This window comes from Heteronotia binoei, chromosome 9 (genome assembly GCF_032191835.1).
Source record: "Heteronotia binoei isolate CCM8104 ecotype False Entrance Well chromosome 9, APGP_CSIRO_Hbin_v1, whole genome shotgun sequence".
Classification (NCBI taxonomy): domain Eukaryota; kingdom Metazoa; phylum Chordata; class Lepidosauria; order Squamata; family Gekkonidae; genus Heteronotia; species Heteronotia binoei.
This window is the reverse complement of record NC_083231.1, coordinates 10,634,082-10,922,439: the sequence shown is the minus strand read 5'-3', so window position 1 is coordinate 10,922,439 and position 288,358 is coordinate 10,634,082. Positions and strand designations below refer to the sequence as shown.

The window sequence follows — 288,358 nt, the reverse complement described above, 5'->3', positions numbered from 1 at the left end:
GCAAAAAAAAAGAAATTTGTAGAAGTTTCAGCATTTACTGGAGCTGCAGCTGTAATTTTTCTCTCTCCGTTTGGAATTCTGCTCATGTGATCCTCACTTTGGGGAGGGAGGGGGGGAGAGAGAATTAACTTGAAGTGATACAGTGATATATTTTGTGTCCGGGTGTTGTCGGTTCTGGTCCATTGTTCTTCCGCAATCATTCACCAGAGAAGCTATAATTGGATCATACGTTTGGATCTCAGAGGTACAATACTTGATTTTCAGGTCCTTTTGGAGACAGCATAATTCTAACATGACCAGAATTTCCATCAAATTGCCAAGGAAGATGCAAAGGAAAGGAAAGGTCCCCTGCGCAAGCACCAGTCGTTTCCGACTCTGGGGTGACGTTGCTTTCACAACGTTTTCACGGTAGACTTTTTACGGGGTGGTTTGCCATTGCCTTCCCCAGTCATCTACACTCTCCCCCCAGCAAGCTGGGGACTCATTTGAAGGCTGAGTCAACCTCGAGCAGGCTACCTGAAAACCCAGCTTCCACCAGGGATCGAACTCAGGTCATGAGCAGAGCTTAGGACTGCAGTACTGCAGCTTTAACACTCTACGTTAAACTAGGGAACCTTTGGATTGTCAAGCATGCGGTTTTCAATGACGAGTCAGGTTTGATACGAAACTACGTTTATTGATAGACCAATACTTTCTGTGTAATGGATTCTTGAGAGTGATGCTAAAGATATATTGATACAATACTTTTAAGGCATACTTCAAAAGGATTCCAAAAGGTGGGGGCGAGGGATGAGGTCTCACACATAAACTATCATAAATGTCTACATTCTCAAAGCGTTATCAGGACTCCGTCCTTGCTTTCCCCAGATGTGCCACACTCCCTAACAGGAATGTATGGGAAGGTGCTGATTACTCTTTCTCAAACTTTCTTTCTCAAAGATTTGGGAGTGGATCCTGGGTACAAAACCATGGAGTCCATCCTTCAAAGCATCCATTTTCTCCAGGAAACTAACTCTGCAGTCTGGAGACAAAGTATCATTCTGGGGGGATCCTCAGTGGAGGCTGGCTTCCCAGTTTGCAACTGGTTTGCAACTGGACATGGCTCCAGCTGAGGGGTTCTCAAGCCTCCTCAGATCAAATCTGCAGTGAGCAAATAAATAAAAGAATCATAGAGTTGGAAGGGAACTCCAGGACCATCGAGTCCAACCCCCTGCACAATGTAGGAGATTCACAAATACTTCCCCCTATATTCACAGGATCCGCATTGCTGTCAGATGGCCATCCAGCCTCTGCTTAAAAACCTCCAAGGAAGGAGAGCCCACCACCTCCCGAGGAAGCCTGTTCCACTGAGGAATCGCTCTAACGGTCAGGAAGTTCTTCCTAATGTTGAGCTGGAAACTCTTTTGATTTAATTTCAACCCATTGGTTCTGGTCCTACCTTCTGGGGCCACAGAAAACAATTCCACAGTTGTTGCCCCAAATGCAGACACTCACTAGGCTAGTGGTCAGTGGTAGAAATATTTGGTAGAGGGTCTCAAGGTGGAAACCATCTCTGTAGCAGGTAGTTTCCTACCAATTAATGCAGCCTTCCTTGAGAAGCTCTTCCCATAAAAGACCAAGGCCGATTTCCCACTCACCTTACGCTGCTCTGACGCTCCTCTTCTCCGTGGGGCTTCCTTACGATTTTACGCTATCTGTCCCGGGGCTGCAGCTAGTGTCAGCTTTTTCGCGTCGCAAACAGACACCTCTAAAACCCAGTTTCTGTTTGCGGCGCAAAAAAGCCGACGCTAGCTGTAGCCCCAGGGCAGATAGTGTGAAATCAAAAGGAAGCTCCACTGAGAAGAGGAACATGAGAGCGGCGTAAGGCGAGTGGGAAATCAGTCCAAGTTAAGCAACTGGTGTCTCTTCCAGATGAAGGAAATACTCCTGACTCAGACATCGATGCTCACTAGGCAGGGCTGGTCCTGCCACTAGGTGAACTAGGCAACTGCCTAGGGCGCCGGCATTCTGGGGGTTAGGGTTGCCAAGTCCAATTCAAGAAATGTCTGGTGACTTTGGGGTGGAGCCAGGAGACTTTGGGGGTGGAGCCAAGAGACATTGGGGGTGGAGCCAGGAACAAGGGTTTGATGAGCATAATTGAACTCCAAAGGGAGTTCTGGCCATCACATCGAAAGGGACCGCACACCTTTTAAAGGCCTTCCTTCCTTGGAAATAATGGACAGGGCCAGCTTCTTTGGGGGCTCATAGAATTGGACCCCTGGTCCAATCTTTTTGAAACTTGGGGGGTATTTTGGGGAGAGGCCCTGGATGCTATACTGAAAATTTGGTGCCTCTACCTCAAAATACAGCCCCCCCCCAGAGCCCCTGATACCTGCTGATAAAGTCTCCATTATTTCCTATGGGAATAAGTCTCCATAGGGAATAATAGAATTCCCATAGTTATTTTCCTTCCCCCCCCCCCCGCGCTTTCTGATGACTCTAAAGCGAGGGGAGGCCTCCCATCTGGAGGATCCCCTGCCCCCACCTGGAGATTGGCAACCCTACTGGTGGTGCCGAATTGGGCGTACCCCACATGACTTGGTGATGTTATCAGTGCGGGGGGGTGGGGGCAGAAGTTAGCCTTGCCTGGGGTGCCAGACAGTCTAGGATCGGACCTGTCACTAGAGGTGAAGACAATGGAAGATTGTGGCTCAGCGGTAGAGCATCTGCTTGGGAAGCAGAAGGTCCCAGGTTCAATCCCCGGCTTCTCCAACTAAAAAAGGGTCCAGGCAAGTAGGCATGAAAAACCTCAGCTTGAGACCCTGGAGAGCCGCTGCCAGTCTGAGTAGACAAGACTGACTTTGATGCACCAAGGGTCTGATTCAGTGTAAGGCAGCTTCATATGTTCATATATAAGATAGACCTCCTGCTGGTGAAGACAATGGAAGATAGACTTGAGATAGAAGAAGACGATATTGGATTTATATCCCGCCCTCCACTCCGAAGAGTCTCAGAGCGGCTCACAATCTCCTTTATCTCCCTCCCCCACAACAGACAACCTGTGAGGTGGGTGGGGCTGAGAGGGCTCTCACAGCAGCTGCCCTTTCAAGGACAACTTTGGGAGAGCTATGGCTGACCCAAGGCCATTCCAGCAGCTGCAAGTGGAGGGAGTGGGGAATCAAACCTGGTTCTCCCAGATAAGAGTCCGCGCACTTAACCACTACACCAAACTGGCTCACGCCTTGCCCAGTGCTGTAGCAAATACCAGAAGTGAATGACGCCTACCCTGAACGAGTCATTGTAGAGCAATCGAAACATATATAATATATACAACATGATAGCCATTATGGAGATTAATTCTCCTCGTGATTTTTAAAGTAATCACAATCAAGGATCCATCCTTCGGAAACGATCATTGCAAGAATGTTCCCAACAGCCCAATCACAACCAAGTCTCATTTGAGGCCGGGAATGAGAAATGTGAGTGGGAGCGTTAAGCAGGATTTTCGATGGCTGTCTTAGGAACAATGATGCAGATTGTTTGAGGAGGCTGCTTCAGTGCCAGCATTTGGAGGAGCCTGATCAAATATCACACCTGCAGAGTCCTTAAAAGAATGTTTCAGAAGAATGTTGATAAAGCAACATTTCTATGGGGTCGTCTTCTTCTTTTTTTTTTTACATCTTTAAGTTGCCAGATTTGGTGTAGTGGTAAAGTGCACGGACTCTAATCTGGGAGAACTGGGTTTGATTCCCCACTCCTCCACTTGCACCTGCTGGACTGGCCTTGGGCCAGCCATAGCTCTCATAGGAGTTGTCCTTAAAAGGGCAGCTGCTGTAAGAGCTCTCTCAGCTCCACCTACCTTACAGGGTGTTTGTTGAGGGGAGGGGAGGAGGTAAAGGAGATTGTGACCGCTCTGAGATTCAGAGTAGGGCGGGATATAAATCCAGTATCATTCAATATCATCATCTTCTTCATGTAAAGTGAAATTTAAGACAGATTTATAAGAAGGAGAGGAGATTGGATGTATACCCCACACTTCACTCAGAGTCTAAGAGAGGTTTCAAATCTCCTTCTCCTTCCTCTCCCCACAACAGATACCCTGTGAGATAGGTAGGGCTGAGAGAGCTCTGTTGAGAACTGCTTTTGAGAGAGCAACTCTGCAAGAACTTATGACTGACCACATTGTGGCTAAATGTGGAGAAGTGGGGAAGCAAACCCAGTTCTCCCAAATTAGAGTCCCCTGCTCTTAACTACTACACCAAACTGGCTCTCAGTAAGCATCTCTACTGGTGAAATGTCTCTAAGAACTTCAAGAGAAGTTTCTAAAATCCCCTGGGATGGATGCCATGTGTTTTTAACCTCTAGCAAGGGAAACTCTGAACTGGTCAAAACACATTCCCCATTTCTGTAGCTCTGTGCTTATTCCATTACATGTGAGGTTTTTGAGTTGACTTACTATTTTGATGTCTCTGTGTGCCTTTTGGATCTGGCCGTGGCGCAGGGTGGGTGAACTGCCACTGACTCTGTTCTTCACAGGTCAATCACTTCAGTGACTTGCCTGTACCTCTGAAGTAAGTAATCAAGAAGATTTAGTGCTCAGACCATTCAAACCCAAAAGCAATTGCAAGCCACTACACAAAACTGTGACAAGGACGCATGAAACTGCGTTATACTGAATTAGACGCGAGGTATTGCTTATTCAGACTGGCAGTGGCTCATCAGGGGAAGAAGAAGAAGAAGAAGAAGAAGAAGAAGAAGAAGAAGAAGAAGAAGAAGAAGAAGAAGAAGAAGAAGAAGAAGAAGAAGAAGAAGAAGAAGAAGAAGAATGGGAGGAGGAGGAGGTCGTGAGCAGAGCTTAGGACTGCAGTACTGCAGCTTTACCACTCTGCGCCATGGGGCTGCTCTACGGCTTAGATATAGGTGCTCGCTTTAGCAGCACATATGCTAAAATTGGCTTAAATATAGTCTTTTGCTGTCCACTGCAATGGACCACGTCGTAGTCAGAGCCATTGTCCTCTTGAACCCCAAAGTTAGTATGGATTCCCTCATGCCTATGGCTTTTGGAGGGTGGACTCTATGGCATTATTCTCTCCAGAGGCCCCTCACCTCCCTAAACCCCACCTGTTACGGGCTGAGTGTGGCAGGGAAGCAAAGCCCAAGTCTGGTCTAGAGTTGAGCCAAAGGAGTCTGAACCAAAGTCAAGTCGGGGGTCGGAGAGCGAGGTCGTCTGGAGCCGAGAGGCAGGAATCCGATCAGGAGCACAAAAGCCGGGGTGAATAAGAACATAAGAGAAGCCATGTTGGATCAGGCCAATGGCCCATCCAGTCCAACGCTCCGTATCACACAGTGGCAAAAAACCAGGTGCCATCAGGAGGTCCACCAGTGGGGCCAGGACACTAGAAGCCCTCCCACTGTGCCCCCCAAGCACCAAGAATACAGAGCATCCCTGCCCCAGACAGAGAGTTCCAACAATACGCTGTGGCTAACAGCCACTGATGGACCTCTGCTCCATAAGAACATAAGAGAAGCCATGTTGGATCAGGCCAAAGACCCATCCAGCCCAACACTCTGTGTCACACAGTGGCCAAAAAAACCAAGTGTCATCAGGAGCTCCACCAGTGGGGCTACAAGCCCTCTCACTGTGCCCCCCCCCCCCCCGCAAGCACCATGAATACAGAGCATCACTGCCCCAGACAGAGAGTTCCAACAATACGCTGTGGCTAATAGCCACTGATGAACCTCTGCTCCAGATGCTTATCCAATCCCCTCTTGAAGTTGTCCTGAAGCTTAAAGGATGTGAAGTTGTCAAGGAGCCCAGTCCCAAGCAGGGGGCTAAATGGGTCTCCAGCGATGTTTCAATTAGCACGTGGGGAAGCTCCTGTCAGAACTCCGGACTCAGTGACTGTCTTCCCAGCAGGTGTGCGTCTCTCTGATGTGTCACTAAGTCCAGGCAGAATCACTCCCTCACCTGAGCTACCTGCAGGGGTGATTCTGGTGGACTTTCCTCAACACAGTATTGCCAGAAGCTGCTAACCCACAACAAAGATCAAACTCTCCATGTTAAAATACAATTCTGACTGTGCGAGTAATAGTATCAAAATACAAAAAAGAGTATCGTCAATGCAAAATGTATCAAGTCATACAGAAAGTAAAAATCTCATTAGTTCCACAATGCGACTTCTGTCCTTTTGTGGCACAAACCGCTGCTGGGCAAGGTGCAGGGGATGCTGACTCAGGCAGTGGCAGCCAGCTGTCAGCTCCTGAAGCATCCGAGGGCCGGCTGCAGAGAGAGCTCTCCCCAGAAGCTGCCCTTTCAAGGACAAGTCCTACCCAAGGCCATTCCAGCAGCTGCAAGTGGAGGAGTGGGGAATCAAACCCGGTTCTCCCAGATAAGAATCTGCATGCTTAACCATCATACCAAAATAAAGTGCACAACAGTATCATCCTGAAAACACCACCACCACCCCCGATCTGTGGAAAAATTGTCTTCCACAAATCCGGTCCCCGGTGCCAAAAAGGTTGGGGACCACTGCCATAGGGAATAATGGAGAATTGTTCTGTGGGTCTCTGGGGCTCGGGGGGGGGGGCTGTTTTTTGATGTAGTTTCAAAGTTTCAGCATAGCATCCACTGCCTCTCCCCAAAATACCAGGGGGTCCAATTCTATGAACCTCAAAGAAAGGTGCCCCTATCCTTCATTATTTTCAGTGGAGGGAAGGCATTTAAAAGGTGTGTGGTCCCTTTCAATGTGATGGCCAGAACTCCCTTTGGAGTTCAGTTATGCTTGTCACACCCTTGCTCCTGGCTCCACCCCCAAAGTCCCCAGATAATTCTTGAAATGGACTTGGCAACTCTACTTTCCAGGCTCCACCCCCCAAATCCTCAGGTATTCCCCCATTCCGGGCTGGCAACCCTACTCAGGGTAATTTTTTTTTTTTTCAAACATGCAAATGTGGGCATATGCATTCTCCAAAGCGAGCTCTCACTAGCTACCGGTGTCTAGCAAGGTGTGCGCGGGACGAGGGGGCATTCCTTTGATTCCTCTCCTTGTAACAGTAACAGATTAAACGAGCTCCTGTGAAAGAAGCATGTTCCAGTGCTTAAGCTAATTGAAGGGTTACAAACTAAATATGAGCCTCTGTGGGTGATGCATTCCAGATCGCTTCGTGCATACCGAGAGAAAATGACAAAAAAAAAAATCACCCCAATGGCTTTAGAAATGTACCGATCGAGTGCAGAATGGTGACATTAACATCTGTGACCCGATTGCTGCCTCCACAAGGGTACCTGGGGAGACACCGCATTTCAGTCTGGCTGCCGTGCCAAACCTTTGAATGGAAGATGAAGGCAATACACATGTTGTTGTTGTTGTTCAGTCGCACAGTTGAGTCAGACTCTTTGCAACCCCGTGGACAAAGTCACGCCAGGTCCTCCTGTCTTCCACCATCCTCCGAAGTCTGCTCAAATGCGTGTTTGTGACATCAGTGATGCTGTCCAGCCATCTCATCTTTTACCATCCCCTTCTTCTTTTGCCTTCTGTCTTTCCCAGCATGAGGATCGTCTCCAGGGAGTGCTCCCTTCTCATTGGGTGGCAAAAGTATTTGAGCTTCAGCTGCAGCATCTGACCTTCCAAGGAACAGTCAGGGTTGATTTCCATTAGGACTGACTGACTGGATCTTCTTGCAGTCCAAGGGACTCTCAAGAGTCTTCTCCAGCACCACAGCTCGAAAGCATCTATTCTTCTGCACTCATCTTCTGCCGTTCCCTTCTTCTTTTGCCTTCTGTCTTTCCCAGCATCAGGTTCTTCTCCAGCGAGTGCTCTCTTCTTATTGGGTGGCCAAAGTATTTGAGCTTCAGCTTCTGACCTTTCCAGGGAACAGTCAGGGTTGTTTTCCCTTAGGACCGACTGATTTGATCATCTTGCAATCCAAGGAACTCTCAAGAGTCTTCTCCAGCACCACAATTCAAAAGCATCTATTCTGATGATGTTGTTGTTGTGCAGTCGAGTCTCATCTTTTGCTCTCTCCTTCTTCTTTTGCCTTCTGTCTTTCCCATCATGAGGATCTTCTCCAGTGAGTGCTCCCTTCTTATTGGGTGGCCAAAGTATTTGAGCTTCAGCTTCAGCATCTGACTTTCCAGGGAACAGTCTGGGTTGATTTCCCTTAGGGCTGACTGACTGATTTGATCTTTTTGCAGTCCAAGGGGTTCTCAAGAGTCTTCTCCAGCACCACAGCTCAAAAGCATCTGTTCTTCTGCACTCCGCCTTCCTTATGGTCCAGCTCTCACAGCCATACATTAGTACTGGGAATACCATCGCTTTGACTATGCAGACTTTTGTTGGCAGGGTGATGTCTCTACTTTTTATTATACTGCCCAGGTTCACCATAGCTGTCCTCCCAAGGAGCAAACGTCTTTTAATTTCATGGCTGCAGTCAGATGCCAAACTCCATTTACAGAGATCATGTAAAAAAAAAAAAAATCAAACCTTAAGAAAGTTCTCTTTCCGTGATTAATTTCATAGCTCGAGGAAGAAGAGTTCTTGGGAAAGATGCATTTATCTAGTTATTTATTTATCCTGCATTTATTTAGTTACTTATTTACTTTAAACTTATATCCTGCCCTCTCCGCGAACGGACTCAGAGCGGCTAACGACAACCAAAAGTACATAGTAAATCAATAAAATGATATAACATTAAAATGATAAAACTATAGATATTACATTTTACATGCTGGTGCTATTCACAACTTCATGTCTTCAATGGGCCAGTTCAATCTCTATTAAGTCTTTAGATGGTCTGTTCGTCAGTGATCCTTGAGAGACCCTCAGATTTCTCATAGCTGGTATTTGTACAGTTACAAAGGCATCCAGCAACATAGCCATATTTGGGGGGATTTGGATGTTTGCTACTAATTTGTTTGCCGAACTAAACTGCACGGGGTCACTCAGGCCTTGAATTCAGCAGGAGCTCACAGGAGCACAGCTCCTGAACCTTTCTGAGGCTTCTCCCTCTTCCTCCCCACCTACCTTGCCCATTGAATTGTAGGTGCAGCTGCATAACAATCCCTGGATTAGGAGAGCGGGCAGCCAGACAGCCACCAGGGGCTTGGCCACCCCCCCAGCAGCCCTCATAAACCCCTTGGAGAAGCCCACCCCACCCTTTCTCCACTTCTTATGCGATTTTGGGTTGTGGGTGGCTTGCTGGCCTTTTGACTGGGGGTGGTGGCCCAGGAGAGCCCCAGGCGAGCGAGGCCTGCTTGGGCTGGCTGGATCTCTAGCCAGTCCAAGCAGACCTTGGTCACCTGGGGCTCTCCTTTCTTGCTTTGGGTTGCTTTTGGCTGCTGGTGGGGGTGACATATGCTAATGAGTTTTGCTAATGAGCTCCACCACCTATTTTTCTACAAAACCACCCCTGGGGTCACTCCTCCCTGAATGGTAGTCCATACCACTTGCATCTTGTACAATTCTGTTGAATGGGCTGGCTCTCCACAGGAAACTGGAGAACAGGGGTGTCAAACTCATTTGTTATGAGGGCTGGATCTGACATAAATGAGACCTTGTTGGGTCGGGCCATGTCAGGGTAGGTCGAGCCATGTCGGGCCGGGAAATGCGTGTACCTATTTAAGATTAGGTAGCAGAGATATAAATGTTATAAAGAACACAGAAAACACTAATGTATCTTTTTAAAAATTAAAGCATGCTTAAAACATCGGCACTTGTTGGTCTTAAAGATGCTTTCTTTGTATTTCTCCCATGGGATCCAGGGAACTGGGCAAAAGAAGCTCTGGCTCTTTCCTTCTTGCCTTGGGGGGGGGGGGAAGCCTCAGCCAATAGAAAGAAGAGAGGCTTGGCTCAGTAGCTCTGCTGTGCGATTGAGAGAGCCTGGAAAAACAAGCTCTCCCCCCCCCCCTTTCTCCCCAAGGGAGGAGCCTCGGCCAACAGAGAAAACAGAAGCTTTGCTCTGTAGCTCCTGTGCAGTTGAGCAAGCCTGGCAAAGCAAGCTGTGATGCAAAAGGAAGCAAGAGGGAGAAGGAAGCAGAGGACAGCCAGTTGCTCGGGGGCCTAAGGAGCCCTCCAGGGGCCTTATTTGGCCCCTAAACTGTATGTTTGACACCCCTGCTGTAGAAGGATGATTTTGCTTGGTCACTCCTCTTTGCTATAAAGAGAGATGCACTTTTCTGCAACCGGATGACAAACAAGAAGCTCGTCGTCGTGCGGTCTACCACTCGGATAAGCCAAGTCTGAAGCCCTTGAGCTTGCCAAAGGAGTCATTCACTGATGGAAGCGACTCTTCAGCTTGCGGAAGAGTGTGCTTGGGTGGGAGGACGGCTTCAAACATGATTGAGAAGAATGGGAGGGTAAGAGCCAGCAAGGACTCATTTTCCCCAAGACTCGGGGATGGTGAAACGGTTCTGCTCTCACCTGATAACAGCCAGATGGTACCTCAAGATTGCAGTTATTTCTTTTTATTAAGAAATTACCAATGAGCATAATGATGCCTTTCAGTAAAAAACAAAACAGAATTGGGAGCTGTTTTGCACACAGGCATACGTACACACACACACACACACACACACACAGAGGGGTCATTTCGTAAAAAAAGAGGTGCCAGAGCTCATTAGTACAACTCATTTGCATGTGCCGCACACCCCTGACATCACTGGAAGATGCACTAAATTATTTCAGCTCAGCTTCTACCTTAAAATGCTTCTGGAATTATAATTGCCATCAGAAAACCTTACTCCCGTCGTAGTATTTAAATGACTTTCTCCTATGTGGCTGCAGTGGCATGAGGAAGATTTCCATCTGTCTGTTTCATATGTTTTGGTTATTTTCTCATTTTTTGTGGGGGGAAATATTAGAAAGTTGGTCAAATCTTAAAAGAGTTCAGCAAAATTCTCCCAGGGGGTTTGAGCAACGGAGCCCAAAAGGAAGTCTTTTTGAAGCAGGTTTTTTATTTTTTTTGGCGGTGGGTGGAATGGTAAGAAAGAAAGAGCACGATAAAGTTTAGAGGTTACAGAGCTCTGCTCCTGTGAGCTCCTGCCCAAAATGAGGCCTGCATACATACATACACATACATACAACCGTCTTGCTTAGATCAAACCAGTTCTGGATGAATAACGAGTGTCTCAAACTGACTTTTTCCCAAGGTTCCAATATTCAAGGATGCCAGAAAGTTTTATAGTTAACTCTTTCTTTTCACCACTAGGTCTTTGGGGCAGAGTTCAGTGGTAGAGCATCTGCTTTGCACACGCAAGGTCTCAGGTTCAAACCCCAGCATCTCCTCTTAAGGATCTGGCAGTAGAGGATGTGCGAGACCTCTGGCTGGAGAGCCACTGCCGGTCTGAGTAGATAAATTTTTATTTATTTTTTATTTATTTAATAGGCTTATATTCCGCCTTTCCCGTAAACACGCTCAAGGCGGATCGCAATATATAAAATTAGCGATAAAATCCTGCATATCAAAGTTAAAACACCAATTTAATGTTAACAGTAAAAACAATCAATAAAATGCACCACCGGCGGACAGGGCACAGCATATCAATGACCAGTTGCATTGTAATAAGCATGATGTCACCACAAGGAGGCCAAATGCTGGAATAATAGGATGCCCACTGCCTCAACCATAGACCCGGCGGAACAGCTCCATCTTGCAGGCCTTACGGAATGGCAGTAATTCAGGTAGGGCCCGGATCTCCACAGGGAGCTGATTCCACCAGGCAGGGGCCAGGGCTGAAAAGACCCTGATCCTAGTTGAGGCATGTCGGACGTCGTTCGGGCCAGGGGTGGTCAGGAGATGCCGTGTAGCCGATCGCAACAACCTCTGGGGTGTATCTGGGGAAAGGGGGTCCCTCAGGTATGTTGGTCCCAGACTGCGTAAGGTTTTAAATGTCAGTACCAAAACCTTGAAGCAGATCCGGTACTCAATAAGTAGCCAGTGCAGTTGGCGCAGCACCGGCCGAATGCCTGCCTGTAAAGGCAATGCGAATAACAGCCGTGCTGCCGCATTCTCTGCACTAGCTGGAGTTTCCGGATCAACCGCAAAGGTAAGCCTGCTGTGACGGTAAGGCATGGGTTAAACAGAAAACTGAAGATGCACAGAGCCTGCGTCAGGTGACCTGAGGGTGGGGGCCAGAGCGCTCAGAACTCTCAGTGAGTGTGGATTGACAGCTAATGGCTGAGGCAGTCAGTTAGTGCCTGACAGAGCCGGAGAGAGTTGGTGCCTGACAGAGGCTGAGAGAGTTGGTCTTTGAGAGAGCTGGGGGCAGTAGCTGTGGAGAGTCTTCAAGAGAAGCAAAGCTGACTGCTAGCTCTATAAAAACAGCAAGGGGCTGTGTGTGACTAAAAGGAAGAGTCACCGTGAAGACCTGAACGGTCACAGACACATATACATCTCTTAAGACCTAGAGAGGTGGTTGAGGGAACATATGTGGGTCTAGAAGTCTGAAGGGCTGGGAGTAGAGGCTCCAGTCGACTTGAGAGACTTGGCACATTACACCCAAGAGGCCAGCCTTTGCTAGTGTTGAAGAGTGTTATATAGGAACTGTGAAGCTGAGAGACCTAAGAAGGAAAATATATTAGAAAGCCTGAAACAACTGAGCAACTTGTTAACTGCATGAGATACATGATAGCCTATGTAAATATCTCCCATATCCCCAGTTTAAGACTTTGTGTTTAAAATAAATATCTGTGGTTTACGTTAAAGTTTCTCTGGAGCCTATATTTTTGGGATAACTATCCAAGCTGCTGTGGTCCCCTACGAGTTGAACTATACATCCATCTGAAAGCAAAAACCCCGAAGAGACTTGTACAGAGAAATCCATATTTTACCCACCCCTGAGTTATATATTCCCGAGGTAAAAGTTTTAAAGGGAAAGACTGAGGAGAAAGAGGGGCTGGGGTAGCCATAAACAGCACATAAAAACGATCCATTGGGACCGTGAGGCGGATGTTGTTATACCTGCGTAGAGCGGCTTACTTTGATGGACCAAGAGTCTGATTCAGTATAAGGCAGCTTCATGCATGTTCATGATGAGATGGCATCCCTTCACGCAGCACCACAAATACACTAGTGTTGGATTTGGCTGTGCCCCTCCCCCCCAAAATAGAATGTTTATTTTATTTCCTTTATATTTCACCTCTCTCCCCCATGGAGACCCAACGTGGCTCACCTTGTTCTTCTCTCCTCCATTTTATCCTCACGACAACCCTGTGATGTAGGTTAGGCTGCAAATGATTGACCTGCCCAAGGTCACCCAACAAGGTTCCAAGGTCACCCAACGAGGAGGCAGCAGTGCCCTGGCCCACTGACGGACCTCCTGATGGCACCTGGTTTTTTGGGCCACTGTGTGAAATAAAGTGTTGGACTGGATGGGCCAATGGCCTGATCCAACATAGCTTCTCTTATGTTCTTATGTTCATGGCATGAGTGGTGATTCAGAACTCGGTCTCCCAGATCCTCGCCTGACACTCTAAGCACTATGCTACACTGGCTCATGCTAATGGCATGATGCTAATGGCAGATGCTAATGGCTCATGCTAATTGCAGATGCATATCAACAAACGTGCACCAAGAAGCATAGCCATGCGCACTCAACTGTTACAGACACATTCTTCCCTTTCACATGTGAAGCGTTTCTCACCAAAGACACCAGTATGCTCATGGTTCTAAGTCTGAAGTAAGAAGCACCTTCAGAAGGAAGTGCACCAGTTATTTATTTATTCATTTGGCCATATATACGTGGCCTTCCTCCCACACGGGAAACCAACGCCGTTTAGACAGGGGTGTCAAACATGCAGCCCAGGGGCCAAATCAGCCCCCTCAGCAACTGGCTGTTATCTGCTTTCTTTTCCCTCTCTCTTGCTTCCTTCTGCATCACAGCTTGCTTTGCCAGGCTCTCTCAATCACACAGCAAAGCTACCGAGCCAAGCCTCTCTTCCTTCTATTGGCTGAAGCTCCTCCCACTCCTGGTCCTCTGGGGAAGGAAGGAAAGAGCCAGTGCTTCCTTTGCTCAGTTCCTTGGATCACACTGGAGAGGTACAAAGAAAGCATTTTTAAGACTAACGAGTGCTAATGTTTTAATCATGTTTTATTTTTAGGGTTTTTTTAAAAAAAAAACTTTAATTGTGTTTGTCTGTGTGCTTTAGAAAGTTTATACCTCTGCTACCTGGCATTACATTTTATGACATATATAGCCGGGTTCGACAAGGTCTCATTGGCCCTCATAACAAACGAGTCTGACACCCCTGTTTTAGAACATAATTTTTCTCTTCTCCATTTTATCTTCACAACAACCCTGTGAGATTGTTTAGTCCAGGGGTACCAATGTGGTGCCTTTCCTGGTGCCCACCAAGTGATTTTATAAAGTCAATGGAGCTATGGGGGACTTTTCCCAGCAAGGCTTCTGACTGGACACTGGAGATTAGATTGGATGTCCAGTTTCCTTTTAAAAAATGTAGCTGTAGGAGCAGCTGACACCTAGGGTTGCCAAGTCCAGTTCAAGAAATATCTGGGGACTTTGGGGGTGGAGCCAGGAGACTTTGGGGGTGGAGCCAGGAGCAAGGGTATGACAAGCATAATTGAACTCCAAAGGGAGTTCTGGCCATCACATTTCAGGGGACTAAACACCTTTTAAATGCCTTCCTTCCACTGGAAACAAGGAAGGACAGGGGCACCATCACTGGGGGGCTCATAGAATTGGACTCCCTGGTCCAATGTTTTTGAAACTTGGGGGTATTTTGGGAAGAGGCACTGGATGCTCCCCGCCCTGAGCCCCAGATACCTGCAGATCAATTCTCCATTATTTCCTATGGGAATAAGTCTCCATAGGGAATAATAGAGTTCCCAGTTTTCTGATGACCCTGAAGTGGGGGGAGGGCCTCCAAAATGGGGGGGTCCCCTGCCCCCACCTGGGGATTGGCAACCCTATTGATACCTCAGAACTGGGATCTTCACTGTGTGACTGAAGGTAAGCTGGGGCAGCCATTTTGTGGCTAGTTCCCCCTCCTGCAGCAGCCATTTTGTGGTAGGTTGCCAGTCCCCAAGTGGGCAATCAGGAGATACCTGTGTCCTAACAATTTTACTCATGAGGAGTTTTAAAAAAACTTATCACAATATTTTTTTTTCTTGAAGCTTAATATTTGCTCTAGTAATTTTACTTCATAAATTCCCTTGCATAAAGTGTAGGAAATACAGTTAAGGCGCTTAAACCCAAAACGTTGTACAAAAATGCAATTTAAATATACAAATCATTGAAACCTAAGGAGGACAGCAAAAAGTCCACCAAGCCCAAATGTCTTAAACAAAGTTCCTGTTTGCTACATAGACCTCTTCTTTCATGTGTTAGAGTTGCTGTACAGAAAACTTCCTCAACAACACTGTTGCAATAATAATAATAGTAACAATAAATTTTTATTTATATCTCGCCCTCCCCGCCAAGGCAGGCTCAGGGCGGCTCGCAAGACATGGGACTTACCATGATTACAATAAAATACAATTAACATACAATTAAATTACAATTAAACTACAATTAAATTACAATTCATAAATAAAGTTAAGTAAATAAATTAAAACCAGTATAAATTGAAGGTGCTACAGTTCAATACATATATGAAGATGGCTAGATGTCATTACCAGGATTCCACCTTAAAAGGCAAGTTGGAAGAGGATGGTTTTACAAGCCCTGTGGAACTGATTGAGGTCCCGCAGGGCTTGCACCTCCTCTGGCAGCTGATTCCACCACTGGGGAGCCATTATCGAGAAGGCCGGCTCCCTTGTTGTTTTTAGCTTGGTCTCCCTTGGTCCAGGGATTTTCAGAAGATTTTGAGAACTAGATCTCAGTGCTCTCTGGGGAACATATATAGAGAGGCGGTCCTTAAGGTAGGCAGGTCCTCGGTCATATAGGGCTTTAAAGGTAATAACCAGCATCTTGTAATGAACTCGGTACACAATTGGCAGCCTGTGCAGTTCCCGCAGCCTAGGCCGTACATGTTCCCACTGAGGTAGTCCCACTAGCAGCCTGGCTGCTGCATTCTGCACTAGCTGCAGTTACCGAGTTCAGTACAGGGGCAGCGCAGCGCAGTGATTTCACATGAAATGATTAGAACACAGATGGGCAACACAGAAATCAGATTGATTATATACTCTGCAGTCAAAGATGGAAAAGCTCCTTACAGTCAGTAAAAACAAGACCTGGAGCTGACTGCAGCTCAGATCGTGAACTACTCATCGCAAAATTCAGGCTTAAACTGAAGAAAACTGGGGAAGCCATTAGGCCATTCAGGTTTGACCTTGATCACTTCCCTTATGAATATACAGTGGAGGATAAGAACAGGTTTAAGGAACTAGAGTTGATAGACAGAGTGCCGGAAGAACTATGGATGGAGGTTCATGACATTGCACAGAAGGCAGCAATCAGCACCATCCCAAAGAAAAAGAAATGCAAGAAAGCAAAGTGACTGTCTGATGAGGCTTTACAAATAGCTGAGGAAAGAAGGAAAGCGAAAGGCAAAGGTGAAAAGGAAAGATTCACCCAACTGAATGCAGATTTCCAGAGAACAGCAAGGAGAGATAAGGAGGCCTTCCTGAAGGAACAATACAAAGCAATAGAGGAAAATAATAGAATGGGAAAGACAAGAGATCTCTTCAAGAAAATTGGAGAAATCAAGGGAACGTTTCGTGCAAAAATGGCCATGATAAAGGACAAAAATGGGAGGGACCTAACAGAAGCAGAAAAGATCAGGAAGAGATGGTAAGAATACACAGAAGAATTATACAAGAAGGATCTCAATGTCCCGGACAACCATGACAGTGAAATCAATGACCTTGAGCCAGACATCCTGGAGTGTGAAGTCAAATGGGCTTTAGAAAGCATTACTAACAACAAAGTGTCAAGCATGCTATTTCTATGTATGTCCATGCCATTTTTCTGTGTGTCCAGCAGACAGGCCAGATACAAAACAGAGCATCACCCTGGCCTTCCCCCCTCCTTTCTTTAACAAAAGGAGGCATAATAAATCCATTTGGACCCAGGATGTTTAGAGTAATCTTGCATTAATGGTGTAGAGTGCCTCTCCCCCAGATTCACACAGCCAGGTCTTATCGGTTCTCAGAGAATGTGTGAGAAGGGGAGATGTTTTTATTAGCTGACTTTCCTTAGCCTAAAGAGATACTAGCGAATAGCCTTTGAACCCTTGACACAATTTGCATCTTTATGTTATCCTTTTGAAGTTATCTGTAGCCTATCCTTTTGAAGTTCTCCTATAAGTTACTATCCAATGCTATGTATATCATTACTTCCAAGGAGTCCGTCCTTGGGCAAGCTATGGAGTTTTACAATAAAGCAACTTTTGATTAAAGAACAAAAGCTTGATTATTGAGAAATATCGATGCTTGACACAAAGCGAGCGGAAATGATGATATCCCAGTTGATCTATTCAAAATCCTAAAAGAAGATGCTGTTAAAGTGATGAACACATTATGTTAACAAATTTGGAAAACACAGCAGTGGTCACAGGATTGGAAAAGATCAGTTTATATTCCAATCCCAAAGAAGGATAATGCCAAGGAATGTTCAAACTCTCGCACCATTGCACTCACTTCACATGCCAGCAAGGTCATGTTAAAGATCCTACAAGCTAGGCTTCAGCAGTATGTAGATCGGGAACTACCAGAAGTTCAAGCTGGGTTTTGGAGAGGTAGAGGAACTAGAGATCAAATTGCCAACATTCGATGGATTATGGAGAAAGCACGGGAGTATCAGAAAAATGTCTATTTCTGCTTCATTGACTATGCTAAAGCCTTTGATTGTGTGGATCACAACAAACTGTGGCAAGTCCTTAAAGAGATGGGAGTGCCAGACCACCTCACATGTCTCCTGAGAAACCTGTATAGGGGTCAAGAAGCAACTGTCAGAACGGGATATGGAACAACTGATTGGTTTAGAATAGGAAAAGGAGTTCGACAAGGATGTATATTGTCACTATGCTTATTTAATTTATATGCAGAGTACATCATGCGGAATGCTGGCCTGGATGAAGCACAAACCGGAATTAAGATTGCCGAAAAAAACATCAACAACCTCAGATATGCAGATGACACTACTCTATTGGCAGAAAGTGAGGAGGACCTTAAGAACCTCTTGCTGAGGGTGAAAGAGGAGAGCACAAAAGTAGGCTTGAAACTCAACATCAAAAAAACTAAGATCATGGCATCCGGCCCCATCACACCTTGGCAAATTGAAGGGGAAGACATGGAAGTCGTGACAGACTTCACATTTCTGGGATCCAAGATCACTTCAGATGGTGACTAGCCATGAAATTAAAAGACGTTTGCTCCTTGGGAGGACAGCTATGGCAAACCTGGGCAGTATAATAACAAGTAGAGACATCACCCTGCCAACAAAAGTCCGCATAGTCAAAGCGATGGTATTCCCAGTAGTAATGTATGGCTGTGAGAGCTGGACCATAAGGAAGGCCGAGCGCAGAAGAATAGATGCTTTTGAGCTGTGGTGCTGGAGAAGACCCTTGAGAATCCCTTGAACTGCAAGAAGATCAAAGCAGCCAGTCCTAAGGGAAATCAACCCAGACTGTTCACTGGAAGGTCAGATGCTGAAGCTGAAGCTCCAATACTTTGGCCACCCAATGAGAAGGGAGCGCTCACTGGAGAAGACCCTGATGCTGGGAAAGACAGAAGGCAAAAGAAGAAGGGGACGGCAAAAGAGGAGATGGCTGGACAGCATTACTGATGTAACAAACACAAATCTGAGCAGACTTTGGAGGATGGTGGAAGACAGGAGGGCCTGGCGTGACTTTGTCCATGGGGTTGCAAAGAGTCAGACTCGACTGTGTGACTGAACAATAACAACAACACATACACTTATGTTCATTTGTACTCCTGGACGTCAAGAGCTTACCTTGTAAGCTTTTGGAGGATTGGCTACATCAGGGGTGTGTGGCCTAATATGCAAAGGAGCTCCTGCTAGAATTCTATCCCTTCTCAAAAGTGACATCATCATGCCAGGTAAGTTGGGCATCGATGGAGCTGTTCAGGGGCAAGGACCCCCCACCAGGCAGCTCTATGCCAGCGGATTGGAGGCCCCCACACCAAGGGAACCCCCACCCCCAACGGAGGCTGGGAACCCTAGATGGAGAGTTCTGCAGCAGGGTTTCATGTGATATATATATGCAGACATCCTAGCTTAATCCCACATTGTCCCCTGTTCCACCCCCACAGATTTGCAGACCCAGATACAAGTATCTATGGAGGAAGTATGGAAAAGAGGAAAAATGACGAAGCCATCAATAGTTTAGGGAAATCTGGTTCTACAAAATAACAATCCTGGTTTTACAAATGAGTCAAACAGGAAATAACCTTTAACTTCATACGATATCTGCAGCTGGACCAGAATCCAGATCTCCTGCCTTTTCTGGGTCCTGCTCTAAGAGTATATTTCTTGGCACCGCTAACTTCTTTTCTTCGTGTGATATTTAGAAGAAAAGAGTCATCGTGATTATAGTCTGCAGCGCCAATTGCTTCCCTGACTGGTAATGAGTTAATAAATGGATTCTTCTTCCTTACAATACCAACCATATTCTAATGAATTTCAAAGTGCTCTTGAATTTAAACTCTACCTGAAGCCTGTTTGATCGGAGATAAGCATCTTCATTCCCAGAAAATAAAATTTGAAGCCCACCCCAACGTAGCCATCTCGTTTGGGTTCTGTCCAAGATAAGCTATACTTTGAAAACATCTAATTAATACCAAGCATACAGAGAGCAAACACAAGGCAGAAAATAGGCTCTGTTTCTTCATGAAGTGCAATTGTGGCATCATAGATTGCAGGATACTGTGCTCAGGGATCTCTTCCAGGCCTCTTAGAAAAGGGGTTCTACAAACACTACCCCACTTTCCTTTCCCTTTCCTCTCAACTCAGCTTCCAAGAGTTCAGCCAGATTCTGAAGAAACAGTCTATACCCATACGCTGCTTCCTGGCCAACAATAATTTCTTCTATAGAGCCTTTGTGTGGTGATCCATCAAGGTTTAATGCCAAGAGAGTCGGAGAACCTTTGAGTGACAGGCTGTTCAAACGGAATTCTGCTGGGAGAATCAGTTGAGGAATTACAGTTGGGAACTGACAGTTGAAGAAGAGACAGTTAAGCACTGACTGTGGATGGGGGAGGAGGCTAAGAGAGTGAGTGGATCAAGGAGGATCCTCATTCCAGCAAAAAAAAGGGGGGGAATAGCTTTCAGTAAACAGAAGTGATCCCTGCCAACTTAAAAAGGAAAATAGCATTTAAAAAGGAGAAATGACCCCTGTTTCATGCATAAAGAAGGATTTGGAGGATTTGGTTGTGTGAACATAAGAACACAAGAGAAGTCATCTTTAATCAGGCCAATGGCCCATCCAGTCCAACACTCTGTGTCACACAGTGGCCAAAAAACCCAAGTGCCATCAAGAGGTCCACCAGTGGGGCTAGAAATGTGTTTCTGTTCTTTGGCTAGCAAAGGGCGGAGTATAAATCCATTCTCTCGTCTTCTTCTTCCTCTTCTCCTTCTTCTATTCATCCTCCAGTGATACCATGCTGACCATCATGCATTCAAGTCCTGAACATGCAACATCACATTTTGGCAAGGTGGAGACATCCATTCAACTACTGGGGAAGACTATGCACATGTCTAGGCTGAGGTCCTGCTTAAAACATTGGACTTTTGTGTGTGTGTTTTCAGTTGGGTTGTTAGATGGAAACTCACTCTTGGAGACTGCCCTACAGATGTCATTTCCAATCCCCTGCCATAAAACAAACCTTTTGGCTTGTTCAGCTCACAGCCGTCATTCTGTTGACATTGCAAGGATTTGCACCGGCAGATAGATCTGTCCTCCTTATTTATTTATTTATCGCAGACATTTCTCTGGCCTCGCCTGTCCTGATGTCTGGGCATATGTGCTTTAAATGAAAAACAAAATGTAGCTAAGTAAAGGAGAGTTGCCAAACCCTTTGGACCATTAGAGGAGGAATGCCACGATGCAGCCAAACTCTGAATGGCCCCGATTGCATAACGATGAGGTTTTGACAAAAAATAATAAATCCATTTTGTGTTATTAGGCTGTCACATCCAGCCAATGCAAGTAAGTTTATAGCAACAGAGTGTCTGTAGTTCATTTCTGAGAACTGGCGTTTGTAATATGCCACCCATTTGGTCTGGCATTTCTGTTGACAAATGAGCTTGAGAAACGTGGGATACTGAGTTGGTCTTCTTGCCCTTTTTTTCTGACTGCAACTCAAGGATCACATGGAAATGTGGCACCGTCTAATTTCCCAGTGTTTGCCTTACCTGATGGCTGCTCTCCAGGGTCCCGAGTCTTTTATCAGCTTTTCTCCTTGCAGTTCTGATGGGTGGATGGATAACCTAGCTGGGAAGGCCGCAGAGATGCTTCACTCCAGCACACCAGGTGACAGCAGCCTCATCTGGTGTACCCAGGGCTTTTTTTGTAGCAGGAACTCCTTTGCATGTTAGGCTACGCCCCCCTGATGTAGCCAATCCTCCAGGAGCTTACAGTAAGCCTTGTAAGAAGAGCCCTGTAAGTTATTGGAGGATTGCCTACATCAGGGGGATGTAGCCCAATATGCAAAGGAGTTCATAAGAACATAAGAGAAGCCATGTTGGATCAGGCCAATGGCCCATCCAGTCCAACACTCTGTGTCACACAGTGGCAAAAAAATTTATACATACACACACACTGTGGCTAATAGCCACTGATGGACCTCTGCTCCATATTTTTATCTAACCCCCTCTTGAAGCTGGCTATGCTTGTGGCCGCCACCACCTCCTGCAGCAGTGAATTCCACATGTTAATCACCCTTTGGGTGAAGAAGTACTTCCTTTTATCCGTTTTAACCTGTCTGCTCAGCAATTTCATCGAATGCCCACGAGTTCTCGTATTGTGAGAAAGGGAGAAAAGGACTTATTTCTCTACCTTCTCCATCCCATGCATTATCTTGTAAACCTCTATCATGTCACCCCGCAGTCGACGTTTCTCCAAGCTAAAGAGCCCCAAGCGTTTCAACCTTTCTTCATAGGGGAAGTGCTCCAGCCCATTAATCATTCTAGTTGCCCTTTTCTGGACTTTCTGGTGATCCCTGACCCTAGAGAGTTCCGGCTGTCCTCATCCACGGCCAGGACCTTTTTGGTCATGGCCCCAACCTGGTGAGGAGGAAGCTCCGAAGCTGTGGTTTCACAATGGAGAAGACCTAGTCTTGGATGGCCTCCCATGTAGGCTCAAATGGCAGCAATGACCAAAGCAGGCTCTTCAAGGGTGACAAGTAGGCTCATATGGGGAGAAGGTGGCCCTTAAAGTATGTTGGTCTCAGACCATACAGGGCTTTAAAGCTCAAAACCAGCACCTAGAATGAAGCCCAGAAGCAAACTGGAAGCCACAGTAGATGCAACAAGACTGTAGCGAAATGGTCTCTGCAACCCATTCCAGTCAACACTCTGGCTGCAGCATTCTGTGCCTACTGTAGCTTCCATACAATCTTCAAGGGCAGCCCCGCAACCAGCCCATTGCAGCAATCTAATCTAGATGTTACCTGGGCATGCATTACAGCGACAAGCTCTTTTTTGTTCAGGAAGTGTTGCGGCTGGCTTATCAGCCAAAGCTGGAGAAAAACACCCCTGGCCACGGCTGTCACCTGTTCATCCAAAAGGAGTCTGGGAACCAAGAACACCCCCAAACTATAAAACTGCTTATTTTCGGGGGGGGGGACCCATCCAGAGTTGCTAGGGGGACCTGCAGCTGCAATATAGTTGCGAGTCCCTGGAGATAACTCCTTTTAAAAAGTGATGTCTAGCTTGACTCTAAAAGTGAAGGGAAGGCAAATTTGCACAGATGTGGCTTTAGCGGGTGACAGCTAGATCCAGCTCCTGGCAGGTATGGCCCGGATCCCCCTAGGACACAGCCGTTCCCTTCCTCTCCCCCCCCCACCCACTAAGGCCCTCCGGTGAGTGACAGGTGAAACTGCTCCCATCTGCCACTTCCTAATTTCCCAATCCAAAGCAGAGATAAGACGGGATAGAATTGTTGCCAACGTCTAATGAAAATTGATGAACCTCCAAGGAATCTGCCAGAGGACGGACAGCCACCCACCTCGGCTGATGCCAGAAACCTTCACTGGGGCCCATTCCTCTTTCCTGTGATAATATCCCCCCCCCCCACAAGCTCCATTTCTGAGTGAGCTGCAAACAGGTGGGTTCTCTCAAACTGTGCCAAATCTCTCTCCTGCACATTATCATTTCTAACCATTATATATCGGAGAAAGCATGTCACAGGCGGCGTGTTAATTTAAGGACTAATGGACTTCACTTCCTTATATTAGAGAGTTTTTTGCGGAGTAGAAGTCTTACGTAGCTGCCTGCCCCGTCTGACACAGGACCAAGCGTCCTGCCAGATATAATCACCTTGCTAAAATTGGTTGCCCTCAGCTGAGCTTTCCTCCCCCTTCTAAGCACCTGAGAACCGGCTTTTCCTGCGTAGTGCAATCCGACGCAGAGTTACTCCAGTCTAAGTCCATGGTTGGAATAAGTCTGCACAGGATTGTGCTGAAGATAGTGTCAATCTAATTCCTGAAAATGTTGATTACCCCCCTTATAGGCAGGGGAGACTTACCAAGAGTCACAGGGAGGCCCAGCTGACGTGACAGCACCATGTTGGTATTACTTCTGATGTAACCTGGAAGTGACATCATCACACAGCGACATCAGCGCAATGCTCTGGTATTTGGGCAAAAGCTCTGTGGTAAATTTGACTTTTCTACAAGGACTTTTTTTTTTTTAGCAGGAACGCACATGAACGCAGTTGCGGCTGGCTTGGTGTCAGGGGGTGTGGCCTAATATGCAAATGAGTTCCTGCTGGGCTTTTCTACCAAAAAAGCCCTGGCTTCTACCATAATGTTTTTGCCCTTTGTTCGTGTCATGTTCTGTTCACCTCTGCGTCTTAAGTTTTTATTAACTTATTGACATTGTAATAACAACATTTTAACTCTGCATTGTTGAAAAGTTGAATAAAAGTTTGTTATATCAAAAAAAAATATTTTTTTTTGCCCAAATACCAGAGCATTGCCCTAATGTGTGTGATGGTGTGACTTCCAGGTCATCTTAGAAGTGACGTCGACATGTCGCTGCCATGTCAATTGGGCCTCACTCTTTTTTGGGTAAGCCCCCCCCCCGCCAGCCAGCTGATTAGCAGTAAGGTGATGAAACCTAGTGGTTGGGGACCCCACCTTCACCGGGGGCCTGGCAACAGTACAGTGGTAAAATATAACAAATGAAACAATAAATAGATGGCCGGAAATAATATTAGACCAATTCTGTAGTCGCTGTTGCTCCACTCCCGGGTTTTTGCTTTCATCAGATCAGAGCTTTTTTTGTAGCAGGAGCTCCTTTGCATATTAGGCCATGCCCCCCTGATGTAGCCAATCCTCCTGGAGCTTACAGTAGGCCCTGTAAGAAAAGCCCCGTAAACTCTTGGAGGATTGGCTGCATCAGGGGTGTGTGGCTTAATATGCAAAGGAGTTCCTGTTACAAAAAAAAAAGCCCTGATCTGATGAAAGCAGAAGCCCGGGAGTGGAGCAACAGTGACTGCAGAATTGTTCTAATATTATTTCCAGCCAACTATTTATTGTTTCATTTGTTATATTTTACCACCGTACTGCTGCCAGGCCCCCTGGTGGAGGTGGGGTGCCCAAGCACCAGGTTTCATCACCTCACTGCTGATCAGCTGGCTGCCGGGGGCGGGGGGGGGGGGGGGGCTTACCCAAAAAAGAGCGAGGCGATCAGATCAGGCGATTGATTCCTCACCAGTGGGGACATTCTGACCTGCGGCTCCCTTCAGTTCTCCCCACGACTCCCTGTTCCTGTTTTTTTAGAAATCGGGAAGGCACAGGGAAGAAGAAGAAGATATTGGATTTATATCCCGCTCTCCACTCCGAAGAGTCTCAGAGCGGCCCACAATCTCCTTTCCCTTCCTCCCCCGCAACAGACACCCTGTGAGGTAGATGAAGATATTAGATTTATATCCCGCCCTCCACTCCGAAGAGTCTCAGAGTGGCTCACAATCTCCTTTATCTCCCTCCCCCACAACAGACACCCTGTGAGGTAGATGAAGATATTAGATTTATATCCCGCCCTCCACTCCGAAGAGTCTCAGAGTGGCTCACAATCTCCTTTATCTCCCTCCCCCACAACAGACACCCTGTGAGGTAGATGAAGATATTGGATTTATATCCCGCCCTCCACTCCGAAGAGTCTCAGAGCGGCTCACAATCTCCTTTACCTTCCTCCCCCACAACAGACACCCTGTGAGGTGGGTGGGGCTGGAGAGGGCTCTCACAGCAGCTGCCCTTTCAAGGACAACCTCTGCCAGAGCTATGGCTGACCCAAGGCCATGCTAGCAGGTGCAAGTGGAGGAGTGGGGAATCAAACCCGGTTCTCCCAGATAAGAGTCCGCACACTTCACCACTACACCAAACTGGGAGAGTTGGAGGGAGCCGCAGGTCAAAATGTGCCCATGCAGCAACTGGCGGGGAATCGATCACTTGATCCGACGGAAGCGGAAGCCCAGGGGCAGGATCGGCGTTGGTTAAGGCCCTGACCAGAGAGCCCAGGCAAGCTCATTCTCGTCGGATCATGCAAGATGCGCAGGGTTGGCCCTGGCTAGTGTTTGAATGGAAGGAAGTCCAAGCAAGGGCAAACCACTTCCAAAAGCCTCTTTTCTTGAAAACCCCACCAGGTCAGCTATGACTTGATTTAAAAAAAAGGGGGGGGGATGAGCAATCATTAAAAGCAGCCACACATTGGAAAGGAAAAAAAGATTCAACAAAATAAACATCAAAACTTGGTCTTCGAAATGAAATGTGTGTGACCTTTAAGACAATCAATATTGGTCTCCTCTCAGTCAATGCCATCCTGTGCAGAATGACTTCCAAAAACACTTTCAAAAATCACCCTTTCCCAGTTTTGCTCAGTCTCATTGTTTCTCATGGCTGCTGCTGCTTCTTTCTGCTTCCTGGATTCCTCCGCCAGGGAGGTTCCCAACCTGCTGGCCCACATTGGGCCAGTGGGGGGAACCTCCCTCTACGTCACTGGAGTGATGGCGTCACCTGGAAGTGACATCGTCGCACCAGCGATTTCGTGTGGCGGCCACTCTAGGCATTTCCGGGAAAACTCTGGTTTTCCTGGACACTCTGGGAGGGAAAACTCTATGGCAGGGGTGGCCAACGGTAGCTCTCCAGATGTTTTTTGCCTTACAACTCCCATCAACCTCAGCCAGCATGGCCAATGGCTGGAGCTGATGGGAGTTGTAGGCAAAAAACATCTGGAGAGCTACCATTGGTCACCCCTGCTCTATGGTACGATAGGTACCATAGAGTTTTTACCTTCTAAATGGTTAAAGCGTCCAGGAAAACCATAGAGTTTTCCTGAAAATGTCTAGAGTGGCCCTGCACGATGTCACCATTGCAATGATGTCACTTCTAGGTGACATCATCACATCACGCGTGTGCTTTGGAGAGCCAGTTTGGTGTAGTGGTTAAGTGTGCAGACTCTTATCTGGGAGAACCGGCTTTGATTCCCCACTCCTCCACTTGCACCTGCTAGCATGGCCTTGGGTCAGCCATAGCTCTGGCTGGAGTTGTCCTTGAAAGGGCAGCTGCTGGGAGAGCCCTCTCAGCCCCACCCATCTCACAGGGTGTCTGTTGTGGGGGAGGAAGGTAAAGGAGATTGTGAGCCGCTCTAAGACTCTTCGGAGTGGAGGGCGGGATATAAATCCAATATCTTCATCTACCTCACTGGGTGTCTGTTGTGGGGGAGGAAGGGAAAGGAGATTGTGAGCCGCTCTGAGACTCTGCGGAGTGGAGGGCGGGATATAAATCCAATATCTTCATCTACCTCGCAGGGTGTCTGTTGTGGGGCAGGAAGGGAAAGGAGATTGTGAGCCGCTCTGCGACTCATCGGAGTGGAGGGCGGGATATAAATCCAATATCTTTTTCTTCTTTGCATGTGCATGAAAGTCCTTCGCTACGGGATGCTGGGGACTTGGCAACCCTATTCCTGGATTAGTCATGTGGGTGATCCTGTCCAATCAGGGATCACCAAGCGAGAAGGCTGAAATCAGAATATTACCCAGTCGATAAGAATTCCACATCTAAACTTTGTGTGAAGTTTGTTGGTTTCTCAAAAACGTTTGGTTAGCCATTGTAGAAAATGGAATGCCAAACTAGACCTGGTGGAATGAACTCCCATAAGAGATCAGGACCCTGTGGGATCTTTTACCATTCCGCTGGTCCTGCAATGGAGTTCTTCCATCAGGCTTTTAGTAGAGGCAGTGGACGTCCCATCCTGCATAAACTCACTGCCAAATTGCTGTCTGACCGTTGTGGGCAGGAAGCTAGTTTACCCAGGAATTCATGGATCAGGCCACATCTGTATATCATATCTGAAACAGTACCGGGATAGTACTATTTTTTTTTTCTTATAATGCCATCTTTATTATTGTTCCTTGTGATTTTAATTGATGTTTTCAAAATTCTAAGGTGATAATTGTTATAACTTTCATGCTGTAACCTGCCATGAGCCCGTTTATGGGAAGGGCGGGATAGGAATTATATAAACAAATAAATAGATGAGTACCAAGAGATTGCTTAGGGCAGGGGTCCTCAACCTACGGCCCGTGGGCCAGATGCGGCCCGCTGAGGACGTTTATGCGGCCCTCCGGGTTATGGCAAAATCAGACCGGAAGTGATGTTCGACCTAAACTCGCGTTAGCAACGCACACTTCCAGCACTGGGCTGAGGCGGCGGAGACAGAGTGTGAGGTGATACCGAGGTGAGGTGAGTTCCCAGGCTGGGGTGTATGGTGTGGGGAAGGGAGAGAGATGCAGAAGATGGAGAACTGACGGCCCGCGGCCTTGTACAGTAATGGCAGTCCGGCCCTCCAACAGTCTGAGGGACAGTGAACTGGCCCCCTATTTAAAAAGGTTGAGGACCCCTGGCTTAGGGAGTCCCCAAAACACAAGGACATAAGAGAAGCCATGTTGGATCAGGCCAGTGGCCCATTCAGTCCAACACTCTGTGTTACACAGTGTTACACAGTGGCAAAAAAAACCCAGGTGCCATCAGGAGGTCCACCAATGGGGCCAGGACACTGGAAGCCCTCCCACTGTTGCTCCCCTCCTCCCAAACACCAAGAATACAGAGCATCACTGCCCCAGACAGAGAGTTTCATCAATACCCCGCGGCTGATAGCCACTGATGGACCTCTGCTCCATGTGTTTATCCAATCCCCTCTTGAGGCCGTCTATGCTTGCAGCTGCTGCCACCACCTCCTGTGGCAATGACTTCCATGTGTTAATCACCCTTTGGGTGAAGAAGTATTTATTTTTATCCATTCCAACCTGCTCAGCAATTTCAGGGAGTTCCCACGAATTCTTGTATTGTGAGAAAGGGAGAAAATTACTTCTTTCTCTGCCTTCTCTATCCCGGGCATAATCTTGTCAACCTCTATCATGTCACCCCTCAGTCGACGTTTCTCCAAGCTAAAGAGCCCCAAGCGTTTCAACCTTTCTTCATAGGGGAAGTGTTCCAGCCCTTGAATCATCCTAGTTGCCCTTTTCTGAACTTTTTTTCCAATGCTATAATATTTTTTTTTTGAAGTGTGGCAACCAAAATTGTACATAGTATTCCAAGTGAGGCCGCACCATTGGTTTATACAGGGGCAACCTTGGTTGAACCCTGGATGGGTCACCATACCAAGTAAATTGGGACTTGTGGTACGCCGTTTTAATTATTTGTTTGCATTATATTTATATCCCGCCCATTCTGCACAGACTCAAGGCGGCTAACGGCATAAAACAGACAGTACACAAAAGCAATATTAAAACAATAAAACAATCAGATAAATGACAATGGTGCTACTTCAGGTGGATGATGATGATGATGATGATGATGATGATGATGATGATAATAATAATAATAATAATAATAATAATAATAATAATAATAATAATAAACTTTTATTTATACCCCGCCCTCCCCGCCTAGGCAGGCTCAGGGCGGCTAACACGACATGGTAAAACCATGATACAGATAAACAATAAATAATATAATTACTTAATTAATAATTAAACAATAAAACCAATAAAACAGTAAGACGTTAAAATACAATCGGATGGCATATAGGATGGCTCGGTATTCCTGATCTTATCAGGAGTTCTGTCTTAAAAAGCTAGCTGGAAGAGGGCAGTTTTACAGGCCCTACGGAACTTCAGGTGGATGATGATGATGATGATGATGATGATGATGATAATAATAATAATAATAATAATAATAATAATAATAATAATAAACTTTTATTTATACCCCGCCCTCCCCGCCTAGGCAGGCTCAGGGCGGCTAACACGACATGGTAAAACCATGATACAGATAAACAATAAATAATATAATAACTTAATTAATAATTAAACAATAAAACCAATAAAACAGTAAGACGTTAAAATACAATCGGATGGCATATAGGATGGCTCGGTATTCCTGATCTTATCAGGAGTTCTGTCTTAAAAAGCTAGCTGGAAGAGGGCAGTTTTACAGGCCCTACGGAACTGGTTAAGATCCCGTAGGGCCCGCACCTCTTCCAGCAATTGATTCCACCATTGGGGAGCCTTTGTAGAGAACGCCTGTTCTCTGGTAACTTTTAATTTAGTTTCTTTTGGCCCAGGGATTTCAAGCAGGTTTTTTCAGCTTGATCACAGTGCTCTCTGGGGTACATATGGAGAGAGGCGGTCCTTAAGGTAGGCAGGTCCTCGGCCATATAGGGCTTTAAAGGTAATGACCAGCACCTTGTAACGAACCCGGTAAACAATTTCATGTAATATTTTCTTTCTCATGCGCACAGATCCTAGGCAGTTAGTAATCAAAGCGCTAAGGATCCAGATGTGGAGGCAGCCCTCTCCCATTAGATGTTCTATGCCATCCGAAACAGTTCAGTTGTGCAGGCCCTGTGGAACTGTGATAAATCCCTCAGGGCCGGATGGCTTCTGGGAGGGTGTTCCAAAGTATTGGGGCCGCAACCGAGAAGGCTCTTGCTTTGGTGGAGTTGAGCCCTAGCCTCCTTTAGCCCAGGGACAGCCAGAAGATTTTGGGAGCTTGATTGCGGTGCTCTCTGGGGAACATGTGGGGCAAGGCGGCCCCGCAGATAGGGAGGTCCGAGGCCATATAGAGCTTTGAAGGTTGATACCAGGACCTTGAAACGGATTCAGTACACAACAGGCAGCCAGTGCAGCACCCTCAGCACAGGCTGAATGTGCTCCTGACAAGGAAGCCCCATTAGCAGCCTGGCTGCAGCATTCTGCACCAGCTGCAGCTTCCGAATCTGAGTCAAGGGCAGCCCCATGTAGAGAGCATTACAATAATCGATTCTTGAGGTGACCGAGGTGTGGCTCACCAGTGCTAAGTCACTGCGCTCGAGGTAGGGGACCAACTGCCGTGTTCGCCAAAAAGGCTGGGAGAGACTGACCTAGAACACATCCAACGTGCTCCTGCAGCAGTACAGCAGAGAGGACCATCGGTGGTGGGTGACCCGATGTTTGGGGAAGCATTGCTGGTCTTCCCAGTGGTGAATTTCTGAGGGGTTTTCTTGGACTCCCCAGAAAACCAATTGAAAACCATTGCTCTTGAGTATTTCTCACCCTTGAATAAGGAGAACGATAAGGTAAGCTCTTGGAGAAACTCCTGTTCTACTAGGGTTGCCAATCCCCAGGTGGGGGCAGGGGATCCCCCGGTTTGGAGGCCCTCCCCCGCTTCAGGGTCGTCAGAAAGCGGGGGGGGGGGGAGGGGAGGGAAATGTCTGCTGGAAACTCTGTTATTCCCTATGGAGATTTATTCCCATAGAAAATCACGGAGAATTGATCCACAGGTATCTGGGGCTCTGGGGGGGCTGTTTTTTGGGGTAGAGGCACCAAATTTTCAGTATAGCATCAAGTGCCTCTCCCCAAAATACCCCCCAGGTTTCAAAAAGATTTGACCAGGGGATCCAATTCTATGAGCCCCAAAAGAAGGTGCCCCTATCCTTCATTATTTCCTATGGAAGGAAGGCATTGAAAAGGTGTGCTGTCCCTTTAAATGTGAGGGCCAGAACTCCCTTTGGAGTTCAGTTAAGCTTGGCACAGCCTTGATCTTGGCTCCACCCCCAATGTATCCTGGCTCCACCCCCAAAGTCCCCAGATATTTCTTGAATTGGACTTGGCAACCCTATGTTCTACTGCGCTTCGATGTTCAACCCAGAGAAGGTGCCACCAGCTTTAGTATTTCTGACTGGCAGCTGAGTTAAGTAGATAAATGAGTTTCCATCTAAACTCTCGCTTGGCACAAACTGGAAACAAACAATGGTGGCGGCGACGTGCTTCGTTGAGGGAGTAATCTCATATGGAGCTGACACAGCCCGTGCAACGTGCTGTGTGACCAGTTTACTAAATTCACATTGGCTAGAAGGGAGAGTAATTTATCATTATTCAGTGATAGCATCTACCACTCCACTACTTCCTGGCTGGAGTGCACAACCGAGAGCATGTCTAACTAATACGGTACATTATTCATGCAGCAGAGAGATGCCGTTACAATGGCATGGGCCCGGCCCACAGAATAGCAAAGAAATCCTAGTTTTCAAGTGTGCGGCTAGTGTTTCCATTGTTTTTGAGAGCCAGTTTGGGTGTAGTGGTCAAGCGCGCGGACTCTTCTCTGGGAGAATCAGGTTTGATTCCCCACTCCTCCACTTGCAGCTGCTGGAATGGCCTTGGGTCAGCCATAGCTCTCGCAGGAGTTGTCCTTGAAAGAGCAGCCTCTGTGAGAGCTCTCTCAGTCCCACCTACCTCACGGGGTGTCTGTTGGAGGAGGGGAGGTAAAGAAGATTGCGACCGCTCTGAGATTCAGAGTATAGTGCAGGATATAAATCCAATATCTTCTTCTTCTCCTTCTTCTAACAGAGGACTTACGGTGCAATCCAAAGCATAATTTTACATGAGACGACAGGGCGCCCTACTTAAAGGGGAGAGAACAGTTATGTCTGTGTTCCCCTGCATTTTGTAGTGTGTCTCATTATATCTCTGGTACACTTCCATGTTTGGCAAGTTGACTGGTACAACTCATCCTTGGGTTCACAGCTGCAAACCTGTGCTTGACCGTGTAGGTGCTCACATGACAGAGAGCACCCACCAGTTTGGTATGGTTGTTAAGTGCGCAAACTCTTCTCTGGGAGAACTGAGTTTGATTCCCCACTCCTCCACTTGCAGCTGCTGGAATGGTCTTGGGTCAGCCATAGCTTTCACAGGAGTTGTCCTTGAAAGGGGAGCTTCTGGGAGAACTCTCTCAGCCCCACCCACCTCACAAGGTGTCTGTTGTGGGGGAGGAAGGGAAAGGAGATTGTAGGCTAGTCTGAGACTCTGTCCTGGAAAGGGCAGCATCTGGGGGAGCCCTCTCAGCCCCACCCACCTCACAGGGTGTCTGTTGTGGGAGAGGAAGGGAAAGGAGATTGTAGGCCAGTCTGAGACTCTGTCCTTGAAAGGGCAGCATCTGGGGGAGCCCTCTCAGCCCCACCCACCTTACAGGGTGTCTGTTGTGGGAGAGGAAGGGAAAGGAGATTGTAGGCCAGTCTGAGACTCTGTCCTTGAAAGGGCAGCATCTGGGAGAACTCTCTCAGGCCCACCCACCTCACATGGTGTCTGCTGTGGAGGAGGAAGGTAGAGGAGATTGTAGGCCACTCTGAGGCTCTGGGATTCAGATTGAAAGGTGGAGTATAAATCCAATATCTTTATCGTCATCAAAACAAACAAAACCCCTACACATTCTGGCATGTCAGAAAGAAAGATGCTTTCATTTCTGCTTTTCTCTGCCCTAAGGAGTCTCCAAGCAGTTTGCAATCCCCTTTCTCTTCCTCTTCCCAGAAAGGGCAATAGGGTTGCCAAGTCCAATTCAAGAAATATCTGGGGACTTTGGGGGCGGAGCCAGGAGACATTAGGGGTGGAGCCAAGATCAAGGCTGTGACAAGCATAATTGAACTCCAAAGGGAGTTCTGGCCATCACATTTAAAAGGACAGGACACTTTTTCAATTCCTTCCTTCCATAGGAAATAATGAAGGATAGGGACACCTTCTTTTAGAGCTCATAGAATTGGCCCCCCTGGTATTTTGGGTATTTTGGGGAGAGGCACTAGATGCTATACTGAAAATTTGGTGCCTCTACCCCAAAATACAGCCCCCCCAGAGACCCAGAGACCCGCAGATCAATTCTCCATGATTTTCTATGGGAATAAATCTCCATAGCGAATAATAGAGTTCCCAGCAGACATTTCCCTCCCCTCCCCTCCCCCCGCCGCTTTCTGATGACCCTGAAGCGGGGGGAGGGTCTCCAAACCGGGGGATCCCCTGCCCCCACCTGGGGATTGGCAGCCCTAAAGGGCAACTTGTGATGGCAGTGGGGCTGAGAGAGTTCTGAGAGAACTGTGAGTGGCCCAAGATCACCCAGCTGGCTTCATGGGGAGGAGTCAAGAATCAAAGTGGGTTCTCCAAGTTAAAATCTGCCGCTCTTAACCGCTGCACCACCAGTCAAAGTCTCGGAGGCCCCTTTACCAATTCTCTCTTCATTTCACTTGCGGGCACCTTCTCCAAAGGCCCTTCAATAAAGCTGCAGGGGAGACGCAGAGAGAGGCAAAGCAGCCTGGGGCCCCTAAAGGCATGGGGGCCCATAGGCCAGTGCCTACTCGGCCTATTTGTTAGTCTGGCCCTGCACACCACACTGGTGTAGATTTCTCCTGAGCATCCTGTCTTTTAGGAGCAGGGAGCTTTGTTTCTCATGGAGGAGCACTCCATCATTTGTTTTAACAATTTATTGATAACATATGGTTACAACTTAATTATAAATTTTCTATACTAACCAGCAACGACTATACTACTTAAGACTCTTAAGATCACTACAACTGTCAGGGAGTCTGCTGGTTGCCTTTTATCGTAGTTCCATTGAGAGCATTTTATCTTATTGCCTCTGCGCGTGGTTTGGGAGCTGCACGGAAGCAGAGAGAAGGGTGCTCCAAAGAGTGACGAGAAGAGCACAAAAGATTTGTGGATGTTCCCTCCCCTCATTGGTGGATCTGTATGATATGGGATGTAAAAGGAAGATACAAATGATCTTAAAGGACCCTTCACATCCGGGCCACTTGCTATTTGAGATTTTACCATCGGGCGGACGATATAGAGTGTTGAAGGCTAAGACAAATAGATTTAAGGGCAGCTTCTATCCAAGTGCTGTGGTTAGGCTAAATGCAGGGCTATGAATGGTTACTTGTTTTAGATGTAGGCTAAATGTAGGGTTATGAGTGATTATTTGTTTTAGATGTATTTAAATGGTTTATGTATATGTCTTTTCTTTAGTGTTGATGTGTTGGTATGTTTGTGGAAGAGCACCTCATTTCGTTGCTCTCATTTTCCTTTTTTGAGAACAATGACAATAAATTTATCTATCTATCCATCTATCTATCTATCTATCTATCTATCTATCTATCTATCTATCTATCTATCTATCTATCTATCTACCCCATATGATATTTCAACCCCCCCTCCCTCCAATGTTTGACTTCCCCGAAGTTATAGATTTAAGTTCAATACTAAAGGTACCACTAACCAATCAAAGTTCAGTATTCTTTTTTTTTTCTCATTAATACTAAAAAATTGTCCAATGTCTTTTTACATTCCACTCTTTCTCCATATATCCTTTAAATTTCTTCCACTCCTTTTTGAATATATCTAAATCATAGTCTCTTAAAGTTCTAGTTAGTTTGTCCATCTCACTCCACGATAAAACTTTCACAATCCAATCCCATTTTTCTGGTATTTTTCCTTGCTTCCACAGCTGCGCATACAATGTCCTAGCAGCTGAGAGCAAGTACCAAATTAAAGTCCTGTCTTCCTTTGGAAATTTTTCTAATTGTAATCCAAGCAGGAAAGTCTCTGCTGTTTTTTTTTAAAGTCGTAACCCAAAATTTTGGAGATTTCTTGTTGAATCATCTTCCAGAATTCTTTCGCTTTTTCACAAGTCCACCACATGTGAAAGAAAGAACCTTCATGTTTTTTACATTTCAAACATCTATCTGACTTTTTCTTACTCATCCTAGCCAGCTTTTTCGGAGTCATATACCACCTGTACATCATCTTAAAACAGTTCTCTTTGATACTCTGACAAGTTGAGATCTTCAAGAGAAGCACTCCATCATTTGAGCCCCCCCCCCCCACTGGTTAATTTATGGTGTCTTGATTGCAGGATGCCATCAGCTGCCCTGAACTCATCAGATCTTGGAAACTAAGCAGGGTTCGCTCTGGTTAGTACGTGGATGGGAGGCCACCAAGGAAGTCTAGACAATGACAAACCACCTCTGTTCATCTCTCTCCTCGAAACCCCTACAGGGGAGCAATAAGTCAGCTGCGACTTGATAGCATTTCCCATCACCCCCGGTTTCAGCATGCCTGGAAATCCTCTGAACGAGTACAAAGTCTTCCCTTGCCCGCTCTTCACAAATGGTTTGAGATGAGCCGCAAGCGTGCTCTTGCGCGCAGGGGTGGAATCCTAGCAGGAGCTCCTTTGCATATTAGGCCACGCAGCCCTGACGTAGCCAATCCTCCAAGAGCTTGCAAAAAAGTCTTGCAAGCCCTTGGAAGGTTGGCTGCATCAGGGGTGTGTGGCCTAATATGCAAAGGAGCTCCTGCTAGAATTCCACCCCTGACTACAGTTAAAAAAAAAAAAAAGGTAGTCTCCTGTGCAAGCACCAGTCATTTCCGACTCCGGGGTGACATTGCATCACAACGTTTTCATAGCAGTCGTATAAATCTTGGCACAGAAATGACCATCCAGATAGACCTGGATTGTATGAGATGTGGCTGCAAAAAAACTTCCTTAATTTCTTGCGATGCTCCCCCCAGGCCAGCCCGGAAGGCTGAACATTATTTATTTATTTTGTTGGATTTATGCCCCGCCCTCCCCACCAAAGCAGTCTCAGAGTGCTTCACAAGACCTAAAAAAAAGAGGTAGTCCCCTGTGCAAACACCAGTCGTTTCCGACTCTGGGGTGATGTTGCTTTCACAATGTTTTCACGGCAGACTTTTTACGGGGTGGTTTGCCATTGCCTTCCCCAGTCATCTACACTTTCCCCCCAGCAAGCTGGGGACTCATTTCACCGACCTTGGAAGGACGGAAGGCTGAGTCAACCTGGAGCCGGCTACCTGAACGCAGCTTCCGCCAGGATCAAACTCAAACTTTGGACTGCAGTACTGCAGCTTTACCACTCTGCTCCACAGGGCTGCTACCCCTGCTTACACGTAATGATAAATTTAGGGGTACAAATTAAATTTTGCCAGCTCCACACACTCAATAATTTAAGACATAACCTGCACATATTCAGAAAAGCGGAGAGAGTCAGTTTGGTGTAGTGGTTAAGTGCACGGACTCTTATCTGGGAGAACTGGGTTTGATTCCCCACTCCTCCACTTGCAGCTGCTGGAATGGCCTTGGGTCAGCCACAGCTCTCATAGAGATGTCTTTGAAAAATGGCAGCTTCTGGGAGAGCTCTTTCAGCCCCACCCACCTCCCAGGGTGTCTGTTGTGGGGGAGGATGGTAAAGGAAATTGTAAGCCGCTCTGAGACTCTGCGATTCAGAGTAAAGGGCGGGGTATAAATCCAATGTTGTCATCTTTGTCTTCATCTTCTCTTAAAACAAGAGACCAGTATGCAAAATGATTGTCCGCTGGGAAAGTATGGAAAACAGACCCACAAGAAAGGTTGCAACGTTAAGGGATATATTGACTTCTCTTCCCTGGGGGAAAATTTCCTTTGTCCCTATGTATTAACAAACATCCTACATCCCAATGAGATGTGTCGCTTGGTGTCTATCAATAGAATCTATATAGTAACATTCCCCTGAGGGATTAATTCAACTTTTGATTCAATCTTGCGAGGTTTAAATTAAATCACAAAGTTACAAACCTCCAAGGAACCTGTGTACTGTTGGTGACCTTCTTTATTACTTTCTACTGTGTGATAAAGTCAAGGAAATTGATTTGTAACACTGTGTGGTGGGGTGTTTGTGAACCTGGAATATCAATGGCGAGGAGAGATACCAACTTGCATCGGCAAAGCGTAATGTGGGAAGATTAATTAGCGCCCAGTGAAATAAGAACTACCACACACTTCTACATTAAATCTGGGGATCTGTTGTGCCAGTATCCCCAGAGAGAGGTTTTAAAAGGAGCGTTTGAGCAAAGTTAAGCTACGCAGAAAGGGACGTGGGCCTTGGTCACAGAGACAGGCGTCCATGGTGGCCTCCATGCAGATTTTAAAAATGCACACAATTAGGTTAATAAAAACTAATCAGGGCGCTTTTTTTGTAGCAGGAACTCCTTTGCATATTAGGCCACACACCCCTGGTGTAGCCAATCCTCCAAGTGTTTACAGTAGGCCCTGGACGAAGAGCCCTGTAAGCTCTCGGAGGATTGGCTACATCAGGGGTATGCAAAGGCATTTCTGCTACAAAGAAAGCCCTGGCTAGGATAACAGTCTCTGTAAATCTAGAAGGCCTCCGATTTGCATGCAAAGTGCTTAAAGGGTGGTGGGGGGGGAGGCAAAACAAGGGGGAAGTAGGAGCCAAAAGGAGACAAAATAGGATTTCCATTTCTCCATCTTGAAAAGTATTAACAACATTGGGCCAAGTAGGCTTCCCAATCCCCAGGTCCCAGGGGGGATCCCCCATTTTGACAGGCTTCTCCCCCGCCCCCCCCAACCAGCTGGCCGGGGGGGGGGGAAGCCCCACCCCCAGAGTCATCCTGTAGTTTTAGAGCTCCTGCAGGTTTAGAAACCCGCAAACTGTTTTTAAAATGTGTGCCTTTAAGGCTGAGCAGGAAGCAGGAAACAGGAAGGGCTTCATGGGAAAGTTTCAGTAAGTTTCCTCAGAGAACGGCCCCTCCCTTTCTTTTGCTGTCCTTTTCAGAGCAAGCAGGCATATTCTGCAGGAACAAGACCCAGTAAGTATTTGTGTGTGTGAGAGAGGGACTCGGGGGGGGGGGCTATTTTTTGAGGTAGAGGCACCGTATTTTTAGTAAAGCATCTAGTCCCTCTCCCCAAAATACCCCCTAAGTTTCAAAACGATTGGACTAGGGGGTCCAATTCTATAAGCCCCAAAAGAAGCCTTCATTATTTCTTATGAAAGAAAGGCATTTGAAAAGGTGTGCTGCCCCTTTAAATGTGATGGCCAGAACTCCCTTGGAGTTCAATTATGCTTGTCACACCCTTGTTCTTGGCTCCACCCCCGAAGTCTCCTGGCTCCACCCCCAAAGTCTCCTGGCTCCGCCCCCAAAGTCCCCAGATATTTCTTGAATTGGACTTGGCAACCCTACGCCTAGAGGCGTCATTAGGCACCCCCTCTCCCATTGTGGCCACTTCCTAAAAGCCTCGGCGAGGTCAGGAAGACAGCGGACACACTCTGAGCTGGCTCTGAACACGCTCACTCACTGCCACGCCCCCACCCGTCTCAGCAAGGTCAGGGGCATGGCAGGGAGCGCGCTCAGAGCCAATGGCTCTGAGCTCTCCCGCTGTCTTTTCTACGGTCGAGGGGTGCCCGACCTTCTCCTGCTTTAGAGGGAGCTGGGAAGAGGTCTTTCCAGCTCCCTTTGAAGCGGGAGAGGGCCGAGCAAAGAGTGGGCCAAGCGTGCCCGGCCGATGACGTGACTTGGATGGAGGGCGGAGGTGAGGGTTTCGGCCTCATGCCCTGGAACCCCAGGCCTACATTGGGTTGGATCCCATGGATCAGTATCGCTAGTGGTGGGGCATTTTCCCACTGCAAGGCAACTTCCCCTGACACTCGAGTTGTTTCTGTCACAGGAGAACCCCTTGTTTCAGGGTAAAATGCCTTACCGTTAGTGCCCTACCATTAGAAGATGCTATCATTAGTGGGAGACTTTGCAAGCAAATTCACCAAGATTCACTCTGGGTTAGATGCCAGCATCGATGTACGTCCAGATGATGTACCTTTGGAATCTGCTTGTACTATTTATTTGGATACTTCTCAGCTTGTGCCCCCCCTCCCCCAGGATGTGGACAAGATCCTTGGAGAGGTGAGACCTACCACCTGTGATCTCAACCCTTGTCCTTCCTGGCTGATCAAAGCTGTCAGAAAGGGACTGGCTGAGTGAATAAGGAGGAGTACTACATGCTTCCTTGGACATCTTTGAGAGCAAGAGCTGTGCCTTTAGTGCTCAAGCAGGGGGTGATTAGATCTGTTTTGAAAAATACTGTCTCTGAGCCCTACGTTAAGCGATTTCAAGCTGGTCTCCAATTTTTCATTCTTCTATGTTTTTCCTATGTTAGAGTAGGTTGTTGCTTCTCAGCTCCAGGGGCTTTTGGAAGAGACTGATTTTCTGAAATGCTGGACGCATTTCTATCTGGTTTCAAGCCACAATTTGGAACCCTGGTTGGTGACCTCGATTGAGAACTAGCCAGGGGAAATGTGAGCCTACTAGGTCTGCTGGATCTCTTGGTGGCCTCCGATACTATGAACCACACTATCGTATTGTGTTTCCTCACAGCACGGGGACTAAGGGGCACCGTGTTATGGTGGCTTGTGTCCTATCTGGGAGGCTGGTCTCAGAAGGAAGTGTTGGGGGATTCCTGATCTGCCCCATTGCTGTTTACCTGTGGGTTGCCACAGGCTTCCATTTATCTCTGGTGCTATTTAATATCTATATGAAGCCATTGGGAGAGGCCATCAGGAGGTAAAGGCTGTGATAGCAACAATATGCAAATGATATTCAGTTCCAGGGGTGGAATTCTAGCAGGAGCTCCTTTGCATATTAGTTCACACCCCCTGATGTAGCCAATCCTCCAAGAGCTTCCAAGGTTCTTTTTGGTAAGCTCCAGAAGGACTGGCTACATCAGGAGGGTGAGAGCTAATATACAAAGGAGCTCCGGCTAGAATTCCACGGAGAGCCGGTTTGGTCTAGTGGTTAAGTGTGCGGACTCTTACCTGGGAGAACCGGGTTTGATTCCCCACTCCTCCACTTGCACCTGCTAGCATGGCCGTGGGTCAGCCATAGCTCTGGCATAGGTTGTCCTCGAAAGGGCAGCTGCTGTGAGAGCCCTCTCAGCCCCACCCACCTCGCAGGTTGTCTGTTGTGGGGAAGGAAGATAAAGGAGATTGTGAGCCACTCTGAGACTCTGAAATTCGGAGTGGAGGGCAGGATATAAATCCAATATCATCTTCTTCTTCACCCCTCCCCAGTTCTACCTTTCTTTCCCACCTCATTCCAAGGATGCAGTTGATGTTCTGAACTGGTGTTTGTAATTAGTTATGGGCCGGACGAGGGTGAACAAGCTGAAACTTCATGTTAACAAGACAGGAGATTAGTAGAAAGGCAGTCGCAGGACTTGAGATCTTTGCTGTCTTGGGTGGGATCATCGTCCCTTTGAAAAGCCAGGTTCACAGCCGGCGGCTGCTGCTTAAGACAAAGGTCACCTTAGAAAACCAGGTGGCTGTAGTGGCTTCAGGGACTTTTGCCCAACTCTGGTTGGTGCATCAACTGCACTCATTCCTTGGTCAGCTATCTCTAGCTATACTGATCCATGCCTTATATCCATCTAAAATGGAGTATTGCAAGGTGTTTTACTTGGAGCCACCTATGAAGTGAAGAGTCCGGGGTGCAGAGGGGTAAAGCTGCAGTACTGCAGTCCTAAGCTCTGCTCACGACCTGAATTCGATCCTGGCAGAAGCGGGGTTCAGGTAACCGGCTCGAGGTTGACTCAGCCTTCCATCCTTCCGAGGTGAGTCAAATGAGTACCCAGCTTGCTGGGGAGGAAAGCGTGGATGACTGGGGAAGGCAATGGCAAACCACCCCATAAAAAATCTGCCGTGAAAACGTTATGAAACCAACGTCACCCCAGTCAGAAACAACTGGTGCTTGCACAGGGGACTACCTTTACCTTTTTTACCTGTGAAGTGTGTTTGAAAGCTGCAGTTAGACTGCCGGTTGAGGCTAGTTATTGGTCCCCAATACTCAACCAATTACACCGGCTACTGATCAGCTCCGGAATCCAATTCAAGTTGTTGGTTTCATCCTTTAAAGCTCTACATGACTTGGGAGCAGGCTATCTGAAGACAGTCACCTTCTCCTATATGTTCATGCAAGGGAATTAAGGTCATGGGGAGATGCCTCCTCAATCGTCCCACCAATTAAAGATGCTTGTTTGGCGGGTACATGAGATACTGTCAAGTGCCTTGCCATTTTTTTCCTGTTTGCTGATGGACTCTATTGTTGTCTCCTTGCTTCTACTACGCCTATCTCTTTGTAACGGTTACCAAATTCCTTCGCACTGGTCTGAGGGGTTGCCAGGGAAACCAAGGTCGCTCCTCCAGATCAGGAGCACCTGTGAAAAGGGGCCTGGAAATAACTTGGGGGGAGGGATCACTGCTTCCCGCTTCCCTTCGAAAATGTAATGGCTTTAGGTAAATCTATATAAGGGGGCAGAAAGCCCGCCAAGCTAGTCTTTGCAAAGCCTGTCCTGCCATATACAGTTGTCTGGAGTCAATAAAACAACCATTGATGAAGTGGACTGTTTGTGCTCTGTGAACTACTGGGGTCTTGGCAGACAGGGCTTTTGGGGTGGCAGCCCCCTAATTTTGTTGAATGACCTCTTAGGGAAGTAGCCTGGCCCCATCATTGTTGAGCTTCAGGAGCCAGTTGAAGACAGTTTTATGTAGAACTGATTGATTTGATTGGGCTGTATCAACAGAGGTATTGTGCCCAGATCACATGAAGTGATGGTATCGCTTTACTCTGCTCTGGTAAAACCTCACCTGGAGTATTGTGTTCAGTTTTGGGCACCATATTTTAAGAAGGACATAGACAAGCTGGAATGGGTCCAGAGGAGGGCGACAAAGATGGCGAGGGGTCTGGAGACCAAGTCCTATGAAGAAAGGTTGAAGGAGCTGGGCATGTTTAGCCTGGAGAGGAGGTGGCTGAGAGGTGATATGATCACCATCTTCAAGGGCTGTCATCTAAAGGATAGTGTGGAATTGTTTTCTGTGGCTCCAGATGGTAGGACCAGAACCAATGGGTTGAAATTAAAACAAAAGAGTTTTCAGCTCAACATTAGGAAGAACTTCCTGACTGTTAGAGCTGTTCCTCAATGGAACAGTCTTCCTCAGGAGGTGGTGGGCTCTCCTTCCTTGGAGGTTTTTCAACAGAGGCTAGATGGCCATCTGACAGCAATGAAGATCCTGTGAATTTAGGGGGGGGGGGTGGTATTTGTGAGTTTCCCGCACTGTGCAGGGGGTTGGACTAGATGACCCTGGAGGTCCCTTCCAACTCTATGATTCTATTATTTGCTTTTATTATTAAAAGTCCTATTTGGAGTTTTATCATTGTCATTCATATTGTGTTTTTATAATGTTTTATTTATACTGTAAGTCTCCTTGAGTTCTGCAAGGGGGAAAGACAGTTAAGAAAGGTTTTAAATAAAAGAAAATAGATAGGTAGATACATGGACTCCAACCCATCGGTTTTTGACTAGCTGCTGCTTTGCCCCAGAACTGGTAAATCAAAGAACAAGGTAGCATCAAAATGTAATTGGAAAGAAGAATGGGTTCCAGCCATGTAATTAATGCCATACAATTCATGGTGATGTCTTTACAATACAAAGAGGAGTCCAGGATACTTTTGTGGAATAGTCTTGAGTCCTGTTTGCCACACTAATCATATCTTTTATTATCAGCTTTAACAAAGAAAGAATCCAACTTGACACCTGAGTTAAGGCTTTGAAAACCGGGCATCGATTTATTTCTAAGTGGAGGACATTTTGGAAACGCATGAACAATGGCGCGCAGGCTTAGAGAATTTGATGGAAACTTGATGGGGTGTTTAGTATTTAAGTCTTGGTTAAGCGAAGCAGACAAGAGACTGAGGTATGAATTTGGAATCTCCAAGTTTGACTCCTGCCTCTCGCATTCGCTCACTGGTGGTGGTGGTGGTGGTGGGGAGCTTCTAGCTGATAGGAACCCAAAAATTGCCCTGAATGTGGCAAAATTTGCTATGCAGGCTATAAGATTCCGGAAGCGAATCATTGGGGGAAAGATTTAACAAGCTGGAACATGATGTATATAACTGAGCAGGGCTTTTTTTTTTTCGTAGCAGGAACTCCTTTGCGTATTAGGCCACAATCCCCCTGAAGTAGCCAGACCTCCTGGAGCTTACAATAGGCCCTGGATTAAGAGTCCTGTAAGAAGAAGAAGAATTGCAGGTGTATACCCCGCCCTTCTCTCTGAATCAGAGACTCCGAGTGGCTTATAATCTCCTATATCTTCTGCCCCCACAACAGACACCCTGTGAGGTGGGGGCAGATTTATACCCCGCCCTTCTCCCTGAATCAGAGACTCAGAGCGGCTTACAATCTCCTATATCTTCTGCCCCCACAACAGACACCCTGTGAGGTGGGGGCAGATTTATACCCCGCCCTTCTCCCTGAATCAGAGACTCCAAGCGGCTTACAATCTCCTATATCTTCTGCCTCCACAACAGACACCCTGTGAGGTGGGGGCAGATTTATACCCCACCCTTCTTCCTGAATCAGAGACTCAGAGAGACTCACAATCTCCTATGTCTTCTCCCCCCGCAACAGACACCCTGTGAGGTGGGGGCAGATTTATACCTCGCCCTTCTCCCTGAATCAGAGACTCCGAGCGGCTTACAATCTCCTATATCTTCTCCCCACACAATAGACACCCTGTGAGGTGGGGGCAGATTTATACCCCGCCCTTCTCCCTGAATCAGATTTATACCCTGCCCTTCTCCCTGAATCAGAGACTCTGAGCGGCTTACAATCTCCTATGTCTTCTCCTCCCGCAACAGACACGCTGTGAGGTGGGGGCAGATTTATACCCCGCCCTTCTCCCTGAATCAGAGACTCAGAGCGGCTCACAATCTCCTATATCTGGGTGGGGCTGAGAGGGCTCTCCCAGAAGCTGCCCTTTCAAGGACAACCTCTGCAAGAGGCATGGCTAACCCAAGGCCATTCCAGCAGCTGCAAGTGGAGGAGTGGGGAATCAAACCAGGGTGTGTGTGGCCTAATATGCAAAGGAGTTCCTGCTACAAAAAAAGCCCTGTAACAGGTTAATTTTTAAAATCTAGAGTGTATTTTCTATCTGACTGGTTTTTGACGGTATCAAACTATACTACTACATTGGTGAGAAGGGAGGGGGGACTTTCGTAGCCCCTCTCTTTCACCTAGGGGTTTAATATTTGGACAGTACCTTACGGAGATCTTCTTAGGGGCTGAATCTACACCAGGGACGGCCAAACTTGCTTATCATAAGAGCCACATAGAATAAATGTCATGTTTGCGAGCCGCAAGGAGGGAGGGAGGGAGGAAGGAAGGAAGATAGATGGAGAGGGAGTAGTGGAAAGAAAGCAACTTTAAATGTATACTCCAAGCCACCAGCTGGCTTGGTAAAGTGATTTAAAGAGACAAATGCCTTCTCCAAGCTGGCGGACAGGTGGTGGGGGCTTTGAGAGCCACACAATATGTGTGAAAGAGCCACATGTGGTTCTGAGCCACAGTTTGGCCACCCCTGATCTAAACTATTATCAGCAGAACACTGAAGAAGATGATGTTGGATTTATATCCCACCCTCCACTCCGAATCTCAGAGTCTCGGAGCGGCTCACTATCTCCTTTATGTTCCTCCCCCACAACAGACACCCTGTGAGGTGGGTGGGGCTGAAAGGACTCTCACAGCAGCTGCCCTTTTAAGGACAACTCCTGCCAGAGCTATGGCTGACCCAAGGCCATTCCAGCAGGTGCAAGTGGAGGAGTGGGGAATCGAACCTGGTTCTTCCATATAAGAGTCCGTGCACTTAACCACTACACCAAACTGGCTCTCTAAATGGAATGGGAGAAGGGAATCAGCCAAAATCTCCACCCTTCTGCAGCTAAAAGTGCCTTATGCCAATATGTGGGTGGTGGGGGGGGGGGGATACTTTTGTGTTTGTTGGCCCAAGCATGGCACCCCGGAGCCCTCCTGGGTCTACATTGATGCTAGCCAGGCCCAGCTTGGCTTGGACCCAGGATGTGATATGGGTCATCTCTTGCGAAACTCCTGGTTGGGTGACAGCCAAGCCCTGGGGCACAGTGTGCCACCCTTATTGTGCTACCCATCCCATTTGCTTAGGTGATTTGGCAAGAGAACTGGCTCTGCTCGTGATATTCATTTTTCTGGGCTGGGTTTCTAGTTACTGTACGTGTTCAATGAGTCGATGATCCCAGCTTTTTTTGAGTAGGAACGCACAGGCCGTGCCTGGTACTCCCAGATAAGTGTCCACGCACTTAACCACTACACCAAACTAAGCTCTTGGAAGATTGGCTACATCAGGGTGTGTGTGGCCTAATATGCAAAGTAGTTCCCTAGGGTGCATGGCTAGAGATGTGAAGGCCCGGAAAAATTCGGGGAAAAAACATTTTTTTTTTTCCTGAAGCCTTTTTTTCCCCTGAAAAATTGGAAAAATTGAAAAAAAGGAAAGGAAAGAAATTGATTATGTTTTATTTTAACATGATGAATAAAATATTTTAAGACAAGGTGTTCAAATATTTTCCAAATCATTTCTAAATAATATGTCTGGTATCAGATTATTCTAATTTCTGTGCACTGAGGACAAACAAGTCCTAGGTCATGCCCATTCATTGAAACCTAGTCCTACACTCCCTTCTATACACTTCCCCCCTCTTCAGCTCTTTTTTTGAGAATGAGTTTTTTATTTTTATTTAATACTGTGGAAAGAAAATATGAATAATTGTTACTTCTGGATTTTTAAAAATTGTTTTGTGGAGGTTTTTTTGTCTGTTCCACATAAACTAGTAAACAGTTCAGGAGATTGTTGCTCCATTTGTTACAGTTACAAATAAATATTTAAAAAAGTAAATTCTGTTTGTAATAATTGTTTGGATACACTATTTTTTTAATATGCTGGTTGTGATAATTTCATGCCATGTAAAATTGTCCGTAGTCATATTTTGTGTTCCTAAAGTAACAGAATGACTTTCAATCTGGAAAAGGAAAAAAAAGTGCTAATGTAGCACTTTTTTTTCAATTTTCCCGAAAATTTCCATTTTCTCCCAAAAAAACCCCAAGAAAAAGCTGGGTTTTTTTCCGAGCTTCAAAATTTCTGGAAATTTTACATCTCTATGCATGGCGTCCCAGTCAGGCTCCCTGCCCACTGCTCCTGCCTTCCCTCCCCAGTGCTGCACTCCCCCCCCCCCCAATCAGAGGACTGTGCCACGATGAGAATGAGCCCTGCTGCCTTCAATGAGGCCGGCATCTGACCGTTCTTTGAAGAGAGAGCTGGAGGAGGGTTCGCTCCCCTCCTTTCCGGAACCGGAAGTTAGGGGGGAGTGAAACCTCCTCCAGTTCTGTCTTCAAAGAACGGTCAGATGCCGGCCGCCTCGAAGCCGGTAGGGCAGATCCTCATCACGGCATGCTCCTCTGATGGCACACGGGGGGATGGGTGGAGCGCAGCATGGTGGAAGGGAAGGGGTTGGCGGTGGTGGCGGGGGGGGGGGGTCGGGGGGAGAGGCAAATTTAGGCGTTTGTCTTGGGTGTTCGTCTTGGGATGCTCTAGGCCAGGGGTGTCAAACTCATTTGTTATGAGGGCCGGATCTGACATAAATGAGACCTTGTCGGGCCGAGCCATGGTGGGCTGCTATGTGTGTACCTATTTAAGATTAAGTAGCAGAGATATAGACTTTATAAAAGACACAAGCACAATTTAAAAAAAAAAATTAAAATAAAACATGCTTAAAACATTAGCACTAATTGGTCTTAAAGGTGCTTTCTTTGTATCTCTCCCAAAGGAAGCTCTGGCTCTTTCCTTCCTTCAACAGGGGGCCAGGAGCGGGAGGAGCCTCAGCCAATAGAAGGAAGAGAAGCTTGGCTTGGTAGCTCTGTGGTACAATTGGGAGAGCCTGGCAAAGCAAGTTCTCACTCTCCCCTTACTTCCCAAGGGAGGAGCCTCAGCCAATGGAGAAAATAGAAACTTTGCTCTGTAGCTCCTGTGCAATTGAACAGGCCATGCAAAGCAAGCTGTTATGCAGAAGGAAGCAAGGGAGGGGGAGAAGGAAGTAGATGACAGCCAATTGCTCGGGGGCCTGATAGAAGCCCTCTGAGGGCCTGATTTGGTCCCTGGGCCACATGGTTGACACCCCTGCTCTAGGCTGATCCAGCACTGAGCAGTGAATTGGACCAGATGGCCTGCATGGCCCCTTCCAACTCTATGAGAGCCAGTTTGGTGTAGCGGTTAAGTGTGCGGCCTCTTATCTGGGAGAACCGGCTTTGATTCCCCACTCCTTCATTTGCACCTGCTGGAATGGCCTTGCGTCAGCCATAGCTATCGGAGAATTTGTCCTTCAAAGGGCAGCTTCTGTGAGAGCTCTCTCAGCTCACAGGGTGTATGTTGTGGTGTTGAGGGGGGAAGGTAAAGGAGATAGTGACCGCTCCGAGACTCCGAGATTCAAAGTATAGGGTGGGTGTTGTGTATGTGATCTAAAGTGTGTTATTAAAGGGTGTTCCTGCCTGGCTCATTGGAGCCTGTAGAACTGAGCTTGGGGACTCAGGATCCAAATCCCTGCTGCCCTGCTCCAATCACACACCCCCTGCTGGTTTGAATGGTCCAATAACGTGCTTGGTGGGAACCCTGTATATAGTTGGCTCCGTTGGCCCAGCACCGCAGTCTCTAAGTGCAGTCCCATTTTATGCTGTACTGAATATGTGAGTGAATAGTTTATTGTACACGGCCATTGGCTGTTACAATATAAAAGCACATTATAAAAAACACAGTATAGAATTTGCATTCAAGATACCAAGCTTCGATCTTCAGATTAAAACTGTATGGCGCTTCTAAAATGCCAAACATGCGTTTAAAATAGTTGAATAATATTAACTATGCTGAACTATAGAGCTCAGCGCGATGCATTACTAGGAGCCACCTTTAGGGTTGCCAAGTCCAATTCAAGAAATATCTGGGGACTTTGGGGGTGGGGCCAGGAGACTTTGGGGGTGGAGCCAGGATACGCTGGGGGCGGAGCCAGGAGCACGGGTGTGACAAGCAGAATTGAACTCCAAGGGAGTTCTGGCCATCACATTTAAAGGGACAACACACCTTTTAAAATGCCTTCCTTCCATAGAAAATAATGAAGGATAGGGGCACCTTCTTTTGGGGCTCGTAGAATTGGATCCCCTGGTCCAATACTTTTGAAACTTGGGGGGTATTTTGGAAAGAGGCACTAGATGCTATACTGAAAATTTGGCACCTCTACCTCAAAAAACAGTCCTCTCAGAGCCCCCGATACCCGCGGATCAATTCCCCACCATTTCCTATGGGAATTGTTCATGGAGGTGCATAATGGCTGTGGGGGCGGGGCTTCCCCCGCCGGCCAGCTGGCTGGGGGAGGGGGGAAGCCTGTAAAACCGGGGGATCCCCCGCTGGGACCTGGGGATTGGGAAGCCTAGCCACCTTGGATCGAACTTTTCTAGCTGCAAGGGCAAAGAGCGCTACCCTACGAGAGACCAAAGGATTCGTATCTGGCAGTAGGAAAACCAGCTTTTCATTGTCAGGAAAGTTATGCATTTGGCTGAAAATTCCAGATAGAAATCTGCTTCTTAGGTCTGAGTATAAAGGGCAATACCATTATGTAGTGGTAGAGATCTTCCACTGCAGTTCCACAAATACATACACATTGCTCCTGTGGTTTCTTGGTGTATCTTCCAAGCGGCAGTTCCGTGGCCATGGTCCGAAAACGGAGTGCAGTAAATGCTGCTCTTAGGCTACGCACAACAAAAAAATGCAAGGTAGTGACCAATTTACTAAGAAGTATATGGAAACCAGTCCAAATGTCCAAAACATGTACATTCAAGTCCCAAAGTAGTGTGGCGACAAGCCAATCGATGAAGTACTTGTTTCTTTCCAGTCTTCATCCGACCTGGGACGGCTAACAAAAGAAAATATGATACAAAAATATCAGAAGGACATTCAGACACCACCAACCCTCTTCCAGTGAAAAAGTATATCATACTTACATATTGATTCAATTATATGGATTTTTTACACAATTTTCAAAAAAGAGGGACGCAGAGCGTCTCCAGCATCAATTTCACATACTGAGCTGCAGCCGAGGTGAAATTGATGCTGGAGTTTTTTATTTTTATTTAATACTGTGGAAAGAAAATATGAATAATTGTTACTTCTGGATTTTTAAAAATTGTTTTGTGGAGGTTTTTTTGTCTGTTCCACATAAACTAGTAAACAGTTCAGGAGATTGTTGCTCCATTTGTTACAGTTACAAATAAATATTTAAAAAAGTAAATTCTGTTTGTAATAATTGTTTGGATACACTATTTTTTTAATATGCTGGTTGTGATAATTTCATGCCATGTAAAATTGTCCGTAGTCATATTTTGTGTTCCTAAAGTAACAGAATGACTTTCAATCTGGAAAAGGAAAAAAAAAGTGCTAATGTAGCACTTTTTTTTCAATTTTCCCGAAAATTTCCATTTTTTCCCAAAAAAACCCCAAGAAAAAGCTGGGTTTTTTTCCGAGCTTCAAAATTTCTGGAAATTTTACATCTCTATGCATGGCGTCCCAGTCAGGCTCCCTGCCCACTGCTCCTGCCTTCCCTCCCCAGTGCTGCACTCCCCCCCCCCCCAATCAGAGGACTGTGCCACGATGAGAATGAGCCCTGCTGCCTTCAATGAGGCCGGCATCTGACCGTTCTTTGAAGAGAGAGCTGGAGGAGGGTTCGCTCCCCTCCTTTCCGGAACCGGAAGTTAGGGGGGAGTGAAACCTCCTCCAGTTCTGTCTTCAAAGAACGGTCAGATGCCGGCCGCCTCGAAGCCGGTAGGGCAGATCCTCATCACGGCATGCTCCTCTGATGGCACACGGGGGGATGGGTGGAGCGCAGCATGGTGGAAGGGAAGGGGTTGGCGGTGGTGGCGGGGGGGGGGGGTCGGGGGGAGAGGCAAATTTAGGCGTTTGTCTTGGGTGTTCGTCTTGGGATGCTCTAGGCCAGGGGTGTCAAACTCATTTGTTATGAGGGCCGGATCTGACATAAATGAGACCTTGTCGGGCCGAGCCATGGTGGGCTGCTATGTGTGTACCTATTTAAGATTAAGTAGCAGAGATATAGACTTTATAAAAGACACAAGCACAATTTAAAAAAAAAAATTAAAATAAAACATGCTTAAAACATTAGCACTAATTGGTCTTAAAGGTGCTTTCTTTGTATCTCTCCCAAAGGAAGCTCTGGCTCTTTCCTTCCTTCAACAGGGGGCCAGGAGCGGGAGGAGCCTCAGCCAATAGAAGGAAGAGAAGCTTGGCTTGGTAGCTCTGTGGTACAATTGGGAGAGCCTGGCAAAGCAAGTTCTCACTCTCCCCTTACTTCCCAAGGGAGGAGCCTCAGCCAATGGAGAAAATAGAAACTTTGCTCTGTAGCTCCTGTGCAATTGAACAGGCCATGCAAAGCAAGCTGTTATGCAGAAGGAAGCAAGGGAGGGGGAGAAGGAAGTAGATGACAGCCAATTGCTCGGGGGCCTGATAGAAGCCCTCTGAGGGCCTGATTTGGTCCCTGGGCCACATGGTTGACACCCCTGCTCTAGGCTGATCCAGCACTGAGCAGTGAATTGGACCAGATGGCCTGCATGGCCCCTTCCAACTCTATGAGAGCCAGTTTGGTGTAGCGGTTAAGTGTGCGGCCTCTTATCTGGGAGAACCGGCTTTGATTCCCCACTCCTTCATTTGCACCTGCTGGAATGGCCTTGCGTCAGCCATAGCTATCGGAGAATTTGTCCTTCAAAGGGCAGCTTCTGTGAGAGCTCTCTCAGCTCACAGGGTGTATGTTGTGGTGTTGAGGGGGGAAGGTAAAGGAGATAGTGACCGCTCCGAGACTCCGAGATTCAAAGTATAGGGTGGGTGTTGTGTATGTGATCTAAAGTGTGTTATTAAAGGGTGTTCCTGCCTGGCTCATTGGAGCCTGTAGAACTGAGCTTGGGGACTCAGGATCCAAATCCCTGCTGCCCTGCTCCAATCACACACCCCCTGCTGGTTTGAATGGTCCAATAACGTGCTTGGTGGGAACCCTGTATATAGTTGGCTCCGTTGGCCCAGCACCGCAGTCTCTAAGTGCAGTCCCATTTTATGCTGTACTGAATATGTGAGTGAATAGTTTATTGTACACGGCCATTGGCTGTTACAATATAAAAGCACATTATAAAAAACACAGTATAGAATTTGCATTCAAGATACCAAGCTTCGATCTTCAGATTAAAACTGTATGGCGCTTCTAAAATGCCAAACATGCGTTTAAAATAGTTGAATAATATTAACTATGCTGAACTATAGAGCTCAGCGCGATGCATTACTAGGAGCCACCTTTAGGGTTGCCAAGTCCAATTCAAGAAATATCTGGGGACTTTGGGGGTGGGGCCAGGAGACTTTGGGGGTGGAGCCAGGATACGCTGGGGGCGGAGCCAGGAGCACGGGTGTGACAAGCAGAATTGAACTCCAAGGGAGTTCTGGCCATCACATTTAAAGGGACAACACACCTTTTAAAATGCCTTCCTTCCATAGAAAATAATGAAGGATAGGGGCACCTTCTTTTGGGGCTCGTAGAATTGGATCCCCTGGTCCAATACTTTTGAAACTTGGGGGGTATTTTGGAAAGAGGCACTAGATGCTATACTGAAAATTTGGCACCTCTACCTCAAAAAACAGTCCTCTCAGAGCCCCCGATACCCGCGGATCAATTCCCCACCATTTCCTATGGGAATTGTTCATGGAGGTGCATAATGGCTGTGGGGGCGGGGCTTCCCCCGCCGGCCAGCTGGCTGGGGGAGGGGGGAAGCCTGTAAAACCGGGGGATCCCCCGCTGGGACCTGGGGATTGGGAAGCCTAGCCACCTTGGATCGAACTTTTCTAGCTGCAAGGGCAAAGAGCGCTACCCTACGAGAGACCAAAGGATTCGTATCTGGCAGTAGGAAAACCAGCTTTTCATTGTCAGGAAAGTTATGCATTTGGCTGAAAATTCCAGATAGAAATCTGCTTCTTAGGTCTGAGTATAAAGGGCAATACCATTATGTAGTGGTAGAGATCTTCCACTGCAGTTCCACAAATACATACACATTGCTCCTGTGGTTTCTTGGTGTATCTTCCAAGCGGCAGTTCCGTGGCCATGGTCCGAAAACGGAGTGCAGTAAATGCTGCTCTTAGGCTACGCACAACAAAAAAATGCAAGGTAGTGACCAATTTACTAAGAAGTATATGGAAACCAGTCCAAATGTCCAAAACATGTACATTCAAGTCCCAAAGTAGTGTGGCGACAAGCCAATCGATGAAGTACTTGTTTCTTTCCAGTCTTCATCCGACCTGGGACGGCTAACAAAAGAAAATATGATACAAAAATATCAGAAGGACATTCAGACACCACCAACCCTCTTCCAGTGAAAAAGTATATCATACTTACATATTGATTCAATTATATGGATTTTTTACACAATTTTCAAAAAAGAGGGACGCAGAGCGTCTCCAGCATCAATTTCACATACTGAGCTGCAGCCGAGGTGAAATTGATGCTGGAGGCGCTCTGTGTCCCCCTTTTTTGAAAATTGTGTTAAAAATCCATATAATGATATTGGATTTATTTCCGCCCTCCACTCCAAAGAGTCTCAGAGCAGCTCACAATCTCCTTTCCCTTCCTCCCCCACAACAGACACCCTGTGAGGTGGGTGGGGCTGGAGAGGGCTCTCACAGCAGCTGCCCTTTCAAGGACAACCTCTGCCAGAGCTATGGCTGACCCAAGGCCATTCCAGCAGGTGCAAGTGGAGGAGTGGGGAATCAAACCCGGTTCTCCCAGATAAGAGAGCTGTGGCTGACGCAAAGCCATTCCAGCAGGTGCAAGTGGAGGAGTGGGGAATCAAACCCGGTTCTCCCAGATAAGAGAGCTATGGCTGACCCAAGGCCATTCCAGCAGCTGCAAGTGGAGGAATGGGGAATCAAACGCGGTTCTCCCAGATAAGAGAGCTCTGGCTGACCCAAGGCCATGCCAGCAGCTGCAAGTGGAGGAGTGAGGAATCAAACCCGGTTCTCCCAGATAAGAAAGCTATGGCTGACCCAAGGCCATTCCAGCAGCTGCAAGTGGAGGAATGGGGAATCAAACGCGGTTCTCCCAGATAAGAGAGCTCTGGCTGACCCAAGGCCATGCCAGCAGCTGCAAGTGGAGGAGTGAGGAATCAAACCCGGTTCTCCCAGATAAGAAAGCTATGGCTGACCCAAGGCCATTCCAGCAGCTGCAAGTGGAGGAATGGGGAATCAAACGCGGTTCTCCCAGATAAGAGAGCTCTGGCTGACCCAAGGCCATGCCAGCAGGTGCAAGTGGAGGAGTGGGGAATCAAACCCGGTTCTCCCAGATAAGAGTCCACACGCTTAACCACTACACCAAACTGGCATATAATTGAATCAATATGTAAGTATGATATACTTTTTCACTGGAAGAGGGTTGGTGGTGTCTGAATGTCCTTCTAATATTTTTGTATAATATTTTCTTTTGTTAGCGGTCCCAGGTCGGGTGAAGACTGGAAAGAAACAAGTACTTCATCGATTGGCTTGTCACCACACTACTTTGGGACTTGAATGTACATGATTTGGTCTGATTTCTATATACTTCTTAGTAAATTGGTCACTAGCTTGCATTTTTTTGTTGTGTTATCCATTATAGTGACCTCTCTCAGATTGTACTGTACGCTCTTAGGCTATAAGCTGCAATATCTGTCAAGTAAGAGGATCTTAAATGGTCTTTTTTTTTTTATCCTATGATACCATGGTGCAGATTTTGTCTGGGTTATCACTGTGTTGTCTGGTAGTGCGTCCTCATTATATACCCATTGATGCAAATCCTGGATTTTCAGGAGGATCTAAGTAAATCGTCAGGCACAGTGGATCGTGAGATGGTGCTATTAGAACATTCAGTACGAGTTTTGCCATTACTTAATAAAACAGAGTAGCTTATTTTACTAAGAGTTTCTTTTGGAAGCTGTTGGAATTTCAGCTTTGATTTCAAGCCTGCTATGTGAGCTCGAGCCCTAAGTGATGGTATACCTAAATCTGCTCTCATTAAGGCTGCAGGCGATCCTTTAGGCAAAAGCAATAGCCGCCTCAAAAAATAGTTTTGCACGGTCTCCAAGAAGAAGATGAAGATATTGGATTTATATCCTGCCCTCCACTCCGAAGAGTCTCAGAGCGGCTCACAATCTCCTTTCCCTTCCTCCCCCACAACAGACACCCTGTGAGGTGGGTGGGGCTGAGAGAGCTCTTACAGCAGCTGCCCTTTCAAGGACAGCTCTGTGAGAGTTATGGCTGACCCAAGGCCATTCCAACAGTGCAAGTGGAGGAGTGGGGAATCAAACCCGGTTCTCCCAGATAAGAGTCCACACGCTTAACCACTACACCAAACTGGCTCTCCTGTGACCTCTCCAAGCTGGTCAATGTTTGTTCCTTCCGCCCCCAGAGTTCAATCCCATACAGTACAAGAGGAATTACTTTGGTAATAAAGAGCTGAACAGCAGGATCTATTAGGAAACCCCCTTTAGTTCTCAGGATTACTCCCGATAGTTTATTTGCGGTTGATTTAATGGCGGTGACATGGGCGTTCCAGTTCAATGTTTCACTAAACGTTAGACCCAGATATTTGTATATCTTACACTGTTCTATTGGAACGGAACGCTATGGATGTTCCAGATATATTTCTTAGGTCTTTTCCGAAAGACCACTACCTTGGTTTTGGAATAGTTGATAGATAATCTCTCCTCCTTACAGTCGTCTCCCAAGCTAACTAGAAGTCTCTTCAGACCAATTCTCGCTAGGGAAAACAAAACCATATTGTCCGCATATAGCAGTACTGATATTTTTTGTTGACCCAATGTAGGTGGTACAAAATCAGGGCTGTTTAGCTTAGAAACGATGTCATTTATATAAAGATTAAAAATTGTAGGAGCTAGCGCACAGCCCGGCTTTAATCCTTTCCCTGTGGGGATTTCTCTAGTTAAAGAGCTGGATGTACCTACTCTTAGGTTATCCTTGCAAAGGTGTCTTGATGAAGTTCTCTGGAGAGCCAGTTTGGTGTAGTGGTTAAGTGTGCAGACTCTTATCTGGGAGAACCGGGTTTGATTCCCCACTCCTCCACATGCACCTGCTAGCATGGCCTTGGGTCAGCCATAGCCCTGGCAGAGGTTGTCCTTGAAAGGGCAGCTGCTGTGAGAGCCCTCTCAGCCCCACCCACCTCACAGGGTTCTGTTGTGGGGGAGGAAGGGAAAGGAGATTGTGAGCTGCTCTGAGACTCTTCGGAGTGGAGGGCGGGATATAAATCCAATATCTTCATCTACCTCACAGGGTGTCTGTTGGTGGGGGAGGAAGGTAAAGGAGATTGTGAGCCACTCTGAGACTCTTCGGAGTGGAGGGCGGGATATAATTCCAATATCTTCATCTACCTCACAGGGTGTCTGTTGTGGGGGAGGAAGGGAAAGGAGATTGTGAGCCGCTCTGAGACTCTTCGGAGTGGAGGGTGGGATATAATTCCAATATCTTCATCTACCTCACAGGGTGTCTGTTGTGGGGGAGGAAGGAAAAGGAGGTTGTGAGCCGCTCTGAGACTCTTCAGAGCGGAGGGTGGGATATAAATCCAATATCTTCTTCTTTTCTTAGTATATACAGCAGCCTCTTATCTATGTTTGTCTTCAGCAACTTGGCCCCAAGTCTCTATCAAGTCAAAGGCCGCTGCCACATCTACAAACACTGTGTACAGGGCTTTAGTAGGACCAGACATTGTAGAATTGGCCAGTTGGTAAAGAGTGTAACAGTGGTTTATTGTGCCTAGATTTCTCCTGAAGCCTGCTTGATGAAGGTAGATGATACTGTTTCCAAGAATCTGATTGTGGGAGTGTAATGTGCAAGGTTTTATATGGCTGAGAGCTGAGACGGCAAAAGGAGTGCTGTGCATAGAAGCTTTGTAGGGTTGTGTGAAAAAACATGCTATGCCTGTGTTATGCACGCATGCGTTCCTTGTTGTTGGGCAGAATATATTCGATGCTTTATAGGCTGTTGCAGGTGGAATGCTGTGATGTCATATAGTTAATAAAAGGAGGTGCAGAGGTGGCTGGGATAGCGAAACTGTTCTTGCGCAAGCACCTCGTGCAATCTTCTGTACTTTATGAGACGTCTCCCTGTCTTTTCTTTTCCTGTGTTCTTTCTCTTTCGCACCACAAGTGTCAGAGCTGGACTCCGACATCTAATCATCAAGTTTTCTCAGCAGGTACTTCCCATATAATTTGGACGCCGGGTCTAAGAGACTTATGGGTCGATAGTTTTGGGTACTGAATAAAAGAACTATGATCACTCCCACCTCGTCTCTTCCTTGCATTGAACCCACTATATTACATAAATCCAGTATCATCTTCTTCTTTTATGATTCATTGGACCATATATATTTTCATAATTGCAGTCTTGCCCCTGGATGAAATTTATTTCCCAGGCTTATTTTTCAGTAGCCAAATTTCAGTTAACTTTCAGTGGAGGAGTGCTTCATTTTCTAACAGTCTCTTCTGTCGAGTTGCTCAAGTCAAGGTTGATGGTAGAGGAGGAGCCAGAAAATCTGTGCCTGCATTGGCCTGTAAAAAAAGGCTTTCCACCGTGTCTTATGAACATATGAAGCTGCCTTACACTGAATCAAACCCTCCGTCCATCAAAGTCAGTCTTGTCTACTCAGACTGGCAGCGGCTCCCCAGTCTCAAGCTGAGGCTTTTCACGCCTACTTGCCTGGACCCATTTGAGTTGGAGATGCTGAGGATTGAACCTGGGACCTTCTGCGTACCAAGCAGATGCTCTACCACTGAGCCAATGCCCCTTCCCTTTGGCTTATAATCAGACCCTGGATCCATCAAAGTCTTGTCTACTCAGACTGGCAGTGGCTCTCCAGGGTTTCAAGCTGAGGCTTTTCACGCCTACTTGCCTGGACCCTTTTTAGTGGGAGATGCCGGGGATTCAACCTGGGACCTTCAGCTTACCAAGCAGATGCTGTATCACTGAGCCACCGTCCCTCTCTATATGAATATATGAAGCTGCTTTTCGCTGAATCAGACCCTCGGTCCATCGAAGTCAGTCTTGTCTACTCAGACTGGCAGCGGCTCTCCAGGGTCTCAAGCTGAGATTTTTCATGCCTATTAACCTGGACCCTTTTGAGCTGGAGCTGGTGGGGATTGAACCTGGGACCTTCTGCTTACCAAGCAGATGCTCTACCACTGAGCTAATGCCCCTTCCCCTTGGCTTATACTGAATCAGACCCTGGGTCCATCAAAGTCTTGTCTACTCAGACTGGCAGCAGCTCTCCAGCTGAGGTTTTTCACGCCTGTTTACCTGGACACTTTTGAGCTGGAGATGCCGGGGATTTAACCTGGGACCTTCTGCTTACCAAGCAGATGCTCTACCACTGAGCCACCATCCCTCACCGTCTTTTAAATCGGCCACGGTTCCCACAAAACCACATTAATGATTTCTCACCAGCCATTTTCCTGGGCTGCTGCAAGGCTGCTGTATCGTTTCATTACTCAATATTCAAAGGAATTTTCTTCCTGCCTTCTTTCTGATGCGCCTTCCCCAGATAGAACAATGTAGTTACAAAACAACCCAGCCGCTTCAGCGATGACGTGATTAAAACGAGGAAATAAATAAGCTGAAAATGCCCCTTCAACATTCTACGCCAAGGTAATCCAAATTCCGATCCAAGATTGATTCTGCAGACTGTTATTAATGACACCGGCAAAATTAAAGTATTTTTCAGGGTTTATTCTGTTCCTAGGAGCCCCATGGCGCAGAGTGGTAAGCTGCAATGCTACAGTCCAAGCTCTGCTCATGACCTGAGTTTGATCCCAGGGGAAGCTGGTTTCAGGTAGCCGGCTCAAGGTGGACTCAGCCTTCCATCCTTCCAAGGTTGGTAAAATGAGTCCCCAGCTTGCTGGGGGGAAAGTGTAGATGACTGGGGAAGGCCATGGCAAACCACCCTGCAAAATGTCTGCCAAGAAAACATCGTGATGTGACGTCACCCCATGGGTGGGTAACAACTTGGTGCTTGCACAGGGGACCACCTTTACCTTTTTATTCTGTTCCTAATGGTCATGGGAAAGATGTATGAAATGCAGGGATAATTTCATTTCCAGCTCTCTTCCTTTCTGGTTTTAGAAATTTCCTTTTGTGCCCACGTTTCCCATATAAACGACGGCTAAAAACGAGACGAATTTCTAAAATTAATTTGGGGAGCTGGAATCTGCGCTGCTCACGCCTTTCAGTTTTTCTTTCCTTCCCCTTCTGTGTGACAAAAAAAATGCCCCCTGCGCGTTGATAGAAATCTACTGAGAAGCATGCGATCATTATACATATCATAAAGATTCTTTTTGTGTTATGTTTTACTAACGAACCCAAGCCGTCCTGCGCTGTATCCAAAAAGAACTTAATGTCACGAGTCGTCATATTCTGTATCAAGTACTGTATTTCTCTTGCCACGAACTGTGAACTGTGCTTTTTAATGTAACCATTGCTATGCACCTCGCTTCTTGCCTCCCCCGTCTCAGGCCTCACTTACCTGTGAAAAGTATACTCATGTCCCTTCCACCGGCCTCAAGGCCAGACACTGAAACAGAAAGTGATTGAGCCACCTGCATTCCCAAGACTATGGGCCGGAGGGGGACCCGCCTAACGTGTTTCCCACTTTGCATTCCCGCTCTTTGCTTGAAATTGTAACGGTTGGGATAAGGTATGAAGGAGGGTCTTGGTAGTAAGACGTCAGTCTTAGCAGACGTGGTGTTCTGCCTCTAAGTTGTCAATGGAATAAACCTGTCTATGATAATGGACCGTGTGATTCCTCAAACTCCTGGGGGAGCCTGACATATTGCTAAGACTCCCACCAACCTTAGCTAGTGTAACGGTGCGGCCCCACAGAGGCTGATGTTTTGCAGCGTATTATCAAAGCGCACGTCTTCAGGAAACGCAAAGGAAAGAAAAGCGCATTTGCCTAGTGCCCTGAACAACTTCACAAGTTTAAAAAAAGGCGCAAAGGAGATGCATAGCGCACAGCTTCCATTTTGGATGATATGGTCATTTGCAGGGATGGAATTCTAGCAGGAGCTCCTTTGCATATTAGGCCACACACCCCTGATGTAGCCAATCCTCCAAGAGCTGAGAAGGCTCTTTTTTGTAAGCACTTGGAGGACTGGCTACATCAGGGGTGTGTGGCCTAATATGCAAAGGAGCTCCTGCTAGAATTCCACCCCTGGTCATTTGAACTTTGAAAAAATTCTGGGTGAGGAGATATTCAGAAGCTCCCTTAAGGAGAGGCCCTGATGCTTTTTGAGATTTCATTGCATTTCCACACACTTGCAAACCAGAAGATCTACACACTTCTAAAAATTTCCCAGGAGGCTAAGTATGATGCTCCAAATGGTTTACGTTTGATGCATAAATGCAGAATCCACAGAATCCTGCAGTGAGCCGTTTAGGAGGTGGAACACTGCTTGGACAGAAAAGGGAATTGGAAGATTTGATTCGAGTCCCTTTATTTTGCTCAGTGAGGCTGCTGCGTACTGAACATTTTTTTTAAAAAAAAGGGGGGGATAATAGGAATTTTTTAATACAATTGCTTTAAAAACAAACCCTCAGCAGTACATGTAGAGTTGGACAGACCTAGGGCTCGCCAAATAGCTCAGTCTCCCTTCTCAGCACATTCCACCTGCTGTACAGATTTTTACAGCAACTGCATTAGATGGATAGTTCGCATTATTGAACATGTCCGTCACATAGGTAGAAACTGAGAACCGTAACATTACGTGGCTATTTTAGATCATTTATAGGTCACATCATCTACTGCAGATCGAAGTTCTCGTTACAGCCTCCAATAACGCGCAACTGTTGCCTATGCTAAACTCACATCTCAGCAATCTGATGGGTTACCGCCCCTTCCCCAACCAACAACTGGAAGCACAAACCGCCCCTCCGGTCTTGGGATCTGAGCTGTCAGGCCCAGGCTGGTGTAACTCTTGCTGGGGCAAAATTTTTATCTAAGGTCTTTAATTATTGCTTTCCTTAATAGCAATTTCATATTCTGTACTTAGCATTTCGGTCGATTGGTTACTTTCTGTATATCTGAACTGTATTATTCTGTACTGCTGGACTACTGAATTTGTTTGCTTATGACCTGTTGGTCTGTGAGCACCAAGGATAGAAATTTAGGTCTAGTATAGAAAATGGTTTGGAGTCATTTGGCACCAAACACCGTTTTCTTTCCCCATTGCCTAGACTCCTTCTGTTTAGATTCCACTCACTGTGTGCATGTGTGGGTGTGTTGTGGGGAAATTGCTTCGTTACATTGCTTGGAAGGACCACTGTTTGCAAGTACAGGTTACTCCGACCAGAGATGGTACTTACCACAGCATGGAAGCAGAAGCAAAACATCTTTATCTAGAAGACATCTGTATCTACGCTACAATTTGGCAACATGGGGCATGTGCTCCTCTGAAGTGTTGTGAAGCATGGAAAGCACCTGACACGGAGTCAGCGGGCTACCCATCGAACTGATATCCCTGTCTAGCAAACAATCATGTGCAGTTGGGTGTGACGATTTCTGCCAGAACGTGCAATGGGGCATATAAATGTAATGAAGTGAGGACAGGTGGCTTCCACATTCAGATGGACTTCTGGTTGATGGCCGTGGTTCCTGATCCAGCAGATACATCCAAAGAAGCCTGTCTTCGGGCACAAATTTCAGACGGACCAGGGCAAGAGGTGTTTCAGTCATTAAAGGCCTCTTTATGTAGAAAAAAAACCCAGCAGGAATTATTTGCATATTAGGCCACACCCCTTGGCATCACCATTGGCAGAAAAAGCCCAGCAGGAACTCATCTGCATATCAGGCCACACCCCTTGGCATCACCATTGGGCCACATGGGGGCTTTTACAGGAAAAGTGCAGCAGGAATTCATTTGCATATTAGGCCACACCCCTTGGCAGAAGCACAGCAGGAACTCATTTGCATACTAGGCCACTCCCCTTGGCATCACCATTGGCAGAAGCCCAGCAGGAACCCATTTGTATACTAGGCCACACCCCTCGGCATCACCATTGGCAAAGGCCCAGCAGGAACTCGTCTGCATATCAGGCCACACACCCCTTGGCACAACCACTGGTCCACACAGGGCTTTTTGCTGGAAAAGCCCAGCAGGAACTCATTTACATACTAGGCCACACGCCTTGGTGCCACCATTGGCAGAAAAGGCCCAGCAGGAACTCATCTGCATATCAGGCCACACCCCCTTGGTTCACACGGGGCTTTTTACAGGAAAAGCCCAGCAGGAACTCATTTGCATATTAGGGCACACCCTGTGATGCCAAGCTAGCCAGAATTATGTTCCTGTGCCTTTCTGTTCGACATTGCCAGGGAAGCCATGTTTAAGATCAAAACGTGTGCAGGCTCATGGGGGAGTCAATAATAAAGCTGAAATTGTTACAGAGCAACTGTTGGAAAAGAAAAAAACAACTGAATGACACTTTTTCCACATCAGCAATCCAGGGCAAAAGAGAATTCTTTAAAATTTAATCACAAAAATTGAAAGGCAAAAAAATCCGCAACGCGTCTGGGTCCTCGGACACACAATATACTAAATATTGATTTCTTAAAAAATAATTTATTGCTTTAATTTTTTTCCCCTTTACAACAGAAGACACTCAAAAAACCAGAAAAAAAGCTGTAAACTTTTAGTTTGGCATTCACACAATCAAAAGTTAAAATACCTGTTTCTTTAAACCTACAAAGCAAAGAACAGCAAAAAATTGCGCAGATTTCAGAGGATGCTACAGATTTGCAATGTCGAAGTTGCAGAAAAGTTCCCTTTTTTATTGCTATCTACCTACGGGAAATACAGACACGGAGGAGTAGGGGTGGTGGAGGGAAGCAAGCCAAGAAATGAGACACGCGGTGGAAATCTATCGAAACACAATATGCTGGTGACAAAATGTGGCAGCTCTCAGACGTCGCTGCATTAATCACGGGACAAAAACTGGTTCTCTGACACTTTGAGGAGGGAGAAATTTAAACAGGAAGGGATGCTGGATTTTAAAAAAGCAACAATGAAGTAGCGCGAGTTACTCCACACCACTTAAAAAGGATAACTATTCCAAGCCCCCTTCACACAGTGTGGGGGTTGTGGCAGTCCTGTGGGGGGAGCCAATGGACATGGGTCTTTCCCACTTAGGGATACCAGACTCCTGGTGGGACGTGGGGATCCCCCAGAATTAGAGCTGACCTCCAGACCACAGAGATAGTTCACCTAGAGAAAACAGATGCTTTACAGCAAGGGTGTCAAACTCATTTGTTATGAGGGCCAGATCTGACATCAATGAGATCTTGTTGGGCTGGGCCATGTCAGGTTGGACCGGGCCATGTCTGGCCAGGCCATGTGTATTCCTATTTAAGATTAGGTAACAGAGATATAAACTTTATAAAGGACACAGGCACTCAGGAGGGGGAGGCTGGCTCAGTAGCTCTGCTGTGCGATTGAGAGAGCCCGGAAAAACAAGCTCTCCCTCCCCCAAGGGAGGAGCCCCTGCCAATGGAGAAAACAGAGACTTTGCTCTGTAGCTCCTCTGCAGTTGAGCAAGCCTGGCAAAGCAAGCTGAAATGCAGAAGGAAGCAAGAGAGAGGGAGAAGGAAACAAGATGACAGCCAGTTGCTTGGGGGCCTGATTCTGCCCCTGGGCCACATGTTTGACACCCCTGATTTAGAGGGTGGGTTCTATGGCACTGTACCCCACTGAGGCCTCTGTCCTCCCCACGCTCTGTTCCCAAATCTCCTCACCTGAATCTGGCAGCCCTGTCCTCCCAATGGTGGGGAAGGGGGGGAGCGATGGTGGTGGTGGATCTGGCAACCTTATTCCCACTTGAACAAAGTTCAAATCCAGTATGACCTTTAAGTACAACAAAGTTTAACTCTGGGTATCAGCTTTTGTGTGCATTAAACCTGTGCGAATTAAAACTTCATTGGTCTTAAAGGCACCACCGGACTCAAACTTTCTTCTGTTGCTTCACACCAACGCAGTGACCTGCCTGGATCTTATTCCCACTTTATCGCGACCCTGTCCGTGACTGTTAGCCGTAACAACGAAACGAGACGACCACGTTTGGAGGCAGAACACCTCGCAATATGAATGTCGCGGGCAATGAAGAGGAAAAACCCCACTGGCTTTTCTATTCAACTTGGAATTCCCCCACCCAGCAAATCACTAGCCATATTCCTCTTTCTGTGTGGGTGACAAAAAGTTAGGTAAAGATCCAGGGTCGAACAAAGTAGAAGTTCACCTTTAAGGCCAACAAAGCTTTTATTCCGAATGTAAGCTTTCTACCTCTATCTAAGCTTTCGTGCGCTCTAAGCACACTTCATCAGCGCACGGAAGCTTCCATTCTGAATAAAACTTGGTTGGTCTTAAAGGTGCACTTGACTCCCGCTTTGTTCTACTGCTTCAGACCAACACGGCTGCCCACCTGGATTTATCCAGGGTCGAGTCATGCTGTTGGAAAAGGGCCGCAACGCACATGGGAAGGTAGCTTTTGGTGACCAAAATCTACAACCCTCTTCTGCTCTTATTACTTTTAAGAAAGGGTCTGAAAGTATACATTTAAAAAAAAAAAATAGACACTGCGATCAAAACGCCCAAGTGCAAAAAAATACATGTGCTATCACTGAACTTGACTCACTTTATCTGTTTATACCAATTGGAATTGTTTATACTGACAATTGGCCATCTGCCCCCCCCCCCCCTACCAAGACTACCATCACTATTTACGGGGGGGGGCGGCAGTACAGTCCATCAGGGGGTACAGTTCCATCGTGGGTACAGTCAGGGCTCTTTTCCAAGCATGAGCTCCTCTGCATATTAGGCCACACCCCCTGATGTAGCCAATCCTCCAAGAGCTTAGAGGCCTACTGTAAGCTCCAGGAGGATTGGCTACATCGGGGGGGCGTGGCCTAATATGCAGAGTTGCTCCTGCTAGAAAAAGAGCCCTGGGTACACCACATATGCACAGAGGACTTTCCATAGTTAGGACTGAAAGAGCCACACATCTCTTTCTCTGCTCATTTATGCCTAGGTGCAGGCAATACGAACTGTTATTAGGGTAAACAGGAAATATGCGCACACTTCCAGGCTTCCTTATCCCCATGCACAATCATGTTCTCCGGAGTGTAAGGGAAAAACATGTACAGATCCAAGCTGGAAGGTTGGGTGGGGCTACCAGAAGTGCGCATGAACTACCGTTCCCCCAAACAGCCCCTTGTGCTCTAAGGGGGTGGGTTCGGGTTGAATGGGGCTTTGAGAATTTCCACATGGAAAAGCCACACTTGCAATGGGCTGCTTCGTGCCCACCGTGGTGCTGAAAAGGGAATTTGGTTTCGGCGGGGTGTAAAAGAGGCTTCGTATACATTCTTAAAGCCGTAGCTCGGGGAGGGGCAGGGGAGAATTTGTGCAGTTCTGTAAACAAACAGCGAAGGCCCTAAAGGGGAGGGCGCTTGGATTGAAAGATGACTGGATGACTTGACAGGAAGGACTGTAACGAACAAGATGGCAGTGGATCAGGGGACTGCGCAAGAAAAGACGTCATCAGGGCCTTGCGCCGTACGAACTTGCAAATGGATTCTGTCATTTTGGACATGATCCGCAGGCTCCCACACTACCATGGGCGCCTCTAAGGCCATATTAGTGCATAGTTAAATCATAAGCGGAAGAAGGAAAGAGCTACTGCGAAAGAGAGAGAGAAAGAGAGAGAGAGAGAAAGAGAGAGAGAAAGAAAGAAAGAAAGAAAGAAAGAAAGAAAGAAAGAAAGAAAGAAAGAAAGAAAGAAAGAAAGAAAGAAAGAAAGAAAGAAAGAAAAGCTTTTTGTTCTCCTGAAAATGAAAATACTTTTCAAACAACCCCAACAACTGGTGTGCATCCTACATACAAAATTTCCACTGGCCTTTTAAATTATTTTAGTCACCTCATAATTTATAATAAATAGGTTAATCACAACCGATAAATAGGCATCTTTAAGTAAACAAAGGAATGAAGAATTAGTGTTTATACAGGATGCGTACACTTTTTTTAAAAAAAAAAATTAAAAATCGGAGATAATCATTGAACTCCGCCAATGAAAAGATTACTGGCTTCAAGAAGAGACACACAGAATTATTGTAAAAACCACACCTGCGCGCTGTACCACAACAGGTTTTTTGCTTATCAAATTAAAAGTCACAGCAACGATTAAAAGAAAGCATCATTTAGAAAAAAGATTTGTGACTTCTAGTTCCAAAAACTACCGTTGACACACGAAATAAAAACACTTCTTAATGATTTACCCATTTGAGAGGCTTGACAGAATATTAGGCTATCTCCTAGAAAAAAAAGCTTGAAAATGTGAAAAAAAAAAATTCCCATCTCACCCATAATAACTTTTTGTGCATAAAAAACAGCCAAAGAAAGAGAAGCCCCCACAAACCCCCCCAGGAAAATGAAAAGGGCATCACAGAGGCGCTGAAAGCCTGGTTAGGTTGGATAGTTTTTGAGAAAGGGCGTGATCCAGTCAAAGCACTTGATAAAGTTCTACTGTGTCGGATACGCAGAGATTTAAGGATCTCCTTAACTGTCCCATCGATAAGAACAAGACTTAGGAACCAACAGGTCCGGCGCTAGAGGCTCTGCCGCTCCCAGCAGATTGCCACGATCCCCCGTTCCCTTTTGGATTATTTTTCTTCACGCCCACAGCATAATCGCATCACTAGTGACGTCATTGTGCAAGCAGCGTTGGCGGGGGGGGGGGGGGGAGAGCGACAGGCAGTGTACAAGAGTGCTGCCACACTGCCGCTTTCCCCCTGCACTGCCTGGGGAGAGTGGCCAGGCACCGCTAAAACACCGCACTATTTGGACGCTTTTGACTTGAAAGCAGCCAAGCATCACTGAAACACTGCACTCTTTGGAGGCTTCTAAAGAAGCCTCAAAAGAGCGTGGGCGGTCGAGTGACGCCTTCCAGTTGGGGAAGGGGCAAGGGGAGTCCCAGGCGGGGTAGTGCCCTAGGCAGCTGTCTACCCCACCTACTCCCACGTGCCGGCCCTGGGAACAAAGATGTCGGCCAGCAGACTCAGGACGAGAAACCCTGGTGCTTAGCTCCTCCCCCTTCTCATGGCTCCTCCTCTCAACTCAGGGCCTTCCCCCAGCAGTTTGGCCACACTCCTGTGATAGCCAAGATCCCCAGTCTTGTGTCTACTGTGGAACATTTTTGTTCACCCCTGAAATGGGTCCCCCCCCCCAAATCACTTGGAGCACAGTGTGGCGACTGCCGCTTCAGTAGCTGCTCAGCCTGCACTCCCGGCAGCATCCATCTCCATCAGCCAGGTAGTTAGGGCAAATCCTGGGCTGGTGTCTCCACCAGGTCTCCAAAAGGAGGCCATGGCACCTTCCCTAAACGTTCCAATTAATTGGGACAAAAGCAACGGCTCAGCGCTTTTGCCCAGAAAAGGCTCCCAATGTTACTCAAGTAGTTTTCACTGCAGACAGCCAAGACAAAGAGCATATCTGGAGGCCATGAGATAATTTCTTCCAAGCCATGTCTCCAATATCCAATAATATTCAACACTCAGCGTTGAAACAGCATTCAGCACTCAAGATTAGTATGAATATAAATTCTCCAGATGCGCATAAAGTAGGTTTCTCAGTGGAATTTTGATCGTTATACTTCCCGTTTCGATAAATACCTTTATCAAGAGATGCGCATGTATGCATCAAGTTCAATGCTTCTTATATATCTGGAGCCTTGCAACCTCTTTAACATTCACAACACAACGGCTGCGCTCTTCCTCCGAGCTAAGAGCTCTCCGCTCTTATCGAAACGGGAATTATAACGATTGAAATTCCTTTGAGAATCTACTTTATACACATTTGGAGGATATATATCGAGGTGGAATTCTAGCAGAAGCTCCTTTGCATATTAGGCCACACACCCCTGATGCAACCAATCCCCAAGAGCTGACAAGGCTCTTTTTTGTAAGCTCCAGGAGGATTGGCTACATCAGGGGTGTGTGGCCTAATATGCAAAGGAGCTCCTGCTAGAATTCCACCCGTTTATATCCAATTCAAAGCAGGCTTCATCTCAACAGTGAACAGATTTCACGTGCCAACATCAAGTCCAGTTTCCAGCGGCCCCGAAGCTTTTCAAAGGAGTGAGCCTCTGGCATGAATCGGGACGTCATGGGCTCTTCACGCTTAAGATTGAGACTTCTGCACCAGCAACGAGTCCTCTTCCAGTGATAGGAGGAAAGCAGTACCCTGGTGCAGAAGCAATGACTCATGAAAACTACCACCATGCTACAAATTTCTTTCGTCTTTAAGGTGCTCTCGGACTCTTGCTCTTTTCCACTGTTCTAACCACAATCCTTTTCAGATGGCTACAACCATGCATGCTGGAACCTTGCCAGGTTCTCTCAATCGCACAGCAGAGCTACTGAGCCAAGCCTCTTTCCCTTCAATTGGCTGAGGTTCCTCCCCATCCTGGACCCCTGGGGGAGGGAGGAAAGAGCCAAAGCTTCCTTTGCCCAGTCCCCTGGATCCCGTGGGAGAGCTACAAAGAAAGCACCTTTAAGACTAACGAGTGCTAATGTTTTAAGGCTTTTTTTTAAAAATCTTTTGTGTTTGCATCCTTTATAAAGTTTGTATCTCTGCTTCCTGGCATTACATTTTATGACACTCATGGCCCAGCTGACAAGGTCTCATTTATGTCAGATCTGACCCTCATGAGTTTGACACCCCTGCTCTGGGGTCTCAGGCATTTCACATCGCCTATCTGCTGATCACCAGCCCCGTGGCGCAGAGTGGTAAAGCTGCAGAACTGCAGTCCGAGCTCTCTGCTCATGACCCGAGTTCGATCCCGGTGGAAGCTGGGTTCAGGTAGCCGGCCCGAGGTTGACTCAACCTTTCATCCTTCCGAGGTCGGTCAAATGAGTACCCAGCTTGCTGGGGGCGGGGGGGGGGGAGTGTAGATGACGGGGGAAGGCAATGGCAAACCACCCTGTAAAAAAGTCTGCCGTGAAAACGTCGTGATGCGACGTCACCCCAGAGTCGGTAACGACTGGTGCTTGCACAGGGGACTACCTTTAGCTTTACCTGCTGATCACTTTAGCTGGAGATGCCAGGGACATACAGCAGCTCTCCGGGGACTCTCATGTCGCCTACTATTTAAGCCTTTTCATTGGAGACACCAAGAATTGAACCTGGGATCTTCTGCATGCAGAGCAAATGCTCTGCCACTGAGCCACGCCCCTTCCTATCACGTGTGTCACGAGCAGCAGGTGTGTTCTCAATGGTAGCCCCTCCAGGATGCATGGTTGTAAACGTCTGAAAAAGGACTCTTACTGCTGGTAGATGCTGATGCCACAGTCCTAGGAGAACAGCGGGTTTCTCAATGGGGGATCCGGGCAGCTACACGACAGCCAGGCTAACGAGTAAATGGGGCCTCGAAGTACTCGACTGTGGTCGAGCCATGGCCAGTGTTCTTAGATCAGCCCATTAAAGGAGTGATAGATGATGTGCGTAAAGCATCAATATTTCTGCACTCAACACATCCACACGCACTCATTCGCACACTTCTCTCTCTCTCTCTGTTTTTTTACAATCAAATATATATATATATTATATAAGCATAAGTTCAGCTTTCTAAATAGGTTAGTGTACAATATCGTTTCGCTTTGTATAATTACATCTGAATATTCTTGATTAAGAAAAGTTTCAGCGTTTTTTTTTTTAAAAGAAGGCTGCATTTACAGTGCATAGCTGTAACCAAAAGTAGAGCGTCGTCTCGTCAACACGGTTATGTACAGAAAATAAAAATACTCCATTTAGCATCTGTAAATACTCAGCTACACGAATGTAGTGAATAATCTAACTGTACACCCCAACCCCAGCCCAAGAACCTAAGAGATCCCCCCCCCCTTGACGCACTTGCGGTGGATCACGGCAGCTTACCCAGTGGACAAGGTTGAGAGTTATTTTTTTTTTGGGGGGGGGGGGGATGTCTGAAAATTTCCCCATATGAGATGAACATTGCGGACCCTGACATGGATGTCACAATTTTAAAAAGGCAGAACTTTTAAAATGCCACAGAAGTTTTTCATCCTTCCACATGTGTGTGCGCGTGTGTGTGTGTGTGATACACACGCACACACACATACACGTCCTCGCAGGAAAACACCAATGGAAAGAGGCGGCGTATTTTTTTTTTTTCAGGAACTGTAGTATTTCTTCAGGATTGTCATCGTATTAAAACATGTCGCGGGAAGCTCGTTGAAAAATAAAGAACTAAAAAACACATCTCTCTCTTGGATATCAGCAGCGGAAGTTTTGAATTTGCTTTGTTTGGAAAACGTCGTCTGTACATATTTCAAAGTTCTCGTTTTTCTGGGTTGTTTTTTTTTTTTTTTTAAAGTATCTCTATGGAACTGCTGCCATTTCAAGTGGTTTCCACTTGGCACTCTCTACGAAGATCAAAACCCTCATCCTCTTCGCCCTGAGACCTGGGGGGACACCCGTGCACAAATGAGACTACATTTTGTTTCTTCATTCCTTAAGCAGCTGTGTCCGTGTAAACCATGTTTTCAATACAGAGAGTGTAGAGTAGGTGAGATCTGTTAGCGCGACTTTCTTCTTTGTCCGTTTATGGAAGGACGTGATGTCCATGAGGTATTCGCCACCCCTCCGCTATCCTTGGCCGTAACGCACGTTACCTTCGCAGGCTCCACTGCGCCTCTCTAAGCAGGCTGTCAAAATCCATAGAATCGTACTTGCTCTTGGTAGAAGCAGGATCAAAATCATCAGAGTTTGAATCTGGAAGAGAGTGGGGAGGGGGAGAGAAAAGATTGACAAAAGAAACTCAACGATTAGGCTACCCGCAGTAGTAGCTTCTTCGTCACAGGAGAAAAAGGCTGGGTACGGACGGGCAGCTTGGGATGGCAGCCTCCCAGCTCAGAAGAAAAGCCAGCAGCTCCGTAGCTAACCAGGGACCCACGGGGCCTGGTCCCCTGACAGTTTTGGGGGCCCTCCTGCATGATTTAAGGTTATAGGTTTATTAAATTTATACCCTGCCCTCCGCGCCGAGGCAGGCTCAGGGCGGCTTACAATATTCATAATAACGAGACTAACACGTCAGAGCATCCTCATAATAAAATCAATTAAATTTAAAACAATTTAAAACAGTTGGTGCTAATAACATGCTGGTGGTTTTTCAGGTTCGATGACGTCAGTATTTCCTGGAGAGCCAGTTTGGTGTAGTGGTTAAGTGCGCGAACTCTTATCTGGAAGAACCGGGTTTGATTCCCCACTCCTTCACTTGCACCTGCTAGCATTGCCTTGGGTCACCCATAGCTCTCGCAGAGCTGTCCTTGAAAGGGCAGCTGCTGTAAAAACTCTCTCAGCCCCACCCACCTCACAGGGTGTCTGTTGTGGGGGGAGAAGATATAGGAGATTGTAACCGCTCTGGGTCTCTGATTCAGAGAGAAGGGCAGGGATTAAATCTGCAGTTATTCTTTTTCTTAGCAGGGGTGTCAAACATGCAATTCGGGGGCCGAATCAGGCCCTCGGAGGACTCCTATCAGGCCCTCAAGCAACTGGCTGTCATCTACTTTCTCCTCCCTCTCTCTTGCTTCCTTCTGCATCTCAGCTTGCTTTGCAAGGCTTGCTCAATCGCACAGAAGCTACAGAGCAAAACCTCTATTTTCTCTTAGCATTGCCTTGGGTCACCCATAGCTCTCACAGGAGTTGTCCTTGAAAGGGCAGCTGGTGTGAGAGCTCTCTCAGCCCCACCCATCTCACAGGGTGTCTGTTGTCGGGGAGGATGGTAAAGGAGATTGTGAGCCGCTCTGAGACTCTTCGGAGTGGAGGGCGGGATATAAATCCAATATCTTCATCTACCTCACAGGGTGTCTGTTGTGGGGGAGGAAGGTAAAGGAGATTGTGAGCAGCTCTGAGACTCCTTGGAGGGTGGGATATAAATCTAATATCTTCATCTACCTCACAGGGTGTCTGTTGTGGGGGGTGGGGAGGAAGGTAAAGAAGATTGTGAGCCGCTCTGAGACTCTTCGGAGTGGAGGGCGGGATATAAATCCAACATCATCATCTTCTGCTGCTGTTATAAGTCTCAAAGTCATCTGAAAGCAAGCTGGAAGAGTGTGGTCTTACAAGGCCTTGCGGAACTGGGCGAGGTCCCGCAAGGCTCTAACCTCTTCCGGCAGCTGGTTCCACCAGTAGGGGGCTGCTACTGAGAAGGCCCGATCCCTGATTTAAATCACATGGGAGGGGCATCCAGGAGCAGCTGCGGCCCCTCCCATGCCATTTATACAGCTCAGAAATCAGCTGATTGGTGTGTGTGTGTGGGGGGGTCTAAATTATGCAGGAGGGGTGGCAGGAGCACTCACCAGCCTCCTCCACGATTTAAAGGGCCTCCGCCCCCATGACCCCGTCCCCCTGCGGTCGCTAGCTACAAGGCTGAAAGCCGACACAGTCCGAGGCACCCAGTGGTGGTCAGATAGGGTGTGCCTGCTACCGGAAGGACAGGCTGCGTGCCCTCCAGGGAAGCGGTCAGACCACTCAAGCACATGCGAGGCGCTTCTAGGCCATCTGAACGACAGGGAAGGTGACAGAGACGTGCTTCAGAGATTAGCCACCACTGAGTTCTGCTGTCCTGATGCTTAGGTTTACCAGCACCCCCCAACACTCTTGTCCCAATATACCGCTACATAAATACGCATGGTTCTTTGAAATAAAGGCACGGTAAGGGTTGTTGACGTGAAGGCAATTGATGGCAAACCACCTCTGAATGTCTCTTGCCTTAAAAACCCAACAGGGTTGCCGTAAGTCAGCTGTGACTTGGTGGCCAAAAAATGGTATTAGCCCAGGTTAGCCTCCTGAGTGACTTGATGGCATTTTCTTCCACCGCCCCCTTTAATAAAAACAAACCCAGAAGGACAAAATGAAATTCTGAGGAGGCAAAGATTTGAAGAACCAGGGCTTTTTTTGTAGCAGGAACTCCTTTGCGTATTAGGCCACACCCCTCCGATGTAGCCAATCCTCCTGAAGCTCACAGGGTTCTTAATACAGGGCCTACTGTAAGCTCCAGGAGGATTGGCTCCATCAGGGGTGTGTGGCCTAAAACGCAAAGGAGTTCCTGCTACCAAAAAAGCCCTGTGAAGAACTATTCTCCAAACAGGGGTGGTGGTGGGGGAAACCCCTTAGAGCAGGCCTTCTCTTTGTGATGAATAACGATCCAGTAGATCCCTTTCTGGCAGCCTTATTTTATACTCTAGATTTTTTGAGGTACTAGAAACGCCCCTGACTTCATCACTGCGAACATAAGTCAAATCAAGTCAGGTCTTCAATCCGTCTTTGCTGGTTTGTTATCAGCTGGCATTTGAACAAATGATTTGCCACCTTTTATATTTTCATCACCGGGGCCTCTATCTCTTGAACAGTCAGCTGCCTCTCCCCGGCTTTACACTATCTATTTAGCCAGTGAAGTGAATGATAGCATATTCACTGCGAACAATGCATATCGCCTTTATCACTTCTACTCCGAGAAGACATCAATTGGTTAGGGGGGATATGGATTTGTATTCCCTTCGCGCATCACACAAAGAAGAGGACAGAGCGTACGAGATTTCATACAGATTGTGTTATGGCGTTATACAGAAATCTTAACGAGAGCCGTGATTAATTTACAAAGACCATCCCTCCCCCCAAACACGTAACGAGACATAAGAACATAAGAGAAGCCATGTTGGATCAGGCCAATGGCCCATCCAGTCCAACACTCTGTGTCACAGAAGAACATGAGAGAAGCCATGTTGGATCAGGCCAATGGCCCATCCAGTCCAACACTCTGTGTCACAGAAGAACATAAGAGAAGCCATGTTGGATCAGGCCAATGGCCCATCCAGTCCAACACTCTGAGTAACAGAAGAACATGAGAGAAGCCATGTTGGATCAGGCCAATGGCCCATCCAGTCCAACACTCTGTGTCACAGAAGAACATGAGAGAAGCCATGTTGGATCAGGCCAATGGCCCATCCAGTCCAACACTCTGTGTCACAGAAGAACATAAGAGAAGCCATGTTGGATCAGGCCAATGGCCCATCCAGTCCAACACTCTGAGTCACATAAGAACGTAAGAGAAGCCATGTTGGATCAGGCCAATGGCCCATCCAGTCCAACACTCTGTGTCACATAAGAGAAGCCATGTTGGATCAGGCCAGTGGCCCATCCAGTCCAACACTCTGAGTCACATAAGAACATAAGAGAAGCCATGTTGGATCAGGCCAATGACCCATCCAGTCCAACACTCTGTGTCACATAAGAACATGAGAGAAGCCATGTTGGATCAGGCCAATGGCCCATCCAGTCCAATACTTTTAAAGCCCTCTATGGCCGAGGACCTGTCTACCTTAGGGACCGTCTCTTTCACATGTTCCCCAAAGGGTACTTCGATCTGGAACATAACATTTTCTATCGATCCCCAGGCCGAGGGAGGCACGACTGAAAACTACTAGAGATAAATCTTTTTCCATCGCCGCCCCCCATTGGTGGAACCCACTGCCGGAGGAGGTCAGAGCCTTGCGGGACTTCGCCCAGTTCCGCAAGCCCTGCAAGACAACACTATTCCGGCAAGCCTTCAATTAAACTGCTGATATAGTGGTACTGAGAACACCATCGAAAATTAATCTAATATTAGCGCCAAACTCTTTTTATTGTTTTAAACTGTTTTAATTGTTGGAACTGATATTTACCGTGTCTAATGTTGTGAGCCGCCCTGAGCCTGCTACGGCGGGGAGGGCAGGATATGAATCCAATAAACCTCAACCTACTCTGTGTCACACAATGGCCAAAAAACCCAGCTGTCGTCAGGACGTCCATCAGTGGAGCCAGGGTACTAGAAGCCCTCCCACTGTTGCCCCCCCCCCCCAAGCACCAAGGATACAGAGCATCACTGCCCCAGACTGAGAGCTCCATCAATATGCTGTGGCTAATAGCCACTGATGGACCTCTGCTCTGCTGTAAGCTCCAGGAGGACTGGCTACATCAGGGGCGTGTGGCCTAATATGCAAAGGAGTTCCTGCTAAAAAAAAGCCCTGGAGGTCCCATAAGCCAGTTGCAATTGAACTGTGCTTTCTACTACCAGGTGACCTTCCTAGGGTTGCAGATCTAGAGGTGAGACCTGGGGATCCTGTGGAATTACACCTCATATCTGAACTACAGAGATTAATTCTGCTGGAGAAAATGGCTGCTATGAAGGGTGAATTCCATGGCACCCTACCCCCCTGGGGTCCCTGTCCTCCCCAGGTTCCACCCCCAGATCTCCAGGAGATCTCCAACCTGGATGGCAGCCCTACCGTCCCATCGTCTGCCAGCGGCTGGACGACCCTACCTCCCGCATCACCAGAGAAACGTGCGGCCTGCTGAAAAAGGGCATGCCAACTTGGCTTCCAGATAGGGTTTTTTTTGTAGCAGGAACTCCTTTGTATATTAGGCCACACACTCCTGATGTAGCCAATCCTCCTGGAGCTTACAGTAGTAGTAAAAGACTGCAGATTTATACCCTGCCCTTCTCTCTGAATCAGAGACCCAGAGTGGCTTACTCTCTCCTATATCTTCTTCCCCCACAACAGACACCCTGTGAGGTGGGTGGGGCTGAGAGGGCTCTCACAGCAGCTGCCCTTTCAAGGACAATTCCTACAAGAGCTATGGCTGACCCAAGGCCATTCCAGCAGCTGCAAGTGGAGGTGTGGGGAATCAAACCCAGATAAGAGTCCGCACACAGCTCCTGAACTTTTTTGAGAGTTCCACCTCCTCCTTCCTACCATGTCCACTGAATAGTAGGTGCAGCTGCATAACAATCCCTGGATGAGCCCCACCACCTATTTGTCTACAAAACGACCCCTGGTCTGCACACTTAACCACTACACCAAACTGGCCCTGTTCTAAGAGCCCTCTCAGTCCCACCCACCTCACAGGGTGTCTGTTGCGGGGGGAGAAGATAAAGGAGATTGTGAGCTGCTCTGAGACTCTGATTCAGAGAGAAGGGCGGGGTATAATTCTGCAATCTTCTAAGCTCTTGGAGGATTGGCTACATCAAGGGGTGTGGCCCAATATGCAAAGGAGGTCCAGCTACAAAAAGAGCCCTGCTTCCAGATAAATGTCAGTAATTTTTTTTCTCTCTGCCTGAAAAACAAAAACTGGTATAACTCAATGACCGATCTCCCCATTAAACAATTCGTTTCAAGAACAGCAAAGGTCGTACCTAGGTCTGCATAGTTAGACTTGCAAAATTGCTTGTGTCTGCAAAAATACAACTCTAAGTCGGGCTCGCTGGACCTGCGCAAGGTGAAGCCATTTTCCAGAGCAGCAAAAGCATCGCAGGTGTAGCGGTAAGTGATGAAACCGTAGCTATCCCTGTAATTGCAAAGGAAACACAAAGCTGGGTGAGTGAAAATTTTAAAAGCATCCATGTAACCCAGGGGTGTCAAACATGCAGTTCAGGGGCCAAATCAGGCCCCCGGAGGGCTCCTATCAGGCTCTCGAGCAACTGGCTGTCATCTGCGTCCTTCTCCCTCTCTCTCGCTTCCTTCTGCATCTCAGCTTGCTTTGCCAGGCTTGCTGAATTGCACAGGAGCTACAGAGCAAAACCTCTGTTTTCTCCATTGGCTGAGGCTCCTCCCTTGGGGAGGAAGGGGGGGGGAGAGCTTGCTTTGCCAGGCTCTCTCAATGGCACAGCAGAGCTACTGAGCCAAGCCTTTCTTCCTTCTATTGGCTGAGGCTCCTCGCTCCCCAAGCCCCCTGGGGAAGGAAGGAAAGAGCCAGTGCTTCCTTTGCCCAGTTCCCTGGATCCCATGGGAGAGATAACAAAGAAAGCACCTTTAAGACCAATGAGTGCTAACGTTTTAAGCATGGTTTAAGTTTTTTAAATATACATATATATTTGTGTTTGTCAGTGTCCTTTATAAAATTTATATCTCTGCTATCTAATCTTAAAAAAGGTACACACATGGCCCGGCCCAACATGGCATGGCCCAACGAGGTCTTGTTTATGTCAGATTCGGCCCTCCTAACGAATGAGTTTGACACCCCTGTAACCCTTTCTTAAATGGGAAGAATCCAACCACCGGGGGGAAGGGGGGGCTCAGAAAGCTCACGCCAAAATCACTGCATCCATTCATCAGCACAATTGTCCTGTCAGCCTTATTTCTGGGTCAGGAAATCACAACTATAGCAGAACGAATAAATAAGGGGAGAAACGGAGCGGGGGTGGGGGGTGGGCTCTTAAAAATGTAGAACGTTATTAGTCATAGCACTTTTGGGGTCAGCCCTCATTCCCATGAGCTGTCACATTCTCTCTCTTTAAAAAACACAAATATGGAATCTTCTAAACAAGGAAGGATCTTCAAGGCCCATTTTACCCGTCATCCTGTAGATTTACTGTGCACTCCTCAATTTCGCCAAAAACTTCAAAGCGGTCCCTCAGTTCTGCTCGGGTGATGTCAGGTCCAATTTTCCCAACGTAAATTACGCGCCGCTCTTCCTGTCAGTGAAGAGATCAGAATTTCCTCATGAATAAGCAGAAAAATGGTGAGCATTGGAACAGAGACGCATAAAATTGGGGTAATTTATCTTCCCAGGGGGCGCAAAAAAAGAGGAAGAGGAGCAGGTTTTTATATCCCACTTTTCTCTACTTGAAGGAATCTCAAAGTGGCTTACAATTGCTTTCCCTTCCTCTCCTCATAACATGCACTGCTTTGGTAAGAGGGGGTGCGAAAGTTCTGAGCAGGGCTTTTGTTTGTAGAAAAAGCCCAGCAGGAACTCCTTTGCGTATTAGGCCACACCCACCGACATCACCATTGTTTCGCACAGGGCTTTTTTGTAGTAAAGAAGACGACTGCAGATTTATACCCCGCCCTTCTCTCTGAATCAGAGACTCCAAGCGGCTTACAATCTCCTTTCTCTTCCTCCCCCACAACAGACACCCTGTGAGGTGGGTGGGGCTGAGACAGCCCCTTTCAAGGACAACTCCTGCGATAGCTATGGCTAACCCAAGGCCACTTCAGCAGATGCAAGTGGAAGAGTGGGGAATCAAACCTGGTTCTCCCAGACAAAGAGTCCACACACTTCACCACTACACCAAACTGGGTTAACTACACTTAACCGCTACAATAAACTACCCCAAACAGCAGGAACTCATTTGCATATTAGGCCACACCTCCTGACACCAGGCCAACCGCAACTGCGTTCCTGTGCATTCCTGCTCAAAAAAAAAAGCTCTGGTTCTGAGAGAATTGTGATTGGTCCAGGGTCACCTATCAGGCTTCATGTGGAAGAGGAGGGGAAAACGAAACACCGGTCTTCAGATTAGAGGCTGCAGGTCTTAGCCTCTATACCACGCTAGCTCTCATAGATCCACCACTATGATCTGAAATGCAATGAGATGATACCCTGACAAGGAGAATGTTCACACTTCTGACTTACCTCAGCACACTGATGCAAAAATGATAGCAGCAGTGCCTTTTGGGTAGAAAAAGCCCAGCAGGAATTCATTTGCATATTAGGCCACACCCCCTGGCCTGGGAGCACGTGGCAGGTCAGATCAGCTCTGCTCCTGTGGGCTCCTACTGAAAAAAAAGCCCTGGATAGAAAAGGAGCTTTTTTTGAGCCGGAATGCACAGGAACACAGTTCCAGCTGGCTTGGTGTCAGGGGGTGTGACCTAATATTCAAATGAGTTCCTGCTGGGCTTTTTCTACCAACCCCCCCCCCCCCCTGGATAGAAGCATTCTACAACCCTGGAAATGGGCAGAATTGTAGACCGAGTAAGCTGGACTGGGTATAAAGGTAAAGGTAGTCCCCCGTGCAAGCACCAGTCGTTTCCGACACTGGGGTGACGTCGCATCACGTTTTCACGGCAGACTTTTTACGGGGTGGCTTGCCATTGCCTTCCCTAGTCATCTACACTTTCCCCACCCCCCAGCAAGCTGGATAATCATTTTACCAACCTCAGAAGGATGGAAGGCTGAGTTGACCTGGAGCCGGATTACCTGAACCAGCTTCAGCTGGGAACGAACTCAGGTCGTGGGCAGAGCTTAGGACTGCAGTACTGCAGCTTTACCACTCTGCGCCACAGGGCTCTTACGATCAATCCTAGCATCCCCCAGATTCTTAGACAAGAATAACGGGCGGGGGAGTAGTAATTTTTGAAGATTGCAGAGCTTGAGGGCGAAAGGTTTCGCTTCCAGGTCAGAGGTCAGAATTGACTGATAATTCGAACCAAACCACCACTTCCTTTGTAACTGTGACCAAAATGTTTGCCTCGACTACAGCCAGTCGATGACGAAAGCTGACGATTGGAACAAAGTCTCTTGGCGCACCTTCAGCTCTAGAAATGCGCGTACAGCAGGTGAGAAAAACGGAAGCCCGACTCCCAGCGCTGTCTTCATGACTCGCAGCTTTGTCTTCATACTTTGTTCCAATCGTCAGCTTTCGTCATCGACTGGCTGTAGTCGAGGCAAACATTTTGGTCACAGTTACAAAGGAAGTGGTGGTTTGGTTCGAATTATCAGTCAATTCTGACCTCTGACCTGGAAGCGAAACCTTTCGCCCTCAAGCTCTGCAATCTTCAAAAATTACTTCTCCCCCCCTCCCCTTATTCTTGTCTAAGAATCTGGGGGATGCTAGGATTCTTTTAGGCTGCCTCTATTCCTAACAAGCCCTGTCTTGGAGCAGGGACGGATTCAGCTCATAAATCAGGGAACAGTAAAGACCCCAAGTGTATAGCAATATCCTCAACCCCACCCCCGGAACCTCTTATCAAAACAAAAAAACCTAACCGTGCTGAACCACTTGATAAGAAACAATTTGGTTGACACTAGCTATTGAACCTAAATGACTGACCAGATGGAGCAGAACGTAACAGCAGACTTTGTAATACACTTCCCTCTCAGATAATATATCTAGATTGGGAGGGGGGGCATAATGTTTCGCGCACCAACAATGAAAATGTAATAGAGCTATGTGAGGGGAATAAATACTGCATATGCTTCCATGAGATTTGTCATGAGGATGATTATTTTTGGATTTTATTTGCTTGTTTTCTTTGCATTTCGGCAGGGGGGGGGAGGAGGGATGACCTTGCCAAAACTGAATAAATCAAGGTGGTGGTGGGGGGGGGGGAAGTTTAGTAAAGCACAATTAAGGGAATAAGTAAAAATGACCGAATCACAGAAATTCAGATTTTAAAAGTGAAATGCGCCATATGTTGTTTGAGAGATTGTGCTAACGGTTCCCTCAAATGGCACAGCGTCGTGGCTAAGTAACCCAGGGCATATGGTGCATTTCAACTCTTGCAAAGGCTTACATCACCTCTTTGGCAGTTCCAAAAGGATCACAATGCTGCCTTCGTGGCCTTTTTTTCTAAAGACACCTACATTTATCGGGGTCAAGAGGAGCAACACAAAAGAACTCCAAAACTACCTCTCAACGGCACAAAGTACAAGTCAAGTGTATCTTTAAGACCAACAAAGTTTTATTCAGAATGTAAGCTTTCGTGTGCTCCAAGTACACTTCATCAGATCTGATGAAGTGTGCTTGGAGCACATGAAAGCTTACGTTCTGAATAAAACTTTGTTGGTCTTAAAGGTTAACTTGACTCCTACTTTGTTCCACTGCTTCAGACCAACACGGCTGCCCATTTGGATCTATCTCTCAATGGCAATTTTTTCATTTAACCCTCTGTTGTTGCTTCCTGCCAGTTTGGTGTAGTGATTAAGTGTGCGGACTCTTCTCTGGGAGAATCGGGTTTGATTCCCCACACCTCCACTTGCATCTGCTGGAATGGCCTCGGATCAGCCATAGCTCTGGCAGAGGTTGTCCTTGAAAGGGCAGCTGCTGGGAGAGCCCTCTCAGCCCCACCTACCTCACAGGGTGTCTGTTGTGGGGGGAGAAGATACAGGAAATTGTAAGCCGCTCTGAGTCTCTGATTCAAAGAGAAGGGCGGGGTATAAATCTGCAATTCTTCTTCCTCTTCTTCTCTCGTCAACTGGCATGCTCTTCCAGCTCTCACTCTGCTTCTCTAAATGTACTGTTAGCACTACATCCCCACCTTTGTTTCCTTCAAGAATAAGGAGAACTTTTGCAGAGGCAGAGAAGGGGGGTGGAAGAATAACAGTGACATTTGGGGGAGGCCACTGTGGAGAGAATTGCAGGACAAGCCGCCACTGGATATCAGTCAGAAGAATGGCGCTCACTTCAGCCAATCAGCAAAATTGCTCAAAAAAATTGTCGCTTAAAGGCAGTGTTCCTGTACCATTGGTATTATGTGCCTGTATCTGCCTACTTGCAGCTGTTGAGGGAACATCTACACTAGGCATGGGCACGAACCAATACACAAATGACAATTCGTGCATGAAACAGGCCTATTCGTGGTTCGTTCCGAACTGGTTCGGATCTTGGTGATTCATTTGGTTTGTTTTTGCAGTTTGTTTCCCCACCCAGCCTGGTGCTGATTAAATCAATTCTGAGGCAACGCTGGGGACTGACTTCCGGGAGCCCTAGAAACACCCACGGCAGTTGTTCACAGCTTGACTGGCAGCTCCGGGAGCCAATCATGTAGCTCCTATTCTGCATCACATAGAGAGAAGAGTGAGAGCTGAAGCTGAGCTTTCCCGGGGGCACCTGATTTGGGGGGCTATAACTCGGTCATTCCAAATCCAATCTTCACCAAACTTGGAGGGCGGGTGGCGGAGAGCCTGCTGAAGACATCTGGTGAGTTTTACACCTCCCAAACCAAATGAACCATGAATTAGTTCAGAAATCAAATTAATGATGAAATGAAACCAACCACCATTTCCCCAGTTTGTGCCCATGCCTAATTTACGCTAGCTAAATTCCAATTTCTCTGGGAAAAGAATGTCTGTGCGTAAGACTAGCAAGTTCTAATGGAGAATTCTTGGCACCCTTGCCAAACTATAGCTCCCGGGATTCTTCAGGGGATTTCAAGAATCATACCATCACAAAACTATGTCGCGAATATTTGCCATGGTCTATCCGCATCACAAGGAGCCCCACGGTGCAGAGCGGTGAAGCTGCAGTACTGCAGCCCGAGCTCTCTGCTCATGACCTGAGTTTGATCCCGGTGGAAGCTGGGTTCAGGTAGCTGGCTCGAGGTTGACTCAGCCTCCCATCCTTCCGAGGTCAGTAAAATGAATACCCAGCTTGCTGGGGGGAAAGTGTAGATGACTGGGGAAGACAACGGCAAACCACCCCGTAAAAAAGTCTGCTGTGAAAACATCATGATGTGACGTCGCCCCAGAGTTGGAAATGACTGGTGCTTGCACAGGGGACTACCTTTCAATCCACATCACAGAAGACCCTGTAGCCATGGTGGATTTCTATGGTTCTCTGCATCCATGTGCCATCTATAATCCATAACAAAACCCTTCTTCTAACACAATGTTCAATGGCTATTGAATGTGGTAAGCGATGATTTACAGGGGCTTTAAAATATTACATTTTAAAGGCAAAAGCGAGCGCTGAAATGAAAGCAGAGCAGGAACACGAGAGATCAGTACTACTGAGAAATGCATGCGAAAAGATTAGCTTGTGCATTTTTGTTTGTTCAATCTGGAGGAGGGAAAAAAGTCACAAAAAAGTCTTGGCGCTTTTTTTAAAAAAAAATAATCTACAAAAGAAAAACAAATCTCTTTCAAGATGAAAGTTATCTGCATAGAGCTTACAATCGCTTTCTGCCTCTGCCTCTCCCTTTGTTTGGCCCTTTCGGATTCCCGTTTTTCATACTCTTTGCGGTATTCTTCCCTCTTCAGCCTTTCATGCTGATATTCCTCGTAGCTGTCATATCTAGGGAGACATAACTTAATCATTAAATCATACAGCTGAATTTCCCAGAGGTACAATGGAAGGCGTGAGCGGGGTTTTTTGGAGCACGCACCCCCCCCCCCCCCACAAAGCAGTATGTTAAAACTCTGAAATACAATACATATAAATATGGAACAATGTTTTACCTGGGTCTACGGCTATATGGTGATCTGGAGCGTGATCTTGAATACAAGGGAGAACATCTATATGCCCAGGGTCTACAGTGACCAGACTCTTGATAAAAGGAAGATCTGTTAGGAGAAATTTTTTTTAAAAGAACACTTGTTTTGATGGCTTACTATCAGTGATTCACATTACATGCCTATCGGTTCCCTCAGATACAAATTCAACACTTCTCCCCAGCTATTTGAAGGATTTCAACGATAATTCGGGCTGATTGCCTAGCCATCTCACATCATCAGAACTTGTTTGCTGGATCAGACTATCTAATCCAGAAAATCTGACTCTAGGAATAGCTAGCCAGATTCCTCTGGGAAGCTTACAAAGGGACCCCGATGCACCTGCCATTCTGGGTCAGTGGACCCAAAAGTTCAATGAGCACTGCAATACTTCCAGTTCTCGTGGATGTCATATGCCTTGGTGTCACTTGTATCGATTAGTAAACCAATCTTCCAACAACATATCTAATTCTTTTTTTTTAAAAAAAAAATCACAACACATTTTGCAGCAATAAATTCCTTAGTGGAGAGCCAGTTTGGTGTAGTGGTTAAGTGTGTGGACTCTTATCTGGGAGAACCGGGTTTGATTCCCCACTCCTCCACTTGCACCTGCTGGAATGGCCTTGGGGCAGCCATAGCTCTGGCAGAGGTTGTCCTTGAAAGGTCAGCTGCTGTGAGAGCCCTCTCCAGCCCTACCCACCTCACAGGGTGTCTGTTGTGGAGGAGGAAGGTAAAGGAGATTGTGAGCCACTCTGAGACTCTTCGGAGTGGAGGGCGGGATATAAATCCAATATCTTCTTCTTCTTCTAACCGTGTACTTTGTGAAGCTGTCAGCCAGGAGTGGCCCCACTGCATTCTTGAGAGCCACATGTGGCTCTTCCACATGTATTACATGGCTCTCAAAGCCCTCCCCCCATCGGCTGGCTTGGAGAAGGCATTTAAAGTTAAAGTTGCTTTCTTTACACCTCCCCTCCCCATCTTCCTTCCTTCCTTCCTTCCTCATTCCCTCGTCTAAAGAAATGTGCATGCATACGAAAGCTTACATTCTGAATAAAACTTTGTTGCGTAAAGGTGCTACTGGACTCCTACTTTGTTCAACTTGGCTCCCAGCTATGGAGATCAATTCCCCTTAGGGTTGCCAGCGCCACGCTGGGAAATTCCTGGAGATATGGAGATGGAATCTTGGGACAGTGATGCTTCGGGAAAGAAGCAACTTTAGCAGCGTATAATGCCATAGATTCCACCCTCCGAAGCAGCTATTTTCTCCAGAGGAACTAATCTCTGTCATCTGGATAGTAGTTATAATTCTGAGTGACCTCCAGCCTGTCAAGCCCCGAGATTCCCAATAATGAAGTCCTTTGTTTTATTTCAAATAGACTGGTTTATTCAGGAATTCAAAGCGCTTGACACAGCCCTCAACCTGGAGGTTGCAACCAAATAAATCAAAAACACTCTGTGACAAATGTTATTGCAAAATATAATTCATACAAGGAAAAAAGTGCATTTCAGCAACCTCATTGTTTTACATACCATGTGTGCATATTTCTGCACATATATTCAATAGTGTGCAAATAGTGTAAACATAAATAAATCGAATCAAATCAAATAAATAAAGCATAACAATGTACCAGGGAACAAAATGCAGGCTCACCAATGTACCCTGGTACAGTGTTATTTTTATATTGTAAACTGATAAATTTGTAATGAATGTATTTTTGTAATTTTGTAATGGATATACCTTTCAGAATATTGTGAATATTTCCCACACATATACCGCAAGTTTTGCAAGATGCTTCCTGGAGGAAGGACCTGGCCATCCAAAACGGGCTTTACTCTGCTAGTGATCCGTTGGAGCTCTTTTTGAATTTATGATTGGGACTTATTTATGATTTGGACTATTTGCACACTGTTGAATACATGTGCATAAATATGCCCATGCAGTATGTAAAACAATGAGGTTGCTGAAATGCACTTTTTTCCTTGTATGAATTATATTTTGTAATATTTTTCAGAGTGTTTTTGATTTATTTGGTTGCAACTTCATTCCTCTGTGTAGCCTATTGTGTATCCTCACCTGGAGGTTGGCAATGGTGGTTCTTACAGAGGCACTAGTGTGGAGGTTGGAATATATGTCAAAATTCCTTGCCATGTTTTGTTATATATTTTAAGCTGCTTGCTTGCTTTGCAGATATTGTGTCTAATTAGTATCAAAATAATCTGGGCCCCATAGATACCTCAGCACAAACTGGCTCTCAAGGTTATGAGATATCTTGTGGTGTATGTAAACGTCTCCCTTTGATGCTCTTGTGAGAACTAACTTGCTAAGGCGCACTTCTGGTGCTTGAATTCTGGGGGGGGAGTAACGGTTACAGATAAAGGCATGTAACCTGGATACACCCTACTCAGTTTAGATCAGGGGTGTCAAACATGTGGCCCAGATCAGGCCATTGGAGGGCTCCAATCAGGCCCCCAAGCAATTGGCTGTCATCTGCTTCCTTCTCCCTCTCGCTCGCTTCCTTCTTCATAACAGCTTGCTTTGCCAGGCTTGCTCAATTCCACAGGAGCTATAGAGCAAAACCTCTATTTTCTCCAGTGGGGAGGAAGAGGGGGAGGGAGAGCTTGCTTTGCCAGGCTCTCTCAATCGCACAGCAGAGCTACTGAGCCAAGCCTCTCTTCCTTCTATTGGCTGCAGCTCCTCCCCCTCCTGATCTCCTGGGGAAGGAAAGAAAGAGCCAGAGCTTCTTTTGCCCAGTTCCCTGGATCCCATGGGAGAGATATAAAGAAAGCGCCTTTAAGACCAACAAGTGCTAATGCTTTAAGCATGTTTTATTTTAAGGTTTTTTAAAATCTTTAATTGCATTTGTCTGTGTCCTTTATAAAGTTTACATCTGTGCTACCTAATTTAAATAGGTACACATATGGCCCAGCCCAGCAAGGTCTCATTTATGTCAGATCTGGCCCCCATAACAAATGAGTTCGACACCCCTGGTTTAGACACTTTTCCGTGGAAGTGTCTGTCATCTGTCATTCAAATAAACACTTATCCTGACTACACGGAGAGTGTCTTTTATTGAAGATAGCAGCAGAGTCGACAAAATATGGCATTATGTTTCCTCAAACTCTGCTCTCCCTAGGCTCCATCCCTATAATGTCCAGGAATTTCCCAGCCTGGAGTTCTCAACCCTCTCTTCTATGACCCCAAATCATCCGTTCAGCTCCCACAGCAAGAGGGAGATCAGAGTCTGGGGCTCACAGACCCTGCTCTGAAGCGCTAACTGATGCACCAAACTGGCTCTCCTAGGGTAAAGACAGCACAACCGAAGTTACAGTAACTAAGTAACTAAGAATGTAATGAAACAAAATCATGCAAATAGGTTCAATAGAAGACTAAATAGCAATGGACGAATGGGACAGAAAGTCTCCCGGTAAGATTTCGAAATGACACTAAACTCCAAAAGGCCTTGGAGCCTTTTGGAGTTTAGCGCCATTTTGAAATCTTACGGGAGACTTTCTGTCTCATTTGTCCACTGGGAATTGGATTTCTGATTACATTTTATAGCTATGTGCAGTCTTTGGACGCATCGAAAAAGAACCTTGCGGGTTTTGCAGCTTTCTGCAACTTACTGATGCATCCGAAGCACGCTGATATTTTTTCCTGAGCTTTCGCCTTTGATTGAGCGATGTGGTAGCAGCCCCCTATGCTAGAAGAGGATATGAAGCATGAATAACCAAGTCGACCTCCTGTTCGTTGGGACTCCTTGGATGGAACGGTGGAACTTTTGGGGAATTGTTACTGCTGTTTAGTCTTAGTTTACTGCTGTTTAGCCATTGTGTAGAAAAACAGGTGGTGGAGCTCATCCAGGGATTGTCATGCAGCTGCAATACCATTCAATGGACAAGGAGGTGGAACTCTCAGGAGGAGGCGGAACTCTCAGAAGGAGGAGGTGGAACTCTCGGAAAGGTTCAGGAGCTGTGCTCCTGGGAGCCTCCCACTGAATCTGAGGCCTGCTTCTATTGAACATATCTGTATGATTTTGTTTCGATACATTCTTACTTATTTGGTCACTCTAACTTCGGTTGTTCTGTCTTTATCCTGCAAGTGACCTCTCTCCCTTTGGCTTTCATAGGGCGGCTGCTGTTGAACAGGAGCGAGCGGCCAGGCCCACTTCAGCCACGCTAGTCAGGTGGTATCAAATCATCGAGAGGGTGCTGCCAGGCCTAAGGCTGCTGAACTCCAGGTGGGGCAGGACAAAAAGCCCAAAGGCATCCACGAACAACCCACCTTACTATGAAAAACTTGATATAAATAAATACTTCTTAAAGAGACGATAGATGTAATACATCATTACAAAACCATAAACAAAGGGGAGGGATGGTGGCTCAGTGGTAGAGCATCTGCTTGGGAAGCAGAAGGTCCCAGGTTCAATCCCCGGCATCTCCAAAAAAGGGTCCAGGCAAATAGGTGTGAAAAACCTCAGCTTGAGACCCTGGAGAGCCGCTGCCAGTCTGAGAAGACAATACTGACTTTGACGGACCAAGGGTCTGATTCAGTATAAGGCAGCTTCATATGTTCATGTAAAGGCAAGAAAATAATCCCCCGAAGACAAAAGTCTTAACTTTCGAACAAAAGTTCCTTTCTTGTTGATAGAAATCCGGGGAGAGCCTTGAAAAGCCGTGAAGTACAATTCCAAAAGAGCTTCCATGTTGTTCTTTGGGTTACTCTAAACTCCAGGAGGGACCTGGAAATCTTCCAGAATTACAGCTGAACACTAGGCAACAAAGTTCCATCCTCCTGAGGAAAACAGCTGCTTTGGGGGGTGGGCTCTGTGGCATTGAATCCAGGTGATGCCTCCTCCCTCCCCAAAACTCTGCCTTCCTCAGACTCCATCACAAAATCTTTAGGAATTTCCCAGCCTGGAGTTGGCAACCCTTGTCAGGCCTGGTCCCAAGGATCCTTCCCTCAAAAGGCCAAAATAGGCCAGGGAAGGGCCCCTCCCATTACTGACAGAACCAAGCTTGGGATACTACAGTTGCCTAGCAACAGCCCCTGAAGGAATCAGTTTTTTAAAGCTACAAGCACTCGTTTATCATTTTTGGCTCTTTAAAGCTGCCCAACACATTTTTTTTTTAGATTTCACATTTTCTCTGCAAACCTAGGGCTCTTTTCGGGTTTGTAGAAAGATCCGTCTTGCCCTGTCTGTTCACAGCTCCATTCACCGGATCTAAGAATATTAGAATATGATGATGTACGGTCACGTAGAACTAGCTCAGTATCTGAGTTAGTGTGAGCTAGCTCACAGTTTTTTAGCCTCCAGCTCACAGATTTTTGTCTCAGCTCAGGAAAAATGGCCCTAGAGCAAACTAATTTATGCAGGGGCTCACAACCTTAATGCCAGTAGCTCACAAAGTAGAATTTTTGCTCACAAGACTCCACAACTTAGAGGGAGCATAGGTTAGCATCAGGGGTTTTTTTTGTAGCAGGAACTCCTTTGCATATTAGCCACACACCCCTGATGTAGGAATCCTTCCAGAGCTTACAGCAGGCCCTGTACTAAGAGCCCTGTAAGCTCTTGGAGGATTGGCTACATCAAGGGTGTGTGGCCTAATATGCAAAGGAGTTCCTGCTACAAAAAAAGCCCTGGAGGTCCCATAAGCCGGTTGCAACTGAACTGTGCTCTCTACTACCGGGTGAAAGAAAGAAAGGCAAAGCCAAGCCAAGCCCTGGTTAGAATCGCAGATTTCTCAAGGATTTGGTTTCCATGTGAGCCAGCTTTCCATTTCCGGCACACAGGAATCTATCTATCTATCTATCTATCTATCTATCTATCTATCTATCTATCTATCTATCTATCTATCTATCTATCTATCTATCTATCTATCTATCTAGGGGAGATTAAAAATGACGCCCCCTTATGGTCCAATTCTATCTTATGGGCCCACAGAATACAACAGACTCCATACTCAATTTGGCGCACTCCCCGCTGGCGTCCGGTGAAAGCGCCCCGCTCTGCCCACCCCTAGATCCGGCCCTGCCAGCACACCCCATTTCGCGCAGTCATTCTTTCTAGCTGGTACCTGGAAGAGGATCTACTGCACGGCGACCTCGATCTCGACCGGGAATATGGAGAACGGGAACAAGACCTGTGCTGAGGAAAGGTCCTTGATCGAGACCGTATCCTTTTGTATCGTTGAGAAAGTAAGGATTTGGGTGGAGATACCAAATCTCTGCCTGGAGAGTTAAGGGAAGAGCAAGAAGGCGACAGATCAAACAAGGAGTAGGTTTGCGTTCCATCCCACGAGCAGCACAGTTTGTCACATTCGTCTTCGCTGTCGTCCCAAAGACCATCCATTACCAGCCCTGAATTTATAAACATAGGTAGTCTGGAAAATTGTTCGTTGCTATAATGGCTGTCCCTCGGTTCACCGCTCTTAGGGGTCTCTTCCTCAAAAACAGCTTGGCTCGGGTGACCAAAGTGCTTGTTGAGTTCAGCCCGGATTTCCTGGTCTTGGAGCTGTTTCCGGTGGTTGTGTTGTGAATCCTGCGGGCTCACCTGTGAAGTCTCTCTCTTGCCGTACTGGCTGAGTGGGGTGAAAGGAGAACAAAGATGACACTGCCACCCGGGCGAGCAGCCTTTTATTTCTACTTGTCCGGAATCTTGTAGTTCCTGGGGTAGGTTGAGACGTACTTCTGTTTTGGAGTTAACAGACTGACAGTAGTCGTGGTCACCAAACAGCCGCAAACCAGGCCGTTTCGTCTTCCTCTCCTCATGGCCGACAGACAGAACAGTTGTCTTGCTAAGCTGTGCATACAGCTCCGACTGCACTGGGCCCTTCCGAAGCGAGTTAGGTCCTTGAGAGCTGGAAGACTCACTACAGCGGGGTTTTTTGGAAGATGGCACAACAGTCTTGCATGATGACTTCGGCTTTGGCGAAGTCCTAAAAGGGTTGTCTTGGTTGGCTTTGTGAGGAGGGGTGGTGGGTGGAGTTAGGCCTGAGAAAAAGCAGAGGGGGGAAAACACAAGAAATCAGGAATGTGTGAACTCTAGGCTACGTCTTTCAGGGTTCTTTTTCTAACAGGAGCTCCTCTGCATATTAGGCCATGCCCCCTGATGTAGCCAATCCTCCTAGAGCTTACAGTAGGCCCTGTACTAAGAGCCCTCTAAGCTCTTGGAGGATTGGCTACATCAGGGGGGCGTGGCCTAATATGCAGAGGAGCTCCTGCTAGAAAAAGAGCCCTGATGTCTTCCCATATCCAGGTTTTCCAGTACATTATGCTACCTTCCTTCCATCAACTCCCTCATCAAAACAGGTCTTCCCTTGGAAGCCTTTGGTTCAATTCCCTCATGTTCCTTCCTTAATGAAACCAAGACTAAACCTACCTGGATTACCATCTCCATTTTCTTCTCTCAATCCACCACCTCCCCAGTGTCAACTGCTTAGATTGTACCCTCCACAGGATGGGGAGTTTTACTTTTATTACAATAAACTGAAGTCACAAAAAGCAGTTTTCTACTAATCCTTTTAGCTGCGTGGACTTGTTTCAACTCCTCCTCACACCATGTGGTAAAAGCAGATCTTGAAAAAGGAGCAAATGTCATTTTTCCCCTAACCAGAATTGCCCTAAGGAGAACTGAGGCAACAATAGCATGGGAAATGCTTTAGGGTGGGCTTCCTTCTCCCCACCAAGTGGTCCTGATCTTCCAAACTTCTGGGAGTGGCAGGGGAGAGACAAACTGCATAAGCTCCAACGCTGTTAAAAGTATGGTTTCAAGAGAGCACCCAAAACGTGATCCACTGATTGTGGGAACATTTAGTGCTTTGAATACAAAAGCTGACCATCTCAATGCCTCACTCAATGCCACGGACTACCAACTACGTGTGACTTTGCTCACTGTATTGGATTCCTCGTCTGATGAAGTGTGCTTAGAGAGCACATGAAAGCTTACGTTCTGAATAAAACTAAATTGGTCTTAAAGGTGCAACTTGACTATTTTGTTCTACTACTTCAGACCAACATGGCTGACTACTTGGACCTATTATACAAAACATACACTGAAGAAATTTCATAAAAATGACAGTCCCTTCTCCTATGTCGAATACAAAAGTTGACGGTCTCTCTCTCTCTCTATGTATATACACACACACACACACACACACACATATACACCACCCTCTCCCCCCCCTATATCTATAAATGGCTTTTTTTTCTTTTAATGGAAAAAGAGTGCCAGAACTCTCAAGAGGGAAATGAAGGAGAAATACATGGGTGTCCCTAATGAACTCTGGAAAGTATTTTGGGAATTTTATTTCCCTGAAGAGGTTCCGGAACTCCCTTCTATTGGGTTCCACCAGGAAAAAAAGCCCTGTATATATATATATATTCCATCAGAGATTTCACCTATACCTATCTACCTATCTAATCCCGGATAGCAAAATGTGATTGTATGTGTTGGGGTACTGTTACTGTCAAGAGCCCCGTGGCACAGAGTGGTAAAGCTGCAGTACTGTAGTCGGAGCTCTCTGCTCACGACCTGAGTTCAATCCCAGCAGCAGCTGGTTCAGGTAGCTGGCTCCAGGTTCTCAGCCTTTCATCCTTCCGAGGTCGGTAAAATGGGTACCCAGCTGGCTGGGAGAAAAGCAGAGATGACTGAGGAAGGCAGTGGCAAACCACCCCGTAAAAAAGTCTGCCGTGAAAACGTCGTGATGTGACATCACCCCAAAGTCGAAAACGACTGGCGCTTGCACAGGGGACTGCCTTAACTTTTACTGATACTGTCAACTGTCTGAAGCACCCGCTTACCTTCAATGGGATTCATTATACAAAACATACACTGAAGAAATTTCTTGAAAATTAACAGTCCCTTCTCCTGCCATCTCTCCCCTCCTCCCAAAACCTCTGAAAACCAAAAGAGAGAAGTGGAGGAATGCCTGGAGAAAAGGAAACTTGATCCAAATGCACTGGTATGGCACAAAACAACTGGCTGCTGGGAGCAATTCAAGAGCCGGAGAGGGGAGGCTTCCAAGTGGAGCAGCCTTTGCAAGGTCTCCAGAGCCACCGGGGAGGGCCAACTTCTGGCCCCCCAAAATTTTCCACAGCAGAACTCCACTGAGAAGTCCTTCTGAAGTCCTCTGAGCAAAGTGCTTGCTTTTATATGAAGAATGTATTTACGGAAGGGGAGAGTTAACCATTTCCCTCGAATGCCATTTTGGGACAAAGCACGCAGCAAACGTCGGCAACGCTGTTGAAATGACGACGAACCCACTTAAACACCAGCTTCCGAACGCCAGCCAGCGTCACGAGGGAGGGAAAGTGAAATTTACCTGAGGCTTAGCAAATAGAGGCTTAAGTAAATACAGAGGAGACAAATGTCAGATCAATAGGTACCAGCCTCCCCCCACCCCCACAGCATGATGTTAATTTACTATAGTAGATCTCTCTTTGGAAAGATGAAAGATCACACGCAGACGCACCGAAATCCCAAAAACGAAAGAAATCAATGCTTTTATCGCACAGCTGATATTTTTGCACAGTGGGCTGTGTCTGCAAGTCTTTTGAGTTTCCCTTTGGTTTCATAAAATGTGCCCTTAATGGAAGGCGGTTTGGGTTTTTGAGACAGTTGTGTGGGGGGAGGGGGGCATTAATGCTCTTCCTGGCATTATGTTTAGCAGTAGAGCAGGCCTTCCAAATAATTTCAGAAAATATCCAGCAATGAAGACTTTCACAGTCAAGAGCAGCGTTCCCTCTAAGCTGAGTTAGTGTGAGCTAGCTCACAATTTAATAGCCTCCAGCTCACATATTTTTGTCTCAGCTCAGGCAAAATGGCCCTAGAACAAACTAATTTATGCAGTAGCTCACAGCTTGAATGCCAGGAGCTCACAACTCTAATGCCAGTAGCTCACAAAATAGAATTTTTGTAGAAAAAGCCCAGCAGGGACTCCTCTGCGTATTAAGCCACACCCCCTGGTATCACCATTGTTTCAAACAAGGCTTTTTTATATAGAAAGCCCAGCAGGAACTTATTTGCATATTAGACCATACCCCCTGACGCCAAGCCAGCTGGAACTGCATTCCTGTGTGTTCCTCCTCACAGCCCTGCTCATAAGACTCCACACCTTAGAGGGAACATTGGTCAAGAGTCCACAGAAAGTTTAGGTCCTGTATTTCCTCCCTGATGCAGAGAATGTGGTGCAGAATTTCAGCTGCTACCACGCAAACTGAAGATGCCAATACAGAAAAAGTATCAGCACTTTCGCACACACTAAACAATGCACTTTCAATCCATTTTCAGTGCACTTTACAACTGGATTTTACTGTGTGAAATGGCAAAATCCACTTGCTGACGGTTGCTGAAGTGGATTTAAATTGCATTATTTAGCATGTGTGAAAGTGCCATATCCAACCAGATGAACATCTTCCTATAACTGAAAAAATTAGTTCTGTTCAAGCTTTGGGCGCCAGCCACACCGTGCACATGCTCAGGTCCTAGAACCTTCCCGCACTCAATCACAAATACACTCTTTAATCTAAGGTACATCCTAACAGCTAGCAGTCACAGAACCTTTATTGGCATAACAACGGTGGCAAATCAAGGAAGCAGGGGGGAAAAGTTGGTTAATTTAACATTCTAAACAGGCTTCTCCTCCTCCTTTCTGTGTGTGATGTAAGCAAGCCTCAGATTTAGCAGGAGCTCACAGGAACACAGCTCCTGAACCTTTCTGAGGATTCCCCCTCTTTCTCCCCACCTACCTTGTCCATTGAATGGTAGGTGCAGTTGCATAACAATCCCTGGATTAGGAGAGCGGGCAGCCAGACAGCCACCAGCTTTGCCACACCCCCAGCAGCCCTCATTAACCCCTGGAGAAGCCCGCGCCACCCTTTCTCCACTCCTTATGTGATTTTGGGTGGCGGGTGGCTTGCTGGCCTTTTGACTGGGGGGGGGCAGCCCAGGAGAGCCCCAGGCAAGTAAGGCCTGCTTGGGGTGGCTGGATGTCTAGCCAGCCCAAGCAGGCCTCGCTCGCCTGGGGCTCTCCTTTCTTGCATCCGGTTGCTTTTGGCTGGGGGTGGCGGCACATGCTAATGAGCTCCACCACCTATTTTTCTACAAAATGACCCCTGGATGTATGTGCCAAGAAAAACAATGGTAAGCACTACGCTGAGGATAATGCTGCCTCTAGATGGAAACTAAGTGGCAACAGGGAGCACAAGATCCACAATGCAGAAACTACTCTGACGTGATAGTGGAACATGCTTCTCACCGTCTTCCACTGGAACACTCTTCTCACTGAGACCGTGGGGTTGTGCCTTCATTGGCTGCTGGAGGCTGCTTCTTAGAGGTCCCCAGCATTTTTGAGTCTAGGGGTGAATCTGGAATTCTGACATGACTTGTTGGGTGTGGCAACAAAATGGCTTCCAAAAATGGCCACCACAGGAGGCGGAGCCAGTCACAAAATAGTTGCCGCGTTTTAACTTCGATAATACAGCGCTGTGGTGACAGCCACGGGAAAAGCAACGTTTTAAAAAATCTTCATGGCCAATCAAATCTCCAACGGTCCAGCAGAAGCCCTACTAGCCTCACCTCCTAAAAACACTTGACGGTTGCCAGAAAACATGTCAGCAGGAGCCATGGCACCCGGGGTCACCATGCTGGGGACTCCTGTCTTAGAGCCCAACAGTATGGCATCTGCACTGGAAAGTAAACCTCTGCCTCTCTCTGGCTCATCAATAATGGCCTAGGGATGTAGGATGCTGAGATGCTTTTGGGGGAGAAGCCAGCTGATTCCAAGAAATGCAACAGCAAGCACCACATTGAGGGGTGCTGAATAAGACGGACCAATGTTCCAACTGAGCAGAAGGTCTCTTCGCATGTGCTCTGTTTCCAACTGCATTCATGCTATTAATAAGAACATAAGAGAAGCCATGTTGGATCAGGTCAATGGCCCGTCCAGTCCAACACTCTGTGTCACACAGTGGCCAACCCCCCCCCCGCCCAGTCTTACATCATTTCCAAAAGAAAAAACGTAATAACTGTGGGTATGGTTGAATGGTAAATGCCTATACCGTGTAGAATAAGCATTTCTCTGATTTTCTAACCATACAATTGACCATGCGACAGGGCTAAGTAATGTCAAGGAAACATGTTCTATAGGATTTGCGACAGACAAGGAAACCATTTGCGACAGACAAGGAAACCGTCACATCAGTGATGGGCAATCGCCCCCAAAAGAGACTGGCCGCCCTCAATTTTTGTTCAGGGGTGGGGGAGAAGTGAGAATTGCAAAACATGAGCTCTTGAGGTTAAGAAAAGATCAATTTTATTTTGAAAGTATCAAGGGAGATACTATGGATCAGTTCCTTAAACCAGAGAGAAGAGTCACTGCTTGCTGAATGGATTTGTCCTACCAAAGAACATTAAAGGAGTGAAAGATGTGCCTTTAACGGCAGGTGAGGATCAGCCAGATTCATAAATGTAATTCCAAGGCAATAATGTTCAGCTCAGACAAAAAGGCACAAAATGGACTCAGCACTGACACTAAATATACAACACAACTTTCCCTTGGTTTTCTCTCTTTTCCTCTTTCACACATTTTCAGTTTAAAGGCACTCTGGGATTGTAAACACAGATCACAGAGTGTTCTAATTGATTTAACTCAGCGAAAAAATATGCTAAAACCAGCAGATGGGTTCAAATGAGAGTTAGCTTGGTCAACAGAACCATAACATTAACCAGGGGAGGAACAGAAAGCTACAACTGAAAAAGCCAAAAGATTAAGAGCTTATTTGTGTGAAACACAAATACTGTCGTTCCAGAGGGTAGCCATGTTGGTCTACAGTAAAACAGTTAGATTTGATTCCAAGAGCTCTTTAAAGACCAAGAAGAATTTCAGGGTGTAAGCTTTCGAGAGTCTGAGCTCCCTTTTCTCAGACACAAGTAGAAATGGAGATTGCTGAGTCCTGCTTTTCTCATCAGAAGAGGTGGGGAAGGATGTTGTAAAGGAGGCTTGTAAGGGATGCAAAGGTGCTATTGCACATTGTCATCAGCCTGATGAGAGCTGAGAGGAAATGCCTGAGCGCTGAAAATTAGCATCTGCAATGAGATAAGAAACCTGTGTCCCTATTCAGTCCTGGGGGTCCATTGTTCTGAGCTTGTGAATTAACTCAAATTCTGCAACTCCCTGTTGTAATTTCCCCTTAAAATTTATTTGTTTGAGGATGGCCACGCTTAGGTCAGCAATGGAATGATGTGGGGTGTACGGAGGGAGGCAACAGAGAACAGAAATTTAGCTGCAAAAATGAGAACAGAAAGGAGAGCGGAATTTTAGAGTTAAAATGTTTGAGAAGTGCAGGTGACACCAATACTATTAAAACTAGTACATTTAATGCATCAGCCTAAGCATATAAAAATATTGACACAGCAAGCATATCCATTACAATGAATACGCTAGTCCAGAGTTCCAGATGAAGCCGTTTTGTGCAGGTTGATTGGTATTAAGTATTGTATTACCTCCAAATATTTATAACTCCAAAAAAGACATTAAACACGCCAAGGGTCCTTAGATTCACTTGTGCTTTACAAGCATTTGTTAAAACAAAGAAATTCATTAAAAATCCCGCATATATACCAAGGTCTTTGGGTTGGTACCTCCTTGTACGTTTTTTAGGCACGAGGTGAATACTAAAAAAAAAAAAAAAATTCTTAGGCATTTGGCAATAATTAGAGTTCTTGCTGGCTTGATTAATTCTCATTCTTAACTAATTTAATGGATTTGAACAGCGTCTGTTTTCTTTCTAAATGCTGTTATTATGATTATATTTTAGATGCTTATTAGAGTGTAGGACTATTTGTGAGGAAAACGATTGGATACTTGACTAATTTCATTGTAATGCTGTCATAAGGCAATTAGCAAAGCCCCCAGCAATTAAGGTTTTTACTGATTGTACTGTATTACTTCTTATTTTTGAGAACTACTTTGTTTGATAGGACTCTCTAAAAGTGTCCTGAGGTAAATAAAATTAGAAATGCCATTAGAAAGATTGTGTAACCATTCATCATCCTACACTAGTCTTGATTCCCCCATACATTTTGTATAATGTGTTACTAGGGGTGGAGTTCTAGCAGGAACTCCTTTGCATATTAGGCCACGCACCCCTGATGTAGTCAGTCCTCCAAAAGCTTACAGTAGGCCCTGGAATAAGAGCCCTGTAAGCTCTTGGAGGATTGGCTACATAGGGGTGTGTGGCCTAATATGCAAAGGAGCTCCTGCTAGAATTCCACCCCTGTGTGTTACCAACAGAGCTGCCCATAACCTGGAGAAAAAGTGTCCCGGTCCCTTTAATAGAGGGTGTAGGAGTGTTATGTACCGGGAGAAGTGACTTAGCTCCACATTCTGAAAAAGCTTTTACTGCCTATTTCCATATATCAAACTTCTATTAAAGGTTCAGGACATTTTTTCCTCTTTAGGCTGTTGGCAGCTCTAGTTATCCAATTACTTAATAATTATTCTGAACAAATATTACATTAACTGCCGTCAGTTACTCTGTAGTTACCCCTGGAAAAAACAGATGGTAAACAGGAGCTCCTTTGCATATTAGGCCACAAACCCCTGATGTAGCCAATCCTCCAAGAGCTTACAAGCCTCTTTTTTGTAAGCTCTTGGAGGATTGGCTACATCAGGGGTGCGTGGCCTGATATGCAAAGGAACTCCTGCTAGAATTCCACCCGAGCACTACCATTTTAACACCACCATCTAACATGCAAAAAAAAAAAAAAGATTTAAAGGTCAGTGGGGGAAACCTTGTGCTACACCTTGGGCGTTTTCGCACTGACCTTCAAGTAGCGCGACCACCCTCTTCACACCGGAGGATCTGCCCGGATTTCGCACAAGAAGCGCCGGCGCACCCAAAAGAGCCGGCTACTTCCGTCGCGAAACCTGCTCAAACGGAAACCGCCAAGAAGCAGGAAAACGTTTGAGCGGGTTTCGCGACGGAAGTAGCCGGCTCTTTTGGGTGCGCCGGCGCTTCTTGTGCGAAATCCGGGCAGATCCTCCGGTGTGAAGAGGGTGGTTGCGCCACTTGAAGGTCAGTGCGAAAACGCCCCTTGAGTTAGCAAGGAAGTTTTTGCTGGTTCTTCCACCCCAAACTTCTGTCTTCCCTCCCAGCAGAAGCCTTCCATGCCGCCTGAATCTAAACTCAAGGAAAATGAGACCCATATTTATTCACGGCGAGTATCACCTCTGCTTTGCCTGTACTCTAATCACAGTAATCCGAGTTCCATCTCATGCTATGATCCTAAATCAATAGTGCTAAAATATTCGGGCACCCTTTCGGATTATTTCACGCCGTCTGATTTTCCCCTCGGCAAATGTGTATATTTCCCCCCCTCCTCCGTGCAAGGTATATTCCGTGCTCTCTCTTGAACTTAGGAGGGTTTGACAGATTTATGGAAGGACAGATGGCCATTACGGGCTGAAGGCTGACAAGAGGCAGTTCAGAGCATTGTTAACACACTTGCACAAACTCGCAGCAGTGCGGCACTGTGCAGAATGTAATTCAGACTATAGCTTTTTTATTGCTGCCTATTTTCTTTTGTCAAAAGCGCCTGCTGTGCACAGCAACAAATGGCTGCCATTACCCGGAATGTAATGGGTGTCAGACAAATCACGTAACACAAACAATCAAGAGTATGTAGGTCATATTTCAACAGAGCACAACCTTAGCAATATTTATGATTACTGCATTGAAATGTGCTCTATAATAAACAAGTACCTCTACATCACTCACGCTTATGTACTTCTGCGGAGCTAACCCCGGTTCCAAGGGGGACACACTTTACCAACAGCAGGCCTTCCTAAAAAAACAACAGCCTTCGTTGGCTTTCAGTTTCACAATAATTTCCCCCTTCCCTCAAAGTCAAAGTTGTGTCGCTGAACTGCGCATAAAGCGAAGCGTTATCACACTGGGACGTTGCTGCGCAAGTGCATAAACGCACAAAACATCTTGGAGGGAAACTAGAGCGTTTCGGTTAGATGAGCAAAACTTCTTAGGGGAGGGCGCTCGTCAACTTTTTTGAGTTTTCCCCTCAGGCAAAACTTCAAGGTGAATCTGTTGTTCCCAGCTTGTGTGCAACATCAGAGGAGGAAAGTAGAAGGGAACATCCAAAAATCTTGCAGTGTTTGTTGGGGTGGGGGGCTCTGCACATCTCCAAGCACATTTTAAATGTTCATCTAAACACGTCTATAATGCATTCCCATGAACTCAAACCTCTTCACCAATAAAGCAGAGTGAACCTAATAAACACACATAAAACAGAAACCCTGAAAATAAATGACATCAAAGCTTTTTGGGGAGAAAAAGCCCAGCAGGAACTCATTTGCATCTTAGGCCACACACCCTGATGCCAAGCCAGCTGGAATTGTGTTCCTGTGCATTCCTGCTCAGAAAAAAGAGCCCTGAACGACATAATCTATGAATTAAGTGCCCCATAGCAAAGGAGGCCTCGCATGGACCCATCAAACAGAAAAGAGACCACATAGCACGATAATAAAACCATACACAGAATAATTAATTCTGCAGTCATCACAAAATCTAAGACCTAAATTCAAAAGTGTGTAAAAGGCCTCTTGCAACAGTTGCCACTTGGCTTCTGAAAACTCACAGTCCTCCTCTGTGACGGAGGACTGTAGTTGTGACCGTGCTACTGAGAATGCCCACTAGCATGATCTGGGGCCTCCTAGGAGTCTAATAAAGCCCATTTTCCGCTATCTGGCTGGAACCGTAAGTTACTACACAGAGCGTGGAACCCAGGAGGTCCACATTCACATTGATGGATCACTGTGTCCTATGGCCCCTGCTGTTAGGTTAGTTCTCATTTAGAGATATCAGTAGAAATACTGATGGGGATGGGCCTGGCTTTGGATTTGCCTCCGGTCCACCCCCAGCTTCCGGAGCCCACCCAAGGGAAAAGTAATCAGCAGGGCTGGGAGAGCAGCAGCCCTCCCCATAGCTTGCAGGGGCTCCATATGACCATCCTCGCAGCAGAAGAGGCAGCGGAAGGCATGGCAGCAGCCCCCCCCCCTCAACCAGGAGAAGCAGAAAGCCAGAGGGAAGGAGGAGAAGATGATGATATTGGATTTATATCCCATCCTATACACTGAATCTCCGAGTCTCAGAGTGGTTACAATCTCCTTTAACTTCTCTCCCCACAACAGACGCCCTGTGAGGTAGGTGGGGCTGAGAGAGCTCTCACAGCAGCTGCCCTTTCAAGGACAGCTCCTACAAGAGGTATGGCTGACCCAAGGCCATTCCAGCAGCTGCAAGTGGAGGAGTGGGGAATCAAACCCGGTTCTCCCAGATAAGAGTCCGCGCACTTAACCACGACACCAAACTGGAGGAAGAACCAACAACATGGTCAGTCACTGGGACTGGGCAGACCCACGGGAGGTAGATCCAGGGCCATAGCCAAGATTTCAAATTTGATGGGGCCACAGGCAGGATTTTTTATTTAGGGGGGGGGGCAGGCTCTCAGTGTCAACTCTCAAAATATCCTGTGAATGTCTTTAAAAAAAATGCCACATTTATTCCTTTTATTATCACAAAATTATGCATGAGCTTTTATCTTCCTCTGCACTTTTTATCAGGTTGGATGGTAAGGGGGGGGAGGGGAGAAAGAAAGGGGTTAAGGCCTCTTGAACAGAACGGTGGTGAGCAATGGGGGACTGATTGGTGGGGCCAGAAAGGTTGCACAGGGGATTGATTGGTGGGGTCTGGACCCCCAGGGCCCCACTGTAGCTACTGGCCTGGGTAGATCTGGGCCAGCTGATGGATTTCCACTCTGGCAGGCCTCCTGGGCCAACTAATAGGGGGCCAGTACAACAAATTCAAACCCAAATAAGACTATTAGGGTTTGTAGAATCTTTCGGGATCAAGTGCCGTGTTCTACTGGAGAAAGTTTTCCTTCCAGACGTTTCGTTCTCAGCTGCGGAGAACATCCTCAGTGGCGTTGCAGCCGGAGCAGGCGCTCAGACCTTCTTGGCTGCTGTGCATTGAGTGGGGCCAGGGCTGCTGGAGAGCTGCGATTTCTAGGCTGGAGGGGGTGTGATGAAAGGGCAATTGGTTTGTGGATGTGCCCATTGCTTGGTGGGGCTTCCTGGAAGGGTAGTGATAAGGAAACTGGCTGTTGAATGTGACCATTGTTCCGTGTTAATTGCTGGGAGGGTTGGAAGGGGTTTGAAGATAAGGAAGATGGTTGTTGATTGTGCTGATTGTTCTGTGGAATTTGCTGGTTGTTCTGAGACTTTCTGCAATTTATAGTCTGTAGGGTGTTTTGCAGAGCTGGGTACCAAGATTGGTGGATGAAAATGCCTTCTTCCTTTCTGTTAAAATTGTGCTGGTGTTTGTAAATCTCAATAGCTTCTCTGTTCAGGCGGGTATGATAATGTGAGACCGTAGAAAGGACTTCAGTTCTTTCAAAGTGGATGACGTGGTCTCCTTCTTGAAGTGAATGTTCAGCTACAGCTGATTTTTCTGGCTGAAACAAGCGACAGTGTCTCTTGTGTTCGGTGAGACGGGTGTTGATACTGCGTTGGGTAGTGCCAATGTAGACTGCACCACAGGAGCAGGGTATTTTGTAGACTCCAGGGGTTGAAAGTGGATCTCTCATATCTTTGGCCGAGCGCAGCATGTGGCGGATCTGTTGTGTGGGCTTGAAGACTGTGTCAACATTATGGCGTTTGAGAATTTTGCCAATGCGGTCGGTGACAGATTTTATGTAGGGCAGGAAGGCTGTACCCACATTTGTGTGTGGCTCGGGATTTGGTGTGGATGGTCTCCTGGGATGGGATTTGGTGTGGATGGTCTCCTGGGATGGAGGGCTCCCAAATAAGACTGATTACTGGCTACCACTTGCCTTTAAAACCAGACGTTTATCTATTACACAATTGGAAAGATCTCTCGCTTAAGAAACGCACTTCTATTTTAATAAATATCCTAATTGTAGCTGTCAGGCTTTCTATAGCGGCTAGCTGGGTAAGCTTCTCTCCCACCTTTTTTAGAAAACTGGTTTCAGAGATTATGGGAGCTGTTTGTAATCAACCAAATTGCATGTAACTCATTTGAATTATCTTTAGGACACGATGAAGAGTGTGTTGTATCTGTTTGGTTTCCTTTAATTTCTTATTTAATGGAACATAATATGGTACCTCAGAATTTATTTTACAAGAAACGGATTTATTTTTGATCTTGAACTCATTTTGTTTATTCTGCTGTATGCACGGATAGACCTTGTAGTTGTCATTAACATTAGACTGATCCTGTCTTTGTAAAATGTATGGACATGTCATTGCTGTATTGATAAACATTCAATAAAGTTTGTGTATAACTTAAAAAGAATTGGGGGCCAGTAGGCAGTTTGAGAGAGGACCTACTGCAGAAAAAATGGGATTGGATTGTAAAAGTTATGACATGGTGTGAGATGGATAAATTATCAAGAACTTTAAGAGACTATGATTTAGAAAATTTTAAAAGGGAGTGGAAAAAAATTTAGAAGTTATGTAGAAGACGAGTGGAAAGTAAAAGGACTTTGGACAATTTTTGATAATGACTAAACTTTAGAAGAAAGAAGAATATTAATTTTAGTTCTTAGTAATTAACGGTACCTTTTAATGTTAGTATTTTAAGTAAATAACACTGGCGGGGGTCAAGTAACGGGGAGGGGTGATTAGAAAGAAGCATATGGGATAGATGAAAAGAAGTTATTAACGGAAATTGTTACCATATGTTATCAATAAAATTGTTTAAGAAGAAGAAGAAGAAGACATTGGATTTATATTCCGCCCTTCACTCATGAGTCTCAGAGCGGCTCACAATCTCCTTTATCTCCCTCCCCCACAACAGACACCCTGTGAGGTGGGTGGGGCTGAGAGGACTCTCACAGCAGCTGCCCTTTCAAGGACAACCTCTGCCAGAGCTATGGCTGACCCAAGGCCATGCTAGCAGGTGCAAGTGGAGGAGTGGGGAATCAAACCTGGTTCTCCCAGATAAGAGTCCACACACTTAACCACTACACCAAACTGGCTACACCACACACTTAACCACTACACCAAAGAGAGAGGACCTACTGCAGGAAGACGAAACCAGTTCAACCCTGCTTTGACAGGGGGGGCCACCCAGAGGGCATGGCATTGGGGGAGGCTGGGGAAGAGATGGGACCAAGCCTAACCCATCTAAAGCAAATCCCACAGCAGGCCAGGGAAGAAGCACTGGATCCAGCCCCTAGAGTGTGAGAGCAGGCACTTAAGAGAAAGAGGGAAACCAGGTGGTATAAATACCTCCTCTCCCCATTCAGAGGCCTGGGGAAGCTGGAGGGGTCGATTCCCCACACAAAGGCAAAGAAAGAGCCTTCTCAATTGCCACTCCTCATTGGTGGAACCAACTGCCTGAGGAGGTCAGAACCTTGTGGGACCTTGCCCTGTTCCGCAAGGCTTGTAAGATGACACTGTTTCAGTCAGTGAAACGCTGACCACCACCACCGAGACGCTAGATCCAATGGATGCTTAAGATTAGTGGCTCCCAACCTTTTTGGCTCCAAGGTTTGTGGAAGACGCCCCCCACCCACGCCCTGTCCCTTCCCCCACATGGGGGCCTTTAAACGAGGGGGAGGTGATGGTCGCTGGCATGCTGCCCCTTCTGTCCACCTGGAACCCGGACAGAAGAAAGAGGCGGTGCTTCGGAGCGAGGCCATGTTGCCTCTTGCATCCGCCTGGGTCCTGGGCAGGCAAAAGGGGTAGTGCGTCTGCCTCACTGCACAGCTCAGTTGCTAACAGGCCACGGACTGGTACCGGTCCACAGCTCGGCGGTTGGGGGCCCCTGCTTAAGATCGTTGAACGCCATCTTTAATCTGCATTGAAATTAGCACCAAATTATTTTAAACTGTTTAATACCTTTAATGTAAACGTTTTTATCGTAAGCTAGGTGTTGTGGTGCAGTGTATACCACTGCATCACTACAGTCTGAGCTCCCTGCTCACGACCTGAATTGAATGCCGGTGCAAGCTGGTTTCAGGTAGCCGGCTCGAGGTTGACTCAGCCTTCCATCCTTCAGAGGTCGATAAAATGAGTCCCCAGCTTGCTGGGGGGAAAGCGTAGATGACTGGGGAAGGCAATGGCAAACCACCCCGTAAAAAGTCTGCCGTGAAAACATTGTGAAAGCAACGTCACCCCCCCCCCCCAGAGTCGGAAACGACTGGTGTTTGCACAGGGGGCTACCTCTTTTTTTTAGGTGTTGTGAACCACCCTGAGACTGCTTTGGCGGGGAGGGCGGGGCATAAATCCAACAAAATAAATAAATAATGTTCAGCCTTCCGGGCTGGCCCGGGGGGAGCATCGCAAGAAATTAAGGAAGGTTTTTTTTGCAGCCAAGTCTCATACAATCCAGGTCTATCTGGATGGTCATTTCTGTGCCAAGATGTATACGACTGACAGCACGCTAGCATTAACATACAGACATTTAATAACACTTCCAGTTTCTCAGCAGGTATCGCAGAGAAGCATGCCTGCTGAACCGTCCTACAGACCCACTGCCAGCAACGCCATTATTAAAAAAACAATAGATTCTTTTACATCTTGCGAGTTTGGAAATGGGATTATCGAGGGAAACATTATTTAAAGCCATTTAAGACACTGAACACAAGATAATGGCCTGATTTCCTTGAAAAGATTCGGCAGGGCTTCCATACGACACAAAACAGCAGAAGCTCGGAACAGATAATAAAATTAAATGGCCATCATATAAAAAAGGTCTACATGTCTGTCGAGCAGTCAGTTTAACCTTGTTGTCAGTGCAGCGGAGGATAAATATAGACCTCTGGAACCATCTAATAATTTACTAGATTGAATTCCCTCTGGTCAAACTTTCCACCAGCCATCCTTGCTTTGTTTGGGAACAGACTAAAATACACGTCGGGCTTAAGGCAGGGGTAGAATTCTAGCAGGAGCTCCTTTGCATATCAGGCCACACACCCCTGATGTAGCCAATTCTCCAAGAGCTTACAAGGCTCTTTTTTGTGGAATCACACTAAATAGGGTTGTCAGTCCCCAGCTGGGGACAGGGGATCCCTCAGTATGGAGGCCCTCAGAAAGCAGGGAGGGGAGGGAAGGGAAATGTCTGCTGAGCACTTCATTATTCCCAGTTCCCACGGGTGGAATTCTAGCAGGAGCTCCTTTGCATATTAGGCCACACACCCCTGGTGTAGCCAATCCTCCAAGAGCTTACAAGGCTCTTTTTTTGTGGAATCACACTAAATAGGGTTGTCAATCCCCAGTTGGGGGCAGGGGATCCCGCAGTATGGAGGCCCTCAGAAAGCAGGGAGGGGAGGGAAATGTCTGCTGAGCACTTCATTATTCCGAGTTCCCAGGGGTGGAATTCTAGCAGGAGCACCTTTGTATATTAGGCTACACACCCTTGATGTAGTCAATCCTCCAAGAGTTTACAAGGCTCTTTTTTGTAAGCTCTTAGAGGACTGGCTACATCAGGGGTATGTGGCCTAATATGCAAAGGAGCTCCTGCTAGAATTCCACCCGTGGGAACTGGGAATAATGAAGTGCTCAGCAGACATTTCCCTTCCCTCCCCTCCCTGCAATCCTCTTTGGCTCTAAGGAAAGAACATTTCCTCACTTTACACTTTGGGCTCCACATCTGGAAATGTTTCAATAGTTCAGCTGGAAGATACTAAGGGCTCAGTGTTACTCAACATAGGGACAGGCTTTGGCCCAGGGACAATCTTTCTGTGGAGCCATGAACTCTCAACTTGGAAACATCATGACGACAAAGCCTGTCAAGAACTTAGGAAATGCTTTCACCAGAGCAGGCTTTCCAACACAGCACTCACATTTGCTACTGGATACTGGCTCAGTGTTTTGCCATAGCTGGTTTGTGAGGCCGGTAAGATATCCGGGATGGGACAACTGGTAAAAAGTAAGAGCAAGGATATGACGAAAAGGTAAATCAGTGAGTTTTCTGCTTTGGGGGACATTTGCATAACCCGGAATGGACAATTTTGGCCTGAGCTGAGAGACATTTCTGAAGTAAGGAATCCAGAGCACAAAAAGGAGTATACCCAATTTGCAGCTGCTGACACAAATATGTGACATCCTTTTATTACACTATGCCGATCAGTAAATGCACTTTTCTTTTACAAATCATCTACTTAGGAGGTAATTTGTGGAAGAAAATTGACTTACTGTGATAGCTAAAGAAAATAAAAATTGCTTTGTCTAGACCAAGCTGGGGTCCATTTTGTCCAACACTCTATATCCAACTGCCCACAAGTCAAATGCCTCTGGAAGCTCACACACAGGGAATGAAACCAACAACATTCCTTTTTTCATCTCAGTTATGTGATATGAATAAAAATATGGAGGTTCCATTTAGTCTAGAATATAGTAACAATCGTACTACTAATGCCTTGGTATTAATCAACGATTTATAAATTGATACTGTTCCGGTTTCCGGGCGATGAATGAAGGCGGCTGCCGCCGAAGCTCCAAAACGCTAAGTTGTTTTATTAACCTTTTATACAGTTTTATTAACCTTTATTATAAATTGATATGAAGTACTGAAATTAATCCAAGAATGATATTTTCGGCTTCTGCTGCATTGTAGGCCTAAGAATCATCGCCCTCTTTGGTTGAGTGCTTGCCTATCAACAGGACCGCCTTTCTCCATATGTTCCCCAGAGAGGATGCAAAACTTACCATCTATCCCCGGACCAAGGGAGGCCAGATTGTGTTCCACACGGGCTAGGGCCTTCTCAGTGACAGCACCAGAAATGTGGAATGCCCTCCCGGAGGCCATAAGGGCCCTGCGGAATCTTTCTCAATTCCACAGGGCCTGCAAAACTGAATTATTTCAGCAGGCCTTTAACACCTAACCGGGGGAGGACTGCCACCCTACACTGCTGAGGAACTACGATCTTTATAGAATCCCTGCCAGAAGAGAGAAGACCCCACCTATACTGAGGCCGAACAGCACCTTAAACTATTTTAAATTGTTATTTTATCGTTTTAAATTACAATTGTAATTTTTTTTAATTGAATGTTAGCCACCCTGAGCCCACTTGCGAAGAGGGTGGGATAGAAGACTGAAATAATAATAAATAAATGGTTCCCTTTGTTTGCATTATCTGGAGAGCCAGTTTGGTGTTGTGGTTGAGTGTGCAGGACTCTTATCCGGGAGAACCAGGTCTGATTCCCCACTCCTCCACTTGCACCTGCTAGCATGGCCTTGGATTAGTCACAGCTCTGGCAGAGGTTGTCCTTGAAAGGGCAGCTGCTGTGAGAGCCCTCTCCTCATAGGGTGTCTGTTGTGGGGGCGGAAGGGAAAGGAGATTGTGAGCCACTCTGAGACTCTTCAGAGTGGAGGGCGGGATATAAATCCAATATCTTCATCTACCTCACAGGGTGTCTGTTGTGGGGGAGGAAGGGAAAAGAGATTGTGAGCCGCTCTGAGACTCTTCGGAGTGGGGGGCGGGATATAAATCCAATATCTTCATCTACCTCACAGGGTGTCTGTTGTGGGGGGGGGGAGGGAAAGGAGATTGTGAGTCGCTCTGAGACTCTTCGGAGTGGGGGGCGGGATATAAATCCAATATCTTCATCTACCTCACAGGGTGTCTGTTGTGGGGGGGGGAGGGAAAGGAGATTGTGAGCCGCTCTGAGCCTCTTTGGAGTGGAGGGCGGGATATAAATCCAATATCATCTTCTTCTTCTATCTCCGGGGGGGGGGGGGACGGGAATTTCCACAGTTATGGTGTTCTGAGGAAAACGTTCCATTCCCACAAATAAATCTGCTTCACCAATTATTCAGCATCGCCATACAGGACGCCATAACTAGTCAAAACGAGCAGCCGAGTGTTAAAATCTGCTTCAGTAGATTAGTGTCCAAGCGTGGCACATCAGCCACAGCTCTCTGGGATTTTTTTTTGTGTGTGTGCTAAATTTAATGGAAGTTGCAGTTTTCAGCACCTTAATTCTTCCCCCTTAAAATTCAGATAGTGTGAGAAACTGTAGCTATTGAGTTGTCACATTTTAAAAATATGTACAAGTATTTATAAAAAAAAATCATTTCCGAGTAAAGCTTTGAATTTACATCACATTAAGTGCCCTTCAGTGGATTCGCTTCCTCTAATCTCATACCGCTTTTCAACGACTTTTGGTTATTGGAAAAACTGTTGAGATATTTAGGCCACATGTACTGTCAACTCTGACCAAAAGTAAGCAAACATGCTAAACTAGATCACAATTAATTTAAAGGCACGGGCAAATATAATGGACTCCTCCCCTCCCTGGCTTTATATTTTTTTCCCTCAGAAAATCCACATAATTGAGCAAAGACAGGTAATTTTCTCCCAGCAGAAGGGAGTGTGGTTTTTTTCCAGATCCAAAGCACCATCCAGATGCTGCCAACTCATGGTGACCCCCACATAGAGGTTTCAAGGCCCGAGATGTTCAGGGGTGGTCATGTCATGACCCCGGATTTTCTTGGTGGTCTCCCATCCAAATACTAACTAGGAGCAACCCTGCTTAGCTTCTGAGATTGGATTAGCTTGGGCTATCCAGGACTGCAGACTTCTAATTTGGCCCCTCCTAAGGCTCCCAGAAGGAGCCCCATGGCGCAGAGTGGTAAAGCTGCAGTACTGCAGTCCAAGCTCTCTCCTCATGACCTCAGTTTGATCCAGGCGGAAGCTGGGTTCAGGTAGCCGGCTCAAGGTTGACTCAGCCTTCCATCCTTCCGAGGTCGGTAAAATGAGTACCCAGCTTCCTGGGGGGGAAGTATAGAAGACTGGGAAGGCAATGGCAAACCACCCCGTAAAAAGTCTGCCGTGAAAATGCTGTAATGCCACGTCACCCCAGAGTCGGAAACAACTGGTGCTTGCACAGAGGACTACCTTTACCTTTATGGCTCCCAGGTTCCGCTGCCCCAAATACACCCTTCTGGATATTTCAGTGGGCTGCAGTAGGAGATAGGAAAGCTCTGTTCCTGTTTCAGCAGAAAATTACCTTTGGAGCCAATCGCATACAATCAGAAGCAAGACACAATCAAGCAGCAAAGTTAGACAGCTTGTCTCGGTGCTACAGAGACACATCATGAAATCTTAAACATCTCAGCAGGACCTTCCTGAAATTCAGTGCTGTTACTGGCTGTCACGTTATTAGAGGAAACCAGACAAGAACCAGCCACCGATAAAATACAGAACCGTAATATTCAGAATCCTAAATCTTTGATGCAACCTCTCAGACAAAAGCCATGCGAAAATTACTTCCGATCGCCGAACAAATCTGAAGATTCGGCTTCATTAACACATGTCCAAGACATATGAATAATAACCGCTAGTAACAAGAGGCAGGGAACGTATTTATTTCTCTGTTGACTGTGCAGTAATGTAACCAGCAACATCTGTGTCAAGAAGCAGAGGAAAAGAGGGGGGGGGGGGAGAGAGAGAGATCAAGGAAGCTGTGATTTATATTATAATAGTTTGTGCTTTGATAGTGCAAATCGTCCCAATAATGGCCTTCTCAGTTCAGCAGCGAGATCAAGGCAACTGCTATTTAAACTGTTATAAATAGACCCCGGGCAGACCAGAGGTGCCATCCAAGCAGAAGGTACAAGACATTACTTAGAACTACACGGTCCATCTCCAAACTGTTATTATTCAGAAGACGTTTTGAAGAAAACAAAACGAACTGAGATCTTCCCCAGGTAACGTTTGTTTCCTTCCCGTCTCTACAAAGTCTACAAACTGGCCCACTTCAACCTTGCAGGGTTTGGTGGGAAAGCAACGTTGTTTGAACGTTCAGGGTGAAATAGCTTGTAAACAGAAAGCTATCCTGTCCAGGAAAAAGCCGCTCCCTCTTGCCTTCTGGCCAGCATTCTAGCTTTCTATGTTTGGAGAAGGCTTTTCGTTTTTTAACACAGTGACATTCAAATTTGTAACCCCCCCCCCCCCCCCGGCCTACATTTGTGGAGCTCACCTTACCATTTGATTCCATGTGTCAAGATTCCTTGCCATTTTACTGTTTTATCTTTTTTGCTGTTCTCGTCTGAAACACCTGCTATGCTCACTGGGAAAAAGAAAGTATTTAGGCCTTCAACACTGTCTGACCATCAAGGTCATTATTATCTGTTGGAGTGCTTTGCTAACGACTATTGTAGTGTGAGAATGTCTGATTTGTAACAATTTAGTGTTTTGAACTTATCTCGTGCCAGAAAGTTAGGCGCGCATGTAACGGCTAAACTGCTTATATATATATATATATATATATATATATATATATATATATATATATATATATATATATATATATATATATATATATATATTCACCCACCTGCGAACCGCCTTAATATCTCCACGGGCCTTGCCAGTGGTACTATCCTGTCTTACAATAAACACTAATTCTGATGAAATGGAGAGCTGTTATTGTTGGAGATTGTCATAGACCTGACACCACGGATGGAATAAACTGGGCTTCAACGAGTGCACTTCTGTTTTATTCAATGCAACAAAAGCTCAAAGTTGTCCTACCACCAATGCGGTAAGGTGGCACTGAAAGAAAGGAACCAAGGACCGTCAAGTACAAGGAGGATGACAATGGTCATCTCTGTCCAAAACATTCTTAAGCTTTTACCATAAGGAACTCAGTCACGGTGTTGGTAAGGCTACATTTTATGGATGTTGACAAGAACTAGCTCTAGGAGGCCATTTTGTTCTGCACCTCAAGAGAACCTCCAATCTTGCTGCTCACCACCACTTCAGTGGCTTCCCCAGACTATTCCGTTATTTGCTTGAGGGCTAGTTCACATATCATTTGACTGAATGCCTCGATATTCATGGGCCCTTGGCCTATGAATTCTGTGTGTCCCATAAGCAATACTAATCTGATCACATGCTGTCCTATGTATCACTTAACCCTCAAAATACCAGAGCTCTTTGTTACAGAATCTTCACCAAGACCTACCTGGGGTCCTAAAATGCTTATGAGAAAGAAGGGCATATGAGAAAGAAGGGAATGCCATCCCTGTGGGGAAGAGAGTTTTAGGTAGATTCAGTTTACAAATACATGAATAGCGTTACTATTTTTTTTTTAAATGCCTGGTTAGACGTAAGATACAGCTGGTTTGCAGTGTTGAGAACCATACACTTTTCAGTGCTGAACTGAGGAAGAAGATTATTTGAGAGTAAAATGAAAGGAGGAAAGCAGATGGAACTGGCAGAACAAAATGCCCTTTTGACTTCAATGAGCCTAGGCTGAACTCAAGTGTTCTACACAACAAAATCATATTAATAAGGAACTGACAATCCAAGGCAAAAACACCACCATGAACCTTTGTAACCCCCTCACAGCTTGGCAGGCCAGTAGCTCAAAGAAAACAGTTTATTTAGGATGCAGTCCTAGAGACACTTGTGTGGGGAAAAGTCCCATCGAAATCTGAGGGATCCACAGATGAATAATCAAAGACAGGGTTCGAGCTCATAACCACTCAACACTTAAGAGCCTTGCATGAGGAATATCTAAAGTTCAGAGTGAGTGAGCTTTCAAGGCAATGGAAATGGCCTACTAACATCTGAAGCCTGTAAGGATCACTAATGAGTTATGAAAATACAACAAAGGCATAAAGCAAGGGAATGTAGGGCAATTGGGTTCCACTGCTTGTCTATAATCATTTCTTTAAAGTTGTGGAGTAAACCTTTCACTGAGGAGTGGACAAGTTTGTGGTGGACAGATGGCTTTTTAGACAACAGAGATTCCAAATTCGTTTACCCTCTAAACTTAGAAAAGAACAACACAAGTGATTAGCCTATTACGCCGATGTGCTACCGCAAACCATCTGGAGAAGATTCAAGTGGGTAGCCATGTAACCAATTAACAGAACAAGGTCCATGGCACCTTTAAACTTTGTTGGTGTTGAAGGTGCCACTGGACTCAAACTTTGTTCATTTGGAACTGCCTACAAGGCCACTGCCTACAAAGCAATACTAAACTAGATAGTCCATTTGTTCTTAACAAGTAAGGGTTGTTTTGATAAAGTTTCCTCCTCTAACTTCATCAACCAATAAAACAATTCTCTATTACATATAAAACCTTAAAAATCCTTCATTTGAATAGGTCAGATTATGGCACATGAGAGGCTGATCATGATTTAAAACAAAGTTCTTTATTTCACTTTTGTGGGGAGAAGGTTGTCAGACTGTCAGACTGGATTCAGGTTTAAACTTGGCAGGTAAAGAGGCAACAGGAATGAGGTAACTTTGTATAACTATATACAATGGATAGTCACACAATTCTAGCTCTTTTGTTCTACAGACAGGTCTTGAAAACTGATGAGAGAGTTCACTTGGCTGTCACTTCTTAGATAAGATGTCATAAGCTTATTTTCCACCAAACTACTTATTTTACACCGAAGTCTGTGGAGGCAGGAACATACACATAAGATCCAATTTTCCTTCTTAAACACTTGATAGAGATCACCTGCTTCTACTAGGAGCTATCTCCCTCAGGAAAGACAACTGGTCCCACCTCCCTAATTCAGGATCCTCCTCAATCCTTCACTCTGAACTAACAGCTACTCTAAATTGCCTTTTCAACCCACTGTCAAATAAAGGTTCTCAGAATGGTATAACACATTAACCATTCACTGTCACAACCACATTCTGAAACTCATTTAGATTAATTTAGCGGTACAACTCTTCTATCAATTAGGAGTTTGTTCCCACAACTGTGTACACTCGACACTTAGTATCTAAATAAAAACTTCCATTGGAAGGCACTATGCTTAAAATAATGTCAAAGCTTTATCTCTGGTGCTTACTGTGACTAAATCAGATATGCAAACCATCACCCAACCACACACATGTGACTTAGCAGTAAGATTCCACACAAGGTAGGCAAAAGGGAATTCAATGAAAATAGATATTCAACTATACAAAACATCTGTGGGTGAAATGCATTCCACCAGATTAATTTCATTTCTCTTCCCCTCCCAGAAATTACGATATACTAGCTAACAGTAGAATCGTAATTTTAAAGCAAATCTTATCTCAGAGAAAAAAAAAATTGTTATGTTAAAATTAATCTCTTAAGAGACCACAGTAACATATCACTATACACTTCAATAATGTCAGGCTGGTGATTAAAAGGAAACCTCACAAAAACACAGACATAGATATATCTGACATTTCACTTCTCACCTGCAGTTCCAGAGAGTTCCACACTTAAAGTTTGTTCAATAGTCTTGTTCTCAAATGGGGAACCCTTGGGATCACTGGAAGACAGGGCACATTTATAAAAACAAGCTGAAATGGAGTTGCTGTAGCCAAAATGTATTTAAAAACCCCTCCCTGTTCAAAATATTTACAGCTCTTGATACTTACTTTGGTGACTCGGGCGTCAAAGGAAGCGATAAACTCATTTGTTTGGCTGAAGAAGGGGGAGGGGGAGAAAAAAGGGAACAAAAAGGAGGAAAAGTTGTGAAAGAGTGGAGAAACTTAGTGAAGATGTATTCGTCCCACAAGTGCTGCTGGAACTCGGCTGGAGCCCATTGTATTGGCAGAAATGTGGCTGCCTCGGAAAACAGCAGCCTCACGGGTCCCCTTCCCAAGATCCTTCTATTAATCCAGAATCTGTAATGAGATGCCACTGCTGCTTCACTTTTCTCTAATCCCTATTTTCCTTCCAAGTGCTGCCACTTGTGAAGGTAACAGGTTTGCTAAATCCCCCCTCACCACTAGCAGGGGATAGGGGTAGGGTTGCCAGATCTAGTTTGGGAAATACCAAGAGATCTGGGGGAGGAGCTTGAGGAGGACAGGGACCTCAGTGGGATACAATGTTATAGAGTCCACCCTCTAAAGCATCCATTTAATCCAGGGGAACTGATCCCTATAATCTGGAGATAACTCTAATTCCGGAGAATCCCGAGAAGAGATGGGAACAAACAAAACAAAAAAAAAGGTTTGAGGCATCCCCTGAACCAAATTGAGGCAACCCCTCCCCCACTGAGCAGGTCCAGCGAGTTTGGTTTCCCCTTATTCCCAGCTATGGGGAAAAGAGGGGGTCACCGAGGAAGGGTTACGTGATAGCCATTTAACCCATCTGTTTCACTCCACCGTGCTTCAAAGCAGGAGAGAGCAAAACTGATGGGTTTAATAGTTCACAGCCATTTAAACCTAATAGCTGACAGGTGGACCTGCCCTGCTGTTAGATTTAAGGAGCTCACAGACATTTCAGCATAACAAGAGTGTGGGTTTACTCATCAGCTGTTAGGTTTAAACCGCTGGCAGCCATTCCATCTGTCTTGTTTTGCTTCCCTCCCCTCCCCTTCCCCCCTCCCCCCCTCTTTCAAAGCATGGGCAAGCAAACCCAACTGGTGAAATGGCTCGCAGCTATTTCAACCTAACAGCTCAGCTGTGAACCCCACACTACTCTGCTGTTAGGTTTAAATTACCCTCAACAGCTGAAATGGACAAAAGACTGGTAAATATTCAGGGAAAACACCTTCCCTGAACTTTGGTTCGGAAACTCTGCGCTTACCCAGGTTCGTGCTGAATTTTGTGATGATATGGAAATTTTCTGAGTGCTGTTGAGTTGTCTGTTCATAAAACGTTTTATTGTATTTTATTGTTTTATTATATGTTGTGCTCCAGCCTGAGCTCTACGGGGAATGGACGGAATAGAAATATACTAAAATAAATAAATTTTAAAATGTTGGCTTGTGAGCTGGTTCGTACCCATCCCCTAGTCCCACTGGGAGACTGGTATCCCTAAATTCTCAGCACATGGAGGTCACAGTGTTAACATGTATAGTATATAGGGTACACCCCCTATATTGTGAGAGGGAATCATTAACCCAATGCTCTGGGGAAAATACTCTCAGAGAAAAGAGAACACCAGACTCCAAGTGGGTAGCAGTAGACCGGGTAGCAGTAGACTGGGGAGGGGGTTAAGAAACTATTTATTGCATTCAACAGAAGCCATGAATCCACCTTCATGTCCACATCTGTCACTCGCACAGATTAAGAAATGGAAGCTCCTCGGAAACCCTTATGAAGGACCACTTCAGGCCAATTAATAGATTTATGCCAACGGCTTGGCATCTGTGATACAGACTTAAAGAACTAAGAACATAAACCTTCCCCCCCACCCCCACCCCCCAAAAATGCATAGAACATATGCACTGGAAAATGCACTTCTCTTACATTCTTAATTTAGACTACTGTTCACGTTTCATTTGGCTATGACAGCAGCGGTATAACTACAAAGCAACAGAACTCTATGAATATTCAGTTGATTTCACTTGTACAATATACAGTTTTATATACAGCACTGGTTGATTCTGGGAGGCCAAGACCCAACCAAATATGATCCAAGCACTTGCAAATTATTCTGTAAATCAGGAGAGAGAGAAAGAGTGAGTGTCGCAGATGGCTTAAATTCGGGTTTAACTCCTCCACTACTAAAACCCTGACACGAACGAACAACATCGTCTCCCATTGTAGACGTATGAACTTTATGTAGTGCTCTGTTTGTTAAAAATCCCTTGCGTTGCCAATCTTGTTCTGGCTGTTTCTGAACTACTGAGCATTCCACGCTTGCTGAGGAAAGCAGTGACCCCGATATAGGCTGCAAAGTCTCCGGGCTTTCACACTTCTCCGAATCTCCAGGGGAAGGCTGGTTGAGGGGGTCCAAACCAAAGGAGCAACTCCTTTCAGTTTGGCTTTAGAAGGTTTGCTTCAAGTCTCACATTTATCTCCATCAGGCTACTCCTCCGAGACCACAGGCGTAGCCAAAGCTATCCTTTCTACCCGGGCTTTTTTTGTAGCGGGAACTCCTTTGTATATTAGGCCACACACCCCTGATGTAGCCAATCCTCCTGGAGCTTACAATAGGCTCTGTACAAAGAGCCCTGTAAACTCTTGGAGGATTGGCTACATCAGGGGAACTTCCAGAATTTTGAGAAGAGGTACCAGCTACAATAACAAAACGACTGCCATGGAGGAACAGGACCAATTGCAGAATTAGGCAGAAGGTTAATATGAAAGCTTCCTTATCTGAGTTATCGGAGAGCTACTGCTGAAAAGAAAATATAGACCTTGATAAACCAATGGATGGTCTCACTCGACTTCGTGTGTTCAGATGTGTTCATCTTGTGTGTACTTGACTTTGATTCACATATGCTTGTTCTTAAGTTTCTTGTCCTTCAGCATCCTCAGTCACTTGCCATGGAATCCATGAACTACCACTTAAATGCTATTTTCACACTAATGTTTAATGCTTTTTCACTCTGTACAAATGAACATGTCTGCAACTTGACCAATTCAAAGGTGGTACATAAAAACTATCCCGAGTCCATCTCCTACTCTTGGAAGAGCAATAAGGCACCTCCATCCATAATGCAATTTGTCGGTCACATTATTGATTTAGGTTCCTTCTGCAGTGCATAAAATACGGCTGGACAATTCGGCATCAGCATATACAGGCTCTCTGCTGAACTCCAAAAACAAACGGACAAATAAAATCAGAACTATTGATTTGGTTACGATTGGGGATCAATAAGAAAGAACGTTTTCATTTTTATCTTGCCTTATCCATTAATCAGCTCTCAGGGGAAGACTCGGTTTAGGGGGTCTGGAGTTATCTCCAAAACAAGGGACCTTGTTTGGCTGAGCAATACACAGCTGCAAGCAGTAGTCGAGGCAGATGAGGGTGAAATGATTCTTAGCAGGGTTGGAGCAACCTGAACATGAAATCTAGAAAAGGCTACAAAGGCTACACAGGCCTACGGATAGTAGGAAGAGTGCCCAAACTAGAACAATAATTTGTTCCACCACAGGAAGCGGGGTTTTTTTGGTTACTGAAGAAACAGGTTTTCATATTTGTAATAGAATGACTTCCATCTGCCTCGGACTGCTCACCCAACATTTCCCACAATAGAGTGCTGCTCCTACAATGGGGTGGGGGTGGAGAAGGAAGGTTTTTAAATTATTATTTTAATTATATGTTAGTGACCCTGAACCAAATTATACTTTAGGTTAGGGCTCCCCACAATCTTTTTGAGCCGGTGGGCACGTTTGGAATTCTGATACAGGGCAGTGGGTGTATTCACGAAATGGCTGCAACAGGAAGCGGGAGCCAACTACAAAATGGCTACCGCAGGAGATGGAGCCAACCACAAAATGTCAGGAAGCTATGTTATGTTGTTGCTCAGTCGCACAGTCGAGTCCAACTCTTTGTCACCCCATGGACCAAGAGGGCTAGGGCAGGATACAGTCACATGAAGTCTTGATCAGCATAACAACACACAGGGCTTTTTTTTTTGTAGCAGGAACTCCTTTGCATATTAGGCTACACCCCCTGATGTAGCCAATCCTCCAAGAGCTTACCGTAGGCTCTGTACTAAGAGTCCTGTAAGCTCTTGGAGGATTGGCTACATCAGGGGATGTGTGGCCTAATATGCAAAGGAGTTCCTGCTACAAAAAAAAAGCCCTGATAACACATATAAATTAAATAGAAAGAAGTTTTCAAATTAGATATAAACAGGGGTCGTTTTGTAGAAAAATAGGTGGTGGAGCTCATTAGCATATATCCCCCCCAGCCAAAAGCAACCCGATACAAGAAAGGAGAGCCCCTGGCGAGCGAGGCCTGTTTGGGCTGGCTAGAGATCCAGTAAGCCCAAACAAGCCTCATTCACCTGGGGTTTTCCTGGGCCACCCCCCCAGTCAAAAGGCCAGCAAGCCACCCACCGCCCAAAATCACATAAGAAGTGGAGAAAGTGTGGTGTGGGCTTCTCCAGGGGTTAATGAGGGCTGCTGGGGGCATGGCAAAGCCCTTGATAGCTGGCTGGCTGCCCGATCTCCTATTTTTGATAATGACTAAGTATAAGAGGGAGGAGGATATGAATTTTGGTTATTAATTAAGGGTACCTTTAATAGTAATGTTTTAAGTATAGTACACCGGCAAGGGTCAAGTAACGGCGGGAGGGGTAGGTAGAAAGTCATATATGGGATAGAGGGAAAAAAGTAGTTATTAATGATGTAGAAATTGAATATACTACCGTATGTTACTAATAAAAATTGTTTGAAACTAAAAAAAAAAGATGCAACAGGGCTGACACATTTATCGTCTGGTCAGGAGCGGCAAGAGAGCTGTTTTATTGTCTCTTAAGGAATATGCAGCGAATTAACAGTGTCTTCATTTTTATCCTGGTAAAAAAGAAAAGAGGCTCTCTAATGAACTGTCTTGCCCAGTTTGTCCGCCAAGGTAATTATGTCCTAGTGGTAAATCACCAGTTCTGTACAGCTGGAATTCAGTGAACCCTGTATTCCCACCCTCCACTACTCCTGGCTTACTCTCAGTGTGATGGACAGTGGTGGAAAGCCATACTCCCTCTAAGTCGGGGGTGTCAAACATGCAGCCCGGGGGCCAAATCAGGCCCCCTGGAGGGCTCCTATCAGGCCCTCGAACAACTATCTTTCATTTGCTTCCTTCTCCCTGTCTCTTGCTTCCTTCTGCATAACAGCTTGCTTTGCAAGGCTTGCTCAAGTGCACAGGAGCTACAGAGCAAAACCTCTATTTTCTCCATTGGCTGAGGCTCCTTCCTTTTAAAAAACCCCTTTGATTGTGTTTGTGTCCTTTATAAAGTTTATACCTGTTCTACTTAATCTTAAATAGGTACATGCTCAAACAGGCGTGGCTCGACATGGCCTGGCCTGACAAGGTCTCATTTCTGTCAGATCCGGCCCTCATAACAAATGCTCAAAGCTGTGGAGTCTTGTGAGCAAAAATTCTACTTCGTGAGCTATTGGCATTCAAGTTGTGAGTGAGTGATTTTGCTCCTGGTTTGCTCTGGGGCTCTCCTTCCTGAGCTAAGACAAAAATGCATGACCCGGAGGCTAAAAAACTGTGAGCTAGCTCACACTAACTCAGCTTACAGGTAACACTGGTGGAAAGTGCTCTCCAGTCACAACCGACTTATGACAACCCAGTAGGCTTTTCAACGCAAGAGTCATTCAGAGGTAGTTTGTTTTTGCCTGCCTCTGCTTAGCAACCCCATTATTCATTGGTGGTGTCCTGGGTGGAATTTTAGAAGGAGCTCCTTTGCATATTAAGCCACACGCCCCTGATGTAGCCAATCCTCCAAGATCTTACAAGGCTCTTTTTTGTAAGCTCTTGGAGGGATTGGCTACATCAGGGGTGTGAGGCCTAATATGCAAAGGAGCTCCTGCTAGAATTCCACCCCTGGTGGTGTCCCATCCAAACAATAACCAGGGCCGATCATGCTTAGCTTCTGAGATCTGATGAGATTGGGCTAGCCTGGGCTATTCAAGGGAGGGCAGGACTACTTCTCAAGTATTATGGCAGAGCCACAGTAAGAGGGGCCGCGCAGTACCTCCTGCTGTTTGGGCAGCCTCTTCTCATAACTTCTTAACTCCCAAGAAGAAAAGAAGAAGAGGCTCGGTCTTATAGTCTCCTACCAGTTTCTGGGCTTGGACTCAAAAGTGATGGAGGGAGGGGAATTCAACTCTTGTACCACCGCTTAGCTCTGCCCAGAGGAGGACTCAACAGAGAGTTCCGCGGCAGCATCAAGGGATCCTCCGAAGAGGAAGGTCCAAAGCCAAATGGGAAGACCCATAGGCTGATTACAGGCCGGCAGTGTGAGGTGTCCCACAGACACCTCAAAAACCAACTTGAAAAATTCATGCGAACGAGTCCATCTGTCACCTGCCCCCATCCCATAATCACCCCGCCCTCCAGTGTCCTCAGAGCTGCTCAAAAAGCTATCGCATCTGAAGGGGTAGCAAATTTCTGAGCTGCACACCAGTTGCCTCTTTGGCGTTTGGATGAGGAAGTGCACAAGCGAGGTGTCTTGGCGGCAGCCCCACAGCTAGGGGCCACGGGAGAAGGGGGCCCATTAAATCATGCAGGAGGCTGGTGACTGCTTCTGCTGCCTGTCCTGCGTGATCTGGACCCCACCAATCAGTTGATTTGTGGACCCTTTGCATGGCATGGGAGGGGCAGCGGCTGCTCCTGGGTGCCCCTCCCATGCAATTAAAATCACGCAAGAGGGAGAGGGGCAGTCTGGGGGTGAAGGGCCCTTCAAAACTGTCAGGGGGGGCAGGCCCCATAGGCTCCTGGTTAGCGACGGGCCTGCTTGGCAGTGTGAACCCACAAGTGCATAACAAAAAAAAAAAATGAACGGAAAGAAAAGAAGCCCCGGCCAAACTACAGGGGATGGTGTGCAACAGCCATCCGATCGCGCCAAGTCGCCCCGTGGACGGGATGGGAACGGCTTGCGGGGGAGCGTGCGGATACTTTGGGGTGCTTCTTTTTGAGTCAGCCTGATTGGGGACGCCTCCCATCCGCCCCAAACTGGCCGTCTGTTATTAGCCATACTTCTGGTTGCAGAAGGGTCAATCCTTGGGTAGAAAAAGCTCAAGCAGCAGAGGCAGGAAACAGGGCTGTGAGCCTGCAGAACCACAGCCAGAGCGGACAATACAGAGCGAGACAGACCATTTGTCCATCTCAGGGTAAGACAGCATCATGTATTCCATAACCGAGTGAAGTTGTTACTCATGGTCTGAGCAACTAGGAGAGGTTCTCTTACTGGTTCCAGACCACCTGTTCTTCTCCGCACCTTCATCATGCCCACCTGGGTCACGGCAACCACAAAACATCTTTGTTTGGGTCTCAAGCCTACCTTGCAAGTGATGTGTCTGAGACTGCAAAAGGGCCTTCTTTTTAGAGGTGCATTTGTCTCTGTTGCTGTTCTTGTTCTCTGTTGGTTTGGTCTGCGGAGGGTCATCGTTTGTAGTCAGATACTTGAGAAGCTCCGAGCAAGGACGCCTCTGCGGCTTTTGCGGTTGACAAAGGCTCTTCGCTTTATTGCTCCATGAATTCTCGGTCTTAAGAAATGAGAAACAATAAAAAAAAAAGAAGAGGGGGGGAAAAAAGGAAGCTGAAATTAGCGAACTGAACCTTATCGGAATGGGTAGAGGGTTTCGGAAGCGATGAGATTTTCGGCGAAGTGTTCAGTCGATCTATGAGCTGTGAATAACTTGTTTGCAGAACAAGGGAAGGGAAATTAATTGCATTTAAAATTCCTAAATGGCATTTATGTGGCTTTTTATTTCATTTCTCTCACGTTCCCACTCGACAACATATAACTAACAAGATCACCCAGCGCCTTTGCTATGAATGGAAAGGGAGGGGGGGGGAGCTGGTTTAAACCTTAATTTGCTGCTGATTGCCCAAGCCCAGTGTTCACAACTCTCTTAAGTACCCCTAAACGCTCTGTTTTCAGTTACAGTCAACGGCAAGACAAACATTGTTTAATACAGCCTGCTAACAGAATTACACTGCTGTCGGTATCCCAGCCAATTAATGGTTGATATAGACCTTTCTGCCGAGCTTCTTTTTCTAGGTTACGCTGCTTGTGAGCCGGCAGCCCGGAGTTGCGTGTCAACGCATCAGTAATATTTTAACGGCACCGCCGACCGCTCGGGCGCATAGGACAAAAGCAAAAAAACCACTGCCTGATTCAGCCACGAGAAAAGAACAAAGAAATGGACCAAGGCATCAAAACACGAAGGGAACAAAAGCCACTTCTTGTTGTGGTTCGTACATCTCCCCGGGTACGTTACAAAAATTCTGAACGAATCAACGCAGAGGGATTTAGTCCACACGGGGCAATGCAGATTCGCGCTGGGTCTGGTTCTCCAGTTCACCTGGGCAGAGGGGAAGAGATGTGCTTCCCCCCTCCTCCAAGCACATAAAATAACATCGGAAGCTTCATATGGAGGCCTATGCGCAGGATGCTCCGCTTTGTGAAATTCTCCCTCAAAACAAGGGCGGGTGGGGGAGTCGCACAAACTGTACATAGGAGCCACCCCAGCTGCCTATTACTTGAGGTGTGTGGTAAAGCAAAAGAGTGCACAAGAGGCACCCGAGCCTATAAATGTTATCCTTCTTGAGTCTTAGGGCTAAAGGAGCACTGTAAGTAACATCCATCCATCCAACGCCATGCTGGGAATTATTAGGAAGGGAATTGATAACAAATCAGCCAGTATCATCATGCCCCTGTATAAATCGATGGTGTGGTCTCATTTGGAGTACTGTGTGCGGTTCTGGTCGCCGCACCTCAAAAAGGATATTATAGCATTGGCGAAAGTCCAGAAAAGGGCAACTAGAATGATTAAAGGGCTGGAGCACTTTCCCTATGAAGAAAGGTTGAAACGCTTGGGACTCTTTAGCTTGGAGAAACGTCAACTGCAGGGTGACATGATAGAGGTTTACAAGATAATGCATGGGATGGAGAAAGTAGAGAAAGAAGTCCTTTTCTCCCTTTCTCACAATACAAGAACTCGTGGGCGTTCAATGAAATTGCTGAGCAGTTGGGTTAAAACGGATAAAAGGAAGTACTTCTTCACCCAAAGGGTGATTAACATGTGGAATTCACTGCCACAGGAGGTGGTGGTGGCTACAAGCATAGCCAGCTTCAAGAGGGGATTGGATAAAAATATGGAGCAGAGGTCCATCAGTGGCTATTAGCCACAGTGTGTGTCTGTGTGTATATATGTGTATATGTGTGTGTGTGTGTGTGTATATATATATTTGGCCACTGTGTGACACAGGGTGTTGGACTGGATGGGCCATTGGCCTGATCCAACATGGCTTCTCTTATGTTCTTATGTACATAAATGCATTTTTGATCTGATAAATGCACACCACCTCTTTACAAAAAAGTAAAAGCTGTGTGATAATATGCATTATCCTGTGGGATTTATTGCTGTTCTACAGAGCTATTCCACCAGGCCTTTGGCTGAGGCAACCAGGCGTCCAGGAAGATCTTAGTCCCTCCCCCCCTCCCCGCTCCGATACTGCTGATACTCAGGGCTTTTTAAGAGCAGGAACGCACAGGAACACAGTTCCGGTTGGCTTGGCATCAGGAGGTGTGGCCTAATATGCAAATGAGTTTCTGTGAGAAACAATGGTGGTGCCAGGGGTGTGGCCGAATATGCAAATGAGTTCCCGCTGCGCTTGTTCGACAAAAACCCCGTGTGAAACAATGGTGACAACCAGGGGGTGTGGCCTAATACGCAAATGAGTCCCTGCTCGGCATTTTCTACAAAGAAAAGCCCTGCTGATACTATTGAAGTACCAGCCATTATTGAATGTAGCCCAATTTATGCAGTTGGAGACCAATTAAGTCCAGCTGGAAACCCTGTGTTTTAAAGGAATGCCTATTATTTTATTGAAATCAATTGTTACTTAGATTGATTTAAATGTTTATTTTTTACGTTGTGATCCGCCCTGAGCAGCTAGAAGAAGATGAAGAAGATATTGGATTTATATCCCACCCTCCACTCCGAAGAGTCTCAGAGCGGCTCACAATCTCCTTTCCCTTCCTCCCCCACAACAGACACCCTGTGAGGTGGGTGGGGCTGAGAGGGCTCTCACAGCAGCTGCCCTTTCAAGGACAACCTCTGCCAGAGCTATGGCTGACCCAAGGCCATGCTAGCAGGTGCAAGTGGAGGAGTGGGGAATCAAACCCGGTTCTCCCAGATAAGAGTCCGCACACTTCACCACTACACCAAACTGGCTCTCTAGCAGGGAGGGCAAAGTATAAATCTGAACGGTAAGTAAAATAAATAAAATCTTCCTGTGGTCACAAACGCATTGCAAAAAGCGCGGGAAGCAGGGCCATTGTCCGCAACGGAAGGCGTGAAAACTCCTTTACAAATCACCCCGATAGAGGCAGACACGCCCTGCACAGATCCATGCCTTACCTTAATCGCCATAGGGCTTGCTCTGATCCTGTGATTGGTGCTGGCATGATTGTGTGTGCTGAGGCCGCTGCATTCATCGTAATTTAGCTGAGTGTTAGCTGGAGCCAGCAAGAGCTTCTTAAGCTGCAGGTGAAACATGGGGGGGGGGGGGGTTTGGAAGAGGTGGGGGAATGGCAGAAGAACAGAAGAGACAAAAGAGTCGTGCATCTTTACGTCCAAGGTTCCAATTAAACAGTTTTGATAGCCATGATCCTAGTACTAAAAGCCCACGCGTGATGTGCCAAGACGACTGTGGGCCACCACACAATACAGACCCATCTCTAGGTCTACCAGAGGTCCATGCAACATTTGCATACCTGGGGACAGTCCAATATTCACAGATCAAATCACATAGGGATGGATCCTACATAGCACCTGTGGAAGGCGCCTACAGAGGTACACGTTTCCCATTCTATCTTATGGGCCCATCGAATAGAATGGACTCCGTACCCAATTTGGCACCCCCCCCTCCATTGGTGCCCAGGGCAAGCACTCCCCCCTGCCCCCACCCCTAGATCTGGCCCTGCACCTAGCTAATGAAGAGAAGTGGCATGCAGTCATCATCTGGGAGAACCAGGTTTTGATTCCCCACTCATCCACACGCAGCTGCTGGGTGCACTTGAATCAATCACCGGTCTTGCAGAGCTGTTCTCTAACAAAAGCAGTTTTCAAAAGAGCTCCCCCAGCCCCGCCTACCTCACAGTTGCGGGGAGGGGAAGGGAAAGGAGATTATAAATCACTCTGAGGCTTGGAGTGAAGGGCAGGGAAGAAATCCGATCTCTGCCTCTTCTCCTTCCTACTGCAGAAGAGGTGCTGAACCCAACCAGCTGTATGGCCTGACAGGTGGGTAGCGAGGCAGAGGTAACAAGGCTTCATGCACTGCGAGGATTGCATATGCAAAAGCTGCTCATCTGACTCTCTAAAAAATGAGAGCTGAGTTACTATGTCCAAGGTGTTGTCTTGGAAGACCTGAGTTGAAACCCCGGTCCAACCCAATGGAAGCCAGAGTATTCTTCATGTCTACGAGTGGCCACGGTCAGTGCGTCAGAGTAGGCCAGGTTAGGACGCCACCTAGCTTAGGGTGCACCACCGGGTGCTCCCTCTCACCACGCACAGCATGTGTGCTCCTTGGAGCCTGCCTTCCCCGATGAAAAGTAGGCTCCACGGAGCGCAGACACTGCCCGGCAGGTTTTGCGTTCCCCGGGTCCGTTACAGACCCGGGAAACGTGAAAGCGGACAGTGCCTGTACAGTGCACGCCTCGGAGCCCGGCAGGGATAAATTAACCAACTGTAAATGCTGAAGAAGAGCCAATGACAGTTTCCAAAAACTGGCTCCTGTTGACGTTGCATGCTGCCACTCGTCCTGCCTACTCTACTTTCACAGAGCCACGGGGTGGGAGCCATAGCTCAGTGGCAGAGCATCTTTCTTGCATGCACAAGGTCTTGTCCCTGGCACCTCCAGCTAAAAGGATCAAGTAGAAATGGTTATGTGAAGGTCTTGTCCCTCCGGTTAAAAGGATCAAGCAGTAGTCTCACAATTTTTATTGCTTAATCTCACAATTTTTTTTTTTTAAAAAAAAACACCCTGTAAATTAAAAATGCAAATCGTTTCAAGTTTCTTCATTTCTCCTACAATTCTGTTTTTTAATTTTTTGGGGGGGAACCTAGTGGGCTCGCCTAGGGCACCAAAAACCCTAGCACTGGCCCTGCAGGCGGCTTTATCTACTACTTAATTACAACACAGCTCTCTTGATGCAGGAGGCTTTGGCCTGTTATATACCCCATTCATGCCCCGAGAAGCTACATCCTGTCACGTCTTCCTAAGACGTGCAGTCAAAAGAGGATTATTTTTCCAGCCAGGTAATATTTTTATGCCCTGATCTGAGTGGCCCAGACTTGTCCAATCTGAAGCTCAACGAGGTCAGCCCCGGTTAGTACTTGCATGGGGAGACCACCATGGAAGTCCAGGGTTGCTACAGTGGCAATGGCAAACCACCTCTCATCATCTCTAGCCTTGAAAACCACAAATTGGCTGGGACTGGACCCAGCACTTCCCACCTTAAGTATTTTCATGTATACCTTTCCCAAAGGGGGTGAAGCCTATTTTTACCTAAAGACTCAGCAATGGCACATCTGCTTTGCATCCACAGGCTCCCAGGTTTAAGCCCTGGCATCTCCAGCTGAAAGGACCAGGCAGTACGTGATAGCGTTGCCAGGTTTTGGCCTGGCTGCTGGCAGGAGGACTTACCTCTATGGCACCATAGAGGGTTTTTTTACTAAAATGCTAGAGCAACCCTGAGTGATGGGCCAAGTGTGATTATCTCACTTCCTGGTGACATCATTGCGCCAGGCATGTTGCGTGCTAATGGAGCTCTTCAGGGATTGGGCTTCCTCACTGGCCAATCCTGTGCCACCAGGTTGGAGGCCCCGACATTGGGGGAAGCCCTGCCCCCAGTGGGAGGTTGGGATCCCTAGTAGGTGATGTGGAAGTCCACTGGTCTGATTCAATACAAGGCAACTCCGTGACTATTTGGAAAAAATAAAGAGACTGTACCTCCTGGTATGAGTATATGCTGTCAGTACACACATAGGCATGTAGATGTACATTTTTTTTCCTACGAACATATACAAAATAGTGCATATTCTGCCCTCCCTGCATGAAACAGAAGCAAAGCGGAGCAGCTCTAAGATTCTGTAGGCCATAGAAAGAATCAAGAAATTGATTCTCCACTCCTTAGGGAGGGACGGTGGCTCAGTGGCAGAGCACCTGCTTGGGAAGCAGAAGGTCCCAGGTTCAATCCCTGGCATCTCCAAAAAAGGGTCCAGGCAAATAGGCATGAAAAACCTCTGCTTGAGACCCTGGAGAGCCGCTGCCAGTCTGAGAAGACAATACTGACTTTGATGGACCGGGGGTCCGATTCAGTATAAGGCAGCTTCATATGTTCATAGGGAAATTCCTGTGAGCTACATTGTTCCAACATCACAGTGGATCATCTCTGGGCATATTTCAGAGGCCCACATCTGCCAACCACAATTCTGTAATGAGCTCAGTTCTGTATATAAAGCCAAACAAGTCTATAAAACTTCAAACATGGCCACCATTTACACCCCAACAGGGTGCCTGTGGGTGCTAGGGTGCCTGACAACAACTTCTCTGGGACCCGCCAAGCGTTTTTAGAAAATAGACAGGGCAAAGTACATTTTTTTGCCCAGCAAGGCTTCTGATACTGGAGATTTGATTGGCTTTGCAGATTTTCAAAAATGTTGCACAAGGATCTGCACTGTATCACTGAAGTTAAGCTCTGGTAATCATTTTGCTGGCTCTGCCTTCTACGGCGGTCATTTTGTGGCTGTGCCCACCATGCTGTCTCAGAATTTCAACCGTGTCCACAGGCTCAAAAAGGGTGGGGACCCCGATTTACCCTTCAGGTCACTTTTCCGCTTTTTCTTCTGGTTAGGCACAAAAGGATTAGCAACAAGGAGGTCCAGATAAACACGGACATCACGGATCCCGAGGGCCCACAAAAACCTCTTGTCTAAGTTGCACATTAGTGCAGGCCACACATAAATAGGAAGTTGAGGTAATTTTTTTTTTTTTGTCTCAAAGCTGCCTACTTTTGGTAGAGGGGGGAAAATGAGCCTGGTGTACGGCGAGATTTGTCTAGCACAGAATGAACATCTAGCCGAGAGACACATAAAGCATATAAAGATACTGTGCTGAAAGACAACTCTGCACTTTCAGCCTGGCCTCCTCGGCTTGTTTTTCTGCCGGGCAGAGAAAGTAATATGAATCTTCTTAGTAGCTGATAACATCGTTCTAGAAATGCAAGTTATCTCGATCGTGACAGATGCAAGATGCTGAACTTCCATTATGACTCAAAAATAAAAAAGAGTCTTCTGGTCTGCTTAGAAGAGGGGTGTGAGATGTCAAGGTACCCCCTAGTTTTTTTAGCACATCCTCTCATGTGACTTTCTATGGGTTTCAGATTTCTGATAATTTACCCCCAAACTGGCCCAGAGAATTTGGGACGTAAGGATTTAGGCCTTTGCGTACAGCAAGGGTGGGAACCTTTTTTTCTGCCAAGGGCCATATGGATAGTTACAACATCATTCATGGGCCATAAAAAATTATCAACTTAAAAAACAGCGCTCCCCCGAGGGAGAATGATTCAGGCCAGCAAAATTAATGCAAATGATTGTTTTTTTCTATTTGAAGGCATGTGGGGAGAGCCTACTCTGGCACACACACACATACCCGGCCCGCCACCCTAGGCAAATGCACAGGTCCAGGGCTTTTTTGTAGAAAAAGCCCAGCAGGAACTCAGTAGCATATTAGACCACAACCCCTAATATTAGCATATTAGGCCACACCTTCTGGGATAACCAAGTGCAAATTGAGTTGTGACAGTAACTTTTCCAGGCCCTGCAGCAACTCTGGCCGGCCAGCGAGGCCCCAGGGAGGCTGCTGCACAGCGTGGCTGGGCCCCACGATCCTCGCTGGCCAGCCAGGCCTCAGAGAGGCTGCCACATGGCAATCGGTGTATCTGTCCAGCAATCCCTGAGGGCCACACCGAGTGACCTCGAGGGCCGTATACGGCCCTCGGGACAGAGGTTCCCCACCCCTGGCGTACAGCTTCGCAGACATCGTAATTCCTCCCCAACAGGCTCTGTTTCTCTACTGCCACGAATGGTTAATACTTATCACAGCGAATCCTTTTTCAGCAGACTCCTCTCAGGGCCGTAGCCAGGGTTTCCTGTTTGGTGGGGCCCACAGTGGGATTTGTTGCTTGGGGGAGCCAAAAGAAGAAGAAGATATCGGATTTATATCCCACCCTATACTCTGTATCTCAGAGCGGTACAGTTTCCTCTACCTTCCCCCCACTTCCCGCCACAACAGACGCCCTGTGAGGTAGGTGAGGCTGAGAGAGCTTTTACAGCAGCTGCCCTTTCAAGGACAACTCCTGAAAGAGCGATGGCTGACCCAAGGTTATTCCAGCAGCTGCAAGCAGAGGAGTGGGGAATTGAACCTGATTCTCCCAGATAAGAGAGCTCTGGCTGACCCAAGGCCATTCCAGCAGCTGCAAGCGGAGGAGTGGGGAATCGAACCCGGTTCTCCCAGATAAGAGAGCTCTGGCTGACCCAAGGCCATTCCAGCAGCTGCAAGAGGAGGAGTGGGGAATTGAACCCAGTTCTCCCAGATAAGAGTCCGCGCGCTTAACCTCTACACCAAACTGGCTCTCTATACTACACCTCGTTTGGTGGCCCTGGGTTCTCTGCACTGAGTCCCACAACCCCCCTTCGCCTGGGCAGTCAAGGCAGCTCCGCTTCCCCCACCTCTTTCTTACGTGCCTCTGTAGCAGAGAGACAGCGACCTCTTGACTCTCCCCGCCCTTTTGCGCTGCACGCTGTGTTAGGGAAGGGGAGAGAAGAAAGCAAAAAGACCAGCGGCGATGATACTACTTGTTCAGAGCGGTAGTGAGCAAAAGGGAAAAAATTGGGGGCCCTCCAATGAAAAAGTCATACAGTTGGAAGGGGATCTGAAAGGATGAGCCTGTCCCTCTGGGTCCCATTGTAGCTATGAGCCTGACTCCTCTAGTAACCTAATGTCATCTTTCCTAGCCCTCCTCCATCCTTCTGAGGTGGTTTCTACACGGGGACAGGCTTAGATGGTTTCCCTCGTGGTGCTGCAGATGCCGAAAGAATGGGAGCTTTCATGCGGAAGTTTCCCCCTTGGTTTCCCTTCCCTATTCCCAAGTAGCAGCTATCCCTCCTCTATTGGGCCACCAGTTAAAAAAATGGAAGTGAATATCATGGTGTATCATGTTCTCTGAATTTCAAGCTTTCTTTAAAAAAAAAAGATTAGTCTGTACCAACGTTCCCTCTAAGCTGCAGAGCCTTGAGAGCAAAAATTCTACTTTGTGAGCGACTGGCATTAAAGTTGTGAACTCCTGGCATTACAGCTGTGAGCTACTCATACATTATTGTGCTCTGGGGTCATTATTCCTGAGCTAAGACAAAAATGTGTGAGCCGGAGGCTACAAATCTGTGAGCTAGCTCACGCTAACTCAGCTTAGAGGAAACATTGGTCTGTGCCTCCTTTTGTTGTGGAGAGAGAAGGGAAAAGGCATTTCTTCACACTGGAAGGGGATAGAGATTTTTTTTTTAAACAAATGAAATACGAGAATTCAAAAATACTGGTACGCAGATTGTTATAATGATATAGTAATGTGGTGATATTCAATTCTCAATATTAAAAGTCCCCTTAGTTGTGGAGGGGGGGGGGGAAGGGAGGGGGCTGCTAAAAGATCAGAGATTACCCAAACATTTCCACCTGCATGGCGGCCATCCAGGGTTTACCAATATCTTCCTCCAAAATCTTTGCAGCAAAGTAAGTTTGAGAAAGACTGGAGAAACGCCAGGGAAGCCTCTAGAGGCATGTGATCGTGCCGTGGTGCTGTGGGGAATTAGTAAAAACAAGGAGAACCCACGCACTCACCCACTTTTATCAAACACGGCAAACAACCCATGGTGTAAATGGCCTCACTCTACTACGAAACTCTGAATCAGCACCATGATCATACAGCGCCTGGGGCTTTTCACAGATCTCTTTTTTATTTTTAGTATTCATCTAAAATTTCGTGCGTATGTCTCAATGTTAGAAACACAATCACTGGTGCATTTCAGGTCCATTCAACAGTCAGTCATGGTGGCCTGAAGCTCTCTGTTCATAAAGCTGGTGAATACTTTGGCAGTTTGGTGTAGTGGTTAAGTGTGTGGACTCATATCTGGGAGAACCGGGTTGGATTCCCCACTCCTTCACTTACAGCTGCTGGAATGGCCTTGGGTCAGCCATAGCTCTCTTATCTGGGAGAACTGGGTTTAATTCCCCACTCATCCACTTGCAGCTGATGGAATGGCCTTGGGTCAGCCATAGCTCTCTTATTTGGGAGAACCAGGTTTGATTCCCCACTCCTCCACTTGCAGCTGCTGGAATGGCCTTGGGTCAGCCATAGCTCTCTTATTTGGGAGAACCAGGTTTGATTCCCCACTCCTCCACTTGCAGCTCCTGGAATGGCCTTGGGTCAGGCATAGCTCTCGCAGAGCTGTCCTTGAAAGGGCCGCTTCCTGTGAGAGCTCTCTCAGCCTCACCTACCTCACAGTTGTGGTCTGTTGTTGGAGACAAAGGCAAAGGAGACTGTAGGTCGCTCTGTGACTCTGTCCTTGAAAGGGCAGCTTCTGGGAGAGCTCTCTCAGCCCCACCCACCTCACAGGGTGTCTGTTATGGGGGAGGATGGGAAAGGAGATTGTAAGCCACTCTGAGACTCAGAGTGAAGGGCACTGCATGAATGGGCTGCTACAACCACAAATAGAGGAATCTGTTGACCTTTTTTCAGACACAGGAATGCCAATTTCTGTCCAGAGGGCTTGCCATTGTATTTACATTTGCCCTCAAACGGCCCCGATTGGTACAAACAACAGCAAAATGCAAACACCAGGGGGTTAGAAGACTCGAAATGAACTTTTGGGGATAGAGATTCCAGTCCAGCTCACGTATCAGGTCTTTAGACCCTTGCTGCCCGACAGAGGAGAGTTTCACTGCTATGTCTGCTCAAGGCAATGATACGTTTCACTGCGCAGTGAACAACAATATAGCATTCTTATGGGCTTTGCACCATTCTATGCAGAGTTAATGGGCATCAACTACAGGACGTGTGCATAGGACAGCACAATTAGCTGCAGCTATCAAGAATCTCCCACGTTTCGGGTAAATAAACCATCAGGCAATACAGGAAAGGGGAGGGAGGAAACAGGAAATGAACCGACATGCCTTTAAAGAAACTAGGAAGCTCTGCCTATGGCCGTTTCATCGATGCTTGTTATGTAGTGAGTGGTCCAAATAAGTTTGACCCAGTGGTGGAATTCTAGCAGGAGCTCCTTTGCATATTAGGCCACACCCCCTGATATAGCCAATCCTCCAAGAGCTTACAAGGCTTTTTTTTTGTAAGCTCTTGGAGGATTGGCTACATCAGGGGCGTGTGGCCTAATATGCAAAGGAGCTCCTGTTAGAATTCCACCACTGGTTTGACCTATCAGATTGCAACCCTTTATTCAATCCTTCCGTCTTTTTCCTGATTTAACAAATTCATGTATGTTAACAAATGGTCCTGATTTATAAGGTTGTCAGGTTCTCCCCCACAAGTGAACCCTGTCCTATGGGAGCAGAAGACTCGGAAACGTCCGTGAGCAGAGATTAGTGCACTGGCCTGCTTGTGAACCAGGTCTTACCTGGTAACCCTTCAAGCACATTTGACCTACCATCTCAGTTTTCGACCAGTTCATCCAAAAAAGAATCCAGGTAACAGCAATTTGGTAAGGGTTCTGAGAATTTAAACCCTCAGACCGCCCTTGCAGAACTACAGTTTCTAGGAGTTCTGTGGGGGGGAACGAGTAACCATTACAACGATCAAACTGGGGAGCACAGATATGCGTCTGCGGTGATGTTTTATTCAGTGTCAGTCTTGCCTCTGCGGTGGCAACTGGGAAGCCATCTTGTTTTTCCTCAGGGGATCAGATTTGGCCTTGGGTTTTCCCCAAACCCTCATTTCAAAAGGACCCCCTCCACTTACAAATGTATCAGCCAACTAATTGTCAACAACACATAAACCACCATCAAACTCACCCAGTCTTCATTAATAAGAACTTTTACATATTATTACAAGTGAAAATCCACACACAAACACCTACAAAAATAACTGAGATCCTCAAGTAAGGAAATATGAATTAAATATATTGCTTCTTCTTCTTATCTAGATATATCAGTTAGTAAGAGTGCTGGTTATTAGAAGCCAATCGCACCTAACATTTCTGTTCAGTAGAATTTGTTAAGAAGTTGTTTGTTATGTTCATCCTAGTTGTTCCCTTCTAAAATTCCAAGAGCAATTCAGTTTTCTTTGGATTTTCAATCTAAAGCAGGGGTGTCAAACACATGGCGCAGAGCCCGAATCAGGGCCCCGGAGGGCTCCTATCAGGCCCCCAAGCAACTGGCTATTATCTGATTCCTTCTCCCCTCTCTCTACAGAGCAAAACCTCTTCACTGGCTGAGGCTCCTCCCTTGGAAAGGACAGGGGGGAAGGCAGAGCTTGTTTTTCCAGGCTCTCTCAATTGCATAGTAGAGTTACTGAGCCAAGCCTTTCTTCCTTCCCCCTCCTGGTCCCCTGGGGAAGGAAGGAAGGAAGGAAAGTGCCAGAGCTTCTTTTGCCCAAGTTCCCTTGATCCCATGGGAGAGATACAAAGAAAGCACCTTTAATACCAACAAGTGCTAATGTTTCAAGCAGGTTTTAAGGTATTTTTTTTAAGTATTTAATTGTGTTTGTCTATGTCCTTTATAAAGTTTGTACCTCTGCTACCTAATCTTAAATAGGAATACACATCGCCTGGCCCAACAAGGCCTCATTTATATCAGATCCATCCCTCATAACAAATGAGTTTGATACCCCTGATCTAAAGGGAAAATGTGAACCTCAACGTGAATGCATCATACCCATGCAGTGGGCAGCCAGCCAGGCAGGACACCTCTATTTCCTGTTAAAGAGTAGGAAGGTATGCTCTTACTAGAGATGGTTCTTCCGCCTCCTGAGGCGGAGGGGCGCTGTCAGGCATTGGCGAAGAAGTAGCATCGTTTTCATTGGTCATATCACCATCCGTCAGGGCGTCGAAGGAAGGCAATCCATCCTCATCCACGGGGATGTTGTCCAGCGTCTCCGTGAGAACAGCTAGCAAGTTGGCTTCATTCTCTTCATCTATCTTCTTCAGGAGACGAAACAAAACAGAGAGAAGGCGCAATAAGATTAACAGCCCCGGAAAATGTGATTTGTCCGAATTAATTTTTACAAGTGTCAACTGCCACTCTCATCTCAATAACAAAAAGTCCTGCATCTGGAATTATTGTGGACGTTTTTTGGAGGCGGGACTTCCACAAACACCTACTGGGATTGGTCCTTGGTTTGCTTATTTTCTTCTTCTATGGTTTCCTCTCTTTCTAGCTCTTTCTAGCGGTTCAGTTTGCGGACTCTTATCTGGGACAACCGGTTTGATTCCCCACTCCGCCACTTGCAGCTGCTGGAATGGCCTCGGGTCAGCCATAGCTCTCATAGGAGTTGTCCTTGAAAGGGCAGCTTCTGTGAGAGATGTCTCAGCCCCACCCACCTCACAGCCAATGTTCCCTCTAAGCTGATTTAGCGTGAGCTAGCTCACAGATTTTTAGCCTCCAGCGCACACATTTTTGTTTTAGCTCAGGAAAAATGGCCCAGGGCACACTAATTTATGCCGTAGCTCACAACTTTAATGCCAGTAGCTCCCAAAGTACAATTTTTGCTCATAAGACTGTAGCCTAGAGGAAACATTTCAACAGGGTATCTGTTGAAGGGGAACAAGATAAAGGAGATTGTAAGCTGCTCTGATACTCTGATTCAGAGATAAGGGCGTGGTATAAATCTACAGTCGTCTTCTTCTTCATCATCTTTGTAACATCAATACTAACAACTTCACCTCAATTATCATGCACAGACCATCCCGCCAACACCTCAACTACGTCATTAGAAATCTGCGATACCCATCTACCCCGACACAGAATGCCAGTTAATTGACCCAACAAAATTACGAGGCTCACAAAATGAGGCAGCTAATCAGAAGATGAAAATTTTATTACTAGCTAAATTAAACAACTTTTCCTAGCCAGCTAGATGGGGGTGCGGAACACCTATTATTTCTCTTTAGACCCCCCCCCCCCCACAACACACAATCAAAATTTGTCACCCGATATGTAACTTCTCATTTTGATGCAATCTGAAGTATAGCAATCAATGCTCTTATAATGACAGCCTGCAATTTCCCATTTTTAAATAAATGGATTACGAAGGTTGTCTTTTGAAGCTGTCAACTACTGGATACGTTTATCTAATTCAGGCTGCAATTATAGAAAAAGCCGATTAATTCCTAATCAGATGTGGATGGAACGTTAATTTGTACGAGATATCTTATTTCAGTACCGGGGACTTGTTTGTGTCAAATCAAATACATTTAATACACTCGCATCCTCAATGCGCTATGTTCCAATTATGATACACATATTTGGAAGACGGGAAAATAACGCACTTATTATATTTTTAGAGATTTGTTGCGGCAATTATTAATGACTTAGGGCTTGGGAAAACTCCCTGCGGGGCCTACGCAAAGACTCTGCCGGCAGCCAAAGAAAATCCTCTGTGAGAGAAAGTAGCCTAGAGATTCTCGGCAGTCGACACACTTGAGTAGTTTAATACCACCCAGGCCTGGGCATGGACTGCTACCTGAAACACCAAGTACAGATTCATTAGGATTGATCTGAACAGAACTGACTTGTGCTCGGTTAAATCTACCCTTTAGGCCAAGGCGCAGTTAAGGAAACAAACCACACAAACTCAATCAAGTTAGGGGGAATGGGTAAAATGACTCGATTAAATAAATAAAGCCTGAAACAAAAATGCAATTGTTTAAAAAAACACACACACACACACAAGCCAACGTGGAAAATTTCTATCCACCTTTCTGTATCAGCTGACTGTGCAGAATCAGCAAACAAGCTGGGCAGAAGGTTTGCACCTGCCTAACATATTTGCCATATAGTATTACACATGATATATAAATAGGGTTGCCAAGTCCATTTCAAGAAATATCTGGGACTCTGGAGGTGGAGCCAGGAGACACTGGGGCGGAGCCAGGAGCAAGTTTGTGACAAGCATCATTGAACTTCAAAGGGAGTTCTGGCTATTACATTTAAAGGGGCTGCACGCCTTTTAGATGCCTTCCTTCCATATGAAATAATGAAGGATAGGGGCACCTTCTTTGGGGGCTCATAGAATTGGACCCCCTGGTCTAATCCTTTTGAAACTTGGGGGTGTTTTGGGGAGAGGCATTGAATTGCTGCCTTTGCCTCAAAAAACACCCCCCCCCCGAGACCCAGAAACCCACAGATCAATTCTCCATTATTTCCTCTGGGAATCAGTCTCCCAAGAGAATAATGGGAGTGCCCAGCCGGCATTTCCCTCCACTCCCCCTGCCTTCTGATGACCCTAAGGTGGGGGGAGGGCCTCCAAATCGGGGAATCCCCTGCCCCTACCTGGGGATTGGCAACCTGATACCTGAACAATGTGAACACACAAGGGGTTGGATCCAGAACACTGAAAAGGGAAAGAACCTGCATCTTCACCATATCCCCTTACCCCAACAATACCCAACCCTTCTAAAGTAGATTACCAAGGCCAAGGAACCCACATGGATAGGGTTGCCTGGTCTTATCTGGCTCCCAGCGAGGGAAATCTCCTTGCCTGTGCAGTTCAATGGTGTCACCCAGAAGTGACATCATCATGCTGGGCGTATTGCATGGAGGCACTCTAGCAATTTGGGTTAAAAAAACAACCTCTATGGTGCCATAGAGTTTTTACCCAAATTGCTAGAGCAGCCCCTACAACATGACCGGTGTGATGACGTCACTTCTGGGTGACATCATCACACCAGGCACACTGGGTGCAATAGGACTCTTTGGAGGCAGGGATCTCCCTGCTGGCAAGCTCCATTCCAATGGGTTTGGGCCCCAAAACCAGGGGGAGGCTGGGATGCCTACACATGGATTAACGTAGGCATATAAGAAGACTCCTGCTGGATCAGACCAATAGCCCATCTAGGCCAGCATCTTGTCTCACAAAGTTGTCAACCAGTTCCTCTGGACGGCCGACAGGGCATAGAGGCTGAGGCCTTCTTCTGCTGTTGCCTTCTGGGATCTGGGATTCAGAGGATCAGTGCCTCTGCAAGTAATATTTCCTTTTGTCTGTCCTGAACTTGTTCCAGCTTCATTGGATGTCCTCGATTTCGAGTATTTTGGGAGAGGAGGAAAAACGTCTCTTTGTCAATTATCTCCATCCCCCAGGCATAATTTTATAAACCTCTCATGCCCCTCCCCCTAGTCGTCACTTTTCTGAACTGAAAATCCCGGGCGCTTCAGCCTTTCTTTAGAGGGAAGGTGTTCCAACCCGCTAATCGTCTGGGTCACCCCTCCTCTGTACTGTTTCCAGCTCTACAGTATCCCTTTGGAGATATGGTGACCAGAAGTGCACACAGAATTCCAAATGAGGCCGCACCACAGGTCTATGAAGGGGCATTAAAATATCTGTCTTTCTTTGTATCGCTCCTGTGTGATCCAGGGAACTGGGCAAAGGAAGCTCTGGCTCTTTCCTTCCTTCCCCAGGGACTGGGGGGGGGGCGGCAGGGAGGCTCAGCCAACAGAAGGAAAAGAGGCTTGGCTCAGTAGCTCTGCTGCGTGATTGAACAAGAAACAGAAATGTCTTTACCACTTCATCTCCAACAACTGCACATTGTTGAGAGAACAACAAACTTTAGATGTGCTCCTGTTTGCGCATCGTAGCCAAAAGGTGGGCGTGTCCTGCTTGCATACAAGATAAGTGACGATTAGTCCTATGGAGACTTCAGCTGTCTCTGAAATGTTGCCTAAAGGCAAAATTTGAAGCCAGTTTTAATGTTCTCCAGTAGAATTGGGGCAGAGCGAGGGGAATCTTGCAAATAATTATGTAATGTCTGGTGAGGACTTCTACACCTCTCAGAGTGCTCACCAGATCTCACCTGAAATAAATTTGGAGCCTCTCTCGTCAGACAAAATACTGGAAGGATACCAAGGGAAGCCAAAACCATTTTGAACAGAGCAGAATGTTTTTCAGAAGGGTTCTGCACATCTTGTGGCATTCTGAACAGCCCGTTAATACAACTGTAATATGCAGAAGTGAGGAGCAACGTTCCCTCTAAGCTGCAGAATCTTGCGAGCAAAAATTCTACTCTGTGAGCAAATGGCATTAAAGTTGTGAGCGACTGCCGCTAAAGCTGTGAGCTGCTGCATAAATTATTGTGCTCTGGGGTCATCTGTCCTGAGCTAAGACAAAAATCTGTGAGCTGGAGGCTAAAAATCTGTGAGCTAGCTCATGCTAACTCAGCTTAGAGGGAACACTGGTCAAGAGGAGGGGCAATGGCTCAGTGGTAGAGCATCTGCTTGGGAAGCAGAAGGTCCCAGGTTCAATCCCTGGCATCTCCAAAAAAAAAGGGTCCAGACAAATAGGTGTGAAAAGCCTCAGCTTGAGACCCTGGAGAGCCGCTGCCAGTCTGAGAAGACAATACTGACTTTGATGGACCGAGGGTCTGATTCAGTATAAGGCAGCTTCAGATGTTCAAGAGGTCGAATGGGCCCAGGCTCTCCTTGTCACAGCAATTTCAGTTAGGTTTTCTGCCCGGCTTTCAAACAATCAAACGCCCCCCGAGACAAGCGAAGGGGATGTGACAAAGAAGAACTCTGTTAAAACAATTAATGCAACGTCCCATTATCGCTCCAGTCCCAATTTACAAAGCAAATAAATCAACGTCACCGCAGAGGAGGCAGCCAACCTGGCCAGCTCGCGTCCGCTCACAAATGGCACGACGGCTGGCCGGGAACCCAGTGGGCAGCAAAATGACGCAAGCAGATAACCTTAGCGAGGCTGAACAGTGTGCTTGCTCCTAAATGCTGTTTTACACAGGGATGTTTTCATTAGTTATGGTAGAAAGCGGGGCTTTTCTTTGTAACAGGAGCTCCTTTGCATATTAGGCCAAACGCCCCCGATGTAGCCAATCCTCCTGGAGCTTACAGTAGGCCCTGTAAGCCAGGGGTGTCAAACTCATTTATTATGAGGGCTGGATCTGACATTGAGACCTTGTTGGGCCGGGACATGTTGGGTGGGGCCAAGTCATGCCAGGCCAGGCCATGTGTGAACCTATTTAAGATCAGGTAGCAGAGATCAACTTTATAACAGACACAGACAAACACACACACACACACACATATATATATGAATTAAACTTAAAACATGCTTAAAATGTTAGCACTCATTGGTTTTAAAGATGCTTTCTTTGTATTTCTCCCATGGGATCTAAGGAACTGGGTAAAGGAAGCTCTGGCTCGTTCCTTCCTTCCCCAGGGGATGAGGAGGGAGTAGTCTCAACCAATAGAAGGGAGAGAGGCTTGGCTCAGTAGCTCTGCTGCGTGATTGAGAGAGCCTGGCAAAGCAAGCTATCCCTCCCACCTTCTTCCACAAGGGAGGAGCCTCAGCCAATGGAGCAAATAGAGGTTTTGCTCTGTAGCTCCTGTGCGATTGAGCATGCCTTGCAAAGCAAGCTGAGATGCAGAAGGAAGCAAGAGATAGGGAGAAGGAAGGAGATGACAGCCAGTTGCTTGAGGGCCTGATAGGAGTCCTCCGAGGGCCTGATTCGGCCCCCGAATTGCATGTTTGACACACCTGCTAAGAAGAAGAAGAATAACTGCAGATTTAATCCCTGCCTTTCTCTCTGAATCAGAGACCCAGAGCGGTTACAATCTCCTATATCTTCTCCCCCCACAACAGACACCCTGTGAGGTGGGTGGAGCTGAGAGAGCTTTTACAGCAGCTGCCCTTTCAAGGACAAGTCCTGTGAGAGGTATGGCTGACCCAAGGCCATTCCAGCAGCTGCAAGTGGAGGAGTGGGGAATCAAACTCGGTTCTCCCAGATAAGAGTCTGCACACTTAACCACTACACTAAACTGGCTCTCTCTACACCAAACTAAGCTCTTGGAGGATTGGCTACATCAGGGGTGTGTGGCCTAATATGTAAAGGAGTTCCTACTACAAAAAAAACCTGGTAGGAAGTACATCGCTGCGGAAAGTTAGAGAGGAATAGGTGATGTTGTGTAGCACTCCCAACTTTTCCACACTTATTAAAGATGCCAGCCTCCAGGTGGGCTAATATATTTAACGATTACAACATATAAAAGCATAAATACAGAAGAAGAATTAGCTGTAATGGCGTCCAAATAAATGTCATAAACCACTATAGCGTGTGCGTATTTTATCATTCGCATTACATCATGAAGTATTTTAAGAGCAAGAGGCATAAGCAATTATCAGAATAATTCAAAATATAGCCGCAAGGGTACAAGAAAATTCATCAACAATCTTACAAGCAATAAGCAATAACAATCTTACAAGCAGACAGTTGCCCACACGGGTAATGGTTTTCTTTCGAGTAACATCAATAACCCCAAAAGAAACGGAACACGCTGGGCGTGCAGAGGGGTGGCGCAATACAGAAGTTACTGCCACCCAGGACTAATTTTGGGGCAGAAGCTCACAGGAGCGGAACTCCGGAACCTCTAAATTTTATTGTGCTCTTTCTTAAACCTCCTCCCCGCCCCCGCCAATTCTTGCTTCTGGGCTCCACCGTTCAACCCCCCCTGTGAGAATCTTCCTGAACTCTAAGATCTGACAAACTTTCTCCTATCCCCCCCCCCCACAAAAATGGGAAAATAACCAAAACATACAAAGTAGGCAGATGGAAATTTCCATCGTGCCACTGCAGCCGCATAGGAGAAAGTCGTTTTATAAAGTTCATCGGGATTAAGTTTTCATTAAGATAATTATAATTCAAGAAGCATTTGAAGGTAGATGCTGAGCTGATGTAGTTCAGGACCCCTTCCGGTGATATCAGGGGTGTGTGGCAGGTGCAAATATTATGCAGGTGAGGTGTGCTTATGAGCACCGGCTCCTCTTTTTCTACCAAATGACCCCTGCCCCCCACCTAAGGCCTAGTGACAAATTTAGGCGGACAGTCTGTGACTGGCAGGCAGCTTCCAAGGCAGAGTGGGGATTTGAGCCTGGGTCTCCCACCTCCTAGTCCAACACACTCTCGCAGCTACAGCATGCTGGCTTTCGCAGGGACTCACGGCTGCTGTGGGAGCTGCAAATACTTGCTATTTGCTGCACACGATGATTTGAGTTGCGCGGCAGGCATGTGAAGAAATGTTTTAATTGTGATGTGTTCTCCCCCCCCCCCCTTCTCCAGCTTCAGACGTTTCATTTTCCCTGAGTCACTCTAACTTTATAGAAGAAGAATATGAAAAAGAAGACTGCAGAGTTATACCCCACCCATCTCTCTGAATCAGAGAGCCCCGTGGCGCAGAGTGGTAAAGCTGAAGTACTGCAGTCAGAGCCCTCTGCTCACGACCTGAGTTCGATCCCAGCGGAAGCTGGTTCAGGTAGCCGGCTCCAGGTTGACTCCATCCTTCCGAGGTCGGTAAAATGAGTACCCAGTTTGCTGGGGGGAAAGTGTAGGTGACTGGGGAAGGCAATGGCAAACCACTCCATTAAAAAAGTCTGCCGTGAAAACGTGAAACCAACATCACCCCAGAGTCCAAAACGACTGGTGCTTGCACAGGGGACTACCTTTACCTTTTTTTCCCTTTCTGAATCAGAGACTCAGAGTGGCTTACAATCCTCTATATCTTCTCCCCCCACAACAGACATCCTGTGAGGTGGGTGGGGCTGACAGAGCTCTCACAGCAGCTGCCCCTTCAAGGACAACTCCTGTGAGAGCTATGGGTGACCCAATGCCATTCCAGCAGATGCAAGTGGAGGAGTGGGGAATCAAACCTGGTTCTCCCAGATAAGAGCCCGCACACTTAACCACTACACCAAACTGACAATGTTGCAGCAAGAGAAGAACCCCACATGCAGAGAAGCCCAGACTTTTTGTTCGGCTTCTTTTTCTTTCAGACAGTTTGGAATCGAAACAGTTCCCAGGTGCATTTTTAACAAGCCTCACCCCCTACAAGTGTTCACAACGTAGGTGCCACAAAGATCATCTCAGATTGTCCTGGAACGAACTCTGAGACCAAGGGCAACATTAAGACCAAAAGAAGAAGATGATATTGGATTTATATCCCGCCCTCCACTCGAAAGAGTCTCAGAGCGGCTCACAATCTCCTTTACCTTCCTCCCCCACAACAGACACCCTGTAAGATGGGCGGGGCTGGAGCGGGCTCTCACAGCAGCTGCCCTTTCAAGGACAACCTCTGCCAGAGCTATGGCTGACCCAAGGCCATGCTAGCAGGTGCAAGTGGAGGAGTGAGGAATCGAACCCGGCTCTCCCAGATAAGAGTCCGCACACTTAACCACTACACCAAACTGTCTCTCCCAACAAAGTTTAATTCTGGGTATGAGCCTCCATGGGCGTACGCTTCCGAAGAAGTGTGCATGCGCATGAAAGCTTATGCCCAGAATTAAACGTTGTTGGTCTTAAGGGTGCTCCTTGTTCTGTTGCTTGAGGTCGGCATGGCTGCCTCACCTGAATGTATCTCAAACCATCATGGAATTCTTGAGCTAGCCTTAGGCCAATATGGTAAAGATACACGGTGATCTGTTACAAAGCAGTAAGTAAAACTCTACGTGGTTGAATGAAGAAAGGTTAGAACGCTTGGAACTCATTAGCTTGGAGAAACGTCAGCTCAGGGGTGACGTGATAGAGGTTTACAAGGTTCTGCATGGGATGGAGAAAGTAGAGAAAGAAGTCCTTTTTTCCCCTTTCTCACAATACGAGAACTTGTGGACATTCAATGAAATTGCTGAGCAGTCGGAATAGAATGGATAAAAGGAAGTATTTCTTCACCCAAAGGGTGATTAACAATTCACTGCCACAGGAGGTGGTGGCGGCTACAAGCATAGACAGCTTCAAGTGGGGATTGGATAAGCATATGGAGCAGAGATCTATCCATGGCTATTAGCCACAGATTATTGTTGGAACTCTCTGTCTGGGGCAAGTGAAGCTCTGTATTCTTGGTGCTTGGGGGGAGCAACAGTGGGAAGGCTTCTAGTGTCCTGGCCCCACTGATCGACCCCCTCACGAGACCTTGGGTTTTTGGCCACTGTGTGACACAGGGTGTTGGACTGGATGGGTCATTGGCCTGATCCAACATGGCTTCTGTTATGTTCTTATGTTATTCAAACCAGCCCCTCAGGGGTTTACACCAGAATAGCCTTGATTTGTTTATTTAATTCATTTGTACCCCACCTTTCTCCCCAGTGGGGGACCGCCAAGTGGATTAATGTTGTTCTCCTCTCCTCCATTTCATCTTCACAACAACCCTGCAATGTAGGCAAGGCCAAAAATGACATGTGACTGGCCTGAGGACAACCGACAAGCTTCCATGACATGAGCGGCGATTCGAACCTGGCTCTCCCTGATACTAGCCCATCACTCTTGACCAGGGCTTTATTTTGTAGCATATTAGGACACACACCCCTGATGTAGCCAGTCCTCCAAGAGCTTACAGGGCTCTTCGTACAGGGCCCACGGTAAGCTCCAAAACACGGACGGCCAAACTGTGGCTCGGGAGCCACATGTGGCTCTTTCACATATATTATGTGACTCTCAAAGTCCCCATTGCCCTGTTGGCCAGCTTGGAGAATGCATTTAAAGTCCCTTTCTATCTCTACCTCTCCCTCCCTCTCTTTGCTTTCCTTCCTTCCTTCTTTCTTTCCTGTCTTTGTGGCTCTCAAACATCTGATGTTCCATGTCTTGAGGCTCTCAAACACCTGAGATTTATTCTATGTGGCTCTTACATTGAGCAAGTTTGGCCACTCCAGCTCCAAGAGGATTGGCTACATCAGAGGCATGTGCAGGCGTGGCCCGAGGGCGAATAGTAACCTAGGAAACTCCCGGGCCCCCCCTCTGTGGGATTGCTGCGCCCCGCCTCCCCCCCTGGCTTCCCCCCCTCCCCCGTGGCTGCGCCTCCTCCTCCCTCCCTGGTCAATTTCAGTGCCAGGGAAGCGGGAAGGAAAGGGTGCGCGCTGCCACCACCTCCCACTTCCTGGATGGGAAGGAAGGGGGAGGGAGTGGCAGACCACTCTTTCCTTCCCACTGTGGCCGGCCAGCCGGCAGGCCCTGCAATGCTGACTTTGAGTGAATGTTTGAGTCTTTATCAGATGTTCGGCGGGGGGCAGGTAGCTTTAGATGGCCCGCGGGGGAGTGTGGCAGTTGAGTGCTGGTTCCCCGGCACTGGAATTGACCAGAGAGGGAAGGGAGGGAGGAGGCAAACTAGGCGTTTGCCGAGGGAGTTAGGGGGCACCCAATTCGGCACCCCCTACCACCCAGCGCCCTAGGCAACCGCTAGTTTGCCTAGTGGCAAGGCCAGCCCTCGGCATGTGGCCTAATATGCAAAGGAGTTCCTGCTACAAAAAAAAGCCCTGCTCTTGCCTTTGCACTGTTTTGCAATGTGAGTTTCTCTCTTTCCCCCAACTAGATCCCATCAACAGTTCTGCTGGGCTCCTCTCCTCCAAACCGATGGGACACTTTGCGAGTTCCGGCAGCTGCTAGCCACTGCCTGCTAAAGACCATCCGGCGAGCAAACTTCCAGTCAGCCGGTTGTGCTAAAGCCTTGCGAGAAGGTCATTTCGCATAACCAACAAGCGTCTCGTGATATTGCAAAAGATCAGCCTTAGCATATTGTTCATTAAAGCACCGGGCTCCCTGCTTTGCGCTCCTGGTGTGAGGCGGAGTGTTGACAGCGCGGGGAGAAAGCTTTGCGGCAGCCAAAAGCTGTAAATTTCGCTATTCCAGCACCGCCGCTTATGAGGCTCGTCTTCCACAGGGGCATGCCGGCAATTACACAGGATAGCCTCATTCTTGAAGAGGGCTGAACAGCTCCAGACAGGTGCTGAGTCAGAGGTCAGCAGGCAATAAGAACCGGCTCAGCACCTTGCGGGAATGACCCCATAAATTTGAGGCCGGGCGGCACGAAGGAAGAGTGCTCGTTTTTCCGACGAAAAGGAAAGGGGATTTCTGAAAGGCAACTGCAGAAAAGAAAAGTGCGGCACACACACAGTGCAGACTGACCAAAACTACAAGCAAAAAAAAAGGGAACAGCTCGCATCCATCTGTAATGGGACCCAAGGCGGCTCACGGTACAACAATTTAAGGCACAATAATACAGAAGACTCAAATGAACAGCAGAAAGGGGGAGACATCTGGACACCTAGCAGGACTTCCTCTGTTCAGTGCTCGATTAAACCCTGTGGAGCACCCTGGGCCAGGGGTGTCAAGCATGCTGTTCGGGGGCCAAATCAGGCCCCCGGAGGGCTCCTATCAGGCCCCTAAGTAACTGGCTGTCATCTGCTTCCTTCTCCCTATATCCCCTCTCTCTTGCTTCCTTCTGCATCACAGCTTGCTTTGCCAGGCTTGCTCAATTGCACAGGAGCTACAGAACAAAGCCTCTGTTTTCTCCATTGGCTGAGGCGCTTCACTTGAGGAGGAATAGCTTGCTTTGCCAGGCTCTCTCAATTGCACAGCAGAGCTACAGAGCCAAGTTTCTGTTCTTTCTATTGGCTGAGGTCCCCCTCCCTCGTCCCCTGGGGAAAGAAGGAAAGAGCCAGAGCTTCCTTTGCCCAGGAAATAAAAAGAAAGCATCTTTAAGATGAATGAGTGCTAACGTTTTAAGCATGTTTTAAGGTTCTTTTTTTTGGGGGGGGGGTGTTTTTCTGTGTCTTTTATACAATTTATATCTCTGCTACCTGATCTTAAATAGGTACACACATGGCCCAGCCAGACATGGCTTGGCCCAACCTGACATGGCCCAGCCCGACAAGGTCTCTTTTATGCCAGATCTGGCCCTCATAACAAATGAGTTCGACACCCCTGCCCTAAGCAGTCAAAATTGTTGGGGGGGTGGAATTATTTCAGAATCTCAAAATCTTGTTTGGGGGGGGATTATCTCAGTGTCTGAACACCCACAGCATTTGCTGTGGCCTGCAAGCACCTTCTTAAAAGCCCCTTTAACAAAGCAGCAGGGGAGAGGCAGAGAGAGGCAAACCTGGCGACAACGCCAGCAGCCGCCACGCCAGGCAAGTCGGGCAAAGAGCAGCTCAGTTGCTGGCTGCGTGTGCAGGCTGGGAAGGGCTGCAAGCAGGGGGGAAACCGGGGAGGGGGAGCCAGCCCGGGGCCCCTAAAGGCGTGGGGGCCCTTAGGCAAGTGCCTACTTGGCCTAATTGTTAATTGAACATATTGAACATATGAAGCTGTCTTATACTGAGTCAGACCTTTGGTCCATCAAAGTCAGTATTGTCTTCTCAGACTGGCAGCGGCTCTCCAGGGTCTCAAGCTGAGGTTTTTCACACCAGGCTCTCCAGGGTCTCAAGCTGAGGTTTTTCACACCTATTTGCCTGGACCCCTTTTTTTTGGAGATGCCAGGGATTGAACCTGGGACCTTCTGCTTCCCAAGCAGATGCTCTACCACTGAGCCACCGTCCCTCCCCGGCTCTGCCTCTGTTTCTGCTTCAGGAGAACAAAGCTTGAGTCCAGGGGTACCTTTAAGGCCAATGAAGTTTAATTCTGGGCATAAGGGGGAAAAATGTATCTGTTGTGTATGTGGACTTTATGTCTAGAGGTAGTTCCTGCCTGGCTCATTGGAGCCTAAAAGACTGAGCTTGGGGACTGGGAAAAATGGGAAGGAGGATCCAAACCTCTGCTTTCCTGGCCCAATCGCCAGCCCCCTGCTGGTTCAAGCAACCCAATGACGTCTCAGCGCAGGAACCTTGCCGTGTATCTATTTCGCCCCGTTGGCCCAGCTTAGTACTCTTAATGGTTTATTGGATTTATATCTCGCCCTCCCCGCCGAAGCAGGCTCAGGGCGGCTCACGGCCAGTAAAATCGCAGTAACATTTCAACACCTAATGCATCGTAATTAGAAGTAAACATTAAAACATTAAAGCAGTCAGGTGCTAATATAGTTCGATGTCATTTCATTTCCGATGGTGTTCGGTATTTATTAGATACAAATACTCTTAGTTTAACGGTCGCCATGTTGTTATCACAATAAAGAGCTTCGGTCACGGCAACCTCGCCTGTTCAGAGAGAGAAAGTTTGGTGTAGCGGTTAAGTGCGCGGGCTCTTCTCTGGGAGAACCGGGTTTGATCCCCCACTCCTCCACGTGCACCTGCCTTGGGTCAGCCAGAGCTATCTATAATATAGTGGGTTCTATGCGAGGCGAGGTGGTAGCGAACATAGCTCTTTTATTGAATACAGCATAGTATAAAAAGGTAAAGGCAGTCCCCCTGTGCAAGCACCAGTCGTTTCCGACTCTGGAGTGACATTGCTTTTGCAACGTTTTCACGGCAGACTTTTTACGGGGTGGTTTGCCACTGCCTTCCCCAGTCATCTACGCTTCCCCCCAGCAAGCTGGGGACTCGTTTTATCGGCCTCGAAAGGATGGAAGGCTGAGTCAACCTGGAGCCGGCTACCTGAACCCAGATTTTATAGAGCTGCCTTAAAAGACTGAAGGCTGGGCTAACAGGGCCAACTGTATATACACACAACGTTCCTGCGCTAGGATGCTATTGGACCATTCAAACCAGCAGCGGGCTTGTGATTGGAGCAGGGCAGTAAGAATTTGAATCCTACTGCCCGTTGTTCCCGAGTCCCCAAGCTCACTCCTACAGTCCAATGAGCCAGGCAAGAACTCCATATCACAGATACAATTCTAGTCACATGTACAACACTATCGCAGGAGTTGTCCTTGAAAGGGCAGCTGCTGTGAGAACCCTCTCAGCCCCACCCACCTCACAGGGTGTCTGTTGTGGGGGGAGAAGGCACAGGAGATTGTAAGCTGCTCTGCCTCTGATTCAGAAAGAAGGGCAGGGTATAAATCTGCAGTCTTCTTTTAAACGCCTTCCCTCCATTTGGAAATAATGGGGGATAGGGACGCCTTCTTTCAGGGCTCACAGAATTGGACCCCCCTGGTCTAATCTTTTTGAAATTTGAGGATAAGCACCAGAAGCTATGCTGAAAATTTGGTGCCTCTATCTGAAAAAAAAACCCAGCCCCCCTAGAGCCCCAGATACCCATGGATCAATTCTCCATTATACCCTATAGCAGGGGTTGCCAACGGTAGCTCTCCAGATGTTTTTTTTGCCTACAACTCCCATCAGTCCCAGCCAACATGGCCAATGGCTGGGGCTGATGGGAATTGTAGGCAAAACATCTGGAGAGCTACCATTGGCCACCTCTGCCCTATAGGAATCGGTCTCCGTAGGGAAAAATGGAGTGCCCAGCAGACATTTCCCTCCCCCCTCCTGCTTTCTAATGACCCTTAAGTGAAGGGAGGGCCTCCAAACTAGGGGATCCCCTGGGGATCGGCTGCCCTACATCCAGAGTATATTTGTTTAGCAACTAAAGTGAAATGCCCAGGGCTTAAGTACCTGCAACAGAAGAGAGACAGACATTCAGTCTGGACCTTCTAAGTTGGCAGCCGTTTCGGAAGAGATCACTAAAAAGTCTTTTGGCCAAAGAGCCAAGCTTCGACGTTTTATTGCTTCTAATCAGTTGTCGCAGTTCAGAAGTTTCCATTAACGGCCGGACAATTAAGTTTCTAACAAACGGAGGAGCCCCTAATTAACTTATCTGTCTCCCAAGTACAGTACCTAGGCTAGCGATCTGTAGCGAGAAGTTCTTACGTCTTTGACCAAAACTCAATTTATGCAAGTCACTCAGTGATTAGATTTCCTTTGTGTAAACTGCTTGTGTTAAAGCTTTGATTCTGAACGTGGAGAGAGAAAAGAACGGGTTTATCAGACTCTCAACTGTGGCAAAAGAACCCAAAACGATAAGACAACTGTTTGCAGTGGAGCCAGACAAACCGCCGTGGGCCTGATTATATAAACTGCATGGCGACTGAAATCACAGAAATGCGGTTCCATTTGACTTGGAATCAAAAGGTCGCACGGCTCGGTTTATACTTGATGGCGAGTGCAGTACTGAGAAAACACCTGAAAGAAACGATCTTATCAGCAGTTACAGGCCTCAAAATTTACTGACTACATGAGATAATTTGCTGATTACTAAATAAACATGTTAACTGAGTTTTGTACGTGTGGGAGGTATAAATATGTCAAGTACTTGATGTCCGTAAATGCACCGCCAGCTATCTTACTATTAGCATATTAACTGCATTTTGTGTGTGTGTGGTGCCGAGACAAACTGTGGATTGCTCTTCTTAACTCACACAATATGTAAAACACACAAACTTAGCAGGGTGACATCGCTGGATGCTTCCTAGCGTTTCAAGTCCTCAAATCAGGGGTTCCTAACTTTTTTGAGCCGGAGGGCATCTTTAGAATTCTGAGCACAGTCACAAAATGGCTAACTCAGGAGGCGGAGCCAGCCATAAAAAGGTTTACTTTCAGTCACACAGTAAAGATTTTTCTGAAGTGGTCTGAAGCTCTTACTAAAGAAAAGTTTCAAAAGAACAGCATAGCCAATGAAATCTACAGTGGCCAATCAGACGCTTTCTAAGAGCACTTGGTGGGCACAGGCAATAAGCAGGAAATAAATGCGACATGTCTACGTAACCAGGAAGTGACATAGGCACATCGGTGACATCAGGGGCGACGCTCTGGTTTTTGGGCAAGACTCTATGGTAGAATTGTTTTTCCCCCCTCCCCCACATCAACAACGTGCCTATGTCACTTCCTGGTGATGTAAGCACGTTGCATTGATTTCCTGCTTCTCTCTCCTTGCTCCTGGAAAGGTAAGCCCCATCTCCCGCCCGCTGATCTGACTGAGCAGGCAACCCTAGTTCTCACATATTTATCTATATGTCAACTGAGCAAAAAGGATGCATGCAGATGGAAAGAACTGATTCTGTGCTTGACCTAAGTAATTCATTTTAATGATCCAACCATAACCCTGTGGGGATTTTTGCCTCTTCTCTAGTAACTTAGAACCTCTAGACAAGTGTGTTATCTGTTACTTAATACCAGGGGTGGCCAAACTTGCTTAACATAAGAGCTACGGAGAATAAATGTCAGATGTCTGAGAGCTGCAAGACATGAACGTCAGATGTTTGAGAGGAAGGAAAATGGAGAGAGGGAGAGGTGGAAAGAAAGCACAGAAAGGAGTGTAAAGAAAGCAAAGAAAGAAGTGCCTTTAAAGATAGAAATGTCTTCTCCAAGTCTGCCAACGGGGTAGTGGGAAGCTTAGCCACACAATATGTGTGAAAGAGCCACAGTTTGGCCACCCCTGCTTAATGCCAACGCACACCTGGCCGTGTAGCACAAGCAGTTTCTGTGCATGCTCAAAGCCGCCGAGCACTGTGCTGGAGACGAATTTTGACAAAACCCATCAAGATGATCCAATCAGGAGCTCTGCTCACTTATAACGGAACAGGTTCATCAAGATACATTCACTTGTCAATTACTGTTTTAAATGCCTGTGTATACCTCTTATAATTCCTATCCACACAAATGAGACAGTGCCTTCGGGATGGGTGGCATATGAAGGAATTGCTCTTCCCCCCTGTCATAATCCTTTTCCTCGTGAGGCCTACAGGCTCCAGGGAAGCCTGCATCAGAGTAGTTACCGGGCCTACATGTCCCAGGATCCCCTCTATCCCTCTGATTGGGTGGGCAGCAGTTTTGGAAGGAAATCTTGCCCAGTGGAGACCAGAGGGACCTGGAAGGAAGGAAATAAAAGGACAAGCAAGAAAGGGGAAAATGTTCTCTCTGGAGAGGCTGCAGCCAGGAGAGTTCTCTCTGAAAAGCTGCAGCAGGAGGGTTCCCTCACCCAAGGGGTGGTGAATCTGTTGGCATTAGTGCAGGGGTCCCCAACCTCTGGGCAGTGGAGCAGTACCGGTCCGTGGCCTGTTGTATAACTATTTTATTATATATTACAATGTAGGAAGAAGAGAAATTGGATTTATATCCTGCCCTCCACTCTGAATTTCAGAGTCTCAGAGCGGCTCACAATCTCCTTTACCTTCCTCTCCCAGAACAGACACCCTGTGAGGTGGGTGGGGCTGAGAGAGCTCTGATAGAAACTGCCCTTTCAAGGACAGCTCTGCGAGAGCTATGGCTTGCCATTCCAGCAGCTGCAAGTGGAGGAGTGAGAAATCAAACCCGATTCTCCTAGATAAGAGTTCACGCACTTCACTACCATACCAAACTAATAGAAATAAAGTGCACAATTGTATCATCCCAAAACCATCACGCCCCCACCCCCCACCCGTCTATGGAAAAATTGTCTTACGCAAAACCAGTCCCTGGTGCCAAAAAGATGGGGGACCGCTGCATTAGAGGAAGGGAATGTTTAGTCGTGTCAGGGCTGTTATTTTCTTTATATCACCTTTACTGCTTCTACCATTTATAGTTTCACTAATAATTAAATCTTACTTGTTTATTCTTGAGCATTTGCAATAAAATTATTGTTGTTATAATGTCTGGATCCTCACATCTCTTTGGTCACAAATAGAGGTACTTGCTGAGAAGGAAGCCACAGGGGCTGGGTGGGCGCTCTGGACCTTTCCAAACTGATACCATACTGGAGTCCTTTCAAAGGAAGCTAAGGACAAAGAGAAATGTGGAGCCCTGGAGATCAGCAGAGCAGAGCCAAACTGAAGCTGTCTCCCTTGGTGAGCTGCCTGAAGAAGGATTCTCTGAAAGGGGACAGAAGCAGCAGTCCAGTTAAAGCAGCCACACCAGTTTGGGAAATACGATCACACCTGCCTTGGTGAATTGGACTTCAGGAAGTCCTACAAACGAAGGAAAGCACTGTAAATTGCAAAATGGACTGTGAAATAATTTCAAATTAATGGGGAAATATTGTGATATAAAACATCGCTTTCAATATATATTAGTTAAAGCTCTCACGGAGTGTTCTCCTATATACCTTACCATACTAGAGTGAGGCAGCCAGTAGAAGGCCTTCCTTGGTCCCCTGCTTGTGACATCCCCTTTAAATATTTTGTAATCCGCTAACATACTAATCAATGCACCTCTGAAGATACACAGATGGGAAGGAAGGAAGGAAGGAAGGAAGGAAGGAAGGAAGGAAGGAAGGAAGGAAGGAAGGAAGGAAGGAAGGAAGGAAGGAAGGAAGGAAGGAAGGTAGGTAGGTAGGTAGGTAGATGGGGATTCAGGAAGGAGGTGGAAAGAAAGCAACTTTAACGTTAAATGCATTCCCCACGCTGCTGACTGATTTGGAGAAGTGATTTAAAGAAACGAATGCCTTATCCAAGCTAGCCGATGGGGCGGTGGGCACTTTGAGAGCCACACAACAGGTGTAAAAGAGCCACATGTGGCTTCTGAGCCACACTTTGGCCACCTCTGGTGTATACTAAACGCTATGCATGAGGAAACTGGTCTCAGACTGCTGACTCTCCTTTAGATGTTAACCAGCCATTTGAAACATGGGCCTACCCTGCAGGGTTGAGCAATGGACATAAAGCAGCTTGAATCCTCAAAAAAGTGTTATTTAAATGTAAATACTATTTTTTACTATTTTGGGAGGACAGCTATGGCAAACTTAGGCAGTATAATAAAAAGCAGAGACATCACCCTGCCAACAAAAGTCCGTATAGTCAAGGTGATGGCATTCCCATTAGTAATGTATGGCTGTGAGAGCTGGACTATAAGGAAGGCCGAGCACAGGAGAATAGATGCTTTTGAGCTGTGGTACTGGAGAAGAATCTTGAGAGTCCCTTGGACTGCAAGAAGATCAAATCAGTCAGTCCTAAGGGAAATCAACCCAGACTGTTCCCTGGAAGGTCAGATGCTGAAGCTGAAGCTCGAAGACTTTGGCCACCCAATGAGAAGGGAGCGCTCACTGGAGAAGACCCTGATGCTGGGAAAGACAGAAGGCCAAAGAAGAAGGGGACAGCAAAAGATGAGATGGCTGGACAGCGTTCCTGAAGTAACTAACATAAATTTGAGCAGACTTTGGAGGATAGTGGAAGACAGGAGGGCCTGGTGTGACTTTGTCCATGGGGTCGCAAAGAGTTGGACGCGACTGTGCTACTGAACAACAACAACAACATCAGAATAGATGCTTTCGAGCTGTGGTGCTGGAGAAGACTCTTGAGAGTCCCTTGGACTGCAATAAGATCCAATCAGTCAGTCCTAAGGGAGATTAACCCAGACTGTTCCCTGGAAGGTCAGATGCTGAAGCTGAAGCTCAAAGGCTTTGGCCACCCAATGAGAAGGGAGCACTCACTGGAGAAGACCCTGATGCTGGGAAAGGCAGAAGGCAAAAGAGGACGGGGACGGCAAAAGATGCGATGGCTGGACAGCGTTACTGACGTAACAGAAACGAATTTGAACGGACTTCGGAGGATGGTGGAAGACAGGACTTGGTCCATGGGGTCGCAAAGAGTCGGACTCGACTATCTGACTGAACAACAACACTATTTTATACTATTATGCTGGCAGACGTCGGTGCTGTTGGGACAGTCACTTCCCCTTCAGAAGCGATGCCAGGTTTCCTTCCTCTCCTGTTCCCTGCCAGTGACTCACCAGGCGAGCCGAATAGAAATAGCAACAAGAACCACCAAGATCTCATTATCACATGTCTGCAAATCGTTGTGAAGTTGTGAGCGGGAACACAACGGGCTCCAGGGATGGGCAGGCTTCTGGTTTTGTTTGTGATGACGCCACTGAGATGGCATTTACTTTATTTCCCTTGCACGGTCTCAACTGAGAGTATAAAAAAACTGGCTCCCAAATTACTCCTACCTTTAAAATATATATAATTTTTTAAAAAAAAGGAAAAAAGGGAGAAAAAACTTAAAACCCAGCAACCAAATAAAAAAAAATTAAAGAGGGGGATATACATAAAGACATTCAAACATTTGTGAGCTCCCTGTTCACGACCTGAGTTCGATGCCGGCAGAAGCTGGGTTCAGGTAGCCGGCTCCAGGTTGACTCAGCCTTCCATCCTTCCGAGGTTGGTAAAATGAGTCCCCAGCTTGCTGGGGGGAAAGCGTAGAGGACTGGGGAAGGCAGTGGCAAACCACCCCGTAAAAAGTCTGCCGTGAAAACGTCGTGATGCGACGTCACCCCAGAGTCGGAAATGACTGCTGCTTGCACAGGGGACCACCTTTACCTTTTATACATAAGGAAAAAAATTAACAACAGCGGTGGCATATGTACATGTAAGTTTCTACGAGCAGTTTTCCTCTATCTAAAAATAATTCTGAATGCAATTGATGTCTACCTGCCGTGTGTTCAAATGCTGAGTTCTAAGGTCCTCAATCCGTTGATTGACCAGAGTTGGGCTTTTATCTTTCCAACCTTATGAGTATTTTAGCTATAAGCAAGGGCACGGAGGAGTCATTTTTGTTGATCATCAGACTCCAAGAGACAGTCAAAGAATTTAAGCAGGGGTGGAATTCTAGCAGCAGTTCCTTTGCATATTAGGCCGCACCCCCTGATCTAGCCAATCCTCTAAGAGCTTACAAGACCTTTTGTGCTCCCGCCCCCGATAAAGAAACTGCGCGCCAACCAGGAGCCCTCCACACCCCTCTCTGATGATCGGAATCATCAGAGAGGGGCAGGGAGGGCTCCTCGCTGCCGCACAGTCTCTGAGTGTCTGAGGATGCCTATGGCCGCAGGCCAGGAGGGCCTAACTCGGTGCCCTCCCCATCCCCAGCGCCCTAGACAAATGCCTGGTTTGCCTAGTGAGACGGTCTGCCCTGTCTGTGTCCTTTATAAAGTTTATATCTCCGCTAGCTGGCACGACATTTTATGACACCCGCGACCCAGCCCGACAAGGTCTCGTTTATCTCAGATCCCAGCCTTCGTAAGAAATGAGATCGACATCCCTGGTTTAGGGCATTCCTTCCGCCCTGTGAGCCCCTCAGCCGCTGCAGTTGTGGGTAAGGAAATGAGCTCCTGTGTAACCTCCAATGTTTCCCTAGCCTTCTTCCGCTGCTCTTCTTGTAACATGCAATGCACACAACTTGCTTCACAGCCCTCCGCTGGGAGACACGGCAGAGCTACATTCCGGGGTTACATTTATGGACAGCTCTTTCTCCGATAGCCTTTTAAAAACCATGCCCTTGGCTCGTCACCGCCCAGCAAAAGAGGCACGAGAAATTTATTTCCAGCCTTAGTGCCTATGGAGGCTGAAGAGTTCTTGAGAGAGAGATGGTGAACATGGCCAAAAATTTTTTTGCCCTTTCGAACCCATATCAAGGATCTCAAGGTATATTATGTCTTCATAAGGAAAGGTCCCCTGTGTAAGCACCAGCCGTTTCCGACTCTGGGGTGACGTTGCGTTCACAACATTTTCACGGCAGACTTTTTTACGGGGTGGTTTGCCATTGCCTTCCCCAGTCATCTACACTTTCCCCCCAGCAAGCTGGGTACTCATTTTACCGACCTCGGAAGGATGGAAAGCCGAAACAACCTTGAGCCAGCTACCTGAACCCAGCTTCCACCGGGGATCGAACTCAGGGCGTGAGCAGAGCTCAGGACTGCAGTACTGCAGCTTTAACACTCTGTGCCACGGGGCTCTTCTGTCTTGATAAACATCACCTTTATTATTAATTTTTTTCCTGCCAACACAGAAAAACAGATCTGAAGTGTTTCCCTAGAAGAATTCTCTTCAGCTGTTTTGCCTCTACAGGGCTACAGAGCTTGCGGACAGAACTGGATATATTTTGTTCCTGGAAGAGGTAACAGGACAATACCTAAATAACAACAGATACCCAGGGCCTGAGAGTAAACAGATGGGCTCTTCCATCTACTAATTCATGCTCTATAATGATAAGGCCCTCACAAATATTCAAAATGCATTTTTCTCAAAATGCAATGAGAAAAGAGGGAGAGATTATTCCTGCAGCCCCCAATTGCAGGGGAGGGGGGAATCAACTTGAGATTTTAGAACTGATACCTACTACCTAGATGTTTCAGTGTGCTTTTGGTGTCTGCCCAGCTAATTCTGCGTTTAGTTTCTGCGTTAACTTCTTGAATAGATGTCGCCGATCATGCAGACGCAAAAAGTAGGCAATGCTACTGATCCGATGCAGGTCGCTCAAAGTACACACCTATCTGGGCAAGCTTTAAGAGGGCCTGAACTGCAAGCAGATCCACGTTTGACAATACAATTCAAACAAGCTGGTGACGCTACCACGACCCCAGGGGATACTGTCGCTTCTCCTGTAAATGATATGATTTTGTTCTTGGACTGGGCAAATGCAGCCACAAGCAGCAATCACCAATGGCTAACCGCACATGCACAAACCCCTTCAGGATAACGTTCTACATCAGGAGTGTCAAACATGCACCTCGGGGGGCTTCTATCAGGCCCTCAAGCAACTGGCTGTCATCGGCTTCCTTCACCCTCTCTCTTCCTTCCTTCTGCATCTCAGCTTGCTTTACAAGGTTTGCTCAATCACAGAAGAGCTACAGAGCAAAACCTCGATTTTCTCCCTTGGCTGAGGCTCCTCCCCCTCCCGGTCCCCTGGGGAAGGAAGGGAAGAGCCAGCGCTTCCTTTGCCCAGTTCCCTGGATCCCACGAGAGAAAGACAAAGAAAGCACCTTCACGACCAACAAGTGCTAATGTTATAAGCAGGTTTTAAGGTTTGTTTTTTTTAAATCTCTAATTGTGTTTGTCTGTGTCCTTTATAACAGCGGCCTCCAACCTTTTTGGCACCAGGGACCAGTTTTGTGGAAGACAATTTCCCCCCTGACTGGTGGGGGTGGGGATGCTGGGGGTTTTGCTGCCCCAGGCTGCCTCCACTCCATCCTTGGCCCCCATGGAGGTCTTTAAATAAGGAGTAGGTGAAGGTCTCTGCATCACTCCACGGCCCAGTTGCTAACAGACCACAGACTGGTACTGGTCAACAGACCGGGGGTTGGAGACCCCTGCTTTAGAAAGTTTATATCTGTGCTACCTAATCTTAAATAGGAACACACATGGCCTGGCCAGACACAACCCAGCTCGGCCCAACAAGGTCTCATTTATGTCTGATCCGGCCCTCAACAAATGAGTTCGACATCCCTGCTCTACATTTTAATACAGGAAGTTCAGGCTGTCTGTGACTGCGGCAGTTTCATTTCTTCATGCTCACGGTTTGGGAGCAAGGAGCTTCTCAACCAACTATTGCAAAACCGTACAGGTCCCTAGCTGTCAACTGCAACAGAAAGGATTCTGTTTTTTCCCAGCCATTATGTAGCAATCCTTTTGTCCCCTTCCCCTTTTATGTTTAGTATATTAAAAAAAATCTTCACTTTTCTATTTCTTTGCTTCTGTGATTTCAAAAACATCCGAGAGCTAGTTTGGTGTAGTGGTTAAGTGCGTGGACTCTTATCTGGAAGAACCGGGTTTGGTTCCCCACTCCTCCACTTGCACCTGCTGGAATGGCCTGGGGTTAGCCGTAGCTCTCGTACGAGTTGCCTTGAAAGGGCAGCTGCTGTGAGAGCCCTCTCAGCCCCACCCACCTCACAGGGCGTCTGTTGTGGGGGGAGATTGCAAGCCGCTCCAAGTCTCTGATTCAGAGAGAAGGGCAGGGTATAAATCTGCAGTCTTCTTCTTTTTCTGGCCAGTTTGGTGTAGTGGTTAAGTGTGTGAACTCTTATCTGGGAGAACTGGGTTCAATTCCCCACGCCCTCCACTTGCAGTTGCTGGAATGGCCTTGGGTCAGCCATAGCTCTGGCAGAGGTTGTCCTTGACAGGGCAGCTGCTGTGAGAGCCCCCTCAGCCCCACCCACCTCACAGGGTGTCTGTTGTGGGGGGAGAAATTATAGGAGATTGTAAGCTGCTCTGAGTCTCTGATTCAGAGAGAAGGGCAGGGTATAAATCTGCAGCCTTCTTCTTAATGTTTTTTTGGTATCTGACAAGCCACACTTAATATTGCGATTTGGGGGAAATCCATAAGGGAGGGAGCCTTCTTACGAATGCAGAGAGAGCCCGGAACGTTTTCCCCACAAATGGCTCGTTCCAGCTATCTCTCTTCCTCACGCGCGACGCAAATCAGACAGCTTACTGGTTTAGCTTGTTAGGCCAGGTTAAAGGGATGTGTGGCCGAAAAAGCTCTTACAGAAGAGCTTACTGTCGGGCTAAAAATAACCGGCACTAGAGAATTATCTTAAATACAAACCAAACTTGTTCAGCGCTACGAGGGCAGATAACTGTAATGTGTTTCCTTTTTTGGAAGTTTTTAGAGCTTTATAAAGTTCGCTCGCTTTAGCAGGCTATTTAATTAGCTTTCTTGGTTCGCTTTGTCTCATTTTGCTCCCAAAGATATGTCGCCGGAGGGGCCCCACCTACGGAATCCCTTCTTATTCAGCTTGGGCTGATTGTTAATATTCTCAAGAGTTGCTGGAGTCCTAAGCAGGGAGATTAGGGAGAAAAACCTCCCGGGGATTTAAATGTTAATGTTCTGCAGCAAAGAGCAAATTGAAAAGAAAAAAAAAAAAGGTATCCTCTTCTCCTGTGGTATCTTAATAAAGGGGCGGAGAGACGCTACTTTGTAATGTTTTCCAGACACAGGCCAGGCCTGTGGGTGGCTGTATGGCCAAATGTAGACCAGACGGGGTAGCAATCAGGGTATATAGAAAATATATAGCTTGGATCGAGAACAGGGGCTTAATCTAAGAGCCACACTGAATAAACGTCAGATGTTTGAGAGCCGCAAGACATGAATGTCAGATGTTTGAGAGCCAAAAGACAAGAAGGGAGGGAGGGAGAGCGAGAGAGAGAGAAAGAGAGGAAAGCAAATGGAAGGGGGAGGGGCAAGGGAGAGAGAGGTGGAAAGAAAGAAACTTGAACTTTAACATGCATTCTCCAAGCTGCCAGCTGTCTTGGCTTGGAAAAGTTATTTAAAGAGACAAATGCCTTCTCCGGGCCAGCCAATGGGGCGGTGAGGACTTTGAGAGTTACACAATATCTGTGAAAGAGCCACCCCGATCTAGAAGAATACCTGCTACACAGATCGCACTGCTGCTGTGCACGAGGACTCATCCTTGTGTTCCTTGACTAGCGGTTCCTGCCTGGCTCGCTGGAGCCCCGAGGACTGAGCTTGGGGACTCTGGAACAATGGGCAGGAGGATCCAAATCCAGAATGCCCTGGTCCAATCAGAAGCCCCCTACTGGTTCAAACGATCCAATGGCGTCCTAGCACGGAAACCCAGGACTGTGTATAGTTGGCCCCGTTAAGTAGTCTTCTAATTTACACGCTACCCTGCTGCGACTAATAAAGAGAGCTATGACCACTGCGACCGTGTCTCCTCTTTGCATTGAACCGACTATATTATAGCTACTCTGTTGACCTGGCCAAAATGCAAAGGATCACTTCTACAATGTATACCCGAGCTGGCCAGTCAAGAAACTTCATACGGCTTGCTGATCACAGGGACCAAATCTTCAATAACTTGCTTCCTTCTATGCTTATTAGATGGGAGGATTAGGGGTGCTGACATGGGACTGTGACATCGCATATGCTACTGTGTCACTTGTGGTGAAAACCCACAGGGCAGCTCTAGGAATCGTCAGAACCTCTATGACAAAGCCACAGAGTTCCCAGAGATTCCTAGAGCCACCCTCTGCCATTTCTGGGTGGGCTTTTTTTTTTTCTCCAGAAGCGACGTAACGGCACACACAACGCCACCGGGTATTTTTATTTTCCTTTCCTTGATGCTTGAGGTAGGGGATAAAGTGGCAGACTAGGTGACCTGGGTTCAAATCCTCACTTCTGCCATGAAGCCCCACTGGGTGACCTTGGGCGGGTCACAAACTCTCAGTCTGGCCTACTCCACAGGGATGCTGTTGTGGGAAAGTGGGGGAGGGGAGAACAATGGTCTAAAACTTGTCTGAACTGGGGAGAAAAGCAGTATATAAATAATAAACGCATACATGCCTGCTTGCAGTGTTGGCAGGCAATCTCCCACACCCCAGCTTGGGAACATTCTAGAACGCAGAGGGGCTTGAGCATTACTTGGACAGTCCCAGCTCATTCCACCAGGTCTCAGACTGAGGATCTGAGTTCCAGTCTCCCAGTTTCTGGCTTTAATCTGTACTTCCAAAACAACTAACTGAGGCATTACCTTATGGCTTCAAACCTCCCCCCGCCCTATCCAACACATGCACTATTAAGCATTTCAAGGTGTACCTATACAGCTGACAAACTAGTTTACTAGTCATTCCCTCTTCTCAGGAAGCTGTAGGGAAGGGGACCTCAAGGCCTCAAACCGTGACTCAGAAAACAACAACTCCCAGAATTCTTTGGAGAAGCCACAGCTGCCATAGAACCAATAGAAACGTGTGAGAAACGTATGATAGAGAATGAAATCCCCAAGTCCCCGGGTAGGATAATGAAGTGAAACACTTCACACGCCAGATAGGGAATCGTAATGTGGAATGCTACAGCCAGTTTGGTGTAGTGGTTAAGTGTGCGGACTCTTATCTGGGAGAACCGGGTTTGATTCCCCACTCCTCCGCTTGCACCTGCTGGAATGGCCTTGGGTCAGCCAGAGCTCTGGCAGAGGCTGTCCTTGAAAGGGCAGCTGCTGTGAGAGCCCTCTCAGCCCCACCCACCTCACAGGGTGTCTGTTGTGGGGGGAGAAGACATAGGAGATTGTAAGCCGCTCCGAGTCTCTGATTCAGAGAGAAGGGCGAAGTATAAATCTGCAGTCATCGTAGTCCTCGTCATCTTCTTCTTCCGCACATTAAACCACTCTCACAGAGCCCACCCTGCCATTAGGCAAACTAAGAAATTGCCTAGGGGGTCAGCCTTCTGGGGGTGATGAACTGGGTGCCCCATGTGACTCGGTGATGTTATCAGTGTGCGGAGGGGTGTGCCAGAAGGTAGGTTATCAGTCAAAACTGGCCCTGCCCTCCCTGCAAGTAAAAAACTAGTGTAGCAGGGAACTCGTTAGGCTGGGGGTCACACTTTGCCTATTGTGCTTGCTTTGCACTTCAGGTTTTTCTCCCCTCTGTAAGGGAGAATTGAAAGATGGACGTACCATGATGCTTTAGAGATGCCAGCCTCCAGGCAGGACCTGGGGATACCCCACAACAACCACCAGGGTTGTTAGGGTTTTTTTTTTTTTAGCAGGAGCTCCTTTGCATATTAGGCCACACCCTTCTGATGTAGCCAATCCTCCTGGAGCTTACAGCAGGCCCTGTGCGAAGAGCCTTGTGAGCTCTTGGAGGAGAGGCTACATCAGGAAGGTGTGGCCTAATATGCAAAGGCGTTCCTGCCACACACAGAAAAAGAGCCCTGCAATTACCACTTATATCTCCAGAGTCCAGAGATCAGTTGCCTTGGAGAAAATGGATGCTTTAGAGCAGGGGTGACCAAACTGTGGCTCTTTCGCACGTAATGTGCGGCTCTTGAAGCCCCCTCCGCCCCATTGGCTGGCTTGAAGAAGGCATTTAATAAATAAATACATACAAACATACATACATACATACGTAAATAATTTCTCTCTTTAAATCACTTCTCCAAGCCAAGCCAGCCAACTGATCCACACGCTTCCACAGAAAGAAGAAGAAGAAGATGATATTGGATTTATATCCCACCCTCCACTCCGAAGAGTCTCAGAGCGGCTCACAATCCCCTTTCCCTTCCTCCCCCACAACAGACACCCTGTGAGGTAGATGAAGATATTGGATTTATATCCCGCCCTCCACTCCGAAGAGTCTCAGAGCGGCTCACAATCTCCTTTCCCTTCCTCCCCCACAAGACACCCTGTGAGGTAGATGAAGATATTGGATTTATATCCCGCCCTCCACTCCGAAGAGTCTCAGAGCGGCTCACAATCTCCTTTCCCTTCCTCCCCCACAAGACACCCTGTGAGGTAGATGAAGATATTGGATTTATATCCCGCCCTCCACTCCGAAGAGTCTCAGAGCGGCTCACAATCTCCTTTACCTTCCTCCCCCACAACAGACACCCTGTGAGGTGGGTGGGGCTGAGAGGGCTCTCACAGCAGCTGCCCTTTCAAGGACACTCTGCCAGAGCTCTGGCTGACCCAAGGCCATTCCAGCAGGTGCAAGTGGAGGAGTGGGGAATCAAACCCGGTTCTCCCAGATAAGAGTCCGCACACTTAACCACTACACCAAACTGGCTCTCCGAAAGAGCCAGCCAGAGGCTTGCAGAATGAATTTAAAGTTAAAGTTACTTTCTTTCTGCCTCTCCCTCCCCACCTACCTACCTACCTTCCTTTCTTCCTGTCTTTCAGCTCTCAAACACCCGACGTTCATGTTTTGAGGCTAATGCTTATTTGATGTGGCTCTCACATTAAGCAGGTTTGGCCACCCCTGCTTTAGAGGGCGGGCTCTACGGCATTGTACCCCACTGAGATCCCCGTCCTCCCAAGGCTCCAGCCCCAAATCTCCAGAAGTCTCCCAACCCGGAGCTGGCAGCCCTACCTTCCTCACTCTCCGCCAGTGGCTGCGGGGACCTAGCCAGCCAATGCTTACCCCAGGTCCGAACACTGAGGGCCTCCAGGATTTTAGGCTGTGACCTTTCCCAGCATCTACAAACGGACCCGTTTCATTGGAGGTGCCAGGAACCTGGGGCCATCTTCATGCCAATCAGATGCTTCACCGTCAGGGCCGGCTCGCCTACTAGGCAAACTAGGCGGTTGCCTAGGGCTCCAGGAGGGGGCGCCAAATTGGGCTCCCCCCTTCCCGGTGCCCATGACAATTGCCTAGTTTGCCTCGCCTCTCTCCCCCTGCTTCTCTCCCCCTCACTTCCAGTTCCGGAAAGGAGGGGGGAAGAAGGCTCCTCCTGTGCTGGCTTCAAAAAATGTGCGGCTGCTACGAAGCCGATAGGGCCCAGCCTCATCGCAGCAAACTTCGGGGGGAGGGGGCACGTGACAGAGGGAGGGCAGGAGGCAGCGGGGGCGCCGAGCAGGAAGCCTGCCGGGGGCACCATGCGCCCTAGGGCCGGCGCTGTTCACCGCTAAACCACAGCCCCGTCACACAACCCGGTCAGCAGCAAATCGGAGTCCATTGAGCTTGTACCACCAAAAACCTTAATTGCAATCAGAGGAGAAGGGAGCTGGATTCCTCCCGCTGGCTGCATTGCCCCTTGACACCTTTGGACATGGCTCGACGCCCGAACGATGTTAGCAGTCACGGCACGTGAACAAATCAAGAATCTCGTCTCCGCCAGCTCGTTCCCGTCTATTCTCTCACTTCCCCTGGAGTCTTCGGGTCTTAAAACAGAAAGACAGTGACGCAGCGATTGCTCAGATCGCGGCGTCTTCTGAATCCCAGTTCCAGCATGTGTTTTACCACGTTCGCTGGAGAGAAAGATAGAAGGGCTCGAACAGAGGAGCTGTAACAGAGCGGGTAAAGTCTGAGTTCCTTGGTTTTACTTATGCTAAAATTTAATAGTGCATTTTTATTTTTTAAAGTTGCCATTAAAAACAAACAAACACGTAATAATGCACACCAAGCAGGGGGGAAAGGTAAAAAGTTGGTCTCCTGTGCAAGCACCAGTAGTTTCTGACTCTGGGGTGACATCGCATCATGACGTTTTTAAGGCAGACTTTTTACGGGGTGGTTTGCCATGGCCTTCCCCAGTCATCAACACTTCCCCCCCCCCCCCCCAGCAAGCTGGGTACTCATTTTACTGACCTCGGAAGGATGGAAGGCGGAGTCAACCTTGAGCCGGCTCCCTGAACCCAGCTTCCGCCGGGATTGAACTCAGGTCGTGAGCAGAGAGCTCGGACTGCAGTACTGCAGCTTTACCACTCTGCGCCACCTTTTTGCAAAACGGAAGATTGGAAGCTCTTACTGTGAAGCTTCCTTCTCGGTGGTCCTGGAGTGGGATGGTCCGAAACCATTGGGAGTAGGCTCCTCCTCCGGAAACAGGATCGTCGATCGTTTGATCTGACCTGGGGGAGGGGCCTCTCCCTTTGGAAACTCTCCAGTCCTTAGAAAAGCCATGGTCCCCCTTTGGGATAAATCTAAAAAACAAAACTCTGAATCACGGTAACAAACCACTCAGAGACCATAATGATGCAAACACCATTTTAATAACTTCAACCGCAGAAGTAACCGCATACAATAGGAAACTTCTGCTACCAGTGCTCCGGTAACTCCTGCACTCGAGCTCCCACAGCGACCAGTCTGGAGCATGTTGCAACACTGGGTGGGGTGGACCATCCGACTCCAGGACCACCGAGAAGGAAGCTTCATGGTAAGAGCTTCCAATCTTCCATTCTCCGGTGGTCCCTGGTAGCGGGACGGGCCGAAACTGCTGGGCCATACAAAAGCAATATGAACCTCGGACGGGAACAACTACGTTTAGGATATAACCTGCTGTAGTACCCTGTGGCCAAAAGCTGCTTCAGGTGACGCCCACCTATCCACCTTAGAATGCCTGGTGAACGAATGAACAGAACTTCAGGTGGCCGCCCGACAAATGCTTTCCAGGGACGAGAAGGACCTGTATACTGCTGACGTGGCTGCTCTCCATAAGGAATGAGCCATAATCCCTCCTGGGATTAAACCCTTTTGCCGTGTATGCTGCAGAAATACATTGCCTCAACCACTTGCTCAGGGTCGACGGAGTTGCTTGTTTTCCCAGCGAGGGCACACTAAAGGAAACAAACAATGAATCTGACCTCCTAAAGTCCTTGGTTCTGTTTATATTAAAAACTCAAGGTACGCTTAACATCTAACCAATGCCACTCCTTTTCCTTCTCGTGTTTGGGATTGGGACAAAATGAGGGCAATACCAACTCCTGAGACTGGTGAAAAACTGAATTCACTACTCTGTCTTTCTCCACGGACAGGGCCTGCAACTCAGATACTCTCCGGGCAGTGGTAATCCCAACTAAAAACAATGTTTTAAGGGTAAGATCCTTTAGGCTACAACTAGCCATGGGACGCAAAAGGTGCGTGACACAATGCCTTCAACATCACATTTAACTTCCATGTAGGAAACCTATGTGCAGTAGGGGGATTCAACAGAGCCACCCCCCTCCCAAAAAAACGTTTGACATGTGGATGCAAGGTCAAGGAACCCCCTTTTTTAGCTCCGCGAACAGCAGAAATCGCTGCCACCTGCCTACAAAGGGTATTAGTAGACAACCCCTTATCCAGGCCCTCTTGCAAGAACAGAAGCAGCTTCCGAACTGGCAACGTTAAGGGGTCCCAACCCTTTCCCACGCACCAACTGGAAATAACACGGCAAGTGTCACTATAAACCTGAGTGGTAGAAAGTTTTCTGGATGTCAACCACAGATTTGTCAAACCCCAACCTAACTGTGACCGCTCAACCTCCACGCAGTCGATTGTAACACGCCCGGATGAGGATGGCAAGCTGTCCCTTGTCTCAGCAAAGTCCCGGAGGCTGGAAGACGCCAAGGCTTCTCCGTCGACAGTCCCGTGAGGTCTTGAAACCACCCTCGTCTCGGCCAGAAGGGAGCAACCAGGACCAGCTCCGCTTCTTGCTGACGAATCTTGTGAATCAACCTGGGGATCAGCTGCAGTGACGGGAAGGCGTACAGAAGACCGTCTGGCCAGTCGCAGTTGAGGGCGTCTACGCCCACTGCCTGATCATCCTTCTGTTTGGCAAAAGAACGTCGCACTTGACGATTGCTTGCGGTCGCAAATAAATCCAGTCACTCTGCCGTATCTGCGCTGAAGAGACTGGAACACCGCCTTGTCCAGCGACCATTCCGTCTGATCCAGCCTCTGTCTGCTGAGCCAATCGGCCAGCCCGTTGTCTTTCCCAGCAACACGAATCGCCTTTATTGACAGAATATACTTCTCTGCCCACTCCAGCAAGCTGTTGGCCTCGCTGCAAAGTTTCCTGATTCTGGTCCCGCCTTGCCGGTTGACATAAGCTTTGGCTGTCACGTTGTATGTCTTCACTAACACATGACGCCCCTGCAGCGTCTTCTGAAAATGTAATAATAACCCCAGGCGAATAGCTCTCAGTTCCAGCAGACTGATGCTCTGTCGGGACTCCATCAAGGACCACTGACCTTAAGTCATCATCCCTTGAGAATGTGCTCCCCAGTCGGACAAGCTGGAGTCTGTAGTCACCTCTATTCTCTGCAGCTCCTTCACCGACGCTCCTTGCTGAAAATGGGATGGTTCCAGCCACCACTGAAGTTGCGTCCGCAGCTCCGTTGGTAGAAATACTAGCCTGTGCAGCTTGCGGGCTATCACATGCTGCTAAGGGATCAGGAAGCATTGTAAGTATCATAGGTGGAAACGTGCCCAGGACAGCACATCCTGGTACGACACCAGAACCCCTAAAAGCTTCGCTAGAATAATCACAGGCACTTGATGCAAGGTCAATACTTCCTCCAACAAGGATCTGAGGTTCACCTGTCTTTCTGCCAACAGAAAAACTTTGTGCCTCTGAGTATTGATCAGAACACCCAGATGCGTTGGAGTGAGGTTGCTCTTTGTTCTGTTGACCACGAAACTGTGGTCCTGCAGTATTTGGATAGTCCGACTGGTGTCTTCTAGACTCTGCTGGAAGGATGGGATTCTGACCAAGAGATCGTCCAGGTACAGATGAAGAGCCACGCCCCCATCCGTAAATGAGCCACCAACGCCACCATGATCTTTGTAAACACCCGTGGGGAAGACTTGAGCCCAACGGCAAAGCCTGGTACTAGAAGTGCTTCCCGTCGTACGCAAACCTGAGGAACCGTCTGTGACTTGGTCAAATGGGGACATGCAAATATGCCTCAGACAGATCTATGGACGTCAGGTATTCTTGTTCTTGGACCGCCAATGGAATGGAACGCAATGTCTCCATCCGAAACTTTTCCGTTCTCACAAATCGATTTACCCACTTCAAATCTAGAATGGCTCGGACATCGCCATTCTTCTTTGGCACCAAGAATAAGATGGAGTACGCCCTTTGACCCCTCCGAGTCACAGGTACGGGTTCTATAGCCCTGATGTCCAGTAGGTGTTGGATGACGCACAACATCCCTTGGTGATTGCGCATGTCTCGCTTTCTCGGCACTGAATGAAACCTCCGAGGTGGGAAAGATTCCAGCTCTAATGGGTAGCCCTTGGATACTGTGTCTATCACCCACTGGTCTGCTACTGACACCTTCCATCGGTCTGCAAAAAACTGTAGCCGCCCTCCGATTGGAAGCAGCTCTGGGCTTCCGTCAGAGTCATTGTGACCCTCCCTTTTTGGAGTCACCTTTGTTTCCCTTGTCGTTTCTGCTAGGAAAGGGTTTTGCATCCCGACGGCGAGACTGCCACTTCCCCCTGAAAGACTTAAATCCCGAAGGCCGGGAGAATTTTTTGGAGTCCTGAAAGGACTGGAAGGATTTCTTGGGCTTAAAATCCTTCCTCTTGGAAGGCAAGACCTTTTTTTTTTTTTGTCCTTCTCCTCAATCAGGAATCGTTCCAGCTTGTCCCCAAAGAGACCAACACCTTTGAATGGCACAGCTGCCAGTCTAGCCTGTGCAGCTGCATCCGCGTCCCAAGTCCCTGTGCGCTGCCACGCTGCAAGCCACGGCCCTTGCGGACAACTGCGCTGCGTCTAGGGTTGCATCTGCAATGAATTCTGTGCCCAAGGCTATTTTTTTAAACTCATCCTTGAATTCCTTTGGCGCATCACTATCCGCCGAGGCAAAATTGGACGCCCAAGTATGCACTGCACGCGCAAACTGTGACCCCGCTGAAGACGCCCGGGTGGACCACGCCGAGGCTTCACAGTCCTTACGTAATGCCTTTTCCGTCCGTCTATCACAGGCATCTTCGGGTAGCCCGTCCGCATCCATGGGAAGCATTGATGTGGACAATAAACTATTTACAGGATCGTCCGCTACTGGCAGTTTCAGCCGTTTAGTAGCCGCTGGAATCAGCCCACACAATTTTGAGGACAGATGTGGGTTAGATTTCGGCTTAGCTGGGTGTTCCCACTCCGCTTTAATAAGACTAAAGAAGGGGGCGGGTAAGGGTACCCCTGTTTGAGAAAACCCCACCTTAGGCATCTTCCCTGAGCCTGCGGGCAGGTCAGGGTCTAATTCCGCCTTCTCTCTGGGTGTGGCAGTAAAGTCCAGTTCCCTGAGGACCTTAGGGAGGAAAGTTCCTGGATTGCAATGAAGAAGCAGCCTCCTCCTCAGACAGCTCCCCTTCCTCTTCCAGAGAGGAGTCTACTGAAGAGTCGGGTTCCTCCTCCTCCTAAGAACTATCACAGGGAGAGTCCAGGCTCCTACCCATTTTTGCTTTCTTTGGATCTGTAGGAGCCGTGGCAATATCTAGATGTTTTTCTCTTCCTTTTCGGAGGATGAGAGGGCACTGGGCAAACTCCTTTCTCAGTTCTCTTTTTAACCATATGAGTAAGTTAAGCTTGGCATCCTCTCCAGTTAAATCAGGTTCAGAATCCTCTCGCTCTTTTTCGGAAGTGGATCCCGAGTATTTCAGGAGGGTGAAATCACCGGCTGAACTTCCTTTCTCACTAGTCTGTCCCCTTTATCGTGGAGTGAGATGGACAAACTAACTAGAACTCTAAGAGACTATGATTTAGACATATTCAAAAAGGAGTGGAAGAAATTTAAAGGATATATGGAGAAAGAGTGGAATGCAAAAAGACATTGGACAATTTTTTAGTATTAATGAGAAAAAAAATATTGAATTTTGATCGGTTAGTAGTACCTTTAGTATTGAACTTAAATCTGTAACTTCGGGGAAGTCAACACTGGAGGGAGGGGGGATTGAATAACCATATGGGTTAGTATAGAAAATTTTATAATTAAGTTTTGCAACCATATGTTATCAATAAATTGTTAAAACACTAGTCTGTCCCCGTCCGTCAGCCATCTTAGCTACAGCAGAGGGCTGAAACGAAAGTGAAAGGGGAGAGAAAAGCCTCTGTTACCAGGCTAAGTGCCGGAAATGGCTACCCCCTCCCCCTGCATAGTAAAAAGCCCCAGACACACTCTTACCATGCCTAAGCTGGAGAAGGCCTGCTACGTTCTAAGCCTCCCCCCCACCCCCGACTGTAAAGAAAGCCCTTCTAGCGGGATACTGGGGAATGACCGTAAGTTGTCGGGTGGGCTTTCCTTGTCTCAGCGGAGCCCATCCTGAGCAAAAACAGTCCGCGCGTCACCAAGAGCTTTTCCCGTTCTCCCTCAGCCAGCTTACCGCCTCCTCGTGAGTAGACTCGCTGTCTGAGTTGGGCCGTCGGCTGCGCCGGATTGCGGTTGTCTGCACTGCGCCCCCAGGCGCTGTGTGGGACCGTAAAGGTGGACTCACTGCTTTCCCCTGCCTCAACAGACTCAGGAGGGGAGGCCTCGCTCTCCGCGGCAGTCCCCAGTTGTGCCGCCTTTGCTGGCAGTTAAAGTGCTCTGCCTACCGCCTGCTGCAGCTGAGAAACAAAGCGGCAGAGACTTTTACTCGACGAAATCTCGTTCTTTGGATCACTGTGCTCTGACGCACGATGAACACGTCCTGTCTCTCAACAGGGCCGTTTAGACTGGAGAGTTTCCAAGGGAGAGGCCTCTCCCCCAGGCCGGATCAAACGATCAACGACCCTCTTTCCAGAGGAGGAGCCTACTCCCAGCAGTTTTGGACCGTCCCACTACCAGGGACCACCGGAGAATGGAAGAAGAGTCCACAGGCAGCAAATACTTTGCATGGTGCTAGTCTAATGCTCTTAAACAATACAGGTACATACAGGGCTTTTTTTTGTAGCAGGAACGCCTTTGCATATTAGGCCACATACCCCTGATGCAGCCAATCCTCCAAGAGTTTACAGGGCTCTTAGTGCAGGGCCTACTGTAAGCTCCAGGAGGATTGGCTACATCAGGGGTGTGTGGCCTAATATGCAAAGGAGTTCCTGCGACCAAAAAAGCCCTGGGCACATATAAGAACCCGAGCTGGAATACAGCCAAGAAAAATTCTCTTAATTCCCCTTTACTCAATTTCTTCCAGGAATCCAACAATCCGATTCTCTTCCTCTGTTTTTAGTTTCGAATCAATTTCGTTTTGATCAAATCAAATGAAGCTTTATTTTGATACAAGGTCAACTCCAAGAATCAGGAAGCAAGAAAAGGAAAAACGCATGCAGGTGCGGCAAGCACAAAACAATGAATGCAAACTACGAGGGGGCGACAAAGAAAGTAATACCATCTGCTGACAGATAAACAAAATTACAATTTTGCTCAAAAAGAAGAGAATAGGAAGAGATGCTCCACAAAATTTCCCAATTTCACTGTGCACATGCTCAGAGGTAGGCAAAGCCATCCCAAACCCTCCTGTTTTCCTGCTACAGCACCACCCTGTGGGGGAAAGACGGTGTGGCTCAGTGGTAGAGCATCTGCTTGGGAAGCAGAGGGTCCCAGGTTCAATCCCCGGCATCTCCAACTAAAAAGGGTCCAGGCAAATAGGCGTGAAAAACCTCAGCTTGAGACCCTGGAGAGCAGCTGCCAGCCTGAGTAGGCAATACTGACTTTGATGGACCGAGGGTCTGATTCAGTAGAAGGCAGCTTCAGATGTTCATATGTAATGCAAAAGAAAAACACAAGAGTTACGAAAAGGGGCACTGATTTCTTTTCAAAGAATCGAGAAATGAAAGAGAAATCTGGATTTTAAAAGGGGAGGGGAGAGAATAAGAGGAGTCAATAGCTATATTAAAAAAGGGAATTTTGGAAAAAAGACATTACCCCCACCCCCCCAAAAAGTGAGTTTGGCCAGCTCTAAATCAACCAAGAACACTTTATTGCAAGAAGAAACAGTCACAAACAGCACAGGTGCCTCCCTCAATATATACACTCTGACGATGGTTAACACCATGCCCCCTCAGCAGGCAACAGTTACTATTGGCTCACTCCAGAATCCTTCATTTGCATCTCTTTGTTACAAGTTGTTACATGCCTAGCATCCTGACTGGCCAGTTCTTCTAGGCTTCAGGATCCTGGTTTGCAAGGAGTACCTGTCTCAAGCTCAGGCAGTATAACACAGCAAATACACGAAAACCGCCCCCACCCCCCCAAAGAATGCTTATTCCAGCAAGGCTGAGGGGTTCACATCATGGAATTATTGGTTTGGAAATTATACTGGGTACTGAGCAGGGGTAGAATTCTTACCCCCGCCCCCCAAATTAAAAGTTTGATTGAATTTCAGACACAGGAAAAAGGTGAAAAGGAAGAATCTACGGGGAAATATGAGAAAAACAGGGTTGGAGGGGGAGAAAAAAGTCTCTCTTGCTTACATTTTCTTTCTTATTACAAACACATCTAATTCAATTAATTCTCAATCTATATATCATTCACAATTTATATCTTCCATTTTGTTTCTTGTAACATTCTATCTCTTTATAACTCTTACTTTGGCTTACAAATACACATTTCTTATCCTTGCACCATCTTATTCAGTATATTATACAGTGCTCACTCATCTTATATTCTTCTATACCCCGAGTAGGGCTAGAATTCTAGCAGGGACTCCTTTGCATATTAGGCCGCACACCCCTGATGTGATTGAGCAAGCCTGACAAAGCAAGCTGGGATGCAGAAGGAAGAGAGAGAGAGAGAGAAGGAAGCAGATGACAGTGAATTGCTTGTGGGCCTGATAGGAGCCCTCTGGGGGCCTGATCTGGCCCTTGGGCCACATGTTTGACACCCCTGATCTAGCCACTATACTTTACCAGCTGTTAGTATGTCCTTTCAAACAGTGCTAGAAATCACAGATTCTTTTGATTCTTTATATTTTGTATAAATACATATATTCTGTGTTGCCTCTCTATGACAAAAAGAACAATGGCATAGCAGGACCACATGCCAATGAAATCCTCCTTATGTCTGTGTCCCCTTAAAACTGAAGAAAAAAAATGCTAATTGTTTTTGAGAAACTGAGCCAACCAAGCGTTTGAGAAGACTGGCTTAGCAGTCTTTCTTCAACTATTCTTTCTTATAAAACATTATAACGATATACAATTAGATTTAAAATCTTAGTACATATCAGCAGCATAACCAGGCCATTTTAGAGAGAGAACTATTGACAAATATTTTGCCACCAAGTGAGTTAGAATCATAGAGTTGGAAGGGACCTCCAGGGTCATCTAGTCCAACCCCCTGCACAATGCAGGAAACTCACACAAACACCTCCCCTTAAATTCAAAGGATCTTCATTGCAGTCAGATGGCCATCTAGCCTCTGTTTAAAAACCTCCAAGGAAGGAGAGCCCACCACCTCCCGAGAAAGCCTGTTCCACTGAGGAACCACTCTAACCGCTCTAGGAACCAATCTTCCTAATGTTGAGTTGGAAACTCTTTTATTCAATTTCAACCCATTGATTCTGGTCCTGCCTTCTGGGGCCACAGAAAACAATTCCACCCCATCCTCTATATACAGCCCTTCAAGTACTTGAAGATGGCGATCATATCACCTCCCAGCTGCCTCCTCTCCAGGCTAAACATCCCCAGCTCCTTCAACCTTTCTTCACAGGACTTGGTCTCCAGACCCCTCACTATCTTCATCGCCCTCCTCTGGACCCGTTCTGAACCCGTTATTTCAGGGTCCACATCTGCCAGCAGTAGGGTTGTCACTAATGTTCCCTCTAAGCTGCAGAGTCTTGTGAGCAAAGTTCTTGAGGTACTGGCATTAAAGTTCTGAGCTACTGCACAAATTAGTGTGTTCTGGGGTCATCCTTCCTGAGCTAAGACAAAAATCTGAGTTGGAGGGTAAAAATCTGTGAGCTAGCTCACACTAACTCACCTTAGAGGGAACACTGGTTGTCACCCAAGATTCCACAGGGAGTCGATCTTTATGTAAGACAGGGATAATCCAAAAGGATCTGGGCACAGTCTACTGGTGGCAGAATAACATAAGTTGAACTAGTGTCTCTATTATACCTGATGCGCAGTCACACAATCGGTCGGAGTATGGAATTTTAAATAATGCTTGTTACAACCTTGCTCCTGGCTCCACCCCTAAAGTCTCCTGGCTCCACCCTCAATGTCCCCAGATATTCCCTGAGTCGGACCTGGCAACCCTAGCTGTAATTCTGGCTGATCTCATGGCCTCATCGGGGGAGGGGCAGTGGTGGACTGGCCAGGGTGTCAGCTTGCCCGATGGCAACTGGTCTCCTCATGAAATGGGCCCCCTTAATCATTAGACAATACGTTAAAAAGGTTAATGTCCTTTTAGTAGCTTGAAAATATAACAGATGTTACAATATTATTGCAGTAACGCAACTAAAATTTATATATATATTATATACATATAATATCTACAGCATTCTGCCGGTAAAATGTACAATATATGTACACTGTAATTACTAATACATACATTTGTATTGCAAAAGTTTTAACTGTACCTTTTTTCCACTTATGTATTTTTTTGAAAGTGTATTTCTTTTCGTTTCAAACAATTTTTATTAGTAACATATGGTAATATATTCAATTTCTTACATCCTTAATAACTACTTTTTCCTCTATCCCATATATTACTTTCTACCTACCCCTCCCCCCCGTTACTTGACCCCCCGCCGGTGTACTATACTTAAAACACTATTATTAAAGGTACCCTTAATTAATAAGACCAAAATTCATATCCTTCTCTCTCTTATACTTAGTCATTATCAAAAATTGTCCAATGCCCTTTTATTTTCCACTCTTTTTCTACGTATCTTCTAAACGTCTTCCACTCCATCTTAAATACTTCTAGATCATAGTCTCTTGTTAACTTGTCCATTTCACTCCATGTCATAACTTTTACAATCCAATCCCATTTCTCTGGTATTTTTTTCTTGCTTCCACAACTGCGCATACAGTGGAATAAAATGATAACCTTATAGTGGTGGGTGGGCTCCCTTTGTCTCCTGGTAACCAATATTTTTAGACCCGGTCCGCCGCCGGGGGGGGAGGGGCAATCGTAGCCCCGCATGAATTACTGACACCAAGAGCACTACCGGTATTGTAAAAAAACCCAAGACCCATGCACAGGAAAATTCTTTGCTATTTTACAACTGCAAGATATCTTTTCTTTTTTAAAAAAAAAATGCGTAAATTAACATGCCCAAGTTCACACTGTGGGAAGCAAAATTCTTCTCAGTCAAAAATGACAATGCGCACCATAAGGGTGTGTGTGGGGGGGGGGGGGAATCCTACCCAAAGGCTTTTTGGAAGCCTGCAGTGGGACAGAAACGGAAGGAAGAAATAAACAAACAGAATGGCAATATTAGCCTTTTCTAACTGACTCAAGGGCACCAGTGGGAATTATACTTCCTTCTCTAAAATCTCTTCTTTAAAAAAAAAAAAAAAAAAGATGTGAAACAATGAATAATGAGGGTGTCAAGAGGAAAGACTGAGATGGTGTCAAGACAAATGAGGAATTAAAAGCGTCATAACCGACCTGTACTTGGGGGGGGGGGGGGAGGTTACGAACATCAGACAGAAAGAGACGGAAAGGACGAGTGCGTAGCTCTTCAGCATAGATATTGAGAGTCCCAAAAGCCACTTTCTGATTCCCAGGGCTCATTTTGTAGCAGGTGCTCCTTTGCATATTAGGCCACACCCTCCTGATGGAGCCAATCCTCCAAGAGCTTACAGTAGGCCCTGCACTAAAAAGCCTGTAAGCTCTTGGAGGCTTGGCTGCATCAGGGGTGTGTGGCCTAGTATGCAAAGAGCTCCTGCTACAAAATGAACCTTGCGTTGGATTTCCAAGAAAGGGTGCGGCCAAGTCATCATCACCCCTTTCTACCTGGCAAAAAGGACATCGGGGTGATAACACATGGGTGGTTTAAGTCGCCCCGGGGACGGGAGACAGGCAGATTAAAAACGGGCGTCCACACGTACACATCTGCCTGTTGTCCCCATCCCGAACGCAGCCGGCCTGGGGCCGGATCGAAGCCGCCTCAGAAAGGCACCACTTACAAGGAAAGGAAAGGTCCCCTGTGCAAGCACCAGTCATTTCCAACTCTGGGGTGACGTTGCTTTCACGTTTTCATAGCAGACTCTTTACGGGGTGGTTTGCCATTGCCTTCCCCGGTCATCTACACTTTCCCCCCAGCAAGCTGGGGACTCATTTGACCAACCTTGGAAGGATGGAAGGCTGAGTTGACCTGGAGCTGGCTACCTTAAAACCCATCTTCCACAGGGGATCGAACTCAGGTCGTGAGCAGAGCTTAGGACTGCAGTACTGCAGCTTTAACACTCTGCGCCACGGGGATCTTACAAAGTGGTGCCTAAATTCTGAGGCGGCTTCAAGGCAGTGCAGTGCCTTTCTGAGAGTTCCACCTCCTCCTTCTGAGTGCTCCACCTCCTTGTCCATTGAATAATACGGGCAACTGCGTAACAGAAATCCCTGGATGAGCTCCACCATCTATTTTTCTACAAAATGACCTCTGGCTTCAACAAACTTTAGAACAGGACAGGAGATAGATCCAAGCGGGCAGCCGTGTTGGTCTGAAGCAGCAGAACAAAGTAGGAGTCAAGTGGCACCTTTTAGACCAACAAAGTTTTATTCAGGATGTAAACTTTTGTGTGCATGCACGCTTCTTCAGAGGAGGGGATGGGGGAGAGTGGGCTGAAATACAGGTAGCTGGTGGGTTAAGAGCGTCAACCGATACAAAGTTAGGATCAAATGGCAAAATAGTATAAGTACACGTTCTTTTGTTTTACCTAGACTTATAGCAAAAGTAATTAACAGGCAACTTTTATTACCTTTTATTTGAGTGTTGCCTGATCCACGGTCTGCCATTGCCCATCTAAACATTGGACATTATGTATGCAAAGTGCCCGGTCTGCTTCCCCTCCATGTCGTTTGGAGAGACGAGGAGCGTTGCACAGAGCTAAAGCCACACCTCCTGTAATGTACTGAGTGACGAGACGCGTTGAAGGCAACATGCTTTATTAGCGAGTACATCACAAGGCAAGGCAACGCGGCCGGGTCCCGATTATATACATACCCCGGAACAACCCTCCGTCTGGCCAGGTCCAATCCTGGCCAGTTAAACTTCCCGCCACAGATCCTGATTGGCGGAGCGTATTTGCGGAGTTACATCCGGGGACCAGTGGACTTCCACTGGTCACCTCCATAGCGTCCGCTGTGTTGTAATTTCGGGACTGAAATGCAAGACACAACACCTCCAATGCCTGGAACCCATTTTCAATACCTCTCCGGCTGCAGGGCTAGAAACTTGTTTTTGTTTTGTTTTTAAAGGAAGCAGAGAATCTGTGGACGTATTCTGCACTGTTTGTGTGAGAGTTGCCAAGTCCAATTTGAAAAATATCTGGGGACTTTGGGGGTGGAGCCAGAAAACTTTGGGGGGGGGTGGAGCCAGGAGCAAGGTTGTGACAAGCATCACTGAACTCCAAAGGGAGCTCTGGCCATCACATTTAAAGGGACCGCACACCTTTTTAAATGCCTTCCTTCCATAGGAAATCATGAAGGATAGGGGCACCTTCTTTGGGAGCTCATAGAAATGGACCCCATGGTCCAATCTTTTTGAAACTTGGAGCGTGTTTTGGGGAGAGGCACTGGATGCTATGGTGCAAATTTTGTGCCTTTACCTCAAAAGACAGCCCTCCCCAGAGTTCCAGTTACCCACAGATCAATTCTCCATTATTTCCTATGGGAATTAGTCTCCACATAGGGTATAATGGAGTGCCCAGCAGACATCTTCCTCCCCTGCTTTCTGATAACCCTGAAGCAGGGGGAGGGCCTCCAAACCAGGGGATCCTCTGCCCCCACCTGGGGATTGGCAACCCTAGTTTGGGTGCTTCTATGGAGAGCGTATTACTGCCTTTGATGGAATATTGGTGCATTATTGAAGAATACTGGTTGATGTCTTTAAGAGGTATTTGTACACAGAGCCTTTGGGGGGGGGGGGTTTCTCCAGTCAATCAATAAATCAATTTATTCGGCCAATGACAGGTAGAACTCAAAAGCAAAAACTATTCAATAAAACATTTAAGAATAAAACTGGTTTAAACATAACAGGGATATCTCTAAGATTTAACATTTAAAATCCATGCATAAGAACTTAAAATCTGGAGCTATTACATCGCTCTAAAATTTAGAATCTATACCTAAAATTGCACACCAAATTCTACAAGCTGCTGAGAAAAATTCAGCACAGCTAACAGTGACCTGTGGATTCGCACCCATCAAGAACTTCCTTAAAATATCTGCATCAGAACAACCTAGGAAATTATTAAGCAGAGGGGAAATTACATTAGATCGAATGTCCTGATAAAAACGACGACAAAACAGTACATGTTCTATAGATTCCACCTCATCAGTGCCACATGGACAGGTTCTCTCCTTCATGCGAGTTTTTTAAAAATCTCCCATCTACAACTGCAGATGGGAGGGCCCGCCATCCTGCCAAGGCGAAAGCCCTCTGTTGACTAGGTACATATGAAGCTGCCTTATACTGAATCAGACCTTTGGTCCATCAAAGTCAGTATTGGCTTCTCAGACTGGCAGCGGCTCTCCAGGGTCTCAAGCTGAGGTTTTTCACACCTATTTGCCTGGATCATTTTTTGGAGATGCCGGGGATTGAACCTGGGACCTTCTGCTTCCCAAGCAGATGCTCTACCACTGAGCCACCGTCCCTCCAAAATGGAGAGGTAGGGTGCTGGGGCAACCACATATTTTAGCTTCTCTGGAGTTAGGAAATTTGGGGGATTATTGCTATCCCTTTGGTGCTCTATATCAAGCAATCTTAGTTTGATCACTGGGGATTGGCAACCCTAAGCAGTTGGCCTGCGCAAGCACAGTCTCAACGCGGGGCTGCCCAAGAAGACGGAAGACGAACGGATCTTTCCCGGGTCCACGGGCGAAAGGAGCAAGCGGCCGGTGAAGTGCCGTCCTGCAATGACATGGAAACCCTGAGCTCCTGACAGCTCACGTCTCCACTTTTTTTCTTCCTCAAGCGAAGGGGCTGCTGTAACTCCTTGCCCTCTGCTGAACATTCCAGACACAAAGCGCTGGCAGCTGATTGAAGCTCGTTGGCAGGCGGAAGTCGGAAGACGGACTAGATACTTAGTGGTTATTGGGGCAAGAAAATGAGAGATAAGATACAATCTCGGCGAATCACAGATTGCAGTCGGGAAGATGTTCTCACGTCTGGCGAAAGGGAAAGACGAGTGGATGTTCGTCAGCTATCAGCACATCCAGCTTTGTCTTAATTTTGTTACCTCGAGTCACTAGGATGCTGGGAGGGGGTGGGGGGTGGAAACCCAATCAAAGGAAATGACTACAGTCTTTCTTTATTTGGGTATTTTGTCTCCAGGTTCAAAGGAAACCTTGATTTCACTCCAGCGTTCGGAAACAATGGTGAGGTTGATTTAAAGATTTCTCAGTGACCTTAAATGCAACATGAACAAGAGGACTTAGAATCACAGAATCATAGAGTTGGCAGAGACCTCCAGGGTCATCTAGTCTGACCCCCCTGCACAATGCAGGAAACTCACAAATACCTCCCCTTAAATTCAAAGGATCCTCATTGCTGTCAGATGGCCATCTAGCCTCTGTTTAAAAACCTCCAAGGAGTGAAGAGCCCACCACCTCCCGAGGAAGCCTGTTCCACTGAGGAACTGCTCTAACGGTCAGGAAGTTCTTCCTAATGTTGAGCTGGAAACTCTTTTTATTTAATTTCAACCCACTGGTTCTGGTCCTACCTTCTGGGGCCACAGAAAACAGTTCCATACCATCCTCTATATGCCAGCCTTTCAAGTCCTTGAAGATGGTGATCATATCACTTCTCAGCTGCCTCCTCTCCAGGCTAAACATGCCCAGCTCCTTCAACCTTTCTTCACAGGACTTCGTCTCCAGACCCCTCACCATCTTCATCGCCCTCCTCTGGACCCATTCCAGCTTGTCTATATCCTTCTTAAAATGAGGTCCCCAAAACTGAACACAGTACTCCAGGTGAGGTCTTACCAGAGCAGAGTAAAGCAATACCATCACATCACGTGATCTGGACACTATACTTCTGTTCATACAGCCCAAAATTGCATTTGCCTTTTTATCCACCACCTCACACTGTTGACTCATGTTCAGTGTATGATCCACTAAGACCCCTAGATCCTTTTCACACTACTGCTAAGACAAGTCTCCCCCATCGTCTTGAGCCTTGACCAAGCAATCCAGGGGTCATTTTGTAGAAACAGAGGTGCCCAACTTCTCATTTCCCCCCACTCACAGTTCCCTAATCTTTTGCTTCTTATACAACACATGCAATTTCCTTTCCACAATGGGCCGAAAACTATGTCTTAATCTGTAAAATGTGCTTGTTGCCCCGCCTGTGTATATTTTACTGAGTTGTGTTCTTTAATTGTATATTATTGATTTATTGTTGTATTTTAACTGTTTTGTTATGACTGTAATCCACCCTGAGCTGATATGGGAAAGGGTGGAAGATGATAGATAGATAGATAGATAGATAGATAGATAGATAGATAGATAGATAGATAGATAGATAGATAGATAGATAGATAGATAGATAGATAGATAGCACAACTTATTTGTATATGCCGCACACCCCTGACATCAGTGGAAGTTGTATTAAATCAGATCAGATCAGCATCTACCGTAAAATGCTTCTTAAATTATAACTGTCATCATAAAACCTTACTTCCATCATACTTTTAAAAAGTGCTTTCTCCTACATGGCCACAGTAGCATGATGAAGATTTCCATCTGTCTGCTTTATATGTTTTGGCTATTTTCTAATTTTTGTGGGGTATGTCAAATTGTAAACCGTTTTCGCACACAGCTTACCTCGCAGTCACAATCCTGTTCCCTCCGCAGCATCTGTCGGATTTCCCACCATCTGCGCCGGAGTTACAGGAAGTGCCACGGCTTTTGCGTAGCAAACGTAAACTGGGTTTTAGCGGTTTACGTTTGCTACACAAAAGCTGCGGCACTTCCTGTAACTTCGGCGCAGATGGTGGGAAATTCGACCAGATGCTGCGGAGGGAACAGGATTGTGACTGCGAGGTAAGCTGTGTGCGAAAACCGTCTTAGTTTGTCAAATCTTAGAGTTCAGCCAAATTATCACAGGGGGTTTGAACAATGGCGCTCAGAAGCAAGAACTGTGGTGGGGGATTAAGAAAGAAAGAGCGCAATAAAATTTAGAGGTTCCAACGCTCCGCTCCTGCCCAAAATGAAGCCTGAAGCAATCATAAGCAGCTCTAGCATTTGGCTGGTGATTCCCGACTTCTCATTCCCCCCACGCACAGTTCCTTAGTCTTTTGCTTCTTATACAACACATGCAATTTCCTGAGGAGGTTGATATACAGCTGAGCAGTGAGAAATACAACCTAAATCTATATAAATCTGGAGGGAAGAGTTACTGAGAGGAAATATAGCAGGATTCAAGACTGTGTCAAGAGCAGGACCTAAAACTGTCCAATGGAGATGCTGCCAGTGTGCCACCACCCACATCTGGCCAGAGGAGAAACTGCAAGGAGATCAAGCAGCCTGGCAGCAATTGGTCAGAGTGAGTCATGTGGTACTTCCTGACCTCCCTTCCATACAAAAGCTTTCAGGTCAGGTTTACTTGCAGTTCTAAAGGCTGGTGGTTTACTTTACATGAATGTTACCTTAACTTCCTCTATAACAGGCATGTCCAACTTCGAACAAGTCGTGATCTATTTTTTTCCGGACAAAAGTGCTGGTGATCCACCACCATGAAAATTAAGCTTCAAATTAGGTTCGAATTAGATTTTAACCCACCAAAGTTGGGTTCCACACACCCCTCCCCCCATTTACAATGCACCTTCTGCCATTTGCTGGTAAGCAAAATAAGCAAAAACAAAACAGAGAGACGAAGATCCAGAAAGAACTGTGAACAGTTTTTCTTAAATTTTTATCGTTATCACTTTCTTTAACTGTCTTAATAACTTTCACTCAATGCACAGCAGCCAAGAAGGTCAGAGAGCCTGCTCCGACTGCAACGCCACTGAGGATGTTCTCCGTTGCCGAGAACGAAACATCTGGAAGAAAAACTTTCTCCAGTAGAACACGGCACTTGAGCCTGAAAGATTCTACAAACCCTAATGATGTTACCAGCCGTGAAAACCTGAAATCTTTGATAACTTTCTCTAACTTTTATGGAGCAATTTGTGTTAAATGCAGGTCAAGTATTGATCCAAGCTGATGTTGCACAATCTTTAAAACTTCACTCTTGCTAATTAGTGAGACGTCTGAGCCTGCATTTCATCCACCAGCTTTTTGAAGTTGGGTGAACACTGCGTGAGGGCCAGTCTCAAGGAATCCTGGAGATGTTCGTCTGTCATGTTGGAACGCTGTGTGCTCTTTGACATTTTCAGGTGGGAAAACGCAGGTTCACACAAATAAGTTGAACCGAAACAGGAGTGTACAGCTTCACTGCATCTTCTCAAGTTGAGAAATTTGTCTCTAGGCACTAGCTTCCAAAACGATTCTTGCTCAGCACGGGTCTTGAGAAAAATGTCATTTTTAAGGGTTACTATTTTGTTTTTAAGAGATGCCTTGTTCAATGAGTAATTTTTACTGATAGCAGCTGCAGTTTCCTTAATGTCCATATCTGCTTTGAATGGGTATGACAAGTACTCCACAACTTTTTCAATTCTTTGGAAGTCACAGAATCTTTTTTCGAATTCCTGGATAACAGAGCAGATTTCTGTCACATACTTCTCATTCTGAAAAAACAAAATTTGGATATTGTCCCAGATGGTCCTGCGTATTAGGAAAATGATCAAAAGTGTTGTTTGCAAGGTCAGTCATCATTAGCTCAAATTTGCTCTTGTAGGATGAAACTGTACTCATCATCTCGCCAATGCATTTGTTTTTACCTTGTAGTTCAATGTTCACATCACTTAGATCGCTTGCGGAGAGGGCAGGATAGAAATCTAAAGTAATAAAGTCAGCGAGAAATGCCAGATCGCATAACCACTCCTCATCTTCCATCTCTGCTCTGTCATCTCCCCTCTCCTTCAAAAACCTTATTTCATTCAGCAAATCACAAAATCTTTGCAGAAATTTGTGCCTATTTAGCCACCTCACATCTGGGTGCAAAATTATCTTCACTGCGCCTTCATCAAGAGTAAGAGTGAAAAGCCGTCTTTGAAGTGATCTTCCACGAACTGAATTTACAATTTTGAAAGTGATGTCCATGACAGTCTTTGTATTTGAGTCTCTGCTTGCCAAAACTTGCTGTTGAATGATGCAATGGTAAGAAAGGAAATCTGGAAAGTTGTCACGCTGTCTACAGAGGCCTATGAAACCGTTAACCTCTCCTGTCATTGCTCTTGCTCCATCAGCAGTGATGGAAACAAGTTTACGCAATGGAAGATTACACTTTGTCACAAAAGAATGGAAAGAACTGAATATTTCCTGACCGGTAGTTCTTCCTTTTAAAGAAATCATTCCAAGTAGTTCTTTAACAATGAAGTCTTCAAAAACCATTCGGATAAAGACTAGTAACTGGGCTATGTCTCTTATGTCTGTAGATTCATCCAGTTGGAGTGAGAAAGCAACACAAACTGAAACAGCCTCCAACAACTGTTCAGTTGTGTCTCCACACATCTTCTCTATTCGCCGCATGACAGTGTTTCTTGACAATTGTACATCTTGAACAGCAGCTACGATCTCTTTCTTATTCTTAAATCCTTCAAAAAGATTGTCTGCTGCTTCAAGAAAACAATCTTTTACAAATTCTCCTTCATTGAAAGGTTTGCATTACTTTGCGGTCAGGTTGGTGACCTTGAAGGATGCCATGGTTGCATTGACCGAATGTGACCTTGGCTTCGCCATCAACTGTTGCTGTGCAGCCAATTTAGATTTCAGTTCTTTGAGCTTCAGTTTACGAATTTCACCTTTGGGTGGTAAATCAACATCAAACGTATTGCTATGCAGAGCCTTGTAATGACGCTCCAGATTACCCTTTGGGGGCAAGGATACAGCGGTGTTACAAAGTAGACAACAACACTTGTCTTTCACCCTGATGAAGTAGTCCATTTCCCATTCATCATGAGAAGTGGTGGGTTTTGCCCTTCTATGGTACACTCATCGTTATACTGGGGTGGCTGGGGTGCTAAGTTAACACTGGCTTAATCTGGTCCAAAACTGTCACTGTCCCAAAGCATTAAAGATCAACAGGAACTGAAGACCTCTGGATGATGCCAAAACCACACATGCGGTTATAAAAGTAAAAATAAGAATTCATCATACTGGCACCAATAATCAAATACCACCACACCAAACAATCATCAAAAACCCCAAACACCTGTCCAGCAAACCATGAGACCAAGTGAGGCTGGTGATCTACCTCTGACCCCTCCAAGATCTACTGGTAGAGAGCCGGTTTGGCGTGGAGAGCCGGTTTGGTGTAGTGGTTAAGTGTGCGGACTCTTAACTGAGAGAACCAGGTCTGATTCCCACTCCTCCACTTGCACCTGCTGAAATGGCCTTGGGTCAGCCATAGCTCTGGCATAGGTTGTCCTTGAAAGGGCAGCTGCTGTGAGAGCCCTCTCCAGCCCCACCCACCTCACAGGGTGCCTGTTGTGGGGGAGGAAGGTAAAGGAGATTGTGAGCCGCTCTGAGACTCTTCGGAGTGGAGGGCGGGATATAAATCCAATATCTTAATCTACCTCACAGGGTGACTGTTGTGGGGGAGGAAGGTAAAGGAGATTGTGAGCCGCTCTGAGACTCTTCGGAGTGGAGGGCGGGATATAAATCCAATATCTTCATCTACCTCACAGGGTGTCTGTTGTGGGGGAGGGGGAGGTAAAGGAGATTGTGAGCCGCTCTGAGACTCTTCGGAGTGGAGGGTGGGATATAAATCCAATATCTTCATCTACCTCACAGGGTGTCTGTTGTGGAGGAGGAAGGTCAAGGAGATTGTGAGCCGCTCTGAGACTCTTCGGAGTGGAGGGCAGGATATAAATCCAGTATCTTCATCTATCTCACAGGGTGTCTGTTGTGGGGTGGGGGGAAGATAAAGGAGATTGTGAGCCACTCTGAGACTCTTCGGAGTGGAGGGCGGGATATAAATCCAATATCTTCATCTACCGCACAGGGTGTCTGTTGTGGGGGAGGAAGGGAAAGGAGATTGTGAGCCGCTCTGAGACTCTTCGGAGTGGAGGGCGGGATATAAATCAAATATCTTCATCTACCTCACAGGGTGTCTGTTGTGGGGGAGGAAGGGAAAGGAGATTGTGAGCCACTCTGAGACTCTTCGGAGTGGAGGGCGGGATATAAATCCAATATCTTCATCTTCTGTTGGACATACCTACTCTATAACCAATTTTTCCCTGGCTAGTGGAGGAAACTCTATCTACCTCCCATGCTTCATTTTATAAACCTCTGTCATCATGTCCCCCCCCCCTTACTCAACTTTTTCCTAAACTGAACATCTAACTGTGAGCCGCATTTTGGGTCCCCAAACCTGACTTTCCCTACCGTTAGTCCAATATGCAAAATTACTAATGATTCACCCACTGCTGGTAAGCCTACTTCCCAAAGCTGTCAAGAGTGCAGATAAAGAGGGATAGAATATTCTAAGGGTCCAGGAAAAAAAGCGGAGTATAAATTAAAAATAGCATTGAAAGAATTAGTCCCGAGATCTGAATTCCTTCTACGGAAAAGAAAAATTGGAACCAATGCTGGATCTTACTAATACGCATCCAGCATCTCTAAAATAAGAACATTTCAAGTTGGCTTTCAATTTTTTTTTTCTTTTCTAACCAACAAGGGGACAGCTGAAGGCCAGAATCGGGGCTGCCCCCTCCCTCCCCCTAGTACAGAAGCAGAGAGAAATCCAGGAGAGCTCGCGGAAGGGATCGTTTCTCTCTTGCAGACTCAGTGAAGATACGTATTTGTCATTCAAAGCCAAATCTTAAAAGGGCACAGCTTACTCTAAATAGATGTTTGGACTTAGCTATCAGTCAGGTGTAGACAGCCGCCAGCTACCTCCGAGCTCATTTTAAAAGGAAATCTTTTTTGTTCCGTAAGAGATGAAAGACAAGAGAGTGAAAGCGTGTGTTTATTTCTTTCATGCATAATCGCTCAACTACCTAACAGACGTGAATGGCTTGACCAGGTTACAGTTTCAGCCTGGCTTACCTCATGGGAGGACAGAACACTGTAAGCAGGGGTCATTTTGTAGAAAAACAGGTGGCGGAGCTCATTAGCATAACTCATCAGGGACCGTCTCTCCCCATATGTTCCCCAGAGAGTGCTGAGATCGAGTTCTCAAAACCTGCTTGCAATCCCCGGGCCCAAGGAGGCCCGACTTAAGTCGACCAGAGACAGGGCCTTTTCAATCACAGCCCCTTGCTGGTGGAACCAGCTACCGGAAGAGGTGAGGGCCCTGCGGAACCTTGGGCAGTTCCGCAGGGCCTGTAAGACAGTCCTCTTCCGGTTGGAATACAACTGATTGGTACTTGAAAATTTCAAATAGAAGGCTGTAGTATGGTACTTTGGTAAATGGCTTTGTTTTACTGTTTTTACTGGTTTATTGTTTAAATGTTGTAAATTGATGTATTTTAAAACTCAATCCTATGTTAGAACTTTTATGTTGTGAGCCGCCTTGAGCCGCTTTGGTGGGAAGGGCGGGATATAAACTAAATGAAATGAAATTAGCATATGATGCCCCCCACCAGCACAAAACAACCCGATACAAGAAAGGAGAACCCATGGTGAGCGAGGCCTGCTTGGGCTGGCTAGAGATCCGGCCAGTCCAAGCAGGTGTTGCTGTCCTGGGGCTCTCCTTGGCTGCTCCCCCCCCCCCAGTCAAAAGGTCAGCAAGCCACCTGCTGCCCAAAATCACATAAGAAGTGGAGAAAGGGTGGTGCAGGCTTCTCCAAGGGTTAATGAAGGCTGCTGGGAGTGTGGCAAAATTCCTGGTGGCTGGCTGGCTGCTCTCCTAATCCAGGGATTGTTATGCAGCTGCACCTACTATTCAATGGACAAGGCAGGTGGGGAGGAAGAGGGGGAACCCTCAGAAAGGTTCAGGAGCTGTGCTCCTGTGAGCTCCTGCTGAATCTGAGGCCTGACTGTAAGAGGATTTGGATCTCCTCTGGGGAGAAATGAAGGGTGTAAATCAGGGGTGGGGAACCTTTTCTTTCTGTTAAGGGCCATATGGATATTTAGAACCTCATTGGAGGGCCATAAAAATTATCAACTTAAAAAACAGTGCTCCGCCAAGGGAGAATGATTCAGGCCAGCGAAATTAATGCAAATAATTGTTTTTCTATTTGAAGTCATGTGGGGGAGAGCTCTGGCACACACACACACACACACAACCCCGGCCAGCCGCCCTAGGCAAATGCATAGGTCCAGGCCTTTTTTGTAGAAAAAGCCCAGCAGGAACTCAGTAGCATATTAGGCCACATCCTCTAATATTAGCATATAAGGTCACACACTCATTAGCATATTAGGCCACACCCTCTGGGATAATCAAGTGCAACCTGAGCTATGACAGTAACTCTTCCAGGCCCTGCAGCAATTCTGGCCGGCCAGCCAGGCCTCAGGGAGGCTGCCACATGGCTTGGTTCAGTCCCCAATCCCCGAGGGCCACACCAACTGACCTCAAGGGCCGCATACGGCCCTCGGGACGGAGGTTGCCCACCCCTGGTGTAAATGAAAGAACAGTTAAATAAATAAATAACTAAAATGGCTTCAAATGTTATAAAATGAGGGGGGGATTACTATTTCCTTTCTGTGTGCTTCTTTTGTCAGAGTGGCCAAACTGCAGCTCGGGAGCCACACGTGGCTCTTTCACACATATTGTGCGGCTCTCAAAGCCCCCACCACCCCATTGGCTGGCTTGGAGAAGGCATTTGTCTCTTTAAATCACTCCTCCGAACCAGCTGGCAGCTTAGCGACTGCATTTAAAGTTGAAGTTGCTTTCTTTCGACCTCTCCCGCCCTCCCTCCTGGCTTTCAAACATCTAACATGCATGTCTTGTGGCTCTTAAACATCTGATGCTTATTCTGTGTAGCTCTTACATTAAGCAAGTTTGGCCACCCCTTTTCCTCGGTAACTCCACTCTACTTCAGACACACAAGGACTGATTTCCCACTGGCCCTACTTCGCTCTCACTCTCCTCTTCTCTGTGGGGCTTCGGTCGGATTTCACACGATCTGCCCCGGGGCTGCTGCTCGCTCCTCCTTTTTCGGGCAGCAAACAAGATCCTCTAAAAACCAGCTTCTGTTTGCCGTGCATAAAAGGCAAAACAAGTTGCAGCCCCGGGGCAGATAATTTGAAATCCGAAGGAAGCCCCGCGGAGAAGAGCAGCGTGAGACCGTGAGAAGGCTAGTGGCAAATCAGTCACAAGCTCTAGTAAGCTTATGTGTACCCAAAATTATACCCAGAATTAAACTTCGTTGGTCTTAAAGGTGCCACCGGACTCAAACCTTGTTCTTTTGCTTCAAACCAAAATGGCTACCCGACTGAAGCTCTAGTAAGCCTTCCTCTTTGGGTAATACATAAGAAGATAAGAGAAGCCATGTTGGATCAGGCCAGTGGCCCCTTCAGTCCAACACTCTGTGTCACAGAAGAACATAAGAGAAGCCATGTTGGATCAGGCCAATGGCCCATCCAGTCCAACACTCTGTGTCACACAGTGGCAATTTTTTTTGTGGCTAATAGCCACTGATGGACCTCTGCTCCATATTTTTATCTAAACCCCTCTTGAAGGTGGCTATGCTTGTGGCCGCCGCCACCTCCTGTGGCAGTGAATTCCACATGTTAATCACCCTTTGGGTGAAGAAGTACTTCCTTTTATCCGTTTTAACCCGTCTGCTCAGCAATTTCATCGAATGCCCACGAGTTCTTGTATTGTGAGAAAGGGAGAAAAGTACTTCTTTCTCTACTTTCTCCATCCCATGCATAATCCTGTAAACCTCTATCATGTCACCCCTTGTAAACATCAGCAGCAGCAGCTTTTATTGGCATAAAAGAAATCAGTTATACAGAACAAAAGGATTACCAAATTGTACAGAATAAAAATTACCCATAAAATGCAAAAGATACAGCTAAAATTTAAGAAAGATCGTTACCAGTCAAAACTATGGTTGCAAAATCCTTTGGGGCGTATCGTGGTGGCCAGGAAAATGAACTTGGCTACTATTTCAGTGTCTTTCGGGGGGAAAACGCTCCGGAGCCTACAGGCTTTTAAAGCATGCGAGCAGCCTCCTGGATTTCTCCAAAATGGAATGCAGAAGTGAGTGACGAAGCTGTGAATACAGCAAAGGGTGGAGCAAGACACGAGGGACTGTTTCAACGGAGGTGTGGTCACAAGGACAGTATCTAAGAGAGGAGATCATCCGGTTGAATCTGCCAAGGAGTACGGCAGAAGGGAGAGCATTACGTCTAGCAAGAGAGAAAGCTCTTCGGTGCTGGGGGGTCCATACAAGCCGCTGCTTATTTGCCTCTCCGGCGAATCGGCATCCGTGAAAACTGCCAGCCCGCAAGTGGGGCCTAGAGATCTCCAGACTATACAACTCAGATCCCGTGGAGCACAATGGCTGCTCCGGAGGGTGGAATGAATGACAGCATTACCCTGCCAAGCTCTTGCCCGCCCCCACGCTCCACCCCTCCCAAATGTCCAGACGTTCCCCAACCCAAAGTCAACCACACTCTCTCTCTCTCTCTCTCGGCTTGACTTCGCGAACGAAGATTTAAGAAGGGTGCAGTAGTCCACGTCTGCTGCAGGCTCGCTGGTGGCTGACAAGACCAATGCGGGACAGGCAGGTCCGGCCACAGTGGCTGCAGGGAAAAGTCTGATTTGGGGTTGGTGCTGTAGCAGTGCGATTCTTCCTCAATCTCCTTTTGTCCTCAAGACCAGCGATGCGTGCGTTCTCAAAGGAAGAGACAGCCTGGTGGATGGTGTGCCTCCATGCTTTGCGATCTGAGGCTAGGTCAGACCACTGGTGATGGTTGATGCGACAGGTGCCAAGGGATTTCTTCAAGGAGTCCTTGTACCTCTTCTTTGGTGCCCCTCTATTTCGATAGCCGGTGGAAAGTTCGCCATACAGAGCAATCTTGGGAAGGCGGTGGTTTTCCATCCTAGAAATATGCCCTGCACTAGCTAGTAATGAATCTATCATCCTTCAATCACTTCCTGCTAAACTGCATAATACAATATTTACTATGCTGACATCTTCATTTAGAAATATGTATAGACCTCGGGGGGGGGGGGCTTGCAGAGGGCCCCCCATCCTTTGCCCCAGGTCCCAACTCTGCGACCTTAGCAGGGGTGTCGAACTCATTTGCTATAAGGGCCGGAACTGACATAAATGAGGTAGTAGAGAGAGAAACTTTATAAAGCAGGGGTGGCCAACGGTAGCTCTCCAGATGTTTTTTTTTTGCCTACAACTCCCATCAGCCCCAGCCATTGGCCATGCTGGCTGGGGCTGATGGGATTTGTAGGCAAAAAAAAAACATCTGGAGAGCTACCGTTGGCCACCCCTGGTATAAAGGACACAAACACAATTAAAGATTTTTTTAAAAAACCTTTAAAGCATGCTTAAAACATTAGCACTCATTGATCTTAAAGGTGCTTTCTTTGTATTTCTCCCATGAGATCCAGGGAACTGGGCAAAGGAAGCTCTGGCTCTTTCCTTCCTTCCCCAGGGGACTAGGAGGGGGAGGAGCCTCAGCCAATAGAAGGGAAAGAGTCTTGGCTCGGTAGCTCTGCTGTGCGATCGAGAGAGCCTGGCAAAGCAAGCTCCGCCTCCCGCCCCCCTTCCTCCTCAAGGGAGGAGCCTCAACCAATGGAGAAAATAGAGGTTTTGGTCCATAGCTCCTGTGCAATTGAGCAAGCTGTTATGCAAAAGGAAGCAAGAGAGAGGGATAAGGAAGCTGCTCGAGGGCCTGACAGGAGCCCACCAGGGAACTGATTTGGCTCCCCTGGACTGCAAGGTTGACACCCCTGCGAGGAAGGCAAAGCTGCCATGGTACACTTCAAGCCAGCTTTCTAGGCTTACGCTGTTCAAACCAGCTTGCCAACTTCCAGGAATTACAAGTGGTTTCCAGGCAACAGAGATCAGTTCCCCTGGAAACAATGGTTGTGTTGGGAAGGTGGACTCTTGTGGTCTTTTACCCTGCTGAGACCCCTCTCCGAACCCTACCCTTCCCAGACTCCACTCCCAAAATCTCCAGGGATTTCCCAACCCTATTGTCATAGAATCACATGTTCCAAAAGAGAAAAAACTTTGTATTTAGCCACCAAAGGGATTTGGATCACGAAAAATACTATGCAAGCCAGGAATGAGGACCGACACGCCTCTGATACGCTAACAAAAAAATCCCATTAAATACTTGCACTAGGGACGGCGTAGCCTTATTGGAGGCAGCAAGGTTTCTGTCAGAGTGAGGACAAAGTAGGAGTCAAGTGCATCTTTAAGAGCAACAAAGTTTTATTCAGAACGTGCATGGTTATAGGATGGGGGAGACTTGTCTTAGCAGCAGTATGTGCGAAAAGGATCTAGGGGTCTTAGTGGATCATACGCCGAACATGAGTCAACAGTGTGATGCGGTGGCTAAAAAGGCAAATGCAATTTTGGGCTACATCAACAGAAGCATAGTGTACAGATCACATGAAATGATGGTATCGCTTTATTCTGCTCTGGTAAGACCTCACCTGGAGTACTGTGTTCAGTTTGGGGCACCACATTTTAAGAAGGATATAGGCAAGCTGGAATGGGTCCAGAGGAGGGCGATGAAGATGGTGAGGGGTCTGGAGACCAAGTCCTATGAAGACTGAAGTTGCTGGGCATGTTTAGCCTGGAGAGGAGGTGGCTGAGAGGTGATAGGATCACCATCTTCAAGGGCTGTCATCTAGAGGATAGTGTGGAATTGTTTCCTTTGGCTCCAGATGGTAGGACCAGAACCAATGGGTTGAAATTAAATCAAAAGAGTTTTCAGCTCAACATTAGGAAGAACTTCCTGACCGTTAGAGCAGTTCCTCAGTGGAACAGGCTTCCTTGGGAGGTGGTGGGCTCTCCTTCCTTGGAGGTTTTTCAACAGAGGCTAGATGGCCATCTGACAGCAATGAAGATCCTGTGAATTTAGGGGGAGGTGTTTGTGAGTTTCTGCATTGTGCAGGGGGTTGGACTAGATGACCCTGGAGGTCCCTTCCAACTCTATGTTTCTATAAGCTTTCGTGTGCTCCAAGCACACTTGATCAGACGAGGAATCGGGTACAATGAGCAGAGCTACATATAGCAGGTAGTCAGTGGTTCAGAATGCAAAATGGTACAAATTTAAGATCCAATGACAAAATGGTAAAATTAACAAATTGAGCAAACCTTTGATCTGGATAGCATGAGGATGAGAAAGCAACAAAACAGTATATGTCAAAATGCGAGAATGTCCGTCAATCACTCTATTGTTATAAGCCTGGGCCAAAATGAGGGCATTTCTTTCTCAGAAGTTTTTCCCATCCAGCTAATTTACTTTTTAACATGCAACATGTCAGAGTTGACAGATCGCTCCTGAACTTCCTTTCCACGCGGTGGCAGGTTTCGTTGCTTTAAAGAGAGGTCCCGGTGGGGGCAGCTCCACACCTCGATACACAAATTAAGTAATCAAAAGCCAGGCAGGGATAATTAAGCAGCACATCAACGGTGCAGGGACGTTTTACCCAGATGGTGTCCACCTCTGGAAATGACAGTCAGAGTCTGGATTTGTAAATGAGCGCGGCTAATTAGGGGGCTTCTTTCGAGACAGTCAAAACCAGAGCTTTCCACAAAAGGGGTTGCGGCAGAACATACCTGCTCTGGCCTGCAGGTCTTATTCCGCCTGGCCCTCCTAGGTTATTCTCGACACCTGAAGAGCCTTTTCTTCCACGGTTTGGTGTGGAGAGCCGGTTTGGTGTAGTGGTTAAGTGTGCGGACTCTTATCTGGGAGAACCGGGTTTGTTTCCCCACTCCCCCACTTGCACCTGCCAGCATGGCCTTGGGTCAGCCATAGCTCTGGCAGACATTGTCCTTGAAAGGGCAGCTGCTGTGAGAGCCCTCTCCAGCCCCACCCACCTCACAGGGTGACTGTTGTGGGGGAGGAAGGTAAAGGAGATTGTGAGCCGCTCTGAGACTCTTCGGAGTGGAGGGCGGGATATAAATCCAATATCTTCATCTACCTCACAGGGTGTCTGTTGTGGGGGAGGAAGGTAAAGGAGCTTGTGAGCCGCTCTGAGACTCTTCGGAGTGGAGGGCGGGATATAAATCCAATATCTTCATCTACCTCACAGGGTGTCTGTTGTGGGGGAGGAAGGGAAAGGAGATCGTGAGCCGCTCTGAGACTCTTTGGAGTGGAGGGCGGGATATAAATCCAATATCTTCATCTACCTCACAGGGTGTCTGTTGTGGGGGAGGAAGGTAAAGGAGATTGTGAGCCGCTCTGAGACTCTTCGGAGTGGAGGGCGGGATATAAATCCAATATCTTCATCTACCTCACAGGGTGTCTGTTGTGGGGGAGGAAGGGAAAGGAGATCGTGAGCCGCTCTGAGACTCTTTGGAGTGGAGGGCGGGATATAAATCCAATATCTTCTTCTTCTTCTTCTTGGGTAAGATTCCCCCCCCCCCACCCCGGCTTTTCATGGAATCACCCACTGGGACGGTTAGGACTTCCAGCTTCCCTCCCAAGTTCTAAGGCCTTGCTTCTGCCTCCCGCTGCCCAGCATCTGGTCACCACAGGGACAGTTCACTGCCTTGTGCACCCCTGGAGGAATAGCCACTTGCCAGCTGCCTGCACTCCTCCTGGCACTGCCTTTAAAACAGCATGTCCAAGATGGTGGACATCTATGCGGTACAGAGAACAACTAAAGGTAAAGCAAAAGGTCGTTTCTTGTGCAAGCACCAGCTGCTTTCAACTCTGGGGTGATGTCGCATCACGATGTTTTCACGGCAGACTTTTTTACGGGGTGGTTTGCCATTGCCTTCCCCAGTCATCTACACTTTCCCCCCAGCAAGCTGGGTACTCATTTTACCAACCTCGGAAGGATGGAAGGCTGAGTCGAACCCTGAGCTGGCTTCCCGAACCCAGCTTCCGCCGGGATTGAACTCAGGTTGTGAGCAGAGAGCCTGGACCGCGGTACTGCAGCTTTACTACTCTGCGCCACAGGGCTACTACAGAGAACAACTACCAGCATCCAAAGTTAAACAGTATTTATTAAAGAGAAAATGTTCACAACCATACTTGTAGTACAGCACCATATTGAGCAAGCCATTCCAAAAGAAATGGGTAAAGTGTAAATCCTCTGTCCCTCTCTCTACACATGCTCTATAGGACAGGCTTTTTAGAGTTCTCCTTCTTGCAGAGTGCAGAAGTAGAGAGTGCTTGACGGCTCTAGAGAGACAAAGGAGTGCCCATCTGATATCCCAGCAATAATCAGTGTTAATTCCTGGAGCAGAGTCTTTGCAGGAGCAAGGATGACAAGCTGATAGGGAAGCAGAAGAATTGCACCTGGAAGATGATGAACTCAGCAGTAAGATGCAGTACCTGAGGTTTGAGAGATAAGTCAGCTAATGAGGCAGATAAAAGGCTCAACAGGGAAGTGACTTTGCATGCCACATACCTTCGTGAGATGATCTGCTGTACCCTGAGTTTGCTAAAATTGCATTCCAGTCTTTCTAACCCTTTGCTTGTGCTCACAGCTATAGACCCCGACCTTACACCCTGCACTGGTTCTAAGCCCTGGGCCTCTTTTCCTCTGACCCCTGGATTGAACGTTTGACTCCCTGGCTTTGGATGGGCTTGTAGCTCTTGTCTCTTGCCTGGTTGACTGTCATTGTATTTGTGTATTCTGGAAACCCAGGGTTGAGTAACAGTGTCAGGCTTTACCCTGAATGCAACACTATGGTGGAAGATGGTTTTACCATAGAGTTGTTGCCCCAGAGCCTCATCCAGATGTTGCTGGTGTGATGATGTCACTTCCTATGTGACACTAATGATGAGGGCTAGACCTTTCTCTTTCTCCTTGTAAGTCTCCCACCCACCACGCCAGTTGCCAGGAGGGACCTCTAAGCTGAGTTAGTGTGAGCTAACTCATGGTTTTTTAGCCTCCAGCTCACACATTTTTTTGTCTTAGCTCAGGAAGGATGGCCCCAGAGCACACTAATTTATGCAGTAGCCAAACCACTTGCTCACAACTTTAATGCCAGTGGTTCATGAAGTAGATTTTTGCTCATGACACCACAGCTTAGATGGCCAAACTTGCTTAATGTAAGAGCCACATACTATAAATGTAAAACATTCGAGAGCCGCAAGACATGAACGTCAGATGTTCGAGAGCCGCAAGGAAGGAAGGCAAACAGATGGGGAAGGGAGGTGGAAAGAAAGCAACTTTAAATTGAAATGCATTCTTTAAGCTACTGGCTGGCTTGGTGAAGTGATTTAAAGAGAGAAATGCCTCCCCCAAGCCAGCCGATGGGGCAGTGGGGGCTTTGGAGCAACACAATACGCATGAAAGAGCCACATGTGGCTCCTGAGCCACAGTTTGGCCACCCCTGGCTTAGAGCAAGGGTGTCAAACATGTGGTCTGGGGGCTGAATCAGGCCCCTGCAAGGCTGCTATAAGGCCTGTGGGCAAGTCTGCTTCCTTCTCCCTCTCTCTTGCTTCCTTCAATTATCAGAGGTTGTTAAATAAAATAATTGTAAGAGTGCTAATCTTTTAAGCGTGTTTTATTTAAAGTTTTTTTTTTTTCATACTTAATCGTGTTTGTCTGCGTCCTTTATAAAGTTTATGTCTCCACTACCTGGCCTTACATTTTATGACATGCATAGCCCTGTCCCACAAGCAGTGTCCCCTCTAAGCTGAGTTAGCGTGAGCGAGCTCACAGTTTTTTAGCCTCTGGCTCACATATTTTTGTCTTCGCTCGCGAAAAATGGCCCCAGAGCAAACCAATTCAGGCAGTAGCTCACAGCTTTAATGCTGGCAGCTCACAACGTTGAATTTCTGCTCACAAGACTCCACAGCTTAGAGGGAACACTGCCCACAAGGTCTCGTTTATGTCAAATCCGGCCCTCATAACAAATGAGTTCGACACCCGTGAATTAGAGGGACCTTTGCCGGCAACCCTAATCTAATCCCCTTTTTGAGCTGTCTCTGGCTCACTGAATACTCTGGCAGTGACTTCCACATTTTAATCATCCTCTGAGTAAAGAAGCGTTTCCTTTTGTTCATCCTGAATCTGTCGTCCTTCGGCTTTATTGGGGGCCCTGGAGTTCTGCTCTTTGGGGAGAGGGAGAAAAAAATTATCTTCTCAACTCTCTCCCAACTCAATCTTAAATCACTGAGAAGTGGCAGCTGCATCAAAAAAAACCTAACATCACGGCATCTGGCCCCATCACACCTTGGCAAATAGAAGAGGAAGACATGGAAGTCGCGACAGACTTCACATTTCTGGGATCCAAGATCACTGCAGATGATGACTGTAGTAATGAAATTAAAAGACGTTTGCTCCTTGGGAGGACAGCTATGGCGAACCTGGGCAGTATAATAAAAAGTAGAGACATCACCCTGCCAACAAAAGTCCGCATAGTCAAAGCGATGGTATTCCCAATACTAATGTATGGCTGTGAGAGCTGGACCATAAGGAAGGCCGAGAGCAGAAGAATAGATGTTTTTGAGCTGTGGTGCTGGAGAAGAATCTTGAGAGTCCTTGGACTGCAAGAAGATCAAAGCAGCCAGTCCTAAGGGAAATCAACCCAGACTGTTCTGTGGAAGGCCAGATGCTGAAGCTCAAATACTTTGGCCACTCAATGAGAAGGGAGCACTCCCTGGAGAAGACTCTGATGCTGGGAAAGACAGAAGGCAAAGAAGAAGGGGACGGCAAAAGGTGAGATGGCTGGACAGCGTCACTGATGCAACTAACATAAATTTGAGCAGACTTCAGAGGATGGCCTGGCGTGACTTTGTCCTCGGGGTCGCAAGGAGTCGGACTCGACTGTGCGACTGAACAACAACAAAAAAGCTGCAGATACAGAATAAATCAAGTTATTACTCAAGAAAGCCAGCAGAGATCAAAATACTTCCTAATGAAGATGCTGCCGAAGGTTTTCGACAGCATAATGCTGCTTCACATTCTCCCCCCCGCCTCCGCCCCTCTTCTGCATAGCAAGTACATGAAAATGACTTCAGCATAGCTGAGTTTAAAACCTGCTTAGATGGCGAGATTGTAGGATGACTGTAGGATGGGACAGCGGCACTAAAAGCCGCAGAAAATTCTTACTTTATTTTCGCAGTGACACAGTTCCTGAACTCCTGATACCTGAGGGAAGCCATGATAGTTTGAGCGGAGAATGTTTCTGTTCAGCCGTACAAACGGGCGACCCACAGCATCTGTTCCGCACAGATTCTCTATCCTCCTTTTGTTTCACCACCACTCTTAAGATAGAAATCAAGAGCTCCATCCTTCCCCCTTCCGTATCTCTTCTCTGATCTGTGTCTTTCATTCATGACTCATTCAAAGGGATGCATACATTCAATCTATTCTCCAATTTCCCCACCATACAATTCAGCCTCCAACAGCACCCTGGCTGAGACCAGTAACTATGACCCTTCCGTACAGCTCCACCCATTGTTCCCTTTCCTAGCTGTGACAGACGTCCCATGAAGGCCGGCCTCTTCTTTAGCACTGCCCTCATTGCCAAATCTAGCATGAGAAAAATATGTTTTCTCAGTCAAACAGAGATTTTTTTTTTTTTTTTAACTCCTCCTCTGGATTCCTTTGCATCTACTAGGAGCAGGGTCTTTTCTGTGGTTGCTCCAATATTACAGAAGACCAGGGGTGGAATTCTAGCTGGAGCCCCTTTGCATATTAGGCCACACGCCCCTGATGTAGCCAATCCTCCAAGAGCTTACAAGGCTCTTTTTTGAAAGCTCTTGGAGGATTGGCTACATCAGGGGGGTGTGGCCTAATATGCAGAGGAGCTCCTGCTAGAATTCTACCCCTGCTGAAGACTTCTCTCTTTCACAGAATCCCCTGTGTCTTTGAGGAGACTAGTGAAGGAAATTCTATCTTTGGTACTGAATTACTGTTCTTTTTGGCAGGGATGAAGCCCCTGTTTTCGCCTTTCATATTAACAAACATACATAAAGGTGGCATAACTAAATAACAAATGAACCAAATAAATTTAGAATGACAACGGTGGCGGCGGCGGTGGGATCCTCTCTAGAATCATACTGCAATGGAGGCAGCCAGTCCAAACCTCTTCAGCTGGAACCACAAGTCTAACAAAAAAGCATGCATCAGAGAGCAGAGAGAATTTCTGGCTGAAAAAATAAGACCAACAACAGCGAGGAGAAAATGAATATATCCTTTAACTTTCCTCACATGGATAGCAACACTCAAACTGACTGTACTTCGGCTTGACAGCTCTGGGTTAGGAAATATCTGGAGATTTTGAGGTGGAGCCTGAGGAGGGTGGGGGGCTTGGGAAGGGGAGGGACTAAGGCCATAGACTCCACCTTTCAAAGTGGCCATTTTTTTTCCAGGTGAATGGATCTCTGTCGCTTGGAGATCAGACATAATCCCTGGAGATCTCCAGCCACCACCTGGAGGGTGGCAACCCTGATTGTGGTTTTTTTGGGGGGGAAGTGAACACATGACTCAACAATCTCAAAAAAAAGCAACCACCCCACAACAAAACTGGTATGGTGTAGCATTTAGTGTTATACTGGTATTGCAGGTTCCCAAGTTCCTCGCTCAGCAGTGAAGCTCACAGGTGAAAATCATGGCTAGGGTTGCCAGATCTGTGTTGGAAACTACCCGGAGACTTTGGGGGTGGATCCGGGAGAGGCCAGGGTTTGGGGAGGGGAGGAGCCTCAGCACGGTACAATGCCCTAGAGTCCACCCTCCAAAGCAGCCATTTTCTCCAGGGGAGCTGATCTCTGCCAGCTGGAGGTCAGTTGTAAAAACGGGAGATCTCCCACCTGGAGGCTGGCAACTCTAATCTTGGCCTAGTCTCTTCCTCTCTTGCCTGGCAGGGGTGCTGTGGGGAGAGAATGGAGGGAAGAGACCCACGAACGCTGCCTTGATCTCCAGGGAAGACGGCTGGGAGACAGGAAGGAAAGGAAACCGGCTTTTCCCATCCGTTACTGCCCCCGTACAGCTGCAGAATGTCCAAATAAATCTTGTCCCTCTTTAAACAGCTTGCCCTTTAAAATGATTATTACTTTAATTGAGGACCTACACCTAAACTCGACAAATGCCTTTTGGAGGAGAGCAATCAAAGCCTTTCGTGGTCTATTTTTATTCCCAGTTAAAAGGAGAGAAATGCGATACAATTTCAGGTGTGCACAGAACTGCAGAAATGCCAGCTTGGAAATCTGGGCACAAAACAGAATCATCGGAGACAATGTTCCTGCCAGTGATTAGGGGGAAATCCACCAAGAAGTAAAGGATCATCTCTCCAGACAGAAATCCACACGCAAACCTAGGCCAACTCAACAGGGTCATTTGGTGAGACTCACCCTCAGTCCCACAGTTCTGCCGCAGCTAGGGAAATAGGTGGCAGAGCTCATTAGCATAACTCATTAGCGTATGTCACACACACACACACACACACAGCCAGAAGCAACCCAATGCAAGAAAGGAGAGCCCCGGTCAAGCGAGGCCTGCTTGAGCAGGCTAGAGATCCAGGCAGCCCAAGCAGGCCTCACTCGCCTGGGGTTCTCCTGGGTCGACCCCCAGTCAAAAGGCCACCCGCTACCCATAATCACATAAGAAGTGGGAAAAGGGTGGGGTGGGCTTCTCCAGGGGTTTATGAGGGCTGCTGGGGGTGTGGCCAAGCCCCTGGTGAGTGGCTGGCTGCCCGCTCTCCTAATCCAGGGATTGTTATACAGCTGCACCTCCTATTCAATGAAGAAGGAAGGTGGGGAGGAAGAGGGGGAGCTGTCAGAAAGGTTCAGGAGCTCTGCTCCTGTGAGCTTTTGCTGAATCTGAGGCGTGCCTATAACAGGCCACAAGAGGATGCACAACCACTCTGAGCACTGGCATGAGCATGGAGAGAGGAAGAGCAGGCACAACCTCTGTGTGGTTCGTGAGCACTGCCCCTTAGCTTGGAGACAATGCCCATGCATTCACTCCATCACAGGGAGGAAGCATATCTGTGGACACTGGTGAGGTTGCTGTGCGCACAAGCCACCAATCACGTGAAGGCAAGCAGGCACACTTGTGTCCATTTTCCCTCTTCAAGCATTCAGTCAACATGAGGAGGGGTTGTGTGCACACAGGGGTGGAATTCTAGAAGGAGCTCCTTTGCTCCTCTGATGCAGCCAATCCTCCAAGAGCTTACAAAAAAGAGCCTTGTAAACTCTTGGAGGATTGGCTACATCAGGGGGTGCGGACTAATATGCAAAGGAGCTCCTGCTAGAACTCCACCCCTGTGTGCATGTATTTGTTAACTTTATAGTCTGCCTTTTTTGCTGAGATGAGTTATGGTGTGTAATTCACTGCAATCAATAGGATGTGACATCTATTAACAGTATAATAGGACTAGGATTACAGAAATCAAGAACAAAGTATGAAAGTATTAGACATACGTTCACAATGTAAAAAAAATGTATTGCATAAGTACAAACAGAGCATGAAAATACATACAGGGAACTGATAATACAGTGGTATATACAGTTCACATTCCTATTCCTTTTCTAAAAGTGTCTTCCCAAACGATTTTGTTATCATATAGCCAAGGGGTCCTCAACAGGGTACCCACCAACATCTTTCCTGGTGCCTCCCAGAGCTTTTAGAGAGTGGGTGGGGCCAGGTGAGGCTTTTGACCAGCAAGGCTTTGGACTGCCCACGGGAGATCTGATTGGCTGTGCAGATTTTTAAAAATGCTGCATTGGCAGCAGATGACCCCACAGCGCAAAGTTCTTTACTGTATGATTGATGGCAAGTTGCATCAGCCATTTTGCAGATGGCTACACACACACACAAAGTAGCCAAAATAAACAGTTTGCAGTCCCACATTTTTGTGATCTTACTAGGGCAATTTATTTATGTATTTGTTCAATTTATATCCCGCCCTCCCCGCCAAAGAAGGCTCAGGGCAGCTGATAATACAGTTTACTCACAATTTACTCACAGAGTCGTTGAATGTAACCATCTGTTGTATATTCGACCAAGTTCTTCAGACCAAAGGTTCAAGTTTGCTCTCTACTCTCTACTGCACAAATGACTTCTGAAAGGAATGTAAAACAAACCCTCCATTTGTGCTGCTTTCCCTTCGTTTCTAGCAGTTCACTGGAGCAGCCATTTTATTCTGACTCACCTTACCTTCATTCAACCTGGCTCCTACGGATTTAAAGGCACACATACCTTCTTAAAAGCAAGCAGTTTCCAAGCTTCTTCTAGCCTTCTGAAGTGGAAAGGCACATGGTGGCTGTTGGGGGGGGGCTTGCTCCTGCCAGTCAGCTGACTGGGATGGGAAGGAGTCTGCAAAACCAGGGGATCCCCTGTTAAGAACTGGGGATTGGGAAGCCTATAAAAACAGCACCTGAATTATTCTATTTTTTTCCATAGTTTGTGGGACAACAGAAGTGTGTGAGCTTTCTTGACCTCCTCAGGCAGGCTATTCCACAAGGTGGGGAGAGCTTAATGAAAGCTGGAGAGCTCGAGGATCATGACGGTTTGAATTGTCCCTGCTTTTTCTGCTATTAATACGGCTGCTATGCCAATAAAGGTTGTTGGTGTTGTTAACTGAGCTACGGCACCCTATACCAACTGGAGTCTTTCCGTAGACTTCAAGGGCAAGACCCAGGCATTCTAGTAGACTAATTTCAGTGTTACTGTGGCATAGATCCAGATAGCCAGATTGGCTGAGTCACTTTATGGGGGCCATCTTTCAGGCTAAATGAAGTTGGAAGGAAAGTGTTGTCGTTGTTTCCAGGGGCAATAACTTGCTTCTCCATCAGTAATCATGGATCCAAAATGATCCCATTGTGTCAGCAAGGGTCACTTGAACATAAGAGAAGCCATGCTGGATCAGGCCAATGGCCCATCCAGCCCATCCACTCTGTGTGACACACTGTGGCCATTACACTAGAAGTCCTCCCACTGTGCCCCCCTAAACACCAAAAATACATAGCATCACTGCCCCAGAAAGAGAGCTCCAATGATAAGCTGTGGCTAATAGCCACTGATGGACCTCTGCTCCATATGCTTATCCAATCCCCCCTTGAAGCTGTCTATGCTTGTAGCCACCACCACCTCCTGTGGCAGTGAATTCCATGTGTTAATCACCCTTTGGGTGTAGAAGTACTTCCTTCTATCCATTCTAACCCGACTGCTCATCAATTGCATTGAATGTCCATGAGTTCTCGTATTGTGAGAAAGGGAGAAAAGTACATCTTTCTCTATCCCATGCATAATCTTGTAAACCTCTATCATATCACCCCTCAGTCGACGCTCCTCCAAGCTAAAGAGCCCCAAGCACTTTAACCTTTCTTCATAGGGAAAGTGTTCCAACCTTTCAATCATTCTAGTTGCCCTTTTTTGCACTTTTACCAATGTTATAGTATCTTTTTTGAGGTGCGGTGACCAGAATTGTACACAGGACTCCAAATGAGGCCGCACCATCGATTTACACAGGGGCATTATGATACTGGCTGATTTGCTTTCAATTCCCTTCCTAATAATTCCCAGCATGGCGTTGGCCTTTTTTATTGCAATCACACACTGTCTCGACATTTTCAGTGGGTTACCTACCATGACCCCAAGATCTCTTTCTTGGTCAGTCTAGTCCGATCCAGACCTCAGACTTCCCATCCACCATTAACCTCCATCTTGTTGGGATTCAGTTGCACTTTACTTGCTCTTAGCCATTTAAACCGCAGCACTCGGGCAGTGGATAAGTCGCCAGGAGATCTCAACAGAGAGGTATAAAGCGGGAGGGTGGTCAACATATTGCCACCACCTAGTTCCAAAACTGCACTGGATTTCTCCTAAGAGCCTGAGCAGCATGGGGGACAGGACTGTGCCCTATGGAACCCTACAGGACACAGCCCACATGATAACTGGTCTCCAAAGGCAGCCCTTTGAGTCCAGTCTGCAAGGAATGATTGAAAGCAACCCAAAGCACATCTTCTGAGACCGGCTTCTGCCTCTAAATATCTCAAACAGATGGTCCACTGTTTCAAGGGCTGAAGACACAGCCAGTAGGAGCAACAAAGAGACATGGCCTTTGTCTCCCATCGGGCAGAGATAAAGTCACCAGCACAGGCTCTGTCCCACAGCCCAGCCTAAAAAAAAACATCCAGCGTATATGTGTTATCCAAGAAGAACTGGAGCTGGTCCATGTGGCAGCTATGGAGTGAGGAAGGCTCTGAAGCCACTGCCTTCTGAATGGCAGAATATTCAGTCCCTCACAGTCCTGTGGAGTATTTCCATTCAATCAAATAAAAAGGGGGACATAATAAGCTTTACATTAAAGACCGGCAGTACGTAAGCTACCTGCTCCACAAAGGTCTTTCATTCGAAAACCTTCTCAGCTATGGCTGGAGATACATATGAACATATGAAGCTGCCTTATACTGAATCAGACCCCTGGTCCATCAAAGTCAGTATTGTCTTCTCAGACTGGCAGCGGCTCTCCAGGGTCTCAAGCGGAGGTTTTTCACACCTATTTGCCTGGACCCTTTTTTGGAGATGCCGGGGATTGAACCTGGGACCTTCTGCTTCCCAAGCAGATGCTCTGCCACTGAGCCACCGTCCCTCCCCAATACGTGAGGTCAGGGGTGGAATTCTAGTAGGAGCTCCTTTGCAAATCAGGCCACACACCCCTGGTGTAGCCAACCTTCCGAGAGCTTACAAAAAAGAGCCTTGTCAGCTCTTGGAGGATTGGCTACAGCAGGGAGATGCGGCCTAACATGCAAAGGAGCTCCTGCTAGAATTCCACCCCGGCGTGAGGTAAACAGGGACGCCTGCTTCTCAGATTTCCGACTTGATAAGACGAGACGCAGATGAAGAGGAACGACAAAAGCTTGTTTAATAGAAAACAAGAGTATTTAATCAGGTAAACAGGCAGGTAACTCAGATATATCAAGACAAATTCAGGTGGGTAGCCATGTTTGAAACAATAAAAAGTTTGTGTCTGAAGAAGTGTACACGCACGCGAAAAGCTTATACCTCGATACCTGAAGGAGAGTGCGTGCACACGGAAGCTTATACCCAGAATTAAACTTTGTTGGTCTTAAAGGTGCCACTGGACTCAAGCTCTGAGGCGAGATTTGATTCCCCTTTCTCTGGCCAGCAAATTCAAGGCTTTCTTTCTCTGGCCAGCAAATTCAAGGCTTTCTTTCTCAGCAGGTTCAATGCTGCTGCTTCCACACACAGAGGACTTTACATCAGAATCTACGCACGCCTAGGGTTGCCAAGTCCGATTCAAGAAATATCTGGGGACTTTGGGGGTGGAGCCAGGAACAAGGTTGTGACGAGCATCATTGAACTCCAAAGGGAATTTTGGTCACCCCATTTAACGGGACCGCACACCTTTTAAATGCCTTCCCTCCATTGGAAATCAAGGATAGGGGCTCATAGAATTGGACCCCCTGGTCCAGCCGTTTTGAAACTTGGAGGGTGCTTTGAGGCGAGGCACCAGATGCTATGCTGAAAATTTGGTGCCTCTACCTCAAAAAAAAAAAAAAACAGCCCCCCTCAGAGCCCCACAGATCCATTCTCCATTATATCATATAAGAATCAGTCTCCATAGGGAATAATGGAGTGCCCAGCAGACATTTCCCTCCCCACCCCCTTTCTGATGACCCTGAAGAGGGGGAGGGCCTCCAAACCAGGGGAATTGCAACCCTATGCACACCAGTTAGGAATGATGAGCCCTTAACAGAATGCTTATTTGCAGTCTCACAAAAATAAGCTTTCTTCTCTTAGCCAAACTCCAAACCTTAACTTTTAAAAAGCTAAATAAAAGCCTGGCTAAGTTGAAGCTCTTTCCAGGGCCACAAAGTCCCCATCCAACTGTTTTTAAAGTTATTTTTTCCTGCCCCCTTCTTACACCAGGGACGTCAAACATCCAGCCTAAGGGCTGGATCAGGCCCCTGGGGGGCTCCTATCAGGCCTCCGAGCAACTGGCTTTTGTCTGCTTCCTTCTCTCTCTCTCTGGCTTCCTTCTGCATCACAGCTGACTTTGCCAGGCTTGCTCAATCGCAAAGGAGGTACAGAGCAAAGCCTCTATTTTCTCCATTAATTAGTAATGATAAACACAACTGGAAGCAATGGATAATCAAAGGGAATCATTGGAAACAATGTAACATTCACAAAACAGTGTACCAATATATTTAGTGCAAACTGAATTGAACAAAAAGAACAGAACACTGAGTATACAGTATGAATAATGTCCCCACAAAGTCTTTTCACAGCCTGAAAGTTGGCTTCGTCTAATAGACACGGGATAGGCAAAATCCTTTGAACTCAGCATTCAACCCCAAATGGCAAGGAGGAAGTAAGGGGGAACCGTTTATTGCAGGACTCCTCGCGATTTCAACAGAATATGCTTCATCAGCCTCTTGAAGCTGGAGGCTGATGAAGTATATTCTGTATATATTATTCATATGTATACTCGGTGTTCTGTTCTTTTTGTTCAATTCAGTTTGCACTAAATATATTTGTACACTGTTTTGTGAATGTTACATTGTTTCCAGTGATTCCCTTTTATTATCTGTTTTCTCCATTGGCTGATCAGCACATGAAGCAGTTTATGTACAAAAGCTCACAATGCCCAGCCATTTCATGTTTTCTCCTGAGTCTTAGGCTCAAAGCATCGATCATGAGATTCTGTAATGAATGTCAATAAATCAAAAGTAGGTCTGCAACTTACACAAAGACACCTGAAAAACACCTGAACAGCATGCTTAAAACCACTACAGCACAGACATCGCTAACGCCCTGCAAATTGCAATATATGCAAGACTTGCTTGCTTATCAAACCGAAACCTAATTTGCTGCTTTAACATAACATTCATCATTTTTAGCTTAGCATATAAAACTGTAATAACGGGCACATTTACATAAGTTATGAGCATGAGCACGATGCAGCACTTTGAGCATCAGACTTGGATCTCAGAGTCCGAGGTTCGAATCCCTACTCTATTATGGAAGATGCTGGATGACCTTGCACCACTCACACGCTCTCTTCCTAACCCACCATATGAGTCTGATGAGCAAATAAAACGGACCCATCTGTTGCACGTGCACTTTGGGGTTTCATTGCAAATTATATAAAGTGTTTTTATTGTTTTAGTATATGTTGTACTCCACCCTGAGCCCTATGGGGAATGGGTGGGATGGAAATTTACTAAAATAAAAATAAAAATAAATTATATTGTCATGTTGCTGTGGCTCTTGCGTTACTGCTGATGCAAACACAACTGCCCGAAGCCCGGGAAGAAAAAAAAAAGCAATCTCAAATTAGACACTGCTGTGTGATCTTGTATCATTCCATAATGGTGTTACTATAAATTAATGTTAAATGGGACAGGTCAGACCACCAGGGTTAAGTTGAGGCATTTAGCGGCAATTAGCACCCGTGCGAAATGCAGAAACAGAAACAATTTTTTAAAAAGCGGATGCTTTGGAAACGAAATCATTAGGGAGTCCTCCCCCAACGTAGCAGCTTACAAATTAGCATACATCTAAATAAATATTTTCTCCCGTCCACATAGGCTGTGGAGACGGCTTTCACCAAGACATTATTCACTTTAAAACAGCATCTGCTTCTATCCAGGGGAAAGAAGAAGTCCCTCTCTCCTTTCCCGACCCTCTTGCGCAGTTTCGAATGGAAAGAAAATATTTAGTACAATATTATCGTAACGCGGGATACGGCTCTATTTATGTGACAACCTGACAACATACAATTTCACGCTCGTTGAACTGATCGGTGTTATATATTCACTGTGAATATTACAAAGGCTCACCATTATAAATATGAAACAGTATACACTTATGCCAAATCACTCCGGCAGCAGCAATCCGTCGCCGGGCTTGTTTTTGGGCACCTGTGAAGTTCCAGAGGCCACGCTGAAACAGATGTGGTGGGCGCCTGTGACCAAAGTGGATTTGCAACGACCCCTCAGAAGGGAAGCGAATATGTCCCCCCCCCCCCCTCCCTGCGTGTACGGCAGCTGACTCCGGCTTGTATTTATATATCTGGCTCGCCAGAACACGGTGTCCCTCAAGGGGTTTGTCCTAACCCAGAGGCCGAGACATTTTGTCCGCCTCTTTACTTTACTTTGCCTTCCTGTTGTGGATGAACACTGGCTTTCCTTCTTGCCATTGGTCAAACGGGGCTCGAACCAGGGATACTGAAGACTTGGCACAGCTCACAGAGGAGGTTGGCAACGTCCAGGCAGCACCTGGAGATCTCCCACTATTACCAGGACTTTTTTTTAGCAGGAACGCAGTTCTGACTGGCTTTGTGTCAGGGGGTGTGGCCTAACATGCAAATGAGTTCATGCTGCCCTGTTTCTACAAAAAATAAGCCCTGTGTGGAACAATGGTGATGTCAGGGGATGTGGCCTAGTACACAAATGAATTCCTGCTGGGCTTTTTCGACAAAAAACCCCCCTGATTATTACTATTCACCCAAAGGGTGATTAATACATGGAATTCACAGCACAGGAGGTGGTGGCAGCTATAGGTATAGACAGCTTCAAGAGGGGACTGGATAAACATCTGGAGCAGAGGTCCATCAGGGGCTATTAGATGGAACTCTCTGTCTGGGGCAGTGATGCTCTGTATTCTTGGGGCTTGCGGGGGCAACAGTGGGAGGGCGTCTGGTGTCCTGGCCCCGCTGGTGGAACTCCTGATGGCACCTGTGTTTTCTGGCCACCGTGTGACACAGAGTGTTGGACTAGATGGGCCATTGGCCTGATCCAATATGGCTTCTCTTATGTTCTTAATCTTGGAGAGGTGGAATTTGGAACGAGGCGCTTTGTCCAGGTTGGGAAAGAGAATGAAGAAACAACACACCTTGCAACAGGGCTGTCTTAACGTATGGGCCTGATTGGCACTTACTCTTGGGCCCCACAAGCATAGGGGCCCCATACCGATTTTGTTGGAAGTGCCAATAAAATAAATATTTAATTTTATCGACCATTTACATTTTTATTCCTGTGAGTAGTTGTCGCAGGGGCCCAGTACACTGCTTTGCCCCGGGCCCATAATGCCTTGCAAAAGATAAGACAGGGAAACATTTGCCTAAGCAAATAAATAATTGGCCTACATCCATGTTTTCAAGCTATACTGTGCTGGCTATGAGGATGCAGCAAATGACTGCAGAATGTTTCTGGCATGCCAAGTAGGTTGCACGCGACTGCCCTATCCATTTTGACACACTCCTCCGCCCAGCCTTGTGCTTAGTGAACTTTGGTGTTGTGCAGCATACAGAGGCGCCCAGTCACTGCAGCCAAACCAGTAATTACATGGCCTTGTTTCACACTCATCACTTTAAGGGAACAGAAAGTTTTGGGACAGGATAATAATGTTCTACAAGTCAGCCAAGTGGATAGATGCAGGCCTTGAATTCAGCAGGAGCTCACAGGAGGGCAGCTCCTGAACCTTTCTGAGGGTTCCCCCTCCTCCTCTCCACCTACCCTGTCCATTGAATAGTAGGTGCAGCTGCGTAACAATCCCTGGATTAGCAGAGCAGGCAGCCAGCCAGCCACCAGGGGCTTTGCCACGCCCCCAGCAGCCTTCATCAACCGTGGAGAAGCCCACGCCACCCTTTCTCCACTTCTAATGTGATTTTGGTTGGTGGGTGGCTTGCTGGCCTTTGGACTGTGGGGGGAGGGTGGCCAAGGAGAGCCCCAGGTGGGTGAGTCAAGCGAAACAACATTGACCATTTCTGCAGTGAATTCCCCGCACTGACTTTTTTAAAAAGTGTGCCTCATGTGCAATTTTCCGCAGTAGATTTTTCCTCACCAGGCCCAAACCCAAAGCTTTCTCCTTCTCATCCCGTGTTTTCAGAACCCCCAGTTTAAGCAAGTTCTAGAAATGCGGGATAAGGAGGGGAAAATTTCGGGTTTCTGCCTGGTGAGGAAAAATCCACTGCGGAAAATTCCACATGATGCACAGTTTTAAAAACGTCAATGCGGGGAATTTCACTACTGCAGAAACAGTTGTTTTAATCTGCACAACCCACCAAGATCTCTAATGGCCAGCCCCAAGTCTTGCTGGGCAAGAGCTCCATGTAGCCCCACTCACTTTCTAAAAACAGTTGCTGGGTGCCAGGAAATGGACCAGGGACACAAAGAACAAGAACAAGAAGGAGGAGGAGGAGGAGGAGGAGGAGGAGGAGGAGGAGGAGAAGGAGAAGGAGAAGGAGAAGGAGAAGGAGAAGGAGAAGGAGAAGGAGAAGGAGAAGGAGAAGGAGAAGGAGAAGGAGAAGGAGAAGGAGAAGGAGAAGAAGAAGAAGAAGAAGAAGAAGAAGAAGAAGAAGAAGAAGAAGAAGAAGAAGAAGAAGAAGAAGAAGAAGAAGAAGAAGAAGAAGAAGAAGAAGAAGAAGAAGAGGAGGAGGAGGAGGAGGAAATTGGATTTCTGTCCCACTTTATACTCTGAATCTCAGAGCGGTCACAATCTCCTTTACCTCCTCCCCCACACAACAGACACCCTGTGAGGTAGGTGGGGCTGAGAGAGCTCTTACAGTGGCTGCCCTTTCAAGGACAACTCCTGCAAGAGCTATGGCTAACCCAAGGCCATTCCAGCAGCTGCGAGAGGAGGAGTGGGGAATCAAACCCGGTTCTCCCAGTTAAGAGTCCATGCACTTAACAGCAAACTGGCTCTCTATGGTACCTACAGGCACCACATTGGGGACCCATAAAAGAACATGACCCCTGATCTAGAGACAAGACACACGTTTTTGTTGCACTTCCCTTCCCTCTCTGCAGAAGCACAGATATGAAAAAGCCCACCTACTACTTGAAGGCAAAAGCTGCCATCTCATCCACGTGTTGGAAAGTTGTATGTTCTACGGGGAGTCAACATGCATATTATGGCTGAGTTGTACGAGCCACAGTTTTCCATAAGCAAGGATTAGCAGTTATCAAACAGAAAAGAACCATGAATCCTTACCACCCTGCTCATCAAAGCTGGAAGCTCTCCTCCTGCCTTGGGAGACTTCTGATGGAAGCAGCCAATCTGCCAATGGGGGAAGGCTTCCCAATTTGCTGAGCAGAGTGGCTTTGAACCAAGTCAGTGGGTGTAGTGGTATAGTAGAGAGCCAGTTTGGTGTAGTGGTTAAGTGCGTGGACTCTTATCTGGAAGAACCGGGTTTGATTCCCCACTCCTCCACTTGTACCTGCTGGAATGGCCTTGGGTCAGCCATAGCTCTGGCAGAGGTCGTCCTTGAAAGGGCAGCTGCTGGGAGAGCCCTCTCAGCCCCACCCACCTCACAGAGTGTCTGTTGTCGGGGGAGAAGATATAGGAGATTGTAAGCCGCTCTGAGTCTCTGTTTCAGAGAGAAGGGCGGGGTATAAATCTGCAATTCTTCTTCTTCTTCTTCTTCTTGGATCCCATCAGCCCTCCCACTGGTGGTTCCCCCTCCTTTGACCCCTCAAAAGACCACAATGGAGATAGGGATGGCAGCCTCCAGGTAGGACATGGGGAATCCCCTGGATGAAACCAGGCTAAATATGCCCTTCTCTCACATCAGGAATAGTATGGCAAAGGGTCAATGTCATTGATGAGAACAAGTGAACCCAAAAGACAACCAACCAATGTTGATTAATGGCCAACTCATCTTAACGTTCTTTTGACTCAAAGGTTTTGAACAAATTGAGATCCAATGGCCTTACACACAATCGCTGCAGATAAATATTTAGCAACTGCTAAAGTAGAGACATCACCCTGCCAACAAAAGTCCGTACAGTATTCCCAGTACTAATGTATGGCTGTGAGACTTGGACCATAAGGAAGGCTGAGTGCAAAAGAATAGAGGCTTTCAAATTGTGGTGCTGGAGAAGACTCTTGAGAGTCCCTTGGACTGCAAGAAGATCCAATCAGTCAGCTCTAAGGGAAACCAACCCTGACTGTTCCCTGGAAGATCAGATGCTGAAGCTGAAGCTCAAATACTTTGGCCACCCATTGAGAAGGGAGCACTCGCTGGAGAAGACCCTGATGCTGGGAAAGACAGAAGGGAAAAGAAGAAGGGGATGGCAAAAGATGCATTGGCTGAACAGCATTATTGATATAACCAACTTGAATTTGAGCGGACTTTAGAGGATGATGGAAGACAGGAAGGCCTGGCGTGACTTGGTCCATGGGGTCACAAAAAGTCAGACTTGACTGTGCGACTGAACAACAGCAAGGTAGTTTTCCACTCCTCATCTACAAGGAAAAACTATGATTTTTTTTTTAAGATGGTAAATTCACATAACCTATTAAGAGGGAGGACAATGAGCTCTCTTCGAATCAGACCAGATTTCACATGCCAATAAAATATGTTCCAAGGACTCAAGCTCACAGATCCGCATTCACAAACTGTGCTGAATACACTATGCCTGCAAATTGTCCTTCCAGTATGGCTGAAGAAAAAGAGCATAAATGCTCTTCTATAATGAGGGATCATCAGATCCTTTAAAATAGCTTGGGGTAGTATAAGAGAAGAACACACCAAAGAATGCTGGCGAGCATACATGTTGTGCCCTCAATCAGGTACTTAGAATCACAGGATCACAGAGCTGGAAGGGACCTCCAGGGTCACCTAGTCCAACCCCCTGACAATGCAGGAAACTCACAAACACCTCCCCCTAAATTCACAGGGTCTTCATCACTGTCAGATGGCCATCTAGCCTCTGTTTAAAAGCCTCCAAGGAAGGAGAGCCCACCACCTCCCGAGGAAGCCTGTTCCACTGAGGAACCGCTCTAACCGTCAGGAAGTCCTTCTGAATGTTGAGCCGGAACCTCTTTTGATTACTTGCTCTATCCAAATTCAGAACTGAGGGCTTTATTTGCTCTATGATGTCCACGTCTTGGTCATCGAATCCTAACCAGTCTTAATGATCACCATCCACAGCCCACATAAAGGTCTTTCTCCATAAGATTCATAACCACTTTCTTCACATTGGACCAGTATATGCTTAGTCTTCTCCCAGAGCACATGGCTTGGCTAGGGTTGCCAGGTCTTACCTGGCCCCTGGTGGGAGAAGGTTTTCACATGTGCAAAGGACACGTGGCGTGATGACATCACCCAGAAGTGACATCATTGTGCCAGGGACACTCTAGCAATTTGGGTAAGAAACTCTATGGTGCCACAGAATATATTTTTTTCAACCCAAATTGTTAGAGCATCCACTGGGTGACGCGACCAGTGCGATGATGTCACTTCCGGGTGATGTATTGCCAGGCATGTTGGGCACCAGTGGACTCTTTGGGGGTGGGGATCCCCCCACCAGACAGCTCTGTGCCAGAGGATTGGGGCCCCAAAAACCAGGGTAACCTCCATGCCCAGTGGGAAGCTGGAAACCCTAGGCTTGGCTCACTGGCTAGAGTCATCTGGAACCAGCAAGCACCCTTGCTCCAGTCATTATCACATGCTTCTGTTCTCTACATGCTTCTGGTGAGCCAGTTTGGTGTAGTGGTTAAGTGCACAGACTCTTATCTGGGAGAACTGGGTTTGAGGCCCCACTCCTCCACTTGATCCTGCTGGAATGGCCTTGGGTCAGCCATAGCTCTCGCAGAGTTGTCCTTGAAAGGGCAGATTCTGGGAGAGCTCTCTCAGCTTCACCCACCTCACAGGGCATCTGTTGTGGAGGAGGAAGGGAAAGGAGATTGTGAGCCAGTCGGAAACTCTGATTCAGAGAGAAGGGGCAGGGTATAAATCTACAGTCTTCTATATTACAGTAAGGCTATTTTAAACACAACATAGATGAAAACATTTTGAAAGCTTATTCTGCAACCCATCTGCGAGTCCTTCATGCTGCCACATTTCTCCCGTTCCAATAAACCTAATCAATAAGCATTTATGCAGCATTCAAGGTACTTTGTGTACATTATCTTGTGGGGCACATTATTATTCATCCTCTCACCACAGTCCAGCGAGGTAGGCCAGTACGATCCCCATGCTGGAGACGGCAGACAAGAACGAGAGATGGGTACTCAGGCAAGGGCCCCTTCCTATTTGCTGCAGAGACGAGATTGTGAATGGGGCCCTTCCTTAGCCATAGCTCACAGTCTCACAGCCATTATTCATCGATGCAAGCTCGAGACCACACGGCAATTCTTCTGGAACGGGCAACCCACTGGGCTAATCGATTAGCCGCAGAGATCCCTGCTGTTTTTTCTCCTCCGATAAGATCTGTCATACTGAGTCCAACACCCACTACTGGAATCTAGGCTGTCTCATTTCTACCAGAATGCTTCCCCCACCCTTTTATTACAATATTATTAGCCTTTATTGCTCTTATGAACTTCCCTACCCCAAATCTACATCTATGCCTCTTTATGTTTAGCACTGCACTTAAAAAAGGAAGAAAAACCACAGGGCCATTCATCTCTCCCTTCTAAATCTATCCCAAAACCACATACGGTACATTTATTTCTCCAGGATTTCAATGGCTCTTATCTTGGAGCTTTTTTTTTTTTTTTTTGGAATAAGGTTCCTTCTTTATGATCTCTAACAAACTGCCAGACAGACCAATTTTGCCCGGTTGCCTCAGACGCAAGTCAACCTCCTTCTCTCCTTTGTCCTATGATGATACATCGTGCGGCTCTTTTTTTTAAAAAAAAAAGCACTTGCCATAACAAAAATCCCATTATAAAGCCACATTTGGGAAGGACGCAAGCCGTTAAGTATCTGTGACATGTTTAGAAAGACGTATAAAACATTTAGCATGTAGTAATTAGAATTTCAATAACCAACTTTATGGAGTTCCGCGACTGTTCAAGGTAACCCGCTGACGTTGCCCTCGGATTTACCGACGGGACGCCCGCTTGATTGTACGGTCCAAGAGCGACTGCCTCTCGTGTTCCCCGGGGCCTCCAAAATTCTGCCCTGCCGTTCACCCCAACCTCAATTCCTTTAAGCACCCTGAACTGCTTCATCTGACCACCACATTAAACGCAATGTGTGCGTTTGTTTGTTTTAAGTCCAACATTAAATCCCAATTGGTCCCTATTAACCGTGCGGAGTTCTACTCCCTACCCCTTCCTTTTTTTTTTCTTTTTTTCTTTTTTAATCAACACTTACTTTATTAAATCCTTAATAATATAGATAGAATAGTTAGTTAATTTGTGTGTTGAGCCATGGATGATAATTTGTAAACATAATAACATACTGCAATCATTTGCATAATAGCATTTTAATCTTTTTAGTAAAAGCTGTAATTCCCTACAAAGTACACTGCAGTAGAAACTACGCGACTATTGGTAATAATAAAAAAGGGCCTTAAAATTCTGATCCTATTATAGCGCTGGAACATACCCAAACTGCTTCCATAATCTCTGAAATGTTACTGTTCTCTGATTTAGGTGTCTGTGTCAAGAATAAAAATGAAGTATAACGGGGGACTCTAGACTATTTCCCTAAAATGTAATTTAGTATTCAGCGAGCCCCAGCACTTTCACAAATAGCTCGAAGGCTTTCCTTCAGAGCACTGGGCCTGCATTTTGTGCTAGCCACGACGAGTCGTTCGCCTTCCAGCTGGCTGTGTCCAGAGAGATGGCGGTGATAAATCATGCCAAGTTGGCACTGGAGGGTGGCAGCCGTCAAAGGTGCAACTGCCAACGCTCCCCCTTTCCCCCTGTACCGAGATCATACGTGATTAAACCGTTTGCCCCGGGCTACTCGTTTGGGGGAAATTAAGAAGTGGAATGTTTTCAATACGCACAGTATACGGGCAGGCGGAGACCAGTTTGGAAAGCTCTATCGGAGTGTCAGGCTCCTGGAAAGTCATTAAACGCCGGTCACAAGACTTTTTCAAAGAAAACATTGGGGGCTGTTTAAAAGTCGGGCCAAGTCGTTTTATGCAAGATCTGGTAATTCATTAATCAATCTGGATGAAAACACAGAATGAATAACTTTTGCAGAAACAGCAAGGCCCCCGACAGAATATTGGAGCTTTATGGTATGAAGGCGATGCGAATTACCCCAAGGATTCCGAAACGGGCCCCGTAGTCTTTGCCACGCAAAAACCATGCCAAGTAGATATGAGCCCAATTTGTCTTCGCACGTTTCCCCATTGCCATGAACAACGCACTAGGCGTTCTTCCACTGTGAATCCTTTGCTACTTCTCTTCTTCTCTGTGCCTGACAAAAAGAGTCTTCAGTGGCCCACAGAGAAACGCAGTAGCTCACACCTTGCTCTCTAAATAACTTATGCCCAACACAGTTGCAAAAGTACCTTGTACTGAGATGTATGCAAACACACACACAATTCTGTGTAATCGTAACAACATAGTAACGAAGACCTTGATTTCATTTTTTCAAAAGACCAGGAAGCATCCAAGAAGAATAGGTAAAATGGGTACCGTGCTCTTCAAATCATGCTCTCTGAAACAAGAGCTAGTTTGGTGTAGTGGTTAAGTGTGCGGACTCTTATCTGGGAGAACCGGGTTTGATTCCCCACTCCTCCACTTGCAGCTGCTGGCATGGCCTTGTCTTTGAAAGGGCAGCTGCTATAAGAGCTCTCTCAGCCCCACCTACCTCACAGGGTGTCTGTCTGTCTGTTTATTTATTTACTTACTTACTTTAAATTTATATGCCACCCGCTCCATGCCGACTCTGGGTGGCTCACAGTCATAACACAACAATAACAATGTGGGGGGGGGGGAGGTAAAGGAGATTGTGACCACTCTGAGGAGATTCAGAGTATAGGGTGGGATATAAATCCAATACTCCTCTTCAATGCCACACTTGCAAACTGCTTTGCAATGGGGCGGTGATGCTCTGTATTCTTGGTGCTTGAGGGGGGGGGCACAGTGGGAGGGCTTCTAGTGTTCTGGCCCCACTGGTGGATCTCCTGATGGCGCCTGGGTTTTTTTTGGCCACTGTGTGACACAGAGTGTTGGGCTGGATGGGCCACTGGCCTGATTCAACATGGCTTCTCTTATGTTCTTATGTGACACAGGGTGTTGGACTGGATGGGCCATTGGCCTGATCCAACATGGCTTCTCTTATGTTCTTATGTGACACAGGGTGTTGGGCTGGATGGGCCACTGGCCTGATCCAACATGGCTTCTCTTATGTTCTTATGTGACAGAGTGTTGGACTGGATGGGCCACTAGCCTGATCCAATATGGCTTCTCTTATGTTCTTATGTGACACAGAGTGTTGGGCTGGATGGGCCACTGGCCTGATCCAACATGGCTTCTCTTATGTTCTTATGTGACACAGAGTGTTGGGCTGGATGGGCCATTGGCCTGATCCAACATGGCTTCTCTTATGTTCTTATATTCTTATTCTTCTCGTCGTTTCTTACTAACTTCTGCTATTCCCCTTAAAATTCAACATAAATCCACTCTCTTCAATCAGACTTACTCCCAAACGGCAGATGAGCGCTTTCCTCTTTTCAGAGATGAAAGCCAATGGATCTTTAGTCCTCCCAAGAAGAACAGAACTTTTGACATATTGGGCCCACAATGACAGTAAACAGATGTTTCCGCAAACCTGCAGAACTCCCAGGTTTGCAACAAAAATCCTGAAACTTAAAAAAAATGGGTGAGTGGGGATTTAAATGTGTATTATGGAAATGAGATGCATTATTTTTGGCCTCAATGCCAGCTATGACTTCATGGGGCCACTGCAGAATGCAAGCAAGAGGTTCCTTCTGCTCGCCCAGACCCAAAATTCCCTTGTATGTAGGAAGACTGCATGTAAGAAAAGAAGGCTGTAGCTTCCAGGTTGTCTCTCGAGCACAATCCAAGATGCTGGACAATACTCCCTCTAAGCCGTGGAGTCTTGTGAGAAAAAATTCTACTTTGTGAGCCACTGGCATTAAAGTTGTGAGCTCCTGCATAAATTAACTTTCTCTGGGGCCGTTTTTCCTGAGCTAAGACAAAGATGTGTGAGCAGGAGGCTAAAAAACTGTGAGCTAGCTCAAATTCACTCAGCTTAGAGGGAACACTGGTGCTAGAGTTGACCTCTAAATCCTACATAGTTTGGGACCAATCTACCTGAAGATCTGCCTACTCCCTTATGAACCTGCCCAGCCACTACAGTCATCTACTTCAGGTTCCACCACCTTCTGAGATTAGTCTGGCGATAACCTCGAAGAGGGCCTTCTTGGTTGTGGCACCAAAACTCTAGAACGTGCTCTCCAGGGAGGTTCAGTTGTTTCCTTCTGTTGTCATCTTTTCCCAATGGGGATATATTCCCGAGAGGGAAGGGGGTAGCCATGTTAGTCTGAAGCAGAAGACCAACGTTTGAGTCCAGTGGCACCTTTAAGGCTAACGAAGTTTTATTCAAGGTGTAATATTCTTGTGCACATGCACTAGGGTCCCCAGCCTCCCTTCCCCCGGTTTGGGAAACCCCAACCCACCAGCATGGAGCTGGCCTCCTGGGGAGCCCCCCCTCCCCCAAATAGCTCTTTTGTGCATAATATGCCTGGCGTGATGATGTCACCTGGAAGTGATGCAATTGCACCAGGCACATCGTACGGGGACGCTCTAGCAATTTGGGTGAATACTCTATGGTGCCACAGAGTTTTCACCCAAATTGCTAAAGCATCCCCCCACAAGATGACATCACTTCCGGGTGATGTCAGCGCCATGCGGACAATCCCCCATCTGGTGCCAGGTAGGGCCTGGCAAACCTGGCATGCACACTTCCTCAGATACATTCTCCCCGTGGGTGTAGACTTCTTTGCTTACATTCCCCCAATGATCCACCATCATAGGGGAGGGACGGTGGCTCAGTGGTAGAGCATCTGCTTGGGAAGCAGAAGGTCCCAGGTTCAATCCCCAGCATCTCCAACTAAAAAGGGTCCAGGCAAATAGGTGTGAAAAACCTCAGCTTGAGACCCTGGAGAGCCGCTGCCAGTCTGAGAAGACAATACTGACTTTGATGGACCCAGGGTCTGATTCAGTATAAGGCAGCTTCATATGTTCATATTCCTACGCAACATTTTAAAGTTCAGCATGCATTTTAACTCTGTTTTTAACTGCTTTAAATAAGCTTGGGAAGGGGCCTTGGTGGCCCTTGTAGGGGTGGGAAGGCAAGAAACAAATGCTGTAAATAAAAATAAATACACGAGAGAGCTGGCAGTCTGCACGATTCTTTGACAGCAGCTTCCACCAAAAGCAAGTTGTGTGTATGCAAGAAAATATTTTTTGAAAGCATGTTCATGAATGGCAGTGCTTCTTTCTGAAATGTCGAAGAGTCACGTTAAACCTATGCGCGACATCACCTCCTGACATTTTCTGCCTGGCTCCGCCTCCTGCGGCAGCCATTTTGTGGTGGCGCCCACCACCCTGCCTCGGAATCCCAATGGTGCAAGCTCAAAATGTTTAGGGACCCTGGATCTAGAGCACTGATTTCTCTTTCTGAATCCTACTGAAGTTTGGAATGAGAATAAGTCTGGCATAATAAGCCTTGCAAGCCATCTATTATTCTACAACCGGGACTGAGACGTATCTACTTCAATGAAAGGCTATTTTATGGGAGTCTGAAGACCTGGGAGAGGTGATTATTTCACTGCTACTGACCTGAGCCCTGAATAAGCCAGGCTTCTGAGACCCAGTTTGGTGTAGCGGTTAAGTGCGCGGACTCTTATCTGGGAAAACTGGGTTTGATTCCCCACTCCTCCACTTGCACCTGCTGGAATGGCCTTGGGTCAGCCATAGCTCTCTTCTCTGGGAGAACCGGGTTTGATTCCCCTCTCCTCCACTTGCAGCTGCTGGAATGGCCTTGGGTCAGCCATAGCTCTCTTGCAGAGCTGTCCTTGAAAGGGCAGTTTCTGGGAGAGCTCTCTCAGCCCCACCCACCTCCCAGGGTGTCTGTTGTGGGGGAGGAAGGCAGAGGAGATTGTGAGCAGCTCTGAGATATAAATCCAATATCATTTTCTTCTTCAATTGCCAACCTTGGACCCAATCCACAGGCCAGGATTTTGGCAATGAAAAGCGACAACCCCCGCCAAATCCGATCATCCATTTGACATGCCAAATGTGATCGTTTTGCTCTGCTGGTCGGCGATTACTTAGCCCGAGCGGTAATGGGGTAGAAAAGCCAATTGCATTTTAAATTGGCTTTAGGTTTGCTAGATCATAACCCTGCCCTTTATGAGTGTCAAGGCAGGGAAAGGTGTATGTGCTTCCAACCCCACTTCTCCACTGGCCCCCTTTGCCCACCCTTCTTCCGTGGCACGCCAAAAGGGGGACAGATAAACAGCATTTCAAAGTTAACATCCCGCCCCCCATAACTGCCTGGATGGAAGTGCCACTGAAGCCAAGACAAATGATTTCCAGACAGAATTAGGATCTGGCTGTTGAAGTCAGAAGCAAACCTACTAGGAATCCCCATAGGTTTCATCCCCACCCCCCATTCATGATTATACCAAACTTATTCATTTGACCAGCAGAAATACATTCTCTGCTATTTGGAGAAAGTAACGATGCTTTGTCTATTTCTGCTTCATTGACTACGCTAAAGCCTTTGATTGTGTGGATCATAACAAACTGTGGCAAGTCCTTCAAGAGATGGGAGTATCAGACCACCTCACATGCCTCCTGAGAAACCTGTATAAGGGTCAAGAAGCAACTGTCAGAACGGGATATGGAACAACTGATTGGTTTAGAATAGGAAAAGGAGTTCGACAAGGATGTATATTGTCACCCTGCTTCTTTATTTTTTTATGCAGAGTACATCATGCGGAATGCTGGCCTGGATGAAGCACAAGCCGGAATTAAGATTGCCGGGAAAAACATCAACAACCTCAGATATGCAGATTACAGTACTCTAATGGCAGAAAGTGAGGAGGACCTAAAGAACCTCTTGTTGAGAGTGAAAGAGGAGAGCACAAAAATAGGCTTGAAACTCAACATCAAAAAAACTAAGTTCATAGAATCCGGCCCCATCACACCATGGCAAATAGAAGGGGAAGACATGGAAGTAATGATAGACTTCACATTTCTGGGATCCAAGATCACTGCAGATGGTGACTGTAGCCATGAAATTAAAAGACGTTTGCTCCTTGGGAGGACAACTATGGCGAACTTGGGCAGTATAATAAAAAGTAGAGATATCACCCTGCCAACCGTATAGTCAAAGCGATGGTATTCCCAGTAGTAATGTATGGCTGTGAGAGCTGGACCATAAGGAAGGCCGAGCACAGAAGAATAGATGCTTTTGAGCTGTGGTGCTGGAGAAGACTCTTGAGAGTCCCTTGGACTGCAAGAAGATCCAATCAGTCAGTCCTAAGGGAAATCAACCCTGACTGTTCCCTGGAAGGTCAGATGCTGAAACTGAAGCTGAAATACTTTGGCCACCCAATGAGAAGGGAGCGCTCCCTGGAGAAGACCCTGATGCTGGGAAAGACAGAAGGCAAAGAAGAAGGGGATGGCAAAAGATGAGAGGGCTGGACAGCATTACTGATGTAACAAGCACGGATTTGAGCAGACTCCGGAGGATGGTGGAAGACAGGAGGGCCTGGCGTGACTTGGTCCACGGGGCCACAAAGAGTCGGACTCGACTGTGCAACTGAACAACAACGATGCTTTGTGCAACTTTAAAGCTTATACATTTCTGCACCAACAAACCCTGGACCTGGTAGACACAAAGGCACTGACATTGTCACCCAGTTTGGCGACCCGTAACCTAGCTTGCCTAGTGGCAGGGCCTGCCCTGCTCCCAAATCTCTGGGAATTTCGCAACCTGGATCTGGCAACCTCACCCTGCCCCCATCACCTACAAATGGCCAGGTGAGGCCTGGCAACCCTAACGTATCGGAAAACAGATTTTCACAAGAATGAAATCTTGTGATTCTTCCACTTTGAGAAAACCAAAATGTCCCCTGAGAGCCACAGGGAGGTAAAAGTAAGAGAAAAGGCTATGTCTCATTTGTCATCTGAGCTCCCCGCAGTAGTCATAAGTGGGGCTCTTTTTGTAGCAGGAACTCCTTTGCATATTAGGCCACACCCCCTGATGTAGCCAATCCTCCTGGAGCTTACAGGGCTCTTCTTCCAGGGCCTACTGTAAACTCCAGGTGGATTGGCTACATTAGGGGGATGGAGTCTAATATGCAAAAGAGTTCCAGATACAAAAAAGCCCTGGTCATAAGAAAGAGAAACAGTCAGGAAACAGCACCCCAAATGAACAAAATGGAGAGGAGTCAGAGAGACGACAGGGAAGTAAATCAGGCTTGCACACATTTTCCACATGCATTTCAAGGGAACGGCAAGAATCATTCCCACCTCTGATGCTGCACCAAAATTCGAGGCCCTGAAGCAACCGGCTGGAATCTGTAGAAAGTCCACCCGGTTTTCCCAGCCTCTTCTTTGGAGAAACCAACGTCGACTAGTCACCAGGGCAGACAGGCATGATCTTAGCCCCACCCCTCCCCACCCGATGAAGGCAAATAAGAAGGTGAAGACATTTGTATTAGTGAAAGTAAGATGTAAGGCAGGGCTGTCAAACATGCGGCCCAGGGGCTGAATCAGGCCCTCGGAGGGCTCCTATCAGGCCCCCGAGCAACTGGGTGTCATCTGCTTCCTCCCTCTTTCTTGCTTCCTTCTGCAGCACAGCTTGCTTTGCAAGGCTTGCTCAATTGCACAGGAGCTACAGAGCAACACCTCTATTTTCTCCATTGGCTGAGGCTCCTCCCTTGGGGAGGAAGGATGGTTTGCTTTGCTGGGCTCTCTCAATTGCACAGCAGAGCTACTGGGCCAAGCCTCTCTTCCTTCTATTGGCTCAGGCTCCTCCTCCTCCTCCCCTGGGGAATGAAGGAAAGAGCCAGAGCTTCCTTTGCTCAGTTCCCTGGATCCCTTGGGAGAAATACAAAGAAAACACCTTTACGATCAGTGAGTGCTAACGTTTTAAGAAGGCTTCGAAGGGTTTAAAAAAAAAATCTCTGTGTTTTATCTGTGTCCTTTATAAGATTTATATCTCCACTACCTAATCTTAAATAGGCACACACATGACACAGCCCAACATGGCTGGGCCCGACAACATCTCATTCATGCCAGATTTGGCCCTCATTAACAAATGAGTTTGACACCCCTGAATTGTAAGGCATCCTCTGGCACTTTCTGCAAAATTTCACCATCAACTGAAAGCCAGGAGTTGCTTGACTGCCCATCAAAGTTTATTTGGCAGCTTACATCGATATGTTAGGATTAGGTTCCCCCACCCCACCCCAGCATTTTGTTGCCTGTTGCTTTCTACAGTTCTGCAGGTAATCGAGATGAGTAACCATGTTAAGTCTGTAACAGCAGAAAAGAATAAGACTCCAGGAACACCTTCAAGGCAAACGGTCAGTAGATTTGCATTATGTTTGAAATATATCATACGTTGAAATATACGTGTGCGCTATCTTAAAAATACTGCAAGTGGGAGAAAAATATTGTCAGTAGACGACATATAAGGCTGAAATGCTCCCTACCTCCCTATCTACCTATCTATCTATTTGAGAGCCAGTTTGGTGTAGTGGTTAAGTGTGCGGACTCTTATCTGGGAGAACCGGGTTTGATTCCCCACTCCTCCACTTGCACCTGCTAGCATGACCTTGGGTCAGCCATAGCTCTGGCAGAGGTTGTCCTTGAAAGGGCAGCTGCTCTGAGAGCCCTCTCCAGCCCCACCCACCTCACAGGGTGTCTGTTGTGGGGGAGGAAGGTAAAGGAGATTGTGAGCCGCTCTGAGACTCTTGGAGGGCGGGAGGGCGGGATATAAATCCAATATCTATCTATCTATCTATCTATCTATCTATCTATCTATCTATCTATCTATCTATCTATCTATCTATCTATCTATCTATCTATCTATCTAAAAAAGACCCTGTGCAGAAAGTAATGTATTGGAGGAGAAGTATGTTCGATTATATAATTTAAAAAGGAAAGGGAATTACTATTTGAGTTCTCATTTATGCGCTGACAATCAATTGTTCCTGTTGTTTAACCATAGGCTGCTGCAACGTATGTGCAAACAGCCGTCATTCATCTAGCAAAATGCCCCACAGCTTCTCATCAATTTATTTTAGGGAAAAAGTACAAAATGATAGCAACAGAAAAAAAAGCAAGCGTTCAGCAGCACCCACAAAATTAACAAAATTTGTGGCGGGATGTGTTTTCGTGAGTCACTTGCTCCCTTCTTCAGGTACAGCTTGAATGTGAGTCCATCTGTCCTTATATCTTGGAGAGCAGAGTGCTTTCAGATGCCAAATGACAACAGCAGGTAAACGACAATAGCAGGCCTGAAGCGATTTCGGATGCCGAATCACAAACGCGAGTGAATGCCAATGGCAGGTAAATGACAGACCTGCTATTGTCATTTGGCATCTGAGATCATTCCACTCTCCAAGATATAAGAACACACATTCTAGCCGTATCTGAAGAAGTGAGCGATGACTCACAGAGAGAGTGTCGTGGTTAAGTGCGCGGACTGGGAGAACTGGGTTTGATTCCCCACTCTTCCACTTGCAGCTGCTGGAATGGCCTTGGGCCAGCCATAGCTCTGGCAGAGCTGTCCTTGAAAGGGCCGCTTCCTGTGAGAACTCTCTCAGCCTCACCTACCTCACAGTTGTGGTCTGTTGTGGAGAGACAAAGGCAAAGGAGACTGTAGGTCGCTCTGTGACTCTGTCCTTGAAAGGGCAGCTTTTGTGAGAGCGCTCTCAGCCCCACCCATGGGTGTCTGTTGTGGGGGGGGGGAGGTAGAAGAGATTGCGACCGCTCTGAGACTCCGAGTATAGGGTGGGATATAAGTCCAACATCAACTTCTTCTTCTTCCCCTGCTACAAATTTTGCTAGTCTTGAAGGTGCTACTGAATTCTTCCTGTGAGTTTCCTTATTGTGCAGGGGGTTGGACTAGATGACCCTAGATGTCCCTTCCAACGCTATGATTCTTCCTCTTTTCTAGTGCTATAGTTTTGTAGGTTTGGTTTTTTGTTTTTTCAAAAAAAAAAGATGGACAGGTGTAGGACATTTTGATATAGGTGGATATTGGATATTTGCAAGTAATAGGGTTGTCAAGTCCAATTCAAGAAATATCTGGGAACTTTGGGGGTAGAGCTAGGAGACTTTGGGGTGGAGTCAGGAGCAAGGTTGTGACAAGCACAACTGAACTCCAAAGGGAGTTCTGGCCATCACATTTAAAGGGACCGCACACCTTTTAAATGCCTTCCCTTCATTGGAAATAATGGATAGGGGCATCTTTTTGGGAGTTCATAGAATTGCACCCCCTGGTCCAATCTTTTTTAAACTTGGAGGGTCTTTTGAGGAGAGGCACCGGATGCTATGCTGCAAATTTGGTGCCTCTACCTCAAAAAATAGCCCCCCCTCAGAGCCCCAGATACCCTTAGGTCAATTCTCCATTATACCCTATGGGAATTGGTCTGCATAGGGAATAATGGAGTGCCCAGTAGACATTTCTCTCCCCCGCTTTCTGATGACCCTGAAGCGGAGGGAGGGTCTCCAAATTGGGGGATCCCCTCCCCCACCTGGGGATTAGTAAAAATATGGAAGAAACACTGTGAATACTTATACACATAAATAATTTCTTATACTCTTTTTTTGTTTTGTTTTTCACTTATGCATTTCACCGGAACGCACACATATTTCAAAACAAAATCCATATAGCTCTGAGCAGCTTCAAAATTCATAAACCATTCGATTGGTTCCATATAAGTCCATGTATAGTCCTATATTCATAGGGTATATCTTCCTGCTGTCCCGAAGTCCCGTTTTCTGGAAGACGAACCAGTCAGAGAACCCATCGGGTAATTAGCACAGGTTCCAAATCAGAATACAGGCGGCCAGTGGAAGCGGCAAATGAAACACGAATCAAGCCTGGGGCTCGTGTAGCCGCACCTGTTGAACAGAGGCTGCTACCTCTACATCTGAATAGCAAGGTATACCTGCGTCTTCCAGAAAACGGGACTTCAGGAAAGCAGGAAGATATACCCTATGAATATAGCACTATACGTGGACTTACAGAGAACCAATCAAAATGGTTTATGAATTTTGAAGTTCCTCAGAGCTATATGAATTTTGATTTGAAATATGTTTGCGTTCCAACGAAATGCGTAAGTGAAAAACAAAACAAAAGGGAGCATAAGAAATTATTTATGTGTATAAGTATTCGCAGTGTTTCTTCCATATTTTTACTGATCTCTACACAGTGGTTTCTGGGTTTCTCCCACCTGGGGATTGGCAACCCTAACACGTAAGCTGCAGCGGCCTATGGTTAAACAACAGCACGAATAATTGATCGTTGGCACATCTATGAGAACACAAATAGTCTACTAACATCTTTTCCCTCCAATATGCTACCTTCTGTGCGGAGTTTTTTAAAAAATATATTTCTATGGAGCGTTCCAGCCTTAGATTTCATCTGCCTGCAATATTTTTCTTGCAATATTTTTCCTTCCACTTGCAATATGTTTAAAATAGCACCCACACATACCTGATGCATTATGCAAAAACCTACTGATTGCATAGCTAGGATCTTATATATGCACTCATGAGTGCGCATCCCTGGACATATGCTTGTGCGGCGACGACGTGTATCAACATCTCTAATACAAGTGTTCATTAAGACTTAATTTGAAAGAACATGGGGGCAATAAATTCAGCAGCAAGGTATCCGAAGACCGACTTCGTGGCTCAGGTCCTCTATCAATCTCTCTCCAAGCGGAGCGTGTCACATCAATGCCAGTTACTCAGCTTCTGCTCTGCAACTGTGACACCTGGGCAGATACATTCTGAACACTTTCCTTCTCAGCAAGGAAAACAGATGTTGCAGCCAGAGCCTTGACTGTTAAAGAAACTTCAAGCTTATTTACTAGGAAGGCAATCCCCGTGGCCCTTGGACCTGAGAAAGACAACTTTTCGACTGAGATAATGTTGTAAGCAAAGAATCAGCTTTATTTTATTTATTTAAAATAGGGGTGTCAAACGTGCAGCTCGGGGACTGAATCAGACCCCCGGAGGGCTTCAATCAGATCCACAAGCAACTGGTTCTTGTCTGCTTCCTTCTCCCTCTTTCTTGCTTCCTTCTGCATAACAGCTCGCTTTGCAAGGCTTGCTCAATTGCACAGGAGCTAAACAACAAACCTCTATCTTCTCCATTGGCTGAGGCGCCTCCCTTGGGAAGGAATAGCTTGCTTTGGCAGGCTCTCTCAATCACACAGCAGAGCTACTGAGCCAGGCCTCTTCCTTTTTATTGACTGAGGCTCCCCCCACCCCCCACCCCCAAGTCCCTGGGGAAGGAAGGAAAGAGTCAGAGCTTCCTTTGTCCAGTTCCCTGGATCCCACGGGAGAAATACAAAGGAAGCACCTTTAAGTCCAGTGAGTGCTAATGTTTTAAGCATGTTTTTTTTAAAAAAATTAAAATATATTTGTGTTTGTCTGTGTTCTTTATAAAATGTATATCTCTGCTACCTGGTCTTAAATAGGTACACACATGGCCCAGCTCAACATGGCTTGGCCCAACCAGACATGGCCCGGCCCAACAAGGTCTCATTTATGTCAGATCCGGCCCTCATAACAAATGAGTTTGACATCCCTGATTGAAAACATTTTTTTAAGAACAGAAGAACATTAGAGAAGCCATGTTTGACTGGGCCAATGGCACATCCAGTCCAACACTCTGTGGAACACAATGGCCAAAACCCAGGGGCCATCAAGAGGTCCCTCAGCGGGGCCAGAACTCCAGAAGCCCTCCCACTGTTGCCCCCCAAGCACCAAGAATACAGAGCATCCCTGCCCCAGACATAAGAACACAAGAGAAACCATGCTGGATCAGATCATTGACCCATCCAGTTCAACACCCTATGTCACACAGTAGCCAAAACTCAGGTGCCATCAAGAGGTCCACCAGCAGGGCCAGAACTCCTGAAGCCCTCTCACTGTTGCCTCCCAAGTAGCAAGAATATGGAACATCATTGCCCAATTCAATGTCCTATCTATAAAGGTAAAGGTGCAAGCACCAGTCGTTTCCAACTCTGGGGTGACGTTGCTTTCACAACCTTTTCATGGGGAGGTTTGCCATTGCCTTCCCCAGTCATCTACGCTTCCCCCACCCCCAGCAAGCTGGGGACTCATTTTATTGACCTTGGAAAGATGGAAGACTGAGTAAATCATGAGCTGGCTACCTGAACCCAGCTTCCACTGGGATTGAACTCAGGTCGTGAGCAGAGCTTAGGACTGCGGGACTGCCGCTTACTATACCTTGTAACTAATAGTCACTGAAGGACCTCTTCTCCATATGTTTGTTTCCCATCTCTTCAACCATAGGTTGGTAAGATTCGGAAAAGGGGGGATCAATAAATCACTAAATATTGCAACCATTTTAAAACATGTGCAAGAAATCCAGCAGTAGCTTGCAACCAGTTCATATCACTAGAAAACAACAATTTCAAGATAACATAATTACCAGAACACTGAATGTCAGAATATCAAAAGCTCCCAATATATCCTGCCTGGCTTTAACAAACAAGGGACAATGTAACAACATGTGTGAGACAGTTTCTATTGTTCCAAAAAAACAAGAACACTTTCTTTCCATCCAGAAATGGCTTTAAACCTTCCACTAGATTTGACAGCTGAAAGCAAATTGCATCTTGCTAATAAAATTAAATGTCTACATTTCGGGTTTTCCAATGTGATCAAATAATTCGTAGCTGAAGAACGTTCAAGAAGTGGGAATATACATTTTTGTGTTGCCCTTCCACACAATTTAGGGTCCAAGGCAGCGAACCATCAAAAACATTAAAACCGGCTTTAAAATACGTATATAATAATTCAAACAATTATTAAATTGTACATCTAAGCAGGAAGACGGGTCGGTGACCAAACAAAACAGAAGCCTTCACCAGCTGTGGGAAGATAATGATAGAAGGGATCAGACTATTCTCCTTGGGGAAAGAATTCCATAGTTTTGTGCCATGACAGAACAGGCCTTCCATCTTGCCTCAGAGGGCAGGTTGCCTTTCTCGGGTCGCCCGCCATCTTGCCTCAGATGGCAGGTTGCCTTTCTCAGGTCGCCCGCCATCTTGCCTCAGATGGCAGGTTGCCATTCTCGGGTTGCCCACCATCTTGCCTCAGATGGCAGGTTGCCTTTCTCGAGTCGCCCGCCATCTTGCCTCAGATGGCAGGTTGCCATTCTCGGGTCGCCCGCCATCTTGCCTCAGATGGCAGGTTGCCTTTCTCGGGTCGCCCGCCATCTTGCCTCAGATGGTAGGTTGCCTTTCTCAGGTCACCCGCCATCTTGCCTCAGATGGCAGGTTGCCTTTCTCGGATCGCCCGCCATCTTGCCTCAGCATCTGAGGGCTTCTGAAGATGACCTGAGATATCGGGTAGGTTCATATGGGAGTAGGTGAACAGTCAGGCATGCTGGTCACAAGCCATATAGAGCAGGGATGTCAAACTCATTTGTTATGAGGGCTGAATCTGACATAAATGAGACATTGTCGTGCGGGGACATGTCAAGCCGGGCCATGTGTGTACCTATTCAAGATTAGGTAGCAGAGATATCAACTTATAAAGGACACGGACAAACAAAATTATTTTTTAAAAAAAAGAACTAAAAATAAAACATGCCTAAAACATTAGCACTCATGGGTCTTAAAGGTGCTTCCATTGCATTTCACCCATGTGATCCAGGGAATTGGGCAAAGGAAGCTCTGGCTCTTTCCTTCCTTCCCCAGGGCACCAGGAGAGGGAGGAGCCACAACCAATAGAAGGAAGAGAGGCTTGGCTCAGTAGCTCTGCTGCGCAATTGAGAGAGCCTGGCAAAGCAAGCTCTTCCTCCCCCCCACTTCCTCCCCGAGGAGCCTCAGCTAATGGAAAAAATAGCGGCTTTACTCTGTAGCTCCTCTGCGATTGAGCAAGCCTGGCAAAGCAAGCTGTGATGCAGAAGGAAGCAAGAGAGAGGGAGAAGGAAGCAGATGACAGCCAGTTGCTCAGGGGTTTGATTTGGCCCCCAGGCTGCATGTTTGACACCTCTGATATAGAGCTTTAAAGAACAATAACCATTACTTATTTAAAAGAGAGAGAGAGTCCAGTAGCACCTTGAAGACTTAACAAAATTTGTGGCAGGGTGCCCTGACCTGGATAAACCCAGGTAGCCTGATCTCGTCAGATCTCAGAAGCTAAAGAGGGAGCAACTCTGGCAAGTACTTGGATGGGAGACCTGCCTGGAATACCAGAGTCTGGGAGGCAGGGGCAGGCTTTATACAGCCACCTCTGAATATCGTCCACAGCCAGGTGTCACCAGAGGTCACCATGAATTCCAGGCTCTCTCTCTCTCTCTCTCTCTCTCTCTCACACACACACACACAAATACACAAAAATGGTGGCAGGGGATGAGCTTTCATGAGTCATTGCTCACTTCTTTAGATACAGCTAGAAAGCGAATCCATAACCTGGCCACAAACAGTCTTCGAAGTACCACTGGACTCTCTTTTTGCTATTGCTACAAGGCAGACAAACACGACAACCCGTCTCAATCATTACATGGAGCTTTAAAGATAAAGAGCTTTAAAGGTAAAGAGTTTATTCCCGAATCAGTGCTCATAAGAAGGGAAGAGAGCCTTGACTCAAAGAAGGGGTGGCCAAGCTTGCTTAATGTAAGAGCCACATAGAATAAATACCAGAGGTTTGAGAGCTGCAAGAAACAAATGTCAAACATTTGAAGGGAGGGAGGGAGGGAGGGAGGGAGGGAGGGAGGGAGGGAAGGAAGGAAGGAAGGAAGGAAGGAAGGAAGGAAGGAAGGAAGGAAGGAAGGAAGGAAGGAAGGAAGGAAGGAAGGAAGGAAGGAAGGAAGGAAGGAAGGAAGGAGGGAGGGAGGGAGGGAGGGAGGGAGGGAGGGAGGGAGGAGGGAGGGAGGGAGGAAGGAAGGAAGGAAGGAAGGAAGGAAGGAAGGAAGGAAGGAAGGAAGGAAGGAAGGAAGGAAGGAAGGAAGGGAGGGAGGGAGGGAGGGGGAGGGAGAGAGGGAGGGGGAGGGAGGGAGGAAGGAAGGAAGGAAAGAAGGGAGGGAGAGAGGAAGAAAGGGAGGGAGGAAGGAGGGAGGGAGGGAGGAAAGAAGGAGGGGGGAGGGAGGGAGGAAGGAAGGAAGGAAGGAAGGAAGGAAGGAAGGAAGGAAGGAAGGAAGGAAGGAAGGAAGGAAGGAAGGAAGGGAGGGAGGGAGGGAGGGAGGGAGGGAGAATAGAAATTTCTGGAGATTTGGGGATGGAGCCTGGGGAGGGTGAAATCTGGGGAGGGGTCCTTACAGAGATGTGACGCCACAGATACCAAGAGAGCCCTGCCATCCACACATGGCGGTCGGTGACTGTATTGGTCTAACACAGTGGGTTCAATGCAATGAAGAGGGGAGGTGGTAGTGATTGCAGCTCTTTATTAGGCACAGCATAGCATAGGGCTGCACTCAAAAGACTGGAGAATTGGGCCAATGGGGCCAACTTATATACACTTCAAGGTTCCCGCGCAAGCACGCCATTGGACCATTCAAACCAGCAGGGGGCCCGTGATTGGAGCAGGGTGGCGGGGATTTGGATTCTGCTGCCCACTGTTCCTGAGTCCCCAAGCTCAGTCCTTCTGGTCCCAATGAGCCAGGCAGGAACACACAATAGTCTTCACTTAGGTCCGCATACACAACAATGGGAATCCTAATTTGTTCTGCTGCTGCAAGCAGGGCTCTATCTGGAACCGATTTCAGTCAGCGCAACCATCAGGGGCTGGAACGGTCCCTTCCCCCTTTCCCTTCCCGTGTGGCCCTGATCCAGCTTACGGCTTCGCGCCTGGACATAATTTACTTTTATACAGACTGTTGATGGAGCTCCCCTGACCCCTGTCATGTCTGGTTTGCCCTTATACACCCTCTGCGATGTCTGTCGGCGAGGTTATTAGAAACGTCATGCCTGGCGATGATATTGAAAAGAAGAGGTTACAACACAACACAAACTCCCGGGAATGAAATTAGACCTGACAAGTTCACAACTTCACAACATGCAAGTGCAGCACTAACTTTAGCAGCCAGTCAATCTTTTAAGTGCATTCATTATTCAAATATTATCCAGATCTCGCCGTTCTCAGTTTTGAGAGTTCCATTACCTTTCATTTAAAGAGTCCTGACACGGCCGTCACGGGGATTATCCCACTAACGTTACAACAACTCTATAAGGTAGGAGGTAGGGATGCCAACAGAAGAAAAAAGAAGAAGAAGAACGCCGATTTATACCCCGCACTTCTCTCTGAATCAGAGTCTTGGAGCCGCTTACGATCTCCTTTATCTCCTTCCCCCACAACAGACACCCTGGGAGGTAGGTGGGGCTGAGAGAACTCTCACAGCAGCTGCCCTTTCAAGGACAACTCCTACGAGGGCTACGGCTAACTGCACATTTATACCCCGCCCTTCTCTCTGAATCAGAGACTCGGAGCAGCTTACAATCTCCTATATCTTCTCCCCCCACAACAGACACCCTGTGAGGTGGGTGGGGCTCTCACAGCAGCTGCCCTTTCAAGGACAACAACTACGAGAGCTATGGGTAACCCACGCAGCTGCAAGTGGAGGAGTGGGGAATCAAACCCGGTTCTCCCAGATAAGAGTCCACACACTTAACCACTACACCAAGCTGGCTCTTAACCCTTTCCTGACACCTTACCTGAGGGGAGGGGGGAGTCTGTAGTGCATTCAGGAATGGCATATGACTTTTCAACCTTTCATAGGGTTGCCAAATCCAATTCAAGAAATAACTGGGGGTGGAGCCAGAAGCAAGGCTGTGACAAGCTTGAACTCTGAACTCTAAGGGAGATCTGGCTATCACATTTAAAGGGACCACACATCATTTTAATGCCTTCCCTTCACTGGAAATAATGGATAGGGGCACCTTCTTTCGGGGCTCACAGACATGGACCCCCTGAAACTTGGAGGGTGTTTTGAGGAGATGCACTGGATGCTATGCTGCAAATTTGGTGCCTCAATCTCAAAAAATAGCCCCCCCCCCAAGAGCTCCAGATTTCCGTGGATCAATTCTCCATTATATCCTATGGGAATTGATCGCCATAGGGAATAATAGAGAAATGTCTGTGCCCAGCAGACATTTTCCTCCCCCACACCCGCTTTCTGATGACCCTGAAGCGGGGGGGGGGGGGAAGGGCCTCCAAACTGGGGAATCCCCTGCTCCCACCTGGGGATTGGCAACCCTAACCCCTCACTCTGTAACAGCAAGGAAGTAGCTTCCACATTCATTGCCCCTTCTTCAGCTATGAAACCAAAGGTGTGGGGAATCTGCGGGCCAGGGTTGCCAACCTCCAGGTGGCAGCAGGAGGTCTCCTGGGGCAACTGATTTCCCGGTGAAAGAGACTGCATCTCTTGGAGAAAATGGCTGCTTTGGTGGACTTTATGGCGTCCTACCCCTTTGAAGTCCCTTCTTCCCCCCTGTTAGCTGGCTTGGAGAAAGCCTTCATCCCTTTAAATCACTTCTCCAAGCCAAGCCAGCTGGTGGCTTGGAGAATGCATTTAAAGTTGTTTTCTTACCACCTCTTCCTCCCCACCTTCCTTCTTTCTTCCCTCCCTCCTCATCTTCCCTCCTTCCTTCCTTCCTCTCTCCCTCACGCAGCTCTCAGACATCTGACATTCATGTTTTGGGGCTCTCAAACATCTCACGTTTATTCTATGTGGCTCTTATGTTAAGCAAGTCTGCCCCCCCCCCCACTCTAGGCGTTTCCTAATGTAGAGCTGGCAACCGTGATGGGGCTGCTGTTGCCTCTAAGCCACCCCAAAGAAAACAATTAAAAATCCACCAACTCATACTGGGCGAAACAAGTGAGCCTCAGTGGCTGGGAAAGGATTTTTTGGAGGGATCAGTGCAGCAATATAAGGGGAAAGCCGTGTTAATCTGCAGCTATAGAAAAGAGTAAGGGTTTGGTTGCACCTTAAAGGCTAATAAAATTTGCGCCAAGGGAGGAGCTTTCACGAGTCCCTGCTCTGAAGAAGACAGCAGCAACTCACAGAAGCTCCTGTTGTTGTTCAGTCGCACAGTCAAGTCCGACTCTTTGCCACCCCATGGACAAAGTCACGCCAGGCCCTCCTGTCTTCCACCATCCACTGAAGTCTGCTCAAATTCGTGTTTGTTACATCAGTAACACTGTCCAGCCATCTCCTCCTTTGCCGTCCCCTTCTTCTTTTGCCTTCTGTCTTTCCCAGCATCAGGATCTTCTCCAGGGAGTGCTCCCTTCTCATTGGGTGGCCAAAGTATTTGAGCTTCAGCTTCAGCATCTGACCTTCTAGGAAACAGTCTGGGTTGATTTCCCTTAGGACTGACTGATTGGATCTTCTTGCAGTCCAAGGGACTCTCAAGAGTCTTCTCCAGCACCACAGCTCAAAAGCATCTATTCTTCTGCGCTCATCTTTTGCCATCCCCTTCTACTTTTGCCCTCTGTCTTTCCCAGCATTAGGGTCTTCCCCAGGGAGTGTTCCCTTCTCATTGGGTGGCCAAAGTATTTGAGCTTCAGCTTCAGCATCTGACCTTCCAGGGAACAGACTGGGGTGATTTCCCTAAGGACTGACTGATTGAATCTTCTTGCAGTCCAAGGGGCTCTCAAGAGTCTTCTCCAGCACCACAGCTCAAAAGCATCTATTCTTCTGCTCTCATCTTTTGCCATCCCCTTCTACTTTTGCCCTGTCTTTCCCAGCATTAGGGTCTTCCCCAGGGAGTGTTCCCTTCTCATTGGGTGGCCAAAGTATTTGAGCTTCAGCTTCAGCATCTGACCTTCCAGGGAACAGACTGAGGTGATTTCCCTTAGGACTGACTGATTAGATCTTCTTGCAGCCCAAGGGGCTCTCAAGATTCTTCTCCAGCACCACAGCTCAAAAGCATCTATTCTTCTGTGCTCATCTTTCGCCGTCCCCTTCTACTTTTGCCCTCTGTCTTTCCCAGCATCAGGGTCTTCTCCAGCGAGTGCTCCCTTCTCATTGGGTGGCCAAAGTATTTGAGCTTCAGCTTCAGCATCTGACCTTCCAGGGAACAGTCTGGGTTGATTTCCCTCAGGACTGACTGATTTGATCTTCTTGCAGTCCAAGGGACTCTCCAGAGTCTTCTCCAGCACCACAGCTCAAAAGCATCTATTCTTCTGCGCTCATCTTTTGCCGTCGCCTTCTACTTTTGCCCTCTGTCTTTCCCAGCATCAGGGTCTTCTCCAGGGAGTGCTCCCTTCTCATTGGGTGGCCAAAGTACTTGAGCTTCAGCTTCAGCATCTGACCTTCCAGGGAACAGTCTGGGTGGATTTCCCTTAGGACTGACTGATTGGATCTTCTTGCAGTCCAAGGGACTCTCAGAAGCTGCTATCCTACCACAAATGTTGTTAAGTGTTTAAGGGGTTACTGAACTCTCGGTCTTTTCTGCTGATAAGGAGAAAGGTTACTTTCTCCTCATAGGTGCGATTGGAGTTGCCCTCGGCAAGGGGTGGCAGTGGGGAGACCGCCTCACGTCTGCCAGATAATCCTGCTGTAAGGTCTTTGTGTGGATTGCCACCAAAATCCATCCAGAAGAAGCCCAGCAATGCAAAACTCTGTTGTTGTTGTTGTTGTTATTTGTTGTTTATTTCTATTCCGCCCATTCCCCCTAGGGGCTCAGGGTGGAGTACAACATAAATAATAAAAATCACAATAAAATCACGGCAGCGTAATAATAAAAAACCAATTACAATATTCAATACAACAGAATAATCCAGCAGAACAATATGATAAGATGGTGTAGCAGAACAGTGCAGCAAATCAGCGCAGTAATGCTCTCTCTATATATCTTGTTATTCCAATACATTTCTTGCCACCTGGGGTCCCACGGCTTTTTTTGTAGCAGGAGTTCCTTTGCAATAAAATGAATTTGAACAGGGATAAATGTAAAAGTTCTGCATTTAGGTAGGAAAAATCCAATGCATGGTTATCGGATGGGGGGAGACTTGTCTTAGCAGTAGTATGTGCGAAAAGGATCTAGGGGTCTTAGTGGATCATACCCTGAACATGAGTCAACAGTGTGATGCGGTGGCTAAAAAGACAAATGCAATTTTGGGCTGTATCAACAGAAGTATGGTGTCCAGATCACGTGAAGTGATGGTATCACTTTACTCTGCTCTGGTAAGACCTCACCTGGAGTATAGTGTTCAGTTTTGGGCACCACATTTTAAGAAGGATATAGACAAGCTGGAACGAGTCCAGAGGAGGGCAAAGATGGTAAGGGGTCTGGAGACCAAGTCCTATGAGGAAAGGCTGAAGGAGCTGGGGATGTTTAGTCTGGAGAGGAGGTGGTTGTGAGGTGACAGGATCACCATCTTCAAGTACTTGAAGGGCTGTCATCTAAAGGATGGTGTGGAAATGCTTTCTGTGACCCCCGAAGGTAGGACCAGAACCAACGGGTTGAAATTAAATCAAAAGAATTTCAGGTTCAACATTAGAAAGAACTTCCTGACTGTTATAGCGATTCCTCAGTGGAACAGGCTTCCTCGGGTGGTGCTGGGCTCTCCTTCCTTGGAAGTTTTTAAACAGAGGCTAGATGGCCATCTGATAGCAATGAAGATCCTGTGAATTTAGGGGGAGGTATTTGTGTGTTTCCTGCATTGTGCAGGGCACTGGACCCTGGAGGTCCCTTCCAACTCTATGATTCTGTATTAGGCCACACACCCCTGATGCAGCCAATTCCCCAAGAACTTTCAGGGCCTTTAGTAGAGGGCCTACTGTAAGCTCAAAGAGGACGGCTACATCGGGAGGGGGGGGGGGTTGGCCTAAAATGCAAAGGAGTTCCAAAAAAGCCCTGGTGGGTTCCATAGAGCCCCTCTATATGTGAGGTTCCATCATACGAGCTCTGTGTTGGGAAATACCTGGGGTTGAAGCCTTGAGAGGGTGGGGTTTTTGGAGGAGAGGGACGTCAGCAGGTCATAGAGTCCATCCTTTTAAGCAGCCATTTTTCTCCACGGGGAAATGATCTCTATTGTCTGAAGATCAGTTGTAAATAGCGGGAGACCTCCAGGCTCCACCTGGACATTGGCAACCCCAACTGTTTCTCTCTGCGCAATAGCCCCTATTGAGCAAAGCATTCACACACAACATCTTCCACCTGCGGTTGGAAATGTAGATCAGACGCAAACGTCTCTACGGTGAGGATTCTCGGTTTGGTTTAGCTAAGCATTCTGGGTTTCCTCAGGCTATTCTGAAGTTGCATTGGGCTGTATCTATTTATAAGATGAATTTTATGTGTCACAGAGTTAGCTTTTTGGTTAGCTTTTTTCAATGCGAGCACTTCAGCTTCTATTGAACGGCTTTGGCAAAGAAGAGTGGTGTGGTGGAAAACATCCTGGATTTGGGTGAGGGAAATCCAGGCTCAAACTCCTGTTCAGCTATGAATCTTGCTGAGTGATTTTATCCATTCCCTCTCAGCAGGGGTGGAATTCTAGCACGAGCTCCTCTGCATATTAGGCCACATCCTCTGATGTAGCCAATCCCCCAAGAGCTTACAAGGCTCTTTTTTGTAAGCTCTTGGAGGATTGGCTACATCAAGGGGGTATGGCCTGATATGCAAAGGAGCTCCTGCTAGAATTCCACCCCTGCATCTCAGCCTACCCTATAGAGCTGTCAACTTCCTGGAGGGGAAAAAAAAAGATGTCCTGACCCTTTAATAGACATGTTATTTACCAAGGATGTTATTTACTTCCATGCCATGAAAAGCTTCAGCTGTCCACATTTAAGTTTCTATCAAAGGCACTGGTGTAGTGGTTATTAAAGGCCAGTTTGGTGTGGTGGTTAAGTGCATGGACTCTCATCTGGGAGAACTGGGTTTGATTTCCCAATCCTCCACTTGCTGCAGGAAATGGCCTTGGGTCAGCCATAGCTCTCGCAGAGCTGTCCTTGCAAGGGCAGCTTCTGTCAGAGCTCTCACAGCCCCACCTACCTCACAGGTAATGCTCCCTCTAAGCTGTGGAGTCCTGTGAGCAGAAATTCTACTTTGTGAGCTACTGGCATTAAAGTTGTGAGCTCCTGCATTAATTAGTTTGCTCTGGGGCTATTTTTCCTCAGCTAAGACAAAAATGAGTGAGCTGGAACCGTGAGCTAGCTCACAGTAGCTCAGCTTAGAGGGAACACTGTTCACGGGGTTTCTGTTGTGAGAGAGGAAGGTAGAGGAGATTGTGAGCTGCTCTGAAACTTTGAGATTCAGATCAATTTTGCACTAGACATTTAATCCTGGTTTAGTCCATTCCCCAAACTGACATTCTACACTAGAATCAGAGAAACCAACTCTATGACTCAGTGATTCTATGATTTTAGTGTAGAATATCATCTTGGGGACAGGGCTAAACCCGGATTAAAGGTCTAGTGTGAAATTGGTGTCAGAGTGAAGGGCTGGTATAAATCCAGTTTGTTCTTCTTCTTCTCCTTCACCAGTTTGGTGTAATGGTTAAGTGTGCGGACTCTTATCTGAGAGAACTGGGTTTGATTCCCCACTCCTCCACTTGCAGCTGCTGGCATGGCCTTGGGTCAGCCATAGCTTTGGCAGAGGTTGTCCTTGAAAGGGCAGCTGCTGGGAGAGCCCTCTCAGCCCCACCCACCTCACAGGGTGTCTCTTGTGGGGGGAGAAGATATGGGAGATTGTAAGCCGCTCTGAGTCTCTGATTCAGAGAGAAGGGCGGGGTATAAATCTGCAATTCTTCTTCTTCTTAACTGGGTGGACTACTGTAAGATGCAGAGCCCAGCATTCTTTCCCCGCTTTGTAACCATCTTGACTTCCAAGATGTATTGCTTGTTGACCAAACAAACAGAACCCAAGTTTTTGTTTTGCAAACCATCTCCTGGAGTACCTGTGTTATGGAAGGGTGAGGCAGAGGTCCCTGGTGCTGCACAGAATTACCAGCATCCAGGTGGGTCCTGGAGATCTCCTGGAACTGCAACTGCACTTGCGGATGACCAAGATCAGTTCCTCTGCAGAAAAGGGCTGCTTTGTGGGGAGACTCAAGGGCGTTAAACTCAGCTGAGGTCCTTCCCCTCTCCAAACCCTGCTGTCATGATCCTGGGCCTAGGGAGGCCTGCAGGCCCCAGGGAAGCCTGCCTAGGAGTTACTGGGAAAAGCCTACATTTCCCAGGATCCCTTCTGTTCTGATTGGGTGGTCAGGTTTTGGAGGGAGACTGACCCAGAGAGGGGTGGAGCCTGGGAGGAGAGCATAAAAGGGCCAAGCCCAGGCAAGGTGTGTTCTTTTCCTGGAAGGCTGAGCTGGAGGCAGGTTGTAGCCTAGACAACTTCAGCATTACCAGGGGTTGTTTTGTAGAAAAATAGCATAACTCATTAGCATATGCCCAACCCCCAGCCAAAAGCAACCCGACGCAAGAAAGGAGAGCCCTGGGCAAGCGAGGCCTGCTTGGACTGGCTAGAAACCCAGTCAGCCCAAGCAGGCTTCGCTCGCCTGGGGCTCTCCTTGGCCACCCTCTCCGACCCCAAAGTCAAAAGGCCAGCAAGCCACCAGCCACCCAAAATCACATAAGAAGTGGAGAAAGAGTGACGTGGGCTTCTCCAGGGGTTAATGAAGGCAACGCCCCTGGCGACTGGCTGGCTGGCTGCCTGCTCTCCTAATGCTGGGATTGTTATGCAGCTGCACCTACTATTCAATGGACAAGGTAGGTGGGGAGGAAGAGGGGGAACCCACAGAAAAGTTCAGGAGCTGTGCACAGGAAGTGATGTTCTGGCATCAATGTGACTGCGTTTTTTCTTTCATTTTCCCCCTGCTGGCCTACCAAGTGGTGTTAGGGGGTTGCCACTATATCAGGAGACAGGGTGACTCTATGTTCTGGTATCACCTGGGATGAAGCCTAGGGACAGACTTCGAACTGTGGAACTTTCCAGAGGAGGGGAGGGGAGGGGCGGGGAGGGGAGGGAGGGAGGGAGGGAGGGAGGGAGGAAGGAAGGAAGGAAGGAAGGAAGGAAGGAAGGAAGGAAGGAAGGCAGGCAGGCAGGCAGGAAGGAAGGAAGGAAGGAAGGAAGGAAGGAAGGAAGGAAGGAAGGAAGGAAGGAAGGAAGCAAGCAAGCAAGCAAGCAAGCAAGCAAGCAAGCTTGGCTTGGATAAGTGATTCAAGGAAGGGGGGCTCCTGGCATTTCTTCCAAGTCCTGCCAATTCAGAACCTTCATGGAGTTAGCAATGCAGGTTCCGAGGCCTGCACAGAACACAGCTCAGGTGACACGAATAAGCTCAAGCCCAGTTCTTGTTCAAGCCTCAAAATCTCTGGAACCCACCACATCTGATCCTCCAGCATCACAAAGGCCTCATTCAAAACAGCATTGCCACAGAAACAGGAACAAGCGAAGAACAGAGATCTCTGGCCTCATGTTCAAGACAGCACCTGTTTGCTACTAAGATCGACAGCTCCAGGTTGGGGGTGGAACCTGAGGAAGGAGGGGCATAGGAAGGGGAAGGACTTCAGTGGAGTATAAGGCCATGGCGTCCACCCTCCCAAGTGGCCATTTTCTACAGGGGATCTGATCTTTGTTACCTGGAGATCATTTGTACTCCCAGGAGATCGCTCAGCCACCGCCCGGAGGCCAGCAACACTACTTGCTAGGCCTCTGTTAATATTTGCTAAAAGAACAGAGAGCCGGTTTGGGGTAGTGGTTAAATGCACAGATTCTTATCTGGGAGAGCTGGGTTTGATTCTCCCCTCTCCACATGCACCTGCTGGAATGGCCTTGGGTCAGCCACAAGTTCTCGCAGAGCTGCTCTTCTCAAGAGCAGTTCTGTCAGAGCCATCTCAGCCCCACCTACCCCACAGGGTGTCTGTTGTGGGGAGCGGAAGGGAAAGCAGATTGTAAGCCGCTCTGAGACTCCTTTGGGTAGTGAAGGGCAGGGTATAAATCCACTCTCTTCTTCTAATAAATCTACCCTAAAATTCGGCATCCAGAAAGCCAAATGGCCTTCTTTTTCTTCCCTGAGCTAGGGAAGGGAAGAAGGCAACAATGAAGATGAACAGCACAAGCAGGCCTCAGATTCAGCCGGAGCTCACAGGAGCACAGCTCCTGAAACTTTCTGAGGGTTCCCCCTCTTCCTCCCCACCTTGTCCGTGTAATAGTAGGTGCAGCTGCATAACTGTCCATGGATTAGGAAGGCGGGCAGCCAGCTAGTCACCAGGAGCCTTGCCGTGCCCCCCAAAGCCCTCATTAACCACCGGAGAAGCCCAAACCACCCTTTCTCAACTTCTTATGTGATTCTGGGCAGCAGGTGGCTTGCTAGCCTTTTGACTGGGGAGGGAGGGCAAGGAGAGCCCCAGATGAGTGAGGCCTGCTTGGGCTGGCTGGGTGTCTAGCCAGCCCAAGCAGGCCTCGCTCCCCTAGGGCTCTCCTTCCTTGCATTGGGTTGCTTTTGGCTGGTGAGGGTGGCATATGCGAATGAGTTATGCTAATGAGCTTCACCACCTATTTTTCTACAAAACGACCCGAGTATAAGAATTACAGGCATGGGGATTCCCCCTCATTCCCGGATCACAGATGAGTCTCCATTCAGTGACGCTTAAACCCGTTTTCTCAAAATTTCCTAGAGCTTTCCCCCCCTAAGAACGTAATCGTGGTTTCCCAGCACTATTTGGTATGGCCTTGCAAACACATAGGTCACCCGTACGATTTTTAAGAAGCATTTTGCACGTAGCTCATTGCTCCGGAATGCAAACAGTGAGGCGCAAAAGAACATGTGTCTCGTTGAAAAGGTAGACCCAGTCCTGCACTCAAATGTGTACCGAACTCGACCTTTCACATTCAGCGAGCAAGAAGTGCACGGACCTGCTGGGCTGGATTGGGGCCACGGAGTTTTGCCACCTCAGCTTTTTCTCCTAACGACCATCAATTTGTACAAAGGACACAGAAGTGAAACTCTATCAAACCGTATTCCCCCAAGGCCGAGATCACTACTATGAAACCTAAAAGGGGAGGAGCGACCACACATTTTAAAATTACGACTTCAGCATTACCAGGGGTTGTTCTGTAGAAAAATAGGTGGTGGGGCTCATTAGCATAGCATATGCCACCCCCAGCCAAAAGCAACCTGACACAAGAAAGGAGAGCCCTGGGCAAGCGAGGCCTGCTTGTGCTGGCTAGAGATCCAACTAGCCCAAGCAGGCCTCGCTCGCTTGGGGCTCTCCTGGATCACCCTCCCCCACACAGTCAAAAGGCCAGCAAGCCAACCGCCACCCAAAATCACATAAGAAGTGGAGAAAGGGTGGCGTGGGCTTCTCCAAGGGTGAATGGGGGCTGCTGGGGGAGTGGCAAAGCCCCTGGTGGCTGGCTGGCTGCCCGCTCTCCTAACCCGGGGATTGTTATGCAGCTGCACCTACTATTCAAGGGACAAGGTAGGTGGGGAGGAGGGAGAACCCTCAGAAAGGTTCAGGAGCTGTGCTCCTGTGAGCTCCTGCTGAATTCAAGGCCTGGTCTCTACAAATCACCTGAGCATTACCACAAATTGTTCTCCTATGCCTTATTTTATGCATGCAATAGTCTTTGACAATAAAGCTGTTTTCCACTGCAGATGGATTTACATATTTTCAGGGCTTTTTTTGTAGCAGGAACTCCTTTGCATATTAGGCCACACACCCCTGATGCAGCCAATCCTCCTGGAGCTTACAGCAGGCCCTGTAAGAAGAGAGCCCTGTAAGCTCTTGGAGGATTCGCTACATTGGGGAGGGGGGGGAGTGGCCTGATATGCAAAGGAGTCCTTGCTACAAAAAAAGCCCTGCACATATATTTTTAAAAACCTGTATGTGAATCATCTCCCTCCCCCCACCTCCCCAAAAAAGGAACTTGGAAAAGGCCTCCATGATCTAAAGACTGGATTTCCTTGTTCTTTTCTTTGGGATAATTTGTGCTCACAAAACCTGCTTAAACTAGTTTTGGTAATTTGCTTTGTAAACTTTCACAATCCCTCAGTATTAGCCCATAGGGCAAGTTATCTTATTTGCTCTTTGATCCGTTGGCTAAAGAAAAACGAAACCCTCGTTTCCAATACTGCGCTCCAATTTCCACTAAATAATATATGGCAATCCCGGTTAAAAGTGGGATGATTAGTTTAATAGGCGGTAATCGGTTGCTGCTTATTACAAAAATTGCCCTAAATCACGCTTTACTGCCACGCTTTCCTTTAAGTAATAAAATATATATATAAAAAGTATTCAAACTGCAACTGGAAAATTCCTGAGCATCATTCCACTTCTGAGTGGCCAACCGACAAGTATTTTACTGGTCTGACTGGTAAAACTAGTCACACAGGGTTAGATCCAGCAAGCTTTTCCCCTCAGTTACAGCTACCCCACGTTTGCTTTAGAAGGTGGCTATTACAGTCCCCACCTCACAGGACTTTAGTCCATGCAGTCCCATGATCCTCGGGACAGCCTTTTGTGGCGCCAAAGGGGACCACTTCCCCCCTTTTGCCATCTAGATCACGGGTGTCGAACATGCAGTTTGGGGGCCGAATAAGGCCCCTGGAGGGCTCCTATCAGACCCCTGAGCAATCAGCTGTCATCTGCTTCCTTCTCCCTCTCTCTTGCTTCCTTCTGCATAACAGCTGGCTTTGCAAGGCTTGCTCAATTGCACAGGAGCTACAGAGCCAAGCCTCTATTTTCTCCATTGGCTGAGGCTCCTCCCTTGGGGAGGAAGGAGGAGGAATAGCTCGCTTTGCCAGGCTCTCTCAATCGCACAGCAGAGCTACTGAGCCAAGCCTCTCTTCCTTCTATTGGCTGAGGCTCCCCCCTCAGTCCCCGGGGGAAGGAAGGAAAGAGCCAGAGCTTCCTTTGCCCAGTTCCACGCGAGAAATACAAAGAAAGCATCTTTAAAACCAGCGAGTGCTAAGCATGTTTTTAAGTTTTTTAAAAGATATATTTGTGTTTGTCTGTGTTCTTTATAAAATTTACATCTTTGCTAACTGGTCTTCAATAGGTACACACATGGCCCAGCCCAGCATGGCCCAACCCAACATGGCCCCATTTACGCCAGATCCAGCCCTCATAACGAATGAGTCTGACACCCCTGACCAGGTGGCCAGCCATGTTGGTCTGAAGCAGTAGAACAAAGCAGGAGTCCAGTGGCGCCTTTAAGACCGACAAACTTTTAATCAGAATGTAAGCTTTCGTGTGCCTGCACAGTTCTTCAGACGGGGAATGAGGTACAGAAAGCGGAGCTACACATACTAGTGGGTTTTAGAACGCAAAGTGGTACAAAGTTAAAATCCAATAGCAGAACAGTAACAAATTCAGAAAACCTTTGATCTGGGTTGCATTAGCGTGGGAAACCAAGAAAACGGTAAGATGTCAGAATGTGAGAATCTCTGCTAATTATTCTATTGCCAATAAGCCTGGGTCAAAATGAGGGCATTTCTTTCCCAGAAGTTCTTCCTGCCCAACTCATTTACCTTTTAACGTGTAACATAAATATATACATCATTTTAGTTCGCCATTAGAAAAAAAAATACATTAAAATATTGTGGAAGATGGTTTTAGTGTATGTAATGAGATAAACAGCCGTCACCCCTTATTCGAGTACGTCAATACAAAAACGTCATTCGGATACACGATCCTAAAAGAGGCATCCACAGAAAACTGTTTGGATCCCACCGATAGTCCCTTTAGCATCTGAAGCATCAGACAAATCCAGATTCTGCCCTAAATGAAACAATACCCTGCCACCGGCCATGTCTGACTCCATCACCAACAGCGATTCAGATGCCTGTAATACCAACCTGACCCACTCGCATGGCTCATTTGCAAACCCTTACTCATTCAGAACTAATTCTATTTTGAGCCCGAGACTTTCTTCCACACACAAGCATTCCCCTGGCCGGTCAGCTGAAGTGGGTAGCCTCTGACGACATGAGAAATGACGTCTTCCGTTCTGGAGAACTGAAACGGACTTGAGATCTCACAACGACGCAGCACATTAAAGAAACATAGCACAGCTCTGTCTGCATCTCATGCAACACTCCTTCACTGACCTGACGTACACTGCACTACAATTCCCGGGTGATACTGGGAGAACACGAGCTGAAACACGGACAAGGCAATTTGGAGAGTTCAAACCCCAACCATAGAACAACCTCATTCATGGAGGACTTTCGAAACAAGAGGCCCGCATCCAATTTGAGGATGGGGAGGGCTGTCACCCATCTCTAATCCCTGATTTATTAAATTCTGGCCCTGACACGCCCTCGCCCAAAGGAGCGTGCTTGCGAAATTAGAAATCTGAAAAAAAAAATGTTTTCAGTCCTTTGGAGATAAATTATACGCGATCCTCTAAAATGCTGATTAAAAAGGTAAAGGCAAGGTCCCCTGTGCAAGCACCAGTCGTTTCCGACTCTGGGGTGACGTTGCTTTCACGTTTTCACGGCAGACTTTTTGCGTGGTGGTTTGCCATTGCCTTCCCCAGTCATCTACACTTTCCCCCCAGCCAGCTGGGTACTCATTTTACCAACCTCAGAAGGATGGAAGGCTGAGTCAACCTTGAGCCGGCTACCTGAACCCACCTTCCGCCGGGATCAAACTCAGGTTGTGAGCAGAGCTTGGACTGCAGCTTACCACTCTGCACCACGGGGCTCTTAAAATGCTGATATTGATGCCCAAACCCATTTGATTATTTTATTCCAGACAGTCCACGTGTAAAAATCCATTTCCAAAGAATCCGCTTCATTTTCCTACTCCCGGCTGTAATGCAGGAAAAATAATTTTCCCTGGCGAAAGAATAATCACCTAAGATCAGAGATGGTTAAGCTTGCCATTCACACCATTGTCTAAAAACTGCTTATGCGAATAGCCTTCCCTTACCTCAAAAATGTTGGAAGATTCATTAGGGTACTGATTGCAAATGATCTCCGATTGGTCGCTGTACCACTTGAGTCCGCCCAGAAAGCTGTCCGCATCCAAGTCATTCACGTCTAATTCGGAGAGGTCGAGTTCGGGAAGATCCGGGCAAAGAGGCTGGTCTTCGCCAACCAGAGCGGCACACTGGAAGGGCAGAACGGGGTTGGGAGGAAGAGAGAGACACAGAAACACTTTCATTAATGACAAGAACATAAGAGAAGCCATGTTGGATCAGGCCAATGACCCCTCCAGTCCAACACTCTACATCACATAAGAACGTAAGAGAAGCCCTGCTGGATCAGGCCAATGGCCCCTCCAGTCCAACACTCTGTGTCACACATAAGAACCTAAGAGAAGCCATGTTGGATCAGGCCAATGACCCTTCCAGTTCAACACTCTGTGTCACAGAAGAACCTAAGAGAAGCCATGTTGGTTCAAGCCAACGGCCCATCCATTTCAACACTCTGTGTCACAGAAGAACCTAAGAGAAGCTATGTTGGATCAGGCCAATGACCCTTCCAGTTCAACACTCTGTGTCACACATAAGAACCTAAGAGAAGCCATGTTGGATCAGGCCAATGACCCTTCCAGTTCAACACTCTGTGTCACAGAAGAACATAAGAGAAGCCATGTTGGATCAGGCCAAAGGCCCATCCAGTTCAACACTCTGTGTCACAGAGTGGCCAAAAAAACCAAGCGCCATCAGGAGGTCCACCAGTGGGGCTAGAAGCCCTCCCACTGTGCCCCCTCCCCAAGCACCAAGAATACAGAGCATCACTTGCCCAAGACACAGAGTTCCAACACTACCCTGTGGCTAAGAGCCACTGATGGACCTCTGCTCCAGATGTTGATCCAATCCCCTCTTGAAGCTGTCTATGCTTGCAGTCGCCACCAATTACAATTCCTGTGGCACGGAATTCCATGGGTTACTCACGCTTTGGGTGAAGGACTTCCTTTTATCCATTCTAACCCGACTGCTCAGCAATTTCATTGAGCGCCCACGAATTCTCATACTGTGAGAAATCAGGCGCAAGAACAGCAGGCAAGGGGATTCATCTCTCAGCTAACTTGCTGATACCACCACCCAGCAGGGTCACAAGAATTAACTTCTTTTGGGGGACGAAGAAAAAAATAACCGCACTCATTTGCAAGCTCAGCAGAGATAAGTAATGGAGGACGTGGGCCTCTATGTGCCAGCATGCCCCAAGGGGAGAAAAAAATTCACCTTTCCCTTCTCAGACAACTGCCTTTGTCAGGATCCACAACAGCCCTTTGGATTCACTTGCCCTGAAGTTCACAAGATGGGATTCTGATCCTCAAGTTAGGCTGGACTGAGTCGTTACTGGCCAGAAACAGTCAATCCAGTATCCACCCCCCCCCCCTTTAGTTTTGCTTTTTGTTGTCATGTCGCAGCTGACTTAGAACATAAGAGAAGCCATGTTAGATCAGGCCAATGGCCCATCCAGTCCAACACTCTGTCACACAGTGGCAAAAAAAATATTTTTATATATATATACACACACACACACTGTGGCTAATAGCCACTGATGGACCTCTGCTCCATATTTTTATCTAAACCCCTCTTGAAGGTGGCTATGCTTGTGGCCACCACCACCTCCTGCGGCAGTGAATTCCACATGTTAATCACCCTTTGGGTGAAGAAGGACTTCCTTTTATCCGTTTTAACCTGACTGCTCAGCAATTTCATCAAATGCCCACGAGTTCTTGTATTGGGAGAAAAGCACTTCTTTCTCTACTTTCTCCATCCCATGCATTATCTTGTCAACCTCTATCATGTCACCCCGCAGTCGACGTTTCTCCAAGCTAAAGAGCCCCAAGCATTTCAACCTTTCTTCATAGGGAAAGTGTTCCAGCCCTTTAATCATTCTAGTTGCCCTTTTCTGGACTTTCTCCAATGCTATAAGCTTTTGGCAATGCTGTAGGGCGGGGGGGGGGGGGCGAGCTATGGCTCTTTCACACATACTGTGTGGCTCTCGAAGCCCCCAACCCCCCGTCAGCCAGCTTGGAGAAGGCATTTGTCTCCTTAAATCACTTCTGCAAGCCAAGCTAGCCAGCGGCTTGGAGAACGTATTTGAAGTTAAAGTTGTTCTCTTTCCACCTCTCCCTCCCCATCTCTTTTCCTTCCTTCCTTCCTTCCTTCCTTCCTTCCTTCCTTCCTTCCTTCCTTCCTTCCTTCCTTCCTTCCTTCCTTCCTTCCTTCCTTCCTTCCTTCCTTCCTTCCTTCCTTCCTTCCTCTCTCAAATTTCTGACATTGATTCTATGTGGCTCTTACGTTAAGTGAGTTTGGCCACCCCTGCTGTAGGGTTTTCAAGGCAAAAGATGGTTTCCATTGCCCGCCTCTGCAGAGCAACCCTCGACTTCCTTGGAGGTCTCCCATCTGAATACTAGGCTGGGCCGACCCTGTTTAACTTCCCAAATCTGATAAGACTAGCCTTGGTTATCCCGGTCAGGGCCCTGCTTTATCAGCAGATGTAAAATAAGCAACACAGACCGATTCCCCACTAGCCTTAGGCTGCTCTCACGCTCCTCTTCTCTGCGGGGCTTCCGTCACACGATCTGCCCTCGGGCTGCAACAAGCTTCGGCTTTGTTATGTCTTGAAACATAAGCTAATGTACCGCATGGCGACCGCTACAGACGCGACTCAGGGAAACCCACAGGTCCCCGGATGTAGCTCGCTAGACGCCCCGCCCATCAAGATCTTTTTCACATGGCGAACAGAAACTGGTTTTAAGAGGATCTTGTTTGCTGCGAGAAAGAGGCAGAGCGAGTTGCAGCCCCAGGGCAGATCGTGTGAAAACTTACAGAAGCCCCACAGAGAAGAGGAGAGTGAGAACGGCATAAGGCTAGTTGGTCACAATGTGATGAAACCAGGGCTCTTTCTTTGTAGCAGGAACTCCTTGGCATATTAGGCCACACACCCCTGATGTAGCCAATCCTCCAAGAGCTTACGGGGTTCTTCTTACAGGGCCTACTGAAAGCTCCAGGAGGGTTGGCTACATCAGGGGGGCGTGGCCTATGCAAAGGAGTTCCTGCTACAAAAAAAAGCCCTGGGTGCAACACAATGGAAGCACAAATCTCCCCTCCCCCAGTGCGTTAGGAAGACAACAATGTGGGCAAGGCAACGGAACATGACGGCATTGTGCGTTTTGTTTCATTCAAAGGGAAGGAAAGGAGGCTAGAGACAAGCAAAGATCCCCTATTTAATCCCCACCAACAGAAATTGTTTTGTCACCTGCGTCAGTCCCCTGCACGTTGTGGGTGGTTTTGTTGGGTTTACGCAGGCTGTATAATTTTTACCGCACATTCTGTGCAGTTATGTATATCTACACATTTTACAGGAACGCGCAAAGGAATCACACGGTCAGTTCCCAGGAGGGAGGAGCAACCGGGGTGGGGTGGGGTGAGGCTGAAACTGCAGACAAAAAATTCCAAGTCAGTCCTAGAGGGAAGTCCCAGGCAATACTCTCTCTAAGCCAAGGGTGGCCAAACTTGCTTAACTTAAGAGCCACATAGAATAAATGTCAGATGTCCGAGAGCTGCAAGACAGGGAGGGAGGGAGGAAAGCAAACAGGAGGGGGAGAGGTGGAAAGAAAGCAACTTTAATTTTAAGTGCATTCTCCAAGCTGCCAGCTGGCTTGACTTGAAGACATGATTTAAAGAGAGAAATGCCTTCTCCAAACTGATGGGACAGTGGGGCTTTCAAGAGCCGCACAATATGTGTGAAAGAGCCCCATGTGGCTCCCGAGCCACAGTTCGGCCACCCCTGCTCTAAGCTGTGGAGTCTTGTGAGCAAATATCTACTTCGTGAGCTCCTGGCATTCAAGTTGTGAGCTCCTGCATAAATCAGTTTGATCTGGGGCCGTTTTTCCTGAGCTAAGATAAAAAATGTGTGAGCCAGAGGCTAGAAAAACCCCTGTGAGATAGCTCGCACTAACTCAGCTTCAAGGGAACACTGGCCACAGGGTAGCTTTCTCCACAGGGGACCAGGGAAGCAGAAGCTACAAAGCAAAACCAGGAGGCAACGCAGCAGAGAAGAAGAGGACAGGCACAGTGTAATGGTTAAAAGCAGGGGTGTCGAACTCATTTGTTATGAGGGCCGGATCTGACATAACTGAGACCTTGTCGGGCCAGGCCACATACGTATCTACTTAAGATTAGGAAGCAGAAATATAAATTTTATAAAGAACACAAACACAAATATCTCTTTTAAAAAATTAAAACATGCTTAAAACGTTAGCACTTATTGGTCTTAAAGATGATTTGTTTGTATTTCTCCCAATGGATCCAGGGAACTGGGCAAAGGCTCTTTCCTTCTTTACCCAGGGGACTGGGGGGGGGGGAGCCTCAGCCAATAGAAGGAAGAGAGGCTTGGATCAGTAGATCTGATGTGCAATTGAGAGAGCCTGGCAATGCAAGGTCTCCCCCGCCCTTCCTCCTGAAGGGAGGAGCCTCAGCCAATGGAGAAAATAAGAGGTTTTGCTCCTGTGCAATTGAGCAAGCCTTGCAAAGCAAGCTGTGACGCAGAAGGAAGCAGGAGAGAGGGAGAAGGAAGCAGATGACAGCCAGTTGCTCGGGGGTCTGATAGGAGCCTGATTTGGCCCTCGAACTGCATGTTTGACACCCCAGGGTTAGGCTTTGGGAAACCCAGGTTCAAATTCCCGTTCTGCCATGGAATCTCAACGGATGTTCATGGGCCAGTCACTCATTCTCAGCCTCCCCCTACCTCACAGGGTTGTTGTGAGGATAAAATAGAGAAGAGGAGAACAATGTGAGCCACTTCGGGTTTTCCTGGAGGGGAAAGCTGGGATATTCAGGGCTTTTTTGTAGCAGGAACTTCTTTGCATATTAGGCCATACACCCCTGATGTAGCCAGTCCTCCAGGAGCTTACAGTAGGTCCTATAAGAAAAGCCCTGTAAGCTCTTGGAGGATTGGCTACATCACAGGGTGTGTGGCCTAATATGCAAATATGCTACCAAGAAAAGCCCTGGGGATATTAATAAAGCACATAAATAAACTGAAGAGCAAGCATTGGCCCTGTGATTCTCCCCCATATTTTGTGTTCAACTGCCCAACCGACCCAGAGTTACCGACTGCAGAACAACACAGAATAGGGTTGCCAAGTCCTATTCAAGAAATATCTGGGGACTTTGGGGGCGGAGCCAGGAGACATTGGGGGTGGAGCCAGGAGCCAGGGTGTGACAAGCATAACTGAACTCCAAAGAGAGTTCTGGTCATCACATTTGAAGGGACTGCACACCTTTTAAATGTCTTCCCTCCATTGGAAATAATGAAGGATGGGGCACCTTCTTTGGGGGCTCATGCAATTGGACCCCCTGATCCAATCCTTTTGAAACTTGGAAGGTACTTTGAGGAGAGGTATTGGATGCTATGTTGCAAATTTGGTGCCTCTAGCTCAAAAAACAACCCTCCCAGAGCCCCAGATAACCACAGGTCAATTCTCCATTATACTGTATAAGAATCAGTCTCCATAGGGAATAATGGAGCCCAGCACACATTTCCCTCCCCCCACACACACTTTCTGATGACCCTGAAGCAGGGGGAGGTCCTCCGAACCGGGGGATCTCCTGCCCCCACCTGGGGATTGGCAGCCCTGACACAGAACAAAGTTTGAGTCCAGTGGTACTTTTAAGTCTCACGAAGTTTTAGTCTTAGTATAAACTTTTGCACGCGTGCGTGCTCACAAAAGCTCACACCAGGAACGAAACGTGGTTGGTCCCAAAGGAAAACCTCGTCGTAAGCAGGTTTTGAAATCCTTCCCGTGGCAGCAGAAAGGCGAGCCCCTGCCAAGCGAGGACCAAATATCTATAAATGTCACTTTCCATTTATGGGGCCTCCCGATCCGGGAGCTTCACTTTCCGATTAGGAATGCTGTTTGAAAGGCAAGACGCTGGCCGGTCGGAAATTGGGCGGTAGCCAAACCGACGAGGGCCACGGCTGTGTTTTTTATGGGCAAACACGGGACGACAAAGACACTTCCTTATCTTCACAACAGCCTGGACAGGTAGGTTGCTGCGTTCCCTTTCGGCAGGTAGGGAAATCGGAGTGAGAGATGGCTGGCTGGCTACCAAGTGCCCGGAGGCCAACGAGACTGCTTCCCAGGTTTTGCAGCCCCCATTCCGAGTTGTCTACCAGGAATTTCGTGGCGCAGAGCGGTAAAGCTGCAGTACTGCAGTCCGAGCTCTCTGCTCACGACCTGAGTTCCATCCCGGCGGAAGCTGGGTTCAGGTAGCCGGCTCCAGGTTGACTCAGCCTTCCATCCTTCCGAGGTTGGTGAAATGAGTCCTCAGCTTGCTGGGGGGAAAGCGTAGAGGACTGGGGAAGGCAATGGCAAACCACCCCGTAAAAAGTCTGCCGTGAAAACGTCGTGATGCGACGTCACCCCAGAGTCAGAAATGACTGGTGCTTGCACAGGGGACCACCTTTACCTCCCCCCGCCCCGAGTTACCTACCAGACACGCACATGCATTCATGATGCTTCATCCCCCTCCATTCCTTTCTGAGCCTTTAACTATTGCAGTTCCCCAGTAGCCACACAGGTATTTCTTCACACTCACCCTAACGATTGCACTAAATCTAGGCAGGCCTCATTTTGGGTAGGAGCTCACAGGTACGGAGCTCCGGAACCTCTAAATTGTATTCTGCTTTCTTTTTTACACCCCCCCACCAAAAAAAAAAAAACTTGCTTCTGGGCTCCATTGATCAAACCCCCTATGAGAATTTTGCTGAACTCTAAGATTTGACAAACTTTCTCATATTTTTCCCCACGCACCAAAAAAAAGTGTAAACAACTAAAACCTATAAAGCAGACAGATGGAAATCTTCCTCATGCCACTGTGGCCACAGAGGAGAAAGTCATTTAAAAAGTATGATGGAAGTCAGGTTTTATGACGGCAATTCTAACTCAAGAAGCATTTTAAGGTAGATGCTGAGCTGATCTAATTTAGAACGCCTTTCGGCGACATCAGGGGGGTGTGGCATCTTCAAATGAGTTACACAAATGGGTTATGCTAACGAGCTCTGGCAACTCTTTTTCTACAAAATGACCCGTGAATCCAGGGATGCCATAACACAGAGAGAGATGCCATTTAGGGAAAGCAGGGAGTCAGTCCCATGTGATTCTTTCACAAGAGCACATAACATAAAGCAGGGGTGTCAAACTTGCAGCCCAGGGGCTGAATCTGGCCCCTGGAAGGCTCCTATCAGGCCCCCGAGCAACTGGCTATCATCTGCTCTCTTCTCCCTCTCCCTTGCTTCTGTTTGCATCACAGCTTGCTTTGCCAATCGCACAGGAACTACAGAACAAAGCCTCTATTTTCTCCATTGGCTGAGGCTCCTCCCTTGGGGAGGAATAGCTTGCGTTGCCGGGCTCCCTCAATCACACAGGAGAGCGATTGAGCCAAGCCTCTCTTTCTTCTACTGGCTGAGGCTCCTCCCCCCTCCTGGTCTCCTGGGGAAGGAAGGAAGGAAAGAGCCAGAGCTTCCTTTGCCCAGTTCCCTATTTATTTATTTATTATTTATTTATTTATTTATTTAATGGACTTATATCCCGCCCTTCCCACCGAAGTGTCTCAGGGCGGCTCACAGCATAATGATTAATACAATTCGATTCAAAACATTTACAAATACAATTAAAACCATAATTAATAAAACAAGATAAGATAAAACCAGCGGTCTATAGAAGCATTTTGTTCCATCCAGAGATGTTCTCATTATCAGTTAGGTGTTATAGGCCTGGATCCCATGGGAGAAATACAAACAAAGCACCTCTAAGACCAATGAGTGCTAATGTTTAAAGCGTGTCTTAAGTTCTTCTTTTAAAAAAATCTTTAATTGTGTTTGTCTGTGTCCTTTGTAAAGTTTATATCTCAGCTACCTAATCTTAAAGAGATACACACATGGCCCAGCCCAACATGGCCTGGCACGGCCCGACAAGGTCACCTTTAGCTCTGATCTGGCCCCTCGTAACAAATGAGTTTGACAACCCTGCAGCACCACAAATGCCCCAAAGACACAAGGCCTCCCTGCAACGTTTTGTTTCCTTGAAATCTAGCCAAGAAGGGGATTTAAATTTTGCTGTGACTCTCCCTGAAAGTCTTTGTCCTCCCCCCAAAAATTGCAATCGAGAATGCAAATGGCCTGAGTTGGCTCAAGCCATTCCTAGGGCAATCTTAAGCAGAGATATACCTTTCTAGGCCCATTGACAGCCATTGGGCTTTGAAAGATGTAACTCTGCATAGGACTCCACTATTACCTAACCGCGGGGCTATTTTTTGGGAGCAGGAACACATGGCATGGCATCAGGGACGTGACCTAATATGCAAATGAGTTCCTGCTGGGCTTTTGGGCAAAACAATGGTGGTGTCAGGGGGTGTGGCCTGATATGCAAATGGGTCCCTGCTGGGCTTCCGGGTGAAACAATGGTGGCGTCAGGGGGTGTGGCCTAATATGAAAATGAGTCCCCGCTTGGCTTTTGGGTGAAACAATGGTGGTGTCAGGGGGTGCGGCCTGATATGCAAATGAGTCCCTGCTGGGCTTTTGGGTGAAACAATGGTGGTGTCAGGGGGTGCGGCCTGATATGCAAATGAGTCCCTGCTGGGCTTTTGGGTGAAACAATGGTGGTGTCAGGGGGTGTGGCCTAATATGCAAATGAGCCCCTGCTGGGCTTTTGGGCGAAACAATGGTGGTGTCAGGGGGTGTGGCCTAATATGCAAATGAGCCCCTGCTGGGCTTTTGGGCGAAACAATGGTGGTGTCAGGGGGTGTGGCCTAATATGCAAATGAGCCCCTGCTGGGCTTTTGGGCGAAACAATGGTGGTGTCAGGGGGTGTGGCCTAATATGCAAATGAGCCCCTGCTGGGCTTTTGGGCGAAACAATGGTGGTGTCAGGGGGTGTGGCCTAATATGCAAACGAGTCCCTGCTGGGCTTTTTCTCCAAAAAAGAGCCCTGCCTAACCGGAAGCAGTGAACAATCTCAAAGACCATCACAGGATTCTGGGATCCAGGCTGGGAAATCCCTGGAGATTGGGGGATGGAGGATGGGAGGGGAGGGACCTCAGCAGGGGACACTGCCATAAAGCCCACCCTCCAAAGCAGTCCTCTTCTCCAGGGGAACTGCCATCTGGAGATCAACTGTACCAGCAGGGGACCTCCAGGTTGGCACCCCTACTAGGTATCTTCAGCCTTGCAGGTAACTTATAAATGGGCCTAAAGTCCACCAATAAACCATGGTATAGGACAGGGGTGGCCAAACTTGCTTAACTGAAGAGCCACATGGAATAAACGTCAAATGTTTGAGAGCCTCAAGACAGGGAAGGAAGGAGGGAAGGAAGGAAGGAAAACAGATGGAGAGGGAGAGGCAGGGAAAAAAGCAACTTTAACTTTAAATGCACTCTCCAAGTCGGCCGACTGTGCAGTGGGGGCTTCAAGAGCCACACAATATGTGTGAGAGAGCCACATGTGGCTTCCAAGCTACAGTTTGGCCACCCCTGGGATAGGAGAAAATCCCCAAGGTCCCAGCCAGGTCCGGCCTTAGACTGTCTGGCACCCTAGGCAAGGCTAATTTCTGCCTCCCCACTTCGCACTGATAATGTCACCAACTCACATGGGGGGCACCTGCTTTGGCCTAGTTTGCCTAGCGACAGAGCCGGCTCTGGTCCTAGCCCATAGTGCATCCTGCAAGTTAAAGACCTCTGGGCATAGGAATGGGAAAGACCGCTGGCCAAGATCCTGGAAATCACCTGCCAGGCAAAGATGACAGGACAGGTCCAAATGGGTCAGCAGTCCATCTACAGACAGCTTCATGTATATTATGACGCTCAGGCTGCATCCACATGATCATGCCATCAGGGTTCCTTCCGTTCACAGAAGCAACAGGGCGTCCACAGAGCCTGCCTGCCTCTTTTCCTTGTCCCAGACCTCCAATCTCCTCCTTCTTCCACACAAAAGTTTATTTAAGAGAACATAAGAACAAGAGAAGCCATGTTGGATCAGCCCAATGGCCCATCCAGTCCAACACTCTTTGCCACACAGTGGCAAAAACCAAACAAACCCAGATGCCATTAGGAGGTCCATCTGTGGGACCAGGACACCAGAACCCCTCACCATCTTGCCCAAGCACCAAGAATACAGAGCATCACTTGCCCCAGACAGAGAGTTCCAACAATACACTGTGGCTAACAGCCACTGATGGACCTCTGCTCCCTATGCTTATCCATAAGAACATAAGAGAAGCCATGTTGGATCAGGCCAATGGCCCATCCAGTCTAACACTCTTTGTCATACACTGGCCAAAAAACCAGGTGCCATCAGGAAGTCCACCAGTGGGGTCGGGACACTGGAAGTCCTCACACTGTTGCCCCACTCAAGCACCAAGAATATAGAGCTTCACTGCCCCAGACAGATAGTTCCATCAATACCCACTGGCTAATAGCCACTGATGGACCTCTGATCCATATGTTTATCCAATCCCCTCTTGAAGCTGGCTATGCTTTTAAAATCACCATTGTACCTAAAGAACTCCCTTACCCATTGTGACACCCCACAGTGTCTTTGTTCTGCTGCACGCGTGCTTTTGGTGGTGCCTTGCCATTAATTTATCCATTTGAGCACGAGAAGGGCCAGGGCCTTTTCCATCGTGGCCCCAATCTGGCTGAACGTATAGTCTGAGACGTGGCCAGTGAGATTTGCCTGGATTCTGCAGGGCATATAAGACTAATGCAGTTTTAGTAGACCGCTACCGTTAACGCTGCTGATCTACATGCCAAAAGCATTACTTCACTGAGTGTTGAGTTTTTTAAATTGGATTGTATTGAAATGATGGTTTTATTACTGTTATCGTGCTGTTGTGTGGTTAGCCTCCCGCAAGCCCCATTCTGAGAGAGAGGCGGCATAAAAATCTAAACGAATACATAAATCAATAATTGTCCAATTATATAAGTTATTATTGAAATGGTCTACAGAAGAAGAAGTAGTAAAATCTCAAATGGTCAAATGGGCAATCAATGTGAATAGAGAAATACAAATGGATGCATGGGAATACCTTTGGAAGAACTCAATGAAGATATCAACTTGTCAGAGCATAAAAGAAAATTGTTTTAAGATGATGTACAGGTGGTATATGACCCCGAAAAAATTGGCTAAGATGAGCAAGAAAATGTCGGATAGATGTTGGAAGTGTAAAAAACATGAAGGTTCTTTCTTCCATATGTGGTGGACATGTGAAAAAGCGAAAGAGTATTGGAAGATGATACAACAAGAAATCTCCAAAATATTGGGTTACGACTTTAAGAAAATTGCAGAGACATTTTTGCTCGGATTACAATTAGAAAAATATCCAAAGGAAGATAGGACTCTAATTTGGTACCTGCTATCAGCTGCTAGGACATTGTATGCGCAGCTTTGGAAGCAAGAAAAAATACCGGATAAATGGGATTGGACTATGAAAGTTCTATCGTGGAGTGAAATGGATAAATTAACTAGAACATTAAGAGACTATGATTTGGAGATATTTAAAAAAGAGTGGAGGAAGTTTAAAGAATACATAGAGAAAGAGTCGGACGTAAGAAGACAGTGGACAATTTTTTAGTAACAATGGGGGGGAAAAAAACGAAGAAGCAAGAAGGGGGGGGAAATATTTCTATAACGAATTTTGATTAGTCAGATGTATCTTTAGTATTGAATTAGAATCTATAACCTCGGGGAAGTCTATATTGGAGGGAGGGGGGATTGAAAAGTCATATGGGTTAGTATTGAAGCAACGAAGGGAAATTAAGTTCTGTAACCATATGCTATCAATAAATTGGTTAAAACAATAATTGTCCAGTTGCTACGGAGTCAAGCTGCAGCCGTATGTCTATTACGGATTTTAAACCACTGCAATAAGGCAATTACACAGTGCTGACGTGAAACCAGTCCTGCCAAAAGTATGCATTTTTTTCTGTCCTCAGTGTGTGCACGCTTGGGACTCTTTAGCTTGGAGAAACGTCGACTGCGGGTGACATGATAGAGGTTTACAAGATAATGCATGGGATGGAGAAGGGAGAGAAAGAAGTCCTTTTCTCCCTTTCTCACAATACAAGAACTCGTGGCATTCGATGAAATTGCTGAGCAGACAGGTTAAAACGGATAAAAGGAAGTACTTCTTCACCCAAAGGGTGATTAACATGTGAATTCACTGCCACAGGAGGTGGTGGTGGCCACAAGCATAGCCACCTTCAAGAGGGGTTTAGATAAAAATATGGAGCAGAGGTCCATCAGTGGCTATTAGCCACAGTGTGTGTGTATGTATAAAAATTTTTTGCCACTGTGTGACTCAGAGTGTTGGACTGGATGGGCCATTGGCCTGATCCAACATGGCTTCTCTTATGTTCTTATGTTCATTTTGACTGCTTTCCTTCCTAAGGTATCATACCAAACCGAGTTTGAGAACAATCACAGCAAAGCAGAGGAAAATGCATTAAGTGGACAATTAGGAGACATCATGTAGATGTTCCAAAGAGACACGCTCCAGTTTAGACCCAAAACCCAAACAAAATCGCCATTGGTTAACAACCTTATTCCCGATCAAAGAACGGGATAACACGTCGTCAGATACTCCACATTCCAACTATCCCTCTAAGCCAGGGGGTGTTGCACATGCAGTTAGGGGGCTGAATCAGGCCCCCGGAGGGCTCCTATCAGACCCCCTGAGCAACCGGCTATCATCTTCTTCCTTCTCCCTCACTCTTGCTTCCGTTTGCATCACAGCTTGCTATATCACACAGGAGCTACTGAGCAAAGCCTCTATTTTCTCCATTAGCTGAGGCTCCTCCCTTGGAGAGGAAGGGGGGGAGGGAGAGCTTGCTTTGCTAGGCTCTCTCAATTGGACAGCAGAGCTACTGATCCAAGCACCTCTTCCTCTGTTGGCTGAGGCTCCCCCCCCCCGAGTCCCCTGGGGAAGGAAGGAAAGAGCCAGAGCTTCCTTTGCCCAGTTCCCTGGATTCCATGGGAGAAATACAAAGAAAACATCCTTAAGACCAATGAGTGCTAACATTTTAAGTATGTTTTAAGTTTTTAAAAAATATATATATATATATATTTGTGTTTGCCTATAAAAGTTATATCTTTATAAAAGTTATATCTCAGCTACCTAAACTTAAATAGGCACACACATGGCCCCATCTGACAAGACTTGGCCCAACCAAAAATGGCCCAGCCCAATAAGGTCTCATTTGTCAGATCCGGCCCTCATAACAAATGAGTTTGACACCCCTGCTCTAAGCTGTGGAGTCTTGTGAGCAACAATCACGAGCTACTGGCGTTAAACTAAGTTGTGATCGAGCGATTTGGCTACAGCATAAATGAGCGTGCTCTGGGGCCATCCTTCCTGAGCTAAGACAAAAATGGGTGAGCCAGAGGCTAAAAAACAGCAAGCTAGCTCACACTAATGCGACTTACAGGGAGCACTCCCCAACAGTGAGATTTTAATCGTTAAGATGTCCATTCCGATCTCATGAGGCTTAATATTTTATTTTGGCAAGCCTGTCACCAATGTGATTACCAATGGAAGGCCACTGGAAGAAGCTGTGCAAATCCACAGCATGCGCCGCTAATACGTTTGATAGCGAGAGCTGCCATGCAAACGACCGACCCCTTCTATTGTGAAACGTGTGCAAGGATTCTGAAATGCTGCATTATAGCGACACACGTAAGTCTCTGTTGCTGGGTCTTGCCATTTATTTTTGCGATAGTTTGTATTGCCTTAGTAATACTTTTGGAGCTGATTATGTATCGAAATAAACTGAACCGAGAATACCGGAAGCGATACACTTTCGACCGCATTCAGCAAAGTTCCTACATATACCAAGCAGGCAACAGAAACCAATGCCCACGGGTCTTCGGAGAGGACAGACTGGCCTGCCAGAAGCATCCACGAACAGTCAATGCATTTCCTGAGATTTCTCACGAGTTGTTGAGATGACTGCAGGGCCAGATTAAACCCTGTGGAGGCCCCTCGGCAATCGAAATCTCGGGGGGGGGGGGCCTTGCAAATTATCTCCTAACACATGCAGGCAGGGAGGGTTACAAGCAGGGGGGAAACCGGGGTGGGGGGGAACTGGTCCGGGGCCCCTAAAGATGTGGGGGCCCATAGGCTGGTGCCTACTTGGCCTTTTTGTTAATCCGGCTCTGTGCTGCAGTCTTGATGGAGGTAGGGAAGTCGAAAGACTACACGTTACCGATGTTTAAAATATTTCTTTTTTTAGTCACACGCCCATGCGGAAAGACCTACGCTCGGCGCCGCGAAGCTCCAACGAGCTTGACAGGCTCCAATTAAGAGCATTCTTCCCTTTGCAACCGAAATCCTTGTGAAATTTCAGAGCGCTTCGTTTCCGTTGGATCGTGTCCACGGCGCGCTAATAAGCACTCAGCTCTTCGGTGGCTCCCACGGACGTGTGTTCCGAAGGACACGTCCGTCTTCGTTGGAATCCGAGCCTGTCTTACATGCCGGCCCTGAAATGACAGCGGCAACCTGCTACACACACGATACAGCAGTAAAAGAGTTAAGAGTTGGGCGTCAGCGACATCCACTTCAGAACAGAGGGCTTCAAGTCTGCCACCTACGCTTCTCTGCTCCTGGATTTAGCTGCAGAAAACACGGCCAGCAGGACAATCCACAGAACAGATACAGACTTCAGATGCCGCCATCTGCCAATCACCTGCAAAGGTGGCACGGTTTCTTTCATTTATCTTCTTCCCCATCCCCCCCCCCCCTTTACTGTGAATGAAGCCTATTAAGGTGAGTGCATCCATGGCCGCAAAACGCTCCCCCGTCCAGAAAAACAGCCCTAATTCCTCTGTGTCCGTCACACCGCTCTTCAATAATAAGGGCAGGTTTCTTGCTCGAGTTGGACTTCGGTAGACGGTAGCAGTTGACAGGCAGTCCCCTGCAAGAGTAAATTTGGTGTATGACAACCTAATCACTGGGCACGCTTTGGAAAAGAGAAAGCGGGGTCAACAAGACGCCCGAGCTGTAGGCAGAGGGCTGCCAATTTACACACACACACACACACCGGTTCCTAAATCCAGAAGGAAAATGCAGGGAATCAGACCACAGGGGTAGTAGAGAGAAGGGAGCTCCGGGGGTAAAAAGTGAGGCTTAGCTTGGAGGCCTCGACTCCCTTCACTGCTAGTCTTTAAAAGAGTGCAAAACTTAACTGTCAGAGGTCCACCTTAGGCACAAAGTGTGCATGTGGACTTTATGGAGGGTGGAGGGCAGAGAGGAGAGAGAGATGCAAAGTAACCTGCAAAAGAAAAACTGACCACAAAAAGGAAGCAGGGTTTTTTTTAAAAAAAAACAGAAGTCTCCCCAGCTCCCCGATTCTAGTCCTGAAATGACCTGAGGATAACCACCGTCCTAATGCAGACACGACCTTTTCTTGACACCCCGATGAAAGATGAAATCTCATTAAAGGATAAGCCAGATCTTTGCCTGAAAAGGTATATCCTCTGCACTGTTCCCCAGGTCTGGGTCGTGCAGGTCACAGGCTTACAAACGGGCATGGCAGACTCCCAAACTATCTTGCGGATCGCTTTGTTACTTTTTGTTTGCAAAAAAAAAAGACGCTCTCACCGTGCGCTGCCTGGTTAAGCCAGCTGAGTTCTCTCAATAAGTATACTATTTTTTAAAAAAAAAAGAGAGAGAGAGAGAGAGAAGGCCTGCTGTGGCCGTTTTGAAGAAATTACCTTAAAATCTGCCCTTTGCATTCTTTTTTTTAAAATAATGACTGCTGTGTGTCTAAAAAATAAATAAATAAAAGGAAGAGCAGAAGCAAATCATGTTCCCCTCTTGGCACTGTGGATACGATAACAAAAATCAGGGCTTCTGGATACAGCCCTCTGCTTCTAATCTGAGATGCATTAGTCGTAAGTGTCCTTGTTATTAATTTATATTTGGCCTTTGAACGATGCCAGGTGGAAAACTCCTAGAACTGTCCTCATCTGACTCACAGCTCTCAGGCTTTTGCCTACACAACTCTAACAGGTGCCCTTTGCATACAATGTCCCTTTAGTTTTATTTTTTTTTTTAAGTGAGAGGAGCCAAGCAGCAGATGACGGCTATTATACCACCAGCCCCTTCCGTTCGTCATAATTTACTGAACAACCAGCCCCTTCAATTCATAACTATCTCTGCTTTATCGCTCTTGAAGATTATCACGACATACAAAAGACGAATTATGTTTGCCTTCCTTTGGCCCAAAGATCACCTCCACCCAACCCTCCGAACGCTTAAAGGAAAGTGCAAATAATAATCTGCCTTAACGGTCGTCGATGATAATGAATCATCATAATTAAGCATCGCTCTCCATTAACCTTTTGGGATTCATGCACCTCGGATGGTAATTTTTTAAACATACAGTGTGTGTATGTTGGGGGGGGGGTGCTTTGCATGCACCCAACAAATTATAATAAAGAGAAAAAACAAATCTGTGGATTTGTAGGAAGTTTATTCAAAGAGCCCCCAAAAGAGCAGGTGCCAAAAAAAAAAAAAATGTGCAAGCCAGAATTGTGCATCTTGGGGTCTCCCCAATCAATCTTGAGACAACGCCTTCACTAAACACAGAAATGATCTGTGGGGATACTGAGTTAGCCACCAAGATGCAGAGGCCTTTACTTGCGAGAAGGCTACCTTGTTGTGGGTGTGGGGGGGCATCAAAGGTCGGGGGAGCAGCCGTTGGGGGTTGCAGAGAAAGCAAAAGATGCAAGACTTGAAGAGCAGCAAAGGCCGAGACCAATTTCACACGAGACCTTTACTCCTGGTTTAGCCCTGTCCCCAAACTGACATTCTGCACTAGAATCAGAGAAACGAACTCTATGACTCTAATTTCACACTAGACCTTTAATCCTGCTTTAGCCCATTCCCCAAACTGACATTCTGCACTAGAATCAGAGAAACCAACTCTATGACTCTAATTTCACACCGAGACCTTTAATCCTGGTTTAGCCCTGTCCCCAAACTGACATTCTGCACTAGAATCAGAGAAACCAACTCTATGACTCTAATTTCACATGAGACCTTTAATCCTGGTTTAGCCCTGTCCCCAAACTGACATTTTACACTAGAATCAGAGAAACCAACTCTCTGACTCAGTGATTCTATGATTTTAGTGTAGCATATCATCTTGGGGACAGGGCTAAACCAGGATTAAAGGTCTAGAGTGAATCTAGTGTAGAATGTCAGCACAGCATGCAAGCAAAAACTAGGCAGGTTTGTGCACAGGACAAAGTGCATGACAGTATGGAAATGCCATACCACCCCCCCCCCCAAAAAAAGCCTAACCCCGCAGGCCACCTAAAGTGGAAATCCAGCCCTCCCTCCTCCCTCCAAAAACAGAGAAGGATGGGCAAGTGGGAGGGGGGCGGCTCTGCCATAAATCCCCGTTTCCTCCTTAGTAGCCTGGAATTCCTCCAGGAACTCCAATGGGGTTTTAAAATAGATCATCCCCCGTTTCCACCGACGATGCCGGTTTGCTCAAATCAGCTGCCGGCAGCTGCATTAGCAACGACGCACGGTGGAAAAGAAGCGAGGGAGACGCTGCAACAGCAGCAGACAGAAGCACGCCAGTCCAAGCCAGCGGCTCAGGAACAAATGGGGACAAGCTCGGAGCCGGGAACTGCCCTCCCGGGCTTGGAACGGCCCCCAGGACTCTTCTAAAAGTCTCCGGTCCCTCTTCGGCTGCACTGGGGGGGAAAAAAAAGGCAAAACGAGGGAGGGGCGATGCCGATTTCCCAGACAGAAGATCCGGTGCAAATCTGCCGGCCGAAGCAACCGAGAGGGGATTCGGTCTCTGCGCTCGCCTGTTACGGTTTTGCACAATGCAGGGAGAGAGGCGAGTGCGGCCACGCTTAAGAACTCCAAGACCCATGCCCAAAGAAAAGCTTTAAAGGGGAAAGAAGGCGGCGGGGTGTGTGTGTGTGTGGGTGGGTGTGGAATCTCCAGTACAATAGTCTTCAGCGCATATTATTCAGCATTCTGAATATTCAGCAGCTCGGGCCAGCCACACCACCAGCGTTCCCCTCTAAGCTGCAGAGTCTTGCGAGCAAAAATTCTACTTTGGGAGCGAGTGGTATTCAAGTGGTGAGCTGCTGCATCAATGGGTGTGCTCTGGGGGGAGGCTAAAAATCTGTGAGCTGGCTCACGCTAGCTCAGCTTAGAGGGCACACTCGCTGCACACGACTCCGGGCGCCTGAAGCTCCAAACTCGACTGGAAGTTCACGCTTTTGGGGGAGGGGGGGGGGGGGAGAGATGGGTGTGTAGAAATGTGGCTGCCCGTTGGAGAGCCGTTTGGGGATGTTCAGGAAAGGTGTGGGGGGGGGAGTTTCCTCAACTTGCAAGAACTTCCCATTAGCCGATCGTCGCTTCCTTCCTTCCCTCCCCCCCCCCCCTTTCCATTTTGCTCACAGCCAAGACCAACGCTCCCTTCTAAGCTGTGGAGTCTGGTGAGCAAAACTTCTGCTTCCGTGAGCTACCGGCGTTGAAGTTGGGAGCGAGCAATTCGGCCACCGCATCGATGAGGTTGCCGTGGGGTCAGCCTTCCTGAGCTCAGGCAAAAAGGTGTGAGCCGGAGGCAAAAAAAAACCAGACAACCCTGTGAGCTAGTTCACGCTTAACTCAGTTTAGAGGGTACTCTGGCCAAGACAGCCCGCTAAATTTTCACTTGGAGAAGCTGCTAGACTGCGCCCCGCCCTCTAGTATCCCCCAACCCCTGGGTGAAGCCTAAACCAGCAAAAAAAAAAAAAAAAAAGGAAAGGAAAGGAAGGTTTCCAGCCAGATTTGAGGTCTCGCTCGTCTCGCTCTCTATTTGGACTCGAAGCAGCGGCAGACAGACTCAACGTCAAGTCCTAGATCTCATGCTCCCAATCTGTGATCTCAGCCCCCATTTAACCATTTGTGGGGATTGTGAGAAGGAAAGGAAGGGGGGGGGGGGGGAGAGAGGGAAAAAAAAGAGAGAGAGCCGAATGCAACCTATAATAGACCCATTCCAATCCCAGCAGCCTGGCATCTCCTCCCGAGCAAGCCGGTCTGTTGTGTCTTTCTTTTTTTTTTGTAAAAGCCATACAAGACAACCCCCAGTCGCCCATGTGCATTGCCTCTCTCGCTCTCTTTCCACAGAGCCACGCATGCATCCCCCCCCCCCCCCCCCGTCTCTTCCACAGCGGCTCCGAACTAGCAACTACGAGAAACATTTCAGTGGTTCGAGCAAGTTGCGCAAAGCCTTAAGAACAGATCCGATAGATAGATAGATAGATAGATAGATAGATAGATAGATAGATAGATAGATAGATAGATAGATAGATAGATAGATAGATAGATAGATAGATAGATAGATGCTTCCAACTCCAAGATCCATGGACATTCTCTAAGAAAATCTTTAAAGGGAAAAAGCCCTTTAAAGGGGGAAGGTGATAGATAGATAGATAGATAGATAGATAGATAGATAGATAGATAGATAGATAGATAGATAGATAGATAGATAGATAGATAGATAGATAGATAGATAGATAGATAGATAGATGCTTCCAACTCCAAGATCCATGGACGTGCTCTAAGAAAATCTTTAAAGGGAAAAAGCCCTTTAAAGGGGAAGGTGATAGATAGATAGATAGATAGATAGATAGATAGATAGATAGATAGATAGATAGATAGATAGATAGATAGATAGATAGATAGATAGATAGATAGATAGATGCATGCCTTTCTCCCACCCTCCCACTAAATGCCAAAGTGGGGAAGCCGGTTCCTTATCCCTATCTCGGCGCGTCAATCTCGCCCAGGCTCGGGCACGAAAAAGGCGAGCGCATAAAAATAGTTTCCAGCGGCGGCGGGAGGCAATTCTTCCCCCTCGACGGCAGCCACGGGGGGGGGGGGGAGATTTTACGTCTTTCTTTATTGAAACGATGACTTGCTCCAGGAACTCGAGAGCCAACCTCAAATGAAGGGGTAAGAAGGGGGAAAAAAATAATAAACTTACGGGATCGTCCAATGTTGTTTCCAACCCCCCCCCCACTAAAAGGGGGGGCCTCCCCTAGCTGCCCCGCGAGGATTATTCCGGGTTTCCAAAGAAAAACAATCATTTAAAAAAAAACCCGAATCCGCGCCACGCGAGCCCCCCTCCCCGAAAAGAGACGGCGACGGGGTGGCGAGTAGTCCGGCGAGAAAGCTTGCACCGCTGCACGCCCCAAAGGAGGAGAAGAAGCAGGCTGCTCACCTCGATGTCAGTCCAGGCGGCGTCCGGGCTGCACATGTCCCACGCCATCCAGCTCGGGAATGACGGCCGCGGCGCTCGCCCAACTCCACTCCACCGCCCGGCCCGGCGCAGCAGAAGGCGGCGGCGGCGGCGGCAGCAGAGCGAGCAGGCAGCGAATCGACGCGCAGGCAGCGGCGGCGGCAGCCCAATCGCCGGCCCCTCACTGCCGGGGGGACAGAAGCAGGCACCTGTCTTACTACTCGGGCCCGGTCACGTGAGGCGGCGGCGGCGGGGAGGGAGGGGGGAGGAGGAGGAGGAGGCCGGCCTGTCACTCACCCGGGAGAGAGAAGGGCGAGAGCCCCGTGACGTCACGGCCGGAGGCAGACCGCCCGGCTGGGACCGCCGAGGGGCTCAGGCTCTCCACCCCCCCCCTCCCTCCCCCGTGCAAATGCACGCCCGGACGCCTGCCCTCGCCGTGCACTTGCACCCCCGAATGCCTGCCCGCGCGATGCAATTGCGCCCCCGGACGCCTGCAAACGCCGTGGAATTGCACGCCCGGACGCTGCACACGCCCTGCAACTGCACCCCCCCCCCCCGGACGCCTGCCCGCGCCTTGCAATTGCACGCCCGGACGCCCGCACACGCCGCGTGGGCTCCAGCTCTTCCTCGCCCTCCGCCGGGCAAATGCACGCCCGGACGCCTGCCCGCGCCGTGCAATTGCACGCCCGGACGCCTGCACTCGCCATGCAAATGCACGCCCGGACGCTTGCACGCGCCGTGCAACTGCACGCCCGGGCGCCTGCCCGCCCTGTGCAATTGCACGCCCGGACACTGCGTGTGTGCCGGCAGGCGTCCGGGGGTGCAATTGCACGGCGCGGGCAGGCGTCCGGGGGTTCGCAGTACCTGCGTCCGCGATCCGGCCGCGCTGAGTCGATGGGGGTGAAAGGGGGGAGGGATAAACCATATCCCCCCACCTCCCCTTCCCTTTGCCCAACAGCGTCAAGGGGCAAAGGTTTGGTTTATTTGCAAAGAGAGAAGCAGCAACACTACCCTGACCTGGAGACCTGTGTGTGTGTGTGCATTTTTTTTTAAAAAAACAACAACTTTGAAGAGGTGACTAGGGCGATCCTGTGCACGGTTGACTTTAAGCTTTACCTGGCCTTAAGGCTTACCGTGGTTGACTTAAGGCTTCCTGAAGAAGTGAGCGCCAGTGGCTCCAATCTGTCGCAAATAGGGTTAGTCTTTCGGGTGCTCCTCGCGGTAGACTCTTTGCTCTTCTCTGCTGCTCCAGACAGACTGAGAGGACAACCCATCTCAATTTTAACGCTCTTCTTCCAGGTACATTTCCTGTACAGGTAACAGGGTTGCGCTGCACGCACCGTTTCTCAGACTTGCTGGGATAGGGACTGTTGGTCAGTAAGGCTGGGCATAGTTTATTGTGGGCACAATCCTATTGATGCATTTTCCATACAGCCTAATGGGGCATGGACAGGGGTCGTTTTGTAGGGAAATAGGTGGTGGAGCTCATTAGCATATGCCACCCCCCCCCACCAGCCAAAAGCAACCTGACGCAAGAAAGCAGAGCCCCGAGTGAGTGAGGCCTGCTTGGGCTCGCTAGAGATCCAAGCAGGCCTCACTCACCTGGGGCTCTCCTTGGCTGCCCCTCCTCAGGGTCAAAAGGCCAGCAAACCACCCACTGCCCCAAATCACATAAGAAGAGAAAGGGTGGGGCGGGCTTCTCCAGGGGTTAATGAGGGCTGCTGGGGCATGGCAAAGCCCCTGGTGGCTGGCGGGCTGCCCGCTCTCCTAATCCAGGGATTGTTATGGAGCTGCATCTACTGTTCAATGGACAAGGTAGGTGGGGAGGAAGAGGGGGAACCCTCAGAAAGGTTCAGGAGCTGTGCTCCTGTGAGCTCCTGCTGAATTCAAGGCCTGGGCATGGAGTTCCCAACACAGTGCCTGTGAGTGCCATTGCACCATCCAGCAGCTTTTAAGGAGCCTGGCAAGTGTTTTTAGGCAGTGGGCAGAGCCCGGTAGGGCCTTTGACCAGCGAGGCTTCTGACTTGACAACCAGAAATTTGATTAGCTGTGCAGGTTTTTTAAAAAATGTCACTTGAGCAGCAGCTGCCATCTCAGCATAAGAATCTGCACGGTGTTACTAAAGTAAAGCGGTGGTAATCATTTCGGGGCTGGCTCTGCCTCCGGTGGCAGCCGTTTTGTGGCAGCCATTTTGTTGCTGTGCCCACCATGCCATGTGGCCTCCTGGCCTCAGGCTGTGCTTCTGTTCTTTCGGGGGGGGGGGGGTTTCCAGACTTCTAAAATCCTAATTCAGGGATATCAAACATGTGGCCCAGGGGTTGGATCAGGCCCCTGGAGGGGTTCTATCAGGCCCACGAGCAAATCAAAAGGAGGTTTGCAGCCTACAGATACACTCCTGAACAACACCTGAACAGCATACTCAATACTGCTACGTTACAGACATTGTCTCCAGTTTTTGATGCAACCGTTCAGAGCAAGAGGTGTCAGTTATCAGAGACTGTTAAACAAAATACTGCAAGTGCTAATGCTTTAAAGCATGTCTTGTTTTAATTTTTTCTTTAAAAACTTTTAATTGTGTTTGTCTGTGTCCTTTATAAAGTTTACATTTCCACTACCTGGCATTACATTTCATGACACGCATGGCCCGGCCCGACAAAGTCTCACTTATGTCAGTCCAGTCCTCATAACAAAAGAGTTCGACACCCCTGTCCTAATGCAGTGAACACCTCACTTTTGTTGACTGCACTGTCTCATGCTGTGTAATCCGCCTTGAGTCCCTGGGAGAAAGGCAGACTAAGAACAACATAAATCAATAACGCAACAGTCAATACCCGCTGAATTTCTACTGATTTAGACCACGCTAACTGTGCATAGAATTATATCTCCCTAGATGAGAGAGTTGACTGCAATGCTGTGCAGAATAACTCATTGCTTTCTGTGGGTTTAGACGGAGTGCTAAATCATCAGCACTGATTTGGAACCCAGAGCAGGTGGGGAGGGGGGGATGCTTCTGCCCGTCAAAAGAGTGACCTGGCAGGATCAGACCGAGGCCCACCTGAGGCCGCATTGTGTCACGGGCTTGGAAGTCGAGCAAGACCAGGGGTGGCCAAATCTGCTTAACGTAAGAGCCACAAGGAATCAACATCAGATGTCTGAGAGCCACAAGACATGAACGTCAGAGGAAGGAAGGCAAATAGATGGGGAGGGAAAGGTGGAAAGAAAGCAACCTTTAACTTTAAATGCATTCTCCACACTGCTGTATGGCTTGGCGAAGTGATTTAAGGAAACAAATGCCCTTTTCAAGCTGGCTGATGAGGTGGTGGATGCTTCAAAGAGCCACACAATACGTATGAAAGAGCCACGTGTGGCTCCCGAGCCACAGTTTGGCCACCCCAGCGCAAGACATTTCATTCCACTTCTAGAACTAACAACAGCAGCTGCAGGAGTCCTAGAGTGCAGCGTCGACTCCTAACTAAATGAAAACAGGGACTGCCACTCTGGAATCTTACAAACGGCCAATGGGTACCTCTGCGGGGTTCATGACACTCAGAGGTATAGTGCCTCCATACTGCTTTTAGGCAGACAGTATATAAAGGCTCCTTTTAGGCAGATAGTAGCCCCACGGATAGACTCCCCCCTCCTGTTACTACCCATATATCTCTGGCCAGTTTCTATATACCCTCCATGCATCCGACGAAGAGAGCTGTATTTCTCAAAAGCGTACACTATTTTGCAGCAACGGACTAGCACAGCTATCTCCTCTGGATAGGCTAGGGTTGCCAAGTCTGACTCAGGAAGTATCTAGGGACATTGGGGGTGGAGCCAGGAGACTTTGGGGGTGGAGCCGGGAACAAGGTTGTGACAAGCACGATTGAACTCTGAGGGGAGTTCTGGCCATCATGTTTAAAGAGACCGCGTGCCTTTTTAATGCCTTCCCTCCACTTGGAATAATGAAGGATAGGGGCACCTTCTTTTGGGGCTCATAGAATTGAACCCCCTGGTCCAATCTCTTTTAACCTTGGGGGGTATTTTGAGGAGAGGCTCCCGATGCTATGCTGAAAATTTGGTGCCTCTATCGCAAAAAACAGCCCCCCTCCAAGCCCAGATACTCACAGATCAATTCTCCATTATGCCCTATGAGAACCAGTCTCCAGAGGATTTAATGGAGTGCCCAGCAGACATTCAACCCCTCCCCCCCCCACCCCTGGCTTTCTGATAACCCTGAAGCAGGGTGAGGGCCTCCAAACCAGGGGATCCCCTGCCCCCAACTGGGGATTGGCAACCCTAGGATAGACCAATGCTCTGAGTCAGTAAAAGGCGGCTTTACATGTTCATAGGTAGAAGGAGCCACACTTCCTCATGCCACTGTGGCCACATAAGAGAAAGTACTTTAAAAAGTATGACGAGAGTAAAGTTTTATTATGAAACTCCTAATTCAAGAAGCATTTGAAGGTAGATGTTGAGCTGATATAATTTAGTGTGGGGCAGATGCGAATATTATGCAGATGAGCTGTGCTTATGAGCTCTGGCTCCTCTTTTTCTATGAAATGACCCCTGCTTAAAAGTACTTACATTCCGAATTATACACAACTGATATGTCCCCAGCTGCTCCAGTTCCTGTTTGCATTTTCAGATCCTCACAGCGGCCGCCTTAGGGTAATTTTTGTATAAACACTGTAATACCAGTCTAGTTGCGTACCTAGCCTATATATTTTCAGATGTGTGTGCGTGAGGGGGAATCTAACACAAAACACACTCCCAGCCTGTAAAAATACCAGTGCGCCACTGGCCACGAAATCCTGTGCCAAGTTACTCCCGTCGAAGCCCATTGATTTCAGTTGGCTCACGCTGGGGTAACTCTGTTTTGGATTACGCTGCAAAAAAAAAAAAAAGTCTTTTATTTTTCCCCCCTTCATTCCTTTGCAGGTGGCAACTGTTTTATGACAACACGGCCGAACGAACACCCAACAAACCGAATGGAGCCACATTCCCTGCAACAGGAAAAACAGGATCCCCCCCCCCTCCGCCAGAGTCTTACCTTGCTTTCCTCTCCTTTTTTTTAAAGGTTTAAAAACGGTGCTTTTTAATTAACTGCGTGCCACCTTCTCTCTTACCCGTTCTCCATGTGAGATCAGACACGCTGGGCTAGTAGTTAGGGGCGCACGGCCATAATGGAGCATGCTTCTTCGTTATGAAATATTCATTCGAGTTGTCATTTGCAAATTTGAGCATTTTAAATGCTAAATAAGATACAATTATTATCTAGCAACACAGAGAGGAGAATTAATAGACCGGGAGCTCTGATTCTCGAACTAGACGCCCGTATATTCATCCCAAGCTACCCCGTCCGTAACTCATCGTTTTAACTACTTGTGGCCCTTTCACAACTTCGGCTCCCAGATCCTAAAAGAAAACTGATGAATGAACAAAAACTCCTGGCTGGTGTTGACATTGTAGATCACACCCCCACTCTCATAAGCCGTATGATTTAAAAAATGACACTTTTATCCGGCTTCGTAAAACAAAAAACCAAAAAAATACACAATGAATATAAAGAAGCCATGGGGCCCCCTGCCATGAATTCCTTCCAAATTATATGCTGATTTAATGATAAAAAGGCCGTAAATTATTAGAAACTGGGGCAAAGGAAGAAGAATAAGACCGTTCTTATACCCACTATTCTCTGTCTTAAGTCTCAAAGCGATTTAAAATTTCCTTCCATTCTTCCCCCCACAACAGGTACTTTGGCATGGTTGCCAATCCCCAGGTGGGGGCAGGGGATCCCCCGGTTTGCAGGCCGTCCCCCTGCTTCAGGGTCATCAGAAAGCAGGAGGGGGGGAGGAAATGTCTGCTGGGCACTCTATTATTCCCTATGGAGAATGTTTCCCATGGAGTATAATGGAGAATTGATCCATGGGTGTCTGGGGATCTAGGGTAGTTGTTTCTTTGAGGGAGGGGCACCAAATTTTCAGCATAGCATCTGGTGACTCTCCTCAAAATAATCCCCAAGTTTCAAAAAGATTGGATGGGGGGGTTCCCAATTCTACGAGCCCCCAAAGAACGTGCCCCTATCCTTCAGTATTCCAAAGGGAAGGCATTTAAAAGGAGTGTGGTCCCTTTCAATGTGATGGCCAGAACTCCTTTGGAGTTCAGTTGTGCTTGCCACACCCTTACTCCTGGCTCCACCCCCAAAGCCCCCAGATATGTCTTGAGTCGGACTTGGCAACCCTATTTGTGAGGGAACAGGTGAGGCTGAGAGAGTCCTGAGAGAACTGTGACTGGATCAAGGTCACCCAGCAGGCTTCCTGTGGAGGGGGAGCGGGTATCAAACCCACTTCTCCAGGTTAAGAGTCCACCGCTCTCAACGACGACATCACGCTGGCTGAAAGGGTGTTTCCTCTTCCTATAGAACCTTTTACTGTGAAGAAAAGCTCGGCTACACCCAACACAATGAAAGGAAGTTGGTTTTTATTAGAAGCTCTATGCTTGGTGAAATAATCTTTTGCCATTGCCTCCTTATAATTGTGTTCAGGGATGGTACCAAATCCATCACTGTTTTTAAAAGTTCCATTCACACCTTTTATAGAAACATATTTAGACTAGTACATTTTAGATTGCTTCTTGGGGAGTGGGTAGTATTTTGACCTATGCATGTTGTTTCTATTTTCTACCATTCCATTTCACTGCATTTCTGTCAAATTAGCAAGTTAAGTGACAAATTGATAACCACAAACTTAGAATTGACGTGTGTGGGGGTGGGGAGGAGTTCATTGACATGCTCATCTCAAAGTCATATCAGAGAAATATGATTAGTAGTCTAGACTTTTCCTTCTCCCAAAGACCGGCTCACTTCACGACAGAAATTGAACTGGAAACACCAGAATTTATAGAATTTCCATCAAACTTCTAAGAGTACTAGAAAAACATTATATGTCTGCAGAACTGTTGAAATGCATAACTACAGAAAGGATTTCCAACAGAGCCAGTTTGGTGTAGTGGTTAAGTGCGCGGACTCATCCACTTGCAGCTGCTGCAATGGCCTTGGGTCAGCCATAGCTTTTGCAAAGCTGTCCTTGAAAGGGCAGCTTCTGGGAGAGCTCTCTCAGCCCAGCCTATCTCACAGGATGTCTGTTGTGGGGGAAGAAGATAAAGGAGATTGTAAGCCACTTTGAGATTCAGAGTATAGGGCAGGGTATAAATCCAATATCTTCTTCAGATCAATTCCCTGTAAATAGTTTTAGCAGAGAATTTTTGTCTGGAACACCAAAACAGTGTGTTGTAGGGATGTCAATTGTCTGGCTCGCCCAAGGCTTTAATCAGGCCCCAGGGACTCTTTTCTCCCCCCCCCCTTCTGTTCTCACCCTTTGAAACTCTGAGGCTGTCAAAATACCCAGCTCTTTCTTCCTTGTCTTTGCAGGCTGAAGCAGAAAGCAATTTTGGCCTCGCAAAGCTGCAAAGAAAATGTGGAATGGACTTTCCATTACGGTCTCTGTGCCCAGATAAACTACAGAGACCTTAATGAAAAATCCATTCTGTGTTTTCCTTGCAGCTTTTTGTCTGTGCTGCAATGTATTAGAGTGCAGTGGAACTCATTTTCACTTTTCAGCATTTATATGGCCAGTTAGAAGCTGTTCCTTGCTGGAGTTGCATGACTTTGCAAATAAAGGGTTGATGCTTTGCTCCAGCACGTCTCTGCTGAATAGACCTTAGAACTGGTGCCTAGTGAGTACTCTAACCTAGGAACCCACAGCCAAAGGGGGATATTACACTGGAGAGCCACTACCAATCTGAGTAGATCTGGGGGCAGGGGGAGATACTTGCAATGCCCACCCATTTCATGTTTTCCTAAGCCCAGAGCATTTTATATGTTTGATTTATATATTTGTTTAGTTTTTGCTGTGATCCTTGTGCTTTTTCTTGATTTTTATTTTTTAAATTGTATTGCCAAATCCCACTATTCCGCCGCCTTTCTCTTTAAACAGAACATTGCAAGATTTTTAAGCCTGTTTGCATTTAAGTAAAAAAAAATAATATCTTTAATTGTGCTTCTCTGTATCCTTTATAAAGTTTATTTCCCCAGTATTTGGCATCACATTTCATGGTATGCATGGCTGGCCCCACAAAGTCCCATTTCTGTCAGATTGATCCTTGTAACATCTGAGTTCAACACCCTTGGATTTTAGTGCTTATAATCTTCAGGGTGGCTAACATATCCATTAGGTACAGTAGGCACATTGCGTAGTGCTCAGCATACTTTCAGGGGCCCAAGACAATGTTTTAATTTGTTTTAAAATTAGAAAGGTGGGGGGGGGGGGAATGAACCTTTAAGGTCAAAGAAAATCTTTTAATATTCTTTTCTCACATTAGGGAAAAAATTGAATTTTTAGGGCCTGCAAAATCTATTAAATTTTGTCTAAAGCAGGAAAAAAATGTTGAAGTATTTACAGATATACTAAATATAACGCTTAATGTTGATTATTATGGTGGGAGGGGTCCATGGAAGCCTTAATGGGGTTCAAATCCTTATTCCGCAATGGAAGAGTGCCATAAGGCTGTGGACCAGCTAATTCTCTCTCGGCCTAACCCACCTCACAGGGTTGTTGTCAGGACTTTTTTTTTAAGCAGGAACTCCTTTGCATATTAGGCCACACACCCGTGATGTATCCAATCCTCCAAGAGCTTACAGGGCTCTTAGTACAGGGCCTATTGTAAGCTCCAGGAGGATTGGCTACATCAGGGGGCATGTGGCCTAATGTGCAAAGGAGTTCCTGCTACCCCCCAAAAAGCTCTGGTTATTGAGAGATCAAAGTGGAGGAGTGGGAAATGGTGCTATAAGCTGTTTTGGGGAGAAAAGGAGGAGTATAAATACTTAAATAAGTACAACAAAAATTTGTCTTAAGCAACACTGGAATTGTCATGGATCCTAATAATAAAAAAAGAGAGGGTGGAGCGATGAAAAAACATGACCCCAACGCATGCACTTGTTTGAAAATGGTTTGAATGTGGCCAGTTTCAGCACTAAACGTCAAGGAAAGGAAAGGAAAGGTCCCCTGTGCAAGCACCAGTCGTTTTAGACTCTGGGGTGACGCTGCTTTCACAACGTTTTCACGGCAGACCTTTTTATAGGGTGGTTTGCCATTGCCTTCCCCGGTCATTACACTTCCCCCCCAGCAAGCTGGGTACTCTTTTTACCGACCTCAGAAGGATGGACGGCTGAGTCAACCTTGAGCTGGCTACCTGAACCAGCTTCTGCTGGAATCAAACTCAGAGGGCTCCAACTGCAGTACTGCAGCTTTACCACTTTGAGCCACAGGGCTCTTATAAACTTCTAGACAACTTCTAGACACTTCCACAAACTACGCTTGACCCTGTTCCAATGTTACTAAAGTAGCTTTCTAAATATGAGGGTGTCTGGGAGAGACTACAACGGAAGATGCTCTGAACTTCCTGCAGTTCAAAAAAAAAAAAACCCATGTGCAGCCTTCCTTTGTGTTTCCTCTTCACTATTTGAGTCCCCAAGTATATTAAAGTTAATTGAGCACCACTGAAGTACACTGAAATCCATTGTGGGCTGCTTCCTTTTCCAGTCCACCAGATGGCGCTGGTGCGTCTACAGAGCCGCTATTAGAGCTACGCTCCTATTAAAGAATAGAGCCCCATGGCACAGAGTGGTAAAGCTACAGTACTGCAGTCCTAAGCTTTGCTCACGACCTGAGTTCGATCCCCGGCAGAAGCTGGGTTTTCAGGTAGCCGGCTCGAGGTTGACTCAGCCTTCCATCCTTCTGAGGTTGGTAAAATGAGGACCCAGCTTGCTGGGGGGAAAGTGCAAATGACTGGGGAAGGCAATGGCAAACCACCCCGTAAAAAGTCTGCCGTGAAAATGTTGTGAAAGCAACGTCACCCCAGAGTCGGAAACGATCGATGCTTGCACAGGGGACTTTTCCTTTCCTCCCCATTAAAGAAGCAGCCAAATAATCACTTTTACAATCACGACTTGAGACTTTTCAACGCAAACAATCCTGGATTGCTGATTCAATGATCATCTTTGCAAAACTCTCTGTCTTTATCTCTCCTGTAAGACTACAGCCTTCCAAACAGGTCCATTTATTCAAAAGCCGTTTTGTACAGGGCCTGGTAATTACAGAAACAATAAATAAGAATCCGTTATTTTTATTCAGCAGTCTCCTGATGGAAGTTTGCAACGGAAGTAGGCAGACTGTTCCTTCACCTGATCTTTCAATACGGCTTGGAAACCAAGAGGGCGAGCAGCATCCACCGCTCAGTTGACTCGCAGTCCGGAGTGGAAATATCTATCAGCCATTTTTCCATCTGGCCGGAGTCAAGCTCCGCTCTGTCCTCATTCCTCCGGCCTGGTGCCGCTGATGTGCCAGAATCAGACACGTGACACCTTAACAACAGCAACTGCGTCACAATAACAGCAACCTGATTGCAGGGGCAATTTTGGTGTGATTGGAGGTTTGCATATTCCATGCAAGCGGCGAATCCGGAGTGAAATTTCCATGCGACTGGCCGAGAAGCCCGGCTTTCATTTTCAAGCGAATAAAACAACCCCGAAAGCAAGGTTCCCATCCTCATTTGGAGGGAAGGCAAGCTTGAAAATGTATCGGCTAGGATTCCTGAAATGGTTTGGATCCCAGAGCTGAAACTCAAGAAAAGGCAACCGAACTTTGCTGAGAAGCTAGGCTGGTGCAAATGGGTGTCCTAAATTCAGCATATTGTAGCCCCGTGGCACAGAGTGGTAAAGTCTGCCGTGAAAACTTCACGACGCGACGTCACGCCAGAGTCGCAAACAACTGGTGCTTGCACAGGGGACTACCTTCACCTATTTTTTTTTTTAAATTCAGCATATTTATGACATTAAATTTTTTAAATTAGAAAATATGCTGCTCTTTTTTTGTCATCTTTGTTTGCACTTGTTTTCCACTCTGACCTCCTGTTGTGCGATAGTTCTGTCCTCAGAGGCGTCACTAGGGTGGGTTGCACCCTGGGGTGTAACTGATTCAAGTCACGCCCCCCCCATTGGGCATCACCCCTTTCGGAGGGCTGCGTCACCCCCTCCGCACACAACCCCGCCCACTTCACATGGCCCCTCCCTCATCCACCCTCTGGTCACATGACCAGCCCCCGTAATCCAAGATACCAGTTTTGCAGCATTTAAGTTTCCCCCACTCACCCACACACTTTTAGCTGAGCCGGCGGCAGCGTGGCCCCGGTTTCAGAATCCCGGCCAGCCCACACACAGCAGCAGCGTTCTAGTCCCAGGGCCAGCCCCTTCCTGTTGGGGGGGGGGGTCATGGGTCAGTGCCTGGGGCCAATGAGAATGCTCTGGGGGAGGGCCGATGGCCCCCTTGGCCCCGCCCTAGTGACGCCGCTGTCTGTCCTATCAAATCGGTTGTGTGTCCCCCCCCCCCAATTTCTTTCAGGGCTTTTTTTTTTAGCAAAAATGCAGGGGTTGTGGCCTAATACGCAAATGAGTTCCTGCCGGACTTTTTCCTACAAAAAAGCCCTGTGTGAAACGATGGTGATGTCAGGGGTGTGTGGCCTAATATGCAAACGAGTTCCTGCTGGGCCTTTTCTACAAAAAAGTCCTGTGCTCTTTTTATGTTTGTTGCATCCCATTCCCCGCCAAGCTGAACCACTCAGCATCGCTTCCACTCGCCTCCAGACCAAACTGCTTTCTTCCCTTTTTTTCACAGTCATACACAAATATTTATTTATTCAGGAGTAGAGGTCACAGCATCAGACTAGGCTCCTGGAAATCCAGGTAGAAATCCCTACTGATGCCATGGAACCTCTCTGGGAGACCTTGGGCTAGTCACAAACTCTCAGCCTAACCTACTTTGCAGGGTTGTTGTGATAATACAACAGGAGAGGAGAAAGACAGATGGCCCCTCTGATGGACATCCTGTTGTGTGTGTGTGTGTGTGTGTGTGTATATATATATATATATATATATATATATATATATATATATATATATATATATATTCTTATTTATTTATTTGATTTGATTTTTAGCCAGCCCTTCCCGTAAAACAGGCTCAGGGCAGGTCACATCATAAAAATAATCAACAGTAAAAAAAAAAAAAAAGTAAAGGACCAATTTAAAATATATACGATCTAAAACTACAGAGTGACAATAGAGACGAAAATGGCAGGTTCTGTCTCACAGACATGGCCTATTGTCCAGCTCTAGCAGGTCTTATAGCACTGAGATTGCCACAGAGTGTTGGACTGGATAGGCCATTGGCCTGATCCAACATGGCTTCTCTCATGTTCTTAAGCAGGATACATATAAAGTAAATAAATAAACAAACCTACACCTTGCGACTTTCTTCCCAGTTTGGTGTAGCAGTTAAGTGTGCGGACTCTTCTCTGGGAGAACCGGGTGTGATTCCCCACTCCTCCACTTGCAGCTGCTGGAATGGCCTTGGGTCAGCCGCAGCTCTCTTGTCTGGGAGAACCGGGTTTGGTTCCCCACTCCTCCACTTGCAGCTGCTGGAATGGCTTTGGGTCAGCCATAGCTCTCACAGAAGTTGTCCTTGAAAGGGCAGCTGCTGTGAGAGCCCTCTCAGCCCCTCCCACCTCACAGGGTGTCTGTTGTGGGGAAGGAAGATAAAGGAGTTTGTGAGCCGCTCTGAGACTCTTCCGAGTGGAGGGCGGGATATAAATCCAATATCTTCTTCTTCTTCTTCCCAAAGATCTAAGCGGCCCTAGTGACATTAGTGACTGCGATGAATGGCTCCCATTGTATCTGAGGAAGTGGGTTCTGACTCACTCCATCTCAGATTGGAAGAAAGGAGGTTGTTTTTAAGGCGCCATTGGCCTTCCCTTTCGTCTCACAAAAACAGCCGGGAAACAAAAAAAAAGGAAAATCCAATCAACCTATAGAAAACCAGCATTTCAGTTCTATGACATGGCGAATGCCCAAGTGTCTGGGTCTCACACATGGGGGCCGACATGACAGATTGCCAGATCCCCTCCCCAGCCACTGATGGGGGATGTTGGGGTGGGCTTGCCAGATCCAGGTTGGGAAACTCCTAGAGATTTGGGAGAGGAGCCCGGGACGGGCAGGGACCTCAGTGGGGTACAGTGCACAGAATGAAGAAGAAGAAGATACTGAATTTATATCCCACCCTACACTCTGAATCTCAGAGTGGCTCACAATCTCCTTTATCTTCCTCCCCCAGAACAGACACACAAACAGTGTGAGATGGGTGGGGCCGAGAGAGCTCTCCCAGAAGCTGCCCTTTCAAGGACAACCTCTGCCAGAGCTATGGCTGACCCAAGGCCATTCCAGCAGCTGCAAGTGGAGGAGTGGGGAATCTCCCAGATAAGAGTCTGCACACTTAATCACTACACCAGGGGTGGCCAACGGTAGATCTCCAGATGTTTTTTTTTGCCTACAACTCCCATCAGCCCCAGCCATTGGCCATGCTGGTTGGGGCTGATGGGAGTTGTAGGCAAAAAACATCTGGAGAGCTACTGTTGGCCACCCTTGCACTACACCAAACTGGCTCTCCATTGTCTCAAGCGGACATGATCTCTGTCGTCTGGAGGTAACCTGTTATTCCAGGAGATCCCCAGTGCCCATCTGGAGGCTGCCATCCCTAGATCTGAGTGTTTTCATTGGGCTGAGCCCAGAGAAACCATTCATGGAAGGAGTTGGCAGTTACAGATCCTAGGGATGAATGCCAGACTCCAGATGGAATCTGGGTGTTAAATTTGATCTCCGGAATACAGAGATCCGTTGAATCCCGTGGAGAAAAGGGATGCTTTGGAGGGTCGGCTCTATGGCCTTGTACTCCACTGAGGTCCCTGTCCGCCCCAGGCTCCAAGCCCCAATCTCCAAGAGTTCCCCAGCTGAGATCTGGCAATCCTATGTTCCCCCATCCCCTGCCAGTGGCCAGGGGGTACCTGGCCACTCTAGAGCTACTCCTGCTCCTTCAGTGTAGTCTCTAGGGTTCCCAGATACATCAGGGGTGTGTGGCCTAACATGCAAAGGAGTTCCTGCTACAAAAAAACCCCTGCCGAAATTTCCCCTGATTTGGGGTTTTCCCTGATTTCGGGTCTCCCAATCCACTGCCACAGAACTAGCCATCAGGGGGAACCCCACCCCCGAAGATCACTGGCATGCCACTATGCGCTCGGCAAGATGATGTCACCCAGAAGTGACATCACACTGGGCACATTGCGGGGGGGGGAGGAGACACTCTAGTATTTGGAAAAAACTCTATGATGATAAGAGTTTCCCCCCAAATGCTAGAGCATCCCCTCCACAGCCCCGTAGCTAGGGGCCACGGGGGAGGAGGGCCACAGGGGGGCCACTGAGGAGAGGCCCACGGGGGTGAGTGCTGAAAGCTGGAGTGGCTGGGGGCCATCTCTCTCCCTCCTCTGTGATTTAAAGAGCCTGTCGATCAGCTGATCGGCGGTCCCTTGAAATGACATGGGAAAGGCAGTGGGGCAATTTAAATCACATAGCAGGGGGTGGCCATGGGAAGGGGGTGAGCCCCCCCCAAAAAAACCCTTTCAAGGGGCCAGGCCCCGTGGGCCCCTGGTTAGCTGCAGGCCTGCCCCCCCTCATAACGGGGAGGGACGGTGGCTCAGTGGTAGAGTATCTGCTTGGGAAGCAGAAGGTCCCAGGTTCAATCCCTGGCATCTCCAAAAAAGGGTCCAGGCAAATAGGTGTGAAAAACCTCCGCTTGAGACCCTGGAGGGCCACTGCCAGTCTGAGAAGACGATACTGACTTTGATGGACCAAAGGTCTGATTCAGTATAAGGCAGCTTCATATGTTCATACGTGCATAATGTGATAATGTCACTTCTGGGTGACGTCATTTTGCCACGAATGCTGGAAGATGTCCCCCCCCCCCATCCCTGCCAAAAATCAGGTAATACCCGACAACCCTAGAAGTCTCTCTTGTTTTCCTCCGAACTGCTCTTGAAGGATCAGGAGAAATTTGGATCAGGAGGAAAATTTCTCTCCCCCCTCCCCACTCCCCGCTTCTCTGAGTGCACATTTTGTCTGCAAGACTCTCTCCTCGCTCAGGGAAGGGATTTCGGGACAAATGGCAGGGTGCTTGTTTGTCAGGCGCTTCTTGTAGCCCTAGAATATTAATGTCTCGCTTTAGAGAAAAACTGGAGTCCTTCTGAGGTAAGCTCCCTGCCGCTTCGGGCTTTTCCAGTCTCTCAGGGAAGATCCATCTAACAGCCGCTGCGACCGCTCACAACGACAATCCAAAGGCAGACTAACAGCCCATTAAGAAAAACGTAATTCCCCACTTCCAGTAATCAGTATAAGAAATTCTCACACCTTGAATATTACTACGTAGTTTTCTAGAAAAGCTGGAGTCCTTCCGAGGTAAGCTACCTGCCGCTTCAGGCCTTTCAGTCACACTGAGGAAACTGCCTTTTCTCCTCCTTATATGAAATCTCCCCTACTTTTTAGCCTCCCCACCCTGAGATTTAGAATTAAATTTGGGTGGGTTTTTTTTGTAGCAGGAACTCCTTTGCATATTAGGCCACACCCCCCCGATGTAGCCAATCCTCCAAGAGCTTACAGTAGGCCCGGAAAGAAGAGCCCTGTAAACCCTTGGAGGATTGGCTACATCAGGGGGGGGGGGGACGACTGTGTGGCCTAATATGCAAAGTGGTTCCTGCTACATCACCTCCAAGGAAAACCAGAAGTGATGCAGGATAGGTCAGGGCCCAGACAACGGGCATTTTCACACCCACTAGGGTTGCCAATCTCCAGGGGGGGGGCAGGGGATCCCCCGGTTTGGAGACCCTCCCCCTGCTTCAGGGTCGTCAGAAAGCAGGGGGAGGGGAGGGAAATGTCTTCTGGGAACTCTGTTATTCCCTATGGAGATTTATTCCCATAGAAAATCATGGAGAATTGATCCGTGGGTATTGGGGGCTCTGGGGGGGGAGGCTGTTTTTTGCGGTAGAGGCACCAAATTTTCAGTATAGCATCTAGTGCCTCTCCCCAAAATACCCCCCAAGTTTCAAAAAAGATTGGACCAGGGGGTCCAATTCTATGAGCCCCAAAAGAAGGTGCTCCTATCCTTCATTATTTCCTATGGAAGGAAGGAATTGAAAAGGTGTGCCGTCCCTTTAAATGCGATGGCCAGAACTCCCTTTGGAGTTCAATTATGCTTGTCACAGCCTTGATCTTGGCTCCACCCCTAATGTCTCCTGGCTCCACCCCCAAAGTCCCCAGATATTTCTTGAATTGGACCTGGCAACCCTCACACCCACTAAACAACACACTTTTGATCCACCTTCAATGCACTTTGCAACTGGACTTTACTGGGTGAAATAGCAAAATCTACTGGCAAACCGATCACTAAAGCGGATTGAAACTGTATTATTTAGCAGGTGTGAAAGCGCCGCTTGGTCATGTCTCCCTGCCTCCCGTTACTGCCCCAGCTGTCCTTAGGAGGAGGCTGACAACACTGAATTTTCAGAGCAGATGCATTAGACTCAGGGGTCGTTTCATAGAAAAATAGGTGGTGGAGCTCATTAGCATAACTCATTAGCATATGCCACCACACCCTCCCCCCCACACACACCAAAAGCAAGAAAGGAGAGCCCCAGGTGAGCGAGGCCTGCTTGGGTTGGCTAGAGATCCAGCCAGTCCAAGCAGGCCTCGCTTACCTGGGGCCCTCCTGGACCGCCCCCCCCCAGTCAAAAGGCCAGCAAGCCACCTGCCACCCAAAATCACATAAGAAGTGGAGAAAGGGTGGTGTCGGCTTCTCCAGGGGTTCATGAGGGCTGCTGGGGGAGTGGCAAAGCCCCTGGTGGCTGGCTGCCCGCTCTCCTAATCCAGGGATTGTTATGCAGCTGCACCTCCTATTCAATGGACAAGGTAGGTAGGTGGGGAGGAGAAGGGGGAACCCTCAGAAAGGTTCAGGAGCTGTGCTCCTGCTGAATCCGAGCCCTGATTAGACTGTTGTAGTAACTGTATGCTAACCAACTGATGAGAGATAAACAGTGGTCCTTGATGTGTTGCCCACAGACACCTTTTCTGGTGACTACCAAGGGTTTTTAGGAAGTGGGTGGGACCAGGTAGGGCTTTGGCCCAGCAAGGCATCTGATTGGCTACTGAAGATTTGATTGGCAGTGCAGATGTTTTTTAAAATCTTGCTTTGATAGCAGCTGCCACCACAGCACAAGGATCTGCACAGTGTCACTGAAGTTAAACTGTGGCAACCATTTTGTGGCAGGCTCCGCCTTCTGTGGCAGCCATTTTATGGTAGCCATTTGGTTGCTACAGCCACAGCGCTGTGACAGAATTCCAAATGTGCCCACAGCCTCAAAGAAGGTTGGGAACCTCTGTGGGGCAAGTTTCTGTAAACAAGAGCTGAAGTTTTCTCACATACCACTGAATATTTTAAGTCATATTATCGAGGTCTGCAAATACGAATTGTCCAGCCTCAGTTCGTAGCAAGCATGCAAAAGTTCAGCCAATATTTATTTCACTAGTGCCTGAAAGACCAGTTCTTCTGTAGTTGTGGAGGTTTTCTTCTTTTGAGACTTGCACTGGATACTTGCCCCTAGTCCACCTACGCATAAAGATGGTCACTTGTGATAGAGCACAGTGATTTATTGTGACAAGCAAGACAGTTTGAGCCACAGCTCTTCTGCAAAAAGCACAGATAAATCTGTCTGTAGGCCAAAGCACAACTGCTTCTATAGGTATGTGTCGTGGGCAGGGCTCTTTTTCTAGCAGGAGCTCCTTTGCATATTTGGCCATGCACTCCGCAGCCTGCACTGGCTGCCCATAGGATACCGGGTCCATTTCAAGGTGTTAGTCTCGACTTTTAAAGCCTGGGACTGGCATACCTGCGGGACCGTCTCTCCCCATATGTGCCCCGGAGGTCCCTTCGTTCGGCCTCCCAAGACCTTCTGACCATCCCCGGCCCAAGAGATGCCCGCCTTGCCTCTACCGGGGCCAGGACCTTTTCGGTCCTGGCCCCAACCTGGTGGGAATCAGCTCCCTATGGAGTAGGGTTGCCAATCCCCAGGTGGGGGCAGGGGATCCCCCGGTTTGGAGACCCTCCCCCCGCTTCAGGGTCATCAGAAAGCGGGGGGAGGGGAGGGAGATGTCTGCTGGGAACTCTGTTATGCCCTATGGAGATTTATTCCCATAGAAAATCATGGAGAATTGATCTGCGGGTATCTGGGGCTCTGGGGGGGGGCTGTTTTTTGGGATAGAGGTACCAAGTTTTCAGTATAATGTCTAGTGCCTCTCCCCAAAATATCCCCCAAGTTTCAAAAAGATTGGACCAGGGGGTCCAATTCTATGAGCCCCAAAAGAAGGTGCCCCTATCCTTCATTGTTTCCTATGGAAGGAAGGAATTGAAAAGGTGTGCCATCCCTTTAAATGTGAGGGCCAGAACTCCCTTTGGAGTTCAATTATGCTTGTCACAGCCTTGATCTTGGCCCCACCCCTAATTTCTCCCGGCTCTACCCCCAAAGTCTCCTGGCTCCACCCCTGAAATCCTCAGATATTTCTTGAATTGGACTTGGCAACCCTACTATGGAGATCTGGGCCCTACCTGGCTTGTTAGCCCTCCGTAGGGCCTGTAAAACAAAGCTGTTCTGCCAGGCTTTCAGATGAGGCGGCGGGCATCTACTTGTTAGATCAGTTGGCCTCCCCTGCGATATCACGCTGTGCTACCACACCACTACATCACTCTGTTGAACCATCTGGCTGTACTACTATTGTAACTGATTTTATTGTGATTTTATTGTAATTTATTGTGGTTTACTGATGTACTCTGCCCTGAGCCCACATGGGGGAATGGGCGGAATTTAAACAAACTAATTAATAATAATAATAATAATAATACCCCCCAATGTAGCCAATCCTCCAACAGTTTAGAGGGCTGAGTACAGGGCCTACTGTAAGCTCCAGGAGGATTGGCTACATAAGGGGGACATGGCCTAATATGCAGAGGAGCTCCAGCTAGAAAAAGAGCCCCAGTCGTGGGTCAGTCAGGAGAGGACACCTCAGGAGGAGAAGATTCCCCAGTCGAAGAAGAGCCTCAGGAAATCACCTCTGAACCAGCAGACACTGGCAAACAAGAAGATAAGCTGCAGGCCTGTCAAGAGTGCACAAGCAGCAGCTGGTGCAGAACCACCAGCACCCTCCAGTCCCTTCCCAACAGAGGAAACCCAGGTGGTCATTAGCACCCTTCCAGTTTCACCCACATCCTTTGAGTGACAGAGATGGAGGTTGAGAATGGAGCTCCAGGTGAGAAGACAAAGCTCACCTCTCCTGGTCTGACACCAGCTGCTTGCTGACTTGGGCTTGCACCTAGACTCTGACAGTTCTGTCCCAAGAAGCATTCATACCTAGCTTTGACAACGCCCTGGATTTTAAACAAGGTTTACAAAATGTTCTACTTTTTCAGACACAAAGCAGAAGTGGGGGTGATGATTTTTCTTTTTCTTTTTCTTTTTGACATTTTAAAAGGGATTTCATTGAAACTTTCATAAGCAAGTACAATATAAAATGGAACGACGATAGGTAATGGTAAGCATAACAGAAACAATGAGAAGATTTCAATCCTGAGATTAGGCTGTCACGTTACAAGATTGAATATAGGCCTAAAAAGAACATTGCAATAAACACAATACTACCAAAAATATTACTAATAATAATAATACTGCACTCCACTACCTAAGGTGCTTTGCAAATCCAAACTAAATAACGAAATAGAAAAATTAATGAGGACCAGTTACAATAAACTCAAATACAACACACACACACACACACATGTACATACATACATAAGATTCAAGGCTTCATTTATGAAAACAATCAATGCGAAGTTATTAATGAAAGATATTAATCTTGTGGTAACGTTGAAGTATGAAGGCAGGAACCAAAATTCCTTTTCAAAAAAGGTTCCCATTTACGCAACATAGAAGAAGACTTAGACCCATAATGGGATTGAAAACTAACTAATTTATCTAAAATAAAATATTCCCAAAGTTTAGAAGCCCAAGTTCGGATAGAGGGAGACTCAGGTTTTTCCCAAGTTAAAGCTATAGCATATTTGGCCGCAGTGAATAATAGGGAAATAAATTCCCTTTGTGACTTAGAAATTAGGAAATCCCCCCAAATATTTAAAAGGATAACCTTAGGGTCAGGTGGTATTACAATGCCTGTTAACAATAAAACCTTTGACTGAATTAAAGACCAAAAAGGCCTAATCAATGGACACAGCCACCAGCAGTGAAGGTACGTACCATGATTGCCACACCCCTTCCAACAGAGGGGGGAACTAGAAGGGAACCACCTTAGCTAACATTTTATATTCCTGTAAATTAATATTCATTGATCTCAATTTAAGAGAAGGGGATTGCCAAATGCTGAGCCAATCTGTGTCATCAAAACTACAAGATAATTCTGATTGCCATGCATTCCTACAAAATGAATTAGTATAATAGTCCCTATTAAGAAGCAAATTATAAACTCTTGAGATCAGACCTTTGATCTGATTGTCCTCAGTACACAAAAGATGTTCAAAGTCCGAAAACTTTGCTCTCAACACTGGCTTAAAGGAATAACGGCCTAAGAAGCTTTGCACTTGTAAGTATTCCATCCATGGCAAAGCGGCAGTAGAAATACGATCAAGAGAGAGCTTAGGCTTTAGACGTCCATGTGACAGAATGTCAAAAAATCTGGAGAGATTAGATTTATGCCAGATACTAAATGAATTGACGATAGTACCTGGTATAAAAGGCGAGTAATTTGTAAACTCCACTAGTAATGAAGTAGGAGGGGCAATCCTAGCTGAGCATCTATTCCATATCCTAAACAAAGCTTTTAAAAAAGGGTTACAGAAAGAGGTAAAACATCTACGATGACTGCTCCAAAGAGCGTCCCTAAAACTATAGTGGAACAGACATAAGTTTTCTATCGTCTTCCATTCAGCAACATAGGAGGATCGGTAGAACTTAATTACATTGGTTAACACAATGGCTTCATAACACCTCTGAACATCAGGAACTGCCAGACCACCTGCCTGATTGGATAAACGTAAAGTAGAAAAACATATACGGGTTTTTTTTTATTTTGCCAAATAAAATTGTTAATATCTTTCTGGCATTTTCTCAAAAGAGAAAGGGGAAGATCACAAAAATAAAACATAATTTTGGGCAAAAGAATCATTTTAACCATTAAAATTCTTTCCCAAAGTGACAAGTGTTTAGTCAACCAGTGCGCAACAAGCTCAGAAATAGTTTTTGAAAGCTCCTTATGACTGCATTTTAACAAGTCAGACATTGAAAGCGGAATAAAAACACCTAAATACTTCCACTTAGTATTCATCCAACAATAATGATATTTCCTTTTAATGAATGAAGAAACATCAGGATCCAAATTTATAGGATAAAGTGTATATTTATTTTGATTCGAAGGCCTGTTACACTACCAAAGGTGTGAATGAATTTTGGGGAGAGAAGCTATTGGATCTGAAATAAAAAGAACCGCGTCATACGCAAATAAACTAATTTTTATACTAGAATGCCCTAGGGGAATACCCTTAATAAGATTATCATTTCTAATTAGAACTGATAGTGGCTGTATTGCAAGTGCGAAGAGCAGAGGTGACAAGGGGCAACCTTGGTGTGTACCTCTGGAAAGGGATATAACAGGTTTATTGAGGGCATTAACATGGAGAAAAGCACAAGGAGATAAATATAACGCTTGTAAGACAGAACAAAATTTAGGACCAAATCTCATTGCTCGTAATAAAGCTTGCAGATAAGAAGGCTCTACAATATCAAATGCTTTCTCTATATCCAAAGCCAATGCACACACATTAGGTAACTTATGCTCATGACTGTACGAAATAGTGCTGACAAGTTTTCGGATATTGTCAGTCATGTCACAAGATGGTATGAAACCTGTCTGCTCAATAGAAATATACTCTCCTATAATCCTGTTAAGCCTCTGGGTGAAAATATTAGTAAATACCTTGTAATCATGATTCATTAATGAAATCGGACGATATGCTTTCGAGTCAGTCAGATCCCTATCTGGCTTGGGTATAATGATGACTTTAGCCAAGGACCATGATTTTGGAAGATGACTTCTCTCCAAAGCATAATTAAAAGTGTCAAGCAAATAAGGGGATAGAGAAGATTGAAAACATTTGTAAAAATCAGAGGAAAAACCATTCACCTCAGGGGATTTATTTGATTTCATTTTTTTAATTGCCAATAAAAGTTCTTGCTCCTCGATAGAATGATGAGAATCAGAAATACATTTAAGGGAAGGAATTGATTGAAGAAAACCATCCATAGAATCAATGGGAGAAAAAGTTAATTTATAAAGATTAGAATAAATTTTTTAAAAAAATATTTACAATTTGCTTAGAGGACATGCATAAAATTCCAGAAGAGTCCTTAAGCCCTTTCACCCAAAATTCATTTCACGCTTTTTGACTTTCCAAGCCAGAAGACGGGAAGATTTTGGACCAGCATACCACCATGCTAGTTTTAGGTAAAGAAGATTCCTTTTTATTTTGTGAACTTCAAGAGCCTCCAATTTCCTTCTTTCAATTAAAAGTAACTTATATACTTTGTTTGAACACGTTGCTTTATGCTGTGCTTCTAATTTTCTTATATTACCAATCAGTTCAGAACGCACTTTGTCCCGCTTCTTGCGATAAGCAGAAGCAATTGATGTACAATGCTCCCGAAGTACTGCTTTGTACGTATCCCAAATGACTGGGATGCTGACCTCGCTGGAGATGTTATTTATAAAAAAATTCACGAGTAAGATTATCTAGCTGCTTAACAATGTTTTCATCTTGCAACAACAAGTTATCAAACCCCCAGGTGAAACTTTTATCCTTGGGAACATTCTCTTTAAGAGTGCAGAGAACAGCAGCATGGTCCGACCAACATCTCGGATCAATATTAGCATCAAGTAAATTGTTACAAAGGGACTGTGAAATAAAAAGACAATCAAATCTTGTATGTGTCTGAAATTGATTTGAAAAATAAGTAAAATCCCGCCCCTCAGGATGAAGATAACGCCACACATCAATTAGGTCAGATTTTTGCACTAAATTTTTAAGGCTAGTATAATTAGGGCAAGATAGATTGGATTTACGCCACTTAGGCCAGGCAGTTTTCCTATCAGCATTTAGATCCATTAAATAATGCAGGTCTGCACCCAAGATAACCAATCCAGGGGTATGATCTTTTAAAAGAAGAAGATATTGGATTGATATCCCGCCCTCCACTCCGAATCTCAGAGTCTCAAAGCGGCTCACAAGCTCCTTTACCTTCCTCCCTCACAACAGACACCCTGTGAGGTGGGTGGGGCTGAGAGGGCTCTCCCAGCAGTTGCCCTTTCAAGGACAACCTCTGCCAGAGCTATGACTGACCAAAGGCCATTCCAGCAGCTGCAAGTGGAGGGAGTGGGGAATCAAACCTGCTTCTCCCAGATAAGATTCCGCACACTTCATCACTACACCAGACTGGCTCCCAACACCAAACTGAGATAGTCCAGGCTTTAAGATTACATTTATTTGGGGATTTGATCTTTGACACTTCAGCTCTTGCTAAGGAGATGTCCACCGTAACTGAGATGTTCTTGCTGCTAGATGACTTCAACCTTTTTCCAAAGCTGGACCCTATGTAAAGTCAGTCAGTGCATGATACATTTCCTGAGCCTCTCTGCTAGCGAACGTCATGGTTGCTGAGATTACGGAAGCTGGCGCTGAACACATGAAGTTGCCTTGCATGGAATCAGACCATCTCTCATCAAGGTCACTACTGTCTACTCAAACCAGCAGCAGCTCTCCCAAGTCTCTGGTCCAGGTTTTTCACATCACCCACTCCTTGATCCTGTTTCCTGCAGATGCCGGGAATTGAACCTGCGGCCTTCTGCATGCCTAGCAGATGCTCTACCACTGAGCCACAGCTCCTCCACTGTGTTGCTGCGGTATATCCAGGAACTCAGAATGGCTTAATGCGACCTCTCAATGGCTTACAATAGAATCAGGCTTTTTTAAAAAAAATTAGTAACACAAAAGATAATATTAGTAAGACAAAAGATAATATGAAATATAAAACAAAATTACAGCCGATCTGAAACCCCTAAACAAAATTTCTTTTCCTCTAATTCAATACTCCATTATTCCCTCGTTCATTGTTCTTTAGAATCAGTTATTCATCTAAGCACTGCATTAAGTACATAAAAAGGTAAAGGTAGTCCCCTGTGCAAGCACCGAGTTGTTACCAACCCATGGGGTGATGTCACATCATTATGTTTTCTTGGAAGACTTTTTACGGGGTGGTTTGCCATGGCCTTCCCCAGTCCTCTACACTTTCCCCCCAACAAGCATACAGTGCTGTAATTGAAAAGCTCTACATAGGATGCAACCACTTAGAAGCCTGTCCATCACTTCTATGGTTGGGCATTTCTTTCCAACTGTGTGCGCTTAGGCTGCTTTGACCTGGAAGGATTACCCAGTCTCATCAGATCTCAGAAGCTAGGCCCTGACTGGTACTCAGATGGGAGACCACCAAGGAACCTCACGGTTGCTCAGAGGCCGTCCGTGGCGAGCCACCCCTGTTCTTCTCTTGTCTCGAAATCCCTACAGGGCTACAATAACTGTGACTGAACAGCAGTTTCCACTGTGCTTAGTTGCTTACCGATGGCGGTCAGGCTCCTACTCTTGCCCCCCCTCCCAATACTAGATCTATTGAACAGCAGGAGAGGAGGGGGAATGTGCCATGATGTAATAACAACAACAACAACAATAATAATAATAATAATAATAAATTTATTTTTATATCCCGCCCTCCCCCGCCAAAGGCAGGCTCAGGGCGGCTCACATGTCATGGGGTCTGTGATGCTCTCCAGGAATTTTCCCAGTCTCTGTGGTCTTTACCATAGAGATTGGGGGAATTCCTAGAACACTATGGCTGCTGTGGCATCACTTCCAGCTAAAGCCCAGAAGTGACATCATGGCATGTGCGATGCTACTGCTTTTAAGTCTCTGACCCCAAAGCTCAGGGGTGTTACAGCTGCAGAGTTGAAAACCCTATGCATGCTCTATAGACACAATCAGGCCTCAGATTCAGTGGGAGCTCATAGGACCGCAGCTCCTTAACTTTTCTGATAGTTCCACCTCCTCCTTCTGAGAGTTCCACCTCCTTGTCCATTGAATAGTAGGTGCAGCTGCAGAACAATCCCTGGATGAGCTCCCACCACCTATTTATCTACAAAATGACCCCTGGACATCATCATACT

The 288,358-nt window shown here is 47.1% G+C and overlaps 1 protein-coding gene across 1 annotated transcript; it reads right to left on the bottom strand.

The window, feature by feature from the left end:
- Window positions 1-68,873: 68,873 nt before the first annotated feature.
- Window positions 68,874-263,108, bottom strand: PPARGC1A (PPARG coactivator 1 alpha). The gene is made up of 13 exons (XM_060246222.1): window positions 263,035-263,108; window positions 242,713-242,892; window positions 132,813-133,007; window positions 123,162-123,284; window positions 120,074-120,278; window positions 112,755-112,800; window positions 112,572-112,645; window positions 88,408-89,323; window positions 82,300-82,404; window positions 82,015-82,135; window positions 76,695-76,816; window positions 75,539-75,690; window positions 68,874-70,077 (listed from the first exon to the last, which is right to left on the bottom strand). Exons 1-13 carry the CDS (start codon window positions 263,080-263,082, stop codon window positions 69,974-69,976), a joined length of 2,391 nt encoding a protein of 796 aa, XP_060102205.1. The 5' UTR covers window positions 263,083-263,108; the 3' UTR covers window positions 68,874-69,973.
- Window positions 263,109-288,358: the final 25,250 nt, after the last annotated feature.

Bases quoted from the DNA above. Each gene is read 5' to 3' on its own strand.
- PPARGC1A (XM_060246222.1), bottom strand. From the start codon at position 263,082: ATGGCGTGGGACATGTGCAGCCCGGACGCCGCCTGGACTGACATCGAG. The intron at 242,893-263,034 runs GTGAGCAGCCTG...CTGCCCTTCCAG, and splicing joins CCGCCTGGACTGACATCGAG to TGTGCCGCTCTGGTTGGCGA. The intron at 89,324-112,571 runs GTGAGAAGTGAA...GCTTTTTCTCAG, and splicing joins GGAACTCTCTGGAACTGCAG to GCCTAACTCCACCCACCACC.